The sequence below is a fragment of the Heterodontus francisci genome, chromosome 8, assembly GCF_036365525.1.
Source record: "Heterodontus francisci isolate sHetFra1 chromosome 8, sHetFra1.hap1, whole genome shotgun sequence".
NCBI classification, from domain to species: domain Eukaryota; kingdom Metazoa; phylum Chordata; class Chondrichthyes; order Heterodontiformes; family Heterodontidae; genus Heterodontus; species Heterodontus francisci.
In genome coordinates, this window is record NC_090378.1 from 72055359 (window position 1) to 72296555 (window position 241197).

The 241197-nt window shown below is 44.1% G+C and overlaps 2 protein-coding genes across 4 annotated transcripts; one reads left to right on the forward strand and one right to left on the reverse strand.

The window, feature by feature from the left end:
• Window positions 1-37391: 37391 nt before the first annotated feature.
• Window positions 37392-169005, reverse strand: efcab7 (EF-hand calcium binding domain 7). Of its 3 annotated transcripts, none has more exons than XM_068037323.1 (14): window positions 168849-169005; window positions 164550-164713; window positions 161289-161500; window positions 158227-158313; window positions 140111-140306; window positions 134395-134519; window positions 113426-113567; window positions 110871-110980; window positions 105989-106143; window positions 100368-100501; window positions 73503-73651; window positions 72403-72612; window positions 70460-70567; window positions 37392-38268 (listed from the first exon to the last, which is right to left on the reverse strand). In XM_068037323.1, exons 2-14 carry the CDS (start codon window positions 164710-164712, stop codon window positions 38194-38196), a joined length of 1866 nt encoding a protein of 621 aa, XP_067893424.1. In that variant the 5' UTR covers window position 164713; window positions 168849-169005; the 3' UTR covers window positions 37392-38193. The 3 variants fall into 3 exon arrangements, with proteins under 3 accessions (XP_067893424.1, XP_067893423.1, XP_067893425.1); XM_068037322.1 differs by having other exon boundaries at window positions 168780-169005; XM_068037324.1 differs by lacking the exon at window positions 164550-164713 and having other exon boundaries at window positions 168780-169005.
• itgb3bp (integrin subunit beta 3 binding protein) lies at window positions 168919-183611 on the forward strand. The gene is made up of 8 exons (XM_068038063.1): window positions 168919-169058; window positions 169553-169699; window positions 178900-178930; window positions 179023-179146; window positions 179908-179977; window positions 180438-180516; window positions 181826-181919; window positions 182948-183611. Exons 1-8 carry the CDS (start codon window positions 168919-168921, stop codon window positions 182998-183000), a joined length of 738 nt encoding a protein of 245 aa, XP_067894164.1. The 3' UTR covers window positions 183001-183611.
• The last annotated feature ends 57586 nt before the right edge of the window (window positions 183612-241197 follow it).

Below are 241197 nucleotides of genomic sequence, written 5' to 3' on the forward strand. Positions count from 1 at the left end.
GATTGTCAGATGATGATCTGAAGGATCCCTGCAAGATCTGAACATTCCTGGAGCAGCAACTGAAGGTAAAGCTAAATTTCCTAGTACATAGCCTTGAGCTTATAACCTACTAGCAAAGGTAAGATGAGTCCATTGATCAGTTTGTTGCAAGGTGCCGAGACAAAGCTCAATATTGTGACTTCGCAGATATCGAATTGTCAGAATGGGTAATTGTGTCTACCCTGCTAAAGGCCTTTCAAAAAGGTCTGCTCGAAAACAAGAACGGGCATACCATAAATGCATTACTCAATGATGGAAGGAAATTTAAAGCCATCCTGGCTGGGCGCCAACAGTTACAAGTGTTGAGGGCGGCTATAACAATTAGTATGGTAACCAAGGCTCAGAAGTCAGCTAAGCCCCTTGTAGCAAAGGTGGTCTGACTCACCTAATTCGCAGTTGTCTGGCATTTCAGGGTCTGTGCAAAGCTTGTGGTATGTGAGAATATTGGGCAAGGCAGTGCAGAAGGTCGAGCTCAAATTACTGCACACAAAAATCGTGACAGATCACAGGCACATTGGATGCCCGCAAGAAAGGATGGCAAACGCAACAAAAGGTATGTCAATGCACAACAAAAGCCCAGGTAGGTACATCAGGTCAGCAGGTTGCCAGGAGGACATGGATGAAAAGTGCACTCGTGTGAACATCGAGCAAACATTTCACATAGTCAATTTAGATCAGCATATCAATGCTATTGCGCAGTCTGAGGCACTTGCCATGAGCAGGATTATATGTCCGCACAAGAGGAGCAAGCATAAGCTCAGAGTAAAATTCAACACCAGACCTAGTGCAAACATTCTGCCCATCCGTATACTGAAGGACATGTACCTAGAGAAATGGGAATCTGTGGTACAACACACCACGGTGAGGCTGACTGCCTACAATGGTTCTCCAATCAAGTGCATTTGAACAATAACCATACAGTGCAGTAATGGGAGCTCCGGATGGCTACCACAAATGTTTTATATTGTAGGCACAACTGGACCAGCTGTCACAGGACTTCCAGTATGCTGAGGTCTACGAATTGTCACAATACATGAAGTCAGTAATGCATCAAAGGTGGCAGAAAATATCCAGGTCGAGTCTATGTAAAGGACAACACAAAAGCTGGGAGACTGGGCACGAGGAGGCGATAAGACCAGAAGCCTCTCCACAGACTTCAGTTCGTTGCAGCAAGTATCCAAAGGCCAGAGGGATTGCTGATGATTGGCTGTGGTGCCAGTCATCATTTTTCTAAGCTTTCCAAATGAGGGAAGAGATGCATGACAACCAGATCAGGATGAATAAGCAGACCTCCTCTATGTTGTAGAGAATGTCAAATGTGCTTACCTGTAAATAAAGTTTTGTTTAATCATTTATAGTTAGTCCGAATGACAACATCATTGTTTAGTGAACATATGTGTTTATCTTTGGACAAAAAGAGGGATGTTGTGCAACGACCTTGAGAAGAGATGAGCTTGAGAGCGGACCACCTCAAGAACTGTAAGTGAAGATCATCACAGGAAGTGATGTCGGGACACACATGACCAGGGAGTTGTGGGTGGAGCCCAGCAGAGTGAGAGGTGCTCATGCAGTAACTCTTTGTCTATATATATATATGTTCCAGTTCAGTTATAGTAAAACCCATGTTTATTTTGGATATTACTTGAAGTCCCTGTGAGTCTTAACAATACATCACACACCAAGGGACAAGTAATATTACAAAGTTCAGTTGGCTTCATCTCCTGTGGCTGCTTTCAATCTTGCATTGAGATGACTCTGGACAGCGAGGGGCCAGCAGAAGAATGGCATCCCTGAGTAATTGAGCTCTGTTTTGCTATGGTAGTGGTGCCCTGCATTCAGACCATTCTCTTACTAGCTGGAGCCATGCCTTGCTCGTGCACCCACCCCCCACCTCCCAAGCTGTGTCCATGCCATGCTTGCTCACCTCCTGCTAGACCCAATCAAAAAGTTAAGTAACAACTGAATGTGGAGGAACTGGATCCCACATTAAAGGAATCAATCACTGCCGCCCATCCCACCTCCTCCCCCCCACCACCGCCCATTCATCACCAGAACTCCCAGTCCTGACTCACAATCCTCACCGCAACCCCCCCCCTCCCACCCCTCCTCCACCAAATTCGATTCCAGACCTTGCAACTGGTTCTGACCTGACCACCCCCCCCCCCCCTCCCCCACAGCCAAGATCCAGTTACCAGATCTATTTAACTGAGGGCCTACTGTGATGCTAGCAACTCCATAAATATCCAGTACTTCATCCAGTACTTCATGTAGAAGAAAAGAAAAAAAGAAAAGAAGAAAGAACATGTACATTGCAATACCATTTCATTTTTCAGCAGCAAAACCTTAGAAATAAAAGCTATATGATAAAGCTAAGGAAAATATCATTGTACAAACATTGGATCTGCATCAGATGTTCTGTCATGTTCTGCATCACTGGTTATTCCCATAAGTGGACCTCAGATTTTTTTTACAAACTGGCAAGTATCTTTTACAACCCAATATCTATTTAAAAAATAAGGTGACCTGGAGGCTGTAATAATGTATGTTTCTCCTATATTGAAATGGCTGGATAAGCACTCTGGTGAAATGAAGCCGATTGTAAACCAATAAACTGAATTATTGAACATTTAATGTATGAATGAAAAGAATATAATTTTCCCTACAATTGCCTGTTCCTATTGCTCCTTGTAATTTGTGAAATGCTGACACTAACTTTACACATTTGCTATGGACCTAGCTCATTTTACAAGTCAGCATCATTGAGCTGAGTGACTGTTACAACCAGGTGAGAAAGGGGGCTAGGGGTCCCTCTCCAATACCCGGAGACCTTACTGTCTCCAATACCCACAGCCCTCACTGTCCCCAGTACCCACAGGCCTCACTGTCTCCAATGCCTGGAGTCCTCGCTGTCTCCAATTCTGGGAACCCTCACTGTCTCCAATTCCCGGAGCCTTCGCTTTCTCCTATACCCGGAGCCCTCACTGTCCCCAATACCCGGAGCCCTCACTGTCCCCAATACACACAGCCATCGCTGTCTCCAATTCTCGAAGCCCTCACTGTCTCCAATACCTGGAGACTTCACTGTCTCTAATACCCGGAGACCTCACTCTCTCCAATTCCGGGAGCCCTCACTGTCTCTAATTCCTGGAGCCCTCGCTGTCTCCAATACCTGGAATCCTCGCTGTCTCCAATACCCGGAGCCCTCACTGTCTCCAATACCCACAGCCCTCACTCTTTCCAATTCCCGGAGCCCTCATTGTCTCCGATACCCACAGGCCTCACTGTCTCCAATTCCTGGAGCCCTCTCTGTCTCCAATTCCCGGAGCCCTCAATGTCTCCACTTCCCGGAGCCCTCACTGTCTCCAATACCCGGAGCCCTCACTGTCTCCCGGAGCCCTCACTGTCTCCAATACCCAGAGCCCTCACTGTCTCCAATACCCGGAGCCCTTTCTGTCTCCAATTCCCGGAGCCCTCAATGTCTCCAATACCCACAGGCCTCACTGTCTCCAATTCCCGGAGCCCTCAATGTCTCCACTTCCCGGAGCCCTCACAGTCTCCAATACCCAGAGCCCTCACTGTCTCCAATACCCAGAGCCCTCATTGTCTCCAATACCCGGAGCCCTCACTGTCTCTAATACCCAGAGCCCTCATTGTCTCCAATACCCGGAGCCCTCACTGTCTCCAATACCCGGAGCCCTCACTGTCTCCAATACCCACAGCCCTCACTCTTTCCAATTCCCGGAGCCCTCATTGTCTCCGATACCCATAGGCCTCACTGTCTCCAATACCCGGAGCCCTCACTGTCTCCAGTACCCGGAGCTCTCACTGTCTCCAGTACCCGGAGCTCTCACTGTCTCCAATACCCGGAGCCCTCACTCTCTCCAATACCCGGAGCCCTCACTGTCTCCAGTACCCAGAGCTCTCACTGTCTCCAGTACCCAGAGCCCTCACTGCCTCCAATACCCAGAGCCCTCATTGTCTCCAATACCCGGAGCCCTCACTGTCTCCAATACCCAGAGCCCTCATTGTCTCCAATACCCGGAGCCCTCACTGTCTCCAATACCCGGAGCCCTCACTGTCTCCAATACCCACAGCTCTCACTGTCTCCAATACCCAGAGCCCTCACTGTCTCCAATACCCGGAGCCCTCACTGTCTCCAATACCCACAGCTCTCACTGTCTCCAATACCCAGAGCCCTCACTGTCTCCAATACCCGGAGCCCTCACTCTCTCCAATACCCGGAGCCCTCACTCTCTCCAATACCCGGAGCCCTCACTGTCTCCAGTACCCGGAGCTCTCACTGTCTCCAGTACCCGGAGCTCTCACTTGTTCCAGTACCCGGAGCCCTCACTGTCTCCAGTACCCGGAGCCCTCACTGTCCCCAATATCCGGAGCCCTCACTGTCCCCAATATCCAGAGCCCTCACTGTCTCTAGTACCCAATGCGAGCATGACAAATGACAGCTTGGCAGAATATAAAAAGTACAGAGGACGTGAAAAAGGAAAAAAAGAGGCAAATAGACCTACAAGAATACATTAGCCGCTAACATCAAGGTTGTCAGAGGAACGGTGTTGTCAATTAGAGATGAAAATGGAGAACCAATGGTGAATTCGGAAGGCATTGCTGATGCACTAAATGAGTACTTTGCATCGATGTTTACCAAGGAAGAGGATTTTGCCAAGGCTCTGGTAAACGAGGAGATTGTGCGGATAATGGACGAAATAAAAACATGTATGTAGGAGGTTCTGGAAAGGCTGGCGGTACTTAAAGTAGTTAAGTCAACCAGTCAGGAGGGGATGCATCCGAGGATGCTGAGGGAAGTAAAGGTAGACATTACGGAAGTGCTGACCACATCTTCTAATCCTCCTTAGATACAGTGGTGGTGCCAGAGGATTGGAGGATTGCAAATGTTACATCCTTGTTCAAAAAAGGGGAGAAGGATAACCCTACTAATTATAGGACAGGCAGTATAACGTCTTTGGTGGCGAAGCTTTTAGAAGCAATAATTGGGAGCAATTTAACATCCACTTGGACAAGCAAGGATTAATAAAGAAGAGTTAGCATGGATTTTTTAAGATCAAATCACGTTTGATGAATTTGACTAAGTTTTCTAATGAGGTAACAGAGAGGGTGGATGAGGGCAGTGCAGTTGATGTTGTGTATATGAACTTTCAAAAGGCATTTGATAAATTACCACATATGCTTGTTAGCAAAATTGAAGCCCATGAGATAAATGGCCAGTTGCAGCATGGATGCAAAATTAGCTAAGAGATAGAAAACAGAAAGTATTGGGGAATGGCTGTTTTTTGGATTAGAGGGAGGTATACAGTGGAGTTCTCCAAGGTTCAGTACTAGGATCACTGCTGCTTTTAATGTACACTAACGACTTGGACTTGGGACTTGAAATTTGCAGATGACATGAAACTTGGAAGTGTGGTAAACACTTTGGAAGATTACTGTAGACAGGCGTTGGAATAAGTGGACACATGGCAGATGAAATTCAACATAGAAAAGTGTGAGATGATGTTTTTTGGTAAGAAGAATGAGGAAAGACAGTACAAGTTCAATTATACAATTTCAAAGGGGTTGCAAGAACAAAGAGCCCTGGGAGTGCTTGTGTATAAATCTTTAAAGGTGACAGGACAGGTTAACAAAGCAGTCAGTAAAGCATTTGGCATCCTGGGCTTTATAAATAGAGGCATAGGACTGAATTTTCATAACGCAGCAGAGACAGGGCCGGAGGCAGGTGTACCAGCAAAATCGCATCATCGAGTTGCATGCCAGCTTCCCGACATGATCCTGCCTTCCAGTGCTTTTGGTGGAGGCATCATATAGTCAGTAGTGGCAACCCATCCGAAAGTTATGTGTCATCAATTGAGGATGCAGAGGAGCAAATTGAGAGCTCGTTGAAGCACAGAATTGGATTTTGGGCAGGGGAGGGGGGCATGGGAAACACGAGTACATCCATGGAGAGGAGGTGGCAGCACAGCCGGGAGCCAGTTATAGAGATGGGAGAAATTCCTAAAGAGAAATAAAAGGGGAAAGGAGTAGCGAGCACTTCATGCATTGGCACACAGCGGCCATTGTGTGAGCTGAGCTCACAAAGAATTTACTGTGTAGGTGCTGGGGTGATTGTGGAGGTAAGTGCACTTGCAGGGTCTAGTTGGACACAGTAGGGGGGTCTAGGCAGCCATTACTGTGCAGCTGGTGGCAAGTAAGGCCATCCCTGGACACGAGGCTCAGCTACTCAGAGTTGGCGACGAGCAGCGATAAGGAGCAACTACTCCAACAACAAATACGTCCCCTTGGTCCTGAAGGACACAGAGGTGATATACGAGGGGCAGGGAGGGCATGAAGATGATACACTCACCATAGGGTCTACTGCCAAAGAATCAGCTTCCTGGAGATGTTTGAGCATCAGTGCTGCAGGAGGCTGCGCCTATCACAGCAAATGATTGCTGGTGTCTGTGCCCTCATGGAGGAGCACCTCAGGCCTAGCTGGTCACATGGGTACACCTTGCCAGTTGCTGTGAAATTGACAGTGGTGTGTAACTTCTTTGCTTCTGGGTCGCTTCAAGGGCAGCAGCAAACTTGAAGGGCACTTTGCAAGCGGCCGCCCATCATAGCATAAGTAGGTGACGGATGTCCTGTATGAGAGGGCACCAAATACATTGTGTTCCATACCGATGGGTCCACATAGGTACAGAAGGCTGTGGATTTGCTCCATTGCTGGATTCCCACAGGTGCAAGGGGTTATCAAATGACCCCAGCTGAGCAGCCATGGGCATTCATAAATAGGAAGGGATTCCATTCCCTCAAATATCTAGCAGGTGTGTGACCACCATAAGCGTTTTCTGCAGGTCTGTGCACAGTTTCCTGGCCGCTGCTATGATGCCTTCATCCTGAGGCAATCTCAGGTGGCGCAGTTGTTCATGCCACCAGAGAGACCATGTGGATGGCTGCTAGTGGATAAGGGGCTATCTGTTGAAGAACTGGCTGCTGACACCTGTATACAACCCTACAACGGAGGCACAGAGGCGCGACAATCGCAGCTATCTCAGCACGAGAGCCACGATAGAGCAGGCTATTGGACTTCTGAAAATGCAGTTCTAGTGCCTTGACCCATGGGGGCCATCCTCCAGTGCACTCATGAAAGGGGTCTCGCATTGAGGTGGCTTGCTGCAGTCTTCATAACATGGCCCTCCAGAGAGGTGTGGACCTTGAAGAGGGAGATGCAGAGAAACAGACACAATTTCAGAAAAGGAGGAGGAGGAAGAAGTGGTGCAGAAGTGATCCTGCATTGCAAGACATTCCACAGGTCCATTGACCAGGATGGCAGGGAAGCTCAGGCCACACTAACACAGGCACGTTTCTCCTGAGGGCGCCTCATCCTGGAAGGCATTTGGCTTAGAAATTCAGCTTTCTCACAAGGTGTGAGAACATCCAAGATGCATATGATGCAGAGACGAGCCCTTTCTCCTCACAATGCCTGGAAGACAAGTCACCACTGGTCACACAATGTTCCTGACCACCCACCTTTGTGTTGCACACCCACTTTATCATTCTGGTGTCGTAATGCCATCAAAACATTGAAATTATCTCAGTCTAGGTTCAATCATCAACCATTTCATTATATTGCGTTATTATCACTCAACATAACCATAACGTAAGTCACCCAAGTGCACCACAAAGTGAAACTATCAACGTGGCACCTTCTGCTTGTGGCCACTCCTATGGGGTGCTAGCCCTGTGGCTGAGGCTGAAGTGGAGGCAGGCTGCTCGCGTGTATCTGGCCATGTTGCTGAGATGACCATTGCGGCTGTCCTCAGTGTTGTGGTGCCAGTGGGGGCTCTGCCACAGGCTGCCCCACCTGCATCGATTCATGGGAAGCCTCGGTCAAGGGGCCTTTCTGCGTAGAGGTCAGAGGGGCCAAGGGGGCAGCTGATAATTATAGTGGCTTATGAGGGGTGGCCCCCTCAACACCATCACTGACTGCCCCAGCCCTTTCATGGCATGCATGCATGTCAGAGGGAACCACCAGCTGACGCATCATTGCCACTGCTGCAGAATGCGACATACATTCGATGCATGTTCGTGCAGTGTTCCTATATCCAATCAATGTGATGCCATGTATGGCTCTCCATGAGGTAGGCCACTCATTCAATGCATGAGCTCATGTGCGCACATGCCTGAGACAGCAGAGCACATCTCATCAGTGGGCATTTCATAATGTGCAAAAGAGATCAGTTTCTTTTGATACAGAATGTGAGGTGTCTCACTACTCTTGCCATTTCATTTTATATACAATGTACATTTGCATTATATACCAAAAATATTCTCTGGTGCATACTGCCCAACGGGTTTTACACAGGTTCCAGCCCCTCAGTATATTATGGCGGAAGGACCTTACACAGTGGCCTTTCCCCGTTAAGCCTTTGCGGTGGCTGTCGCAAGCTTTAGTGCGTCCCTCAACATGTAGTCCTGGACCTTGCAATGTGCCAGTCTGTAACACTCCGTTGTTGACAAATCTTTGCACTGTATTACTAGCAGGTTTCAGGCAGACTAAAGAGCGTCTTTCACCGAATTGATGGTCTTCCAGCAGCAATTGGTGCTTATCTCAGTTGTGCCCCTGGGAACAGATCGTAGAGCACAGAGTTCTGCATTACAGAGCTGCTTGGGATGAACCTCAACAAAAACCACTGCATCTCTTTCCAGACCTGCTTTGCAAAGACACATTACAGAAGGAGGTGGGCAACAGTCTCTTCCCCACCGCAGCCACCTCGAGGGCAGTGTGTAGAGGTGATCAGACTCTGGGCGGGCCAGAAGGATCTGATGGGGAGGGCCCTTCTCACCACCAGCCAAGCCACGTCTTGGTGCTTGTTTGAAAGTTCTGGCAATGAGACATTCTGCCAAATGAGTTTGACAGTCTGTTTGGGGAATCGTTCGACAGGATCCACCGTCTCCTTTTCCCGCAGGGCCTTGAAAACGTTACGTGCAGACCACTGCCTGATAGACTTGTGGTCAAAGGTGTTTTTCTGTACAAACCTTTCCACGAGGGACAGATGGTACAGGACGGTCCAACTGAATGGATCATTCTGCGGCAACGTGGCCAGACCAATCTTTCGCAACACCAGGGACAGATAGAACCTCAGAACGTAGTGACATTTTGTGTTTGCATACCGGGGATCTACGCACAGTTTGATGCAGCCGCTGACAAAGGTGGCCATCAGGATGGTGGCCATGTTGGGTATGTTTTTTCCTTCTTTATCTGGAGGTTTGAACATCGTGTCCCTGTGGACACGGTCCGTTTTCCATCACCAGATAAAGCGGAAAATGGCTCGGGTGACCGCCACGTCGCAGGAGTAGGGTATGGGCCAATCTGCGCCACGTACAGTAACACCAAAAGTGCCTCACACCTGATGACCAGGTTCTTACCTGCAAATGGAGAGGGAGCGTCGCTCCTACATGACCAGTTTCTGTTTCACCATGGCTGCTCACTCCTTCCAGTTTTTGGCACACGACCCGGTCCCTCTGATCCATATCCCCAGCACCTTCAGGTAGTCTGACTTGATGGTGAAGGGGACAAAGGATCGGTCGTCCCAGTTCCCGAAGAACATGCCGTAACTTACTTTAGCTCCCGAGGCCAGTTCGACCTGGTCTCAGATGCACATCAGCCTACGGACTGACAACAGATCTGAACAGAAGACGGCGATGTCATCCATGTACAGGGAGGCTTTGACCTGAGTGCCTCTGCTGCCTGGAATTGTCACCCCTCTTATGCCTGCATCCTTCCTGATGGACTCAGCAAAATGTTCGATATAGCAAACAAACAAGACAGGGGAGAGAGGCCAGCCCTGTCGAACTCCAGATTTGATCGGAAAACTTTCCGATTCCCACCCATTGAGACTGCACTCCTGATGTTTGTGTAGAGCAGTTGGATCCAATTGTGGAATCCTTCCCCAAACCCCATTTTGGAGAGCACATCCATCATGTAGGTGTGCAATATCCGGACAAAGGCCCTCTCCTGGTCCAATCTGATGAGGCAGGTGTCCACCCGACTGTCCCATTCGTAGGCAATCATATCCCTGAGTAGCTCAAGACTACCAGAGATCTCCCTGCTGAGTACAGTACAGGTCTGATTGGGGAGAATCACCAACTCCAAAGCAGACTTGACCCAATTGGCGATAACCTTAGACAGAATTTTGTAGTCCACATTAAGCAGTCAAATGGGCCTCAAATTTCTGATTTACGCCCTCTCCCCCTTCCGCTTGTAGATGAGGGTGATGATGCCTTTCCTCATGGATTTTGGCATACTGCATGAAGCATACTCTTGTACATTTCCAGCCACCTCGACATACCTGGCAAGGAAAGTCAGCCCATCCATGACAGGAATATGGGAGTTGTAGAGCGGGATTGTCACCACCAGGTTCCTTCTGCAGCGGCAGTGTAAACAGCGCTCCATCAGAGGATCGATAGCGGTGCCTGGTTTCCTCTCTCCTTGAAGACCTTCAGGAACTTCATGCATCCCATCACATTCTTGAACATCAAAGTGGCTGGTGCTGAGGAAGACCTGCAGGCAGACGACGTCCACAACTTCGAATCCACAGCATTCAAAAAGGACTCGCTTGATGAAGAAGGTACAGTCATGGGTGCATTACCGTTTTACTGCCACCCTAATGGTGTTACGCACCCCCTGGAGTTCTGGTGTTGGTTGCAGCCATTATGTATGAAGTCTTCCCAGGGCAGGCACAAGAGCCAAACCAGCAGGAAAACAAAAACCACAGGAGAACGCCAATCCCAAAGGGGTGAAAAAACAAAAAAGTGTTAAAACCTCCCCAAAACCCCCCAAAAAACACACAACACCTCCTGCAGGATCAAACTCTCTCCCCTGCCAGTTAAGTATGTAGCTTATGTATGGTCATTGAGTAAACAGAGGAGGAGGGAGCTCTGTCCTCGTGACCTGGAGATGGTAAGATCCTTTCACCCTGTCTTGGACGGACTTCCATCTCGTCATCGCTGACTTTCTGATGAGCTGCCATCCTGACAGTGTCAGGAGCCTCCTCCTCCATGGATGTCAGAATAGCGAGATGTGTCACTCCACCACCAGGCCAACCCCTTTTTCGCAAGTTGTCTGCAAGATCAAAAGTGAGAGAATTAAGACCAGGGTGCCCTCCTTCACCACATCCAGTGGTTCATTCACTTGCGATGTCACTGTCACCAGTGTAGCCTCCTCCAGAAGTGCAGTGTGAATTTTGCCCACTCAGGAGTGCATCTGGAAACACATATGGTCACTGTTCCTCAGCATTATGTGGCCTCAGGCTGCTCAGCTCGTAGGTCTGCTGGTGACTCCGGAACTGAAGGCCTGTCACCTGGGTGTTGCATTGCACTCATCTTACCAGACCTCAGAAGGTCATTGAAGCGCTTCCTGCACTGCACCTATGTCCTGATCACAACATTGTGGCTGTTCACCTCCTGAGCCACCTCCAGCTATGCCTGCTTTGTCTGACTGACTGGCCTTCTCCTGCTGCACACCGAAAATAGGATGTTCCACTAGGCTGTCACTGCCTCTAAAAGCACCTCCAATGAGGTATTGGTCAATTGTGGGTGCCTGACATGCTGCTGCTGGGCTGCTTTCCGCTCCCTGCCATTTCAAAGAATCCGCGCACACATTGATGACTGCTGGGTGTTCTTTAAATGGGGCCTGTTACATTTAACTCCTGCCTCCTCACCATGTCTGCTGCCTCTAATTGGATGGCAAACATGCCATTGGCCAGTAATTTGCTACCTCCATGAAAATAGCTTTGACCATCAGGCACCGACATGGAGAGGGGTCAGGACCGGAAATGGTCCTGGCATCAGGGACCCGATGCCAAAATGAAAATCCAGCTGGTAGAATACAAAAGCCAGGAAGTTATGCTAAACCTATATAAAACACGAGTTCAACCCCAGCTGCAGTATTGTGTTCAATTCTGGACATCACACTTTTAGAAGAATGTGAAGGCTTTGGAGAGGGTATGGAAGAGATTTAGTAGAATGGTTCCAGAAATGAGGGATTACAGTTATCTGGATAGACTGGAGAAGCTGGGGTTCTTCTCCTTGGAGTAGAGATGATTAAGAGGAGATTTCAAAGTGGTATTTAAAAACATGGAGGGTGTAGGTAGAGTAAATAAAGAGAAACTGTTTCCAATGGCTGAAGGGTTAATAATCAGAGGGCACAGATTTAAGGTAATTCGCAAAAGAGCCAGAGATGACATGAGGGAAAAACTTCTTTATGCAACAAGTGGTTAGGATTTGGAGTCCACTGTGTGATAGGGTCATGGATACAGATTGAATAGCAGCCTTCAAAAGGGAATTGGATAAATATTTGGAGGAGAAAAAAATTGCAGGATATGGGGAAAGAGCAGGGGCCGTTGTGTGAGGCAAGGAAGGAGATAACAGGGGCTCTGACACAAATTTTCAAATCCTCTCTGGCCACAGGAGAGGTACCAGAGGACTGGAGGACAGCGAATGTGGTACCATTATTCAAGAAGGGTAGCAGGGATAAACCAGGTAATTACAGGCCAGTGAGTCTAACATCAGTGGTAGGGAAACTATTAGGAAAAAATTCTGAGGGACAGGATTAATGTCCAGAGACAGGAATTAATCAAGGATAGCCAGCATGGCTTTATCAGGGGGAGATCATGTCTAACAAACTTGATTGAATTTTCCGAGGAGGTGACTAGATGTGTAGATGAGGATAAAGCAGTTGATGTAGTCTACGTGGACTTCAGTAAGGCTTTTGATAAGGTCCCATATGGGAGATTGGTTAAGAAGGTAAGAGCCCATGGGATCCAGGGCAATTTGGCAAATTGGATCCAAAATTGGCTTAGTGGCAGGAGGCAGAGGGTGTTGGTCAAGGGTTGTTTTTGCGAGTGGAAGCCTGTGACCAGTGGCGTACCGCAGGGATCGGTGCTGGGACCCTTGCTGTTTGTAGTGTACATTAATGATTTAGATGTGAATATAGGAGGTGTGATTAGTAAGTTCGCAGATGACACAAAAATTGGTGGTGTTGTAAATAGTGGGGAGGAAAGCTTTAGATTACAGGACGATATAGATGGGCTGGTAAGATGGGCAGAGCAGCGGCAAATGGAATTTAATCCTGAGAAGTGTGAGATGATGCATTTTGGGAGGACTAGCAAGGCAAGGGAATATACAGTGCATGGTAGGACCCTAGGAAGTACAGAGGGTCAGAGGGACGTTGGTGTATTTGTCCATAGATCACTGAAGGCAGCAGCACAGGTAGATAAGTTGGTTAGGAAGGCATATGGAATACTTGCCTTTATTAGCTGAGGCATAGAATATAAGAGCAGGGAGGTTATGATGGAGCTGTATAAAATGCAAGTTAGGCCACAGCTGGAGTACTGTGTACAGTTCTGGTCACCACACTATAGGAAGGATGTGATTGCACTGGAGAGGGTGCAGATGAGGTTCACCAGGATGTTGTATGGGCTGGAGCATTTCAGCTATGAAGAGAGACTGGATAGGGTTATTTTCCTTAGAGCAGAGAAGGCTGAGGGGGGACCTGATTGAGGTATACAAAATTATGAGGGACATTGATAGGATAGATAGGAAGAAACTTTTTCCCTTAGTGGAGGGGTCAATAACCAGGGGGCATAGATTTAAGGTAAGGGGCAGGAGGTTTAGAGGGGATGTGAGGAAAATGTTTTCACCATAGGGTGGTTGGAATATGGAACGCACTGCCTGAAGGGGTGGTAGAGGCAGTAACCCTCACAACATTTAAGAAGTATTTAGATGAGCACTTGAAACGCCATAACATACAAGGCTACGGGCCAAGTGCTGGAAAATGGGATTAGAATGGATAGGTGCTTGATGGCTGGCACAGTCACGATGGGCTGCAGTGCCTGTTTCTGTGCTGTATAACTCTATGACTCCAACTGAATTGCTCTCCTTGGTGCAGACTCAATGAGCTGTGATGTACAGAAAAATTATGACCTATGAGGCAGAAAAAATGTGGAAAATACTTCTTCGATTCCTTCAGGCAATTAAAACCAGTCCAGGAGATCACATTGACCATGCATATGCTAACAGTTAATCCATTTACTGTTTATATGATGCGATCTCTGGCCCAGTCACAATCTGGTCCAGCTCCCTCTTGAAGGCTTGCAGAGATTCAGGACATCCACACAAGCTGGCAATGCATTCCAATCTGCTACAGAATGTCTTTCCTCTATTTTGGGATCATACAGAATTTGGTGTGTCTTTGTTTGACCTTCACCCACCTCATTAATATTCATGTCCTACATCCAGAGAAGTAATAATTTCGGTCACCAGTAAAACATTTGAATTGTAGACAGCAGGAAGTATGCACTTTGATTAATGCAAAGACACCACATCAGCTTCTGTGCAGTGCATTTGTGTTACATATGAAAACATTGATAGTACTTTTATACTGATATTATACAATAGCAGCAGGTATATGGTATTTACGTTGCCACTATCAATATAACAGATTCAAACTCCACACCCAATCCTTCCTAGTGGCAAGACTGATTACTAAAAGCATGCAAACGTGATTGCTTCTTGTTGGCCCTCCCATTGGACTGATGGTGACTGGTAACACTTTGGTAAAGTAAAACTAGGAGAGCTTTCCTCAGAATTAATTTATTCCAGCTTCAGCAATGCTCTCCCGGCATCTTTACTCACCAGTATGAAAGTGCACTTAGACCGCTAACGCTCAAAGAAACTTATAAACAGTGAAGAAAGATTTATTTATTGAAAGTGACGCAAGGGTAAGTCTGTCCAGGGAGTGTATTTTTAAAGTACTCTGGGAGTATTGGTGAAAAATATGTAAAGTTATTTGTGACCATTTTATAAAACAGTTTGAATTTCCTCCTTCCATCTAGAGCCATTATGATAATGTCACAAATGAATAGGAGCTATGTGCATCCCACAGCAGCTTCGTTCATTTTAAAAAGGATCATTATTTTAGACTGGATTTGGAACCGACCTGACTCAACCAAAATATAATACAATGCCATAAGTGCAGTAAAAATTTTGACCTACATAACCTATTCAGTACTCTCTCCCTTACCCACCCCCCCAACCCCCACCAATTCCTTTCACTCTCTGCTCTAGTGAAGACCCCAGATAATGCTGTAGTATGGAAAGTTTTTCCAAGATAAAGGCCTATATTTGTAATTATAATAGCTGTAGTAGTCGCCATTGTCGTCATAATTCAAAAGCACAGTATCTCTCTGATACTTTATCCAAGTGGCAACATATGACCCTGGACATTGAGTGTTGATAGGCTATGTCTAACATCACAGCCGAGCCCAAAATTATCCTCAACTGAAAGATGCACATGTAAACTTTCAGCTAATTCAGCACAGATCTGAGGTCAAACCGAGATCTACTTAGTCTGTTTAGCTCGATTCCACACTGCATGTGCATTTACACACTGAGCCATTGAAAAAATCCAAGTGCATCAAAGCTTTTATGAATTTCTAAATAATAGAATTCCTCTTCAAAGTAAATGCCTTCCTGATATGACAATTAACTAAAGTTGCACCTATATGCAACTCACAATCAAGTTACTAAGTGATAGAAACCCTGCAGTAAGATTTTTTCTCATAATTGCTTTTTTAAAAAGTATTTTTCTTTCCCTTCTTTTTTGGTTCTTTTGTTCCTATGGCTTAAAAGGCAAGCAAACCACTTTCGGTAGGAGTCACTGGATGGCATCTAAGAGCAGGAACCCTGGATGATATTTTTTATCTCACTAGTCTGGCTCACTGAGGCCAGCAAGAACAATTTTGGCTGAAATCCGCTAAATCTACAGGAATCAAGGATTGAACTTGTGATATTCCTGTATGACTCACTTCTCATTTCATTCACTGGCAGTGGTCAGCAAATTCTGCTACCTTGGGTCCACATTGACAGACAATCCGTCACTTAATGCAGAGCTCGATATACGCATAGGGAAAGCAGCGACCACCTTTGGCTGACTCACGAAACACACATGGGATAACACCAAGGTAATCCTTAGGACCAAGATGATGGTTTATTAGGCATCTGTTCTCAGCATCTTTGCAGTGTAGCTGTGAAACATGGGCAATTTACAGCTACCAGGAAAAGAAGCTCAATAATTTCCATCTTTGCTGTCTATGGTGCATTATGGGTATATCCTGGCAGGACAAAATCACAAATACGGCAGTCCTCTCAAAGGCAGAGCTCCCAAACGTGTTGGCACTAATCAAACAGAGGTGGCTTCGGTGGATCAGACACGTCTCCAGGATGGAAGATGGTCACACACCCAAGGACCTTCTGTATGGTGAGGTATCACTGGCCAGATGACCAGTGGGGTGCTCAAAGCTCCGGTTCAAGGATGCTTACAAGCGTGATATGAAGGCCCTAAAGGTCGGCTATTGCACCTGGGAGACACTAGCTGCTGAAAGAGGGAAATGGCGACACATCCTGTGGACTGGTGTGCACTACCGCAACGAGCAGTGGCTGCAGCGCCTTGGCAACAGGCACTAATGTCAAAAACAATAACTCACAGCATCACTTGGCAGCTTCACTTGAGGCATTTGTGGCAGAACCTGTCTCTCAAGGATTGGCCTTCACAGCCATCAGCAAAGGTGCACCAAGAGAAGACACCCAACTTAAATGGATTGTTTGCTGTGTGTCCATCATCTCTCGCAGATGGAATCAAAATTACTCATTTCTGGACCAGTAGTATGCTTACTAACTAACTCAGTGGGCCAATAACATTACATATTTTTTAAGAATTTATTTTTCCCATTAACAGGTGATCTCACCAACAAAAGCTCACCTTGGATCACTGCCCCAAAATAGCTATAAAAACAGAAAAGACAGCTTGTGAATCAGCTTTTGTTATCAGATATATAGTGCCAAAGAGGAGAATGGAAAACTTCACCAAGGCTTACTGTCAACTGAAGAAGATTCTATTCTTTGATCTCAATGAACAGCCTCTACAAAATGTCACCCTGGTTAGACCATGTAATGGTCAACTAATTCTTAAGAAAACTGATAAGTTTTGTTGGTGGTGAGGTGGCACTGGGCATTATCCATCAATCAGTACCACAGTTCAGTGATTGGCATAGGGTGAAGTATCTCTCTGGTTACTTTCTTGTTAAGCTGCATATGGTCAAGTGGACACCTATACTATCTCCCAGCAAGGAGACTGTAAGAGTGAAGGAGAGAGAGAGGCCCTATGAGAGGTTCTAACTACAGGGAGCATTGGTGGTAGCCTGGAAGCGAACCCCCACATATCCACCTACTTGGCTGTAGGCATCAGGCCAGATAGACAAAGGAAAGGAGTAAAAGAATACAAAAACAGGGGGAAAACTTACCCAAGTATCTCCCCCAAATAAAAATAGATGAAAAAAAACACCAATATTATGGTAGTCTAGTGGTCATGGTACTGGATTCACAACCTATAAGTTTTGAATTCAAATCCAAACACATCAAATTTTTAAACTGAATTAAATAAAAGCCCAACAAATTCACTGATACCCTTCAAGGAAAGGAGCCTGCTACCCCTATCTGATCTGGCCTACATGAAACTACAGTCCCATACTATGTTCATAATTCCCACAGAAGTGGCCTAGGAAGCCACCCAGTTGTAAACAATTTTAAATATCTAAAAAAGTTCAGTAATAGTTGGACGCACCAATCACCAACAACCCAGGCATCATATAAGAAACAAAAAAAAATGTAAGAAATGGAAGCTGGAGTAAGCTATTCAGCCTCGTGAGCCTGCTCCTTCATTCAATAAGATCATGGCTGATTCTCTACCTCAGCTTACAAAATATCTTATATCTTCAGCTCTAAGGATAAGAACAGGGCAATTTCATTCCAGTTCTTATTAACATCTGGGGACTGGTGCCCAAGTTGAAAGAACTGTTCCACAAATTAATCAAGCAACATCCTGATATAATCATACTCACAGAATCACACCTATAAGCTGACATCCCAGATTCCTCCTTCAACACCCCTGGGTATACTGTGTCCCACCAGTTTAATAGCATATAATTGGGCAATCTTTTAATCCCATGAAGTCTTATGGTTTCAGATCAAAAAAGGCCAAAGAAACCTCCTGCTGATTACCACCTAACCATTACCACCACCCTCATGTTGAACATCACTTAGAGAAAGTTCTAAGGGAAGCAAGGGCACAGAACTCTAGATGAGATACTTCAATGTCAACCACGAAGAGTAGCTCAGTAGTACCACAACTGACCAAGCTCTGAAGGACATAGCTTCCAAAATTGGCCTGCATTAGGTGGTGAGAAAACCAACATGAGACCTTCTCCGCATTAACCTACCAACCTACACGTCTGTTCACAATAGCATAGCAGAACTGACCATCACACAATACATCCCCTGTGAGGACGTCTGCCATTATGTCCTGTGTCACTACAATTGTGCTAAGTGAGACTGATTAATGACAGATCTAGCAGCCCAACACTGGATTCCATAAGGTACTAAGAGACAACAGCAGCAGTAGAATTGTACACCACCACAATCTGCAATACACCAATAAATTACTTATCGATGCTCAGTTTGAATTCAGACAACATTTGTGAGATTTTACAGAGTTAAAATTGGGTCCAATCATTCAGCTCCAGATCTCATCACCAGCCTTGATCCAGATGTGAACACCAGAGTTCAATGCCGGAGGAGAAACAGGAGTAGCTGCCATTGACATCAAGGCAACATTTGATCCAGTATTGTTGCATCAAGGAGCCCCAGCAAAACTAAAGCAACAGCTGGTGAAAGGGTAAACTCTCCATCTAGTGGCTGAAATCATATTTGACATAAAGAAGACGGTTGTGGATGTTGGAAGCCTGTCATGACAGCTCAGGTAAATCATGACAGGAGTTTGTCAGAGAAGTGTCCATGGCCCAAATATCTTCAATAGCTGATGATCTCACAGTGCTCAGCTCTATTCGTGACATCTGTGATAACATAGTAACCTATGCCAGCTTACAACAGGACTTGGATAACACGGAGGCTTCGGATAGCAGGTTACAGAAGTGCCGGGTAATGACCATCACAAATATAAGAAAGCCCATCAACATCACCACCATTGTTCAGCCCTCCACCATTATTAGCTTGGGAAGTTTAACAGTACCAAAATATCAACATGGTGGCTACAGGGTAGACGTTGGGTACTCTTGTGATGAGTGGCTCGCCTCCTCACCCCTGAATGTTTCTCCATCATCTACAAGCTTAAAGTCAGGAGTGTGATGGAATACTCACCATTTGGTTAGATGACTGCAGTTGTAACAACACTCAAGAAGCTTGACACTATCCCGGACAGAGCAAGTTGGTTTACTAATGCCCCGTAACTGAATTTAATGTCCACCCCCTTTACTACATACTGGGGCTGCAGAATGTAGAATCTACAGGATGTACTGCAGCAACTCACCAAGGCTACTTTGGTAGCATTGTCCTTCCCTGTAACTTCTACCACAAGAAGGACAAGGGCAGCAAAGTCAATGGCCTCCAACTCATGCTCCATGTTGACTTGGACATATATTGCAGTCCTCATTATCACCGGATTATAATCATGAAATTCCCTGTTTAGCATCGTCGTCGTCAACTGTCCCTCGATTCGAGGATGTCTACTCAAGGTCGGTAGTTTCTACCATGGGTCTTTAGGTGACTGAACAGGCTGATTCTCGACCTGCAGATCTTTGGGCACATGGGCAGGATGTCCCACAAGGTAGTGGGATCAGAGTGCAGGATTTGCCTCCTTTTCTTTCCTTCTCTGCTACCGTTCTGCTTCATCATTAAGGTGTTTGGACTCAAAGCATGATGCAGATTGATGGACAAGTTGTCGCCATTTTGAACAATTGATAGCAATCTCCTCCCAGTCATCAATGTCAATGCTACGACGCTTCAAAGAGAGCTTCAGAGTGTCTTTGAATTGTTTTCTTTGTTCCCCTGGCACTCTGTCCACTTGAAGATTGAGAAGACAGGACCTGTCAGGGGAGATGGTTTTCAGCCATCTGGACACAGTGTGCAGTCCATCAAATTTGGTTTTACAAGAGTTTTGCCTGAATGCTTGTGGAGCTGGCTTCAAGGAGGACACTAGCATTTGTTCGACGGTCCTCCCATTGAATCCGGAGGCATTGCTGATAGAATTTCTCTAGCGCTCTTATGTGTCGCTGATACACAGTCCAAGTCTCACTGCAGTAGAGGAGTGTAGTGACAACAACTGCTCTGAACATTAGGACATTTGTTGACTTGCGGAGGTCCTTGTTGTCCAATATTCACTGACGTAGTTTGTAGAAGGCTGAGCTGGCGCAGCTGATCTGGTGTTGGATCTCCTCGTCAATGGTGGCCTTTTGAGAGAGGTGGCTGCCAACGTTTGGGAAGTGCTCAACATATTCCAAAGTCTCTCCTTCAACATATATGGGAGGTGGAATATTTGGCTGACCAGGTTTTGTTTGATATATGAGTTTTGTTTTGGCAACGTTCAAGACAGGCTCTCGTATGCAGAATTGAAGAGATCGAGAGTGGCTTGCAAATCTGGTGCAGCAGAGTGGGCGACAACACTGCAGTCATCCGCAAACTGTAGCTCATGTATATCTATGGTGGTCAGTTTAGTTTTGGCACCATTACCACAAGGACTGCAGCAGCTCAAGCTGAAGACCCACCACTCCACACAGAGCAACTAGAGATGAGCAATAAATCACAAGAACAAAAAAATAGTCTGTGCATTTTGGCTGTCATTCCCCCATTTATTGTCATTTGTAATTGAACTAAATTACCTGGTCTTCACTTGGTACCTCACCTGGTACAGCTGAAATTGTGTTTAAGGATCACATTGCAATATCAAATTGGTGCAATGAAGCATAAGACTCCACTATGAACCATGTTATCCTTTACACATTTGGTGGCAATAACTTCCACTTCCATGGTGGATTTCAAATAAAAAATGTATTGAAAAACACTTAACATGGGAAAGTGGTAGGCCAGAAGAAGGAAATGATATTCAATGGACTGAAGAAAGAGTCAAAGGGATAGATCTTATAAAGACATTTGAAAGCAGAGAGATAGGAGGGGAGTAATGAGGCAAAGAATTCCAGAGAGCAGGAGAAATTTGTTTAATAGAAGATAAAACCTGGAACTTTCACCTTTGGGAGGATATTGGATCGATTGCCCATTATACACTCAAGGCAAGATAGCACGGTAGAAATAAGGGTAATGAGAATAAGAGTGTGGCAGGAAGGGACAGAGCACACAAACTTAAGAGTGTGCCAGTAGATAAGGCTAGAGGTCATGAACTAATGGGGGGAGGGTTCGGGTGAAGGGAGATTTAGAAATCCAAAGAGAAAGGTCGAGGCACCGGAACAGTATAGCATTGTGGGTAAAGACAAGCAGAATGGGACAAGAAGGGACAGAGAGTTTAACAAAAATTTTACATCAGCGAATAAGGTCATTGCATGGATTAGAAGTTAAAAAATTAAATTAGAGGTTCTTTATCTGAATGCACAAAGCATCTGCAATAAGATTGATGAACTTGTGGCACAAATAGAGGGAAATGATTTCGATCTGATTGCCATTATAGAGACACAGTTACATGGTGATCAAGGTTGGGAAATGAATATTCCAGGGTATACAATATTTCAGAAAGACAGACAGAATGGCAAAGGAGGAGGGGTAGCCTTGATAATAAAGGATGTCATATGGATATTAGTGAGAAAGGATCTGGCCTCAGAAGATCATGAAGTAGAATCAGTATGGGTGGAAATTAGGAATAGCAAGAATCAGAAAACACTGGTGGGAGTCATTTATAGGCCCCCTAACAGTAATTAGACCGTTAGACAGAGCATTAAACAAGACACTATTGGAGCTTGTAACAAAGGCAATGTAATAATTGTGGAGGATTTCAATCTTCATATAGACTGGATAATGACATTGGCAAGAGTGGTCTAGAAGACGAGTTTGTAGAATGTTTGCAGGAGACTTTCTTGGAGCAATATGTTGTGGAACCGACTAGGCATAAAGCTATCTTGGATCTAGTATTGTGTAATGAAGCAGGGTTAATTAATAATGTCATAGTAAAAGATCCACTGGGAAATAGTGATCATAATACCATTGAATTCCATGTTTGAAAGTGACATACTCCAATCACTGTTACAAACAGGTAGTTAATCTTTTTTTTCTCTGAACAAATTTCCCTGTTTTTCCAACCACCTGTCTGTAAATAGATTAGTGATTGAATTTCTTTCTCTCCCTTAAACCCTGATAATAAATGACCACAACAACACGGTTGTTAGAGTTAAATCAAAGAATTAGGGTTTATTCACACTTAAACTCGGAAGGGGTTTAACTTCGCCATGCACACTTACAAATATTCAAGGAAAAGTAAAGGCAGAAAAAGGCAAGGACATTTACTAAATAGAACTATAAGCAACGTGAAATTCAGTTAAAACTAGTGTCCATTTAGATTATCGGAAAAAGTCCAAAAATTGGAGATCACCGACAGGAAATGCCAAATTGGGGAGGAGCTGTTGGAAATATCTCTTCTCTTACAAATTTCTTCTTCTTTGCAGTCTCAAAGGTAAATGGCTGAAGTCACCTTTTTCTTAGATGGAGAGGAAGCTAGCAGAAAGCAGGTTTTCTTGCTATTTTTGCAGTCCACTAATATTCATTATAAGCCCAAAAACTCACACAGCTACCTCAAATTCACTGCCTCACACCCTACTTCCTTTAAGGACTCCATTCCATTCTCCCAATTTCTCCATCTCCGACGCATCTGCTCTGATGATGCAACCTTCCATAACAGTGCTTCTGATATGTCTTCCTTTTTCCTCAACTGAGGATTCCCCCCATCATGGTTGACAGGACCCTCAACCATGTCTGGCCCATTTCCCGCACCTCTACCCTCACCCCTTCCACTCCCTCCCAGAACCACAACAGGGTTCTCCTTGTCCTCCATTTCCACCCCACCGGCCTGCACATCTGAATGGTCACCCTCCACCATTTCCGCCACCTCCGGCATGATTCCATCACCAAATGCATCTTCCCCTCCCTTCCCCTATCAGCATTCTGAACAGATCATTCCCTCTGCGGCACCCTGGTCCAATTCTCCATTACCGCCACCAACTCGTCCCCTTCCCATGCAATCGCAGGAGGTGTAATACCTGCCCTTTTCCTTCCTCTCTCCTCATTATCCAAGGCCCCAAACACTCCTTTCAGGTGAAGCAACGATTTACTTGTACTTCTTTCAATTTAGTATACTATATTCGCTGCTCACAGTGCGGTCTCCTCTACATTGGGGAGACCAAACGCAGATTGGGTGACCGCTTTGTGGAACACCTCCACTCAGTCTGAAAACATGACCCCGAACTTCCGGTTGCTTGCCATTTCAACACATCCCCTTGTTCTCATGCCCACATCTCTGTCCTGGGCCTGCTACAGTGTTCCAGTGAACATCAACGCAAGCTCGAGGAACAGCACCTCATTTTCTGATTTGGCACGCTATAGCCTACTGGACTGAACATTGAGTTCAATAATTTCAGAGCATGATTGGCCATTTTTTATTTTTATTTTATTTTGTTCCATCTTTTTCTTTACCATGTGCCTGCCTACTGGTTTTTCATATCTGTGCTTTTGGCTAGGGTTGCTCATGATTCTGTCATTAACACTCCCTCTGCACTAATGCTTTGTCTTTCACCACACCATTAGCACACTCTCTTTGCCTTTGCGCCATGACCTCCTTGTCAATTAATCTCCCCGTCCCTCTGTCATATCACACACCTTCCCTTTTGTTGTCTTTACCTCCAATGCTTAAAACCAGTTCTGATAAAAGGTAACTGACCTGAAACGTTGGGCTGGATTTTAAAGGGTCTCCGATGCTGGGAACGATGGTGGAGGTGGGGTGCATGAAGATCACAACAGATGAGGCCCGCCACCGACCCCGACAGGCCCTGTCCTGATCTAAACGGAGGTGGAGAGGCCTCGTGGCGGCCCCCTCGCTACTCAGCAACCAGACAACAATTTCTATATTTAAATAAATTACTCTACCTGAATTAATAAAGGTCCTGTCACCTCCTTATTTGCCGCACTGATCTTCATTCGGGTGGCCGGCAATGCCGTGCCTTTGGATCCCCGTTCAAGGAAATGAGGCGCGACACCTGTGGGGAGGGGAGAGGAGGTGATTTTCTCAGTGCGGGGGTGGTGGGGGGGGGGGGGTAGCAGGATCAAATGCTTCGGATTGGTTCAGGGGGGGATGATGGGAAGGGGTAAAGAACAAAGGTTCTGAACTTTGTTGGGGGAAAGGCCATATAATCACAGTAGGTATTCCAGGGAGAGAAAGGACAAAAATGATGTTTAATACCATTGGGGTGGGGTTGCTGGGAGAGGGCATAGAAAGGTTTTTCTATTCATTTTTTTCAACTGTACAATAACTGGCCCTTTAAAAATTGCACTTGTCATTTAGGGCTCTAAGCCCTTTAAAAATGGCGCCGGCGCCTGTGCATTGGCGCCAGATACCATTGCCAGGGATGGCTCGCCCACCCCCTCCACGTCATTGAGATAGTGGGGACGGGGGGTTATGGCCGTCCCAGCCTTGCTAATGAGCTGCCGCATGTGGAATCATGGCAGCTCAGCGACGTGCGCCCCATGTGTGCGGGCTGCACATTTTTTCATCCGCCACCTATTTCAGCAGCGGGTTTTTCAAATGCAGCCCATTAACTTTGCTTCTCTCTCCGTGAATGCTGCCAGACCTGCTGAGTATTTCCAGCACTTTCTGTTTTTATTTCTAAAGGAGATAGCTGCAGTGATCGTGGATGCGCTAGCTATGGTTTTCCAAAATTTCTTAGATTCGGGAGGGTCCCATTAGATTGGAAGTTAGCAAATTTTACACTACATTTCAAGAAAGAGGGGCAAGAGAGAAAACAGGGAACTACCGGCCAGTTAGCCTAACATCAGTTGTTGGGAAAATGCTGGAATCTATTATTAAGGAAGTCTTAACAATGCACTCAGAAAACAACAGTATGATTAGAACAAGTCAACATGGTTTTACTAAAGGGAAATCCTGTTTGACAAATTTATTAGAGTTTTCTGAGGATGTAACTAATAGGGACAGAAAGAGCAGAAGAAATAAAGTGGAAAGGTTTAAGGCAATATCTGAAGAGTTTTGTTACAGGTCTTCGAGCTCACTGTAGATTCCTAGATTGTAGGTAGATATTGCATTTCGTATGGAACCAGTATTGTTCTTAAACCTTGTTTGCTGTAGGAGACTTCCCTCTCTTGGGGTTCATATGTCTTCAGTGGATTCAAAGGCTTGTGAGAAAGAGATGGGAGCAGACAGGAGAGGCTGTGACGAGCCAGGCAGGAGAGATCTTTTCAATCCAGGAGTAAAACAGCTTCCTGCCGGCTCTCAGTTCAAAACTGTACAATTCAGAAACCCCCAGGTTGCCAAGCAGGTTAGTCATGTGACTAACCGGTCTGACTAGGTCTTGGCTCTGTGTATTGTGTGTGTCAGGGAATGGTCCTTTGTCTACAAACACTGTCTGTTAATATGCAAAGATGCCTTTCCAGCCAGGGGCCTGGCAACCCCTTACAACAGGCCTTCTCTTCTTCCCAGTAACAATTTGAAATTTAATGTCCATGTGGCAAAATGAACCTGCCTCATTCTTGGCAGGTGGGGGCCTGCATGACAATGTTAATGACTGAGATGAAGAGACAGAGAGTAATGTATCTAATTTTGCTGATGATACAAAGGTAGGTGGAAAGGTAAGCTGTGGGGAGGACACAGAGAGGCTGCAAAGAGATATAGACGGGTTAAGTAAGTGGGCAACAAGGTGGCAGATGGACTGTAATGTAGGAAAGTGTGAAGCTACTCACTTTGGTTGTAAGAATAGAAAAGCAGAATGTTTTGTAAAAGGTGTGAAACTGGTAAGTGTTGATGCTCAAAGACACTTGGGTGTCCTTGCACATGGAACGCAGAAAGTTAGCATGCAGGTACAGCAAGCAATTAGGAAGGCAAATGACATGTTTGCATTTATTGCAAGGGGATTGGAATACAGGAATAAGGAAGTCTTGCTACACTTGTACAGGGTTTTGGTGAGACCACATCTGGAGTACTGTGTGCAGTTTTTGTCTTCACATTTAAGAAAGGATATACTTGCATTGAAGGTTCACGAAATTGGTCCTAATGATGAGGGGTTGTGCTATGATGAGAGGCACAGTAAATTGGACCTATATTCTCTGGAGTTTTGAAGAATGAGAGGCAATCTCATTGAAACACAAGATTCTGAATGGGCTGAATATGGTAGACACAGAGATTGTTTCCGTTGATCGGGGAAACTAAAACACAGGGGTACAGTCTCAGGATAAGGGGCCGATCATTTAGGACTGAGATGAGGGGAAATTACTTCACTCAAAACATTGCGAATCTTTGGAATTCTCTACACCAGAAGGTTGTGGATGCTCCATTGTTGAATACATTTAAGGCTGGGATAGACAGATTTTTGATCTCTCAGGGAGTCAAGGGATACAGTGAGCAAGCAGGAAAGTGGAGTTGAAACCTAAGATCAGCCATAATCGTATCGAATGGCAGAGCAGGCTCGATGGGCCATATGGTCTACTTCTGCTACTATGTCTTGTGTTCTTGTGTTCACTCTGCTCAAAATTGGGTGATGTGTCTAACGGACGGCTGATCCGATATTGACCATTTCATACCCCTGCCAAAGTTGGAAGTTCCACCCAAAGTAGTAACGCAGCATAGCCGAAACTTTGGAACTATGTACTCAATAAAAATTTAGAACGTTTCTATGTTTAGAGTTAAACTAAAAGTGGGTCTCTGTAAGGGTTATGTGTTAGCTGACATTTACTCTACTGGGTTACAATTACACTGCAAAAAGTCATAGAGCAAAGGAATCACTAGCAGGTTAAAGATAGCCTTCCAAGACATCTTGCTGCCAACATGCTGAGGCAGTTAAGGCATACTTTAAAATAACCAGTAGTTAGTCTGCTATAGTTCTAAGTGTAACAAGTGAGTTCACCTATTAAATGATAAGACTTCATCAAGCTTATAAAGAACTTTTCTTGTTTGACACTAAAATTTGTTAGAAAATTTGAACAAATTTTAAAACAGAATTCAGATTCTTGATATCCCTCCAACAACCCAACTGATATTTCAATATGCTTTAAAAATCTTCCCTGATGTCTCAAGTCAGTAAATGTATCTTGTGGTGTGGCACTGAGCCATACAAACCAGGGATTCCAGTTTCGATCCCTGGTTTGTGCTGAATAAGCTGGTGTCTGCTGAGGTGGTAGGTACTAAAATTGATCTCGATGTCCCCAGACTAGATAAGGGGCAAAAAAAAAATTACTATGCAATGTTGCTTGTTGGTAAATGCATGCTTGAACATTAAGTGAGGATTGTGCTCATATGTGAAGTGTATGCCCCCCATAGTTAAATAATCTGCTAATACTTACTGGTTAAATTGACACTTGAAGCAAGGCTACTTGGGTGAGGTAGTGGAGGGGCCCCTCCACAATAGAACTGTACCCCAGCATGAATCAGTGCTTTCAAGAGAAGAGATTAGGATTAAATTAAGATTAAGCCATATAGAGACTCAGTTTTATACAGTGAATTTACTAGCTAAGTCTTTAGGCAAAGAAGAGCCCTCTGTTTAACCATAATTTTTTTTTTCATTTTAAAAAATGCAATGTACTTTGTTAAAGTTTAAGCATGTACCACCTACAAAAAAGAATACATTTTAAAATATAAAGGGACAGCTATAAAGGTTTCTATGCTGCTCCTGTCTCTGACATTATGGCAGTATCAGCAAAATGCAGACTACCCTGATTGTTGTTTATTTCAGTGAAACTTCTAGAAAAGTGAAATTTTCATGTGAGTTTCAGTAGAAATAAGACACCTAAATATGGTCTTCTGTTAATTAATATAAACCATAATTTGAGGCCAGTATGAAATTGTGTTGGTACTTTGCAAAAATGTATTATGTTAGTCAAACTTTTAAATGATAGAATGGATGCAACTAATAGTTCAAGTCTTGCATATACCAGTAGCTGCATTCAGCAATGTATACTAACCCATCCATCCCTCCATCCCCAAAATGTTTCCAGACCCCAGAAGACAACTCCTCTCCACGATCACTTAAACATTCCCAGACTCCATACTTCCCAGCTGGCTCTGATTCCCACCCAGATAATTACTTCCTCAACCCATCTCCTCCCACATGCCAACCCCACTCCTTACTTCTTCCTAGCTTCATCTCTGCCACATTCTCCCAGCCTGATCTCCATCAGTCCTCAGTTTCCCAGTTTCTCTCCTACCTACTGCACCACCTCCTCAACAGCACCTGACCACATGCTAGCTCCTATCCTGTTGTGTACCACTGAGAGTACCAAAAAGGGTAAGAGATAAAAATTGGGGCAGTCAATACAGGAACATGCATGAGAGCCAAACCGAGAGACTGGAAGATATACAGGCTAGACGGGAAACAAAGGAGAAAGATTTACATCAAAAATATGAAACAGCAAGATAAACAGTTGGAGATAAACAGACAGAAATATCACAATGAGAAAAGTGTCACAGCCAAACAGAAAGAAAAATTGCAAAGCAAACATTAACACAAAGGGAGACACAAAGAATTAAAGAACAGGAAAAAAGCAGACATGCCATTTTCTTCCTAAGAAGAAAGGGTTCCGAAGAAGGGTCACTGACCCGAAACGTTAACTCTGCTTCTCTTTCCGCAGATGCTGCCAGACCTGCTGAGTGGTTCCAGCATTTCTTGTTTTTATTTCAGATTTCTAGCATCCGCAGTATTTTGCTTTTACTTTATGCCATTTTCTTTCTCGGTCAGCAATGCCATGGCAGATAAAATCATTGAAAAAAATTCTGCTTAATTTTTTTACTGTTTTATCAGTATTTATTATTGTGCATGTAGCTGAAGATAGTAGTACGACACACTATATGAAGAGAACCATGCAAAGACAGCTTCATGGAGCTGGATGATAAATGAGGCACAGGGTCATAGTGACAAAGGATGTAATTTGGAACAGGAACATTTGGAAGACATGGTTACAAAGCTCAGAAATGATAACACATTCAATAATTTTAAAGAGAAAAGGGAGGTTGGAGATGGAGTGATAATTGTAGAAGATGAATGGATCTAGGTGTGTTTTTTGCAAAGAGGGGTGATGATGGTACTTTTAATGAGGAGAAATGATGCTGAGGACAGAAACTGTTGATAATATAAAGTAGCATGAGGACCAGGTAGGGAAGTTGTATGATGAGAAGTTAGTGAAGAGGGAATTAAGGAAACATAAAGTGGATTTCATGGATAAACTTGGAGAGAACGAGATAGCTCAAACCGATGATGTGGAACAGTAGGGGGAGGTTGGGGACAGAGGTTGAAGGGAAGAAAGTAGTGGAGGCAGCCTTCCAGATGGGCTTGATTTTAGTGATGAATAAATCTATGACAGCCTCGGGTTTGGAGTTTGAAATAAAGTTGGAGAGAGTTATTGATCATGTGAAAAATGGAGCTTGGTGTTGTCTTTGCCCTACCAGACAATCTGGAGTAATAGATTTTGGCTGAGTACAGAAAGGTAATGTTTCCTGTTGTCAAATATGATCTGATTATTGATAACTAGGCTTGTTGTGCATCATAAGCTCAAGTTGGCACTCCTCCTAGTTGAGGGAGCTAAGCTAGGGGCTATGCCAAGAGCAATGGGTGGAAGCAAGGCAGCAACAGCAGAGGTGAGGGAGTGATTAAACAGGCCAACAGCAACAGACGTGTCGTAATAATGTGGAGGAACATGATAAGGGAATTTGAGCGCAAATTTGGGAGGGAGCTGGGTAACAGTTTTTTCCATGGACAGATGGAGGGAATAGTGGATTGAGAGGGTATATGAGGGACACTATTCCAGATTTTAGGTAGGATTTTTTTCTTGAATATGAGGTGTTGGCCACTTCCATAAATGGTCCAATTGATTTACTTTCAGGAATGTGCCTGCACTGCTCAGTATCTAATTATACAATAGCATCACCAGTAGTGTAACAATAGCACCCTCTGGTGATCTGAACTTATCATGTCCCTCACATGCACTTCTCCATTCTTTCCAAAGACGAAATGAAACACATTGTGAGATGAGTCCAGATAAAAATCGTTAAACTGCTTTATCTTGCATACAATGTAAATATTCAGACTAACAGAAGTCATCAAATCTCACTTTGATCCACCTAATTACAGAGTCTTCCTCAAGAACATAAAAAATAGTAAAATTATGCTACACTACCCCTATTAGCTAGATTGCTTAACTTCACCCCGTCAGCTTGATAAGCTTGTTTCTCTTGCTTAGTCAGTTTCCATCTCAGCTGGTTGACTGATTGCCTGTGTTCCTATGTCTTTTTAGCCCTCAGTGAGTAGGAGAACTATCCTATAGAGTTCTTCAAACCAGCTACTTCACCCACTTCTGGGCATGTGGCATTAAAGAAACCATCGTTTGCTATTGTGAAGATAGGGGCCATTTTGGTGTACAAAGAACAAAGAACAGTACAGCACAGGAACAGGCCATTCAGCCCTCCAAGCCTGCGCCGATCTTGATACCTGCCGAAACTAACACCTTCTGCACTTCCGGGGCCCATATCTCTCTATTCCCTTCCTATTCATATATTTGTCAAGATGTCTCTTAAATGTCGCTATCATATCTGCTTCCACCACCTCCCCTGGCAGCAAGTTCCAGGCACTCACCACCCTCTATGTAAAAAACTTGCCTTGCACATCCCCTCTAAACTTTGCCCCTCGCACCTTAAACCTATGTACCCTAGTAACTGACTCTTCCACCCTGGGAAAAAGCTTCTGACTATCCACTCTGTCCATGCCACTCATAACTTTGTAAACCTCTGTCATGTCGCCCCTCCACCTCCGTCGTTCCAATGAAAACAATCCGAGTTTATCCAACCTCTCCTCATAGCTAATGCCCTCCACACCAGGCAACATCCTGGTAAACCTCCTCTGTACCCTCTCCAAAGCCTCCACGTCCTTCTGGTAGTGTGGCGACCAGAATTGCATGCAATATTCTAAGTGTGGCCTAACTAAGGTTCTGTACAGCTGCAACATGACTTGCCAATTTTTATACTCTATGCCCCGACCGATGAAGGCAAGCATGCCGTATGCCTTCTTGACCACCTTATCCACCTGCGTTGCCATTTTCAGTGACCTGTGGACCTGTACACCCAGATCTCTCTGCCTGTCAATACTCATAAGGGTTCTGCCATTTACTGTATACTTCCCACCAGCATTAGACCTTCCAAAATGCATTACCTCACATTTGTCCGGATTAAACTCCATCTGCCATTTCTCCGCCCAAGTCTCCAACCGATCTATATCTTGCTGTATCCTCTGACAATCCTCATCACTATCAGCAACACCACCAACCTTTGTGTCGTCCGCAAACTTACTAATCAGACCAGCTACATTTTCCTCCAAATCATTTATATATACTACAAACAGCAAAGGTCCCAGCACTGATCCCTGCGGAACACATCCCTCCATTCAGAAAAACACCCATCTACTGTTACCCTCTGTCTTCTGTGACTGAGCCAGTTCTGTATCCATCTTGCCAGCTCACCTCTGATCCCGTGTGACTTCACCTTTTGCACCAGTCTGCCATGCGGGACCTTGTCAAAGGCTTTACTAAAGTCCATATAGACAACATCCACCGCCCTTCCCTCATCAATCATCTTCGTCACTTCCTCAAAAAACTCAATCAAATTAGTAAGACACGACCTCCCCTTCACAAAACCATGCTGTAGTTAGCCTTGGATGAGACAAGAGACTCTCATTGTCTCAGTTTGAAGTAGACTGTGAGCAGTGACATTCCACAATCTGGCTAATCTGGATTTAATACACACTTCCAATGTCTGGTTCACTAATAAACTTTTTTGTCAAATGGTTTCGTTCTGTGGCTTTTTAAATATCTATGAAACATTGCTTTTGAAACATAACACTCACACAGAATTCATTCTCAAATCCTTCCCATGAAGCCAAAAAATATTCCAAAAAACCCAAAATATGGCAAGAGACATGGAAGTAGTCAGAGATTGTTCTGTAAGTGATTGAAACTTTGGATGCAGAGATGGTGTGAGAAATGGCGAGGTCAAGGAGTTAGGCAAGGATATGGGTGGAAGAGTTAATACAAAGGGTGACATTGAGGAAAAACAGCAGGATGGTGAAGTTAAAGAATTAGAGGTCATGGGGAGTTAAGGTGTAGATTGAAATCACCAAGACTGAAGAGTCACCTGAAGAAGCTGGGGGAAGGTAGATGATCTTAGTAAGAAAGTTGACATGGTGCATGAGGGGGCCACTAAGTTTTTAAGATTTTTAAAAGATAGGTGTGAGGAGTCGAAGAGGTTGAAGTGCACAAATTGGGAGAAGGAGGTGAAGGTAAAGCAGGGGAAAAGGCCAAAATTAGACTGGCAATAATGACCGTGCCATCACCATGGTACTGGTCATGGAAAGTGAAGCCAGACAGTAAGACTTCTGTGAGTGGAAAGGAAAGGTCAGGGAGCCCAAAATCTCAAGAGAATCCATTACAATGACATTGTGCATGGAAAAGACTTCATTCATGAATGACCAAACATCCTGGAAGAGTATATGAAGAGGGCCAGTGATTGTTGATCCTTTGGGGCAGTGGAAGTGGTGAGCAGGATGGGACAAAGGTTGGAAGGATTATCCCCCAAGGATGTGATGCTCAAAAATACTGAAGCCAACAGTTATTATTTTTAAAATATTTTAAATTAGCACATCAAATATTTGGTAGCTAAATTTCAAGTACATTAAAAATAAGATGCAAGTTATATAGAATGTGATCAGTACATGTACATTTTGTCCTGTGAATTTTGTGTTTGTCAAGGTGAAGGATTTTAGTATTAGGTACTTTCTATTTTGAGTATCCAGTCTCTGCATCAAGCACACCAAAGTATGGCAAGGTTAGGTGCTCTGGTGTAACCTCACATAGGTACTTGTACTGCACCAGTCTGACACTTCTTCATTTCCCACACCAGCTAAATTCAACCTCTGAGTGACATGGCCAATTTAGAGGCAGTGTTTTGCTGCAGGCTGATGTCCACAGGAACTGGATTGAGACTATCCAAGTTTGTTCACACGAGTTCTTTCCATACCAACAGAAGACTTACATCTATTCACCTAGGAAGCAAGAGACAGGAGGTGAAAGCACAGTGTACATGTAAACCAAATGCATGTGTAAAACCACAACTGTAATAGTGTAAAATGCTGTTGAAAAACATTTGTAATAATAAATACAGAAAGTGCTAGAATTACTCAGCATGTCAGGCAACATCTGTGGAGAGAGAAGCAGAGTGAACAGGCTGAATTTAGTTCCCCCCCCCCAAGGCCAGGGTCCGTGGCGGGGGAGGCCTGAAGATCCTCTGGAGGAGGCCCGCCCCCAAACCCATGAGGGCCTGGCCCGATCTTCATGGAGGCAGAGAGGCCTCGTGGTGGCCCCCCCTGCCGCTTGGCGATAAGCCCGGTATTTACATATTTAAATACATTTGCATATCTGAGTTAATTGCATACTCACTGCCGCCTCTGGTCCCATTGCGATCTTCGTGCTGGGATGTTGGGAAGGGGTAAAGTTTATAATTTATGTACTTTGAGGTGGGAGGAAAGGTCATTTGAAAAAGGAAAGTGTTTTGGGCTGGAGAGGGCAACCATTCAAATTTATGATCATTGGTGAGGGGGTGGGAGAAGGCCAAAAGTACTGCATCTAACTGTTTTTATTATTGTCTTCCAAAATTTTACAATCTGCCGGAATGGCTCAAAGACCTTTAAAAATGGTGTCAGCGCTTGCACACAGGCAGCTGACACCATTGCCAGTGGCAGAAGGGCTGCCCCCTCCTCATGATTGGAGGGGGGAGGGATGGGCAACCCCGTCCATTCAAATGAGCTGCCGCACTGAAGATTATGTCAGCTTACCGGCATGCGGCCTGGTGCCGCTTCCTTCGCCCGCTGCCGAGGATGATGATTCCAGCCAACGTTTCATCTCTGTGACCGTTCATCTGATGAAAGATCACAGACCTGAAATGTAACTTCTGCTTCTCTCTCCACAGATGCTGCCTGACCTGCTGAGTATTTCCAGCACTTTGTTTTTATTTCAGATTTCCAGTATCTGCAGTATTTTGCTTTATTTGTATTAATAATACAACTTTCCTATGAGGCTTCACATGATGAGAATAAGCAACTGAAAATGTAATCATGTTGGTAACGTCATATTAAAGGGGCACTGTCAGCTTTCCAGAGTTTTCAAGCAGACTCAATTTCTGCAACAGGCTACTCTGTATGCTATTTCTACAGGCACAGGATGGCCTGCTGGAAATATTTACTATGCTCCAACATAAAGCAAGCAAGTCCAGTAGGCAGGCCGGGCAGGGGCAGGACAGGGAGCGTAGAAGGTCTGGTAGGCTAAACTGCATTTACTTTAATGCAAGAAGCCTTACAGGTAAGGCAGATGAACTCAGAGCATGGATCGGTACATGGGATTGTGATACTATAGCTATTACGGAAATGTGGTTGAGGGATGGGCAGGACTGGCAGCTCAATGTTCCGGGGTACCGACCCTTCCGGTGGGACAGAGGTGGAGGTAAGAGAGGAGGGGGAGTTGCACTATTGATTAGGGAGGACATCACAGCATTACTTAGAGAGGATATCCCGGGGGTAATGTCCAGAAAAGCCATATGGGTAGAACTTAGAAATAAGAAAGGGGTGATCACTCTGATGGGATTATACTATAGGCCCCCCAATAGTCAGAGGGAAGTGGAGGAGCATATATGCAGGGAAATCACAGATAGGTGTAGGAATTATAGGGTTGTAATAGTAGGTGGTTTTAACTTCCCTAACATTGACTGGGACTGCCTTAGTGCTAAGGGATCAGATGGGAAAGAATTTGTTAAGTGTGTCCAGAATCGTTTTCCAAAGCAGTATGTGGATGGCCCTACTGGAGAAGGGGCTACACTCGACCTCCTCTTAGGTAAACGAGGATGGGCAGGCGGTTGATGTGTCAGTGGGGGAGCACTTTGGGACCAGTGACCACAACTCTATTAGCTTCAAGATAGTTATGGAAAAGGATAGGACTGGTCCTCAGGTTGAAGTCCTAAATTGGGGGAAGGCTAATTTCGATGGCATCAGACAGGAACTCTCAAAAGCTGAATGGGAGAGGCTGTTTACAGGTAAAGGGACTTCTGGCAAGTGGGAGGCTTTTAAAAGTGAGATAGGAAGAGTTCAGGGCCGGCATGTTCCTGTTAGATGGAATGGCAAGGCTGGCAAGTTTAGGGAACCTTGGTTGACGAGGATATTGAGGGCCTGGTCAGGACAAAGAAGGAGGCATATGTCAGGTATAGGCAGCTGGGATCGAGCGAGTCCCTCGAGGAGTATAGGGGATGTAGGACTACACTTAAGAAGGAAATTAGGAATGCGAAAAGGGGCCATGAGATTTCCCTGGCAGATAAGATAAAGGAGAATCCTAAAAGATTCTATAAGTATATTAAGAGTAAAAGGGTAGCTAGGGAGAGAGTAGGTCCCCTTAAGGATCAGTGTGGTAATCTATGTGTGGAGCCACGGGAAATGGGCAAGATCTTAAATGAATATTTCTCGTCCGCATTTACCGTGGAGAAGGTCATGGAAGCTAGGGAAGGTCATGGAATCCCCAGGGCCTGACCAGGTGTATCCTAGGATGCTATGGGAAGCAAGGGAGGAGATTGCTGGGGCCCTGGCAGAGATTTTTGTATCATTGTTAGCTACGGGTGAGGTACCGGAAGACTGGAGGATAGCTAATGTTGTGCCTTTATTTAAGGAGGACAACAGGGATAAGCCAGGGAACCTCAGGCCGGTGAGCCTTCCATCAGTGGTGGGAAAGTTATTGGAAGGGATTCTGAGAGACAGGATTTATATGCATCTGGAAAGGCATGGTCTGATTAGGGATAGTCAGCATGGCTTCGTGCGTGGGAAATCATGTCTGACGAATTTGATTTGAGTTTTTCGAGGAGGTGACCAAGAGGATTGACGAGGACAGGACGGTGGACATTGTCTACATGGACTTTAGCAAGGCCCCGCATGGTAAGTTGGCCCGGAAGGTTCAAACACATGGGATCCAGGGTGAGCTGGCCAATTGGATACGAAATTGGCTTGGTGATTGGAGGCAGAGGGTAGTAGTGGAGGGTTGTTTTTCAGGTTGGAGTTCGGTGACCAGTGGTGTGCCGCAGGGATCGGTGCTGGGCCCTCTGTTGTTTGTCATATATATTAATGACTTGGATGTGAACGTAAAGGGCATGATTAGAAAGTTTGCAGATGCCACCAAAATTGGTGGTATAGTGGACAGTGAAGAAGTTTGTCTAAGGTTACAACAGGATATAGATCAACTGGTAAAGTGGGCAAGGGAGTGGCAAATGGAATTTAACGCAGACAAGTGTGAAGTGATGCAATTTTGGAAATTAAACCAGGGCAGGACATATACAGTGAACAGCAGGGTCCTGGGGAGCGTTCTTGAGCAGAGAGACCTTGGGGTGCAAGTACATAGTTCCCTGAAAGTGGCAACACAGGTAGACAGGGTGGTGAAGAAGGTGTATGGAATGCTTGCCTTCATCGGCCGAGGCATTGAATACAAGACTTGGGACATCATGTTACAGTTGTACATAACGTTGGTTAGGCCGCATTTGGAGTACTGTATGCAGTTCTGGTCGCCGCACTACAGGAAAGATGTGATTAAGGTAGAGAGGGTGCAGAAAAGATTCACAAGGATGTTGCCTGGTTTGGAGGGCTTGAGTTATAAAGAGAGATTGGATAGGCTGGGTCTGTTTTCCCTGGAGTGAAGGAGGCTGAGAGGGGACATGATAGAGGTATATAAAATTATGAGAGGCATAGGTAGGGTAGATAGCCAGAGTCTTTTTCCCATGGTAGGGGTGACTAAAACTAGAGGGCATAGATTTAAGGTGAGAGGGAGGAGGTTTAAAGGGGATCAAAGGGGTAAATTTTTCACACAAAGAATAGTGGGTATCTGGAATGAGCTGCCTGAGGTGGTGGAGGCAGGAACAGTAACAACATTTCAGAGGCATCTGGACAGGTGCTTGAATGAGCAAGGCATAGAGGGATATGGAATTAATGCAGGCAGGTGGGATTAGTATAGATAGGCATTATGGTCGGCATGGACGCGGTGGGCCGAAGGGCCTGTTTCTATGTTGTACGATTCTATGACTCTATAACTATTCGTCATGCATATTTTTGTGATGTTATTTTAATTTAGCAATGTGAGACGAGATCGGCACCCAGTACATTAACCTATTTTTATTTCAAGCTTACATTTTTAAAAAAATCTCTCCATAATATTGTTCAACACCTTTGCAATGTACATACATTAATGTATTTTATTTTCATTCCCCAAATCTCTTCTCTCTCCCACAAAGACACATTGCCTGCATGCAACTTGCTTCCACTGGATCGGCGCAATAGTTTTAACAAAGGCTCTTAAGATACTGCCATTGATTGTACACAGTGATTGACTGGTTGGAAGAGGCCATATTGCATAGCATCATAGAATATTAGTTTCAGTTTTAATATGGTGAATACCTTGCAAACATGAGACACTGCATCTGGTGGCCTGGCCAAAAGCCCGACAGAACTCACTTCAGCAGTGGCAGATGGACTGGATAGATGGACAGCCTGCAGCCCATCTGGTCGCGAGATATGCTCCAATGTCGCTCTCTAATGCCTATGCTTTTAGGCCACTTAGCATTAATTTCATTCTTGTGAGAATTGTGTTGTTGTAATTAGGGTACCTCTCACAAACACACATCATGCCATATTAGATCAAACTACAGTAATCCCCCCAAAAAAGCATTTCTTGTGTAGTGTGATTTCACAATTGAAGATTAACAATTTCCCTTTTGATATGTAAATGCAATATTCCATAGAACCATGATTATACAAAACACTTAGCCAGCAAATAAATGAGACCAATTAAAAATACATTAGAAGGCACACATACAAAAGTGTCAATTTAACTTCACACTTTGCATACAGAAGCATTGCCACCCAGATGCTTGATGATGCAGCTCCTTTCTTGCGCTTCATTTCAGGTCACAATGCTTTCTGTGCAGCAGTAAATCCATTCCAGTCTCTCATTGACGGGCATCACATGCTGGCAAACCTACAAATAACAGGATAAGAAAACATTAAAATTAATATTTCCATTTTATTCTATTGGGGGGGGGGGAGGGGTGAGTATACTCAGAAACCAGTGTTGTTAATTTCCTCCCCAGCCCCTCCTCCAACTTAATCTTTCCACAGTCTGTGGCGAGTTGGCTAATCTCAGCCAGGATATAATTTGGAATATTGCAATTGTTGTCAGCGTGTCGAAGTGAATGAGGGGAAAATCAAGCAGGATTTTTACTATTGATTTTTATGCAGTGATTTTGACTGGATGTGTGTATATGTGGATATTGAATGAGGACAGGGTTTGCGCTGGCCTTGATAAACTTATATATAGCACTTTCACAATGTCAGGATATCCCAAGCAGTTTACAGCCAATGCCACTCAAGGATAAATAGCTCACCAAAACTCAGTCTAGGCTCACACCAAGGACCAGCAATTTGGGCAAAAAATCAGAGGGCAACTGGTGCCCACAAAATCAAACCCCAGTATGAATCAGCACCTTCAGAATAGATAGGAGATTTAGGAGTAGGAGAGGTGTTTTCTTTTGTTTAAAAACCACTGTCTATTGGGACAAGAATCTTCTAATTAAAAAAAAGTTCAGATCTAATGTGTGTCGTCTTTATTATTAAAAAGAAAACTATTTTCAGTGATGTTTGCCCACTATGTTAACCCGCACTACTAGCCTCTCATGAAAAAAGGTTGGCCCAAAATCACTCTTGCAGTATAAAGTAATTTAAACTTCTACAATGGATAAATAGCAAACCCATGGATGACATCTGCTTTCGAGAGATTAATCCTTATGTTCCAGGTAAATTCACAACACTCCATCGTGAGTAAATTAAAAGCAAAATACTGAGGATGCTGGAAATCTGAAATAAAAACAAGAAATGCTGGAAATACTCAGCAGGTCTGGCAGCATCTGTGCAGAGAGAAGCAGAGTTAACGTTTCAGGTCAGTGACCCTTCTTCTTTTATTACTCCATCCTGAGTTATGTGGCCAGTGTAACTTGATGGGTTTTTTTTTTTACAAACACTGGTTCTTGAAGTGTACCCTTCAATTATCTGTAATGTGGATGCTATAAAACATAGTTGAGGAACACAGCACATGCCACATAGGCTTGTTTCATTAATCTGTTTACCACAGTAGCTGTGGTTTTGATTAAAATGCTGCAAGTGTTAGTGCCGCAATAACATAGGCATTGTATCAGGTAAGACTTGGCAAACTCAGCTCAGTTGATACTGTAAAGTTCTTCTCACTAACATCTGGGAGTTGGTGCCCACGTTGGGAGAGCTCCCACACACTTGTCAAACAACAGCCTCACACAGTTGCACTCAAAGAATCATATCTGTCAGCCAACGTGCCAGACTCCTCTATTACATTGCCTGGGTATCTCCCATCCCCAGGAAGGACAAACCTGCTGATCACCACCGACTGTCATCACTTTTGACCTTGATGAATCAGTATTCTAAATGGGGTATCTTAAATGACTATCACAGGCCGAACCCTGAATGACAGGTCTGCCAGAGTTAGCTGGCAAAGAGTGGTGAGAGGAGCAGCACGAAGAAGTAACCCATCTGATCTCACTCTGTTGCAGACACAACCTTCCACAATATATTTGGTAGAAGTGACCACTGCACAGTCCATATGAACAAAGACCAGTACTGCACAGGAACAGGCCATTTGGCCCTCCAAGCCTGCGCCGATCTTGATGCCTGCCTAAACTAAAACCTTCTGCACCTCCAGGGACCGTATTCCTCTATTCCCATCCTTTTTATGTATTTGTCAAGATGCCTCTTAAAAGTCGCGATCGTATCTGCTTCCACCACCTCCCCCGGCAGCAAGTTCCAGGCACTCACCACCCTCTGTGCAAAGAACTTGCCTCGCACATCCCCTCCAAACTCTCCTCATAGCTAATGCCCTCTAGACCAGGCAACATCCTGGTAAACCTCATCTGTACCCTCTCCAAAGCCTCCACGTCCTTCTGGTAGTGTGGCGACCAGAATTGCACGCAATATTCTAAGAGTGGCCTAACTAAAGTTCTGTACAGCTGCAGCATGACTTGCCAATTTTTATACTCTATGCCCCGACCGATGAAGGCAAGCATGCCTTATGCCTTCTTGACTACCTTATCCACCTGCGTTGCCACTTTCAGTGACCTGTGGACCTGTATGCCCAGATCTCTCTGCCTGTCAAATACTCCTAAGGGTTCTGCCATTTACTGTATACTTCCCACCTGCATTAGACCTTCCAAAATGCATTACCTCACATCTGCCCGGTTTAAACTCCATCTGCCATTTCTACGCCCAAGTCTCCAACCGATCTATATCCTGCTGTATCCTCTGACAATCCTCATCACTATCAGAAACTCCTCCAACCTTTGTGTCGTCTGCAAACTTACTAATCAGACCAGCTACATTTTCCCCCAAATCATTTATATATACTACAAACAGCAAAGGTCCCAGCACTGATCCCTGCGGAACACCACTAGTCACATCCCTCCATTCAGAAAAGCACCCTTCCACTGCTACCCTCTGTCTTCTATGACCGAGCCAGTTCTGTATCCATCTTGCCAGCTCCCCTCTGATCCCATGTGACTTCACCTTTTGTACCAATCTGCCATGAGGGACCTTGTCAAAGGCTTTACTGAAGTCCATATAGATAACATCCACTGCCCTTCCTTCATCAATCATCTTTGTCACTTCCTCAAAAAACACAATCAAATTAGTGAGACACGACCTCCCCTTCACAAAACCATGCTGCCTCTCGCTAATAAGTTCGTTTGTTTCCAAATGGGAGTAAATCCTGTCCCGAAGAATCCTCTCTAATAATTTTCCTACCACTGACGGCCTATAATTTCCTGGATTATCCTTGCTACCCTTCTTAAACAAAGGAACAACATTGGCTATTCTCCAGTCCTCTGGGACCTCGCCTGTAGCCAATGAGGATGCAAAGATTTCTGTCAAGGCCCCAGCAATTTCTTCCCTTGCCTCCCTCAGTATTCTGGGGTAGATCTCATCAGGCCCTGGGGACTTATCTACCTTAATGCTTTGCAAGACACCCAACACCTCCTCCTTTTTGATAATGAGATGACTGAGACTATCTGCACTCCCTTCCCTAGGCTCATCCTCCACCAAGTCCTTCTCTTTGGTGAATACTGATGCACAGTACTCATTTCGTACCTCGCCCATTTCCTCTGGCTCCACACATAGATTCCCTTCTCTGTCCTTGAGTGGGCCAACCCTTTCCCTAGTTACCATCTTGCTCTTTATATACGTATAAAAAGCCTTGGGATTCTCCTTAATCCTATTTGCCAATGACTTTTCATAACCCCTTTTAGCCCTCCTGACTCCTTGCTTAAGTTCCTTCCTACTGGCTTTATATTCCTCAAGGGTTTCGTCTGTTCCAAGCCTTCCAGCCCTTACGAATGCTTCCTTTTTCTTTTTGACTAGGCTCACAATATCCCGCGTTACCCAAGGTTCCCGAAACTTGCCAAACTTATCCTTCTTCCTCACAGGAACATGCTGGTCCTGGATTCTAATCAACTGACGTTTGAAAGACTCCCACATGTCAGATGTTGATTTACCCTCAAACAGCCGCCCCCAATCTAAATTCTTCAGTTCCTGCCTAATATTGTTATAATTGGCCTTCCCCAATTTAGCACCTTCACCCGAGGATTACTCTTATCCTTATCTACAAGTACCTTAAAACTTACGGAATTATGGTCACTGTTCCCGAAATGCTCCCCTACTGAAACTTCGACCACCTGGCCGGGCTCATTCCCCAATACCAGGTCCAGTACGGCCCCATCCCTAGTTGGACTATCTACATATTGTTTCAAGAAGCCCTCCTGGATGCTCCTTACACATTCTGCCCCATCCAAGCCCCTAGCACTAAGTGAGTCCCAGTCAATCTAGGGAAAGTTAAAATCACCCACCACTACAACCCTGTTACCTTTACAACTTTCCAAAATCTGTCTACATATCTGCTCCTCTACCTCCCACTGGCTGTTAGGAGGCCTGTAGAAAACCCCCAACATCGTGACTGCACCCTTCCTATTCCTGAGCTCCACCCATATTGCCTCACTGCATGACCCCTCCGAGGTGTCCTCCTGCAGTACAGCTGTGATATTCTCCTTAACAAGTAATGCAACTCCCCCACCCCTTTTACATTCCCCTCTATCCCGCCTGAAGTTTCTAAATCCTGGAGCATTTCACTGCCAATCCTGTCCTTCCCTCAACCAAGTCTCTGTAATAGCAACAGCATCATAGTTCCAAGTACTAATCCAAGCTCTAAGTTCATCTGCCTTACCTGTTACACTTCTCGCATTGAAACAAATGCACTTCAGACCACCAGTCACGCTGTGCTCAGCAACATCTCCCTGCCTGCTCTTCCTCTTAGTCTTACTGGCCTTATTTACTAGTTCCCCCTCATTTAGTTCACTTGCTGTCCTACTGCTCTGGTTTCCACCCCCCTGCCACACTAGTTTAAACCCACCCGAGTGATGCTAGCAAACCTCACAGCCAGGACATTTGTGCCCCTCCAGTTTAGATGCAACCCGTCCTTCTTGTATAGGTCCCATCTGTCCCTGAAGAGATCCCAATGGTCCAGATATCTGAAACCCTCCCTTCTACACCAGCTGTTCAGCCACGTGTTTAGCTGCACCATCTTCTTATTTCTAGCTTCACTGGCACGTGGCACAGGGAGTAATCCCGAGATTACAACCCTTGAGGTCCTGTCTTTTAACTTTCTACCTAACTCCCTAAACTCCCCCTGCAGGACCTTGTCACTCTTCCTGCCTATGTCGTTGGTACCGATGTGTACCACAACCTCTGGCTGTTCACCCTCCCCCTTCAGAATGCCCACTGTCCGTTCAGAGACATCCTTGACCCTGGCACCAGGGAGGCAACATACCATCCTGGAGTCTCTTTCACATCCACAGAAGCGCCTATCTGTGCCCCTGACTATAGAGTCCCCTATAACTATTGCTCTTCTGCGCTTTGTCCCTCCCTGCTGAACAACAGTGCCAGCCGTGGTGCGACTGCTCTGGCTGTTGCTGTTTTCCCTTGATAGGCCATCCCCCCCAACAGTATCCAAAACGGTATACTTGTTAGAGAGGGGGATAGCCACAGGGGATTCCTGCACTGACTGCCTGCCCCTTCTAGCAGTCACCCATCTATCTGCCTGCACCTTGGGTGTAACCACTTCTCTAAAACTCCTGTGTATGACGCTTTCTGCCACCTGCATGCTCCTAAGTGCATCCAGTTGCCGCTCCAACCGATCCATGCGGTCTGTGAGGAGCTGCAATTGGGTACACTTCCTGCAGATGTAGTCGTCCGGAACGCTGGAAGCGTCACGAACCTCCCATATCTCACAGGTGAAGCACTTCACCCCCCTAACTGTCATTTCTAGCAGTAATTAATAAATGAATTTAAAATAAATAAATACTTATTAAATCCTTACTAAATTATGTTACAATTAACTATATGGTCCCTAGTGCTAGATTCCTACAATAAATATTAAATGCTAACTAAATACAGTAATCTCCTCCCTCTGGTTTAGTTACTCTACTAATTAGTTAATTAGGATAAAGTCTTATCCCTACCATAAGAACAACCTTCATTGTGTAGTGTGGCACCATCATCATGCTAAGTGGAAAGACTAAAAATAAATCTTGCAACCCAAAACTGAGGTTCTGTGCATCATTAGCAGCAGCAAAATTGCACACTACCACAATCTATAACTCCATTGCCAAACGCATTGCTCACTCCTTCATCACTATCTACCCAAGGGATCAACCCTTGTTTAATACAGAATTTAGAAAGGTGTGTCAGGAGCAGCACAAGGCACATCTTAGGATGAGGTATGAACCTAGTGAAGCCATGATACAGGGCTACATGCATGCTAAACATCAAAAGTAGCAGATTATAGATGGAGATAAGCAGTCCTGCAACCAACGGATCACAACACTACCACATCCAGTCGAGAATGGTGGTGGACCACCAGGCAACAAATGATAGGAGGCTGCATAAAAATCCCCATTCTCAGCCACAGGGGTGTCTAGAACGAGACCAGGCTGAAGTGTTGGCAAGTATCCTTAGCCAAAAATGCCCGGCGCATGATCTTATTTGGCCTCCATCCAAGAGCCCCATGATCATAGAATCATTCCAGCACAGATGGAGGCCATTCGGCCCATCGTGTCTACACTGACTCTCTGAATGAGCAATTCGCCTAGTGCCATACCCTGCCTTCTCCCCGTAACCCTGCGCATTCTTCCTTTTCAGATAACAGTCCAATTCCCTTTCGAATGCCATGATTGAACCTGCCTCCACCACACTCTTAGGCAATGCATTCCAGATCATAACCACTCGCTGTGTGAAAAAGTTTTTCCTCGTGTCACTTTTGCTTCTCTTGCCGATTACTTTAAATCTGTGCCCTCTCATTCTTGATTCTTTCACGAGTGGGAACAGTTTCGCTATATCTATTCTGTCCAGACCCATGATTTTGAATATCTCTATCAGGCCACCTCTCAGCCTTCTCTTTTCCAAGGAAAACAGTCCCAACTTCTCCAGTCTATCTTCATAACTGATGGTCCTCATCCCTGGAACCATTCTTATGAATTTTTTCTGCACTCTAACATCTTTCCTAAAGTACTGAGCGCAGAATTGGACACAATACTCCGGCTGAGGCTGAGTTAATGTCTTATAAATGTTCAACATAACCTCCTTGTTTTTGTACTCTATGTCCCTATTAATAAAATCCAGGATACTGTATGCTTTATTAACCACGCTCTCAACCTGTCCTGCCACCTTCAATGACTTATGCACATATACACCCAGGTCCCTCTGCTCCTGGAGCGCCTTTAGAATTGTACCCTTTATTTTATGTCGTCTCTCCATGTTCCTCATATCAAAATGAATCACTTCACATTTCTCCACATTGAACTTCATCTGCCACCTATCCACCCGTTCCACCAACTTGTCTATGTCCCTTTGACATATCCCCCTAACAGTTCATAATGCTTCCAAGTTTCGTATCATCTGCAAATTTTGAAAGTGTGCCCTGTACACCAAGGTCTAGGTCATTAATATATATCAGGAAAAGCAAGGGTCCCAACACTGACCCCTGGGGCACTCCACTACAAATCTTCCTCCAGTTGGAAAAACAACCATTAATCACTACTCTCTGTTTCCTGTCACACAGCCAATTTCGTACCCATGTTGCTACTGTCCCTTTTATTCCATGAGCTATAACTTGGCTCACAAGTCTGTTGTGTGGCACTGTATCAAATGCCTTCTGGAAGTCCATGTACACCAATGAGCAGCATTGCCCCCATCAACCCTCTCTGTTAAATCTTCAAAAAACTCCAGTAAGTTAATTAAACACAATTTTCCCTTGAAAAATCCATGCTGGCTTTCCTAAATTAACCCACATTTGTCCATGTGACTATTAATTTTGTCCCGAATTATTGTTTCTAAACGTTTCCCCACCACCAAAGTTAAACTGACTGCTCTGTAGCTGCTGGGCTTATCTTTACACCCTTTTTTGAACAAGGGTGTAACATTTTCAATTCATCAGTCCTCTGGCACCACCCGAGTCTAAGACTAGAAAATTATGGCCAGTGCTTCCGCAATTTCTACTCTTACTTCTCTCAGTGTCCTTGGATGCATCTCATCCAGTCCTGGTGCCTTATCAACTTTTAGTATAGACAGCCTATCTAATACCTCCTTCTTGTCAATTTTAAATCCTTCTAGTGCATTAATTACCTTCTCTTTCACTGTGGCCTGATACAGATGCAAAGTATTCATTTAGCACCTCAGCTATTCCCCCTGCCTCCATGTGTAAATTCACTTTTTGGTCCCTAAACGGCCCTACACGTACTTTTACCATCTTGTTACTATTTTTATGTCTATAGAAGACTTTGAAATTCCCTTTTATGTTAGCCTCCAGTCTCTTTTCATTCTCCCTCTTTACTTCTCTTATCTGTCTCTTCACTTCCCTTCTGATATTCAGCCTGGTTCCAAAAACACTTTATCTTCTTCATCTTAATCACTATCTCTTTTGAGATCCAGGGAGCTCTGGATTTGTTTGCCCTAGCTTTCCCTTTGTGCCCGAACTATCTCTTCTTTGAAGGTAGCCCATTGTTCAGCGACCGTTTTCCCTGCCAACCTTTGATTCCAATTTATTCGACCCAGATCCATTCTTACCCCATTGAAGTTGGCTTTCCCCAGTTAAATATTCTTACTCTAGATTGATCTTTGTCCTTTTCCATAGCCAACCTAAACCATATGATACAATGATCAGTGACATCAGTGTCCAGCCAATTTGGTTCACTCGACGTAACTTTAAGATATGGCTGAGTGCACTGGGCCAATATAGTGCCAAAGACCTGTGCACAGGAGCTAAACACTCCTTTCGCCAAGCTGCTCCAGTACAGCATTAACACCGGCACTTACCCAACAATGTGGATAATTTTCCATTTATATGTCCCGCCCACAAAAAAACAGGATACATCTAATTCGGCCAATAACTCTCTCCTCTCATTCGTAAGTAAAGTGTTGGAAGGAGTCATCATCCACAGTGCCATCAAGTAACATTTACTCACCAATGCTCAGTCCAGGTTCAGACAGAACAACTCAGTTCCAGCCCTCATCACAGCCTTAATCCAGACAGGAACACGAAAGTTAAAAGCCAGAGGAGAGGTAAGAACAGCAGCCGTTGACATTAAAGTAACATTTGACCGAGTATGGTACCAAGCAACCCCAGCAAAACTGCCATCAACAGGGGTCAAAAGGAAAATTTTTCCAGTGGCTAGAGTCAAATCATACACAAAGGAAGATGGTTGTAGCTGTTAAAGGACAGTCATCACAGCCCCAGTAGTATCATTGCAGGAGTTCCTCAGGAAAGTGTTCTTGGCCTAAACATCATCAACTTCAGTAATGGCCTCCCCTCTGCTGTAAGGTTAGGACTACTGCTGTTCACTTTTGATTCCAGTGTTTAGCATCTTTAACATATCAAAACATTCAAAGGTGCATGGCAGAGCATTATCAATAAAAACACTTTTGACACCGAGCCACATATGGAACACAAGAACATAAGAAATAGGAGCAGGAGTAGGCCATTCAGCCCTTCAAGCCCGCTCTGCCATTCAATGAGATCATGGCTGATCTTCTACTTCAACACCATTTTCCTGCGCTATCCCCCTATCCTTTGATGTTTTTAATATGTAGAAATCTATTGATCTGAGTCTTGAACATACTCAATGACTGAGCCTCCACAGCCCTCTGAGGTACAGAATTACAAAGCTTCACCATTCTCTGAGTAAAGAAATTCCTCCTCATTTCAGTCTTAAATGGCCTGCCCGTTATTCTGAGACTGTGTCTCCTGGGTCTGGACTGCTGAGCCAGGGGAAACATCCTTCCTGCATCTATCCTGTCGAGCCCTGTAAGAATTTTGTATTTTTGAATGCGATCACCTCTCATTCTTCTAAAGTCCAGAGTATAAAGGCCCAGTCTCTTAATCTTTCCTCATAGGACAATCCCTCCATCCCAGGAACTAGTTTGGTGAAACTTTGTTGCACTCCCTCTATGACAGGTATATCTTTCCTTGGGTAAGGAGACCAAATCTGCACACAATACTCCAGATGCAGTCTCACCAAGGTTCTATATAATTGCATTAAGCCATCTTCACTCCTATACTCAAATCCTCTTGTAATAAAGGCCAATATACCATTTGCCTTCTTAATTGTTTGCTGTACCTACATGTTAGCTTTCAGTGACTCATGAATAAGGACATCCAAATCCCTTTGAAGTTCAACACTTCCCAGTCTCTCACCATGTAAGAAATACTCTCTATTTTTGTTCTGCCTACCAAAGTGGATAATCTCATATTTCTCCATATGGTATTCCATCTGCCAAATTTTTTCCCACTCGCTAAGCCTCTCCAAATTCCCTTGAAGTGTTTTTGCATCTTCCTCACAACTCACACTTCCACCTAGTTTTTGTGTCATCTACAAACTTGGAAATATTACATTTAATCCCCACATCCAAATCATTGATATAGATTGTGAACTGCTGGGGCCCAAGCACTGATCCTTGCGGTACTCCATTAGTCACAGCCTGCCAACCTGAAAATTACTCATTTACACCTACTCTCTGTTTTCTGTCTGTTAACCAGTTCTCAATCCATGCCAGTATATTCCCCCAATCCCATATGCTCTAATTTTGTTTGCTAACCTCTTGTGTGGGACCTTATCAAAAGCTTTCAAAAATCTAAATATACCACATCCACCGGTTCCCCCTTATCTATTCTGTTAGTTACATCCTTAACAAACTCCAACAGGTTTGTTAAACATGATTTCCCTTTCATAAATCCATGTTGACTCTGCCACCATTATTTTTAAGTGTCCTGTTATCACATCTTTTATTATAGATAGATTCTAGCATTTTCCCTCTGATCGATGTTAGACTAACAGGTCTCTAATTCCCCATTTTCTCTCTCCCTCCTTTCTTAAATAGTAAGGTTACAATTGCCACCTTCCAATCTGCAGGAACCATTCCAGAGTCCACAGAATTTTGAAAGACAACGTGGTTGCAGGATGACCAGGACTGGAATCTCAATGTTAAAGGATTTTCGACATTCCGGAAGAATAGGTAGAAAGGAAAAGGAGGTGGGGTAGCTTTGTTATTAAAGGAAGGGATCAGTGCAGTTGTCAGTAATGATATAGGTGTAATAGATCATGATGTAGAATCAGTTTAGGTGGAAATAAGGAATAGCAAGGGGAAGAAATCACAGGTGGGAATGGTCTATAGGCCCCCGAGGGGTTGCCTCTCTGTAAGACAAAATATTAATCAGGAAATAATGGAGGCGTGTAAGAAGGGCACTACAATCATCATGGATGATTTTAATCTGCATACAGACTGGACAAATCAAACTGGCAAGGGTAGCATGGAAGATGAATTTGTAGAGTGCATCAGGGATTGCTTCTTAGAACAATACTTGGCATCAGGTGGCAGGACTATATCTCCAACACAGAAGTCCTTGAAGCGGCCAACACCCCCAGCTTATACACACTACTGAGTCAGCGGCGCTTGAGATGGCTTGGCCATGTGAGCCGCATGGAAGATGGCAGGATCCCCAAAGACACATTGTACAGCGAGCTCGCCACTGGTATCAGACCCACCGGCCGTCCATGTCTCCGCTATAAAGACATCTGCAAACGCGACATGAAATCCTGTGACATTGATCACAAGTCGTGGGAGTCAGTTGCCAGCATTCGCCAGAGCTGGCGGGCAGCCATAAAGACAGGGCTAAATTGTGGCGAGTCGAAGAGACTTAGTAGTTGGCAGGAAAAAAGACAGAGGCGCAAGGGGAGAGCCAACTGTGCAACAGCCCCGACAAACAAATTTCTCTGCAGCACCTGTGGAAGAGCCTGTCACTCCAGAATTGGCCTTTATAGCCACTCCAGGCGCTGCTTCACAAACCACTGACCACCTCCAGGCGCGTATCCATTGTGTCTCGAGATAAGGAGGCCCAAAAGAAGATTATGATGTAGAATCAGTTTAGGTGGAAATAAGGAATAGCAAGGGGAAGAAATCAGAGGTGGGAATGGTCTATAGGCCCCCGAGTGGTTGCCTCTCTGTAAGACAAAATATTAATCAGGAAATAATGGACGTGTGTAAGAAGGGCACTACAATCATCATGGATGATTTTAATCTGCATACAGACTGGACAAATCAAACTGGCAAGGGTAGCATGGAAGATGAATTTGTAGAGTGCATCAGGGATTGCTTCTTAGAACAATACGTTGCAGAACCTACCCGTGAACAGGCTATTTTAGACTTCTTCTTCTTTGGGCCTCCTTATCTCGAGAGACAATGGATACGCGCCTGGAGGTGGTCAGTGGTTTGTGAAGCAGCGCCTGGAGTGGCTATAAAGGCCAATTCTAGAGTGACAGGCTCTTCCACAGGTGCTGCAGAGAAATTTGTTTGTCGGGGCTGTTGCACAGTTGGCTCTCCCCTTGCGCCTCTGTCTTTTTTCCTGCCAACTACTAAGTCTCTTCGACTCGCCACATTTTAGCCCCGCCTTTATGGCTGCCCGCCAGCTCTGGCGAACGCTGGCAACTGACTCCCACGACTTGTGATCAATGTCACAGGATTTCATGTCGCGTTTGCAGACGTCTTTATAGCGGAGACATGGACGGCCGGTGGGTCTGATACCAGTGGCGAGCTCGCTGTACAATGTGTCTTTGGGGATCCTGCCATCTTCCATGCGGCTCACATGGCCAAGCCATCTCAAGCGCCGCTGACTCAGTAGTGTGTACAAGCTGGGGATGTTGGCCGCCTCGAGGACTTCTGTGTTGGAGATACGGTCCTGCCACCTGATGCCAAGTATTCTCCAGAGGCAGCGAAGATGGAATGAATTGAGACGTCGCTCTTGGCTGACATACGTTGTCCAGGCCTCGCTGCCATAGAGCAAGGTACTGAGGACACAGGCCTGATACACTCGGACTTTTGTGTTCCGTGTCAGTGCGCCATTTTCCCACACTCTCTTGGCCAGTCTGGACATAGCAGTGGAAGCCTTTCCCATGCACTTGTTGATTTCTGCATCTAGAGACAGGTTACTGGTGATAGTTGAGCCTAGGTAGGTGAACTCTTGAACTACTTCCAGAGCGTGGTCGCCAATATTGATGGATGGAGCATTTCTGACATCCTGCCCCATGATGTTTGTTTTCTTGAGGCTGATGGTTAGGCCAAATTCATTGCAGGCAGCCGCAAACCTGTCGATGAGACTCTGCAGGCACTCTTCAGTGTGAGATGTTAAAGCAGCATCGTCAGCAAAGAGGAGTTCCCTGATGAGGACTTTCCATACTTTGGACTTCGCTCTTAGACGGGCAAGGTTGAACAACCTGCCCCCTGATCTTGTGTGGAGGAAAATTCATTCTTCAGAGGACTTGAACGCATGTGAAAGCAGCAGGGAGAAGAAAATCCCAAAAAGTGTGGGTGCGAGAACACAGCCCTGTTTCACGCCACTCAGGATAGGAAAGGGCTCTGAGGAGGAGCCACCATGTTGAATTGTGCCTTTCATATTGTCATGGAATGAGGTGATGATACTTAGTAGCTTTGGTGGGCATCCAATCTTTTCTAGTAGTCTGAAGAGACCACGTCTGCTGACGAGGTCAAAGGCTTTGGTGAGATCAATGAAAGCAATGTAGAGGGGCATCTGTTGTTCACGGCATTTCTCCTGTATCTGACGAAGGGAGAACAGCATGTCAACGGTCGATCTCTCTGCACGAAAGCCACACTGTGCCTCAGGGTAGATGCGCTCGGCCAGCTTCTGGAGCCTGTTCAGAGCGACTCGAGCAAAGACTTTCCCCACTATGCTGAGCAGGGAGATTCCACGGTAGTTGTTGCAGTCACTGCGGTCACCTTTGTTTTTATAGAGGGTGATGATATTGGCATCGCGCATGTCCTGGGGTACTGCTCCCTCGTCCCAGCACAGGCAAAGCAGTTCATGTAGTGCTGACTTGGTAATGTGTAATGAGGTAGGATTAATAAGAGATCTCGTAGTTAAGGATCCTTTAGGGGGAAGCAATCATAACATGGTAGAATTTCAAATTCAGTTTGAGGGAGGACAACTCGGGTCTCAAACCAGTGTCTTTAACTTAAACAAGGGCAATTACAGAGGTATGATGGAAGAGTTGTCTAAAGCGGGCTGGGAAAATAGACTACAGGGGAAGTCAGTAGATGAGCAGTGGCAGACGTTTAAGAAGATATTTCATAACACTCAGCAAACATTTATTCCAGTCAGAAGGAAGGACTCGAAGAAAATGATGAACCACCCACGGATAACAAAGGAAATTAAGGAGAGTATCAAATCAAAAACAAAGGCGTATAACGCGGCAAAAGCTAGTGGGAGACCAGAGGATTGGGAATTTTTTAGAAACCAGCAGCGGATGACTAAAAAACTAATAAACAGGGAGAAAATTGATTATGAGAGTAAATTGACAAGAAATATAAAAACAAACAGTAAAAGCTTCTACGGGTATATAAAAAGGAAGAGAGTAGCTAAAGTAAGTGTGGGACCCTTAGAGGATGAGACTGGGGAATTAATAACAGGGAAATGGCAGATAATTTAAACCAATATTTTGCATCGGTCTTCACGGTGGAGGGCACTATAAACATCCCAACAATAATAGATGAGCAAGGTGTAAATGGGAGGGAGGAACTTTTAACAATCTCTATCACGAGAGAAAAGGAGCTGGACAAACTGATGGGACTAAAGACAGACAAGTCGCCAGGAGCTGATGGCCTGCATCCAAGGGTTTTAAAAGAAGTGGCTGCAGAGATAGTAGAGGCATTGGTCATAATATACCAAAACTCACTGGATTCCGGTAGGGTGCCAGCGGATTGGAAAACCACTAATGTGACGCCCTTATTCAAGAAAGGAGGGAGACAGAAAGCAGGAAACTATAGCAGCTGTCATTGAGAAAATGCTAGAGTCCATTATTAAGGAAGAAATAGCAGGGCATTTCGAAAAACAAAATGAAATCAAACAGAACCAACATGGTTTTATGAAAGGGAAATCATGTTTGACAAATTTGTTAGAGTTCTTTGAGGATATAACAAAGAGAGTGGATAAAGGGAAACCGGTAGATGTAGTGTATTTGGATTTTCAGAAGGCGTTCGATAAGGTGCCACATAAAAGGTTATTACGCAAAATAGGAGCTCAGGGTAGTGGGGGTAATGTGTTGGCATGAATTGAGGATTGGATCATTGGGTCTTTTTCAGGTCAGAAAGCCGTAACTAGTGGGGTGCCACAAGGATCGGTCCAAGGGCCTCAACTATTTACTATCTATATTAATGACTTGGAGGAAGGGACAGAATGTAGAGTATCCAAATTTGCTGACGATACAAAAATAGGTGGGAAGGCATGTTGTGATGAGGACACAAAGAATCTGCAAAAGGATATAGATAGGTTAAGTGAGTGGGCAAAAACTTAGCTACGGTGTTCAATGTGGGAAAGTGTGAGGTAATGCACTTTGGTAGGATGAATAAAAAGGCAGATTATTATTTAGATGGAGAAAGACTACAAAATACTACAGTACAGAGGGATCTGGGTGTTCTTGTACAGGAAACACAAAAAGTCAGTCAGGAAGGCAAATGGAATTTTGGCCTTTATTGCTAGGGGGTTAGAGTTTAAAAATAGGGAAGTCTTATTACAACTGTACAGGGTGTTGGTGAGGCCACACCTGGAGTACTGTGTACAGTTTTGGTCCCCGTATTTAAGGAAGGATATACTAGCATTGGTGGCATTTCAGAAAAGGTTCACTAGGCTGATTCCTGGGATGAAGGGGTTGTCTTATCAAGAACGGCTAAACAGGTTAGGCCTTTATTCATTGGAGTTTAGAAGAATGAGGAGTGATCTTATTAAAACATATAAGATTCTAAGGGGGCTTGACAGGGTAGATGTTGAGAATATGTTTCCATTGGTGGGGGAATCTTGAACTCGGGGACATAGTTACAGAATAAGGGGGCACACATTTACAACTGAGATGCGAAGGAATTTCTTCTCTCAGAGGGTGGTGAATCTCTGGAATTCTCTATCTCAAAGAGTTGTGGAGGCTAAGTCACTAATTGTATTTAAGGAGGAGGTAGATAGATTTTTGAAGTCTAGGGTTATGCAGACCCGGCCCGAAAGAGGAGTTCAGGCCTGGGACAGATCAGCCATGATCCTATTGAATGGGGGGGGGGGCAGGCTTGAGGGGCTGAATGGCCTACTCCTGCTCCTACTTCTTGTGTTCTTGTATTCAATGCATCTATCGCTACAGCCACCTCTTGCAACACTCTGGGATGTAAATCATCAGGTCCGGGGGATTTATCTACTTTAAGTCTCATTCATTTCTCTAGTCTTTTTTTCACAGTTCCTCATTTACAATAGTGCCTTGATTCTCCATTATTTCTGGAAGGGTTTTAGCATTTCCTCCGTGAAGACAGACACAAAGTATTTGTTTAGTTTCTCTGCCATTTCCTTATTCCCCATTATAAATTCTCCTGACTCCGCTTGTAATGGACCCACAGTTGTTTTTGCTAATCTTTTCCTTTTTACATACTTTTAAAAGTTTTGACAATTCATTTCTATGTTTCTCGCTAGTTTACTCTAATATTCTATTTTCTCTTTCTTAATCTTATTCTTGGTCCTCCTTTGCAGAATTCCAAAATGCTCCCTATTCTCAGGCTCATAGTTTTTTGGGCAATTTTATACGCCTCTTCCTTTGATCTAATACAATCCTTGATTTCTTTTGTTAGGCACGGTTGGAACACTAAAAGAATGCATTTTTGTTGTAAACTATGTATTAGTTCTTTAAATGCTAGCCATTGCGTGTCTACCTTCATACCTTTTCATGTAGCTTCCCAATCCACCATAGCCAATTTACCCCTCATAACTTCATAGTTCCCTTTGCTTAGATTTAAGACCCTAGTTTCTGATTGAACTACATTGCTTTCAAACTTAATGTAAAATTCTATCATATTATGGCCACTCTTTCCTGAAGGCTCCTTTACAGCAAGAATATTAATTAGCCCCTTTTCATTGCACAAAACAAGATCTAAAATCACCTGTTCCCTAGTTGGCTCCTCAATGTACTACTTTAGAAAACCATCTCGCTTACATTCCAAGAATTCATCCTCCACATTAGTACTAATTAGGTTTACCCAGTCTATATGCAGATTTAAATTCCCCACTGCTGTTTAGCAGCCTATAAACAACTCCCACCAAATGTTTTCTGCCCCTTGCTGTTTTTTAGTTACACCCAAACTGATTCTACATCTTGACCTTGAAAACTAAGGTTATCTCTCACTACAGTTCTAATGCCCTCTTTATTTAACAGAGATACCCAACACTTTTTCCCAGCTTCGTCCTTCCTGAATGTCCTTGGATACCCTTGGATATTCACGTCACAGCTTTGGTTTCCTTGTAGCCACATCTCTGTAATGGCTATCAGGTCATACAAATGAATTTCTATTTAAGCTGTCAATTCATCTGTTTTTTTGCGAATGCTGTGAGCATTCAGATATAGAGCCCTTAATTCAGTTTTTTCACCGTTTTTATGAACGCTAGTCGTATCTGCTGGCACACAACCAACGGATCAGATCTACAATCTGCAGTCCTGCCACATCCAGTCGTGAATGGTGGTGAACAATTAAACAACTAACAGGAGCAGGAAGCTCCACAAACATCCCCATCCTCAACAATGGGGGAGCCCAGCACATCAGTGCAAAAGACAAGGCTGAAGCATTTGCATCATCGTCAACCATAGGTGCTGAGTTGCTGATCCATCTCGGCTTCCTCCCGAGGTCCCCAGCATCACACATGCCAGACTTCAGCCAATCCGATTCATGCCACATGATAACAAGAAACGGCTGTAGGCACTGAATACTGCAAAGGCTATGGGCCCTGACAACATTCCGGCAATAGTACTGAAGACTTGTGCTCCAAAACTAGCCGCGTCCCTAGCCAAGCTGTTCCAGTACACTAGTGCATCTACCCGGCAATGTGGAAAATTGCCCAAGTATGTCCTGTGTACAAAAAGCAGGACAAATCCAACCCGGCCAATTACCACCCTATCAGTCTATTCTTGATCATCAGCAGTGATGAAAAGGGTCAACAACAGTGCCATCAAGTGGCACTTGCTCAGCAATAACCTGCTGACACTCAGTTTGGGTTCCGTCAGGGCCACTCAGCTCCTGACCTCATTGCAGCCTTGATTCAAACATGAACAAAAGAGCTGAACTCCAGAGGTGAGGTGAGAGTGACTGCCCTTGTCATCAAGGCAGCATTTGACCGAGTATGGCATCAAGGAGCCCAAGCAAAACTGGAGTCAATGGGAATCAGGGGAAAACTCTCCGCTGGTTGGAGTCATATCTAGCACAAAGAAAGAAGGCTGTGGTTGTTGGAGATCAATCATTTCAGTCCCAGGACATCACTGCAGGAGTTCCTCAGGGTAGTGTCCTATGCCCAACCATCTTCAGCTGCTTCATTAATGACCTTCCCTCCATCATAAGGTCAGAAGTGGGGATGTTTGTTGATGATTGCACAATGTTCAGCACCATTCGCGACTCAGATAATGAAGCAGCCCACATCCAGATGCAGCAAGGCCTGGACAATATCCAGGCTTGGGCTGACAAGTGGCAAGTAGCATTCGCATCACACATGTGCCAGGCAATGAGCATCTTAAACAAGAGAAAATCTAACCATCTCCCCATAATATTTAATGGCATTACCATCTCTGAATTCCCAAAAGATCAAGGTAGCAATAAAGGTAATGATAATCAAAGTATGGTCAAAAGGGACAGTGATTGCAAACTTAAGAGTGTTTTTTTCATTTGTTCATGGGAATGTGGGCATCGCTGGCTAGGCCAGTGCTGTTAGGAAGGGAGCTCCAGAATATTGACCCAGCGACAGTGAAGGTACAGCGATATAGTTCCAAGACAGGATGGAGGGGAATTTGCAGGTGGTGGTGTTCCCATGCATCTGCTGCCCTTGTCCTTCTAGATGTTAGAGGTCATGGGTTTGGAATGTGCTGTCGAAGAAGCCTTGGTGAGTTGCTGCAGTGCATCTTGTAGATGGTACATACTGCTGCCACTGTGCGTTGGTGGTGAAGGGAGTGAATGTTGAAGGTGGTGAATGGGGTGCCAATCAAGCAGGCTGCTTTGTCCTGCATGGTGTTGTGCTTCTTGAGTGTTGTTACAAGCATGAAGGGAGGTGGGAGGGGGGCTGGTATTACTGGGTGCACAACTGCAAGCACGAAGGGAGGTGGGAGGGGGGATAATCTCACCAGGGGCACAACTCTGCAAGCGTGAAGGGAAGTGGGAGGGGGGGTGATCTTACTGGGGGCACAACTCTGCAAGCATGACGGGAGATGGGAGGGGGGCTGGTATTACCAGGGGCATAACTCTGCAGATGTGTAGGGAAGTAATGCCTACCAGCCCTCCATAAAGGTTGCCCACTCTGTATCACTGATTGTTTGTGTGAGTGAAGGAGCAATGGCACTCCAGTCACCCTGTATGTGGGGAGAGTGCCAGCAATGGTAGGCGTGTAAAGGTTATCTGGCTGGTGGGCCAAACGATGCAGCTGTTACGATCTGAATGTGCTCATGATGTTCCACTCTTCGTGGAAGCTAAGATGGCAACGCCATGCCACGCCACATAGGGGAGGAGGTGGTGTAGTGGTAGTGTCACTGGACTAGTAATGCAGACCCCCAGGCTAATGCTCTGGGGACATGGGTTCGAATCCTACAACGGCAGATGGTGAAATTTGAGCTCGATTTATAAATTGTCTAACAGCGACCATGAAACCATTGTCGATTGTTGTAAAAGCCCATCTGGTTCGCTAATGTCCTTCAGGGAAGGAAATCTGCCATCCTCACCTGGTTTAGCCTACATGTGACTCCAGACCCACAGCAATGTGTGGTTGACTCTTAAATGCCCTCTGAAATGGCATAGCAAGCTACTGAGCTCAAGGACAATTAGAGATGGGCAACAAATGCTGGCCTAGCCAGTGACGCCCACATCCCATAAACAAATTTTAAAAAAGTTGCTGCACGGAAACACCTGATGTACCAGTCAACATCAATCTCTGCCCTGTTAGGTACCTTCGAAGTAGTAAAGGAACCAAGTGTAATTGCAATTTGCAGATGGAGATGTTTCACCCTATATTCATTGTTCCGCTTGTCATGAGGATCCACACGTGCCGCAGGCAAAACCAACAGGCAGGTGCAGCCCATGTAGAGTGAGCAGCAGCATCCCCCAGGACAGCTGGCTACTACAGATCGCTGCACATCTGTAGGTCCCGCATGTCATACCTGCAGGTGTCAGAGCGCCAGTGTCAAAGGTAACTGCGGATGTCAAGAGGGGCGGTGACACATCTCTGTGCCCTGCTCAACGATGACCTGCAACCCATGGGATTCGGTGGACATCCTGTGCCTGTGGCCCTCAAAGTGACAGCAGCTCTTAACTTATACGCCTCTGCATTTTCAGGGGCCCACCGGAGACCTTTGCGGGGTCACACAGTCAGCAGTGCACCACTGCACCAGGGAGGTCACCGATGCCATACACCGGAGGGCCAGTGACTATGTCCGCTTCACGACGGACCCTGAGAGCCTGTCCCAGAGAGCCATTGGTTTTGGCTCCATGGCAGGATTCCCACAGGTGCAAGGGGTCATAGACTGCACCCATGTGGCCATCAAGGCTCCCGCCGGGCGACCAGCTGAATACGCAAACCTTAAGGGATTCCACTCAATCAACGTACCGCTAGTATGTGATTATCAGATGCACTTCATGCAGATCTGTGCCCGCTTTCCAGGCAGCTGCCATGATGCCTTCATCCTGTGCCAGTCCCAGGTGCCATTGCTGTTTACTGAACTGGCTCAGATGGAGGGGTGGCTTCCTGGAGACAAGGGATACCCCTTGTAGATGGTTACCATCAGTATGGCTCCTGACACCAGTGAGACATAAAGCCTGGCTACCTGACCCGAACCCGACTACATGTGTCGGGTTCAGGTGGGGTCGAGTCTATATTCTCTGTACAGCATTCAGGCTCGGGTTGGGTTGGGCTGGACTGGACTGTACTGGCTCCATGTTTTATAAATAAATGCATTATTAAATTTTAGCGATATTTGGGTCGGGTCGGGCATGAAAAAAAATTCAAGGACTCGGGCTCCAGTTTGTTTGGCTGCGGTCGGGTCAGGACCAGGTCGGGTTTTAATTTTATACCTGAGTAGGCCTTTTGTGAGATACCCCACCACTGCTGCAGAGGAGAGAGACAACGCCAGCCACAGAGCTACAAGAGCCACCACTGAGCAGGCGATTGGCACGTTGAAAATGCGCTTCCGCTGCCTGGATTGATCGGGTGGAGCCCTGCAGTATGAGCTGGAAAGGGTAGCTCGTATCGTTGCTGTTTGCTGTGCTCTGCACAACTACGCACTCAATATGGAGGAGGCCTTGTGAGATGAGGAGAGACGTGAGCAGCACTCCTCCTCAGACAATGAGGATGCTGAGGACTTACAGCAAGAAAGGCACATGTGAGGGGAGAGAGCACCCAGGCGCCACATGCAGGGCAAGCAGAGAGCTAGGGATGCATGGCAGCGCCTTATTGATCAAAGGTTCTCCACTCCAAAGGAAACACCATGAGCTCTGCAAGCCACACAGCACCCTCGCTCACCTGCTGTGCAGCAGTCCGCATCTGCAACATCTTTCTCTCAACCATTACAGGCAGCAGCAGACTGAGCCATTGTCCATGTTACTGCATCCGTGGATAAGCACGAGTAATGCTGGCATGGCAATGATGTTATTCCATACATTGGAAGTTCTGAAAGGCCAATGATGTAAAGGGATGAGAGGTGGACGGTACATGCTGGCACACATCATTCACACAGTAAAAACGACACACATGTTACTGAAGAACATTTAGTGATATATTTATTTACATTGTTGTGGCACCCGTGCATTCCCATTTGTGTCAGTGTGTTTTTTTTAATCGTTTGCAGGTGCTCCTTTGCCGTGCCACCTCTGTGCTAGCACCCTGACTGGAGGGAGGCTGCTGATCTGATTGCCCTTTGGCTGTGGATGACTTTGGTGGTCGTCCTCTGCACGCACGAGGCCTGGAGAGCCCTGGCTGGCTGGGGGAATCCTGCATCAGCAAAGAACTCTCCTCACACGTTGCGGCTGTTGGAGCTTGACTCACCAGTGGAGGGGCCGGTGTCCACATTGGAATCACCTTGAGGGGGGGACCCCAGATATGGTGCGCATGCTCACCTCCTCCATCACAGGGCTCATTGGAACCCCTCTGCTCTCCTGGGAAGGACCAGGGGCAGGAGCAGTCTCCATGCCCCTGGTTCCTCTCTCGCCTTGCCACTGCTGATTGGATGTCACGGTCGCGGCGAGGGATTGCAGGTCAGCACGAATCAATGTAATCTGGCTCACCAAGAGGGCCCCCCCGTCTCTATGGATGATGCCAGGTGCTCGTATGCCTGGGGCATGGCAGCTGTCATGGCCAGGATGGACTCCCCCATCGTCCGCTCAAGGCTGCGCATGGCTTGTGGCATCTCCACCAGATATTGCCAGGACTGCTGCTGCAGCTCCAGTATGCTTAGTGCTGTCAACATCAGAGAGTCATCAGCATGGGCCTGGCCACTCACAGCCCTCCAACTGTCAGGGGCCTCGGCCGTCTCAGCCTCAGTCAGCTGCTCATGCGTATGTGCGGTGCTCTCACCAACTTATGACCCAGACTCGAAGGCTGAACGGATACCCACCGAGGTGGAAGTACCTACGCCAGTGGAATGTGCGTTACTGTCATGGGATGCTGCTTCCTTGGAGGATGTCTCTTCCTCCGAGGTGTGGGGGGTGTCGTGGGCCACCAGGGTCGATTCAGAACGTTGAGCTGGAAGATACAATGTCAGTCAGTGTCAGTCTTGATGTTGCGCATGTCACAATTATAATAGCATTGTATCACACAACAACAATTTCTCAGTGATCACTGTTTATATCACGTGAACATATCTTCACCCAGGACCCCAAGGTCTACGTCACTGAATGAGCATTCCACATGGATCGCCGAGATCTCCAGGGCCTCCTCCTGAGTGTCTGTGAGCCTTCTAATGTCTGGCACTCCTCCACCCGTACGACTGGCCTTCCTAGCATTGTGAACCCTCTTCGCCCGGAGGAGCAAGGAGGCAGATATTAAACATGGCAGATTAACAGCACAACACATGTCACAAGTGGGGTGCTGGGCACAAAGGTGGCGGTGCTCGCTGTGCACTACTGAGTGAGGCCGCTCATGTAGATGCCATGCTCTGAGCAGCAAACAAGTGTAAGTTCTGTCTTACATTCTTCCATTCATGTCACGTCTTTCCTCCCTGCCTGAGCTCCATGTCTTTGGCATGGCAGTGGCACACATGTGCCACTCTGTGTGGACACACTCAGTTTCAGTGGAGCCCTGATCTAAAGTGCCACTTACTTTTGCAGAGCGCAGCAGACCGTTCATCCTCTTTCGGCACCGAACCCAATCGCGCCTGAGGGCCCCACAGCTACTGACCTCCTCGGCCACCTCAAGCCAGGCTGCCTTGGTCAGGTGGGAGGGCCTCTGTTCTTGCCATCGCTGGGGAAGAGGACCTCCCGCCTTGCCTGCACAGCCTGGATCAGAGTGAGCAGGGAGGCATCACTGAATCGTGGGGCCACCCTGGAACGCCCCTCTGATGCCATCTTCAAACTTTTGGGACATTCACACAGAGATCAACCTTCTGCAGACAAGGAGCTCTCTCAGTAACTCTGTTCTGGCAGTGGAGTCATCGCTGATGTGCTGGCTGCCCTTTAAATAAGGCCCCAGCACCTGATGCTCACCTGACCCGACAATACTGGCGCCAGAAATCCCACCCCCTCCACGTCATTTGGGGGGGGGGTGGGTGGTGGCGCGTCATGGCTATTATACTGAGCCGCCATGTTAAATATCTCAGCAGCTCCACGACAGGTGGTCTGTGGGGTGGACCGCCATTTTTAAAGCGTGCCTTTTAGCCCACGCTCTTCACAATGTGCTGAAAGCAGAACTTATTGCACAATCTTCTACTCTAACATACTCTCTTATAAGGGCTTCAGAATAGTAGATCTCCATCGCCCTCAGTCTTCCTTCCTCCTACAATCTACAAGCTGTTAAATTGCAAACCTGGTGTAATCTAATCACTGCTTCTGACTGACTTGCTTCCGTCTTGTTCTTTAAACTTTGTTGGTATTTTGCATTGTATACTTGCCTTGCCATTTATGGTCCTCATTAAAAAAAGTACTGTGGACTCAGTGAGTCTATTCAGTGAGTAGCTGAGACAGAAAATGTCCTACATTTGATTCCCAGTTAGCTGAACCCAGCCCACATAATAGTAGGAGCATGACAATTGGTTTCAGTATCCTTGAATTAGTCACGTGGGAAAAAGGAGAAATTAGCCAGGGTTCCCACCTCCCAGAGGATACCCAAAAAGGTGTCAATGCCCTCAGGAAAGGTGTGAGGAAAATTATCTGCAAAAGAGAAACTTAATCTTGGATTCCCAGGGCACCACAGTGCAGTAGTGCAACATGAAACACCAATGCTCAGCACCTATAGAGTGATGAATGCAGATTTGATCCCCAACTCCACTGAGTTCCCAATCCTGCCTGCCTTATTGTGGAGATGTGATAAGTGGAGACCACTTCCCATCCATAAGGAGTGAGGAGGAAAAAAAATCAAGAGAGTTTCAAAACCTACTCCGCCCACTCCCATTTTGGTCTTACACTTCCTTGTGGCTGGTTGCAAATGGCATTGGCATAGACCTGAAAAGAAATCCTCTGCCTTCCCTCTCAAGTGCAGATTGTGCATTTCCCTGAGAAAATGAGGGATCAAAAAAAGTTGAAGCACCATTACTAATTTTAAAAAATACTTTCTTTAACAATCATACCTGGATTTGTTTCCAGCAGTATTCATATCTGTAAGCATTGTCTTGGTTTTCAAGATTAGGAAAACAAGGACAAAGCTGATTGTTCATATAAATTGTTCGCTGCAGCACAGACCTCAAATACAAGATAAAAGTTAGGAATTAAGAGTAATAAAGGACATTGGATAGAACTACTTGGGAAGGTCATTGAAGTGAAAGCTATAAACAGGTGAAAGAGACAATTAAATGAGTTTTCAGAGAGAATAGGGAGTGAGGAACATGGTTAGAAGGTAGATAGGTGGGCTAATTTGTCAGAAAAGGTCAGGTTTATTACAACTTCTGCACTTACTCCAGGGTCAAAAAATAGATCATGAATAGTACATATTGAGGCAATATTAAATCCTAACATACGAATTAGGAGCAGGAGTAGGCCACTCGGCCCCTCGAGCCAGCTTCGCCATTCAATAAGTTCATGGCTGAACTGATTACTCCACATTTCCACCTACCCCCGATAACCTTGCACCCTCTTGCTGATCAAGAACCTATCTGCCTCTGCCTTAAAAATATTCAAAGACTCTGCTTCCACCACCCACTGAGGAAGAGAATTCCAAAGTCTCACGACCCTCTGAGAGAAAACATTTCTCCTCATCTCTGTCTCAAATGGGCAACCCCTTATTTTTAAACAGTGACCCCTAGTTCTAGATTCTCCCACAAAGGGAAACATCCTTTCTACATCTACCCTGTCAAGACCCCTCAGGATCTTATATGCTTCAATCAAGTCGCCTCTGACTCTTCTAAATTCCAATGTATACAAGCCTAGTCTGTCCAATCTTTCCTCGAAAGACAGCCCACCCATTCCAGGTATTAGTCTAGCAAACCTTCTCTGTACTGCCTCCAAAGAATTTAAATCCTTCCTTAAATAAGGAGACCGGTACTGTCTTTCTTTCTACATTGCAACAGTGACTCTATTAAAAGTACTTCATTGGCTGTAAAGCGCTTTGGAATGTCGTAAGATTGTGAAAGGTTCTATACTAAAACAAGTCCTTCTTCTGATAGAAACAAGTTTGAAAATATAATTAAGGATCCATGCACCATTAAATCATAGGAAAATAGAAACAGGTGTCGGCCTCAGATTTTAAATTAACAATTGATCTGGCATCATTCGCTGTTTGCAGAAGAGAGTTCCAAAGATCTACCACCCTTTGCGTGTAAGAAGTGTTTCCTAATTTCACTCTTGAAAGTTCAGGCTCTAATTTTTAGACAATGCCCCCGAGGTCCTAGACTCCCCAACCAGGAGATGTGGGACTCACAATCCTGCTTATAAAGGATGCTATCTATCCCCCTAATTATTGAACCCCTACAACTACTATATTACACTTCCTCCTTCCTACTCCTCCTGCCTTTGGATAGCCTCCTGCTTCAAGGTGTCATGATCCACATTCTGGCTGTCCTTCAACAATCCTTATCCTCACAGGTTGTACCTATTGAAGACGATCTGCAGATCCTTGTTCTCTATCTCACCCGGGTTTCCCTTGCATTGCACACTACTGGTCACACCAACGCCATTCTGAATCTGCACACCTCCACGACAGGTGACCGAAGTCGAGAGCAAACTGTCCACATACATCTCCCCTCCCTTATGTATCGGACTGTCTCCAACTCGCACTCCGCTCAATGACTCTGAACCGGATGTATTCTAGACAGAGAAGTGGAGACATCAAATGCAGATGTGTTTGCTCAGGACAGTCTCGCTGTCCACAAGCTCCCACATACTGCAGTCCAGACACACAACCTGTTCGTAGTATATATTATCTATTTCTAATTTTTAGTTTGGTATAAGTTATTATTTCTTTTTCTACCACACTAACTTGCAGTAAGCACTAAAACACTGGACTAAAATTTTAAATACTGCCTCAAGCTTACACGACCCACAAGTATTGGAGGCTGAAAGCAGCACTTCCTTTCCCCTCTGCACCGAATTTCAACTAGCACCAAATTCACTACTTTTGTCCTCTATTTACGAAGCCTTCCTTTTGCAACCATTCTGTGCATCAGCAGATACTGTTTACTTTATACACATTTTTGAGACACCAAGTTACAAGTGCTGACTCAGATTCCTGCACACAGTAATTAGCATTTATTCAGGCAATTACTTACGACTGATTGACAGTAAACTGCCACTGAATTTTACTGGCCTTGGGTGGTGGGAACAGAGGCGGGAGGGGCCGCTAAGATAGCTGGGAGCCGCATCGGGACAGCTCTCCGACGCAATTCTGCCGCTGGGGAAGTCTGCCAGCAGCAGGCAGGAGGCAGGCAGCTAACAGGCATAATTAAGGCACCTATCCCTCAGCAGGGGCCCTAACAACCCCACTGCCTTGTGGGCGTCTCGGGAGAGACCAAGGCTAAGGGAGTAAGCCCTAACAGAAAATCCGGAGCGGAACCCTGAAGGTGGTCATGTGTCACCATTGCATGTTTCCGGCAGTTCCTGCGGCCATACCGGTGCCAAAGTTCATGCTCTGCACTCCTTTGGACCCCACCAGGAAGGCAGAGAGGGGGGTTTTGACGCTTGGGCAACTCACAACCTCCATACATCCGCCCAGGCATGTGCCATGGAGAGGTCACTCCATAGTCGCCTCATAGTGACCACAACAACACGGAAGACAGCATTACGGGTTATAAGTCCAGCTCAATTGGCGTAGAGATTGGGTGCCACGGTTTGCCTTTGTCGGTGGGAGAGATCATCGCATCTCACTGGACAGCTACCGCCCGCCTCAAACCGGGCAGCCCCCGGTCAGTAAGGTTCTGTCCCGCCACAGTCCACCTGCTTCAATGGGTGCTTGGAGCTCAGAGTCATTGCCCGAAAAACACCGCACCAAACAGCACGCCAAAAAAAAGGAAAGAAGGTACCAGTCCTTCGCTTTGCAAGCTGGAACGTCAGAACTATGTGTGCTGGCCTGTCGGAAGACCTTACACAAATCAACGATTCTCGGAAGACCGCCATCATTAACAACGAGCTCAGTAGACTCAATGTGGACATTGCAGCACTTCAGGAGACACACCTCCCTGCAAGCGAATCTCTAAGAGATCAAGCCTACACCTTTTTATGGCAGGGTAGGGATCCTGAAGAATCAAGACGGCATGGAGTGGGCTTCGCCATCAGAAATTCTTTGCTCAGCATGATAGAGCCACCTTCAAATGGCTCGGAACGCATACTGTCCATCCGACTGCTCACTGCCTCTGGTCCAGCACACCTACTCAGCATCTATGCTCCAACACTCTGCTCCCCACCTGAAGCTAAAGACCAGTTCTACGAGGAATTCCATAATATCATTAGTAGCATCCCCAATACCAAACATCTGTTCCTGCTGGGGGACTTTAATGCCAGGGTTGGGGCCGACCATGACTCATGGCCCTCCTGCCTTGGGCGCTATGGCATTGGAAGGATGAATGAGAATGGACAGAGACTGCTTGAGTTGTGTACCTCTCATAACCTCTGCATCACCAACTCGTTCTTTCATACTAAACCCTGTCACCAGGTTTCTTGGAGGCACCCAAGATCACGTCTTTGGCACCAGCTGGACCTCATTGTCACAAGGCGAGCCTCTTTAAACAGCGTTCAAATCACACGCAGCTTCCACAGTGCGGACTGCGACACCGACCACTCCCTGGTGTGCAGCAAGGTTAGGCTCAAACCAAAGAAGCTGCATCACTCCAAGCAGAAGGGCCGCCCGCGCATCAACACTAGCAGAATTTCTTATCCACAGCTGTTACGTAAGTTTATAAATTCACTTAACAAAGCCCTTTAAAACACTCCTCCAGGGGATGCAGAGACCAAGTGGGCCCACATCAGAGACGCCATCTATGACTCAGCAATGACCACCTATGGCAGACGTATGAAGCAGAATGCAGACTGGTTTCAATCTCACTTTGAAGAGCTGGAACCTGTCATAGCCGCGAAGCGCATTGCACTGTTGAACTACAAGAAAGCCCCCAGCAAGTTAACATCCGTAGCACTTAAAGCAGCCAGAAGCGCTGCACAAAGACCAGCCAGACACTGTACAAATGACTACTGGCAACACCTATGCAGTCATATTCAGCTGGCCTCCGACACCGAAAATGACAGAGGAATGTATGATGGCATTAAGAGAGCTTTTGGGCCAACCATCAAAAAGATCACCCCCCTCAAAGCTAAATCAGGGGACACAATCACTGACCAACGCAAGCAAATGGACCGCTGGGTGAAACACTACCTAGAACTGTACTCCAAGGAAAATGTTGTCACTGAGACCGCCATCAATGCAGCCCAGTCTCTGCCAGTCATGGATGAGCTGGACGTACAGCCAACAAAATCGGAACTCAGTGATGCCACTGATTCTCTAGCCAGCGGAAAAGCCCCTGGGAAGGACGGCATTACCCCTGAAATAATCAAGAGTACCAAGCCTGCTATACTTTCAGCACTCTACAAACTGCTTTGCCTGTGCTGGGACGAGGGAGCAGTACCACAGGACGTGCGCGATGCCAATATCATCACCCTCTATAAGAACAAGGGTGACCGCGGTGACCGCAACAACTACCGTGGAATCTCCCTGCTCAACACAGTGGGGAAAGTCTTCACTCGAGTTGCTTTAAACAGGCTCCAGAAGCTGCCTGCGCATGTCTACCCTGAGGCACGGTGTGGCTTTCGAGCAGAGAGATCCACCATTGACATGCTGTTCTCCCTTCGCCAGCTACAGGAGAAATGCCGCGAACAACAGATGCCCCTCTACGTTGCTTTCATAGATCTCACCAAAGCCTTTGTCCTCGTCAGCAGGCGTGGTCTCTTCAGGCTACTAGAAAAGATCGGATGTCCGCTATTAAGTATCATCACCTCATTCCATGACAATATGAAAGTCACAATTCAGCATAGCGGCGCCTCATCAGACCCCTTTCCTATCCTGAGTGGCGTGAAACAGGGCTGTGTTCTCGCACCTACACTGTTTGGGATCTTCTTCTCCCTGCTGCTTTCACATGCGTTCAAGTCTTCAGAAGAAGGAATTTGCCTCCACACAAGATCAGGTGGCAGGTTGTTCAACCTTGCCCGTAGTAGAGCGAAGACCAAAGTATGGAAAGTCCTCATCAGGGAACTCCTCTTTGCTGACGATGCTGCATTAACATCCCACACTGAAGAGTGTCTGCAGAGACTCATCGACAGGATTGCAGCTGCCTGCAACAAATTTGGCCTAACCATCAGCTTCAAGAAAACGAACATCATGGCACAGGACATCAGAAATGCTCCATCCATCAATATCGGCCACCATGCTCTGGAAGTGGTTCAAGAGTTCACCTACCTAGGCTCAACTATCACCAGTAACCTGTCTCTCGATGCAGAAATCAACAAACGCATGGGAAAGGTTTCGACTGCTATGTCCAGACTGGCCAAGAGAATGTGGGAAAATGGCGCATTGACACGGAACACAAATGTCCGAGTGTATCAGGCCTGTGTCCTCAGTACCTTGCTCAACGGCAGCAAGGCCTGGACAACGTATGTCAGCCAAGAGCGACGTCTCAATTTATTCCATCTTCGCTGCCTCCGGAGAATCCTTGGCATCAGGTGGAAGGACCGTTCTCCAACACAGAAGTCCTCGAGGCGGCCAACATCCCCAGCATATACACCCTACTGAGCCAGCGGCGCTTGAGATGGCTTGGCCATGTGAGCCGCATGGAAGATGGCAGGATCCGAAGGACACATTGTAAAGCGAGCTCGTCACTGGTATCAGACCCACCGGCCGTCCATGTCTCCGCTTTAAAGACGTCTGCAAACACGACATGAAGTCTTGTGACACTGATCACAAGTCGTGGGAGTCAGTTACCAGTGATCGCTAGAGCTGGCGGGCAGCCATAAAGGCGGGGCTAAGGTGTGGCGACTCGAGGAGACTTAGCGGTTGGCAGGAAAAATGACAGAAGCGCAAGGGGAGAGCCAACTGTGTAACAGGCTGACAACCAATTTTATCTGCAGCACCTGTGGAAGAGCCTGTCACTCTTGAATTGGCCTTTATAGCCACTCCAGCCTCTGCTTCACAAACCACTGACCACCTCCAGGCGCTTACCCATTGTCTCTCGAGACAAGGAGGCCAAAGATCAAGAGAACAAGAACATTAGCGGCCATTAACTGGGTCCACTGGAATTTTGCCAGTTACAGGGTAGCCCCTGCCGTGTGGGGAGGCCGCCAGCTTCATGGAGGCAGCCTTCCTACGGTAGCCCTGGGACCATCGTAGCCAGAGGCTCCATGGCCCAAAGAGGTTCCTGCAGGCAGGAAATGCAGCCCCCGCTGCCCCAACAATCCCCCCAAAGCGGCCAATTAGGAGGCCACCTCCAGTAAAACAGCCACGCTGGTCCCGGTGCCAGCAAATGTGGGCTCAGGACCCCCTTTTGGTCCTGACGTCGGGGTTCCAAAGCAAACTTCAGCCCACAGTTTCTGTTAGCAAGCTTGCAGTTTCTTTTACAATTTTTAAAGTTCTAATATAATTTTAAACGTTAAACTAAATGTCAGTTTGAGATGTACTCATCAATTCCCACTCTCAGCAAATTCCCAACTTCTGCACTCTATTTACAATGCACTCCTTTTATGAACACTTTGACCAATTTGATCAGATCAAACCTGCGTGTATTATTGTTTTTTAGTGTTACCCTGAGTACAATATCACACTACAAAGATAGCAAACAATATAAGCACATTTGATCTTACAAAATTGATTCTGTTCATAAAAAGAATTGAATAAACTGACAAAGAAAGAACTGAGATTTCTAAATCGCCTTTTCACATCCTCATCTCCAGTGAATATCTGTCAAAGTGCAATCACGGTCGAAACATAGACAACATGTCAACAATTTTCACACAAATGGCAAATGAAATGAATGACCTGTTTATCTATGTTTGATGATGTTTGTTGTGGGAGGAATGCTTGTCAGGAGATACAGAATAAAGCATAGGCAGGACTGTGTTACAGGCAGCAGTAGATTACAAAGCAAATAACAGAAGTTGAGATGATGTCAAACTGCATGGTCAAAGCTTAAACAGTTTGTCAATATCAGTACAATCACAAGATGTGCCACCTCCTTGACATGTAACCCTGTATTATTCCACATGAAATTTATAGGTGGGGTTTGCACATATTTGTGTAGTGGGAAGGGCAAGTTACTCAGTTTGCTGAAGTTTACTTAATTGCTGGTGCTAGATGTCATGACAAACAGCAACAGCAGTTTAATGTCATGTTATGTTACACAGGAGTTTCAGACCCTGTGGTATACAATGTTATCACTAATGGGATGTGGGCATTGCTGGTAAAGCCAGCATTTATTGTCCAACCTAATTGCCCTTGTGAAGGTGGTGGCGAGCCACCTTCTTGAATACAACTGAATGGCTTGCTAGGCCATTTGAGAGAGCAGTTAAGAGTCAACCACATTGCTGTGGGTCTGGCATCACATATAGGCCAGACTGCGTTAGAATAGCAGATTTCCTTCCCTAAAGGACATCAGTGAACCAGTTGGGTTTTTACGACAATCTGGTACTTTCATGGTCACCATTACTGATGCTACCTTTTTTTCCAGATATATCTAATTAATTGAACTAACTTCCCTAGCTGCCGTGGTGGGATTTGAACTTATGTCTCCGGATAAGTAGTCAAGGCCTCTAGATTACTACTCTAGTAACATAACCACTACGCTACCATACCCCCATAAATGCACAATTCTACTTACTGTGGTTGTCCTCGGTGCTACTTCCATTGCAAAAATACTAAGCCCCCGACTGCTGACACAGTTTTTACTCTGTTCATTGTTGACATGAATGATCACTCTCGTTTCAGACTGTAGAAAAGTACAGAAAGCAAAACATAAGGTTACCAAATGTGAACAAAAATGCACAGTAATAACACTACAGCCAGGATGTTGTCAGGGTTGTAGCATTCACTCTGTCCAGTGCATTCAGCTGTTTCTTCCTAGTATGTGGAGTGACTAGCAGAATTGGCAGAAAACTGGCCTCTGTAATGATCTCGTTAAAACCTTGGTCCAAACATGATGCAAGAGCAGAATTCCAGAGGTGGAGTGCGAGTGGTTGCCCTAGACATCAAGGCAGTATTCCACTGTGTTTGGCACAAGGAGCCCAAGTAAATGGGGATCAAGGGGTAAACTCTCCAGTGGTTGGAGTTTTACTTGGCACCAACCAATATAGTCATTGAAGGCCAATCATTTCAGCCCCAGGACATCGCTTAGTTCCTCAGGGCGGCGTCCTAGACCCAACTATCGTTTCATCAATGGCCTTCCTTCCATCATAAGGTCAGTAATGATGTTGCCTGCTGATGATTGCACATTGTTCAGCTACATTTCCAATGTTTCAGATAATGAAGCAGTCCATGCTAGCATGTAGTAAGACTTGAACATGCAGGCCTGGGCTGATAAGTGGTAAGCAACATTCACACCACACATGTGCAGGCAATGACCATCTCCAACAAGAGAGGACATAACCACCTACCCTTGCTGTTCAATGACACTACCATCATTGAAATGCCCAACATCAACATCCTGAGGCTCTCTATGGACCAGCCACATTAATGCTGTGGCCACTAGAGCAGATCAGAGGCTATGTATCCTGAGGCATACAGCTCACCTCCTGACTTCCCAAAACCTCATCACCAGCTACAAGCTACAAGTCAGGAGTATGATGGAATGTCCTTCATTTGCCTGGATGGATGCAGCTGCAACAGCTATCAAGAAGCTGGGCACAATCCAGGATAAAGCAGTCTGCTTCATCTGCATGCCATCCACCAGCTTAAATATTCACTCCCCTCCACCACCAGCACACCATGCCTGCAATGTGTACTATGTACAGGATGCACTGCAGCAAGTGAAGGCTTCTTTGGCAGCACCTCCTAAACCCATAACTCCACCACCTAGAAAGGCAAGGACAGCAGGTGCATGAGAACACCATCACTTCAAAGTCGCACACCATCCTGAATTGGACATACATTGCTCCTCCTTCATTGTTGCTGGTTAAAATCCTGAAAGTACCTCCCTAACAGCATTGTGGGAATACCTTCATCAGACGGACTGCAGTGGTTCAAGAACCCAACCTCCATCTTCTTGAGGGTCACAAGGGTTGGCCTTGCCTGCGACAAGCATATATCAAGAATGAAAAGAAATGATGCACCCAATAGTGCGGCAATCCTTCAATATTGCAGTGGAATAACGCATTAAGTATGCATGCAAATCTTGATGCAAGGATTGAATCCAAAGCCTACTGCCTCAGAGATGAGAGCACTACCAAATAAGCCAATTCCTAAGGAGATTGTTCTCAAGGTATGCAAAGAACAAGTGAAAGAACCGTTCCACTGTTCGCTACTGACATGCTTAAATCAGGATATCATCATGCCATTTTAGCATGTTAGGACACCATGAGCTGGTTAGCTCAGTTGGCTAGATGGCTAGCCCTGCCCCTGTTGGCGGAATACAGATGTTAGTCTGTGATGCTGACACAACTGAAGCAGAATCTTGGTCTAGACAGGACTTGAAAAAAAGTGAACAACATTGATTTAAGGCTTCTATTATTTCAATCTGTTAAACACTGATGACATATACAGATGCTACAAACTATAACGAAACAAACTACAAATTAATCAAATAAAACAAATGAAAACAATGCATACTTTATTTTCAATGACTGAAGTGATTCGTGTTTCAGTCTTGTAGGTGTGAATCACTAGGTTGCTGTAATCCTTCATGGCTTTTGCTTCTCCTTTACTTATGACAGATTTGCAGATAGCTGAATTGAGAAGGCTTCCACCCATTTCCAAACTGATTGGTGTCAGCTTAAGTTTGCTGTCCTCTGCATAGATATTAACCACAAAAGGGCATGCCTATATACAAAAAAATGCATATTTTAATGAAGAATGAGATTTCTGTACGTCAAAGTCAAGATACAACAATTTACATTTATATAGTGCCTTTAATGCAAGAAAATGTTTCGAAGGCTCTTCAGACAAAAACCAAGACCGAGCTAAAGAACAAGATATTAAGAAGGGTGATTAAAAGCTTGGTCAGAAGTAGGTGTTAAAAAGGGAGAGAGAGGTAGAGAGTTTTAGGAAGGGAAATCCAGAGCTTAGGCTGTAGATGGCTGAAGGCATGGCCACCAAAGGTGGTTGAAGTGAGTAGGGGAAGGAAGAAAGGCTTTGGAGAGGAAAGGGAGGTTGGAAATGAGGTTACAGTCTGCAAGGGCACAGGGATCAATGCTGTCTTTTTGAGGAGGGGATGATGATGCTAGTTGCAAACAGTATGATCACTAGGATTTCAGTAAACATAAAGACTGGTGTGTAAAATGGTCATATCAAATGTACATTTAAACACTGAATAAACAATCAGCAATAGAATTATACACTTTTCATTCCAGTTATAGTTTATGTCAAGAAAGAGAACTGGGAGCTAAGAGTGGATTGTAGGTCCGCCACCACTAGTGGCAGTAAATTGTTGAATTAAGAATAAAATGCAAGCACATCATAATCCTAAATACAGTATAAGCATAATTTTTCCTGTTGTACATTGATACAATGTGTTAAATAAACCCAGTGACAATAGTGAATTACAATCACATTTAAAAGAGCAGTTTACACCTGAACTTTATAGAGCAAAATATAAAACGTCTGCACATAGAAGCATATGGATCTTGAAATCTTGCACACTTCTTTTCCAATCAGTGATTAATGGGTTACTGATATCAATCAAAATGAACATAAAAACAAAAATAAAATACCTCATGCATTTCTAGTGCTTTGCTGTAACCCATTGATTCAAGTGTTATCCAAAGGTCTCTTGGATCACCTTCCCGATCATTGGCTTCCATCAGATTCAAGTCCATGAAGCCCTGACGGGTCAGCTCGTTTTTCTTTGTGTCAAAATTTTCTATGTAGAATGTGGAAACATGAAGGTATATTTAATGATGCTCTATAAGGATTTGAAAAGCATAGCCTTCCCCACACAGCTGTAGTACACCTCAAATTGGTCAGCTCAAAGCAGCATTGGCAAAGGTGTTGCAAGCAGGTGAGCTGCCCAAACTATTGACCACAGCCAATGTACAACCCAGGGTCATGCGTATGGTTTGAAGAGAGGTAGCAGTAATGAGAGAAGAATTCATATTCATTCACAATCTTAAAATCTCTATTAAATATCCTCATAGTTTTCTCTGATCACATGGAAATAGTTCTAATGGCCAGAATTTTACGCCCCCCAAGCCAGCGGGCTGGTGGCGGGGGGGGGGGGGTGTAAAATTGAGTGAGAGGTGGGAGGGTGGGGGCCGTTCCCGACCCACCTCCCACCCCCGTTGCCAATTTATGCGGCAGCGATGGGAAATAGCCCGCCTGCCTCAGACCAATCACGGCCCTTAAATGGCCAATTAATTGGTATTTTACCTTTGGCTGGTGGGCGGTTGAGGCCAGCTGATGAAAATAGGCGCCCTTCTTGCAGGCTGGGGGGGGGGGGGGGGGGGGGGGGAGAGGCCTCCTGATCGGGCACCTTGTGCCCCATGGAGGGCTGCCCCCAAAGCCCCAACCGCCCCCAAAACACATTACGCCCCCGCCCCCCACTAAATGACGCCCTTTGCCTCGCTGGGGCCCGATCAATTGTCCCCGACGAGGCCCTTGAAACCTAGCTTTTTTCTGGGGCTGTCCTTCATCTTCTTCTGATGCCTGGGTGCAATCCCAGAAGTGCCATTGCTCCTAATGGCGCTGCTGGGACTAAAGAGCTGCCAGCCCACTGATTGGCTGGAAACTCCATTTGGCGGGACTTCCTGCCTCAAGGAGGTGGAAGTCCTGCCCAAGACCAATTAAGGGCCAGGGAGCATAAAATCCGGTCTGGCTCCCCAGGCACAGCAGAGGCGAGCTTGACACTGACTTTTCGGCCGCTGCACGGGGCCCCTCCGCCCAACGAGAAATTCCTCCCATTATTTCAATTCCTCCTCATAATTAGTTTCCTGGTTTTTCGGCTTTAATGGCCTTACTATAATGGGACTCCTAAAACTGCACAAAGTACTCTGGCTATGGCCTAACCAATGCTTTGTACAAATTTCCCATTATTTTTATACTCTTGTATTGTAGTCAGCTTAGCAAGGGTGGTAGGAAAACTAATGGAACCCCTCCCAAAGGAGAGAATAGAAGAACTTTCAGAAAGCAGAAATAATAACAAATATTCAGCATTAATTCAAAAAGGGAAAGTCTTGCTTGCAGAACTTCGTTGAATGTTTTGGAGAATAGACACATTTGATGCAGTAGATGTAATTTATCTAGATTTTCAAAAGATCTTTGATAAGGTCATAGAGTCACAGAGTTATACAGCACAGAAACAGTCCCTTCGGCCCATCGTGTCTGTCCTGGCCATCAAGCATCTATCTATTCTAATCCCATTTTGTAGCACTTGGCCCATAGCCTTGTATGTTATGATGTTTCAAGTGCTCATCTAAATACTTCTTAAATGTTGTGAGGGTTCCTGCCTCTACCACCCCTTCAGGCAGTGTGTTCCAGATTCCAACCACCCTATGGGTGAAAAACATTTTCCTGAAATCCCCTCTAAACCTTCTGCCCCTTACCTTAAATCTATGCCCCCTGGTTATTGGCCCCTCCACTAAGGAAAAAAGTTTCTTCCTATCTATCCAGCAATGCACCTCATAATTTTGTATACCTCAATCAGGTCCCCCCTCAGCCTTCTCTGCTCTAAGGAAACAACCCTATCCAGTCTCTCTTCATAGCTGAAATGCTCCAGCCCAGGCAACATCCTGGTGAATCTCATCTGCACCCTCTCCAGTGCAATCACATCCTTCCTATAGTGTGGTGACCAGAACTGCATATAGTAATCCAGCTGTGGCCTAACTCGCGTTTTATACAGTTCCATCATAACCTCCCTGCTCTTATATTCTATGCCTCGACAAATAAAGGAAAGTATCCTAAAAGCCTTCCTAATTACCTTATCTATCTGTGCTGCTGCCTTCAGTGATCTATGGACAAGTACACCAAAGTCCCTCTGTACCTCCTGGGGTCCTACCATCTATTGTATATTTCCTTGCCTTGTTAGTCCTCCCAAAATGCATCACCTCACACTTCTCAGAATTAAATTCCATTTGCCACTGCTCTGCCCATCTTACCAGGCCATCTATATCGTCCTGTAATCTAAGGCTTTCCTCCTCACTATTTAGGACACAACCAATTTTTATGTCATCTGCGAACTTACTGATCATACCTCCTATATTCACGTCTAAATCATTAATGTACACTACAAACAGCAAGGGTCCCAGCACCAAGCCCTGCAGTACGCCACTGGTCACAGGCTTCCACTCGCAAAAACAACCCTTGACCAACACCCTCTGCCTCCTGTCACTAAGCCAATTTTGGATCCAATTTGTCAAATTGCCCTGGATTCCATGGGCTCTCACCTTCTTAACCAATCTCCCATGTGGGACCTTATCAAAAGCCTTACTGAAGTCCACGTAGACTACATCAACTACTTTACCCTCATCTACACATCTAGTCACCTCCTCGAAAAATTCCATCAAATTTGTTAGACATGATCTCCCCTGACAAAGCCATGCTGACTATCCTTGATTAATCCCTGCCTCTCCAAGCGGAGATTAATCCTGTCCCTCAGAATTTTTTCTAATAGTTTCCCCATCACTGATGTTAGACTCACTAGCCTGTAATTATCTGGTTTATCCCTGCTACCCTTCTTGAATAATGGTACCACATTCGCTGTCCTCCAATCCTCTGGTACCTCTCGTGTGGCCAGGGAGGATTTGAAAATTTGTGTCAGAGCCCCTGCTATCTCCTCCCTTGCCTCACATAACAGCCTGGGATATATCTCATCTGGGCCTGTGGATTTATCCACTTTTAAGCTCACTAAAACAGCTAATACTTCCTCCCTTTAAATGCTAATTTGTTCAAGTATATCACAATCCCCCTCCCTGATCTCTACACCTACATCGTCCTTCTCCATAGTGAACACAGATGAAAAGAAATCATTTAAAACCTCACCTATGTCCTCCGGCTCCACACACACATTGCCACTTTGCTCCCTAATGGGCCCTACTCTTTCCCTGGTTATTCTCTTGCCCTTAATATACTTATAAAACACTTTGTGATTTTCCTTTATCTTGCCTGCCAGTGCTTTTTTCATGTCCCCTCTTTGCTCTCCTAATTACTTTTTTAAGTACCCCCCTACACTTTCTATACTCCTCTAGGGCCTCTGCTGTTTTCAGCGCTCTGAATCTGCAATAGGCCTCGTTTTGTTTCCTTATCCAATCCTCTATATCCCTTGACATCCAGGGTTCCCTGGACGTGTTGATCCTATCCTTCACCTTTACGCGAACATGTTGGTTCTGAACTCTCACTATTTCCTTTTTGAATGACTCCCACTGGTTTGATGTAGACTTTCCTACAAGCAGCCACTCACAGTCCATGTTGGCCAGATCCTGTTTTATCATATTGAAATAGGCCTTCCCCCAATTCAGTAGTGTTATTTCCGGTCCCTCTTTGTCTTTTTCCAGAACTACCTTAAATCTTACAGAGTTATGGCCACCATCCCCAAAATGCTCCCCCACTGACACTTCTACCATTTGCTCAGCTTCATTCCCGAGGATTAGTTCCAGTACTGCCCCTTCTCTTGTAGGACTTTCTACGTGCTGGCTCAACAAACTCTCCTGTATGCACTTTAAGAATTCCGCCCCCTTTAGGCCTTTTGCACTAAGATTATCCCAGTTAATATTGGGGAAGTTGAAATCCCCTATTATTACCCTATTATTCTAACACCTCTCTGAGATGTGCCTACATATCTGCTCCTCTATCTCTCCCTTACTGTTTGGAGGCCTGTAGTACACTCCCAGCCAAGTGATATTATACTCGCCAAGGTACATTATAATGGACGAATAAATAGGTCAGAGAATGCAGAGTCAGGGGATACATAACAGAACAGATAGCTAGCTGCCTTCAAGACAGAAAACAGAGAGTAGGGATAAAGGGTAGCTATTCAGAGTGGCAGAAGGTGGGAAGTGGTGTTCCACAAAGGTCAGTGCTGGTACCACGGTTGTTCACAATTTATATTAACGGTTTAGACTTTGGAATCAAAAACATAATTTCTAAATTTGCAGATGACGCCATTTTTCTTTGGTGGTGTGGTGGGGTGGATGGTTGATACTGAGGACTGCAAAAAATCACAAGACGATATTAACTAACATGCAGAATCAGCATATAAATTGGTAAATGAATTTCAACATCAATAAATGTGAGGTATTATGTTCTGGCAAGAAAAATAAATGGGGTGCATATTACTTAGAAAATAAGAATCTAAATGGGGTACAGGAGCAAAAGGATCTGGGAGTGCAAGTACACAAATCACTAAAAGTAGTGACACAGGTTAAAAAAGCAAATCACGCACCAATGTTTATTACTAAAGGGTTGGAGTTGAGAAGTATAGCTATGCTAAACTTGTACCCAATCTGGGTTAGACCACACCTGGAATACTGCATACAATTCTGGTCACCATAAAAAAAAGCTAAAGAGGCACTGGAGATAGTGCAAAAAAGATTTACAAGGATGATACCAGAAATGCAGGGGTATACCTATCAGGAAAGAATGAACAGGCTGGGTCTCTTTTCCCTTGAAAAGAGAAGGCTGAGGGGTGTGCTAACAGAGGTCTTCAAAATTATGAAAGGGTTTGTTAGGGAGAGACAAAGACAGAAGGTTTCCACTTATGGGGAACAGCATAACTAGAGGCCATCAATGTAAGTTAGTCACCAAGAAATCAAATAGGGAATTCAGAAGAAACTTCCTTAGAGTGGTAAGAATGTGAAAACCGCTACCACAGGGAGTGGTTGAAGCGAATAGTATAGATAAGGGAAGGCGCTGTTGGCAATCAGCAGCAGCAGAATTGTATGCAGCCACAATCTGATAGCTCATGACCCAGCATATCCCCCACTCTACCATTACCATCAAGCTGGGGGACCAACCCTGGTTCAATGGAGAGTGCAGGAGGGCATGCCAGGATCAGCAGCAGGCATACCTAAAAATGAGGTGTCAGCCTGGTAAAGCTACAACACAGGACTACTTGCGTGTCAAACAACAGAAGCAGCATGCGACAGTGATCCCACAACCAACAGATCAGATCTAAGCTCGCACCCCTAGCCAAGCTGTTCCAGTACAGCTACAACACTGGCATTTACCCAGCAATGTGGAAAATTGCCCAAGTATGTCCTGTGCACAAAAAACAGAACAAATCCAACCTGGCCAATTATCACCCTATCGGTCTACTCCCAATCATCAGCAAAGTGATGGAAGGGGTTTTCAACAGTGCTATCAAATGGCACTCGCTGACACTCAGTTTGGGTTCTGCCAGGGCCACTCAGCTCCTCACCTCATTACAGCCTTGGTCCAAACATGGACAAAAGAGCTGAACTCCAGAGGTGAAGTGAGAGTGACTGCTTTTGACATCAAGGCAGCATTTGATTGAGTGTGGTATCAAGCAGCCTTAGCAAAACTGGATTAAATGGGAATCGGGGGGAAAACTCTCTGCTGGTTGGAGTCATACCTAGCACAAAGGAAGGTGGTTGTGGTTGTTGGAGGTCAATCATTTCAGTCCCAGGACATCACTGCAGGAGCTCCTCAGGGTCGTGTCCTAGGCCCAACCATCTTCAGTTGCTTCATGAATGACCTTCCCTCCATCATAAGGTCAGGAGTGGGGATGTTCGCTGAAGATTGCACAACGTTCAGCACCATTCGCGACTCATCAGATACTGAAGCAGCCCATGTTCATATGCAGCAAGACCTGGACAACATCCAGGCTTAGGCTGGTAAGTGGCAAGTAACATTCGCGCCACACAAGTGCCAGGCAATGACCATCTCAAACAAGAGAGAATCTAATCATCTCCCCTCGACGTTCAATAACATTACCATCGCTGAATCCCCCACTATCAACATCCTAGGGGTCACCATTGACCAGAAACTGAACTGGACCAGCCACTTGTAGCTGTGGCTACAAGAGCAGGTCAGAGATTGGGAATTCTGCAGCGAGTAACTCACCTCCTGTCTCCTCAATGTGATGGAATACTCTTTATTTGTCTGGATGGGTGCAGCTACAACACTCAAGAAGCTCAACGCCATGCAAGACAAAGCAGCCCGCTTGATTGGTACCCCATCCACCACCTTCAACATTCACTCCCTCCACTACTGGCGCACAGTGACAGCAGTGTGTACCATCGACAAGATGCACTGCAACAACTTACTAAGACTCTTTCGACAGCATCTTCCAAACCCGCGTCCTCTGCCACCTAGAAGGACAAGGGCAGCAGATGCATGCGAACACTACCACCTGCAAGTTCCCCTCCAAGTCACACACCATCCTGACTTGGAACTATATCACCGTTCCTTCACCATCGCCGGGTCAAAATCCTGGAGCTCCCTTTCTAACAGCAATGTTGGTATACCTACACCCCAAGGACTGCAGCAGTTCAACAAGGCAACTCACTACCACCTTCTCAAGGGCAATTAGGGATGGGCAATTAATGCTGGCCTAGCCCGCAATGCCCACATCCCCCGAACGAATAAATAAATAGAAATAAGCATATTAACGAGAAGGGAATAGAGGATTATGCTGATAGTTTGATGAAGAATGAAAAGGGGAGGTTTGAGTGGAGCATAAGTGGCGGCATGGACTGGTTGGGCCAAATGGCCTGCTTCTTTGTTGTATATCCTCTGCTCTATCTATAAAACCCAAAGGTCTGTTGGCTTTTTTTTATGGCTTTATCGACCTGTACTTGCAGTTTTGGAGAATTACATACATGAACCTCTAGGTTTCTCTTTCATTCACACCCTTCAGTGACTTTCCATTGAGTGTATACTCCTAATCATTGCTTTTCCTCTGTAAGTGTACTACCTCAATTATCCACATAAAATTGCATGTCCCACATGTTTTTTTTTCATTCCAATAACCTGCCTATGTCTTCCTGAAGTCTTCTGCAGTCCTTCTTGCTGCTTACCAAACCTCCTTCTTTGTGTCATCAGAAAATGTACAGACTGTTCTCTATACCCAAGCCTGTATACACAGCAAAAAGAAGTTGATCCAGCACTCACATGTCTTTCTCCAGACAGAACAGCACCCATTTACTGTAACTCTTTGTTTTCTGTCCTTTAGCCATTTATTTTTATTAATCTTTCATGGAATGTTGGCATCGCTGGCAAGGTCAGCATTTGTTTCCCCATACCTAATTGCCCTTGACAACTGAGTGGCTTGCTAGGCCATTTCAGAGGGCAGTTAAGAGTTAACCACATTGTTGTGGGTCTGGAGTCACATGTACACCAGGTAAGGATGGCAGATTTCCTTCCCTGAAGGACATTAGTGAACCAGATAGGTTTTTACAAAAACAACAATTTTTTTATTGATTGAATTTAAATTCCACCAGCTGCCATGGTGGAATTTGAACCCATGTCCCCAGGGTTCAGCCTGGGCCTCTGGATTGCTAGCTCAGTGGCATTACCACAACGAAACTGTCTGCCCATATCAGGCACCTGAATTTTTCCAAGACACTTATGTGACACCTTATTGAATGCCTTCTGAAAATTTATATAAACTACATCTCCTACATTACAAAAACAAATTATATTTATCCAATGATCCCTGCTTCAAAAAACTATTCAATTTTTAACAAACATGACTCGTCTTTAATATATCCATGTTGGCTGTCCTTGATTAACCAATATATTTATAAATAGTCAATAATTTTATCTCAAATTATGGATTCTAAGAGTTTGGCCATAACTGCCATTAGATTAACTGGTCACTAGTTACCCAGTATATCTTTCTCTCTCTTCTCGAACAAAGGTGTTGTACTGGTCAGTCCAAGGCACAATTTAGTTATTTAATGGGGATTGAAGAATTGTGTCCAGAGCCTCTATTTTTTCCTCTCATAAGAAGTACACGGAAGCTATCTAAATCTTTGTGTAAAGATGAAGCTTTGTTTCGCTTTTTGGGTTTACTGGTCTTAAGAATAGTTTCCGTCAAGGCTTTAAGCACATTGCTTTTTAGATTCAGTTCGGTCAGATTTACTAACAAAAAAAAAAGCAAAATCTATCAGTTAATACAGCGGCCATATAGATACTTTTCTGATTTAGGTGAATGATGTTATTTATATATAAATATATATATATATAATATATAAATAAAATCATTCACCTAAATCAGAAAAGTTCCAAAATTCTGTTATTGTTCATACTGAATCATTAAACATTAGATTCAAATGTGCAAATATCTGGCACCAAGTTCTTTCTCAGCAATTCTTAATTACACACCAGAAAAGATTCTGCTTATATTTGCAGCACCATCATATCATGAAACCCTAAAATACTTGTGAATCATAGAATCATAGAAAGTTTAAGGCACAGAAACAGACCACTTGGCCAATCGTGTCTGTGCCTGCCGAAAAATAATCCGCCTATTCTAATCCCACCTTCCAGCATTTGGTCCATAGCCCTGCAGATTACGGCACTTGAGGTGCATATCCAGACGCCTTTTGAATGAGTTGAGGGTTTCTGCCTCAGCTACCCTTTCAGGCAGTGAGTTCCCAACCCCCCCCACCCACAGGGTGAATAAGTTTTTCCTCATCTCCCCTCTAATTTTTCTACCAATCACTTTAAATCTATGCCTCCTCATCACTGACCTCTCTGCGAAGGTGAATAGACCCTTCACATCCACTCTATCCAGGCCCCTCAAAATTTTGTACATCTCAATCAGATCTCCCCTCGGCCTTCTCTGTTCCAAGGAGAACAACCCCAGCCTATCCAATCTTTCCTCATAGCTGCATTTTTCCAGTCTTGGCAACATCCTCATAAATCTCCTCTGTACCCTCTCTAGTGCAATTACATCCTTTCTGTAATGAGGTGACCAGAACTGCACACAGTATTCAAGTTGTGGCCTAACCAATGAGTTATACAGTTTTTAGTTTTAGTTTTAGAGATACAGCACTGAAACAGGCCCTTCGGCCCACCGAGTCTGTGCCGACCATCAACCACCCATCTATACTAATTCCACACTAATTCCATATTCCTATCACATATCCCCACCTGTCCCTATATTTCCCTACCACCTACCTATACTAGGGGCAATTGCTAATGGCCAATTTACCTATCAACCTGCAAGTCTTTGGCTTGTGGGAGGAAACCGGAGCACCCGGAGGAAACCCACGCAGACACAGCGAGAACTTGCAAACTCCACACAGGCAGTACCCGGAATTGAACCTGGGTCGCTGGAGCTGTGAGGCTGCGGTGCTAACCACTGCGCCACTGTTCCCCCCATGTCCTGATATTGTTTAATTCATACATGACAAGTGTTGACTTGCGCTAGGTACTGGACGTTGACAACATATACAGAAGTACCCTCAAGAGAGGAGGGGAGAAAACTGAACATAATCTTTTTTAAACAACAAAAGAGAAGTAGCCACAAACAAATCGATACGATAATAAGTGGCACCATAAATGAATTTGAAGGGGTAATTTACAAATAACATTTATCACACCTTACTGCTGACCACAACATATTCTACTTGCAGTAATTGTAATAGGTTTCCAACTGGATCATCAGAAAATATTTGAGCATTTGTGTAAGTTTGTTGCCCAAAGAAAGGAAGAACTTGTGCCAAGACATCATTTTTCCAATATTAATAACAAAAAAGGGAGAAATATGTTTTTTATTTGTGCAAGTGTTATAACTTACAAGAAACAGAAATGGCACTTGGCACAAAGCATTAGGCAGGCATTAATTCTGTGATTCAGAGCAGTAATTTCAGGGGTCTGTGAGTTTGCGTAATTCCACTTGATGAAAAGGTCACGAAACCGCTGTAGGGGTACTATCGCATGTAGACTCGTGGCACTGTTGTTCTGCAAGTACTTTAGGCTTTATTGCTTGTTGAGGGGTGGGGCAGGGGGAACTTGTGATTTATTAACCTTGGCCATATGAAATAGGCATTAGATTCAAACAATTTCTTATGTGCCAGGAATAAGAAAGCAACTGCAGCAATGTTAATCAGCGTGTGCAGTCAAAACATTCTCATTAATAGGGATTGGTTTCAATGTTCCCTTGTCACTTGATATAGCGGAAGAGGTTGAACAGGAGCAGAAAAGAACTTTCTACATTTGCTCCACTTTTTATTTGTGTGGGCCTCTTTACCATTGTAAGGAAGAGAAGCCCTTATTGACACGATTTTAAAGCTGGACTTTCAACCAGACCAGTGCTGATGGCGCAAAAGCTCATTTTAACATCAAAACCTGCTGGGCTGTTGCAAAACAGCAAAAACCAGACGGTGCTATCAAGAAGTAACACAAAAAAAGGCATTGCGTAGTTAAAAGAACACATCTGTGTAAACGAGGCCTTGTCAAGGTTACCCAGAAATACAATAGGCCTTGTCAATAAACAATCCTTATCAGGAAATTTACCAGCTAGACAGTGGAGATTTGATCAGTCCAGTCAATCAACTGAACAGTTCCAGCATAACTTCCCTGCTCTTATATTCTATACCTCGGCTAATAAAGGGATGGATTCCATATAATTAATTTATTTATACTTATTTATATTTATTTATATATTTATACTGGCAGGACTGCCTTTTTCATTTTTTACTATGGTAACATACCGAAAAACAAATAACAAAGAACAGTACAGCACAGGAACAGGCCATTCGGCCCTCCAAGCCTGCGCCGATCATGATGCCTGCCTAAACTAAAACCTTCTGCACTTCCAGGGTCTGTATCCCTCTATTCCCATCCTATTCATGTATTTGTCAAGATGCCTCTTAAACGTCGCTATTGTACCTGCTTCCACCACCTCCCCTGGCAGCAAGTTCCAGGCACTCACCACCCTCTGTGTAAAAAACTTGCCTTGCACATCCCCACTAAACTTTGCCCCTCGCACCTTAAACCTATGTCCCCTAGTAACTGACTCTTCCACCTTGGGAAAAAGCTTCTGACTATCCACTCTGTCCATGCCACTCATAACTTTGTAAACCTCTATCAGGTCGCTTAGTTGGTCGATTTTCGATATGTCTTGGATCATGTCCTTTATCACGAAGTCAAGTGGAGATGAAATACATTCTGTAACCTAGTCTGATGACAACTGGACGATTTTGTTTTGAAACCTTGAGCTGAGGTGCGTTGTTCAGATTTTGGCTACTTTCTGAGATCTTCATAATCAGTTTTAAATGATCAATTTTTGGCAACTTTGCAATTTTCTCTCTAGTCTCCTTTTGTCTCTAGGGTTTAAAAGCTCCATTCTGTTGTTTCAACTGCCCAGATTTTGCGGTGGTAATGATGGTTAGCGCTCGCCTTCATTACTCCACTGAAACTGACTGCAATTTTGGAAGTCCACGCGTGCTCAGAATAATGCAGAAATCCAGAGATTGCTATCAGTGATTCAAAATATCTACAGAGGGTGTGCAGTTGAAGACCCCCCAAACTGCAATCAATGGGAAAATCTATGAAAATCTGTAAGAAAAAAAGTTGAAAAAGTTGCACCTTGGTGTATGAGGTGTAACTGGATTTTTAACACTGTACTAACTTCATGGTTGGTTGGTATCTTTCCATCTATGAGAGATGATGGACACACAGCAAACAATCCATTTAAGTGGGGTGACTTCTCTTTGTTCATCTTTGTTGATGGCTGTGAAGGCCAATTCTTGAGAGGCAGATTCTTTCACAAGTGCTGCACGTGAAGGTGCCAAGTGACGCTGTGAGTTGTTGTTTTTGATGTCGGCGCCTGTTGCCAAGCTGCTGTAGCAATTGATCATCGTGGTAGTGCTACCAGTCCACAAGATGTGTTGCCATTTCTTCTTTCGTCAGCTAGTGACTCCCAAGTGCGATAGTCGACATTTAGAGCCTTCATGTCACGCTTGCAAGCAACCTTGAAGCGGAGCTTTGGGCGCCCCACTGGTCATCTACCCCCAACTACCTCACCATACAGAAGGTCCTTGGGTGTGCGACCGTCTTCCATCCTGCGGACATATCCGATCCACCAAAGCCACCTCTGTTTGATCAGTGGCACCACACTTGAGGGCTCTGCCTTTGACAGGACGGCCACATTTATGATTTTGTCCTGCCAGGATATACCCATAATGGTGAAGTACTCACCGACAGAAGTAAACAGATGTCCCGCTGAGCTGAACACTACTGGGAGCTGTACTCCTGTGAGTTGAACATCTCCCAGTCTGCGCTCGATGTTCTCCCGCAACTTCCCGTCATGAATGAGTTAGATGAACAACCCTCATCACTGGAGCTCGAGAAGGCCATAGACCCCACAGCAAACAGAAAGGCACCAGGCAAGGAAGGAATCCCAGCAGAATTTCTTAAACACGGAAAGTCCCATCTATTGCCACACCTTTATGACCTTCTCTTTCTCTGTTGGAAAGTAGGCTCAGTTGCACAGGAGATGCACGATGCCAAAATCATCACACTATACAAAAACAAAGGCAACAGAGAAGACTGCAACAACTACAGGGGCATCTCACTCCTTAGCGTCATTGGGACGGCCTTTGCTAGGGTCATACTTAAAAGACTCCATTTACTTGCAGACCGAGAAGCACTGTGCGGTTTCCATGCTGGCAGATCTACTGTGGATATGATCTTCTCCATACGCCAGCTACAAGAGAAGAGTAGGGAATGGCGTATACCCCTTTACCTTTCGAACTTCATAATTACTGCTAAACACCTTCACTGGCCCTAAAAAGCTAACTTTAGATTTCTAAATGTCAAATTTCTCCATTATGACAAAAATTGCACATATTTATTTTAGTCTCTATTTTAATCCAAACATAATCATTTATTTCATGATCTGAAAATGTAATTTAAAAGTGAAGGATAAACCATAGAACCATGGAAAAATTACGGCACAGAAGGAGGACATTCAGCCCGTCATGTCCACGCCAGCCGAGAAGAAAAAAAATAGAAACTAGTCGCCCAATCAAATCCCACCTTCCAGCACCTGGTCCATAGCCTTGCAGCACTTCAGATGCATGTCCAGGTACCTTTTAAAAGAATTGAGGGTTTCTGCCTCCACCACCATTCCTGGTAATAAATTCCAGGCACCCACCAATCACCTTAAATCTGTGCCCCCTGGTAATTGACTTCTCCACTAGGGAAACAGGTCCTTTCTGTCTATCTAGGTCCCTCATAATTTTATACACCTCAATAAAGTTACCCCTCAGCCTCCTCTGTTCGAAGGAAAACAACCCTAGCCTATCCAATCTTTCTTCATAGTTGCAACTTTCGAGCCCTGGCAACATTCTTGTAAATCTCCTCTGTACTCTCTCCAGAGCAATTATGCCCTTTCTGCAATGTGGTGACCAGAACTGTACGCAATACTCCCAACTGTGGCCTAACCAGCGTTTTATACAGTTCCAGCATTACATCCTGCTTTTGAATTCTATACCTCAGCCAATAAAGGAAAACATTTCATATGCCTTCTTCACCACTCTATCTACCTGTCCTGCCACCTTCAGGTACCTGTGGACATACACTCCAAGGTCTCCCACTTCTTCTACCGCTCTCAATATCCTCCTGTTTATTGTGTATTCCTTCGCTTTATTTACCCTCCCCAAATGCATTACCTCACACTTATCTGGAGTGAATTCCATTTGCCACTTCTCCGCCCACTCAACCATCCACTGATATCATTCTGGAGTCTACAGCTATCCTCTTCACTATCAACTACACAGACAATTTTTGTGTCATCAGCAAATTTCCCAATCATGCCTCCCACATTTAAGTCCAATCATTAAGATATACCACAAACAGCAAGGGACCCAACAATAAGCCCTGTGGAACGCCACTGGAAACAGCTTTCCATTCACAAAAACATCCATCGACTACTACCCTTTGTTTCCCGGCCCTGAGCCAATTCTGGATCTAACCTGCCACGTTACCCTGTATCCCATGGGCTTTCATTTTACTGACCAGTCTGCCATGTGGGACCTTGTCAAATGCCTTTCTAAAGTCCATGTAGACCACATCCACTGCACTACCCTCATCAATCCTTCTGGTTACTTCCTCAAAAAACTCAATTAAGTTAGTAAGATATGACTATAATAAAAGCAAAATACTGCAGATGCTGGAAATCTGAAATAAAAACAAGAAATGCTGGAAATACTCAGCAGGTCTGGCAGCATCTGTGGAGCAAGAAGCAGAGTTAACGTTTCAGGTCAGTGACCCTTCATCAGAACTGGCAAATATTAGAAATGTAAAAGGTTTTAAGCAAGTAAAGTGGGGGTGGAGCAAGAGATAACAAAAGAGGTGTTGATAGGACACCTTGACCAGAAGGTCATGGAGCAAAGGCAAACGGTATGTTAATGGTGTGCTGAAACACAAAGCTTTAGTAGAGAGAGGGTGTTCATGGACAAAAAACTGAACAGTCTGGCCCCAAGCACAAACATGAAAAAAACAGTAAGACATGACCTTCCCTTAACAAAACCGTGCTGACTATCCCTGATTAATCCGCGCCTTTCTAAGTGGCAGTTTATCCTGTCCCTCAGAATAGATTCTAACAATTTACCCACCACCGAGGTCAGACTGATTGGCCTATAATTATTTAGCCTATCCCTCGCACCCTTTTTAAACAATGGTACAACATTCGCAGACCTCCAATCGTCTGGTACCTCTCCTGTATCTAGTGAGGATTTGAAGATGATCCTTGGCGCATCCGCTATTTCTTCCCCGGCTTCTTATAGCAATCTGGGATGCAATCCATCCAACCCTGGCGATTTATCCACTTTCAAGGATGTCAGACCCTCTAGTACTTCCTCTCTCATTATGCTTATCCTATCTAATATTTCACAGTCTTCCTCTTTAACTACAATATCTACATCAACCCTCTCCTTTGTGAAGACAGAGACAAAAAACTCATTAAGAACCCTGCCCACATCTTCTTCATCCATGCATCAGTTCCCTTGTACATCTCTGATAGGCTCTACCCTTTCCTCTTGCTCTTAATGTACGGATAAAACATGTTCGGGTTTTCCTTGATTTTACTTGCCAATAATTTTTCATGTCCTCTCTTTGCTTTTCTAATTTCCTTTTTTACTTCACCCCTGCACTTTCTATACTCCTCTAGGCTTTCTAAAGTATTAAGATTTTTGTGATCCTCATAAGCTTTCTTTTCCTCTTTAACTTACCCTGTAAGCTTCTAGATAACCAGGGGGCTCTAGATTTGGCCACACCACCTTTTATCTTAGTGGGGATATGCCTACACTGTGCCTGTAGTATCTCGCTTTTGAATGCCTCCCACTGGTTTGCCACTGATTTTCCCTCAAGTAGCTGTATCCAGTCCACTTTCGCCAGGTCACCTCTCAGTTTCTTAACTTCCAGTTTTTTTTAAATGAGAATTTAAAAACGTGATTGGTTGCTTACACGCCAGTAAATCCTCTTTTCTTGGCACCAGATTTAAACTGCTGTTGGGAAGGGGACATCCCCACCACAGATATTGCTAGATCTTTATGGGCAGCTTTCGTCAAGGTCAGCAGCAGCACTGTTGCTTCACCGCTGACTGTAAAATCCAGGCCACATTTTTGAAATGGTGCATAAATTTCTAACAATACAAATAAATACAATGCTCGCAATTGTAACAAGTAGCATCATAATGCAAAATGCAGGAAGCTATTGGGAGAGGCGTGGTGGCTAGGACAGTAAAGCGTCTCCCTCTTCACTGTATCAATACTTCCTAGCACCTGTTCCTTTGGAGATTTGCCTCATACGAATGGATCAACACAATCAACAGAGTATGGAGAAGATTTCCAAATAAGTCCAGGATTTAGCTACGTATGTGTTCGGCCTCTGTAACCTTGTGGGCCCTGGCGTAATTGCACCAGTTGCATCACAGTAGTTATGTCACTGCTCTGTGCACCTTATATTTGACAGTTCCTTGCTGAGTCTTATGAACACTGGACTTTGTAACATGATTATGTTTTAAAAAACTGTGATTTTTAAAAGTTTAAGATGGAGTCAGAGAAGTAAGGTGACCTCACATCAACTCTGCTTAAAAGCAAGACAGAAATCTTGGTTACCAGGACAACAGCGAACACAGATCAAAGACCTTTTTGAAAAGCAGAAATTGTTGGGTATAACACCTGAAGAATAATGGGTTTCACCATCCCAGAGTTTCAGATCGTAAACAAGGAATCAGTGAGTCTGAGAATACAAATACGCTTGGCAGCTGCTAACAGATGAAAATAATGGAAAGCCCAGGTGGCTCTGCTGAAGCCAGACTTGTGGACTTTGCATATTGGAAAAGGACAATGGGCTATTGACTTTTGATTTCAGATAACTTTAACATATTTTCTGAAGGCTGAACGGCTGTAAGAAAGGAGACCAGTGGTTGCAGCCTCAAGGGAGACAGAGAGAGAACACCGGCTCTCAGAAGATACACAACAAAAGGCTGCAAATACTTGAACCTGTTTTGAAGGTTGAAGTTTGTGGAGAAGGAAAATACCAACAGGATCACCTTACTTACGGACGTCCAGATACAAAGTGCTCGGAAAAGTGAGTGAAGAGGAAACTGACTTTGAGAAAGGTCTAGAAGATCCAACCCATTGCAACTGGGAGCAGTTTGGGACTTTTAACTGCAAATATTTCACCATCAAGAAGGACTGTGTAACGTATAAGAATGGTGTGAGGTTTTCAAGTGTATTAATAAGTAAAGAAAATACCTTTTCTGTAATTTGGGGTGTCCGCTACTTACAAAGTACTATTTAGCTAATGGAGATTTCTTTTAGTTTAATTGTTATAATGAAAGTTGTAAAACGTGAAATCTTGGGCTGGATTTTGTAGTCCCACCGCCGGGAGCGGCAGCAGGTGCAAAAAAAGGCCGCAGGCGGCAGCCCGGTGGCTCATTTTCATATGCAGGGGGGCCATCATGGCCCCCACCCCAATCACGTGGCAGGGATGGCCTCGGCGACACTGTGAACGGCATCTACTGCATCTGCGCAGGCGCTGGTGCCATTTTTGAAGGGCTGCCAGCCCTGCATAGAAACTGCAGAGTTGTTCCCTTTACTCCCCCTTACTGCAGTAAACATACATATTTGCTCCACCCCCCCCCCCCCCGCCAAGTACACTACCAAAGCAGAGCTGACCTCTTCTCCCCACAACTGCACTAAGTGCAGAGTTGAACCCTTCACAGTCCCCCTCCACAACTCCACTACACTACAAATGCAGAGATCCTCTTTCCCCACCTCGGTGGCGCCAGCTTTCCCTGGACTGGAAAGTGAAGGCATGTGAGTGCCACCCGTTGCGCTGAAGATCCAGAACTGCAGGTAAGATCGCAGCAGATTAGATTTTAATTAATGCAAACAGTTAATTTAAATATGTAAAGTCGAGTCCTGTCGCAGAGCGGTGGAGGACCTGCCACAGAGCTTCCCTGTCGCCGGGAAGATCGGGCCCAGCAATTGTGGCATTGGGTTCCGTGGCGGACGGCTGCCACTCTTGTCTTCTGGCCCCCTCCCACCCCCGCCGTGGAGCCCGATGTCAGGAGGGGAACAATATCCAGCCCCTTGTCATGTAATTCTTTAACAAAAACAGAAAGTGCTGGAAAGACTCAGCAGGTCAGGCAGCATCTGTGAAGAGAGAAGTAGAGTTAATGTTTCAGGTCTGTGACCTTTCAGCAGATTTGAAATGTTAACTCTGTTTTTCTCTCCTCAGATGCTGCCTGACCTGCTGAGTATTTCCAGCACTTTCTGTTTTTATTTCAGATTTCCAGCATCTGCAGTATTTTGCTTTTATTTTAGTGTGCAATTCTTTAAATTGGTCTAGGGGTTCATATCTCGTATTTTAATGTTAACGGTCTCATTGAGGTTGTAACACTGATGATCTGTTAACGTGTTTGCTAATATTTCTACTCACTTTTGGGTCAGGTCATTTCATAAGTTGCTGTACTTCATCTTTTTCCAATCCAGTAACCTTATCTTTGACTCTTCATTATTATTTTCTGTATTTACACTGAACTTAAATGTGTTGCAGTTGCTATTTCCCATGTGTTCTCATACTCTCATCAGATATTACCCATTTAATTTCCCAGAACTAAAATCAAGCAATGCTTCATTCTTTGTTATGTCAGCCATGGCTCAGTGATAGCACTCTCATCTTTGAGTCAGACAGTTATGGGTTCAAGTCCCAGTACAGATACTTGAGCACAAAATCTAGTTGACACTCCATGTAGTACTGAGGGAGTGCTACACCATCAGAGGTGACATCTTTCAGATGAGACATTACAATGAAGCCATATCTGTTCTCTCTGGTGAACGTAAAAGATCCCAGGACATATTTTGAAGAAGAGCACAGGAGTTACCCCAGTGTCCTGGTCAATATTTATTCCTCAATCACTGAAACAGACCATCTGGACATTACGACATTTATGGGACTTGATGCGTACAAATTGGCTGCCACATTTCAAACATTAACAACAGTGACTACGCTTCAAAAAAAAATCTTAATTGGCTATAAAGTGCTTTGGGATGTCCTGAGATCGTGAAAGGCACTATATAAACTCTTTCTTTCTTGTTGGACCAGAAATACAATGATCTCAGAAACAAATTAAAAAGCATTTTCCACTTTGATCACACATATTACCTTTATTCTAGAACAGCTTGAGATAGTTAAAATCACCAGTAGTATACATCTCTCTGAACTGTCTGCCAATCTCCATTTCTATCTCATCTCCAATATGTAATGCAGGGCAACTTTGTAGCGTAAGTTTGGGTTTTATTGAATAATTTTACTAGTTTATCATAAGTCAAATTTACAGCTGTGCATCCATTACACCACATAATACGATTTCCTTAATAAGCGTAATATATCTATTTAGCCATTGTCTATTGACATGTCACAACATAACAGAATAAAAAGAATCAGACAGCGAAGTGTTTGACTACAACGGATTTGTTGGAAGTTTGGGTTATAACTTGGAGCCAAATAGCTCAGAATTACTTGCATGATAAAATTCACTTCAAAAGTATCACCCTCTGGATCTTCATTTTTGTCTAAGCACACTGTATTTCATATCATTATTGTATTGTATTCATTTTTACTGCATCACTTGATATTCATTTTCATTTCTACTTGAGAAGTCTAGCTTTCCAAGATTGAACTTTGGATCCTGTAATTATTGGTTTTGATCAATGTTGTGTCCATAACTAATCCACAATTATTCTTTCAAATTAACACAGGAATGCATTTAAAACTGGCAACATCGTTTCTGGGCATCATAATACAGTTGCTTCCAAGATTCCACAAATTCTTCCCTTATAGATTTAACTCAAAATTCTCGATCAAATTGATCAAAATAGAACCCATATTTTTGAAGGTTTAACATATGTTATTTATACAAAATTATTTATCATACTGCTGGATACTGTAATCGAACATTTGGGTGATTGTTTACTCCATTACTTCTGAAATTCCTTTCTGATGTCAATCAGGGTAAAGTACAGCACTCTTCTTAAAATCCACTGCTCATAAAGCCTCGTGATGCAGTGTGTGAGTTCCAGAAGAACTCTTATTTTCCTACTCATTTTTGTTCTTATGACAATATTTATTCAATTTTTATTCCTGTTTATATCTTTGAGTAATTTTCTGCCTGATAAAAAATAGACAAATACTCTAGGTTGAAATTCCCATAGAAATGAACAAGCAAAATGAATTTTGCTGCTTCTGATTCACAGCTGTGCTTACAGTGGCATATTTTAATTAAAAATCCAAGAAAATTTGCAGTAACTTGGCCAACGGTGAGATTGGCACACAGAATGGGGAAATATATGGTATACATCTTTATTGTCGCCGTTGCAGGAAATTCTGGGCTAATATATCGCTTTACAGCTTTTAATGCTTCTAACTGTCCAGTTTTAATTTGAATACTTTCTGCATTCAAATACATACTAATCAATCGTGACTCCAATTTTTTGGAACATGATCCTTGCTCTTTTACTTGATTTTGTCATTTAATTTTATTGATATCAATACCCCATCTACAATACTGTTTTTATTGCTCACTGCCTCATAGCCTATTTTGCTCTCTTTCACCTCTGACAATACTTTTGCACTATTTCAGATAAGCTTTCTGCCTCTATTCCAACAGCTTTATTAATGCTGTGTTCTCTCCCTAATCTTTAGCCTAAACTTTCCCTAACCCTGCCCTCCCCTCCACCCCCACAAAGTACATTTAAATCTGCCCCCATTGCTCTCTTTATTATCTCCTCAAGGATATTTGTCTAATTTTTGTTCAGATGAAGGCTGTCCTGTCAGTATAGTTTACCCTTGCTATAGTCGCTCCAATGGCCTGAGAACGTGAACCCATTCCTTCTGTAAAGGCTCTGCAGCCATATGTTGGCATTCTTAATTTTCCTTAAATTGTCCAGGCCATGATACAGAAAGTAATCCAGAGACCATCAACCTGGAGATCTTTTTCAGTTTAGTGCTTAACTCCTTAAAGTCCCTCTGCAAGACCTCACATTCACGTCACTGGTTCCAATAAGGACCACATCCTTTGGCTGTTCTTCTTCTCTCTCCAGAAGATTTTCCACCCATTGTGATATCCTTCATTTTAGCACCATGGAAACAGAAATATAGAAAATTTACAGCAAAGGAGGAGGCCATTCGGCCAATCGTATGTGTGTCGGAAAGCACAATACTACTCTATTCAGAGTTACTGTTACTGTAACGGGACTCAAGTTCCTGGCACACTGACAAATCCTTGCGCACTCTGTCCTCTGTGGCTGGCCACCCACTTTGTACTCTCTACACCATTCTTGTGTCCTGAACTGTCTAATACTTCTGCTTGATTGAATATTTTCTGGAGAAGATGATCCAGAAACTTCTCATCCTCTCTGATGCTGTACAGTGTGGCCAATTGTTCCTGGAGCACTGGCGCCCTCAGCAGAGATAGCGAGCCTGAAGGGAAATAGTGGCAGAGGCCAACAGGTAAAAGCGGCGGCAAAGAGTCAGCAAGAGTGAAGACAGCAAGCCTTAGGGGGAACAGTGAAAGAGTCAGAAAGTACCTTTCAGAGGTCAGTTTCTAAGAAAGAATCATAGGGAATTAGGGAGCAGGGACCTGAGAGAGGTCAGCAGGATGGTTATAAGTTGTGAGTCCCTGAAAGTAGGCATAAATCGGTGAACCCGGAGGTAAGGGAATGTGAGTGTCAGAGAGAGAGATTAAAAACGCCTAAAGTGATGTCAGGACAAGGGAAGGAGCTGACTGGTGCGTGTATTTTTGCCATATCAGGAAAAAGTCTTAAGTTTATTTCTGATAAGTTTAGATAGTAGTTTAATAAATAAGGACACTGCAGTCCCATTGAATGCACATCCTCTGCCATATGGGAACTCCAGGGCACTTCTCGCTCTCGGAGCTTGAGCAGCAGCTGGTGGCACTGCAGTGCATCCATGAGGCTGAGTGCTACTTGGATCGCGTGCTTCAAGGGGTGCTCACCCCACAGCTTAAGAGTGTGCAGGCAGAGAGGGAATGGGTGACCACCAGACAGAAAAGGAGGACCAGGCAGGTAATGCAAGGGTCCCCTGAGTGCATCTAATTTAATTCTGAAAACTGGTGAGGGTCATGGTTCCTCTGGGGAGTACAGCCAGAGGCAAGTCCTGTACAGGCTCAGCTGTACAGGGGTGGGGGTGGTGGGTGTTGGCGTTGAGGAGGAGGGTCAGAAAGGCAATAGTTTCAGCGGTTGTAGGCGTGATTCAGGATGATACATTGTTTCCCTATTACCTAGGACAAGGATGTCACTGAGCGGCTGCGGAAAATTGAGGGGGGTGGATGAACAGCCAGAGGTTGGTACCAATGGCATAGATAGAAAGAGGGATCAGGTCCTGCAGACAGATTTTAGGGAGCTAGGAAAGAAAGGACCTCAAAGGTAGTAATCTCTGATCACTCCCAGTGTCACGCACTAGCCAGTACAGAACTAGGAGGACAGTGCAGATGAATGCGTGGCTAGAGCGATGGCGCAGGAGGGAGGGCTTTAGATTCCTGGGACATTAGTGAGTGTCGAAGGCCGAGGAAATAAAGGCTAGACAAGAAAGGAGTTTAATCGTGCTTAATGGTATATATTTCAATGCAATGAATCCAATGAATAAGGCAGATGAGCTGAGGGCACAGATGGGAAAGGCAGCATGGTGGCAATGTTAATGGACTAGTAATACAGAAGGCTGGGCTAATGCTCCGGAAACATGAGTTCAAATCCCACCACAGCATTTTTTAATAAATCTGGAACAAAAAGCTAGTATCAGTAACGATGATCATAAAGCTACCAGATTGTCATAAAAACCCATCTGGTTCACTAATGTCCTTCAGGGAAGGAAATCTGCTGTTCTTACCGGACTCAGCCTACACGTGACTCCAGACCCACAGCAATGTGGTTGACTCTTAACTGCCCTCTGAAATGACCGTGCAAGCCATTTATGTCAGTTGTATCAACCATGGCAGAAGAGCTGAATCGGAATAAAATCGGACAGACAACCCAACATCGATATAGACATCGGAATTGACAAAGGCACACACTGCGCAGTCAACCCTGCAAAGTCATCCTCACTAATGTCAGGGACTTGTGCCAAAATTGGGAGAGCTATCCCACAGACTAGTCAAGCAACATGTTGACACAGTCATACACATCAAATCATATCTTACAGCCAATGTCCCAGACTGGACAGGTATGTCCAGAGATAGTGGCACATTAGGGAGGGAGTGACTCCGGACCCCTGAACTCTCATGGCATCAGGTCAAACATGGGCAAGGAGACCTCCTGAATCAGTACTCCTCCATGTTGAACACCACATCAGGTACTGAGGGTAACAAGGGCCCAGAATGTAGTCTAGGTGGGGGACTTTAATGTCCATCACCAAGAATGGTTCAGTAGCATCGCTACTGATGGAGCTGGCCGAATCCTGAAGGACATATCTGCCAGACTGGGCCTGCGGCAGATGGTGAGAGAACCAACAAAAGGGAAAAGCCTACTTGACCCCATCCTCACCAATTTACCTGCCGCAGATGCATCTGTCCATGACACTATTGGTAGAAGTGAACACCACTCAGTCCTTGTGGAGATGAAGCCCTGTCTTCACACTCTCTTTTCTGCAAGTTCCCCTACTAGCGACACACCGTCTTGACTTGGAAATATATCGCCGTTCCTTCCCTGTCGTTGGGTCAAAACTGGGGAACCCCCTTCCATAATAGCACTGTTGGTGTACCTACACCCCAAGGACTGCAGCAGTTCAAAAAGGCAGCTCACCACCACCTTCTCAAGTGCAATTAGGGATGGGCAATAAATGCTGGCCTAGCCAGCGATGCCCACATCGTACGAACGAATAAAAAAAAGCACTGAGAACACCCTCCAAAGTGTTATGTGGCATTACCACCATGCTAAATGGGATAGATTCAGAACAGATCTAGCAGCTCCAAACTGGTGCTATGGGTCATCAGCAGCAGAATTGTATTCAACCACAACCTGTAATCTCATGGCTGGGCATATACCTCACTCGAGAGGCCTGCTTTAGGTTGGGAAAAAGAACCCAGTGGACCCGAGCCCGACTCAGCCCAAGTCAGACCCAACTATCCCTCTACTTACCTTCCTGACACCAAACCTGCAAGAAGCTGCAGCACACGTGCAATGATGTGATGTCACTCGCTCACTGCGCAGACTCAGTTTCGTCCCAGACTCCCAGCTCAGGTAAGTTTTTTATTTTTAATACTTATCAGCACAGCACTTACCGTGTGTGTCTGGCCCGACCCAACCCAACTCGACCTGGACTCGGCCCGACCCGACCCGAGCCCGAAAGCCGATCCCGGAAGATGGGCCCGACCCAAACCCGACACATGTCGTTGGGTTCCATCGGGCCCGGGTTGGGTAGCAGGCCTCAACCTCACTCTACTACAGGCTATTTAAATGAGCCACCGCGCTTAAGATTGCGGCGGCTTTTTTGAGCTCACCACCGACATCGGTGTCGGGCTCATAAAATCCAGCCCCATGAGTCTATGACTCTATGACAATTCAAAATGTGAGTGACTGCTCTTGACATCAAGGCAGCCATTTGGCCAAAATAACATCAAGGAGCCCTAGCAAAATTGAAGAATTGGGAGGAAATGCACTACTGGCTGGAATCAAATGTAGCACAAAGGGAAGATGGTTATGGTTGTTAAAGGCCAATCATCTCAGTCCCAGGACATCACTGCAGGAGATCCTCAGGGTAGTGTCCTAGTCCCAACCATCTTCAGATCTTCAGTTGCTTTATCAATGACCTTCCCTCCATCATAAGATCAGAAGTGGGGGTGTTAGCTGATGATTGCACATTGTTCAGTACCATTCGCAACTCCTCAGATACCGAAGCAGTCTGTGTCTGCATGCAGCAAGATCTGGACAACATTCAGGCTTGGGCTGAAAAGTGGCAAGTAACATTTGCACCACACAAGTGCTAGGCAATGACCATCTCCAACAAGAGAGAATCCAACCATCTCCTCTTGAGATTCAATGACATTACCATCGCTGAATCCCCCACTATCAACGTCCTGGGGGTTACCACTGACCAAAAATGTAACTGGACCAGCTGAATAAATACTGCAGCTACAAATACAGGTCAAAGGCTGGGAATTCTGGGGTGATTACTCACCTCCTGACTCTTCACAGCCTGTTCACCACCTACAAGGCACGAGTCAGAAATGTGATGGAATACTGTCCACTTGCCTAGATGAGTGCAGTTCCAACGACGCTCAAGAAGCTCTACAACATCCAGGACAAAGCAGCCCACTTGATCGGCACCCCATCCACCACCTTAAACATTCACTACTTCAACAACCGGCATCAATGTGTACCATGTACAAGATGCACTGTAGCAGCTCGCCAAAGCTCCTTCAACAGCACCTTCCAAACTCATGACCTCTACCGCCTAGAAGACCAAGGGCAGCCAACAGATGGGTACACCTGTATGTTCCAAGCCACACACCATCCTGACTTGGATGCCGTTCCTTCACTGTCGCTGGGTCAATATCGTGAACTCCCTTCCTAACAGCACAGTGGATATACCTACAGGATTCCCAGCCTCTGACCTACTCTAATAGCCACAGTATTTATGTGGCTGATCCAGTTAAGCTTCTAGTTAATGGTGACCCTCCAGGATGTTGATGGTGGGGGATTCAGTGATGGTAAAGCTGTTGAATGTCAAGGGGACATTGCTAGATTCTCTTATGGGAGAAGGTCATTGCCTGGCACTTATGTGACACGAATGTTACTTGCCACTCATCAGCTGAAGCCTGAATGTTGTCCAGGTCTTGCTGCATGCAGGCACGCACAGCTTCATTATCTGAGCAGTTGTGAATGAACTGAAGATTTTATGACGATAGAGAGAAGACAACATTTTTATGCAATGATAGAGTGGTCTAAATGTAAGTTATGTTTGTTAGTTACCGTTATATTTGGAGAACGTCTTAGAAATTTATAGTAAATTTGAAGTACCAAAAAGATCCAATGATCACTAGAATGTGTGAACCACTGCCACAGAGATCTTATCTCAGACCAATCTGCAGAATTGACCACTTTATGCACTGGAGATAACCTCTGAGAAAACAATTTTAAAAATAGCCATTGTCTCTTGCAGTCTTGCTTGAGCTGCTTGCGGCTCTCAGGAACATCCCTCATCCTTTGGAATGAATTAAGTTCCCTCCCTGTCTCCGTTTTAAATACTGCAATGGTTAAATACCATAAATAATTACTATACATAACTAAATGCATTCTTCAAAATTTTCAGAAATTATTTTGCACATATAATAGATGACCATAGAAAAATAATCTAGCCACAAAAGTAAATGTCAGTATTGAAGATGGTAAAGAGCGAGTATCTTGTACCGTATCTAAATGTTATAAATGGGAGATGTCTGCATGTTTACTGATGTCTCTAAGCCACTCAAAATATGTCGCTCACTTCAGTGCACAACCACTCATATTGTCCTATTTCTCTCCTCTGGTCTGCCCCGGCTATCTTTAAGGATGAGCAGTGCCCTGAGCTTCTCTCAATATTGTGCTGAAACCAGCCAGTTCTAGATGCACAAGACTTACTGATCTTTCTTCTTCCTAACCACTGCACCGTGAATTGGTGCTTTGATGGTTTCAATTGACTAATTTAACGCTCATGCTTTCCTGTCAAGAGCAATTTTAATGCACTCCCAAAATGCGCTCACAATTTAGATAATTTACAGTAGTTGTTATAAACAAATAACACAAGAAATTTTTGGAGAAGAGAGAGTTTTGGCCCAACAAGCCCATCTCGTTTTGAGTTATCATCTCACTGTCTGACCTTCTCTCTCAATCCCTTCTCTTTTCAGAAACAAATCTAATTATATCTTGATCAATCTTTTCCTGTAACTTATTTCAAAATTCTACTACCCTCAGAGTGAAAATGTTCTGCATAACTTCCTGTGTTACTTCTAATTTCCTATTTTATTTTTAAATTCTGCACCCTGGTATTCAAACCCATCAGCACTGAATAACCTGTCCAGATTAATCATCAATATAATCTTAGACATTTGTTTTAAGGAGGAAACATAGGAATTACTAAAGTCTAAATAAAATGGTTCACCTCACCTTGGCACACAACCCAGGCCTCACTGTCACATTTCTCTCCACTGGTCCTCAACTCAAAGAAATTATACTCTTCAAAACTCAGGAGACCATTGCCATCTAAATCGATGACTTCAAAGATGTCTGACAGAGCAGTCCTATTAAAATGAAAAGACAGTCAGAATGAACAGGTTGTATCAGAATACAGAAGAGGTATAAGCTACCAGAAATGATATAAAAATGGAAAATGCTGGGAAAAATGTACTATCAGATGACATATTTTTAAAAATATATTGCTTTTACCCCTTGACCCCGGTTAGTCAGAAGAAATAGAATGTCACACAGATGTGTTATCTGCAAAAGGCTGAGAGAATGATAGTGTCATGTCTGGAGCAAGTAAGAACACCAGGGGCTGGATTTTAAAAGCACAGGCCACATGTCGTGGAGCCGCCGCGATTGCAAACGTGGCCACGGTGCCCACCCCCACCCACCCCCCCCCCCCCCCCACCCCACCTCCCCCAAATGATGCAGAGGGGTTGGGCTGAACAACGCGTAAACAGCATCGGCTGACGACTGATCAGGTGCTGGCGCCATATTTAAATGGCAGCCAGCCCTGCGTTACTTAGAAAGGTGAATTCTAATAATTTTGTCTGCTGCTGCACTCTGCCAAATCCAGAGAAACATCTTGACAACAATATCCCTGCAACTTCGAAAGATGTCAGAGGCGCAATCCAGGGTGGTCCCAAGGTCCAGTGATGCCTCCCTGCTCAGTCTCTTCCAGGCTGTGCGGGCAAGGCGGGAGGTCCTTTTCCCCAGCGATGGCAAGAAGAGACCCTCCCGCCTGACCAAGCAAGCCTGGATGGGGATTGCAGAGGAGGTAAGCTGCTGTGGAGTCACCCACCATGACTGGGTCCAGTGCTGCAAGAGGATGAACGATCTCATTCACTCAACCAAGGTAAGTGGCACTTTTTTTGGGGCCCTATCTGACTCTGGTTTGCCTACACAAAGTGGCACATGGCTGCCACTGCCATGTCAAATACAGGGAAGCCGGGTGGGGAAGACGGATGCCACATGTGTCTGCATGTGTGAAAGAGTCAATCCTTCATTTGCACCCTAGAGCATGGCACCTTCGTGACAGGCCAAGTTCATCTGACAGACTGACTGTCACCCACCTTTTGTTGTACCACCCCTGTTGTGCAGAGCGCCATGTAGTTGTATGTCAATGTTTAACATCTGCATCCTTGCTCTTCCAGGCAAAGAGTGGGCACAATGCGAGGGCGTCCTCCAGGACTGGATGAGGGGTGCCGGACCTCCGTCCACTGACCCAGACTGAGGAGGAGGCCCTAGAACTACGCGGCGATCATGGAGGACGTTCAATTTCAGAAGTGGAGCTTGGCTTCCAAGGGTGAACATTAATCTCTTTGACAATTGCAATGATTATTCCAAACATTTCCTTTGTCGACACAATGCTATCATATTAGTGATATATACACCAGTGAACCTAAAACTGTGCTCGTCACATTGTATCTTGCAGGGCGACGCTCCAAGGTGGCATCGGAGGCCCTGGAGAGTGCCGACACCTCTGAGGAAGAGACGCACTCAGAGGAAGCAACGTCCCATGACACTCCTGCACCTTCCACCAGCGAAGAAACACTCGCCTCAGTGGGAATGCATTCCGCTTTAGAGTCTGGGTCACAAGCTGGTGAGAAAATTACACACGCGCCCGAGAAGCTGGCTGAGGTTGAGACAGCCAAGGCCTCTGACAGTCGGTGGACTGTGGGGTGGCCAGGCCCATGCTGAGCCCGAGGTTGATGATGACCCTCTGGTGTCGACAGTACAGGGCATCCTGGAGTTGCAGGGAGAGGTAAAGCAACATCTGGCGCAGAAGCCACAGGCCACATGCAGCCATGAGCGGAAGATGAGGAAGTCCATCCAGGCCATGACAGCTGCCATGTCTCGGGCAAATGAGCACATGGCTTCCTCCATGGAGAGGATTGCGACCCTCATGGAGAGCCACATCCCCCAGATGTGCGCTTACTTGCAAACCATCACCTCGGCCACGAGCTGGATGCAGCAGTGGCTAAGCGAGAGTGGGACCACGTGCCTGGACACTGTCTCTGCTCCTGGTCCTTCTCAGGTGAGCAGCGAGGTTCACACGGGCCTTGAGAGGGAGGAGGAGAGCCATCCGTCCATATGTGGGGTCTCCCCTCAGGACAATTCCAATGTGGACACTGGCTCCTCCGCCCCTCCGCCGGTGAATCCAGCTCCAGCAGCCACGATGTCAGAGGAGAGCCCTGCACAGAAGGCTCTCAGGCAGCCAGGGCCCTCCAGGCCTCGTTCGCCCAGAGGATGACCACCCAAGTCATCCAAAGTCAAAGAGCAAAAGAGGGCGGCACAGTGGTGCAGTGGCTAGCACCGCAGCCTCAAAGCTCCAGCAACCCGGGTTCGGTTCTGGGTACTGCCTGTGTGGAGTTTGGAAGTTCTCCTGTGACCGCGTGGGTTTCCTCTGGGTGCTCCGGTTTCCTCCCACATGCCAAAGACTTGCAGGTTGATAGGTAAATTGGCCACTGTAAAAAATTGCCCCTCGTGGAGGTAGGTGGTAGGAGAATTGAGGGAAGGTGGGGATGTGAGAGGAGAAAATGGGATTAATATAGGATTAGTATAAATGGGTGGTTGATGGTCGGCACGGACTCAGCGGGCCAAAGGGCCTGTTTCGGTGCTGTATCTCTCTATGACTCTATGATCCTGATCAGCAGCCATCCTCCAGTCAAGTTGCTAGTACACAGGTTGCACAGCAAAAGAGCACCCGCAAGCAGCTAGAAAAGACACCATGACACATATGGGTTATCACGGGTGCAGCATATATGTTCTGTTAACTTCTCATTAAATGTGTTTATCTAACAGGTGTCTCCTTTTTACTGTGTTAATGACGCATGCCAGCACGTGCCGACTATGTCTCCTCCAATTACATCATTGCCCTGGAGCAATGCCAATGTATAGAAAAACATGCCAGTATGCATGCTAGACGCATGGGTGCAGTCACATGGGCAATGGCTCAGTCATCTGATGCCAGTAATAGTGGTGACACAGATGTCACAGATGCAAGAGACTGCCTACTGGATGCAGCATGGTGATGTGGGGAGCATATTCTGCTCCTCACAAGTAGTGGAAGCGCTCAGCAATAAGGCGTTGTCGTGCATCCCTTGCTCTTTGCTTGCCCTGTCTGCGATGCCTCGATGATCTCCGACCTCCCATGTGCGTATGCTGCTGCACCTCCTCTATGTCCTCATCGGGCAGGCATGTCTCTTGCTCGTGTCTCTACTTTTCCTGCAAGGCCTCCTCTCCTCTGTATTGCAAAGTTTTGCAGAGCACAGCACATAGCAACGACGTGCACTACCCTTTCTGGTGAGCACTGCAGGGCCCCATCTGACCTGTGTAGGCAGTGGAAGCACATCTTGAGCATGCCAATGGCCTACTTGATGGTAGCTTATGTCGAGCCCTGGCAGGCGTTGTATCTCTCCTCTGCATCACTGGCGGGGCTTCTCAATGGCGTCAGGAGCCATGTCTACAAGGGGTTGCCTATGTCCCCAAGAAGCCACCCCTAAATCTGAGGCGTTGCAGTGAAGAGCACTGGCACCTGGGACTGGCGCAGGATGAGTCATGGCAGTTGCCTGGAAAGCGGTCACACACTTGCATGAAGCATTTCCTGTGGTCACAGACTAGCTGCATGTTGAGTGAGTAGAAGCCTTTCCTATTCAGGAATGCAGCTGGTTGTCCGACTGGAGCCTTGATGGCCACGTGCGTGCAGTCAGTGAACCCGTGCACCTGTGTGACTCCAGTGATGCCCCCAAATCCGATGGCCCTTTGGGACTGACCCTCAAGATGATTCAGGTGAACAAGTTGCTCCCTGAACAGCCTGGGCAGATCTGGCCTCCTGCAGACATAGTCACCAGCACTCCTGTACAAGGTACCTGCCTCCCTGATGCAGTTGTGTACTGCTGACTGTGAAACGCACACAGGTCGCCGATGGGTCCCTGGAATGATGTGGAGGGGCCGAAGTAAGAGCCGGGTTGACGTTGAAGGCCACAGGCATTTGGTGGGGGGGGGGGGGTGGGTCCTGCAGATCTCATCAGCTGCAACTCATCATTCAGCAGGCCACAGAGATGCGTCACCACCTCTCTGGACATCCGCAGCCACCTCTGACACTGGTGATTCAACATGTGCAGGTATGCCATGCGGGGCCTGTAGAGCCGCTGTCTTCTCAGTAGTCAAAAGCGCGTTGGTGGCTGCTGCTGCTCCCTTCCATGAGCTTCCACGTGGGCTGTGCCTGTCTATTGGTTCAGCCTCCGGCGGATATGGCTCCTCACAGCACTTGGATCATGAGAGACAGGATAGACCAGCCCCATCTGAACACTGCATGTGAACTCAATGCCTTCAGTGGATCAATGGCACCTATCAGGGCAGAGAGTGATGTACATTGGTGCTTCAGCTGCGTTCCATCATCACCTATATGACATGGTATGACATCGCCCATACTAGCTTTGCATAAATGTGGGGCAGCACGAGCACGGTCATGTTACTGACATTGCAAGGATTTTTGGACCATTTTTGGCCCATACCCCACACAGAAGGGATTATGGAGTGCTATTTCTCCCCCCTCCCCCAAACAGCATTAGCTGATTGCAGGGTCAGACCCTTTCACCACCACACCCCCCTGCCAAATGCTAGCATGCACAGAGTGACCCCCTTGCGGCAGAAGGGCACAGGGTCCCTCCCTTCTTTCATGCAGAGTTATGTCCCGGTCATTGCATACCCCACCCACCTCACTTCTCACATGCAGAGCTATGTCCCAATCATCGGAGACCCCCACCCACCTTTGCCTGCTCCAAGGTCTGACACTTCGTTGCCATCAGCTTTTCACAAACATGAATGTGAAGGCACGTGAGTGCCGCACGTCCGAATGAAGATTGAATCCTGCTGCCCGAATTGCTATGGCCTGCAAATTAATGCATGGCAAGTAGCCATTTACATATTTTAATGCGGGTCCCATCACTGAGCGGTGGGGTGGGGGGGGGGGGGGTGGCTGCCACGAGGCCTCGCTGCCGGCGCCCAGATCGGTACAGGGCCTGCCAGCATCGGGGTCAGTGTCAGGCCTCCTCCAATTCCATCTTCACTCCCACCCCTCGCCACCGTTTCCGGCGTCGGAGACCCTTTAAAATCCAGCCCCAGGCATTATTATTACAGAATTACCCACTGAATAGAATGTATATACACAAATGCACATTAAACTACACTTCTTTCCTGCCTTTTAAAAAATATCAGGCTATTAGTTACCTCTTTGTGAAAGCAGTTGGTACATATTAACACTTGTGCTCATCCTGCTATTCTCCCAACTTTATTCTTGGGCAACTCCTGACTTGTCCTTCTGAGTACTATAAATGGGCTTCTCCAGCATGACTATGGTATTCCGATGAGGTTTTACACCAAAGGTGTTAACTCACTTTTCTTCCACGTGCTGAGTGGCCTGCTGAGTGGCACATTTCCAGTTCTTTCTGATATCTAGCATTGGCAATATTTCAACCTACCACAAATCAAATCTATTTTAAAATATGTATTTTAAATTTCTGCCTTTAAAAAAAACTCACCTGAATTCCTTGGTGAGGGCTAGATTGCCTTCTTCCCTGTAGACCAGCCTGGCCTCGCGTGTCACTGATTTCCTTCTTTTCCTTAATCTGCAGCCAGTAGTGAAAGGGAGGACGTGATAAACTCCAGAACGAAGCTCTCCCTTCCACCCAAATTTCTGTTGTATGAAAGTTAACAGATATTAAAATATTTTATTCACTCTTCTGGATATTATTGTGATCCAATGTTGAATAATTCACTTGACTTTATTGAGCAAGTTTTTTTTTTAAACACAAAAATTTGGTACCAGGTAGCACAAAGTGTTCTTACACCCATGGGACCTGAATTCAAATTCAGCCTAGTTTGATGGGATGAATGCATTTTCTCCTAAGCCTAATGTAAAGTTCCGAACAGATGTGAATTTGATCTCAATTCAGTTCAGAATCCAAATCAACAAAAATATAAAATTCAGCACTCATGGGAATTTCATTGGGAAAGTTGGCTGGTGTGTGACATTTGAAAATGGCCTTCAAGGTTGGGCTAAGGCAAATCTTTGGTGCAGTATAAAGAAAGCTACCAACTGCTTAATCTGGGAATTCATACCCAAGAAAATGCAAGCCTCATCTCCCTTCATGCTGTTTATTGAGAAGTTTGTGTCACAGCCCTTCCTCCCTGAAATCATGTTCCCTTCTGCCACAAATCCCTCTCACAGCTTCATCCTAGAGCTTGCACCAAGACTCGATGAAGCCATTATATTGAACACCTAGGAGTTCTGAACTTGGACATAGTATGGGATGAGTAAGAGTACGAAGGTGAGCAGGAGCAGGAACCTACTGATTGAATGGCCACATAGCTGCCAATTACACCTCTGCTTTGGGGAATACAGCAGTTGGAGCAGAATAGTCAGCTGTGCAATGCTGTAGCTATTCAGGAGATGAAATGCTGGCCAAGTTTTCCAATGTATTAATCACTTGTTTGATACATGTGTGGGAAGCACAATTTCTGATGCTGCAGTCAATCCTTATGCTATCCTGCTAGAAGTCAAAGGCAGAAAAATTGAGGTGATTGGTGACCTTGATCACTTCTATGGTATAGTTGGCTACAGGTGTCCTTGAAGCAGATGGCACATCTCTGCAACTGGCTTCCTATTGACACAGTCAACTCCTTCATTCTTTGAAACATAGATGTGATAAGCCGGCAGATATGGTTGGTGGCCTAACAGTGGTAGCAGAAAATCAGCCATTAGAGGTAGCTTATATCTCTGGCATGTCTTCTATCATCCTGTACTATTTCACTTACGTGTATAGTATTTAACATATTTCAGAACCAACCCCCATCTTCCTTGCTGAATAACATGGCACAATGTAGCTTGCAGTTAAGATGACCCGCCACTCCCAAGTTCATATAAAAATTTGTATCAAAACAGCTTCTTTTATATGTGACTTTTTCTTCATTTGTTCCTGTTCTAATTAAGTCTTCACAATGCATGAAGTACGGTCAGAGAAGACTTCACTATTTTAGGCTAGCTTAAGCATTATTTAATGTTATAATAAAATAGAAATTGTGTCAGAAAACAAATGCCCAACAAGTTATTTAATGTACTGTTAAACTTCATATGGAAAAAAGGTTAAAAACCTCTGCCCTTTAAGAGTCTCCTTTAAGCCCAGTCCACATAAACTCAAAACAAAAAGTGCAGACAATAACAAAAGAAAATTGAGATATCGTGCCTGCAATGTATTCAAATAAGCACAGAAAAAATAAATTAACTGGATCAGGTTTACAAATCTGTGAATATAATGGAAATGGAAAATTCCATATACTTTAGCAGGTGTGACCCTAAATATGATTATAAAATCTTTTGTGACATTGTATTGTCGGTCAAGAATGATTATATAAATTTGATATTATGGAGAATTAAATGAAAGATTCTTGAAATCTCAGGTGGACGTATTATGCCAAAACTAACTGTATTACTGTCTTCTCTTTTGTTATCTCTTGCCCCACCCCCACTTTATTTGCTTAAAATCTTTTACATTTCTAATATTTCTCAGTTCTGAAGGGTCACTGACCTGAAACGTTAACTCTGCTTCTCTTTCCACAAATGCTGCCTGACCTGCTGAGTATTTCCAGCATTTCTTATTTTTATTTCAGATTTCCAGCATCTGCAGCATTTTGCTTTTATTATATAACTGTATTACTTGTTTAGTGCAACATGGCATATGCCATATAATACAACAGTAGAAGTTTTTTTTTTAAAACATGAAGTGCTGGAAATCCAGAGCCGATTGATCAGCATCTGAACGAGAATAGTGGATTACATTATTTGGAAGGATATTTCATCAGTACACTCTCCCAAATGATGATTGGCCTGATGTGCAATTCCGGTATTTTCTGTTCTTATTTCAAGTGCTAGTGCAAAGCTGCTTTGTCTCCAAATATTTTGTAAATTTACAGGTCTTTGAATTAGGGTGTTGTCTTGAAGGTGCTTCCATTATTAATATTTTTTGAGGACTCGTGTTTAAAAGATTGTGAAAATTGGCTCATTTGAAAGACTGAGGTGATGCCTGGATTTTTTTTCACGGGTTACTGGAAGGACGCTTTGGATTTAAAAAAAATACTTACTAGAAGAGACAATGAAGTGCTAAAATAAACTTAAGGAGCCTTGCTGTCCATTGGAGTTGTTTACAGAGAAGTCACATGTCTAGGTTTATGGTTGTCAGGAGTTATGGCTTTTTGATTTGGCATGGACTGTTTGAATGGTCAGTTGGTGTGTAGCCTGCTTAAAGAGAAACCACCCAACTCATCCTTTTCCACCTGTTTTGGAAAATCTTCTGAGAATCCAGTGTGATCGCTGAAACCACTGATACAGTAATTCTCCTGAAAAGCCTGAAAGCCTACTCCTCGACAACTCCTGAACAGAACTGCTCCAGAAAGATCCCAGTGACAGCATTCTATGTGTACACGGACGCCAGACCAAAGGCCATCTGGAATATTCCATATCTTATCCTTTTTCTTCAAGAATTGACAATAACTTGGCCAGTTTTTTCAGTTTTCTTTATTTCTTTTTCCTTTATAGGTGTGTGCGTGTGTGTTGTTATTTTAGAAGGGTATATATTTATGCTTTCATATTTCAAACTGTGCATTAATAAGCTTTGCATTTTGTTGAATAAATCTTGTTTTATAATAAATCAATAATCAAGATTGGACTTGGCTTTTGCAACATCCACCCCACCCATGATCAAATGACCCGTCAATAGTCACTCAGCCAGTTCGAGACGATGATAACAAGAAATGCTGGAACCACTCAGCAGGTCTGGCAGCATCTGTGAAAAGAGAAGCAGAGTTAACGTTTCGGGTCAGTGACCCTTCTTCGGAACTGACAAATATTAGAAAAGTCACAGGTTATAAGCAAGTGAGGTGGGGGTGGGACAAGAGATAACAAAGGAGGTCTAGATTGGACCAGGCCACATAGCTGACCAAATGGTCACGGAGCAAAGGCAAACAATATGTTAATGGTGTGTTGAAAGACAAAGCATTAGTACAGATTAGGTGTTAATATACTGAATATTGAACAGCAGCAAGTGCAAACCTGAAAAAAACAGTGGGTAAGCAAACTGAACAGACTTTGCTGCCAGACCTGCTGAGTGGTTCCAGCATTTCTTGTTTTTATTTCAGATTTCCAGCATCCGCAGTATTTTGCTTTCAGTTCCAGAGGATGCCTAGGAAACTATGACTCAACAAAGAAAGAGAAAATTGTCGGAAAGAGGAGGGAAAGAAGTGCCAGTTGAAGAGCAGCTTCCTTGTTGATTTTGGTCTCATGCGTGTTAACGCGTGTCATATGTGCAGATACTGAAAAATGAATTTGGAGTCACATGCACACTAGTTACTGACCCTTGATCGCTCCACAAGTCAATTCATCAGTCCAGACCATGGACTGGTCAACAAAACCACATTTGGAGACTTTATTTCTGTGTTAGCAATTCAGACAGCCATAGAGTCATTTACAGCATAGAAGGAGGCGATTCGGCCCATTAAGTCCATGCCAGCTATCCACAGAGCAATCTGGTCAATCCCACTCAGCCGCTCAAACCCTGTAGTCCTGCAAGTATATTTCCTTCAAGTGCCCATCGAATTTCCTTTTGAAACCATTGATTGTCTATGCTTCCACCACCCTCGTGAGCAGAGAATTCTGGGTCATTATCACTCACTGCTTAAAAAAGTTCTTCCTCACATTCCCCCTGCATCTCTTGCCCAAAACTTTAAATCTGTGTCCCTTAGTCCTTGTACCATCAGTTAATGGGTAGAATTTTTTCTTGTCTACCTTATCTAAGTCTGTCATAATCTTGTACACCTCTTATCAAATCTCCCTTCAATCTCCTTTGCTCCAGGGAGAACAACTCCAGCTTTTCCAACCTAACCTTGTAACTAAAATCCCCATCCCTGAAACCATTCTGGTAAATCTCCTCTGCAACCTCTCAAGAATCCTCACATCCTTCCTAAAGCGTGGTGACCAGAACTGGATGCAATATTCTAGTTGGGGCCTAACCAGAGTTTTATAAAGGTTCAGCATTGCTTCCCTCCTTTTGTACACTATGGCTCTATTTATGGAGCCCAATATCCCATTTGCCTTGCTAACCACTCTCAATATGTCCTGACACCTTCAAAGATTGATGCACATGCACTCCCAGATCCCTCTGCATCTGCAAACTCTTTAGAACTGTGTCATTGCCTACATTGCCTCACCCTATCCTTCTGCCAAAATGCATCACCTCACACCTGTCTATATTAAATTCTATCTGCTACTTGTCTGTCCATTCTGCTAGCCTATTGCAGGAGGTTCATTGCATCCTCACTGTTTGCCACACCTCCAAGTTTGGTATCATCAGCAAATTTTGAAATTCTGACCTCCTTTTCCCGTAATTCTGTGGCACACACAACTTCCAGAGCTTCAGAATCACCAGCGTTCCTCAAAACATATAATGCAGTATCCACATTCAGCCAGGACGATAATTTTTCTGAGCATGTGGAACAAAATGCAAAGTTACTATCACTGTAGGACTGTTCCATGCAAATCAAAAAAAGCATATTTTAGAAAAAAGTTTTTTTTTTCTTCTTGTGAAATTCTGTGTTGCAAGTATGTCACATTACAACTGTTAAACTGATAAAGATGTATAGGGTTGGGGAGAAGTTGTTCAGAATTCAAATAATCCAGGATTACAGCATGTTGAATAAAACATCTAAAAATGAATAAGGTGTTCGAAATGGTTGGGGAATCATTTAAACATACTTTACGGGGGAATTATGAGACAAAATTAGTCTGCTTCCATTTCACATCATAAATAGTCTGTCTGAAATTCCGCAGCCATATCAGGCTAAATTCATAAAAAAGTGATGAAACTACAGAACACACATTTCTCATATTGTGAATGATTGAATTGGGTGATTGATGTGCTGCCATTAAAAAGATTTGTGAGGCTGCACCTGTCAAACAGAAGGGAACTTCCCTAGGATTAGTAAAATATGTATTAAAAACTCTACATTTTTAAAGGTAACAAAATGTATTGCTCTGCACTGTTTTATGCTTTTAAATAATACATATACATTAATTTCATGCATTTTCCATTTAGAACAGTAAAATGCAAAAAACAGATAAAATATATTATCAGTGTAACATTGTGGGGGCACTGAAGCTGTGGTTACAATTTTTAAAAAATAGTTACAAGTTTATAATTTTGTTTCCTTTTCAGAGGGGCTGACATTCTACAAGAGATCGGCACCCTTTCCCTCTCACTTAAATGGTCATTCTTCAAGTCTGAGCCCAGGAATATGTGTCAGCAGCTGTTTGACTAAATGGGGCTTCACAACCTGGTCTGATTTGCTCTGTATACGAGGTATAGAAAAATCATAAACATGTTTATGAATATAATTATAATTTTGCTACACCTAAATGGTAAAAGTATTTTTATCCTTATGTTCACATAGGTTCACTTTCCTTTAGAAGTCATTGGAAAGTAATCAGAAGCATAAATCAAGCTGATATTTTCTCTTGCTGACATCAGGAAAAGATAAAAGAGATAAAGGAACACAGTCATTGCTAAGACAGAGGAAAATGGCCTGTTTGAAGTATGAACACAGCTGTAACATATGGGGCTGAATTTTATAAGCCCGTTGGTGGCCTGTCCGCACAGGCCGCATGCCAAAGAGCCGTCGCAATTCCAAGCTAACTTATCTAAGTCTGTCATAATCTTGTAAATCTTTATCAAATCTCCCCTCAATCTGCTAATCTGTTCTTGTTTAGCGGTTTCAAGCTGATTTTCATCTTTTACGGTTTTCACCTCTTCTCTGACTGCCCTCTTACTGCTGTGGTGCTGAAGGAACCTTTTTTTTTACTGCTATGCTTAATCTTAGCTGCTGCCTTTTTCTGATCTCTCTTTACCCTTGAGCGCCTTTAAAATGTGTTTCTTCATTTATTTATCCAATCCGTGAACCCCTTCCTCTTTCTCCCTGTTGGGTTTGCACAGTCTATGTTTCCAGTTTATCTTACTTTTAATTTGCTTGTATTCCATTTGCTTTCTACAGAAATCTTCGCTTTCATTGAATTTCATCCTTTTGAAGGTGGGGGAAGGGGCAGTGATGGCTTCCCGCCTGCAAGTGACAGGTAGCCATTTAAGTCAATTAAAAGGTCTCTTAAGGCCATTTTCCTGACGCCAGCTGGAATTTTCCAGTTGGCATGTGGGTCCCCCACTGAGGCCGTAACCCAGCCGCTGAATGGAGGTGACCTCCTGCGGTAGCAGACCAGGGTCCAGTGCTCCATCATTAAAGTTAAGACCCCCACAGTCGTGATAATCAGAGGGCCACAGCTACAGCTGCAGGCCACCCTGTGGAGGGGCAGCTGTGGCCACTTCTTATTTTAACATTCTGAAGATTCTTCGGAGGGCGCCTCCGTCTTGAGGTGCCCTCTCTTTCTCCTACCTACATCGGCAACACCCATCTCAGATGTGGGACTGCTGATCTTTCAGTGCTGGAGGGCCTCCAGCCTTGGGAGCCTGACCGCCATCCTTAATTGGACTGTAAAAACGCTATCTGGCCACTAACTGGCCTTCCTCTTGAAAATGCATCAGACTATGACACGGTGCAGGATCAGGACCTGGAAATGCATCGGGTCCCAACCCAAAATTGAAAATTCAGCCCATTGAGTCAAGAAGCAGGCATGCACTACATATACCATCTCTGACTCTAAACCATTTATGCTTTCTCTCAGATTGACTGAAGTCTCCCATTGGAATAACTTTCTGCTTCTCACTTACCTTTCCTATCTCTATATGGAGCAAATTGCCCTCCTTCTCACGCTGACCCATGTGGTCTATAGCAAACCGCTGGCATTAGCTTGTATTGTTTTCTGTATTAAAGACATCTAGCTACAGTAGTTAAGATGTTGCAGAATATTTGACAGACTATACCTTCCGTTTGACTGAGGTTTAACGGTCTGATGGTGAGAAAAACATTTGTTGTTTGATGTAATTCCAGTCTGTACCGATGACTGACAATTCCACCATCATCCTCCAGGAAAAAGCATCCCTTTGACCAAGCATGTTGCCAGTTCTAGAAGGGAAAGAGCATATATATGGAACAACGTTGCAGAACTTGTTTATCTATTAAAGCTCTTTCAGCAGCACAGAGAGACAGAAAACTGACATTTTACATTTGGATATATCAAGGTATAACAGAGGGTAATCTTGGAAATGTTAGTCATCAGTAGGATCAGTTTTTGGGGCATTGGAAAATCTTGAAAATTTCTACACTTAGCATGTATAGTGTGATCTGCTGCCCAAGTTCTGCAATTTTACATAAAACATCTCTGAGGCAGTGAAAATGCCAACTTTTCAGCAGATATGTGTGATTTTTGTTTCAAACTCACTAATGCAACAAATCAATTGCCCTAGCATTCAAAGCTTATACTCAACTTTGTCGATTGTAAACTTGCAAGTACTTGACACTGTTAAGTGCAACATATGGACAAGTAGTGACAAAATAAGTTGATTTAAGGCATTAATATTTTTTGTGGGAATTGAGACCCTGCTCTTCTTTTAAAAATATATATAATTTCCTATCCTGTTTCAGTTTATGTGCCATTGAAGGTCATCTTCCTTACGCCTGCCAACAACACTGAAATTTTCCACTAAGGTGTATGTCTGGCCTCTACTCAAAATGCTGGCAGCATGACTGACATTGGGAATTCCATCTGTGGGGATTAAAACAGATATGAACCCAAATGCCAGCAATCTGTGAAACAGTGTATTGGTGATCTGAGATACTAACATTAAATCTGACAGAGGCACAGTTTTTAGACCAAAGCATTTTTTTCCCTAATATTTCCTGTCAATATGATCTTTTACAATTCAAAATATCTGCTCACATTAACAAAATACACATTCAGTTTTTTAAAACAGTTATGCAGTTAGAATGCACAGGCAGTGCAAGTCTAACTTCCCAGCAGGATGCCAGAGCATATGCCATGTTAAACTCCAGAAAGCTTGTTATGGAAGGATAATGCTAGAGCCTATATTTACTCAGTTTCACATTTATTGTGCAGACTAAAAGGATTACAAACATGTAGCTCCTCATCAAACCTTCTATTAGTCTCAGTGAGTGCCTGCTTATAAGTGCTCAGCTAAGACCCCATTTAACCATTCACCTGCATATAATCAAACCATTGATACACAATTAACAGATTCCCTTCTTTTTTTTACAATACAACTTGGATTAAAATGCTCAAACAACATTTTAAAATAAATTCCACATTGAGTACAAAATAATACATTATGAGGCGCCCCTCCTCTAGCACCCCTAACAATTCCTTTGTACTAGCATTTCTTTTTGTGAAACAATTGGATAGCTGATGACTTGCATCTACCCATTTAAGTCTGGAGATTTCCTTTCTCTCCATCATTTGTTTCAATCCAGCAAGGTCAATACATAGTCTTTTCTCACTCACACTTTTTGTAGAATGTACATTGTCCCACAAAGAATGATTATCCACATAACATTCAATGGGTACCTTATCTTCAGTATGTCCCTTGTTCAGAATTTCACCCAAAATATTTGACAAATAGAACCCCATATCCACTGCCTCCACAACACCCAGTGTTTCCGCAGCTTAAGTGCTTTTAACTACCCGTTATATTTTCTTAGCCTCTCAAGCTAAAGGACAACATTTCCCATTTTCACCCATCAGAAATATTATGAAGCCATCTGCACTTGAATACCCATCAGCAAGATTAGCATGTGAAGCATCACTAAAAATTATTAACTTCATGTTCTTTGGGTCACCTAAAGATGGGTACTTCAGTACACACTTCTCCAGATTTAGTTTTTTCAACATTTTATTTGCCCTTAAAACATTCTCAACTTTTGGATGTTTCATCATCGTGCTTAACTCCAGCACATCAAAACTAACATCAGGCCTAGTCTGAGAACACAACCAGTTTAATTGACCAACCAAGCTTCGCAATTGCTCAGTCTCTACTTTAAATAGATCATCATTTTTCTGTGATGACCTAACACGATTAACCGGGATGGAAGTAACACTCTCTAAATAGGATTGTTGATTCAAACTTATTCCAGATTTAGTCTGCTTAATATCTAAATCAATATATTTAAAGGCTCCACTAGCCAGACTCCCAATCTTAAATTCTGCCCCAATCTTGTAAATAACATATTTCTCAAAATCCACAGTATCACCCCATAAGAAATCATCAACGTGCATCATGAAGATGTCTGAAAGTTTCCCTTTATGATACCAATAAAACATCGCAGGATCTGCTTTTAGTTGAACACAACCAATTTTCAACAGAACATATCTCACCGAGAAATACCACACCCTGGAAGTATCATTAGGGCCATAGAAGCATTTGTTCAGTTTCCATAATTTTCCTTCTGTATCCACTGCCTCTTTAGGTGGTTTCAGATACACTTCTCTTCGAAAAGTTTCGCCTTGCAGAAATGCGGCTTTTATGTCAATGGATTCAAATTCCCATGAATATGTGGCCAAAAGAGCCAAAAAGATCTTCAAGATTACTTTGCCAGCTGTGGGAGAGTCCACTTTAACATTGGTATCACCCAATTGCTCTTCCCTCGCAACTAGCCTCGTATTAGCCTTATAAGTTCAATCGAGCAGGACTTTTTCAGTACAAATCCATCTATGTGACAAGGCTGGCTGTCACCTATCTGGTACCTCAGAATAAACTCCAAACTCTCTCCAACTCTCTAATCCCTTGTGTTTTGCTTCTCTTATTAGTTTATCCTCAAGTTTATTGGTGGCCACTGAAACTTCACGGTCATGAGGACGTCTGCTTCTAGTTCTATTCCGTGACTGCTCTCCAGCCTTCGTTTCATTGTGGAATCTGTTCAAACTACAGCCTCTATTAGCACTTTGGTGCCTTTCGGAACTAATGCTAGAAGATCTCCCTCGCACTTTATCAGAGACTCTTTCTCCAGTACGTGATTGCTTCCTTATGCAAGAGTCACTTCCAGACCCACTATTTGATATTGCACTGCACTTTCTTGCCCTCCACTCTTTCACCCCATTCTGCCAGTCCATGGACCTTGCTTCTTGGCCATCATCTTGAACATTTAACCAATATTTAAACTTGCCTGTAGATTTTCCTGCACGCCCCACAATTGTTGCATCCCTCCATTTATTAGACTCCTCTGGAATATATGTCACCTGAGTACCTACTCGGGGCAATTGGCCTTTGGATGCGATAGCTTTTTCCTGAGTATCATGATCAGTCACATTACTATCCAACTCTTGTTCTACCATATTCTGTGCCTTTATCACAAAACACATGAGTATTTGAGGTACAAGGTGACTCTTTTTCCTCTATCAGCTGCTCAGATTCTGAGATTTTGTAATTAACCCCGATTAATCATGAGGAATGAACCTTAACAGTTTGATTTCCATGCTTGATAACTGCTGTCTTACCATCACGACCAATTTCCAGGGCCCTCCCATTCCCTACGGCCCTCTCTTTTATGATACACCAAATCTCCTGAACTAAATTCCGCCTCAGATGGCCTTATACGATGCCTCAGAGCTCTGAGAATTTTCTGAGACCTCAGCCTTGATGAAAGCCCGTCTCCCTGCATGTAAAGCATTCAAATATGTAGAAAAAATGGAACTAACTGTAGTACCTTCTAGAGGAGGTGGACTGTCGCACAGTACAGAAGGCAATTTGGGATTCCGTCCATTGACCAATTGATAGAGACTATATCCTCCAACCATCTGAAGTGAATTCTTCGCATGAACCGCCCATGCCAGGGCAGTTGTCAACTTGCAGTTTGGCTGGTCAGCTAAGATTTTATGTAACATTTAAGCAGCCACTGCGTGACTCCTTTCACAAAGCCCATTTCTGAAAGGATTTTCAGCTGCAGTATTCATAAGCATAACGTTCATGTTTTCACACATATCTTTGAACTCATCATTAGCACATTCCCCTCCATTATCAGTCAGAAACTTAGCTGGTGCCCCAAGTCCAGTCCCTATCCATTTCTCCATAATTTTGTCTATAATCGCCTTTTTGTCCTTACTATTTATTATTGTAGAAAGACTAGATCTAGTTGCTAGGTCTATAAAATGTAGAATGAAAATATTCTTATCTTTGTCCCATACCTTTAAATCCGTAGCAACTACCTCATTAAAGTCATGTGCCAATGGAAGGCTGGCAATAGGACGTGATGGTGTCCTCCAACACTTTTTACAGATTTCACACTTTTCACTAAACTCTTCTATTATCCTTGTATACTCTTCATCAATCATACCTGCATCCTTTAGCAGGGTTTTAATCTCTGACAAGAAGGGTGAGCAAATTGTCCCTGTAACTTTAAGACAATTTGCCTTTTATCTCTCAGATTCTTAACACCTGATGCCATCAATACTTCTCTAACACTCTAACTAGAAACGCAAAATTTTGTTAAGGGAATACAATAATGTTCTGCCTGAGTAAACTGCAAATTCACTGACTTCCCAAAAACAATTGCCTTATCATGCTCCATATCAAGTTTAATTTGTGACTTTTTCATTAAAGGCTTACTCAACAGTAAAGGTATCTCACTGGAGACAACAGCAGAACTGATAAAGCGGCTATTTTACATAGAATTACTACTCTCTTCAGTGACTTCAATGTGTTGTCATTACCAAACCGAAACCTGGTAGTACTTTTATACTCTTTAACCCTGCACGATCCTCACTACTGAGTGAATCCAGATAACACGGTAACCAATCAGCTCCACACACTGTCAATGTGCAGGCACTATCCAATACAGCACAGTTGAATGAATCTGCAAGTAAAACATTCATCACAGGACTAAAACGCCTTCTGACTAGTATAATTCGTTCAGATCCATCAGTATCTTCCTCTTCTGCCTCAGAATTCCCTGTGTTATGTTTTATTTACAAGACTCTGCCCCTCTGCTTAGGGCAGTTCATTGCATAATAATACTGAGTCACACCTGAAGCACCTATTAACTGTTCCTTGGGCATTCCTGGGATCCATTCACGTATGATTGTTGTTCCAATTTTGTCTTCCACTGTAATAGTCAGACCTGCTAAAGGTGCTTTCATCCTCATTCCTCCTGTCTTTAACTCTTCCATAGTACTTATGCCTGCTTCCAGTATCTGTATTTCTAAATCTAGCAAACATTGAGTCATCCATTCTTTGTGTCACTGCAGAATGCCCTGCTTGTTCTCCAAGGGCTGCAGGAAATGATTGTTTCAATACTTCTGGTTACTGGTTAAAAAATAAAATCCAATGGGATCCATGGAAATGCAGCAAGGTGGGTACAAAATTGGCTCAGTGGCAGGAAACAGACGGTAATGGTTGACAGGTGTTTTTGCGACTGGAGGGCTGTTTCCAGTGGCGATTCGCAGGGCTCTGTACTGGGTCTTTCTGTGGTATATATTAACGATTTGGACGTAAATGTGGGGGGCATGATCAAGAGGTTTGCAGACAACACAAAGAATGGCTGTGTGGTAGATAGCGATGAGGATAGCTGTAGGCTGCAGGAAGATATTGATGATCTGGTCAGATGGGCAGAAAAGCGGCAAATGGAATTCAACCCAGAGAAGTGTGAGGTGATGCATTTGGGGAGGTCAAACAAGGCAAAGAAATACATGATTAATGGGAAAATACTGAGAGGTGTACAGGAAGTGAGGGACCTTGGAGTAGATGTCCACAGATCCCTGAAGGACAGGTCGATAAGGTGGTTAAGAAGGCATATGGAATCCTTTCCTTTATTAGCCGAGGTATAGAATGTAAGAGTAGGGAGTTATGCTGGAACTGTATAAATCATTAATTAGGCCATAATTTGAGTACTGTGTGCGGTTCTGGTCACCTCATTACAGAAAGGATGTAATTGCACTAGAGAGGGTACACAGGAGATTTACAAGGATGTTGCCAGGACTGGAAAAATGCAGCTAGGAGGAAAGACTGGATAGGCTGGGGTTGTTCTCCTTGGAACAGAGAAGGCTGAGAGGAGATCTGATTGAAATGAACAAAATTTTGAGGGCCTATTTATCAGAGAGGTCAGTGACTAGGGGGCACAGATTTAAAGTGATTGGTAGAAAGATTAAAGAGGAGATGATGAAACATTTTTTCACTCAGAGGGTGGTGGGAGTCTGGAACTCACTGCCTGAAACGGTAGTTGAGGCAGAAACCCTCAACTCATTCAAAAGATGTCTGGATATGCACCTCAAGTGCTGTAATCTGCAGGGCAACGGACCAAATGCTGGAAGGTGGGAGTAGAATGGGTGCAACGTTTTTTGGCTGGCACAGACACGATGGGCCAAGTGGCCTCCTTCTGTGCCACAAACTTTCTATGATTCTATTCCCTAGGAATTTCTTTAAGACTGCAGACATTTGATCCAACAGGGAGTCTTTGTCCAAGAACCGAACCCCAGTTAGAACCAGGAGCCTGTCCATATGCAACACCCTAGCACAATCTAGCAATTTAAAAGCTAGCACTGAACCTGGGATCTCCAAATTTAATTTCCTCAATCTTCTAAACAGTCTGTTAAAGTCCATGATATATTCCGCCATTGAATAACCATCTGTTTTCTGAAATCTATTAAAGTCTGACCATGCCTCATATGCATTCAATAGGTCATCTTTCTTGTAAATTTCATCCAAGAATTCTAACAGAAGATCCAACCTTTCATCAGTATCCAGCTGGCGAGCAGCCAGTTCACAAAACACTTTACTACTGATTTTACTTTTGGTAGGAAGTGACAGCGCCATGGCCACACCTTGTTTCTTCTTTGGTAGAGATGTAGCCCGTGTCCACATATCTACTTCATTCTTCCACTGGTCATATAGTTCAGACTCAGAGAACATCGGAGGGTATTATCATACCCTGACAATTTACACTTGTTTTCTGCCATATTTTCTAAAATAGCCCTTGAGATTTTAGTTTTCTATCCAAAAAACATGTCCTAGTTTCCAACCTTCAGCTTTAGGCAACCATTCTCTGCTATCATGTTAAACTCCAGAAAGCTGGTTATGGAATGCTCGAGCCTATATTTACTCAGTTGCACATCTATTAGGCAGTGTAAAAGGATTACAAACATGTAGCTCCTCACTCAAACCCTCTACCAGTCTCAGTGAGTGTCCGCTTACAGATACTCAGCGAAGACCTCATTTAACACCCTTCACCAGCATATAATCAAACCACTGATATACAATTAACAGATTAACATACCAGTCTCATTGTTAATCAAAAAGCAGTTTATCTTCATGGCTATGATGCATCCTATCAATCTACAACAAGATTTACATTAAGAAAACATGAATATAATGGGATACTTCAAGCCAATTAGAACAACATGAATGAATGACATCAAGTGTATTTATACGACAGATATTTAACTGGTGTGAAGAAATATTTTCAGAAACATCAATCGTAATAATCAGAAACAATAATATAAAAGCAAAATACTGCAGATGTTGGAAATCTGAAATAAAAGCAGAAAGTGCTGGAAATACTCAGTAGGTCAGGCAGCATCTGTGAAGAGAGAAGCAGAGTTAACATTTCAGGTCTGTCACCTTTCATCAGAACCAGAACCAGAAACCAGAAACCAGAAACAATACTCCCTTTGGGAGTGTTTTTTCTGGTTTATATTATTTTTAGTATATTGTATATATTTTTAAACATTTCCATGCTCTCTTGGCCACAGACCCAACTGCACTGTAAAGCCATGAGGTAACCTGTTCTCAGATTGAAACCACATCCTACAAAAGATACACAAGATAGTTGGACAATAACTATTTTGTTGCATTGCATCCCCTACGCCTGTCCTTTCCCTCCAATCACCTGAGATGTGCTTGGCCTCTGTTTGGTCCCTCCATGCAGCAACCTCACTGAAATGGGGATCATACCAGCGTAGAACAATAATTACCACTTCCCATTACTTTGTGACACTCCAGTGCATCCTGAAGAAGCTTTTTCCTAACCCTATGCTTTTTTTTGACAGACACATAATCTTCTTCTTCTTTGGCCTCCTTGTCTCGAGAGACAATGGGTAAGCACCTGGAGGTGGTCAGTGGTTTGTGAAGCAGCGCCTGGAGTGGCTATAAAGGCCAATTCTAGAGTGACAGACTCTTCCACAGGTGCTGCAGATAAAATTGGTTGTCGGGGCTGTTACACAGTTGGCTCTCCCCTTGCACTTCTGTCTTTTTTCCTGCCAACCACTAAGTCTCTTTGACTCGCCACACTTTAGCCCCGCCTTTATGGCTGCCCGCCAGCTCTGGCGATCGCTGGCAACTGACTCCCACGACTTGTCATCAATGTCACAGGACCTCATGTCGCATTTGCGGACGTCTTTAAAGCGGAGACATGGACGGCCGGTGGGTCTGATACCAGTGACGAGCTCGCTGTACAATGTGTCCTTGGGGATCCTGCCATCTGAAGAAGCTTTTTCCTAACCCTATGTTTTTTTTTGACAGACACATAATCACTTAACAAGTATGTTATGGCATAAACTCATGCAAGCCTTGGCTGTTTCTTTTAAGAGTGTGGCTGTGTGAGCATTGGAGAAGCTCAAGTTGCTCCCACCCATCTGTACACTTGGCCCTGTAGAGGCATTTCCAAATAAACCATTATTAACTGCTCATAATGCCTCCCGTGTAGATACTGCCTTGCTAACACATTCAATGTACCCATGTAAGACAGCAATGAATGAAGCACAATGTGGACACTAAGTAACCTAACGGAACTTGGTACTTAAACGCATGTTAGAAGTTTTGCTTTATGAATTCTCTTGTCTGTCTGTGAAATTAAAAGGAACAAAATGATTGAAAAGACAATCTGCATTTCTCGGCAGCCATCTTTTAAAATAACGTGTTCTGTTTGATAGCAAGACCATGTTATTCCCAGTTTTTTTTTTAGAGATACAGCACTGAAACAGGCCCTTCGGCCCACCGAGTCTGTGCCGACCATCAACCACCCATTTTTTGAAGTTTTGAAGTTCCATGTAGCAGGGTGTCCATGTAGCAGGGTGTGTATAAAAAAAGGGGTGTCAGAGTCTCCCAAATCTCCAGTTCTGGTCGATTAAGGACTCTACAATTGGACAGCAGGACTGTATCTTCTGGGAAAGTTACAAACAATTCCACTAGCAGTATGTTTCTAACAATGCACCAGATGGCGCTCCAGTCACTCAGATTTCCATTAGAAAGCTAATATGTTCCGCCCACTAAAAGATAATGCTTTTAATGCAATTCATTACAAATGCTGTTCACTGTAGTTCTACTGAATTATTTTACAGGGAAATTCAATAATACTATCTCATATGCAGAATATTATTTAAAAAATCATAGTCACAGCACAACACAAAGATGTTTTACTTGCAAAGCAGAAGGTGATTTAGGGTACACTCCTCCTTTCCTCTTCCTCCCTTCCAAATCATGCATAAGGAGGACTCATATGCTCTTAGGTATTCACCATTAAACTATACATTAAACAACCATTAGAAGGTACAACAGAGTGGCTTGGGATGATTTTCCTTCCTTCAATTTTTTGAGAAAAGCATCTGGTTCCTCCACTCCCATCCTTATCCTCCAACAAGCAGCAGCAAAACTGACACAGGAGCTCAGCTTAACAGAAACACCAAGGCATAAAACAAATTTGTTTTAAAACACATAAATTCTTCATAGTTGTGGACATTTGGTGCAACAAACTCAATTCTTTAATAAAAGCAAAATACTGCAGATGCTGGAAATCTTAAATAAAAACAAGAAATGCTGGAAATACTCAGCAGGTCTGGCAGCATCCGCATCTCTCTCCACAGATGCTGCCAGACCTGAGTATTTCCAGCATTTCATGTTTTTATTTATAAACCCAATTCTTTGTTGATTCTAATCCTACTGTTCAACTTGTTAATACACCCTTCAAACTCTTCTCTCCTCAGAAACACAACAAATTGAATGTTGAACACTCAGATGCTGTCTGTTTCAAAGGCTTTCCCTGGTAAAATTTCTTTGGGTGAAAACATTTCACCCAACTTCCCTTCTATTAATTTTTAAACTTCGTTTATTTGGTATTTGCACACATCACCACAGTGAACAACTTGCCAGACTTTGTTGTCATATTAACTATTAAAAGACACTGGTCATGCATTGTTTCTCTAATACAGCATTAAAACAAAGTGATACACATTTTTTAATTCTCTGCCTTTGCTTTATTTCCTATGTTATGATTTCACTTTTATTAATATCCATCTCAGCAGAACCTAATCAATCTGCTTTTCTAAAAATAAATGTTCAAATCAATCGACAATATACTGAAAAGTCCAGTTGTACACATTTTTTTTTTAATCTCCAACTGGCTCCCCGCCTCTACTGATGGCATGGAGTGTTGTACACTCTGATATAGATCCACAGGCACCAGTGACCCTCATGTACCTTGTGCACGTGGTCATTCTTCATGTGTAAGCTTAGACAGAGAATGTTAGGAGCTTATTCAAAGAGGGAGCACTTCAAAGCCAAGCTCAAATGTGTCCTTATACAATATGAGCTAGAGTACTTTCCAGCAGGGGTCACTTGATAACCATCAAAAGCATGAAGCTTGGCAGATTTTTACTTCACTAGCTCAGAGTAGAGCCATCGGCTGAATTTTATAGAGGTCTCGACGTCAGGATCTGTGGTGGGGGGGGGGGGGGAGGCATGAAGATTGCCCCGGATGAGGCCCGCCATGGACCTTGATGCCGACAGGGCCCATCCCGATATTGCCGCAGCGGCGAGGCCTCATGGCGGCCCCTCCTGCCGCTCGGCAACAGGACTGCAACTTAAACATTCAAATTCATTCACTTACCTGAGTTAATGACGTTCCCGTCGCCTTCTGAAGTGCCACCGTGATCTTCATCCCAGCAGCCGGCACACCTTCGGATCCCCTTCCGGGGAAACAAGGCGCAACTCCTGTGGGGAGGGGGGAGGAGGTAAGTTTCTCAGTGCAGGAGGGGCGGGAGTGGGCTCAAACTATTCTGATTGGTGGAGGGGATGGTGGCAAGGGGTAAAGTTAAAAGTTTGTGAACTTTGGGGCGGGGGGGGGAAGGTCAGGTACACAAGGTAAGTATTTTTGCGGGGTAAAGAGCAAGGAATGAGTGTATTGTTAATGGGGGGATGGGAGAGGGGCTGGAAACATGTATGTAACTTTTAAAATTCAGTTTTATTAAACTTTCTGATTAAACATTTAAATTAAATCTAAGGGCTGGAAGCTCTTTAACAATGGCGTCGGACGCCGTTGCTGGGGACGGCTCGCCCACCCCTCCACGTCATTTGGGGGGTGGGGGGGGAGGGCGATTGGCCGCAGCCATGTAAATGAGCCGTCACGTATAATATCGCACGGCTCCACGGAGTAAAACCTGCACATACGGGCCGCCATCTTTTACAGCCGCTGCTGTAATCGGCTGCGGCAACATAAGATTCAGCTCATAATTGCTGCCCAAACTGAGATGAGTTAACTCAGCATTGACTGGAATTGAAACTGGGGCTCTCTGGTCTAATTGGCCTAGTACTACATCCAGGCTTTATTCTAGCTAGAACCCAAATTTATTTACAGGTAAGCCATGAACTTAGTGACTAAAGGAAAGATCTGATCAGCAACAGGTTTATCCGGCCAACATTCTCCTTTATGATCACACATACTAGCAGCAATCTCACCTGTGAAAGAATTGCTGTAAGAGTGCATCACCCATGTGATATCCTCCACACAGTTAACAGCAATGAAATGTGATTGATGAAGTCACCACACTACTTTCATCATAATTTACAAGTAAAATGTAATCTGTTTTAACTCTGCTGAAACAGATAATATCGTGTAAGATCAATACATTATGAACGTCTTTTGTATTTTAAGAATTCCAGCACCTGGGACAAGATTAAAAACAAGACAGACCCACAGATCACAAAGAGCAGACAGAGGCTGAGCAGTAATATATTATGACATCACCATGCCCCAGGCACAACATTATTCACAAAGTTCAGTTTGCAAATGAGCAAAGGAGTGCACAGACTTTAAATATGGTTGCAGCTGTTTTTTTTAAACTGCCACTTGGTTAATGTGCCACTGTGTTTATTTTTAAGAGTTTGCCACCAGCAGCTAAAAACACCTACTAACGCTCTGTTATTTTAACCAAGCTCTGCTGAACTGAAGCGAATGGGAACTGATTTGCAAAAACTGTGATGTGGTGGTCATTTGATAAAATAACCAAGTCGGTCAAGAAATGAATATTTTAGCCCTATTGCCACTGTCCATTTCTGCCCCTCCCAAAATGTTTAAGCAACCAGATAATTCAAATGAAATTAGTGTGTAGTTCTTTAACAAGCTTCACTATATACTGCAATAATTTACAACACTTTGCCATATTGTTTAAACAAAACAAGATTTCAAAATAAAACAACAACAGAGTGTTTCTTGCATCAGATGTCTTTTTTGGTGGAAGCTATTACTGGGATAGAATTATCTACAAAAGAGCCTAAGGGGTATAATTACTTGGAAGGAGAATGTGAAATACGGTCCCACTGAGACCCTGCATTCAGACATTTAATATAGGAAGCCATGACACCTTTTCCGTTTCATCATATATTTATGCTGCCTTTGTGTTCTGGGGTTGCACTGTTGGGAGGGGAAAGAGGTGTCAAGTGAGATGTGGCTCTGTTATTTCTCTGTGCTGCAGCACTAAAATCATCAATGCACAATTTTTACAGAAGGTCTCCAGGCTCCCATTCACAACCAGAACAGCAACATTTTCCAATTTTCTCTTGGAGCATTTACAGCTGTTATTGTATTGAATGCTGAAAGGAAAATCTAACAGAAGTTGAGAGATGAAGGAAGGAAAGAAAAGAGGGGGAAAAATCAACATTAACACTACACAAATATTGACTTTACAAAGTCAATATCATGTTATCTTTACCCCTTAGGAACTAAAATTGAAAGAGGCTGATTCTAGTTTTGAAACAAGCAAGTAGTATGTGCAAACATCCAATATTTATTTTCTGTAATGTTTCTTTTTGATCCCAGGATCAAAATATGGAAAAAAGAGGGGGAAAAATACTTGTAACTTCAAAATTAGACTTTCTGCTATAATCGATTCATGCTCAAACTCTCTGCAAGATTCAATCTAAATTCTCTCAAATTCAATAGAGACCCAATACATTCCCAATCCAATTGTAGAATTCCCATCAACCTATAAAATCACTTCTGTAATCTTTCATCATATCGTCCATATATAGTCATTTCATCATATAGTCCATATATAGTCTTCATCCATAAAGAATACATGATTGCCTAAATCAAATTCATTTTTTATTTTCATTGTGTTTTTCCTCAATTTCTGTCCTTCTCAAAGGTGCTGACTTTTGTTAATGCTCGGTTCCATTGGCACCACCTGCCCTCCAGCACTATGCCCAGCTGGCCATTCTTTATATGTTCCTCACCAACAACTGCAGCATGCCTACCATTGCCTTGGGTAAAATCAGCTAACGCAGCACAGGTCAGCGACCAAACCTGGGACCTACAAGTCAATATGGCTCAGGAATGCATCACACTAAAGCCATGGAAGTGGTCCTGTATTTTTTCAAGTATTTCTTCAATTATTCAGGATTTCATTACTCGATGGCTAGACATTTCATGTGGAACGATTGGCAACTAAATATTTTTAGAAATGAATAGCTTATGGTAAAAGCTTTTCAACCATAACAGCTTTTATTTTAGAACATGCTGTATGGAGTTTGCTCTAAGACTGCAGCACATCAAGAGTTTAAGATAATCACCAGATCAAGTCTTGAATGCTTTATCGTGTGATTCGCAAATTGCGTTACTGTTCTCCAGCACACTCAGATACATTAATCTTATAACAACTTTCTACCTTTGTTATTTTGCCAATGGTGTGTGTGTGGGGGTTGGGGGGACCAGCGGGAACAGAAGATATAGTCAAAGCAGGCAGCAACAGGTGGATGATTCTTGCCTGCGTATCGCAGTTAGGCGTGAAACTTCCTGTATCATGCATTATTAGGACAGAAGTAATATTGGCACTTACTGTACTGACTGGCACAGGTAAGTAACAGCTTAATAAAGGAGAAAAATGTTTCATGACTGAAAAATTTAGTTACAGAATCAATAATTAAATAGATGTCGGGTAAGAAAATGACTGGGCTCAGCTGCAACACCTGTTACACTCAAGTAGCCTATCACCACCCACTACTTGATTGATGAAGAATGACCACTTAGCCAAGGTACCCAAAGTCAGCCAGCGCCGCTGAATTGTGCAGCAGTAAGACACAGTGCCTTCAGGGAATTGTATATTGTAGTTAAGGAAGAGGGGTGTGAAGTATTGGATGTGATAAACATAGGGAGAGAGGCAGTATTAATGGGATTAGCATCCCTGAAAGTGGATAAATCACCAGGGCTGGATGAAATAGAATCAAAGAAATGTTACGGCACAGAAAGAGGCCATTCAGCCCATTGTGTCTGCGCCAGCTGAAAAAACTAGCCGCCCAATCTACTCCCACCTTCCAGCACCTGGTCCGTAGCCTTGCAGGTTACAGCACATCAGGTGCCGGTCCAGGTACCTTCTAAATGAGTTGATGGTTTCTGCCTCCACCGGGCAGTGGATTCCAGACACCCACCACCATCAGGGTGAATAAGTTTTTCCTCATGTCCCCTCTAATCCTTCTACCAATCACCTTAACTTTGTGCCACCTGGGAATTGACCTCTCTGCTCAAGGAAACAGATCCTTGCTGTCTACTCTATCTAGGCCCCTCATAATTCTGTACACCTCAATAAAGTTACCCCTCAGCCTCCTCTGTTCAAAGGAAAACAACCCTAGCCTATCCAATCTTTCCTCATAGCTGCAATTTTCAAGCCTTGGCAACATTCTTGTAAATCTCCTCTGCACTTTCTCCAGAGCAATTATGTCCTTCCTGTAATGTGGTGACCAGAACTGTACACAATACACCAGCTGTGGCCTAACCAGCATTTTATACAGTTCCAGCATTACATCCCTGCTTTTGTATTCTATTCCTCGGCCAATAAGGGAAAGCATTCTATATGCCTTCTTCACCATGTTATCTACCTGTCCTGCCACCTTCAGGGACCTGTGGACATACACTCCAAGGTCTCTCACTTCCTCTACCCCTCTCAATATCCTCCCGTTTATTGTGTATTCCCTTGCTTTGTTTGCCCTCCCCAAATGCATTACTTCACACTTCTCTGGATTGAATTCCATTTGCCACCCACTCAACCACTGATATCATTCTGGAGTCTACAGCTATCCTCTTCACTATCAACTACACGGCCAATTTTTGTGTCACCTACAAATTTCCCAATCATGCCTCCCACATTTAAGTACAAATCATTATATATCCCACAAACAACAAGGGACCCAACACTGCGGCCCGTGTAACGTCACTGGAAACTGCCTTCCATTCGCAAAAACATCCGTCAACCATTACCCTTTGTTTCCTGTCACTGAGCCATTTTGGATCCAACTCGTCACACTCCCCTGTATCCCATGTGGCTTTTACTTTTCTGACCAGTATGCCATTTGGAACCTTGTCAATTGCCATACTAAAATCCATGTAGACAACATCCACTGCACTACCTTCATCAATCCTCCTTGTTACTTCCTCAAAAAATTCAATTAAGTTAGTAAGACACGACCTTCCCTTAACAAATCCATGCTGACTATCCCTGATTAATCCCTGCCTTTCTAAGTGGCAGTTTATCCTATCTCTCAGAATCGATACTAATAATTTGCCCACCACCGAGGTCAGACTGACTGGCCTATAATTATTTGGTCTATCCCACGCACCCTTTTTAAACAATGGTACAACATTCACAGATCTCCAGTCCTCTGGTACCTCACCTGTATCTAGTGAGGATTTGAAAATGATCCTCAGTGCATCCGCTATTTCCTCCCTGGCCTCCTTTAATAGCCTGGGATACAATCCATCCGGCCCTGGTGACTTATCCACTTTCAAGGATGTCAGACCCTCTAGTACTTCCTCTCTCATTATGCTTATCGTATCTAATATTTCACACTCCTCCGCTTTAACTACAATGTCTGCATCATCACTCTCCTTTGTGAAGACAGAGGCAAAAAACTCATTAAGAAGCCTGCCCACATCTTCTGCCTCCACGCATAAGTTACCTTGTACATCTCTGATAGGCCATGCCCTTTCCTTAGTTATTCTCTTGCTCTTAATGTACTGATAAAACATCTTTGGGTTTTCCTTAATTTTACCTGCCAATATTTTTTCATGTCCTCTCTTTGCTTTCCTAATTTCCTTTTTTACTTCACCCCTGCACTTTCTATATTCCTCTAGGCTTTCTACAGTATTAGGTATTTTGTGACTGTCATAAGCTTTTTTTCCTGCTTTAAATGTACTCCAGTTTGTTAAAAGAAGCCAGGGAGGAAATAGTGGAGGGTCTGTCCATCATTTTCCAGTCCTCACTGGATAGAGGTGTGATGCCAGAGGATTGGAGGACTGCTAATGTTGTAACTTTGTTTAAAAAGGGAGTGAGGGATAGACCGAATAATTACAGGCCAGTCAGTCTAACCTCAATAGTGGGCAAATTACTGGAATCAATTCTGAGAGACAGGATAAACTGTTACTTAGAAAGGCACGGATTAATCAAGGATCATCAGCACAGATTTTTAAGCGAAGATCATGTCTGACTAAATTAATTGAATTTTTTGAAGAACATGAGGATTGATGAGGGTACTGAAGTTGATGTGGTCTACATGGATTTTAGCAAGGGTTTTGACAAGGTCTCACATGGCAGACTGGTTAAAAAAAAAAAGCCCACGGGATCCAGGGAATTGTAGTAAGGTGGATACAAAATTAGCTCAGTGGCAGGAAGTGAGGGACCTGGGAGTGAATGGCCACAGGTCCCTGAAGGTAGCAGGACAGGTCGATAAGATGGTTAAGAAGGCATATGGAATCCTTTCCTTTATTAGCCAAGGTATAGAATATAAGAGTAGGGAGGTTATGCTGGAACTGTATAAATCATTAGTTAGGCCACAACTTGAGTACTGTGTGCAGTTCTAGTCACCTCATCACAGTAAGGATGTAATTGCACTAGAGAGGGTACAGAGAAGATTTACAACAATGTTGCCGGGGCTTGAAAAATGCAGCTAGGAGGAAAGACTGGATAGGCTGGGGTTGTTCTCCTTGGAACAGAGAAGGCTGAGGGGAGATTTGTCTGAAATGTACAAAATTGGAAGGGGCCTGGATAGAGTGATGGGAAGGGAAGGAAGCAGAGAAGTCAGTGACTATGGGGCACAGATTTAAAGTGATTGGTAGAAGGATTAGAGGGGAGATGAGGAAATATTTTTTCACCCAGAGGGTGGTGGGGGTCTGGAACTCACTGCCTGAAAGGGTATTAGAGGCAGAAACCCTCGACTCATTTAAAATCTATCTGGATATGCACCTCAAGTGTTGTAACCTGCAGGGCTACAGACCAAATGGTGGAAGGTGGGATTAAGCTGGGTGACATGTTTTTCAGACGGCACAGACACGATGGGCCAAGTGGCCTCTTTCTGTGCTGCATTTTTCTATGATTTTCTATGAAGTAGGGAAATGCGAGCAAGTAAATACTGGCTATATGTCTTGCTGTATATTTCCAGAATTTTGTGTTTTTATTTCAGATTTCCAGCATTTACAGTTTTTTTCTCCCTTTTGAGAAATAAATACCTCTGATGTTGCACTTTAAATCTTTTTTTTAAAATTTCTAATTCACAGAACTTGCACTAGTGTAAGAAGGGAAATCATTAAATATTCATTATTTGTCTGTTCCAATTTATTGTAACAAGAAATACAAAAGTCTGCAAAGTGCAATGAAAGAGTAACTTGTAAATAACAATGTCGCCACAATAGTTTGAGATGTACTGCAGATTACGTCCTCAGGGCTACTGTGCTGTTTCTGTACTCCTTTCAATTGGGCCAACACTGCAAATTACATTATGTTCATTTTCTGGAGCTATTACTTTTAGTATGGACACTTGGGTCTCTGTGGATATATAACATTTTTTTATTCAGTAACATTTTTGACTGGGAAAAATACGTAGAGCAATAATGTAACATCACCAGCAGAATTATTCTTGGATTCACACACCATCCTGACTTGGAAATGCATCATAGTTCGTCCACTATCACTGGGTCAAAATCCTGAAATTCCCTCCCTTACAGTGTACATACACCACAAGGACTGAAGCCGTTCAAGAAGGCAGCTCACCATCACCTTATCAAGGGCAATGAGGGATGGGCAATGAATGTTGGCCTTGCCAGCGATGTCCACATCCCATGAACAAATAAAAAAATGAAAAACTGTTTGAATTAAATTAAGTTTATTCCCTTCCTTTCTTTGCCAACATTTCATTATCACCATATGTTTGTGAGCAAGTTTAATTTCAACCCACACATATAGCTAAAGATATAAATAAGACAATCTCATAATGAAGAGCTGGAACCTGTCATAGCCGCTAAGCGCATTGCACTTTTGAACTACAAGAAAGCCCCCAGCGATTTAACATCCGCAGCACTTAAAGCAGCCAGAAGTACTGCACAAAGAACAGCTAGGCGTTGCGCAAACGACTACTGGCAACACCTATGCAGTCATATTCAGCTGGCCTCAGACACCGGAAACATCAGAGGAATGTATGATGGCATGAAGAGAGCTCTTGGGCCAACCATCAAGAAGATCACCCCCCTCAAATCTAAATCGGGGGACATAATCACTGACCAACGCAAACAGATGGACCGCTGGGTTGAGCACTACCTAGAACTGTACTCCAGGGAGAATGCTGTCACTGAGACTGCCCTCAATGCAGCCCAGCCTCTACCAGTCATGGATGAGCTGGACATACAGCCAACCAAATCGGAACTCAGTGATGCCATTGATTCCCTAGCCAGCGGAAAAGCCCCTGGGAAGGACAGCATTACCCCTGAAATAATCAAGAGTGCCAAGCCTGCTATACTCTCAGCACTACATGAACTGCTATGCCTGTGCTGGGACGAGGGAGCAGTACCCCAGGACATGCGCGATGCCAACATCATCACCCTCTATAAAAACAAAGGTGACCGCGGTGACTGCAACAACTACCGTGGAATCTCCCTGCTCAGCATAGTGGGGAAAGTCTTTGCTCGAGTCGCTCTGAACAGGCTTCAGAAGCTGGCCGAGCGCGTCTACCCTGAGGCACAGTGTGGCTTTCGTGCAGAGAGATCGACTATTGACATGCTGTTCTCCCTTCGTCAGATACAGGAGAAATGCCGTGAACAACAGATGCCCCTCTACATTGCTTTCATTGATCTCACCAAAGCCTTTGACCTCGTCAGCAGACGTGGTCTCTTCAGACTACTAGAAAAGATCGGATGTCCACCAAAGCTACTAAGTATCATCACCTCATTCCATGACAATATGAAAGGCACAATTCAACATGGTGGCTCCTCATCAGAGCCCTTTCCTATCCTGAGTGGTGTGAAACAGGGCTGTGTTCTCGCACCCACACTTTTTGGGATTTTCTTCTCCCTGCTGCTTTCACATGCGTTCAAATCCTCTGAAGAAGGAATTTTCCTCCACACAAGATCAGGGGGCAGGTTGTTCAACCTTGCCCGTCTAAGAGCGAAGTCCAAAGTACGGAAAGTCCTCATCAGAGAACTCCTCTTTGCTGACGATGCTGCTTTAACATCTCACACTGAAGAATGCCTGCAGAGTCTCATCGACAGGTTTGCGTCTGCCTGCAATGAATTTGGCCTAACCATCAGCCTCAAGAAAACGAACATCATGGGGCAGGATGTCAGAAATGCTCCATCCATCAATATTGGCGACCACGCTCTGGAAGTGGTTCAAGAGTTCACCTACCTAGGCTCAACTATCACCAGTAACCTGTCTCTAGATGCAGAAATCAACAAGCGCATGGGTAAGGCTTCCACTGCTATGTCCAGACTGGCCAAGAGAGTGTGGGAAAATGGCGCACTGACACGGAACACAAAAGTCCGAGTGTATCAGGCCTGTGTCCTCAGTACCTTGCTCTACGGCAGCGAGGCCTGGACAACGTATGCCAGCCAAGAGCGACGTCTCAATTCATTCCATCTTCGCTGCCTTCGGAGAATACTTGGCATCAGGTGGCAGGACTATATCTCCAACACAGAAGTCCTTGAAGCGGCCAACATCCCCAGCTTATACACACTACTGAGTCAGCGGCGCTTGAGATGGCTTGGCCATGTGAGCCGCATGGAAGATGGCAGGATCCCCAAAGACACATTGTACAGTGAGCTCGCCACTGGTATCAGACCCACCGGCCGTCCATGTCTCCGTTATAAAGACGTCTGCAAACGCGACATGAAATCGTGTGACATTGATCACAAGTCGTGGGAGTCAGTTGCCAGCATTCGCCAGAGCTGGCGGGCAGCCATAAAGACAGGGCTAAATTGTGGCGAGTCGAAGAGACTTAGTAGTTGGCAGGAAAAAAGACAGAGGCGCAAGGGGAGAGCCAACTGTGCAACAGCCCCAACAAACAAATTTCTCTGCAGCACCTGTGGAAGAGCCTGTCACTCCAGAATTGGCCTTTATAGCCACTCCAGGCGCTGCTTCACAAACCACTGACCACCTCCAGGCGCGTATCCATTGTCTCTCGAGATAAGGAGGCCCAAAAGAAAAGAATAAATAAGACATAACATTCTGCCATTCTGATTATGGATTTCACACTAAACATCAATAAGCCTTTCTATTCCAAAAACAGACTAAACCTGTGTGTTTCTGGCACATTTAAAAAAATTTAATTTGGATTTCTATTGTCTGTAGGTTTCTTTTTTTTTCACTAACTGAATATGAAAGGATGTGCTTCACAGATCTGAAATCAGAAACTTTGGGAATTACCTTTATTGCTTTGGGCTCTGTTAACTTCAGACTTTTTGTAGTGGTCGCTCCCATACTGATGGCAGAAGAAAGTGAGGCTCTGCGACTTCGAGCAGATGAGGGTCTTGATGAAAGTCTGCTATCAGCTGGAATACAGTTGCGCGTATAGTTAGAATCCTTATCTTGCATCTGTTTTAGTTTGAAGATCAGAGAGCTTTTGATAAGATAAAAGGCACAGTTATACTCCTGTGACCAGCTGAAGACCAGGACCCGTTTCTAGCAATGTTAAACTCACAAACCCAAGATATACTTCCACTCTCTCTAATCAGAAAAAGAGAATGCTCACTATAGATGTACCTGCAGCCATTCACAAAAAATTTAAAATATCCCTGCCAATTAGAAAAACCTCAGTGGGAAAACTGCCATTTTTCCTACCACATCTCTGCTCAACCACAATCTAACATTCACCAGACCTAGCCTTATTAAAGTGGCCAAACTTAAATATAAATGCAACCAAATTATTTGCATTTTGGAAGCACAACTTTAAGAAATCTTGCCTTAGTAAGGTGCAAAACATTTCAAATGCTCATTCTAAAACCTGACCAACTGCAAAGCTACTCAATCAGATTTACTCAACAAAAGTAATTCCATACCAACACAAAAGCAAAATACTGCAGATGCTGGAAATCTGAAACAAAAACAGAAAATGCTGGAAATACTCAGCAGGTCAGGCAGCATCTGTGGAGAGAAAAAGAGAGTTAAGGTTGTAGGTCAATGAAATGTCTCTCCACAGATGCTGCCTGCCCTGCTGAGTAATTCCATATCAATACTTTCATAAGACATAACAGTGAACTGTAATCTCTTTCAGATTTACTAAGAACTCTTTCCCTCTTTTGGGCCTCCTTATCTCGAGAGACAATGGATACGCGCCTGGAGGTGGTCAGTGGTTTGTGAAGCAGCGCCTGGAGTGGCTATAAAGGCCAATTCTGGAGTGACAGGCTCTTCCACAGGTGCTGCAGAGAAATTTGTTTGTTGGGGCTGTTGCACAGTTGGCTCTCCCCTTGCGCCTCTGTCTTTTTTCCTGCCAACTACTAAGTCTCTTCGACTCGCCACAATTTAGCCCTGTCTTTATGGCTGCCCGCCAGCTCTGGCGAATGCTGGCAACTGACTCCCACGACTTGTGATCAATGTCACAGGATTTCATGTCGCGTTTGCAGACGTCTTTATAACGGAGACATGGACGGCCGGTGGGTCTGATACCAGTGGCGAGCTCGCTGTACAATGTGTCTTTGGGGATCCTGCCATCTTCCATGCGGCTCACATGGCCAAGCCATCTCAAGCGCCGCTGACTCAGTAGTGTGTATAAGCTGGGGATGTTGGCCGCTTCAAGGACTTCTGTGTTGGAGATATAGTCCTGCCACCTGATGCCAAGTATTCTCCGAAGGCAGCGAAGATGGAATGAATTGAGACGTCGCTCTTGGCTGGCATACGTTGTCCAGGCCTCGCTGCCGTAGAGCAAGGTACTGAGGACACAGGCCTGATACACTCGGACTTTTGTGTTCCGTGTCAGTGCGCCATTTTCCCACACTCTCTTGGCCAGTCTGGACATAGCAGTGGAAGCCTTACCCATGCGCTTGTTGATTTCTGCATCTAGAGACAGGTTACTGGTGATAGTTGAGCCTAGGTAGGTGAACTCTTGAACCACTTCCAGAGCGTGGTCGCCAATATTGATGGATGGAGCATTTCTGACATCCTGCCCCATGATGTTCGTTTTCTTGAGGCTGATGGTTAGGCCAAATTCATTGCAGGCAGACGCAAACCTGTCGATGAGACTCTGCAGGCATTCTTCAGTGTGAGATGTTAAAGCAGCATCGTCAGCAAAGAGGAGTTCTCTGATGAGGACTTTCCGTACTTTGGACTTCGCTCTTAGACGGGCAAGGTTGAACAACCTGCCCCCTGATCTTGTGTGGAGGAAAATTCCTTCTTCAGAGGATTTGAACGCATGTGAAAGCAGCAGGGAGAAGAAAATCCCAAAAAGTGTGGGTGCGAGAACACAGCCCTGTTTCACACCACTCAGGATAGGAAAGGGCTCTGATGAGGAGCCACCATGTTGAATTGTGCCTTTCATATTGTCATGGAATGAGGTGATGATACTTAGTAGCTTTGGTGGACATCCGATCTTTTCTAGTAGTCTGAAGAGACCACGTCTGCTGACGAGGTCAAAGGCTTTGGTGAGATCAATGAAAGCAATGTAGAGGGGCATCTGTTGTTCACGGCATTTCTCCTGTATCTGACGAAGGGAGAACAGCATGTCAATAGTCGATCTCTCTGCACGAAAGCCACACTGTGCCTCAGGGTAGACGCGCTCGGCCAGCTTCTGGAGCCTGTTCAGAGCGACTCGAGCAAAGACTTTCCCCACTATGCTGAGCAGGGAGATTCCACGGTAGTTGTTGCAGTCACCGCGGTCACCTTTGTTTTTATAGAGGGTGATGATGTTGGCATCGCGCATGTCCTGGGGTACTGCTCCCTCGTCCCAGCACAGGCATAGCAGTTCATGTAGTGCTGAGAGTATAGCAGGCTTGGCACTCTTGATTATTTCAGGGGTAATGCTGTCCTTCCCAGGGGCTTTTCCGCTGGCTAGGGAATCAATGGCATCACTGAGTTCCGATTTGGTTGGCTGTATGTCCAGCTCATCCATGACTGGTAGAGGCTGGGCTGCATTGAGGGCAGTCTCAGTGACAGCATTCTCCCTGGAGTACAGTTCTAGGTAGTGCTCAACCCAGCGGTCCATCTGTTTGCGTTGGTCAGTGATTATGTCCCCCGATTTAGATTTGAGGGGGGTGATCTTCTTGATGGTTGGCCCAAGAGCTCTCTTCATGCCATCATACATTCCTCTGATGTTTCCGGTGTCTGAGGCCAGCTGAATATGACTGCATAGGTGTTGCCAGTAGTCGTTTGCGCAACGCCTAGCTGTTCTTTGTGCAGTACTTCTGGCTGCTTTAAGTGCTGCGGATGTTAAATCGCTGGGGGCTTTCTTGTAGTTCAAAAGTGCAATGCGCTTAGCGGCTATGACAGGTTCCAGCTCTTCATTATGAGATTGAAACCAGTCTGCATTTCTCTTCGCACTTTTGCCGTAGGTGGTCAAAGCTGACTCATAGATGGCGTCTCTGATGTGGGCCCACTTGGTCTCAGCATCCCCTGTGGGAGTGTTTTGAAGGGCTGTTACAAGTGAATTTAGAAATTTTTGTAACAGCTGTGGGTGAGAAATTCTGCTCGTGTTGATGCGCGGGTGGCCCTTCTGCTTGGAATGATGCAACTTCTTTGGTCTGAGTCTAACCTTGCTGCACACCAGGGAGTGGTCGGTGTCGCAGTCCGCACTGTGGAAGCTGCGTGTGATTTGAACACTGTTTAAGGCGGCTCGCCTTGTGACAATGAGGTCTAGCTGGTGCCAACGACGTGATCTTGGGTGCCTCCATGAAACCTGGTGACAGGGTTTAGTGTGAAAGAACGAGTTGGTGATGCAGAGGTTATGATAGGTACACAACTCAAGCAGTCTCTGCCCGTTCTCATTCATCCTTCCAACGCCATAGCGCCCAAGGCAGGAGGGCCATGAGTCATGGTCGGCCCCAACCCTGGCATTAAAGTCCCCCAGCAGGAATAGGTGTTCGGTGTTGGGGATGCTGCTAATGATGTTATGGAGTTGTTCATAGAACTGGTCTTTAGCTTCAGGTGCGGAACAGAGTGTTGGAGCATAGATGCTGAGTAGGTGTACTGGACCAGAGGTGGTGAGCAGTCGGATGGACAGTATGCGTTCCGAGCCATTTGAGGGAGGCTCTATCATGCTGAGCAAGGAGTTTCTGATGGCGAAGCCCACTCCATGCTGTCTTGGTTCTTCAGGATCCCTGCCCTGCCAGAAGAAGGTGTAGTCTTGCTCTGCTAGAGAGCCACTCGCGAGGAGGCGAGTCTCCTGAAGTGCTGCAATGTCCACATTGAGTCTACTGAGCTCGTTGTTAATGATGGCGGTCTTCCGAGAATCGTTGATTTGTGTAAGGTCTTCCGACAGGCCAGGACACATAGTTCTGACGTTCCAGCTTGCAAAGCGAAGGGCTGGTACCTTCTTTCCTTTTTTCATGTTGTTTGGTGCGGTGTATCAGTCCACCTTTCGGGCAATGACCCTGAGCTCCAAGCACCCATTGAAGCAGGCAGACTGTGGCGGGACAGAACCTTATTGACCGGGGGCTGCCCGGTTTGAGGCGGGCGGTAGCTGTCCAGTGAGGTGCAATGACCTCTCCCACCGACAAAGGCAACCCGTGGCGCCCAGTTTCTACGCCAATTTATCTGGACTTATAACCCGTAACTGCTGCCTTCCGTGTTGTTTCAGTCGCTGTGAGGCAACTATGGAGTGACCTCTCCATGGCGCATGCCTGGGCAAATTTATGGAGGTTGAGAGTTGCCCAGTCGTCAAAACCCCCCTCTCGGCCTTTCTGGTGGGGTCCAAAGGAGTGCAGGACACGACGTTTGGCACCAGTATGGCTGCAGGAACTGCCGGAAACATGCCAAAGGTGACACATGACCGCCTACGGGGTTCCGCTCCGGATTTTCTGTTAGGGTTTACTCCCTTAGCCTTGGTCTCTCCCGAGACGCCCACAAGGCAGTGGGGTTGTTGGGGCCCCTACACAGGTGTAGGATGGTGCCGGTGGGAGGAGGGGATGCAAGGGGGAGAGGTAGAGGGAGGGGGGGGGGGTGCAGGGGAAGGGGGTGCGGGGTGAAGATGGTGCGAGGGGGGGGGCGGGCTGGGACGGGGTTGTGAGGGGGTGTGCTGAGAGGGTGGAGCAGGGAAGGGGACGGGGGTGGGGGGGGGTGGAAGGGGGGTAAAGGGGGGGGGAGGGGGGGTGGAATCTGGTGCAGGTAATAAGCCATTTCCTCAGTGCCCACCATCGACGTCCGGAAAGCTCATCCACGTCCTTCGGGAGGTGAAGCATCATTTGGCAGACTTAGAGGTGATTACATTTGCTAAGGGTTTTTTTTTGCAGTGGTTTAAATAAAGGCATGCAGCATTGCCGACAGTGCGCTGCAGATGCTCTCCGAGCCATCTCCCGCGGGCGCTTTGAAGTTGCGGCCGGGGGGGCCGTTCGTGGATGTTTTGGGTGTTCGGGGCACCTTTTCACAGGACTTCTCTCGGGTCCCGCAGCTCCTTCTTCACCTCAATGGACTTACCGAATGCCGTGGCTGCAGACACTCTGGACTGTGAAGACAGCAGGATCAGAGATTAAAGTATCGGCAGCTGTTCTCGTCAGTTTCATCCGGATCAATTTCATTGAGAAAACAAAGAGCAGGTGTGGCTGGGGGAGGGCAGTGGGCCCAGGTAACATACACTAAACTAACTGTTAACTTTTAGATAGGGCTAAAATGAACTGATTTAAAGAGCCAGGGGAATTTAAACAGTTTAAGAGGGCAGATTGGGGGAGAAAACGTTAGGGATGGGAGCAGATGGCCATGGATAGAGTTGAACAGCAAGGGAGCTTCCTAGGGAGCTTCCAGCCCAGGAGCCATCTTGTAACTACATCACACAGTGACATTTATTATACCTATGTAGAGTATCATAACATTATCACAAAAACACAGTTTGTAACAAAGTAATAAAATTCTAATATTAAAGTACTGATCAATTTTTAAAAATACAATTTCTCCTCTAAAGGTGACTGATGATGTGGGGGAATACTGTGCTTGCGTTCACCTTTTTTGGGGATTATTTCCATCTCTGGACTTTGACAAGTTCCCATCAATAACTTAGATGAGAGTAAGGAAGAATGTTCCAGCGATGTGTCTGTCAAACTTCCAAACTGTTGTTGCTTCATCTTGGCATCAGCCTCTAATCTTGCTACTGCAGTCTTTTGACTTGTTTCAACTGTCGCCAGAAATAATTTACAAAACTGTGAAATGAAGAGGCGCAACACTCATTAGTAGTTATCCCTGCATATACACTATCAGCATATCCAATTCCAGAAAACTAATTACTTTCAAAAGGAGAAAGATAGGTTAGAAAATACTCCTCCAACTCAATACATGAAAAATACAATATCTCATTGTTTAGGTGGCATTGCTTTTGTAGTGTATGTGCACAAATCGTTGAAGGTGGCAGGGCAAGTTAAGAATACAGTTAATAAGGCATACAGGACCCTGGGCTTTATTAATAAAGTCATAGATTGATAAAGCAAGGAAGTTATGGTGAACTTTTGTAAAACACTGGTTCAACCTGAACTGGAATACTGTGTCCAATTCTGGGCACCACACTTTAGGAAGGATGTGAAGGCATTGGAGAGGGTGTGGAAAAGATTTCCAAGAATGATTCCAGGAATGAGGAACTTCAGTTACGTGGTTAGTTTGGAGAAGCTAGTTCTGTTCTCCTTAGAGAAGAGATGTTTGAGAGGAGATTTGAAAGAAGTGTGCAAAATCATGTGGGGTCTGGACAGATTAGAGAGAAATTGTTTTCAGTGGTAGAAGGTTTGAGAACCAGAGGATACTGATTTAAAGATGAATGGCAAAAGAACCAATGGCGACATGAGGAAAAATCTTTTTATGAAGCATGTGGTTAGGATCTGGAATGCACTGCCTGAGCATTACAGAGGCAAGTTCAGCCCTATGTGTTTTATTTTGTATTTGAAGCTTCATTCTGACCACTGGACTTTTATTCCTCAGCCTTTGAGTTATTTTCAACTGTTTTAAACCAGCTGAAAAGGAATCTATTTGAATAAGCAAACAAAATCTGTTTTGTACTGCTGGATCTGTTTCGAATCAAATTACTGAGAGGCTCAGTGCTTTGGTGCTCCACTGTTGCATGCTATTAACATTATTATCAAGTTAGATAGATGGCTAAAGGAAAAGGAATAAAAGGATATCGGAACAGGCACTTGGGATTGGGACTACTACTTGTGTGGAGGATAAATGGACATGGACTGGATGAGCTGAACAGCCTCTCTGTGTGCTGTAATTTCAATGTAATTAATAGTCAGGGTCGTGGGCTGTAATCTGCCTTAGTATTTAATTGTGAATGATTTTGACACAGCCTGGGGAGCAGATCACCCGCTCTCTCTGTCTCTCAACTGAAATTCTAAAATACAAACCAATCAACTTGGCTTAAATAGGTCAGTTTAGAAGCAACATCATCATCAATATTGCAATAAAAATGAACATTAAGGCATTTGGATATAATGGCTCAGATTTTGCGGTCAGCAGCAAGCAACCAGCGTTAGCCATTCATTACACTTATGCTTCCCCACAGACTTCTATGCACTTTTGCACTGGAACTTGCAATGATTAGAAATCCAAAACAGCGCGGCACCCTCTACAGAGGATCTGGGTCTGCTGTTACCCGAGCAATCAACTGTGCATCTCCTTGACCAATCAGATTGAAGAATCCTTACTGAGTCACATCGAGTCTGAACGAGGAGGTATACATTAGAAGATATAGTAAGTTAGAATTCAATGTCAGATCATGCGCAGGAAGCAAAATAAAGAGAGGGAAAGTAAGTTGGGATCGAGAGAGAGACAAGAGAGATTGAAAAAGTAAAAAAAAATCTATTTAAACTTTTTAAAATCTCCAAAAATAATTACAATCTGAAGGATTAAGATTGCACACATTTTTTTCATTCGTTTATGGGACGTTGGCGTTTTTGGCAAGACCAGCATTTATTGCCCATCCCTAACTGCCCTCGAAAAGGTAGAGGTGAGTTACCTTCTTGAACCACTGCAGTCCATGTGGTGTAGGTACACCCACCGTGCTGTTAGGGAGGGAGTTCCAGGATTTTGACCCAGTGACAGTGAAGGAAGGACAATATATTTCCAAGACAGGATGGTGTGTGACTTGGAGGGGACCTTGCAGGCAGTGGTGTTTCCATCTACCTGCTGCCCTTCTTCTGCTAGGTGGTAGAGGTTGCTGGTTTGGAAGGTGCTGTCGAAGGAGCCTTGGTGAGTTGCTGCAGTGCAGCTTGTAAGTAATACACATTGCTGCCACCTTGCACCCGTGGCAGAGGGAGTGAATATTTAAGGCAGGGAGTGAATGTTTAAGTATGAAAATATTTTTACCGCACAAACTGGTCCAATGTACTGGTATGCTAGTATCCCCACAATGTTACAAAATAGCTTCAGGTTGGTGCTGTGGAGTCTGTTCTATCCACATTCAAAAGTGGTTTCCACAGTGTTGGTAACTGCACAATCCTGACTCATTTCTGGTCACCAACCATTTCACGTTATGGAGAAATCACATAACTACCATGTACAGATAAGGATAAATGAGTCACCACTGGCTGCTGTTGACATGACTGCTGTCTCTGGAGGAACATCACCTTTAGTTGGTTCTTTTTTCATCAGCAGAAATTCCATCATGTTTATATTGCACCAGACCTGCCACCACTCTCTACATTAAACTAGAGAGGGTACAACTTGTCATACTACAGAGTGTTTAGGCTTATAGGGGTGATGTTCTGATTTTGCGCACCTACCAGAAAGCCTTGCTTGCCAGAAACACATCAGAAGTTCAGCTGCGCACATGAATTTCTAATCTTTTGGGCGTGTGCCATGCCTGCGTTTCCGATATGTGTTCCCTACATTTAATTCCTATGTTTCAAGCAAACTTCTAATGACTTATTATCAAGGTGTGACAAATTCTAAACCATCATATTTAGAAATTAATAAACTGTACAACCTAGGTGAAAGATAACGGTATACCCCACACTCACTGCAAGTATGTCAAAAATTGTAACACATTGACCCCTTCCTACAGCAAAACATTGAATATAAAGCACATAGCTCTACAGTATCAGTAAACACAATTATGCCAACAGACTCAATGTATGCTCCTGCAAATTCTGTTTAAGCAAAATACACAAGTATAACACCATAGGAACCAGCATAAAGCTCTGCAAAAATAATCAAAAACATTCTAATCCTTGTTTTGTAATTGATTTATGGTTGCAGCTATCTTGGATACATCACATCTTGTATATACCTTACTTTGTTTCTAAGCAGGGCATGGGTGGAATAAAGTTACTACACAGTCACACCAACAACTTAAACTTGTGTAACTCCTTTAATGTAAAACGTAGGGACAGTGACTGTTGATAAGATCAAGGAGGTAGGTTTTGAGAAGGCTTTTGAAGGAACAGAAGGCAGTAACAAGGTGAAGGGTTCATAGTGCAGTGGAAGGTTGTGCAGCTAAAGGAAGAAAGGGGAATGCAAAAGAGGCTAGGGTTGAAAGAGGATGTTCAGGAACACAAGAGCTGAATTAGAAGTAGTCAGCAGTGACGCCATGGAGGAAATTGCAGACGACAGGGATTTTGAAATTGATACATAGAAGAACAAGTAGTCAACAAAATTTAATAATGACAAGCAATGGGTAAGCAGGACATAATGAGGGACATGAGTGAGGGTCTGTAATTCTACATTCTACTAGCAACTAATTTAAAAGTAAAAGTAAGGTTAAGGTATGGCAGGACAAAGTGGAATGTGCCTCCTGTGGTATGTGGGAAGTCGTGGATGCTTCAAGTGGCCTTGAGGAGCACATTTGTAGGAAGTCCCACCAGCAAAAGAAACTTGAGCTCCGGATTTGGAACTCGAGCAGCAGCTGGAGTCACAGTGGTGCATCCGCGAGGCTGAGAACGACGTGGATAGCACGTTTAGGGAGATAGTCACACCGCAGGTTAGGAGCATGCAGGCAGAGAGGGAATGGGTGACCACCAGAAAGTCTAGGAGGTCCAGGCAGGTAGTGCAGGAGTCCTCTGAGTCTATCCCACTCACAAACCAGTTTTCCATTTTGGACAATGGTGAGGGCGATGGTTCCTCAGAGGTGTAGCAATAACCAAGTTCAGGGCTCAGCTGCACACAGGGAGGGAGGAAGAGTGGAAGAAAAATAGTGGCAGGGGAATCGATAGACAGGGGAACAGACAGGCGTTTCTGCGGCCGTAAACGTGACTCCAGGATGGTACGTTGCCTCCCGATGGCATGTTGCCTCCCTGGTGACAGGGTCAAGGATGTCACAGAGTGCCTGCAGGACATTTTAAGGGGGAGGATGACAGCCAGAGGTCGTGGTTCACATTGGTACCAACAACATAGGTAGAAAGAGGGATGAAGTCCTTAAAGCAGTTTTTAGGGAGCTTGGTAAGACATTAAAAAGCAGGACCTTAGAGGTAGTAATATCTCCATTCCTCCCACTGCCATGCACTAGTGAGCATAGAAATAGGAGATTAGAGCTGATGAATGCGTGGCTGGAGAGATGGTGCAGGAGGGAGGGCTTTAGATTCCTGGGGCATTGGGACCAGTTCTGGGGAGATGTGACCTGTACAAGCCAGACAGTTTGCACCTCAATAGGGCCAGGACCAATATCCTTGCTGGGAGGTTTGCTAGTGCTGTTGGACAGGGTTTAAACTAGTTTGGCAGGGGGATGGGAACCTGAGGGTAGACTCAGATGGGGAAAAATTAGAAATGGAATACAGAAAATTAATGAGTGTGTCTGGAAGGCAGAGGAAACAAAGGATAGAAACGTTGAAAAAAAGAGTTGGGCAGTGCTCAAGGGTATATACTTCAATGCAAGGAGTACAGCAAATAAAGCAGATGAGCTGAGGCCATAGATAGCAACGTGGCAGTATGATATCTTGGTTATTACAGAAACATAGCTTAAAGTGGGTCAGGAATGGCAGCTCAACATTCCTGGTTACAGAACTTTCAGACAAGATAGAAAGGGGATAGAAAGGACGGGTGTGGCAATTTTGGTTAGAAAAGCAATTACAGTCGTGAGGAGGGATGATGGACGTTGTCTACATGGACTTTAGCAAGGCCATTGACAAGGTACCGCATGGTAGGCTGGTCCAGAAGGTTCGAACATATGGGATCCAGGGTGAGCTAGCAAATTGGATACAAAATTGGCTTGGTGATAGGAGGCAGAGGGTGGTAGTGGAGGCTTGTTTTTCAGATTGGATGCTGGCGACCAGTGGTGTTCCGCAGGGATCGGTGCTGGGCCCTCTGTTGCGTGTCATATATATTAATGACTTGGATGTGAATGTAGGGGGCATGATTAGTAAGTTTGCAGATGCCACCAAAATTGGTGGTATAGTGGACAGTGAAGAAGGCTGTCTAAGGTTACAACAGGATATAGATAAACTGGGAAAGGGATTGGCAAATGGAATTTAATGCAGACAAGTGCGAAGTGATGCATTTTGGGAAGTTAAACCAGGGCAGGAAATATACAGTGAATGGCAGGGCCCTGGGGAGTGTTGTTGAGCAAAGAGACCTTGGGGTGCAAGTTCCCTGAAAGTGGCAACACAGGTAGACAGGGTGGTGAAGAAGGCATATGGAATGCTTGCCTTCATCGGCCGAGGCATTGAGTACAAGACTTGGGACGTAATGTTACAGTTGTACATGACTTTGGTTAGGCCGCATTTGGAGTAATGTGTGCAGTTCTGGTCGCCGCACTACAGGAAAGATGTGATTAAGGTAGAGAGGGTGCAGAAAAGATTCACAAGGATGTTGCCTGGTTTGGAGGGCTTGAGTTATAAAGAGAGATTGGATAGGTTGGGTCTGTTTTCCCTGGAGCGAAGGAGGCTGAGAGTGGACATGATAGAGGTATATAAAATTATGAGAGGCATAGATAGGGTAGATAGCCAGAGTCTTTTTCCCATGGTAGGGGTGACTAAAACTAGAGGGCACACACTTAAGGTGAGAGGGAGCAGGTTTAAAGGGGATCAAAGGGGTAAATTTTTCACACAAAGAATAATGGTTATCTGGAATGAGCTGCCTGAGGAGGTGGTGGAGGCAGGAACAGTAGCAACATTTCAGAGGCATCTGGACAGGTACTTGAATGAGCAAGGCATAGAGGGATATGGAATTAATGCAGACAGGTGGGATTAGTACAGATAGGCATTATGATCGGCATGGATGCGGTGGGCCGAAGGGCCTGTTTCTATGCTGTATGACTCTATAACTCTTAAGTGCAAAAGCAATAGGGCAATAATAGTAGGGGATTTTAACTACCCCAGTATTAACTGGGATAGTTTTAGTTTGAAAGGAATGGAGGGAACAGAATTCTTAAGGTGCATTCAGGTGAACTTTTTTGGCCAGTATGGAGCAAGTCCAACAAGAGAGGACGCGGTTCTGAATTTGATTTTAGGTAATGAAGCTGTGCAGGTGGAAGGAATGGCAGTGGGAGAGCATTTTGGTGGTAGCGATCATAATTCAGTTAGTTTTAACATAATTATGGAAAAGGATAGAGATAGAACAGGAGTTAAAATTCTAAACTGGGGTAAAGCCAATTTTACTAAGCTGAGAAGTGATTTAGCAAAAGTGGATTGGAAACAGCTACTTGAAGGTAAATCAGTATCAGAGCAATGGGAGGCATTCAAAGGGGAGATTCAAGGGGTTCAGAGTAAATGTGTTCCCACAAAGAAAAAGGGTGGGACAGCCAAATCGACAGCCCCTGGTGTCAAGGAACTTACAGGGTATGATAAGGCAGAAAAGGAAAGCTTCTGTCAGACACCGAGAACTCAATATTACAGAAAGCCGAGAAGAGTATAGAAAGCGGAGGGGTGAAATCAAAAAGGAAATTCGGAAAGCAAAGAGAGGGCATGAAAGAATATTGGCAAGTAAAATCAAAGAGAATCCAAAGATGTTTTGTCAATACATTAAGAGGAAGAGGACAACTAAGGAAAGAGTAGGGCCCATAAAAGACCTAAAAGGTAACCCATGTGTGGAGGTGGAAGATATGGTTGTTAATGAATACTTTGTGCCTGTCTTCACAAAAGAGGGGGACAATGCAGATATCGTAGTTAAGGAGGAGGAGTGTGAAGTATTGGATTTGATAAACACAGCGAGAGAGGAAGTATGAAGAGGATTAGCATCCTTGAAAGTGGATAAATTACCAGGGCCGGACGAAAGGTACACCAGGCTGTTCAAAGAAGCCAGGGAGGAAATAGCGAAAGGTCAGACCATCATTTTCCAATCCTCATTGGATGCAGGTGTGGTGCCGGAGGATCCTGGAACACTGGGTCTGTTTCTGGCAAAGGTGGGACCTGCACAAGTTGGACGGGTTGCACCTGAACCGGAACAGGACCAACATCCTTGCTGGGAGGTTTGCTAGTGCTGTTGGGGGGGGCTTAAACTAATTTGGCAGGGGAATGGTACACAGAGTGGAGGTACAGTAGGGGGTGATGCTCAGTCAAATATAGAAGAGAAACTGAGTCAGTCTGGAAGGCATAGCATATATAGACCTGTTAAGGCACAAGGGAAAAATGCAAGGCTGAATTGCATCTATTTTAATGCAAGGAGTCTTACTAGTAAGACAGATGAATTGAGGGCGTTGATTAGCACATGGGATTATGATATTGTTGCTATCACAGAGACATGGTTGAGGGAGGGGCAGGACTGGTAGCTCAATATTCCAGGGTATAGAATCTTCAGGCGTGACAGGGGAGGGGATAAAAGAGGTGGTAGTGCACTGTTGATCAAGGAGTCAATTACTGCAGTAAGGAGGGATGATATCTTAGAAGGTTCTTCAAATGAGGCCATATGGGTAGAACTTAAAAACAAAATGGAGGCAATCACTTGGCTGGGAGTGTACTACAGGCCTGCAAACAGTCAGGGTGAGATAGAGGAGCAAATATGTAGGCAAATCTCAGAGAGATGTAAAAATAATAGTCATAAAGAGATTCAGCACCGAAACAGGCCCTTCGGCCCGAGTCCATGCTGACAACAACCACCCATTTATACTAATCCTACATTAATCCTATTTTTCCCTTCTCACATCCCCACCTTCCCTCAATTCTCCTACCACCAACCTACACTAGGGGCAATTTTTTTTTTTACAATGGCCAATTTACCTATCAACCCGCAAGTCTTTGGCATGTGGGAGGAAACCGGAGCACCCGGAGGAAACCCACGCAATCACAGGGAGAACTTGCAAACAATAGGGGAATAATAGTAGGGGATTTCAACTTACCTGATATCAACTGGGATAGTCTTTGTGCAAAAGGCTTAATGGGGGCGGAATTCTTAAAATGTATACAGAACAGCTTTTTGAGCCAGTAAAGTCCTACAAGAGAAGGGGCAGTCCTGGAACTAATCCTAGGGAATGAAGCTGGACAAGTGGTAGAGGTGTCAGTGGTGGAGCATTTCGGGGATAGTGACCACAACTCTGTAAACTTTAAGGTAGTTATGGAAAAGGATAAAGACGGGCCGGAAATAAAGGTACTGAATTGGGGGAAGGCCGATTTCAATATGATAAAACAGGAAATGGCCAGAGTGGACTGGGAGCAGCTACTTGTAGGAAAGTCTACATCAGACCAGTGGGAGTCATTCAAAGAGGAAATAGTGAGGGTTCAGAGCCAACATGTACCTGTTAAGGTGAAGGGTAGGACCAACAAGTCCAGGGAACCCTGGATGTCAAGGGATATAGAGGATTGGATCAGGAGGCAGAGGGTGATGGTCGAGGGTTGTTTTTGCAAGTGGAAGCCTGTGACCAGTGGTGTACCACAGGGATCCGTGCTGGGACCCTTGCTGTTTGTAGTGTACAGTAATGATTTAGACATGAATATAGGAGGCATGATAAGTAAGTTCGCAGATGGCACGAAAATTGGTGGTGTCGTAAATAGTGAGGAGGAAAGCCATAGATTACAGGACAATATAGATGGGCTGGTAAGATGGCACAGCAGTGGCAAATGGAATTTAATCCTGAGAATTGTGAGGTGATGCATTTTGGGAGGACTAACAAGACAAGGAAATATACAATGGATAGTAGGACCCTAAGAAGTACAGAAGGTCAGAGGAATCTTGGTGTACTTATCCATAGATCACTGAAGGCAGCAGCACAGGTAGTTTAGTTTAGTTTAGTTTAGAGATACAGCACTGAAACAGGCCCTTCGGCCCACCGAGTCTGTGCCGACCATCAACCACCCACTTATACTAATCCTACACTAATCCCATATTCCTACCACATCCCCACCTGTCCCTATATTTCCCTACCACCTACCTATACTAGTGGCAATTTATAATGGCCAATTTACCTATCAACCTGCAAGTCTTTTGGCTTGTGGGAGGAAACCGGAGCACCCGGAGGAAACCCATGCAGACACAGGGAGAACTTGCAAACTCCACACAGGCAGTACCCAGAATTGAACCCGGGTCGCTGGAGCTGTGAGGCTGCGGTGCTAACCACTGCGCCACTGTGCCGCCCAGGTAGATAAGGTGGTTAGGAAGGCATATGGGATATTTGCCTTTATCAGACTAAGCATAGAATATAAGAGCAGGGAGGTTATGATGGAGCTGTATAAAACGCTAGTTAGGCCACAGCTGGAGTACTGTGTACAGTTCTGGGCACCACACCATAGGAAGGATGTGACTGCACTGGAGAGGGTGCAGAAGAGATTCACCAGGATGTTGCCTGGGTTGGAGCATTTCAGCTATGAAGAGAGACTGAAAAGGCTAGGGTTGTTTCCCTTACAGCACAGAAGGCTGAGGAAGGACCTTATTGAGGTATACAAAATTATGAGGGGCATTGATAGGTTAGATAGGAAGAATCTTTTTCCCTTAGCAGAGGGGTCAATAACCAGGGGGCATAGATTTAAGGTAAGGGGCAGGAGGTTTAGAGGGGATTTGAGGAAAAAATTTTTCACCCAGAGGGTGGTTGGAATCTGGAATGCACTGCCTGAAGAGATGGTAGTGGCAGGAACCCTCACAACATTTAAGAAGTATTTAGATGAGCAATAGAAACACCATACCATCAAGGCTACGGGCCAGGTGCTGGAAAATGGGATTAGGTTGGTTAGGTGCTTGATGGCTAGCATGGACACGATGGGCCGAAGGGCCTGTTTCTGTGCTGTATAACTCTATGACGCTATGATTGGAGGTCTGCTAACGTTGTACCTTGTTTAAAAAGTGTGCGAGGGATAGACTGAATAATTACAGGCCAGTCAGTCGAATCTTGGATGTGGACAAATTATTAGAATCAATTCTGAGAGACATGATAAAGTGTCACTTAGAAAGGTACTGATTAATCAAGGATAGTCAGCATGGATTTGTTAAGGGAAGGTCGTGTCTGACTAAATTGATTACATTTTTTGAGGAAGTAACAAGAAGGATTGATGAGGGTACTGCAGTTGATGTGGTATACATGGATTTTAGCAATTCTTTTGACAAGGTCCTACATGGCAGACTGGTTAAAAAAATAAATGCCCATGGGATCCAGGGGGATGTAGCAAGGTGGATACAAAATTGGCTCAGTGGCAGGAAACAAAGGGTAATTGTTGACAGGTGTTTTTGCGACTGGAAGGCTGTTTCCGGTGGGGTTCTGCAGGGCTCAGTACTAGGTCCCTGCTTTTTGTGGTATATATTAATGATTTGGACATAAATGTAGGCGGAATGATAAAAAGTTTGCAGACGACGCAGAAATTGGCCATGTGATTAATAGCGAGGAGGATAGCTGCAGACTGCAGGAAAATATCAATGGACTGGTCAGGTGGGCAGAAAAGTGGCAAATGTAATTTAAACCAGATAGTGTGAGGTGATGCATTTGGGGAGGTCAAACAAGGCGGCGCAGTGGTTAGTGGCGTAGTGGTTAGCACCGCAGCCTCACAGCTCCAGGGACTTGGGTTCGATTCTGGGTACTGCCTCTGCAGAGTTTGCAAGTTCTCCCTGTGACCGCGTGGGTTTTCGTCGGGTGCTCCGGTTTCCTCCCACAGCCAAAGACTTGCAGGTGATAGGTAAATTGGCCGTTGTAAATTGCCCCTAGTGTAGGTAGGTGGTAGGGAATATGGGATTACTGTAGGGTTAGTATAAATGGGTGATTGTTGGTCGGCACAGACTCGGTGGGCTGAAGGGCCTGTTTCAGTGCTGTATCTCTAAATAAATAAATAAATGGGAGGATACTGAGAGGCGTAGAGCAAGTGAGGGACTTTGGAGTAAATGTCCACAGATCCCTGACGGTAGCAGGACAGGTGATTAAGAAGGTATATGGAATCCTTTCCTTTATTAGCCGAGACATAGAACATAAGAGTAGGGAGGGTATGCTGGAACTATATAAAACATTAGTTAGGCCAAAACTGTGTGCGGTTCTGGTCACCTCATTACAGAAAGGATACAATTGCACAAGACAGGGTATAGAGGAGGTTTATGAGGATGTTGCCAGGACTGGAAAATTGCAGCTATGAGGAAAGATTGGATAGGCTGGGGTTGTTCTCCTTGGAACAGAGAAGGCTGAGGGGAGATTTGATCGAGATATACAAAATTGTGAGGGGCCTGGATAGAGTGGATGGGAAGGGTCCATTTACCTTAGCAGAGAGGTCAGTGATTGGTAGAAGGATTAGAGAGGAAATGAGGAAAAGAATTTTCACCCAGACGGTGGTGGGAGTCTGGAAGTCACTGCCTGAAAAGGTGGCAGAGGCAGAAAACCTCATCTCATTTCTAAGGTGAATGGATGTGCGCCTGAAGTGCCATAACCTGCAGGCCTACGGACCAAATGCTGGAAAGTGGAATTAGGCTGGGTGGCTCTTTTTTCCCAGCCGTCACAAACTCAATGGGCCAAGTGGCCTTTTTTGTGCCATGAACTTTCCATGATTCTATGACAATACAAGAAGTGGAGTTTTAGATGAACAAAAGGTTGTCAGCATACTTTTGAAAGCTGGCCACATACCTACAAAATGGTGCTGCTAAGAGAAGCATTTAGACAAGAAAAATGGGTTAATGGATGGAGCCTTCAGCACACATTACATGGATATGCAGCATGTGAGGATATATATATGCTCGCTTCATTGGAACAGGTAGGAGTGGAATCAAATTAGGATAGTGCCACAGAGGTAGATGAAAAGAAGACTGAATATGATTCAGGATTGAATAGTCCTGTGTATCAAACCAGAGAGTGGCCGAGGAAAGATGATTTACTACAGTCAAAACCACAACTGCTTTTTGCTGTTACGGTGTGCCCATATTATAACACACTGCTATATTACATCCTGGCAATGACTCCTTAATTAAATATAAAACAAGTCCTCAATGTCATCCACTGGACGAGTTTGTAAAGTCAGAATGCTACAAAATAAAGCCCAGGATTTCTTTCCTAATCTGTGACGCGTCTGTCAAGTAGCATTAAGGATTAGTTGGTCTCAACTAGGATTTGGGTTGGGGAAAAAAAATCAGCCAGTGTTCGTATTCCTGATTGCTATTACGCTTCAATCCCTGTTGGAAGGTATAGGTGTGCTGATGTCAAGTGAGGATAGAATTGGGCTCGGTTACAATATCCATGATCAATAAGAATGCCAACACACTGTTAAGAACAACCTGTATTTATCCAGCGTCTTATCACATCCTAACTTTCATCTCAAAGCATTTCACAGCCAATGATTTCCTTGTTATTATAGACAAACATGGCAGTCCAACAAAACAAAGCAAGGTCACAAAGACATCAAATAAGATGAGTGACCGAAGTGTTGTGGTAGTATTGGTTGTGGGAGAAATGTTGGCCAGATTACTGCAAGAACTCTCTGCTCTTCCAGTAGTGCCATGGAAACTTTTATATCCACTGAGATGATAGAGTGGACCTCAACATAACATCCCATCTGAACAGCACCTTCAATAATGCTGAATGCTCTCAGTACTGTGTTATAATCCAAAAAGCCAGGTGGTGAAGGATAGAACTGGAACCAATCTTTACACACTTTTATAAGCATTTATTTACAGAGATACACATTACATGCATGCACTTCCTAATGCCAGCCATCACAGTTTCAGGCTGAACGTAGAAAGTTCAGAGGAGAAGTGAAAAAGGAAGATGAAAGAGGCAAAGAGTGAGCATGAGAAGGGACTGGCAGCTAACATAAAAGGGAATCCAAAAGTCTTCTATAGGCATATAAATAGTAAAAAGGTCAAAATTCGCTCGATTCTGGAAAGGTTCCATCAGACTGGAAAAATAGCAAATATAGCAAAGTGGGGGAGGCAGAAAACAGGTAACTATAGGTCAGTTAGCTTGACGTCTGTCATGCGGAAGGTGTTAGAATCAATCATTAAGGAGGCTATAGCTGGGCACTTACAAAAACTAAAGATAATCGGGAATAGTCAGCATGGCTTTGTGAAAGGGAGATCGTGTTTAATCTATTTATTGGTGGTCTTTGAAGGAGTAACATGTGCTGTGGATAAAGGGGAGCCCATTGCTGTACTGTACTTGGATTTCCAGAAGGCAATTGACAAGGTACCACATAAAAGGTTATTGCGCAATGTAGGAGCTCATGGTGTAGTGGGTAACATATTAGCATGGACAGAAGATTGGCTGGCTGGAAGAAAACAAAGAGTATGCATAACTGGGTCCTTTTCTGATTGTCAAAATGCGACGAGTGGAGTGCCGCAGGGGCCTCAACATTCTAAAATTTATATTAATGACAGATAAGGGAAGCGATGGCATGGTAGCTAAATTTGCAGATGACACAAAGATAGGTAGGAAAGTATGTTGTGAAGAGGACATAAGGAGCTTGCAGGTTGAGTGAGTGGGCAAAAATCTGGCAAATGGAGTATAATGTGGGAAAATGTGAAGTTGTTCACTTTGGCAAGAAGAATAAAAAAGCAGAGTATCACTTAAATGGGGAACAACGGCAGAACTCCATGGTGCAGAGGGATCTAGATATTCTAGTGCATGAGTCACAAAAAGTTAGAATGCAGGTACAGCAAGTAATAAAGAAGAGCTAATGGACTGTTATCCTTTATTACAAGAGGAATTGAAAATAAAAGTAAGGATGTCATGCTTTAGTCATATAGGGCATTGGTGAGACCCAAATCTCGAACACTGTGTGCAGTTTTGGTCTCCTTATTTAAGGAAGATGTGAATAAGTTGGAGGTGGTTCAGAGGAGGTTTACTAGATTAATACCTGGAATGAGCAGGTTGTCTTATGAGGAAAGGGTGGACAGACTGGGCTTGTTTTCACTGGAGTTTAGAAGAGTGAGGGAAGACTTGACTGAAGTGTACAAGATCCTGAACAGTCTTGACAAGGTGGATGTGGAAAGAATATTTCCTCTTGTGGGGGAGTCTAGATCTAGGGAGCACTGTTTGAAAATTAGGGGTCACCCTTTTAGGACAGAAATTAGGAGAAATGTTTTCTCTCAGAGGGTTGTGCGACTTTGGAACTCTCTGCCTCAGAAGGTGGTGGAAGCAGGGTCATTGAATAATTTTAAGGCGGGGGTAGATAGATTCTTGTTAGGCAAGGGAATCAAAGGTTATCGGGGGTAGATGGGAGTGTGGAATTCGAGACACAAACAGATCAGCCAGAATCTTATTGAATGGTGGAGCAGGCTAGAGGGGCCGAATGGCCTACTTCTGCTCCTAATTCATATGTTTGTATGTAAGAGGAGAGGTGGGGCAATTAGGGACCAAAAAATGGATCTACACATGCAGGTAGAGGGCATGGCTGAAGTATTAAATGAGTACTTTGCATCTGTCTTTACCCCTTATACAATATACAACTATCATACTGTACTGATGTGTTAGCCTAGATTATATGCTGAAGATGCTGCCGAAGTCATAGTGAAAGAGGAGATAGTTGAGACACTGCATGGGCTAAAAATTGATATAGAGGAGGTATTAGAAAGGCTGGGTGTACTTAAAGTTGATAAGTCACCAGGACCTGATGGGACACAACTGAGGATATTGAGGGAAGCAAGGCTGGAAATTGCAGAGGCACTGGTCATAATTTTCCAATCCTCTTTCAATACAGGAGTGATGCCAGAGGACTGGAGAAGTGCAAATGTTACACCCTTGTCCAAAAAAGGATATAAGGATAAACCCAGCAACTACAGGCCAGTCAGTTTAATCTCAGTAGTAGGAAAGCTTTTAGAAACGATAATCTGAAACAAAATTAACAGTCACTTGGAAAAGTGCAGATTAATTAAGGAAAGCCAGCATGGACTTATGTTTAACTAACTTGAGGTATCAGGGTGGGGCAGGGTGGTTGATGAGGATAATGTGGTGTACATGGATTCTAAAAGGCATTTGATAAAGTGCCACATAATAGGCTTGCCGGCAATGTTGAAGCCGATGGAATAAAAGGGACAGCGGCACATGGATACAAAGTTGGCTGAAACAGAAAGTAGTGGTGAACGGTTGTTTTTTCGGACTGGAGTGAGGTATACAGTGGGGTTTCCCCCAGCAGTCAGTTATAGGACCACTGCTTTTCCTGATATATATTAATGGTCTAGACTTGAGTGTACAAGGTACAGTTTCAAAATTTGCAGATGACACAAAACTTGGAAGCACTGTGAGCTGTGAAGAGGCTAATGATAGACTTCAAGAGGACATAGACAGGCTGGTAGAATGTGTGGACACGTGACAGATGAAATTTAATACAGGGAACGTGTAGTGATACTTTTGAGGAGAAGAACAAGAAGAGACAACATAAAATAAAGGATGCAATTCTAAAGAGGGTGCAGGAAGAGAGAGATCTGGGGCTGTATGTGCACAAATTGTTGAACTGGGCAGGGCAGGTTGAGAAAGTAGTTAAAAAGGCACACAATTTTCTGGGCTTTATAAATAGAGGCACTGAGATGAAAAGCATGGAAGTTATGATGAATCTGTATAAAACACTGGTTCAGCCTCACCTGGAGTACTTTGTCCAATTTTGGGCACCAGACTTTAGGAAGGATATGAAGGCTTTAGAGAGGGTGTAGAAAAGATTTACGAGAATGGCTCCAGGGATAAGGGACTTCAGTAACATGGGTAGATTGGAGAAGTTGGGGTTCAGGTTTTCCAATGTATAACTGGAGTAAATTGCGACTCGTCCAGGCCTGGAGATTTTCAAACATCTAGTTAATGGAAATATAGGCACAGTTTTGAGAAACGGCAACTTTGAAGAGGAAAGGGAGACTCGAGATGGGATGGTAGATTTCAAGGACAAAGGGGTTGAGGATGTCTTTTTTTGGGGAACAATTTTGAAAGGGAGTGTGACAGCGACTGAGTAAAGGGTACCATTTACAATATCGACGAGCAGAGAGACTGGGCAGTTGGATATCAGCAGTTTAGTGTGCGACTGGGACTACAGCAGCAGGAGATGGGTCACGTAGATAAGATGAGTTCAGAGGGAGCATGAGAGGAGATTGAAGAGGAGAAAGGCATGGGTTGAAAGCTAGGGTTAGGGAGAAGCACTGGGAGATTTGGTTTGGTGAGCAAGAAGGAGGAAGAATGTAGGAAATGCAACTGAACAAATGGGTTCAACCTCTGCAAGAAAGGAATCCATGAACTCCTCATACTTGCTGCTGGAAGAGAAAGGAAATAGAGGTTTAAAGGAGACAGATGGTAGTGGAGAAAATCTGGGAGTAGTTTTTGCTCTCCAGAATGGCCCTGGAATAGTGACTTATTTTGGCAAATAGTGTTTAATGTGGTCCAGCTAGATTTGGCAATGGATAACTAAACCAGTTATGCACCAGATAGATTCAAATCTCAAGCCAAACAACAGAAAATGCTGGAAGTACTCAGCAGATCTGGCAGAATCTGTGGAGACAGAAACAGAATTAACATTTCAGGTCGATGACCCTTTGCTAGAACTGGGAGTGCTGGGATGCAAGGCAGGGAAACAGGGCAGGGGAGGAAAGAACAAACAGGAAAGTCAGTGATAGGGTGGAAAGCAGCAGAGATTAAATGACAAAAGGGATGATGGTGCAAGGCAAAAGGGAGATGGTAATGAGACAAGAAACAAAAGATAGATCTAGAGAAGGTGTAAAACAGAATCATCAGCAGCAGCTGCCGTGCAAAAAAGGGGCGGAGCTTAAGATTTGCTAGACCTGACGAGTATTTCCAGAATTTTGTTTTTATTTCAGATTTCCAGCATCTGCAGTACTTTGCTCTCAAATCTGAACCCCTTGAATGTGAGGGAGCAAAGATGAGGGCCAGGCCAGAGATATAACCAGACTGGGAGAGAAAAGCTTTTACTGTGGATAAATGCATCAAGCTAGAGGTGAGGGAGTGACTGAACACAAGCTGCAAAAGTTGCATGGTAAGTGCAGAGCCAAAGGATCAACAGTTGGCAGTTTGAAAGTGCAGTTGAAAATTACTTGAAGGCGAGTTTATTCAAGGGCACACCCAGAAGAAAGTGGAACTGGAAGAGAGTAGGGAAATGTGGGCGGTGAGGAACACAAGGAAGTTGTCAGAGAAGGCCTTGTCTTTAATTGAGACTATGGGAATAGAGAAGTCAAGTGAGATGGCATAGATGAGAGGGAAGCAGTACATATGGATTGGAGAGGTTATATGCAAGCAGAGTTGCATGGAGGACAGGAGGGCAGTGAATTTAGAGGAGAGTGGACAAGTTGAGTTCAGATGGAGATGGAGATTGAAATCATGATTAGATTAGATTAGAGATACAGCACTGAAACAGGCTCTTCAGCCCACCGAGTCTGTGCCGACCATCAACCACCCATGGAGGATGAGGAGTTGTTCAATGCTGAGTCTGACAGAGGAAAGGAGGGAGGATATAACCGCAGTGGGGCTTGGAGGATGAGGGGGGAAAGGGCAGTTGAGAATGAGGATTTTAAAGAAGATTCGAGAGTGCTGGAACAAGTTGAGGTGCTTGAAGGAGGACAAGGTACCAGAGGAGTATGGAAAGAGATCCAAGTGCTGTAGCAAAGAAACAAGTATAGGTGTTTTGATCAATAGCATTTCATCAGCATGAACCACCACTAAACTCTAAAGCAAATGGCTCCAAATGTGTCTTGGTGTAATACTCTCCAGAAATATCTGGAAAGATTTAACACATTTAGGCCTCAACCCTAAAGGCCCCAGACCATTGCAAACAAGATGAATATAAGAATTGCTAAATTTCAGAATTGTAACCTAGCTAGCTATACCTCATTATAGACCAATTTTCCAGCGTTGTTAACATCAGCTTCATCCATGATCATCCTCACCTCTTCTTGTGTCATCCTCTCGCCTTTCTACGGTGAAATAATATTGATAGAATTTATTGTGTAGCATATAACATCAAGATACTCAGTAAAGATACTATTCACATTATAAGAAAGGGATACAAAATGAAATGAAATACTGAGATGACCTAATTGAGCTTTTCAAGATTATGAAGAAACCATGCAAAGTTAATCCAGGCAAATAGTTCCCTGTCAGGCAGGGTTCAAAATATCCAGGAACTCAAATTTAAAAATTACAAAGTAAGGGTGATAAAGAAAGCCAGGGGACATTTTCACACAAAAGGCATTTGGACTTGTGGAATAAATCACCAGGAAAAACAAATGAAATGGATAGTGCAATGGGTCCCAAAAGTTAAGATGTGTTTCTGGACAGCAAAGGGATTAAAGTATATTCTGATAAGGGAGTGTGGTGTTGTGAGCTATGTAAAAAGGACTGATTTGTTGCACCTAATGGCCCTTTCCTGTTCCTAAAAATTCTTATGTCTTTGACAAAAGAGTTACAGGGAGGCAAACTGGGCGTTTCCACAAGAGCTTACAGGCAGATGAAATGCTTTCATGCTATGCTCAAACTAAAAGAACATAAAGAAAAAAACTTGCAATTACATAGCACCTTTCACAATCTCAGAACATCATTGTAATCTAGGAAACATGGCAGCCAATTTGCACATGGCAAGGTCCCATAAACAGCAATGTGATAATGACTAGTGATCTGTTTTAGGGATGTTGGTTCAGAGATAAATATTGTCCAGGACATTGGGCAGAACTCACTTGCTCTTCTTCGAGTAGTGCCATGAGATCTCTTAAGTTCCATCTGATGGCAGATAGGGCTTCAGTTTAATGTCTCATCTGAAAGACTGTGCCTCCAACTATGCAGCACTCCCTCAGTATTGCACTGGAGTATCAGCCTGGATTATGTGCTCAAGTCTCTGCAAGGTGGTGCATGAAAACAGTCCAAGTATGATTCTTCTCTGATTTCCTTCTTCCCTCAGCGGTAAATTATTTGGTTTTCGGGCTTTCATGCAACTTGTGACAAGTCTTCAGTTTAACACCCACAATCGGTACTTTGTGGAGCGGTATGCTGGGGCCACAGAAACATTCAACCTCCTTAATGCCCAAGCTTCACCTCTGTTTAAGCAACTAAACAGTCTGGCTTTTTGAGGAAAAACTCTGGTCTTGTAATTTCTCCAGTAGTTACAGCTTCCCTTCCCCTACCATACCATACTACATAGAACATAGAACATAGAAAAATACAGCACAGAACAGGCCCTTCGGCCCACGATGTTGTGCCGATCCTTTGTCCTCTGTCAAGGACAATTTAATCTATACCCCATCATTCTCCTTTATCCATATACCTATCTAAAAGCCGTTTGAAAGTCCCTAAAGTTTCTGACTCAACAACTTCCCCAGGCAAGGCATTCCATGCCCCGACCACTCTCTGGGTAAAGAACCTTCCCCTGACATCCCCCTTATATCTCCCACCCTTCACCTTAAATTTATGACCCCTTGTAACGCTTTGCTCCACCCGGGGAAAAAGTTTCTGACTGTCTACCCTATCTATTCCCCTGATCATCTTATAAACCTCTATCATGTCACCCCTCATCCTTCTCCGTTCTAATGAGAAGAGGCCTAGAATGTTCAGCCTTTCCTCGTAAGACTTATTCTCCATTCCAGGCAACATCCTGGTAAATCTCCTCTGCACCCTCTCCAAGGCTTCCACATCCTTCCTAAAATGAGGCGACCAGAACTGCACACAGTACTCCAAATGAGGCCTTACCAAGGTCCTGTACAGCTGCATCATCACCTCACGGCTCTTAAATTCAATCCCTCTGCTAATGAACGCTAACACCCCATATGCCTTCTTCACAGCCCTATCCACTTGAGTTGCAACTTTCAACGATCTATGCACATAGACCCCAAGGTCTCTCTGCTCCTCCACATGCCCAAGAACCCTACCGTTAACCCAGTATTTTGCATTCGTGTTTGTCCTTCCAAAATGGACGACCTCACACTTTTCAGGGTTAAACTCCATCTGCCACTTTTCAGCCCAGCACTGCAACCTATCCAAGTCCCTTTGCAGACGACAATAGCCCTCCTCGGTATCCACAACTCCACCAACCTTTGTATCATCTGCAAATTTACTGACCCACCCTTCGACTTCCTCATCCAAGTCGTTAATACATGATGAACAATTAAGAGAAGTTCAAAAATACTCAGGCTAACTGCTCCAATGGCTGTATATAAATGGACCACAGCTCGTGTGTGATATTAAAATCATACCAACCAGGCAGATTACTGGGTAGGTCACCAGTCTATGATGAGTTGGATGCACTGCAGATGCTCCGATCGGCTTGACTCCGGTATCCGTGGACTAGCAAGGAGGCAAAAAGGTCAGAGTTCCTCTTGCTGATTCCTATCCAGCGACCCCCTGCTACAAAGTGCGTGTGTGTGAACATCGGGCAATGACAGAATCGAGCTCAAATATGATGCTGTCCATAGTAGGCTCACTAGGGTGAAGTATTGGAACACTGCTGGTGCCTGTGAAATCATACCACCCTCCCAAGAGTCAGCATCTTCCAGAAAAGGAGGGCAGAAATTCAAAGAAAGGAAAGTTGTCAAGGTTGAGAGGTAGCAATCTGGGAATGGGGCGACGTGCTTTGTGCATTACTTTAGGATCAAATACCCATTCTAGGGTCAGAGCTCTTAGGGCAGTTATATTGGTGGAGAGGGGGATGAAAAGCTGCCTTATGTTCCACCAACCCCAACTGCCATCTAGGAGCAAAGTGGAGCAAAGGATTGTCCCCATCCATGTTTTGGGTTATATGGAAAAGGGATGCAGGTATTGAATTGGAATTATGTTGGAATTTGTGATCTTGCAGTTGTACATATTGGACTGGTCCAATAACCTTTGATTATACTATTGAAAGGTTCCACCTGTAGTTTGGAAATAAATAACACTTTTTTAAACAAAGTAGAAAAGCACTTACAGTAGTGAGAACTTTATAAAGTTCCTCATGCGTAATGTAGCCATCATTATTTAGATCGAGCTTCTTGAAAGCTTTCATCAATTCATTCTTGCCTGTAGGTTTTTCATTTTTCAAGATCTCGCAAAAGTCATCAAAGTTTAACTTCTTGGTATATGGAGTCCAGTACTTCCTGAGTGTCTTTCTGGAAGGATTTCTTCCAGCTTGCTGAAGCACTATAGTTTAAACATATTAGACATTAATTCCAGGACTCTAACTTGAACATATAAACAGACATTAAATTTAATTTCGAATGACATTTTTAACTAGCTTATCATTAGATAATTAATTGAATCAGAAGATAATTCCAGCATAGAAACATAAGTGAATCTATTTATCTGATGAGCATTCTGATCAACCTTCTGAAATAAAATGGCATTATTAAAATCTGCATAGTGATACAGAATTTATCAGTGTGTGACAACATTTGAGCCAGAATCACTTCTATGTGATTGTCGCCATCACTTAGCTGTATTCAAATACATTCGAGTGCAAAGCCTCAGGTCTGCTGTCTCCAACTGGAGAACTTTCGAGACAGGGTAAATTATATTGGAGAATTGAGACATGCAATCCTTCATACCCATGGAATTTTGAGCAGTTATAAACATTTAACTTTGCTTTCATCGTCACAAACATTAGAATATTTCTGCATTCAAACTATGATGTCCATTGTGGTGTGTTGCTTCAAATGAGTGATGTTGCATTGCATAGAGGCTTGGAGTAAATTAAACTGAAAATATATAATTATATTTTTGGGTCTTTTCTAAACCTTTTTAACCTAGATTACTTCAGCTAATGTATCATATAACTAGCATGGGTCCCAACCCTCCACATTTTCATGAGCGTCTATTCTTGCATTGAAATCTTGGAAAACATTCAGTAACATGCCTGGGTAAATCACTTTTGGTACTTGCTTTGAGGTATTAGACATACTTATGCCACCATCGGACCTTATTTCACTTTACAAAAAAGGTAAAGACTTTGACTTTTTTAAAAATTTGTTCAGGGGATGTGGGCGTCGCTGGCTAGGCCAGCATTTATTTCCCATCCCTAATTGCCCTTGAGAAGGTGGTAGTGAGCTGCCTTCTTGAACCACTGCAGTCCTTGGGGTCCAGGTACATCAACAGTGCTGTTCGGAATAAAAACAAAAAAAATGCTGGAAATACTCAGCAGGTCTGGCAGCATCTGTGGAGAGAGAAGCAGAGTTAACGTTTCAGGTCAGTGACCATTCATCTGATGAAAGTACCTAGTCCAGGCCGACCCTTCAATGCAATACTAAGGAAGTACTGAATTTTCAATGAAGCCATCTTGTGGATGAGATATTAAGCTGATGTTCCCAACTAGCAGTTCATGTGGACAAAAAAGACACCATTCCATTATTCAGTGAAGAACGAAGAGTTCTCCTGGCCATTATGAATCCTTCAAGAAATACCACTGGAATGGAGTAACTGGTTATTTATCTAAATTTCTGTTTGTGGAATCTTGCTTTATGCAAATTGGTTACTGCTTTTTGCCTAAAAAAAGCTACACTTTAAAAAATAATTTTTTTAGCTATCATCCTGAGGATCTGAATGCACTATATAAATGTGAATTATTTCTTTATCGATTTTACTGTTCTGATGCAACATATACAATGACTGCAAAGAACAATATAAGTCAGAAGTCAGTTGATGTCGTCTACATGGACTTCAGTAAAGCTTTTGATATGTTCCCGCATGGGAGATTGGTTAAGAAGGTAAGAGCCCATGGGATCCATGGCAATTTGGCAAATTGGATCCAAAATTGGCTTAGTGGCAGGAGGCAGAGGGTGATGGTCGAGGGTTGTTTTTGCAAGTGGAAGCCTGTGACCAGTGGTGTACCGCAGGGATCGGTGCTGGGACCTTTGCTGTTTGCAGTGCACATTAATGATTTTGATGTGAATATAGGAGGTATGATCAGTAAGTTCGCAGATGACATGAAAATTGGCGGTGTCGTAAATAATGAGGAGGAAAGCCTTAGATTACAGGACGATATAGATGGGCTGGTATGATGGGCGGAGCAGTGGCAAATGGAATTTAATCCTGAGAAGTGTGAAGTGATGCATTTTGGGAGGACTAACAAGGCAAGGAAAAATACAATGGATGGTAGGACCCTAGGAATTACAGAGGGTCAGAGGGACCTTGGTGTACTTGTCCGTAGATCACTGAAGGCAGCAGCACAGATAGATAGGGTGGTTAGGACCGCATGTGGGATACTTGCCTTTATTAGCCGAGGCATAGAATATAAGAGTAGGGAGGTTATGAAGCTGTATAAAACGCTAGTTAGGCCACAGCTGGAGTACGGTGTACAGTTCTGGGCACCACACTATAGAAAGGATGTGATTGCACTGGACTGAAAAGTCTAGGGTTGTTTTCCTTACAGCAGAGAAGGCTAAGAGGGACCTGATTGAGGTATACAAAATTATGAGGGACATTGATAGGTTAGATAGGAAGAAACTTTTTCCCTTAGCGGAGGGGTCAATAACCAAGGGGCATAGATTTAAAATAAGGGGCAGGAGGTTTAGAGGGGATTTGAGGAAAAATTATTTCACCCAGAGGGTGGTTGGAATCTGGAACGCACTGCCTAAAGAGGTGGTAGAGGCAGTAACCCTCACAACATTTAAGAAGTATTTAGATGAGCACTTGAAACGCCATTGCATACAAGGCTACAGGCCAAGTGCTGGAAAATGGGATTAGAATAGTTAGGTGCTTGATGGCCAGCACAGACACGATGGGCCGAAGGGCCTGTTTCTGTGTTGTAGAACTCTATGACTCTAAGTATATCCTTCTGATATGTCACGAACCTGAAATATGAACTGTTTCTCTCTCCACAGATGCTTCCTGACCTGTTACATATTTCCAGCATTTTCTGCTTTTATTTCAGATTTCCAACATCCACAGTATTTTGCTATTGCATTGTGTCAGATGTTCATACTGAAAATGTTAGACCCCAACTTTTACCTACAATATGTGCAATTTAACTTTGGCTCAAAAAATAAAACCACCAGATCTAAAGTTAAGCAATCTACTCTTTGTTCAGCTATGCCATACAACAATACTACAACACAAACATAATACTTCAAATACTACTTTGTGATATAATGGTCAGTGTGTAGTTGGTTTACCATTGGATTGTAAAGCACAAATTTAAAAATACCAAAACGTAAACATGTTTATCTGGCATTCACCATTTCAATTTCAACCTCACCCAGACAGAGTTGATCTTTGGAAGTGATGCTCTCTAAACTGGTTCCAAATACTGTCAGGTAAGCTGCTCGGCTGTTTCTGTAAAAAATCTCTTCTTCAGTGGACTGAAATTTGCCAGATTCACATTGCTTAGCCGAAGTGATATTTTCTTGCTGATTGGACATTCTGAAAATTCACAAAATAATTTGTATGTTATATTAAATACTAGTCTGGTGTGGTGTTGAGCAATACAGATTAGTGAATGCTTAGCCAGCTGACAAAGGCATGTAGTGTGGCAAAGTCTCCTAGGTATGCTTAGGCTCCAGTAGCTTGGGGTTTTCACAAACCTATCATTTGTTCTATTGGCTATATATTACAGAAACTAAATAAATGTATGTATATAAAAGCATGTTATTGTTCAGAAGTGAGGGCTAGTCGGAAATTTTGAAGGAAGACTCCAGTTTCAATCGCTGAGTCACTGACTTAGCTGATCTCAACCAGGGTAGTGATAGGGGCACAATGGCTTCAGCGTCAATGGACATGGATACCCACTCCTGATTATTATCCAATGAGGCCTCTGGGAAAGTGAGCATATGCCCATTTGACAAAGACAGGTTCAGTCCTCCATGACCAAATTGACAACACATGATATGTAGAGAAGGCATGATCCTGATGGTCCATGAACCTACTTTGGAATAAATAAATATACATAAAAATTATAGAGTTCCTTCCATCTTTGTTCCCTTATTGATAGATCTGAACCGACAACAACTTAGTTGCAATTTATAAGCAGATCTGTTTCGGAAGTCATTGACAATGAGATTTTTTAATCACAGAGAGTGAGACTGATTTTTTTTATTCATTCACGGGAGGTGAGCATCCTTGGCAAGACCAGTATTTATTGCCTATTCTAATTGCACTCGAGAAGGTGGTCGTGAGCCAACTTCTTGAACTGCTGCAGCTCGTGTGGTGTAGGCGCTCGGTGCTGTCAGAGAGGGAGTGCCAGGATTTTGACCCAGCAACATAGAAGGGACGACAATATAGTTCTGTCAGGATGTTGCATGACATGGAGGGGAATTTGCAGGTGATGGTATTCCCATTCACCTTCTATCCTTGTTTTTCTTGATGATAGAGGACACGGGTTTGGGAGGTGCTGCAATAATAGATGGTGCACACAGCATCCACAGTGGTGAAGGGAGTGAATGTTTAGGTGGTGGATGAGGTGCCAATTAAGCTGGCTGCTTTGCCCTGGATGGTGTTGAGCTTCTTCAGTGTTGTTGGAGCTGCACTCATGCAGAAGCAAGTGGACAGTATTCCATCACAATCCTGACTTGTGCCTTGTAGATTATGGAAAAGCTTTGGCGAGACGGGGGTAAGTTATTCTCCGCAGAATATCCAACCTCTGAACTGTTCTTGTAGCCACAGTATTTATTTGGCTGGTCCAGTGAAGTTTCTGGTCACTGATAACCCCCCAGGATATTGATGGTGGGGACTTCAGCAACAGTAATGCTGTTGAATGTCAAAGGTAGGTTGTTATACTCTCTCTTCTTGGAGATGATCATTGCCTGGCACTTGTGTGGCACGAATGTTACTTGCCACTTATCAGCCCAAGCCTGAATTTTCCATGTCTTGCTGCAGGCAGGCATGGACCGAGGAACTCCTGCAGCGATGTCCTAGGGTTGAGATGATTTGCTTGCAAATTCTATTTATGAAGATGGAACTATGCTTAATTTCATTACCCTTCCACTGCATCAAATATTTATCCAATTTTCCTCTAAATATAAAATAGCTTCTACCTCAATCACACCTTCTGGCAAAGTATTCTAAACACCAATAATTATTTGCTTAAAGAAATTCCTTCCAACCTTGCAGTGACTTAAATTGGTGCTCGTTATTGGCTCCCCAACCACTCATATTCACATTATCAAAACCTTTCATAATTTAAAAAAAAACTATTTAAACCTCCTCTCACTCCCCTGCTCCGTTAGAAATATCTCAAAACTTTTTATCATAACTATAGGATCTTCGCTGGTCACATTTTTAAAAGATTATACGAACATACGAATTAGCAGAAAGAGTAGGCCACTCGGCCCCTCAAGCTTGCTCTGCCATTCAACAAGATTATGGCTGATGTGAATGTAACCTCAACTCACATTCCCGCCTACCCCTGATAACCTTTCACCCCCTTGCATATCAAGAATCTATCTACCTCTGCCTTAAAATATTCAAAGACTCTGCCTCCAGCGCCTTTTGAGGAAGAGAGTGCCAAAGACTCACAGCCCTCTGAGAGAAAAAATTTCTCCTCATCTCTGTCTTAAATGGGTGACCCCTTATTTTTAAACAGTGACCCCTAGTTCTAGATTCTCCCACAAGGGGAAACATCCTTTCCACATCCACCCTCAGGATTTTATATGTTTCAATCAAGTCGCCTCTTACTTTTCTAAATTCCAAGTTCTAAGAAACTATCCCAAAAACATTCTATGAGCTCCTCATCCAGGCCAGCTTTGCTCATCCAATTTTTCCAGTCTATATGTAGATTAAAATCCCCCATGATTATCGCCATAGCTTTCTAACAAGCTCCCATTATTTCTTCCTTTGTACCCCATTCTACCATGTGGTTAGTTAGGGGGCCTGTACACCACTCCCACAAAGGACTTCTTGCCTTTATCATTTCTCATCTCTACCCAAACCGCTTCTACATCCTGGTTTCCTGAACTTAGGTCATCCCTCTCTATTGTGCTAATACCATCATTAATTAACAGAGCCACCCATTCACCTTACCCTAGCTTCCTATCCTTCCAAAATGTCATGTACCCATCAATATTCAGCTCCAAATCTATGTCATCCTGCAGCCGTGGCTCTGTAATGGCTATCAGATTGTACTTATTTATTTCGATTTGCACTATCAGTTCATTTGTTTTGTTTCGAATGCTACATGCATTCAGATACAAAGCCTTTAGTTTTATCCTTTTATTATTTTTGTAACCTCTCGCCTTAGCTGCTGACTTACTCCCCTCCTGTCATGGTCTGTTTATCTTTTCCCATATTAATACCTTTCTCTCTCGTCTTGTTTACTCTTTGATTTACCACATCTTCTCAAAATTGATCCCTTGCCCCCTTATATAGTTTCAAACCCTCTCTACTTTCGTAGTTATGCAGCTCACTAGAACACTGGTCCCAGCATAGTTCAGGTGGAGACCGTCCCAACAGTACAGCCACCACTTTCCCCAGTATTGGTGTCAGCACCCCACGAACTGGAACCTACTTCTACCACACCAGTCTTTGAACTATGCATTCATTTCTGTAATCTTATTTGCCCTATGCCAATTTGCACATGGCTCAGGTAATAATCCAGAGATTATTACCTTTGAGGTTCTGCTTCTTAATTTGGTGTCTAGCTCCTCATACTGGCTATGCAGAACCTCTTTCCTTGCCCTGCCTATGTCGTCGTTCCCAAATGGACAACTACCACTGGATTCTCCCCCTCCCACTGTAAGTTCCTCTCCAGCCCTGAGCAGATGTCCCGAACCCTGGCACCAGACAGGCCACACAGCCTTCTGGACTCTCGCTCTTTGCTGCAAAGAACTGTGCCAATCCCTCTCACTATACTGTCCCCTACTTCCACTACTTTCCTTTTTGTTCCTCCTACTTGGAACGGCTTCCGGTACTATGGTGCCATGGTCAGTCTGCTCATCCACACTACAGCTCTTGCTCTCATCCATACAAGCTGCAAGAACCTCGAACTTGTTGCTGAACTGCAAGGGCCGATGCTTCTCCACTCCCACCTTCTCGATCCCGTTACCTGCCTGACTCGCAGTCATACCCTCCTGTCCTTGATCACTGACAAAATCAGACGACCCCTATCCTATGGGGTGTGACTGTCTTCTGGAACAAAGTGTCCAGGTAACTTTCCCCCTCCCTGATGCATCACAATGTCAGCAGCTTGGCCTCCAGCTCATCTACTCTGAGCCGAAGCTCCTCAAGCCGCAGACACTTACTGCAGACATGATTGCCATGGCATCCAGGTGCTACCACATACTGCAGCCGCGACACATCACCTGCCCTGCTATCCATATTGTGGTAACTAAATTACATTTATTTTTCTTAATTTACAGTTCGCCTCTTCACCAAACTCCCCACTCAAGAAACTCCTTACTTCACACTCTGTGCACTCAAGCAGCACTCAGTGCATTTTTAAAGTAAAACAAATGAAATTTGACAAATCTATTTAAATAATTTTAAAAACTCTTACTTAAGTATCTAAAAAAAAACAGCGCTGTTGTTAAACTGCAATCTTGCTTTCATAAAACTATAACGCAACTTTTCCAAAAGTTCCTCTTTCCAAAGAGTTAGCGTTTCTGAAGATACGAAGTTGGATAACGTTGTTCAAGATGACAAATCCCTTTCAGCTTGTGACTTTATTTGCAGTTTGTTCTCAGCTGCCTGCTGCCAGCCCAGGCCCAGGCTGTAACCATGGAGACCGACTCCAGCCAATGGCAAACGCGCGGTCTCGTGCATCACGGACCCTGCCGTGAGAAGAACTCAGTCCCGAACAGTGGTTCCGCTCTCTGGTGCCAGTAGCTTCAATTTCTATGAAATTAAATGTTATGAATGAAATTGCAAAGCTGCATTAAAATAACACAAAGGTGCTGGATACTGAATAGTGCATAGAGTTATGTTACTTTAGTTGCTTTATCCGCCACTCTGATAAAGACAGTTATTGACGGCAGTGTTTGATTTTACGGCATCTGCAGTTTTTTTGCTTGTTGTCTGGAATACTTCAGATTTTCTCAATCTCGAGTATAATAAATACGTTGATTTGTTTCAAATGTTTTGTATTTGATTTGGAAATGATATTTTATACCATCTTTTATATCCACTGATAACAAGCGGTCTATCTGACGTGACTTGGGTCCAGCAGTGATGTGTTTAATGACCTGGGATGGGAATAACAACAACCTCAAACAAATAAACACTGGGAAACATGACATGAAATAAACTTCACAAAGCATGAAATAAACAAAGATCATGTGAATTGACGCTGAGACTTGATCCAGCCGGCAATCAGTTTGCTTCCTCCCGCCCCACCGGACCCAGAAAAGAGCAACACCAGGCGGCAAATTCCACTCCGTGCGGCGGGACCGAGGATGGAACCGAGACTCCCGTGAGTGAGTGAGTGAGTGGGTGGGAGAGGAGAGTGGAGTGGGAGAGTGACTGTGGGGTGGGGATGGGAGAGTGGAGTGGGGGAGAGTGGAGTGGGGGAGAGTGGGGAGGGGGAGTTGGGGGAGAGTGGGGAGTGGGAGTGGGGTAGTGTTGTGGGGAGGAGGGGGGAAGGTGGAGTTGGGGGGGAAGGGAGAAGGGTGGGAGTGGGGTGGTGAAGGGGGGATTTGGGGGGTTGAAGGGTGGGAAGGGGTGAACTGATTTGAGGGTTTTAAGAATGGGAGGCGGGTGAAGGGTGGGTGTTGGGGCGGGGGGGGGGTGAAGAAGGGCCACGATGCGGGGGGCGTGGGGATGAAGAAGGGCCGCAAGGTTGGGAGGAGGTGGGTAAACAAGGTCCGCAAAGCGGGTGGGACAGAAGGGTCGTTGCGGCGCGGGAGGAGTGCTGGCGGGTTTTGGTTATTGTGTGGGGTGGCAGTGAAGAAGGGCTGTGGGTGGTCGGGGAGAGATATGTTCATACATTCTACTCTTTATCCCAGAATAAAATACACCAACCAGATTTCTTTGATCAACAAAATTATCAGTTTATCAAACAAGATTTATCCAGTAACAAAGCAAAGCAATATGAAAGTTCCCTTTTTAAATTCCCCGTACACATGCACACACTCTGAAATAATACAGAAATTCTATCTGCAGTGATCGGTTACTAAAAAAGACATAAAAGGAAATCTGTGGCCAAATACTTGCTAATTCTTGAAGAAAAAAGAGAAGATATGGAAGGAAGTCAGTTGTCCCTTTTGGTCTGGTGTCCGGGTATACGGAGACGGATCACTGGGATCTTTTCTAAAGCAGTTCTTTTCAGGCAGCGTCAAGAATTAATCTGGCATGTTTTCCAGCTTATCAGGAGAGATGCAGCACCAGGGATTTTCTGTTTTCGTAACAAAGGGCCGTGGTAGGGAAGAGAGAGTGAAGAAGAAAGGTGGGGACACGGTGAAGGAAGTGCACTGAGACAACATGCATAAAGACTTTAGTTTTTACCCTTACCCTTACCTTCATTCTCTGACGCCCGTGTGCAACGCCTTGGGACATTTTTTGCAGTAAATGTGCTATATAAATGTAATTTGTTCCTGAATTTAAGACAATTCTCATAGGGGAAGGTCATAAGTAATCGTGAGAAGCCACAACAAATTGAAACTATCATGCCAGTTTAGTAAAGGAATTGTTTTGAGGTTGGAACTGAGCCACATTGTTTGATCAGTGCATTGTGAGGTCTACTGGAATCCAGTCCTGCTCTCCAACCATCTGCCACAATTTGATGCCAATACCTAGAATCATAGAATGGTTACAGCACAGAAGGAGGCCATTCGGCCTGTGGTGACCGTAGCGGCTCTCTGCAAGAGCAACTCACATAGTCCCATTCCCCCGCCTTTTTCCCTGCAAATGTTTTATCTTAAAATAATTGTTCAGTTCTCTTAGGAGTATAGGAGCAGGAGTAGGCCATTCAGCCTGTCGAGCCTGCTCCACCATTCAATTAGATCATGGCTGATCATCTACCTCAATGCCACGATTGAATCTGCCTCCACCACACTTTCAAGCCGTGCATTCTGGATCCTAACCACTCACTCTGTAAAAACGTTTTTCATGTCGCAGTTGCTTCTTTTGCCAATCACGTTAAATCAGTGGCCTCGGGTTCTTGATTCTTCCGCCAATGGGAACAGTTTATCCTTATCTACTCTGTCCAAAACACCTCTATTAAATCTCCTCTTCTTCTGTTTGGTGAAAAAGAGATTAGTCCCAGCTTCTCCACCCTATCCACGTAACTGAAGTTCCTCATCCCTGGAACCATTTTTGTGTATCTTTTCTGCGCCCTATCTAATGATTTCATATCCTTCCTAAAGTGTGGTCCCCAGAACTGGACACAATACTCCAGTTGAGGCTGAACCAGTGTTTTATGCAGGTTTATCATAACTTCCTTTCTGTTAGGAACATAGGACTTCGGATTCGGCCCTTTGAGCCCTCTCCACCATTCAATAAGATCATGGCCGATCTGGTTTGTGGTCTCAACTCCACTTTCTTGATTGCCCCCCCATAACCCTTGTCTATCAAAAATCTATCTAACTCAGCCTCGAAGAAATTCCTTGACCCAGCCTCCACTGCTTTCTGGGGAAGAGAATTCCATAGACTAATGACCCTCTGAGAGAAAAAATTTCTCCTCATCTCCATCTTAATAGGGAGATTCTTCTTAAACTGTGTCGCCTGGTTCTAGTCTCCCCAACAAGAGGAAACATCCTCCCAGTATCCACTCTCTCAAGTTCCCACAGCATTTTATATGTTTCAGTAAGATCACCTCTCATTCTTCTAAATTCCAATGCGTATAGGCCCAACCTATTCAACCTTCCTTCATAAGATAAACCCTTCATCCCTGGAATAAAAGCAAAATACTGCGGATGCTGGAAATCTGAAATAAAAACAAGAAATACTGGAAATACTCAGCAGGTCTGGCAGCATCTATGGAGAGAGAAGCAGAGTTAACGTTTCAGGTCACTGACCCTGCTTCAGACCCTTCCTTCATCCTTGGAATTAGTCAAGTGAACCTTCTCTGAACTGCTAACGCAATTATATCCTTTTTCAAATGAGACCAAAACTGTACACGGTACTCCAGATGTGTTCTCACCGAAGTCCTGTACAGTTGCAGTAAAACATCCCTATTTTTATACTTAATTTCCCCTTACAATAAACGCCAACATTTCATTTGCCTTAATCACTTGCTGTATCTGCATACCAACTTTGTGATTCATGTGCCACAGAGTTCTGCAATCTCTCCATTTAAATCAGATACAGCTTTTCTATTATTCCTGCCAAAGTGGACAAGTTCACACTTTTCCATGTTATACTCCATTTGCCAAATTTTTGCCCCTCGCTTAACCTATCTCTATCTTTACCTCCTCTTGACAACTTACTTTCCTTCCAGTCTTGGTGTTATCGGCAAATGTAGCTACCATACATTTGGTCCCTTCATCCAAATCATTGATATAGATTGTAAATAGTTGAGGTCCCAGCACTGGTCCCTGTGGCACTCCACAAGCACAGCTTGCCAACCCGATAAAGATCCATTTATCCCTACTCTCAGCTTCCTGTTCTTAGTTAATCAGTTCTTAGTCCATGCTAATTTATTACTCCTACATCGTGTGCTCTTATCTTGTGTTGTAATCTTTGATGTGGCACCTTATCAAATGCCCTTTGGAAATCCAAGTACACCACAGTTACAGGTTCCATTTATCCACCTTGTTTGTTACTTCCTCATAAATTAAACATGATTTCCCTTTTACAAAATCATGTTGGCTCTGTCTGATCCCATTATGATTTTCTAAGTATCCTGCTATAACCTCCTTAGTAATGGATTCCTGCTATTTCCCAATGACAGATGTTAGGCTAACTGGCTTATAGTTTCCTGCTTTCTGTTTCCCTCCTTTCTTGAATAAAGGTGTTACTTTTGCTATTTTCCAATCCGCTGGGACCCTTCCAGAATCTAAGGAACTTTAGATGATTATAACCAAAGCTTCTACTATCTCTGCAGCCACTTCTTTTAAGACCCTGGGATGCAGGCCATCGGGTCCTGGGGACTTGTCAGTCTTTAGTTCTAATAGTTTTCCCAGCAGCTGGTATTTTCAAGTATCTCTGGGAAGGTTTCTAAGTCTTCTACAGTAAAAACAGATACAAAATATCTGTTTAAAGCCTTGGCAATTTCCTTGTTTTCCATTAACAATTCGCCAGACTCTCACTCCAGAGGACCAACACTAGCTTTAGTTACTCTTTTCCTATTTAAATACTTGTAAAAACTCTTACTATGTTTTTATATTACTAGCTAGTTTTCTGTCATAACCTAATTTCTCCCTTTTTTAAGTCATTCTTTGCTGGTTCTTAAAATCTGTCCAATCCTCTGACCTACCACTAATCTTTGCAGATTTGTACAGTGTTTCTTTCTATCCTTAACTACTTCATTTAGCCACAGATGAGACATCCTTCTCAAAGTATCTTTCTTTCTCACTGGAATAAATCTTTGCTGAGAGTTATTAAATATCTCCTTAAAAGTCTGTCACTGCAACTCTACTGTCCCACCCTTTAACCTAGTTTCCCACTTCATTTTAGCTAGCTCTGTCTTCATGGCCTTGTAATTATCTTTTTTTAGGTTTAAAACACTAGTCTTAGTTAGACCCACACTTATTCCCTTCAAACTGAATGTGAAATTCTATCATGTTATGATTGCTGTTGCCTAGAGGCTCCTTTACCATGAGATTACTGATTAATCCTGTCTCATTGCACATTACCAGGTGTAGAATAGCCTGCTCCCTGGTTGACTCTAGAATTTACTGCTCTAAGAAACTGTCCCGAATACACTCTATAAAATCATTTTCCAGGCTACCTTTACCAATTTGATTCGCCCAATCTGCATGTAGATTAAAGTCACCCATGACTATTGCAGTACCTTTCTTGCATGCCCCATTTATTTCTTCCTGTATACTCTGTCCCACAGTGTAGCAACTGTTAGGGGGAACCTATAAACTACTCCCACAAGTGACTTATTTTTCCTATTTCTTATCTGTACCCAAACTGATTCTACATCTTGCTCTTTCGAGCTAAGATCATCTCTCACTACTGTACTTATGACATCCTTAATTAACAGAGCTACCCCACCACCTTTTTGTAGCTTCCTATCTTTTCAAAATGTCAAGTACCCTTCAATATTCAGGTCCCAGCCTTGGTCACCATGCAACCATGTCTCCACAATGGTATCAGGTCATATATATTTATTTCTATCTGTGCAAACAACTCATCCATTTTGTTATGAATGCTGTGCACATTCAGATACATAGTCTTTAACTCTGTCTTTTTACTATTTCTGCAGTCTCAGGCCTCATCTGCTGGTGCACTCTTAAGTTTGTACACTTTGGTTATCATTACCCAAATTGCTACCCTGCTTTGTTACCTCGTTGTTTCCCTTTGATTTACCACATCTCCTCTCACATGATCCTGTCCCCCCACTATTTAGTTTAAAGCCCTCTCTACCACCCTAGTTAAACAATGCCCTAGAACACTGGTCCCAGCACGGTTCAGGTGATGACCATCCCAGTGCTACAGCTCTCACTTTCCCCAGTACTGGTGCCAGTACCCCATGAATTGAAACCCATTTCTCCCACAACAGTCTTTGAGTCATGCATTCATCTCTCTAACCTTATTTACCCTACACCGATCTGCTCATGACTCAGGTAATAATCCAGAGATTATTACCTAGCTGCTCATACTCCCAATGCAGAACTTCTTTCCTAGTCCTTCTGTATCATTGGTATGCACATGCACCACGACAGCTGGATACTCGCCCTTCCACTGCCAGTTCCACTCTCGCCCTGAGCAGATGTCCCAAACCCTGGCACCGGGCAGGCAACACAGCCTTCTGGACTCTCGCTGTCAGCTGCAGAGAACTGTGTCTATCCCCCTGATGATACTGTCCCCTACTATCACTACAGTCCTATTTCCTCCTCCCGCTTGAATGGCTTCCTGTACCAGGGTGCCATGGTCAGTTTGCTCATCCACCCTGCATCCCTCACTCTCATCCATACAAGCTGAAAGAACCTCAAACCTGTAGGACAATTGCAAGGGCTGAGGCTGCTGCACTTCTGCCATCTCGATTCCCTTACCTGCCTCACTCGCAGTCGCACACCTCTATCCCTGACCAAATCAAAAGACCCTATCCTAAGGGGTGTGACTACTTTCTGGAGCAAAGTATCCAGATAGCTTTCCCCCTCCCTGATGCATTGCTCTGTCTGTAGCTTGACCTCCAGCTCATTGACTCTGAGCTGAAGCTCCTCAAGCCATAGACGCTTACTACTATGGTTGCCAGGAATCACATTAGTGTCCACGAGCTCCTACATGCTGCAGTTGGAACACATTACCTGCCCTGCCATCCTTATTGTGTTTTAATTAACTAATTAATTTCATAATTTTTTTAATTAATGCCTCTCACCATCAGTACTTACTGCACTATTTTAAACCTTGATAATATAGTAAACCTTACCGCTTAAATAAAACAAAACTGTAGACTCAGCAGCTTCCTACTTTCCTTCTGCTTGCATTTCTTAATTAATTATAAGGTAGCTACTTAAATTTTTAATTTAACATTTTTCTAATTTCCAGCTATTAACACCTTGACAGCACTGTACTAATCTAGCTATTTACAGATGCACTCTAACAGCAGTCACTCACCATCCAATCACATTACAGCTCTTCTGTAATGTCACTGCTTGATTCTTTTTTCAAACTCAGGCAGCAGGCACCGACTCCTGAAACTGCTCTGCCAATGTTTAGCTGGTCACTCGTAGGTCCAGTTCCTCTCCACTCCCTAAAGGTAAGTGAAGGCCCCGACCCTCACTCTGTATTTATCCTCTCCTGATATTTAGCTGGTCCCTCGCAGGCCCGGTTCCCCTCCGCTCCCTGAAGGTAAGTATGTTGTACTCTATTCCCCTACTTATGAAGCCCAGGTTTCCGTTTGCTTTATTAACTGTTCTCTCAACCTGCCCTGCAACCTTCAATGATTTCTGCATATACCCCCAGGTGCCTCTGCTCTTGCACCCCCTTTAGAATTGTACCCTTTATTTTTTATTGCCTTTCCTTGTTCTTCCTACCAAAATGAATCACTTCATACTTCTCTGCATCAAATTTCATCTGCCACTTGTCCATCCGTTCCATCAACCTGTCTATGTCCTCTTGAAGTTTCTCATTATCCTCCACACGGTCCACAATACTTCCAAATTTTGTGTCATCCACAAATTTTGAAATTGTGCCCCTGTACACTCAAGTCTAGATCATTGACCCCTGGGGAACCCAGCTGGATACCTTTCTTCAGTCCAAAAAACAAGCGTTCCACCATTACTCGCTCTTTCCTGTCATTCAGCCAATTTTGTATCCATGCTTCTACTTTTATTCCATGGGCTCAAACTTTGCCGACAAGCCTCTTAACGTGGCACTTTATCAAATGCCTTTTGGAAGTCCATGTACACCACACCAACTGCATTACCCTCATAAACTCTCTCTGTTACCTCATCAAAAAACTCAAGCAAGTTAGTTAAACACAGTTTTCCCTTAACAAATCCTTGCTAGCTTACCTTAATCAACTGACATTTGCTCAAGTGACTCTTAATTTTGTCCCGAATTATCATTTCTAAAAGCTTTCCCACCACCGAGGTTAAATTGAGCTCATCCTTGCACCCTTTTTTGAACAAGGGTGTAACATTTTAAATTCTGCAGTTCTCGGGCACTACACCTGTTTCATTGGAAGATTGTGGCCAGTGCCTCTGCAATTTCCACCCTTAATTCCGTCAGTATTCTTGGATACATCTCATCCGGCCCTGGTGACTTATCAACTTTAAGTACAGCCAGCCAATCTAATACCTCTTTATCAATTTTTAGCCTATCCAGTGCCTCAACTACCTCCTCTTCCACTATGACTTGGGCAGCATCTTCTTCCTTGTTGAAGACCAATGCAAAATACTCATTTAGTACCTCAGCCATGCCCTGTGCCTCCATGCGTAAATCCCCTCTAGGTCTCTAACCAGCCCCACTCCTTAGTGCTGGGAATAGAACATTTTCCCATTTCAGACTCAAACAGCCTTTACCCTGATGACGCAAACATTTTGCCATATAGTAAAAGAAAGTCTCACCTTGCCCATTACTGGGAATGCACCAGAGTTGCTGGGGTTCATTTTGTGTAGTCATACCTGGCCAGTAAACTGAAGGCCAGAAAGAAATTTCAGTTTGTTTTGTTATTGCAATGATGTCGCTGGTGAGGAGTGAAACAGGATCATTAAATGACAGGGCCAGATTACATGACAGTGGCTCGATGAGAGGTCAATTAATTGATTTTAAATATAAGAAAAGTCTCTCAACGAATCAATTATAATTGATTGCTCAGCAGAGCCCTATTAGGTCACCAAACCAATAATTTAACTCAATTATTCATGTATCAAACTTACCTCATCCTTTTGCACATGAAAATTAAGTATTTCTACAGCACAGTTTAAAGCTGTGTTAATTGCTAACTCTAGTTGAGGAACACAGTTGTAACTCTTATCTTGTTCCTATGTTGCTCAAAGTTCCCTGAACTACTGAAAGAGGGAAATCAGCGGAATGCTACTCCATTATTGCAAAGTGTGCATTTTTGGACATCAGAAGAAAACAATCTGACTTATTCATCCATGATACCTCCTGCAATCAAATAGCCTACTGATGCTCATTAGTCAGGTTCACACATGAACAGTATTTGGGTAAAGTAACTAGGGCAATGTCACATTTCAAGATTTTTTTACTTTTTAACAACGGATTTGAAGGAAAAAGTTATGTGTCTGAATACATGTTGCTTTACACACATTTTAAGACAGAAACCAAGATGCAAGGTGCTTAAAGTACATTGGAACTAAAATTGGAAGCCTATCTTGGCAATCAGTAAGCATCTCACACCTTTTGTATTGGGAACTTTCTGGCCCTGGAAACAGGCCTTTCCTTCTGGTTGTGAATGTAAATGTTAGAAACAAACAATCCAGGCCAGCACAGGCTGCAACGTGAGCCAGGTTCAGAAACAAAAAGCTGCAAAGACCAGCTTTGGTCGGTTTCAGAAGGAAAATGCAGGAGGGTAGTCGGGAGCCATTTTATTTGAGTTAAGAATGGCCAACCACTGATGTGGGGAAGCACAGTGTATTTATCTTGTATTACACAACGGAAAGTTATACTCAGTAAATTGAGTCCGATGATGACTGTTAATATGTTTGTTCACTTGCTGTGAGATGAAGTAATTTAATTTATCTTGCGTTTTCTTCAAAAACATTGGAGATATATGTGGGTACATGTGAATATCCTGTCATGATCACATGGTATTATTGTTACACTCCTTGGTTATGCTATTGCGTAGGTCAATATTGGGCAGTGAGAGACTACTTCAGCATGTATCAAATGTAGGACCCACTTAAGGGAGCAACCAATAACAGTGAATCTGAAAAAGTAACTAGGGCAGACCAGAATTGGTAGCGCTAGTGGAAGCATACACCAGAGAGAACATGGGCAGGGAGTGAAATTGGCATTATGCTCGCCTCATTAGTATCTGCTGCTTAGAAGTTGTGCTTTCTAGTGTCTTCCTTAAAAAAAACCTGTTTCTTTTAATGTTTCAGAGTTAAACGGTCCCTTCAGTTAGAAAAACGGGTAAGTGTTTTGGATATGAAGATTTGAAGATGCTTTTATTAAAACAAAAACTAAAAATTATGATTTAAGGACATTTTCTTATCTACCTGCAGGAAGGTGAAGCAACACCTCGCAAGAAGGACCACAAGGTTTCCGTTGAAAGATTTTCCCCAGTCACTGGAACTCAATGTCTTAGCCCTTTTACTCCTAAGGACTCTGAATTTAGGGCAAAATCTGGTATAGTAATAATAATATCTCTGAAAATTAGTTAATTTTGTTTATTGTGTTACTCTATGGCTGTGACCAATTGAGTGGTGTGTTACCAATTTATTCATCATTACTTTTTAGCTATCTTATGGGTGCATCCTGTATTCCAATTTTGCAGTATCATTGCTCTACAGACCAAGATGATCATTTGAATTTCTTAAGGATCTGCAAAACATTTTGAATATTTCTGAAATCAATATGGACAATGGTGGTGAAATAAAGGGGAAATGTTTACTACAATCTTTGTAGTATCAATAAAATAGAAACAAGAAAGGCTGCAAGAGGGACAGTGAGGTTTATTAAGTATATAACTATGTTATTTCTTCCTATATGGTATATTTAACCCTAATGCCATGGTGGTGAAGAGGTTACAGGGATAGTTTAATTCCATGCCACCCCCCCCCCCCCCCCCCACCCCCCTGCAACATATATAGACACACGTTTCATTTGAGTTCTTGATGCAGTAATGGAGACTGGCTGATTTGAAGTCAGATGCTGCCTCATGTGGGTGGAGAGAAAACCAGGGACTAGGCCAGACATGCATGTCTACCAAAGGCTGTTTCAAAGCAGCATTTGCCAAGAACAGGGAGTAGATAATTTGCCCACCTTTCCTCAGCAGCAGGAAGTCAGGCTCGCAGAACATTTTCGAAAATTAGAAGTAACATATCATGCAACTCTCTCCTGCTGTATACGATCAAATTAAAATATAACCATTTTCTGTTTTTTTTTAGGTGTTGCTGCATCGAACACAGAGAGGACTAAAGTTCCCACAAGAGGGCACCTGCATGCAGACTCCAAAGAGTGAGTCACTGAATAACCAAGAAGTCTTGCACTATGAAGAAAAGGGGCTATTCTGAGCAGTGAAGTATTTTGAAGAAAACTGATAAACTGATATAAATATATTTTTGAATAAATGTGTACAGCATGTATTAGATCTCCTGAGGTATTGCTGACGGTGAGTCGGAGAATGCACTGTGACAAAGTAAATGTGATGCTTATAGGAAATGTGTACTATCTCTAAGACTTTTAATGTGATGTATATAGAGTCATAGATAATACAGCACATAGGCCACTTATCATATTGGGCTCCAACAAGAGCTGTCAAATCTAATCCCACTTCCCTATCCTTCCCTGTATATTTTTATACTTTTTACATTCTGATCCGATTGCCTTTTCAAGATATAGAATTATAAATATAGATAAATTGCAAAGTTGTGAAGTTTTCTATGTGATGTAACTAAAGTCCTTTGTTTTGATGCAGATTAAATGTGCTGAGATCAAAAGTGGAAAAGTCTGTATTGGTTATCAAAGCAACCAGAGAAAAGCTAAGTGCTCTGCAGGTCAGTGTGGATGACTTGATAAAGATTCTAGTATTTCAGAATAGGTAGCAAAAGTGGTGCTTTTCTCACTGCACTTTTCATCTCTGCTGAAGACCATGATTGATCTTGGGAGTGTGCACTTAAGAGTCTAAACCTCACCCATTCTTCATCCGAGTTTAAACCCCAACTATCCTACCCCAGGTGTCCAATACCCACATGTTAAAAACACAGCTTTGCTTCCAGACCATTCATTCACAGCCAAATTTCATTTTTGCACCCGTTGCAGCTCTCTAGACTAAAAGGCTTCCAGTATGCTTCCTATTTTCTTTACACTTTTTCTTTAACCAGATAAGATAAAAAATGTTGTAAACTATTTGTTCACTACACTGCAGCTGTTAGCCAGTGACTCCTGCAAGACCCAACTTGACTGCCAGTATTTTTTGGTAAGACACTCACTTGTGGAGTACCCTGTCCATCGTTCGGAGATTATGATTGTATATCTCCTGTCCAGTGTCTGAATTATGAAAAATTCAACTTAGTTGGTAAAGTAGGCCCTGTTGATGAGCCCTAATTTCTAACTGGAAGATTCTGCCAGAACTAGTTTTAACCCACCCACTAAGTGTGCGACAATGGCTCGGGGATGATCCTCCATTCAATTTTGACCCACATCCCCGTATGTCCCATGGGGTTATTTCGTAGCACAGATGGAATTAAAATGAAGTGTGGGGTTACTGAGCTGTGTCCTTTGCTGTCTTTGGCACTGTCATTTACTGCAATGAGTGTGCTGCTCTAGTCCTTATGTTTGAATAGTGCCTCTTGATAATTTTCTTTTGGGGTTGGGGTGGTGGGGAGAACCACTTTTCTGGCTGCAAATAATATAAATATGACTATTTATTTTCCCATACTTGCTTGAAATTGCTGGCTGACGCTGTGGTATGGCACCAGAGGTGACTAGCACCCTCCAGCTTCTCACAGAATTGACCATTCTTTATGTGTAAAACTGAACAGTAATTGTTGACATCATGGCTAACCTGATTCTGTACCCCCACAATGCAAGTCTATATCAAGATTGACAAGACTTGAGTAAATTTTGAACATTTTTGTGGCCTGATTACTGCTGTCAGTATATATGTAGACTATGTCCAGTCTTCTGGAGATAAAGTGATACGTTTGTCAACAGATAATAGATTTATAAACAAAGCAAGAATAATAATTGACATTGTTAGAACAGTTTGTTGATCCAAAGTTATAGAGATGGTTTAAAAGAAAAGCCTCAGTTATTTATAGGGTCTGTTGGTCATGCAACAAGCTTATGACTTTATTATTTCAGGCTTTGGAGGGCAGTAAAGAGTTTGAGTATTTCATTGGTGCCTGGAACAAGTCAGGGGACTTGACTGCTGAGCTTCGAAGAAACAGAGAACTCAGTAAGTACCAGAGTTTCATTTTCCAAATTTTCCAACTTTCACAATCCGATGCTAACTCTAGGGAGAACTGCAAGTTCTTCTGTGTTGCACAGATCTACTGACAAACACAATCTCAGAGTGGGGCTGCTTTATGTTCTAACTGAACAGGGAATGGATTAAAAAAAACAGTGATTAGCCTTTTCCCCATCACTATATACTGCATACTCTGGCGCATACCGATATATTTAGGATTTCATACTTACTTTTCTTGATTTGCTTTCTAAAATTAGTTTCTAATTTTGCACTTTTTAGGGTGTTGTGATGCTCATGGATTTGAGCACAAATGCGCAGCACCTTTATGGTGGGGGACATAGGTTTCATCCCTCTTGCATCTAACTTTGTTTTTTTTGATTTCAATGACATTAGTGGTAAAGCTGCTGAGCAGACTGTAGGGGTCTTGTATTGAGAGTAGGTGAGGGAGAGTGATCCTTATGCCACTCTCATAAAACGTCCAAGCGACTGGTTCAGAGTAACATTCACCAGGCCTGTAAATATGACACTAATATGGTGCTTAAATTGGAAGAAAAATGCAGGTACTGACAGCGCATAAAAAACAAGGTTTCCCCAAATGGCTCAGTAAGTACACTGCCCTGTATGTTAGAGCCCTATAGACTAGAAGACTGAATGAGCTATTTTTTAGTAGTGAGGAATGGTGATAATGTTACAATTGGTTTCAGACCTTCTGAGTTACAGGGCAGAAAAAGTCAACCAGAGTTCCCACTTCTGACTTTTATCTAGGATAAGGCCATGTCTTTAAATGTTGAGTGAGAATGAGGTTGGGGTCAGTAATGATGGGCACCCATGACATGGATGCCTCCACTTTCCCCATGTTTGAATTACCTAGAGACACATTGGCCACTTGGGTGATTAGCTGGTGCTCATGGAATTGTAACCCTGTATGATTCAGTACCTTCAGGGGATTAGAGGAGAAAATATTGGTATTTATTTCCAGTGCAAATTGTAATCGTATATCACTGTTTTTGTTGTAGTGGCACAAGGTAAAAGAGGAAGCAACCAGACTGCTAAGGTTCAGGAGAACTGAATATTTAACTTCTCTAATACTCTTGGTTTTTTATTGTGCTATTCAAGGCTGCACGGGTGGCATTGTGATGCTGTTTTGATAGTCTGCTTTATGTTAAATGTAATACAATAATATAAATTTCAATTGTACTGGCTGCAATGAGTTATTGCCGAAAGAAGATCCTTCATTTTTTTTATTTAATTGAAAGCAGAAGTGTTATCTTAAAATTCAATTAATGGTTTGATATTACTTTGATATTTGCAATAAAAAAAACGATTTTGGCAACTTTGAGATCAATTTACTACATCTTGAGCACTTATTCAAATTGAAGTGAACTTTATTTTTCTGCTCCTAAAGATGGTCACCCATACTGGGTACAGTTCTTTGACACTGGGAACCCTCTGATAGTTTAGCTAAGGCCCATGTAGCCTCTATAATGAGGCTGTTTTACTGTAGGGGGGCATCACAACTGAATCTCAGTTTGGGTTAGCTAGGGCCTCTCGGCAACGGACGTCATTATAGCCGTGGTCCAAACATGGACAAAACAGCTGAATTCAAAAGGTAAGGTGAAAGCAACTGCCCTTAACATCAAGGCAGCATTCGACTCAGTGTGCCGTCAAGAAGTCCGAGCAAAATTGAAGTCAATGAGAATTGGGTGTTTGAGGGGGCGGGGGCGGTGGGGGAGCTCTTCACTGGTTGAAGTCATAGCTAGAACAAAGGAAGATGGTTGTTTTAGTTGGAGGCCAATCATCTCAGCCCCAGGATATTGCTGCAGGAGTTCCTCAGGGTAGTATCCTAAGCCAAACTATTTTCAGCTGCTTCATCGGTGATCTTTCCTCCAATATTTGGTCAGAAGTGGGGATGTTCACTGATGATTGCACAGTGTTCGGTACCATTTGTAACACCTCAGATACTGAAGCAGTCCGTGCCTGAATGCAGCAAGACCTGGATAACATTCAGGTTTGGGCTGATAAGTGGCAAGTAACATTCACGTTACACAAATGCCTGGCAATGACCATCTCCACTAAGAGAGAATCGAACCATCTCCCCTTGATGTTCAACAGCATTACCATTGCTGAATCAGCCACCATCAACATCCTGGGGGTAACCATTGACCAGAAACTTAACTGGAATAGCCGAATAAATATTGTGGCTACAAGAGCAGGTCAGAGGCTTGGAATTCTGCAGCGGGTAATTCACCTCCTGACTCTCCAAAGCCTGTCCACCATCTATAAGCCACAATTCAGGAGTCTGATGAAATATTCCCCACTTTCCTGGGTGAGTGCAGCTCCAACAACACGAAAGAGGCTTGACAACATCCAGGACAAAACAGCCTGCTGGATCGGCACTTCATTTACCACCTTAAACATTCACCATTGCACAGTAGCAGCAGTGTGTACCATAAACAAGATGTTCTGCAGCAACTCACCAAGGTGCCTTCAACTGCACCTTCCAAACTCTCAGCCTCTACCACCTAGAAGGACAAGGGCAGCAGACACATGGAACACCAAAACCTGCAACTTTCACTCCAAGCCACACACCATCCTGACTTGGAATCATAACACAGTTCCTTCACTGTTGCTGGGGCAAAATCCTGGAACTCCCTTCCTAACAGTCCTGTGGGTGTACCTACACCATATGGAATGCAACAGTTCAAGAGGTGGCTCACCATCACCTTCTCAAGGGCAATTAGGGATGGGCAATAAATGTTGGCTTTGCCAGTGAGACCCACATGCCATGAACAGATAAAAAATACAAGGTTATTCCTGCCCTTCTTATTGCAGGTGTGCACTTTACATCAAGAGTCATTGGATAGTCATCAGGAATGGGATCTCAAACTTATTTTCTCGCTGCAAGTTCAGTGTAATTGCACCAATATAGTGATCCATTGCTACCCTGACTGATCAATTGGGATTCAAAATATTTATTTATGTCTTTTAAAATCAGTGATTTTTATTTGATGCACATACAGTTATTTACTGGTTTGGGAGACACTGCCAAAAATAGGAATTTCTGTTTTTGATTTTGTATGGTTCAAATGGCTAAGGTTTAAAATAGAACTCGGACTGATATCTGAGAGTTTGGTGGTAAAGGGTTTCTTTAGATTGGCAGAGGCAGCATAATTAAAATCTTAATTGATGTAACATTTGTCAGATAAAAATGTAATTTCAGATATTGTCAGCTGTTAAAATAGGCCAGCTGTTATAACTGAGAAGCTGGCATGTAGAAGTCATTATTTCCATTGCTTACTAAGATATTAACACTGTTAATATTTTAGTTGCCTGACTGCTTCAAAGAAATTGCTAGGACTGCAAAGGAAAAACAAATCTTTCAATTCATGAGCCTTCTAGTGCTCTTCAGTTTTCTTTTTATCTTTGCCATAGACGATATATAGCACACCATTAGCAGCCCTTACTTACATACCAACAGTGACTTTCGGTCTTTTCAAAAATTTGCCTCGAGCAATTCAGAGAAATATAGATTTTTTTTAAACAATGGTATCTTACTCAAATTTTTGCTTCCATGAATTATTCTAAATTGCAAATAAATTTACAGCAATGTAGCCTGTGCAAAGAGATATATCAGTCTGCTGTTTTCTATTGTCTGAATTGACAGGAGACATAGTGGGCATACTCTGTATTTTCCAACAAGCAGTTTACCATGATTAATGTTACAATTGGACTGTGCTAACTTGGATTTCAGTTTATAGGCTTATAAAAACTGTTGTCAAGCTGTTGTACCCAAGAAATGGGTATTGTGTGGTGGTGGGGACACTAAATTTTAGACAACCCTATGTGATTTCTCTGTTATCCTTGAGACCACAGCCTACTGTTGTGATATTGCTTTAATGTAAATGAATTTATAAATAGGCTAACATGCATCATCACAGGAAGTGATGTAAGCCAACACGTGATGCAGCAGTCGACATAGTGTTAGTAAACAGTAAGGATGTGTATTTCAGAGCTCTCCTGTAAGTCTGTTATTTTGTAATAAAGGACTCTCCATTCAATTTCCATTCAGCCTCAAATTGTTTGGTACATTTGTGTTGAGAGATTAACATGGTGGCAACGGAATACAACAGAGTAGCAGTGATGCAGAGGTGCTCAGTGTGTTAGGAGTGGTGTTTGACGCGGGACAGAGATCATCAGCGCGACATCGAGGACGACGGTTTCTCCCATAAAAGCTACAAAGCTTGGGACAACACTACAAATCGTTAGAGGAAGAGGCGGTGGTACAAGAAGATCAGATTCAACGACCATCCTCAAAAATCAGTACTCCGGGAAAGTGTGAGTAGGAAAAGAGGGTTGTTTGGTCAAACGGCAGCCAGCAAAAAAGGCAGTAATTGGGCAGAATCGACTCGCAAAAAGAAAGAGAGTCTGTTTGAACCAGGGCTGGGATACGACACCGCCGTTGCATAGAACATAGAACAGTACAGGCCCTTCGGCCCACGATGTTGTGCCGAACCTTTAACCTGCTCTAAGATCAAACTACCTACATACCCTTCATACTACTATCATCCATGTACCTATCCAAGAGTCGCTTAAATGTCCCTAATGTATCTGCTTGTACTACCACCGCTGGCAGTGCATTCCACGCACCCACCACTCTCTGTGTAAAGAACCTACCTCTGACATCTCCCCGAAACCTTCCTCCAATCACCTTAAAATTATGCCCCCTGGTGATAGCCCTTTCCACACTGGGAAAAAGTCTCTGGCTATTCACTCTATCTATGCCTCTCATTATCTTGTACCTCTCTATCAAGTCGCCTCTCATCCTTCTTCGCTCCAATGAGAAAAGCCCTAGCTCCCTCAACCTTTCTTCGTAAGACATGCCCTCCAGTCCAGGCAGCATCCTGGTAAATCTCCTCTGCACCCTCTCTAAAGCTTCCACATCCTTCCTATAATGAGGCGACCAGAACTGAACACAATATTCTAAGTGTGGTCTAACCAGGGCTTTATACAGCTGCAGCATAACCTCACGGCTCTTAAACTCAATCCCCCTGTTAATGAAAGCTAACACACCATACGCTTTCTTAACAACCCGATCAACTTGGGTGGCAACTTTGAGCGATCTATGGACATGGACCCCAAGATCCCTCTGTTCCTCCATACTATCAAGAATCCTGTCTTTAAGCCTGTATTCTGCATTCAAATTCGACCTTCCAAAATGAATCACTTCACACTTTTCCAGGTTGAACTCCATCTGCCACTTCTCAGCCCAGCTCTGCATCCTGTCAATGTCCCGTTGCAACCGACAACAGCCTTCCACACTATCCACAACTCCAGCAACCTTCGTGTCATCGGGAAACTTGCTAACCCAGCCTTCCACTTCCTCATCCAAGTCATTTATAAAAATCACAAAGAGCAGAGGTCCCAGAACAGATCCCTGCGCAACACCACTGGTCACCGAACTCCAGGCTGAATACTTTCCATCTACTACCGCCCTCTGTCTTCTATGGGCCAGCCAATTTTGTATCCAGACAGCCAACTTTCCCTGTATCCCATGCCTCCTTACTTTCTGAATGAGCCTACCATGGGGAACCTTGTCAAACGTCTTGCTAAAATCCATATACACCACATCCACTGCTCTTCCTTCATCAACGTGTTTTGTCACATCTTCAAAGAATTCAATAAGGCTTGTGAGGCATGACCTGCCCCTCACAAAGCCATGCTGACTGTCTCTAATCAAACTATGCTTTTCCAAATAATCATAAATCCTGTCTCTCAGAATCCTCTCCAATAATTTGCCCACTACCGACGTAAGACTGACTAGTCTATAATTCCCAGGGTTATCCCTATTCCCTTTCTTGAACAAGGGAACAACATTTGCCACCCTCCAATCATCTGGTACTACTCCAGTGGACAGTGAGGACGCAAAGATCATCGCCAAAGACGCGGCAATCTCTTCCCTCGCTTCCCGTAGTATCCTTGGGTATATCCCGTCTGGCCCCGGGGACTTATCTGTCCTCATGTCTTTCAAAATTTCCAGCACATCCTCCCTCTTAATGTCAACCTGTTCGAGCATATCAGCCTGTTTCACGCTGTCCTCACAAACGACCAGGTCCCTCTCACTAGTGAATACTGAAGTAAAGTATTCATTTAGGACCTCCCCTACCTCCTCCGACTCCAGGCACAAGTTCCCTCCACTATCCCTGATCGGCCCTACCCTCACTCTAGCCATCCTCTTGTTCCTCACATAAGTGTAGAACGTCTTGGGATTTTCCTTAATCCTACCCGCCAAGACTTTTTCATGTCCCCTTCTAGCTCTCCTAAGTCCATTCTTCAGTTCCTTCCTGGCTACCTTGTACCCCTCTAGAGCCCTGTCTGATCCTTGCTTCCTCAACCTTAAGTAAGCTTCCTTCTTCCTCTTGACTAGCTGTTCCACATCTCTTGCCATCCAAGGTTCCTTCACCCTACCATCCCTTCCTTACCTCATCGGGACAAACCTATCCAGCAGTCGCAAGTGCTCCCGAAACAACCTCCACATTTCTGTCGTGCATTTCCCTGAGAACATCTGTTCCCAATTTATGCTCCCCAGTTCCTGCCTAATAGCATTGTAATTCCCCCTCCCCCAATTAAATATTTTCCCATCCCGTCTGCTCCTGTCCCTCTCCATGACTATCGTAAAGGTCAGGGAGTTGTGATCACTATCACCGAAATGCTCTCCCACCGAGAGATCTGCCACCTAGCCTGGTTCGTTGCCAAGCACCAAATCCAACATAGCCTCCCCTCTAGTCGGCCTATCTACATATTGAGTCAGGAAACCTTCCTGGACACACCTGACAAAAACTGCTCCATCCAAATTATTTGCACTAAGGAGGTTCCAATCAATATTAGGGAAGTTGAAGTCACCCATGACAACAACCCCGTTACTTCTGCACCTTTCCAAAATCTGCCTCTCAATCTGTTCCTCCGTGTCTCTGTTGCTATTGGGGGGTCTATAGAAAACTCCCAATAAAGTGACTGCTCCTTTCCTGTTTCTGACTTCCACCCACAATGACTCAGTCGACAAACCCTCCTCAACGACCTCCCTTTCTGCAGCTGTGATACTATCCCTGATTAGCAATGCCACTCCCCCACCTCTTTTACCTCCCTCCCTATTCCTTTTGAAACATCTAAATCCCGGAACATCCAACATCCATTCCTGCCCCTGTGATATCCAAGTCTCTGTAATGGCCACAACATCGTAGCTCCAAGTACTGATCCATGCTCTAAGTTCATCACCCTTATTCCTGACACTTCTTGCATTAAAATAGACACACTTCAACCCATCATACTGGCTGCAACTTTGCCCTGTCAATTGTCTAACCTTCCTCACAGACTCTCTGCACTCGGTATCTGCCTGTTCAACAGCTACCCCATCCACTGATCCGTAGCTCCGTTTCCCATCCCCCTGCCAACCTAGTTTAAACCCTCCCGAAGAGCTCTAGCAAACCTCCCGCCCAGGATATTGGTGCCCCTCCAGTTCAGATGCAACCCGTCCTTCTTGTACAGGTCCCACCTTCCCCAGACGGTATCCCAATGATCCACATATCTGAAGCCCTCCCTGCTGCACCAGCTCTGTAGCCACGTGTTCAGCTGCACTCTCTCTCTGTTTCTAGCCTCACTAGCATGTGGCACCAGTATCAATCCTGAGATTACTATTCTGCTCGTCCTGCCTTTCCGCTTCCAACCTAACTCCCTATATTCGCTTTTCAGGTCCTCATCCCTTTTCCTAGCTATGTCATTGGTACCAATGTGTACCACGACTTCTGGCTGCTCTCCCTCCCCCTTAAGAATCCCGTAGGCTCGATCCGAGACATCCCTGACCCTGGCACCCGGGAGGCAACATAACATCCAGGAGTCTCGTTCGCGACCACAGAATCTCCTGTCTGTCCATGTTGTGTTTTTCCCACCGAAAGTGCTTTGTGGGCGGAGTCTCCCCAATTGTAGGCTGAAAGCCTAAACTGCAGCCATGGAACTTGGGGCATGGCCAAGGTACAATGCTGCAGGCACAACAGATCTGCACTCTTTCTTTCCTTCAAGGAAAGCTTTTGAAAAAAGAAAGCTATTAAAGGGAAAGCTCCAGCAGAGAACTTTTGTAAGGCTGCATTTGCTGTCAACGCAATCACTAGGTGGCGCAGTACTTGCACATGCATAAATGCATCCTCATCACTGAAACGTCACTTCAATGTTTTAGGCAGCTGCCAGGATTAAAGATGGCACTGCTAAATTTATCACAAAGAAACAAATTAAATTCAAGCACAGCAATTCCACCCCAAACAATATCCTGCTTCTCTTCCCCACTCGCTGCCTTCCCTTAGCCATTCGCTCCCCGCTTCAAACCCCCACCCCTAGCGTCGGCCACTCACTCCAGGCCTCGCCACTTCATGCCAATCAGCAGCTCCCACCTCCCGCTTCTCTTCCCCCTCCCTCCAGCTTCTCCCCCCACCCCACTTCTGCTCCCCACAGGGGAAGTGGGGGAGAGAGAGAGAGAGAATGGCAAGATAGGGACAGCAGAGGAGGGAGACTGTGAGCGAGAGACTGGGGAAGGGGGAGAAGTTGGGTTCCCGCCGGCTGGTGGGGTTGAATGATGTTCCAGTATGGCTGCATGATGACATTTTCACGCACATGTGCGAATTAGTCCTGGCAGGAACATAGGCTGCGCATGGGCAGCACCTTACTGACAGCAAGAGACTGTTCTGCACATGTGCGCAGTGGGAGCACTCTGATGACGTTGGCATGCTGGATGCGTTGTCAGGGGTCACTCTGTTCTTGTAAACAAAAAATTTGGTACCATGACCACAAAATACTCAGCGATGAACTGGAAGGTTCAAGATCTCCTTCACAAGTTCCATCTCTTCAAACAGTGCATGGAGTTGTGTTTTTTGGATCTTGCTGTCACAGAGCTTGACAAGCAAGTGGCTAAGATAAAAATTGCCATTGGCAATGAAGGACTTCATCGCATCAACACTTCTTGGCTGTCAGAAGCAGACGTCAACTTCGGATCATAACGATTCACAAGATTAGTGATGTGCCAATGTGACACAATCAAGGTAACTTTGACCCCATTGAGTCCATTCAGGATTTGCAACAAAAGTATCCAGACAGATTTGATACCAAGGGCAGTTTCAGAGGTAATGCTGTTCTTCATTTAAAAGATGGCACAGTTCCCTCCACAAATCCATTATGGAAGTGCAGTGACCACATCAAGGACAAGCTAAAAGCAGAGCTCCAAACAATGGAACAGCACTGATTGGTGGAGCTGTAAGACCACCGTGATCAATAAGGATGGTACCATCAGAGTATGTCTAGATCCTAGAAGGTTAAACCAAGTACTCAAAAGATGTCCTCTCAAGATTCCTACTTTGAAAGAATTAAATCTGAGATTTGCGAGAGCCAAGTTTTTCTCAAAGCTAGATTGAAAACATGGATACTGGTCAGTCCACCTTTCTGAAGATTCACAGGAACTAACAACTTTCAGAACACCATTTGGAAGATATTGTTTTTTATGCTCATCATTTGGTCTGTCAGTAAGCCAAGATCAGTTCCAACAGCACATGGATCATATCACTGAAAATGTTCCTGGTTTGCATAGCAGATGACACAGCAGTCATAGGAAAAACTAAAGAGGAGCATGATGGGGATCTTCAGATTTTGTTGGCAACAGCCAGGCGAGAATGTCTTATATTTAATAGCATAAAATGTGCTATTAATGACAGCCAGATCAACATTTTAGGCTCTATCTACTCTGATATAGGAATAAGAGTGGATCCAAGTAAGGTTAATAGATGCTGACTCCTCAAGACTAGGAAGACGCACAGAGGCGTTTAGGATTGTTTTAATTTTCTTGTGCCGTACATCTTGAATTTTTCCAAGAAAGCATCAGCACTTCGTGAGCTTCTCAAGAAAAATATGCCATTCTTATGGCATGAAGATCATCAGCACACATTCAATTCATTGAAATAGTCTCTATCTACAGAAGCATGTTTGCAGTATTATTAACTGAGGAAAGAAACTACGCTGGAGGCGGATGCTTTGCAGAAGGGTCTCAGAGCATGTCTATTACAAGAAGATAGAAAATTGCATTTGGTTCCAAGAGTTTGTCACCAACTCAGGCGAATTATTCAAACATAGAACGAGAAACATTACCACTTGCATTCGGTACTATAGGATTTCACATTTATCTCTTTGGAAAATGTTTTGTTGTCAAGACAGATCACAAGCCATTGGTAATGATTTGGCAAAAACCACTCACCAGCGTGCCACCTTGATTATAAAGACTATTGATTAAAGTACAGGGGTACAACTGTGAGGTTCAATATAAACCTGGAAACTTCATGGTTATGTCTGACACACTGAGCAGATTACATAACCCCAAGAAACGAGAGAACATACTACTAGATGTCCAAGTAGATGCATTCGAGTTAGAGCTGGAAGACATATACAATATCAACCTGATGCACTTTGGGCAGAGGAAACATGAAGAACTCCAAGAATAGACATCAAAATATCCTGTTCTAAAGGCATTATGGCAACTTATTATCACTGGATGGCCTGACACATTGCTCGAGGTACCCACAGATCTCAGAACCTTTAGACCATAACATGACGAATAGGAATATCCAGTGGCATTATTTTTAAAGGAAAATAAGTATTAATCCCAACAATGCATCATCAAACTATCATTACACAATTGCACCAAGGTCACATGGGCATTGAAAAGTCCAGACAACTTGTGCGTGAAACAGTCAGGAATCAACAGTAACATTGAGCGAGCAGTGATGATGAGTGATGCATACCAAGAGCATCAACTGAGCCAACACAGAGAGACGCTTCATCCTCACAATGTTTCATCTCATCCATGGTCAAGAATAGCCACTGACCTACTTCCCATCAAAGGCGACGATTTTCTACTCATCACCGACTACTTCTCCAAGTTCCCTATCATTCGCCAATTGAGGAATACGTCAAGTCCATCAGTAACCAATACGATGAGTGCAATTTTCAGTTTGTTTGGTTCACCAGAGGAGATAGTATCAGGTAATGGTCCACAATATTTTTTTTATTCATTCATGGGATGTCAGCATCGCTGGACAGGCCAGCATTTATTGCCCATCCCAAATTGCCCTTGAGAAGGTGGTGGTGAGTTGCCTTCTTGAACCGCTGCAGTCCATGTGGGGTAGGTACACCCACAGTGCTGTTAGGGAGGGAGTTCCAGGATTTTGACCCAGCGACACTGAAGGAACGGTGATATAGTTCCAAGTCAGGATGGTGTGTGTCACTAGGAGGGGAACTTGCAGGTGGTGGTGTTCCCATGCATTTGTTGCCCTTGCCCTTCTAGTTGGTAGAGGTCGCGGGTTTGGAAGGTGCTGTCTAAGGAGCCTTGGTGCATTGCTGCAGTGCATCTTGCAGATGGTACACACTGCTGCCACTGTGCGCCAGTTGTGGAGGGAGTGATGTTTGTGGATGTGGTGCCAATCAAGAGGGCGGCTTTGTCCTGGATGGTGTCAAGCTTCTTGAGTGTTGTTGGAGCTGCACCCATCCAGGCAAGTGGAGAATATTCCATCACACTCCTGACTTGTGCCTTGTAGATGCTGGACTGGCTTTGGGGAGTCAGGAGGTGAGTTACTCGCCGCAGGATTCCTAGCCTCTGACCTGCTCTTGTAGCCACGGTATTTATATGGCTACTCCAGTTCAGTTTCTGGTCAATGGTAGCCCCTAGGATGTTGATAGTGAGGGATTCAGTGACGGTAATGCCATTGAATGTCATGGGGAGATGGTTAGATTCTCTCTTGTTGGAGATGGTCATTGCCTGGCACTTGTGTGGCACGAAATTTACTTGCCACTTATCAGCCCAAGCCTGGATATTGTCCAAGTCTTGCTGCATTTCTACACGGACTGCTTCAGTATCTGAGGAATCACAAATGAACATTGTGCAATCATCAGCGAACATCCCCACTTCGGACCTTATGGTTGAAGAAAAGTCATTGATGAAGCAGCCGAAGATGGTTGGGCGTAGGACACTACCCTGAGGAACTCCTGCAGTGATGTCCTGGGACTGAGAAGATTGACCTCAGACAACCACAACCATCTTCCTTTGTGCTAGGTATGGCTCCAACCAGCTGAGAGGTTTCCCCCGATTCCCATTGACCTTAGTTTTGCTAGGGCTCCTTGATGCCATACCTGGTCAAATGCTGCCTTGATGTCAAGGGCAGTCACTCTCACCCCACCTCTTGAGTTCAGCTCTTTTGTCCATGTTTGAACTGAGGCTGTAATGAGGTCAGGAGCTGAGTGGCCCTGGCGGAACCCAAACTGAACGTCACTGAGCAGGTTATTTCGAAGCAAGTGCCGCTTGATGGCACTGTTGATGACACCTTCAACAGTAATTGGCCGGGTTGGACCTGTCCTGCTTTTTGTGTACACGACATACCTGGGCAATTTTCCACATAGGAGGGTAGATGCCAGTGTTGTAGCTGTACTGGAACAGCTTGGCTATGGGCGCGGCAAGTTCTGGAGCATAGGTCTTCAGTACTATTGCCGGAATATTATCAGGGCCCATAGCCTTTGCAGTATCCAGTGCCTTCAGTCGTTTCTTGATATCACACAGAGTGAATCGAATTGGCTGAAGTCTGGCATCTGTGATGCTGGGGACTTCAGGAGGAGGCCAAGATGGATCATCAACTCGGCACTTCTGGCTGAAGATTGTTGCAAATGCTTCAGCCTTATCTTTCGCACTGATGTGCTGGACTCCCCATCATTGAGGATGGGGATATTTGTGGAGCCGCCTCCTCCAGTTAGTTGTTTAATTGTCCACCACCATTCATGGCTGGATGTGGCAGGACTGCAGAGCTTAGATCTGATCCGTTGGTTATGGGATCACTTAGCTCTGCCTATCGCATGCTGCTTACGCAGTTTGGCACGCAGATAGTCCTGTGTTGTAGCTTCACCAGGTTGACACCTCATTTTGAAGTATGCCTGGTGCTGCTCCTGGCATGCCCTCCTGCACTCTTCATTGAACCAGGGTTGGTCTGCTGGCTTGATGGTAATTGTAGAGTGGGGGATGTGCCGGGCCATGAGGTTACAGATTGTGGTTGAGTACAATTCTGCTGCTGCTGATGGCCCACAGCGCCTCATGGATGCCCAGTTTTGCATTGCTAGATCTGTTCGAAATCTATCCCATTTAGCACAGTGATAGTGCTAAACGACACGATGGAGGGTATCCTCAATGTGTAGGCGGGACTTTGTCTCCACAAGAACTGTGCGGCGGTCACTCCTACCAATACTGTCATGGACAGATGCATCTGCGACAGGCAGATTGGTAAGGACGAGGTCAAGTATGTTTTCCCCTCTTGTTGGTTCCCCCACCACCTGCCGCAGACCCAGTCTAGCAGCTATGGCCTTTCGGACTCGGCCAGCTCGGTCAGTAGTGGTGCTACCGAGCCACTCTTGGTGATGGACATTTAAGTCCCCCACCCAGAATACATTCTGTGCCCTTGCCACCCTCAGTGCTTCCTCCAAGTGCTGTTCAACATGGAGGGTACTGACTCATCAGCTGAGGGAGGGCAGTAGGTGGTAATCAGCAGGAGGTTTCCTTGTCCATGTTTGACCTGATGCCATGAGACTTCATGGGGTCCAGAGTCGATGTTGAGGACTCCCAGGGCAACTCCCTCCCTACTGTATACCACTGTGCCGCCACCTCTGCTGGGTCTGTCCTGCCGGTGGGACAGGACATACCCGAGGATGGTGATGGCAGTGTCTGGGACATTGTCTGTCAGGTATGATTCCGTGAGTATGACTATGTCAGGCTGTTGCTTGACTAGTCTGTGGGACAGATCTCCCAACTTTGGCACAAGCCCCCAGATGTTAGTAAGGAGGACTTTGCAGGGTCAACAGAGCTGGGTTTGCCGTTGTCGTTTAATGTGCCTAGGTCGATGCTGGGTGGCCCGTCCGGTTTCATTCCTTTTTATTGACTTCGTAGCGGTTAGATACAACTGAGTGGCTTGCTAGGCCATTTCGGAGGGTATGTAAGAGTCAACCACATTGCTGTGGGTCTAGAGTCACATTTAGGCCAGACGAGGTAAGGACAGCAGATTTCCTTCCCTCAAGGACATTATACCAGCAAACCACTTGAAGACATATGTGCGAAGTGAGCTATAAATCATGTTACATCCTCCCAGCATTACTGAAGATCAAACAGCCTGGTGGAGAGGATGGTGTGTACAGTAAAGTTAATCATTCTGAAATGCAGAGACACTAACTTGGATCTCCAAGTTGCACTTACAAGCAACACCCATAGACAGAGGGTCACCATCACCAGCAAAAATTGTGTTCGGAAGGCAAGTTAGGACAATTCTTCCAAGTCATCACTTAGTGAGATCATTGTCAATTCAAGACAAACTGCTGGCAAGACAGGAAAAGAAGAAAGTCATGCACGACAAGCATGCAGGTATGGAATTACCTCCTCTATAGATAGGACAAAAGGTCAGAGTGATTCCATCCGCAAGAGAAGCCATGTTTCCCTGTGGAAGTGTCGAAGATCTGTAACAAGCCACAATCATATGAAGTTACCACCTCGAATGGAGCGACGTTAAGGAACAAATGTCAACTGAGAAAATTATCTAGCAACATCAGGCCTGACACACGTATGGCATCGAGAACATATTTGAATTTGAGTCATAAGAATACAACTCAGAAAAATGACATATGCCATACTCAAGTCAAAGATGATTGTCAGTCCAAACCTTCAAGTCAAAGGAAAAGAAGTGACAATTCCAAGTCTCAACAAAGTTTCACAGTTACAAGATCAGGTCGAGTCAGCAGACCAGCTGTAAGCTTAGAGACACCTGATTAATGAACATAAGAGACAATACACGTGTTCACAACTATCCTGTTTCATTATGTACTTAGTTTATAATTTATTCAACTTCCATTTAAGGAATTGGGGATGTTGTGATATAACTGTTGAATATGTAACTCGTTTAACATGCAACATCACAGGAAGTGATGTAAGCCAACATGTGGTAAGGCAGTTGGAGTAATGTTAGTAAACACTAAGCACATATCTGTCAGAGCTCTCCTGTAAGTCTGTTATTTTTAATAAAGAACCCTTCATTAAAAACTTACCATTCAGCCTCAGATTGTTTGGTACATTTCTGTTGAGAGATCAATAACTCAACACCTAAAACCCGTTCCCAAGTTTTATTTGCTACTGTTGTTACCATTCTTGTGACAGTGAGACAATGTTTTCTGCTGTCTGTACCACATCAGCACTGATTTATTGGCAACAGGTTTTGCTTGGAAAAGTTTCATTTAGGTTGGGCGTGACTAAAAGCCCAAATTTTATGCATGCCCAAAATGAGTACATCGTGGTTTTAAAAGCACATTATAAAGGACTTGCCTTTATATCGTGCATTATCAGTTAAAGATTGATATTTACACACTGCTTTATCAAGTTGCTCAAGTGCCACAATGCAGTGAATTACTTGGTGTGCATAAGTCACTACATTTTCAAACACATTGAAAGATTCTACAAACAGCAATTAGATAAATGACCAGTTAATTTGTTTTTGATATTAGATGAGGGAGGAATGTTGGCCAGAACACTGGGAGAATTTTCTGCTCTTTTAATAGTGCTATCGAGTGTCTAACATCCTCTTGAACCACCAGAGCAGGCACACTAGGGCTCATTTTAATATCACATCTGCAGTATGGCACTTATGACAATACCCTTAGTACTAGATTGATTTAGATTAGATTAGAGATACAGCACTGAAACAGGCCCTTCGGCCCACCGAGTCTGTGCCGACCATCAACCACCCATTTATACTAACCCTACACTAATCCCATATTCCTACCAAACATCCCCACCTGTCTCTATATTTCCCTACCACCTACCTATACTAGTGACAATTTATAATGGCCAATTTACCTATTAACCTGCAAGTCTTTTGGCTTGTGGGAGGAAACCGGAGCACCCGGAGAAAACCCACGCAGACACAGGGAGAACTTGCAAACTCCACACAGGCAGTACCCGGAATCGAACCCGGGTCCCTGGAGCTGTGAGGCTGCGGTGCTAACCACTGCGCCACTGTGCCGCACTGTACTGGCGTGTCAGCCCAGAAAACTTGAAATTATGAAAGTTGTTCAGTCCATCAAACCATTCCTTCCACAGATCTTATAAAGACAACCCAGCCCATTTAATCTCCTGAGGGTTCTGTGTAAATATCCACAAGGATGATAATGTGAAGCTAAAATATTCCATCCTCACATTGCTATACAATCTTAGCATGCTGTCCTCTGAGCATCCTTGGCAATAGATCCATTACATAGGAACATAGGAAATAACAGCAGGAGTAGGCTATTCAGCCCCTCAAGCCTACTCCACCATTCAACTAGATCATGGCTAATCTTCCCACATTATTCCCATATCCCTTGATATCTTTAATATCCAGAATTCTATCGATCTCTGTCTTGAATATACTGAGCCTGGTTACAATCAAGACGGGAGGAGTGCACTGTCTTTCCTAGTTCCACTTCTCCACAGATCACAACATATAGTTTTTAAAATGTTTACCCAGTTACTGATGCAGTCAATCATATACTCTAATCTTTATCTCAGAATAAAATACACCAACCAGGTTTCTTTAATAAACAACAAAATTATCAGTTTATTATAAAACAAGAGTTAACCAGTAATGAAACAAAGCATTAACATACAGATTGAAATACGAAAGTTCCCCTTTTTAAATTCCTCATACACAAACTCTCTCACACACTGCAAAATATACAGAAATTATCTCTGCAGAGGTCTGTTACAAAAAAAAGACAAAAAAAGCTTTGACCAAATACTTACTAATTCTTGAAGAAAAAAGTGAAGATATGGAAATATGTCAGTTGTCCCTTTTTGTTTTGGCATCCCAAATACGTGTAGATGGCTGTCACTGGGATCTTTCTCGAGCAGTTCTTTTCAGGCGACGTTGAGGATCAGTTTGGCAGGCTTTTCAGGAGAAATGCAGCATCAGTTTCTCATTTCTTACACTTGATTCTCATGAAGTTCTCAAAGAGATGGAAGAGGATGAGCTGATGGTGGCTGCTCTCTTGGCTGGTTTTCTCCAACTGTCTTCGAAACAGTTCTCACCTCAACACACTGTCCAAAGAGTAACCAAAAACAATATCTCATGAGTCAATCCTCCTGACCCTTATAAATCTTGACTTATTACTTCTCTGTAAACATCTTCCCCAGGTCACCAAGCTTTCTGTTGTTTATTGCTTAAAGCACATGATTTTCACCCAGTTGTTTTTAGACATCTCAGTGTCCTTTCAATGAACTGTCAACAACAAAACAAATTCCAGCTTCTGTGAAATCTTCAGCCTTCCAATGACTCCATCTTCACAATTTAAATATAAGTCCTCAAAAACATATACTTAACAAAAAATATAGAAGCACTTTCATAACGGACTCCACAGCCTTCTGGGGTAGAGAATTCCAAAGATTGACCACCCTCTGAGTGAAGAAATTCCTCCTCATCTCAGTCCTAAATGGCCTACCTCTTATTCTGATATTGTGTCCCCTAGTTCTAGACCCTCCCCGCCCCCAGCCAGGGGAAACATCCTTTATGCATCTACCCCGTTGCACCCTGGTAAAAATTTTGTATACCTCAATGAGATCACCTCTCATTCTTCTAAACTCTAGAGAATACAAGCCCAATTTACTCAATCTCTCATAGGACAATTCCACCATCCTGGGGATCAGTCTGGTAAACCTTTGTTGCACTCCCTCTATTGCAAGTATATCCTTCCTTAGGTAAAGAGACAAAAACTGTACACAATACTCCAGGTGTGGTCTCACCAAGGCCAGAATTTTACTGCTCTCGGTGGTTCTGAGGTGGACGAGGCGGAAGCAGATGAGCACTCTGATCCTGCTCCGCGCCTCCCGCCCACCAGTATCACGCGTGGGGCAGCCAATTAGCGGCCCCACGGCGTATTCGGGACCTGAAAGGCGCGCGCGGGCGGGTTGCTGAGCAGCTTTGGGGGTGGGGCCATATTTAGAAAAGGCTGCTGTAAGCCCTTTAAAGAGGCTTAAAGCATTGAAATTCACCAGTTGCTCATGACATTACATCCGATGAAGACGTCTGCTTGATACTGTGGAAAGTTTAGAGGTGAATACAAGTCTAACGACTGGATTTTACATCGGGCGGACGGGAGCTGGCCCTCGGTGTTAAAGTCGGTGGTAAACCCGCTGCCGCCTCGCCAGGGGAACCGTTCCACATTTTACAGTTTCCCGAGCTTTGCTTATTGCGAGGCAGGACTTCCACCGGGGGCAGTGGTCACTGCTGGGATTGCAGCCTAGCCAAGGACATGGAGCCAGGAGTCCAGGTAAGTTTGGGTTGCCTCACCGGGGTAATCGGTCGGGCTCCGGTGAGGCAAGTGTGGTTGTTTGGGGCTAAAGGGGCGTCTTGGGTCCTGGGGGGTGGTTGAGGAAGCGGGTCGGCCCTCAATCGGGCACCCTGTGCCCAATTGTCAGGGCCCCCCCTCCCACCGGAGAGCGGAGAAGCCATCAATTCTCACCAGGCGGCCTTTCCTGACTCCAGGACGCCCACTTGCCATGGGTGAAGTCCTCGTGGAGCTGGGCGAAGGCTCTTAAATGGCTGTTAAGTGGCCACGTAAGGGCCTTGATTGGCCTGGGGCGGGCAGCCCGTTTTCCGCACCCCCCCTCCCCCCACCCCGCCCCATGTAAAGCAGGGCAGAGGCGGGAGCAAGTCGGGAAGGCCTCCCGGAGCTTCCCGCTCAATTTTACGCCACCCACCCCCTGCCCTCACCACCACCATCCAGCTCGCTGGGGTGGTGTATAATTCTGGCCCAAGGCTCTCTACAATTGCAGCAAGACTTCTTTACTCCGATACTCAAATCCTCTTGCAATAAAGCCAATCACATTTAATTCAATACTCTTAATGCACCAATACTGTTCTTTTAGATACACTCAACTTGTTAGCCAAAAGTGCCACTACCACTAGCAGCGACAGACATGTAACCAAATGTTGTACAGCTACTAGAAAGTGCAAATGTAGGTTTCAAGTAAAGACTGGATTACACATTTGGCTCCAATGCCACTCCAAGTTGAATAGCGTACCAATGCTCAGTTTCTGAACTCACATTAAGAACACCACCAACACAGATCTGTACCTCAGCATGGCACATCACTTTTTAAGAGAATGTAAAAATTGTGAGGCAAAGCATACATATATTTAACTATCAGTGAACTCAGAATAACTGCTGGTGGGCAATTGATGGATCTTACATAATATTACACGCACTATCCTGGCATTTTTTGGCTCTGGGCAACCACATCATAGAGTTTGGAGAAGAACAGCAAAGCTTCACTGAGGGGAGCCTTGATGTCTTGTTGCAAGAGGTGTAAGAGTAGAGACACGGGCTCTTGGACTACGCCTATGCAAGCCTAACAGAGGCATCATGCCTGGAGGAAGGTGGCGCTACATTGACTGTCATCTCACTCAACCCAACCCCCCATCCCCCCACCCCCATGACCACAGTGCAATGCTGAAAGAAATTCACTGATTTGACCCAAGCTGACAAGGTAATACACTCACCATGTTCTCCTTCATTGTCCACCCTTAGCACTCTACACACTTCATCCTCTTAAAAATGAAACTCACATGACTAACCCTACACAATGAATAAAGATTGAGGGCAGCTACTAACTCTCTAGTCTGCACTACACCTACACACCTCCCCTAATACGTAAAACTGCCCTGCACATTCCTAAAACTCCTTCCTCCATTCTAACATCTTGACATTCCCACATCTCCCACTTAACCATTCCATCGCCGTGCACTCCTTCACTGTTAGATTATCCTGTATTTACTAGTGTTGTTGCAGGAGAAACAAGTGCACAATTCAAGACAGAGGCAAGCTATTGCAGGGAGCATCCCAACACTTCAGCCTCTCACCTCCATGAAAAAGAATCTGTAGGGACACAAGCCATCATAACTGTTCTGGAGGTGGCAGTCAGCATCATCTTGCCAGGACCAGATAAGTAACGCAGCAGCTAAAATTGCACCCACATAGCCCTAACTGCATACACACAAGCAGGCACAACCTTTCAACCGCTTATCTTCATCAACCCAAGTGGTGTCAAGGTTACTCCTTGTCAACATCAGCCAACCTTTCCTGCAGATTCGTGACAGGCACTGCAGGAAAAGGAAGAGGATGGCCTGTATCCATCCTTAGGCTTAGTGCCATAATAGGAGGAAGAGGATGACAGATAGCGATGGTAAGGCCGAGAGGCATGCCATCCAGATCCATCCATTTACCCACTCCCAAGCACCAACTGTGTCTCTATTCCATTTAGGGGATGCCAACATGGAGCAATTCAGCTGTGCTATAAAAGAGGGCATTCATCACCTGCACAGTATGTGCCCTAACAACTCCCTGGCTAATGTTTCACCAATATCTGTGTCAGTCTGAAAGGATATGCAGCTGTAAATTTTGAGGGTTGCTGTGACTTTAATTGTCATGGCAGAGCAGTTGTGCCAGTGGAGCAAGTCTGCAAATCATCATGATAAAATTGGCAGAGATGGCCCAACCATCAGATGCACAGCTCCTTGGAGATGTCCTCATTGGACCACTGTGGCCTCTACGCACATTGGTAAGGCTAGTAACAGAGGATCCTCAGCATGCCGCCTAATATTTCCCAGCCTGCTGCTGCTCAAATTCCTCCATTATAATACCACAGAGTAGTATTCCCAGAAGGAAAGTAATTCCCTGTGTAACGTTGTTCTAAGTGTGCTTTTGGGAGTTGGGCAAATTGAGAGTCCCAATCTTTTTTCTGGAAAGACAGGAAAGACTACTGTTGTCAAGAAACCTGCTATGTCAAATGGGGATTTTTTAATTCATAAATTGGAAACCTACATCAAACTTTTAATGAAACAGAAAGAGGAAATTTCAGATAAATCAGAGGCAGCAGAGGGGTCCAGAGAAGTGGTGGTAAGGTAGACCTGGGTCCTCTATCTTTCCAATCCAACAAATGAGCAACAATAATGTAAGTGCTAAAGACAACAAGCAAATTTGGACCTGTATCTCCTTCTTCACTAAATCCACAAAGGAAGCACACAAGCATTTGATGCATATTCCATTAATATAAAAATACTTGCATTTATATAGTCCATTTCAAGACCACAGGATGTCCCTTACAGTCAAAGTACTTTAGAAGAGTAGTGACTGTTGTAATGTTGGGAATGCAGTAGCCAATTTACACACAGCAAGCTCCCCCAAACGGCAATGTGATATGTTTTTGTGATGTTGGTTGGGGGATAAATATTAGCCAGGACACCTCCCAACCTGAATTGGCAAGTTCAGCAACTCAACGAAACCCTCAGAAAATCGGGGTCAGTTGAGGTTTTTTTTTCTCCTCATGCAACACAGTATTTTCCCGGTACAACTGCTCTAAACCTGGCTATGTACTAAATTTCAGGCTTTTCCATGGGGTCCAGGGCAATGGTGGAATTTCAAACAGTGGGATTTTTGTTTCTAGGATTTATTTTACACTCCAGCTCTAAACCTGTCCTGGGATGTTTCAATTTTTGCAAGAAATAACACACTGCCACCTACCCTAAATGCTGTAGTGCCTATTGCTCATTGTAACACAAACATTACCCTTTTGTGCAACAGTGTGTGCTCTCTCTGGCCTTGTACACAACTTGCATCCTGCCATCCTCTACCATAGCAACAAGGCCTGCAGAATCCCAGGCAGCCTGTGAACACGAACTGCAAGACATTTGAAAATATACAACACGATGCATAAAAAAGCCTTGGCTGTAAATCTATATGGCGGGCACATCCTATATTTAATCATTTCAGTCTATACACAAACCAACCAGATATTTATACAAAATCAAAACAGAAAATGCTGAAATGCACAGTGTCAGCCAGCACCAGGAAGGAAAAGATGGGATATTGTTTTGGGTATAACCCTTTATCAGACTGATGAGCAAATGACTCCTAAATCATTTACATATCTCACTTTCTCAGATTATAACTTGTGCATTTTCAGCTTTTTCTATTTTTATTTTAGGAAAACATCTATATTAAATTTTCAGCAATTGTGCAATGTGTGTTTCATGGCTATTCATCTAATTCCTTTTTGAAGGAGATCATTGCCACAATGTAATTTAAGTTTCACATTGAACAGGTTACTATAAGTACAAAGGCATTAATTAACTATGGCCATATTGCTTGTAATAAACACATCAGGATTTAATGCTTTATCTGTATGGACAAAGTATCAACATTGAATTTGATGCAATACTTCATGCACCTCATTTGGCCAAATATTGATTTTTTTGTTGTATTTTTGTAGTACTGACTGCACCTTTTTGTATTCAGCATCGATAAACTAACCTTAATTCACTTTCCATCATAAACATTTTAATCAATTCAATTTCTAAAATGTTTAGTGCGCGGGATGAATGAAAGGGAGTATTAATCATTTAAAGTACTAGTGAGCCACTGTACTATTATTTTAACTGAAAGGCACATGGCATACTTTCAACACTCCTTGAGAACAGGAACAAAAGTCACATGCAACTCTATCCACATTTTCCAAATCAGGACTGAACTGTTGGCCACAGCAGTTGCCTATGTATTCCCAAATACGACTAAATAATTGTGCAGGACAAAAAAGCAGCCTGTTTGATTGGCATTCCAGCCACCATCTCAAAAATTCACTTCCTCCACCAGTGCGCAAACTGACTGCAGTATCAACCATCTCCAGGATGTACTGTACAAACTCGCCAAGGCTTCTTCAACAGCACAGCAATTTTTATTTATGTAGTGTCTTTAATGTAATAAACCATCCCAAAGCACTTCATAGGAGTGTTATCAATCAAACTTTGACACTAAACCTCTTTAGGGCAGATGACCAAAAGCTAAGTCAAAGTGATAGGTTTTAAGAAGCATATTATAGGAAGAGAGAGAGGAGTAGAGAGACAGAGAGGTTTAGGGTGGGAATTCCAGAACTTAGTGCTAAGACAACTGAAGGCATGGCCACCAGTAGTGGAGTGATTGATATCAGGAATCCTCAAGAGTCCAGAATTGGAGGAGTGCAGAGATCTTGGAGGTTGTAGGGCTGGAGGAGATTACAGAGATAGAAAAGGGTGAGGCCATGGAGGAATTCAAAAATAAGGATGAGAATTTTAAAATTGAGCCAGTGTAGATCAGCGATTGAAGGCTAATGGGTGAACGGGTCTTGGCATGAATTAGGACACAGACAGCAGAGTTTGGGATGACCTCAAGTTTACAAAGGGTAGGAAGTGGGAGTCTGGTAAGAGTCTGTTGGAATAGTCCAGTCTAGAGGTAATAAAGGCATGAATGAGCTTTTCAGCAGCAGATGAGCTGAGGCAGAGGTGGAGTCGGGCAATATTGTAAAGGTGGAACTAGGCAGTCTTAGCAATGCCATGGACATGTGGACAGGAGCTCATCTTGGAGTCAAATATGACACCAAGGTTGGGAACAGTCTGGTTCAGCCTCAGACAGTTAGCAGGGAAAGGGATGGAGTCAGTGACTGGGGAACAGAGATTGTGGCAGGAACCAAAGACAATGGCTTCAGTCTTCCCAATGTTTAGTTGGAGGAAATTTCTGCTCGTTTAGTACTAGATGTCAGACAAGCAGTGTGACAATTTAACAACAGTGAAGGGGTCGAGAGAGGTGGTGCTGAGGTAGAGCCGGGTGTCATCAGCCTACATGTTGAAAACAATGCTGTGTTTTCAGCTGATGTCACTGAGGGGCAGCATGTAGATGTGAAATAGGAGGGGGACAAGGATAGATGCGAGGGGGACACCAGAGGTAATGATGTGGGAGTGGGAAGAGAAGTCATTGCAGATGATTCTCTGGCTACAGCAGGATAGATAAGAAAGGAACCAGGCGAGTGCAGTCACACCAGGCTGGACAATGGAGGATGGCGTGATCAACTGTCTCAAAGGCTGCAGACAGGTCAAGAAGGACAAGAAGGGATAGTTAACCTTTCTTGCAGTCATCTGTGACTTTGATAAGAGCTGTTTCAGTACTGTGACAGGGGCAGAAATCTGATTTCCGGAGTTTTCTGGGAGTTCCGAAAAAGGGGCGGCGGTGGCGTAGTGGTATTGTCACTGGACTAGTAACCCACAGACCCAGGGTATAGCTCTGGGGACATGGGTTCAAATCCCACCACAGCAGAAGGTGGAATTTGAATTCAATTAATAAATCTGGACTTAAAAGCTAGTCTAATGATGGCCATTGAACCATTGTCGATTGTTGTAAAAACCCATCTGGTTCACTAATGTTCTTTAGGGAAGGAAATCTGCTGTCCTTACCTTGTCTGACCTACGTGTGACTCCAGACCCACAGCAATGCCCTCTGAAATGGCCAAGCAAGCCACTCAGTTGTATCTAACCGCTACGAAGTCAATAAAAAGGAATGAAACCGGACGGACCACCCGGCATCGATCTAGGCACCGGAAACGACAAGGGCAAACCCAGCCCTGTCGAACCTGCAAAGTCCTCCTGAATAACATCTGGGGGCTTGTGCCAAAGTTGGGAGAGCTGTCCCACAGACTAGTCAAGCAACAGCCTGACCTAGTCATACTCACGGAATCATACCTTACAGACAATGTCCCAGACACTGCCATCACCATTGCCGGGTATGTCCTGTCCCACCGGCAGGACAGACCGACCAGAGGTGATGGCACCGTGGTATACAGTAGGGAGGGAGTTGCCCTGGGAGTCCTCAACATCCACTCTGGACCCCATGAAGTCTCATGGTATCAGCTGAAACATGGGCAAGGAAACCTCCTGCTGATTACAACCTACCGCCCTCCCTCAGCTGATGAGTCAGTACTCCTCCATGTTGAACAGCACTTGGAGGAAGCACTGAGGGTAGTGAGGGCACAAAATGTACTCTGGGTGGGGGACTTCAATGTCCATCACCAAGAGTGGCTAGGTAGCACCACTACTGACCGAGCTGGCTGAGTCCTAAAGGACATATCTGCTAGACTGGGTATGCGGCAGGTGGTGAGGGAACCAACAAGAGGGGAAAACATACTTGACCTCGTCATCACTAATCTGCCTGCCGCAGATGCATCTGTCCATGACTGTATTGGTAGGAGTGACCGCCGCACAGTTCTTGTGGAGACGAAGTTCGCCTTCACATTGAGGATACCTTCCACTGTGCTAAATGGGATAGATTTCGAACAGATCCAGCAATGCAAAACTGGGCATCCATGAGGCGCTGTGGGCCATCAGCAGCAGCAGAATTGTACACAACCAGAATCTGTAACCTCATGGCCTGGCACATCCCCCACTCTACCATTACCATCAAGCCAGGCAGCAACCCTGGTTCAATGAAGTGTGCAGGAGGGCATGCCAGGAGCAGCACCAGGCATACTTCAAAATGAGGTGTCAACCTGGTGAAGCTACAACACAGGACTATCTGCGTGCCAAACTGCATAAGCAGCATGCGATAGAGAGAGCTAAGCGATCCTATAACCAACAGATCAGATCTAAGCTCTGCAGTCCTGCCACATCCAGCCGTGAATGGTGGTGGACAATTAAACAATTAACTGGAGGAGGTGGCTCCACAAATATCCCCATCCTCAATGATGGGGGAGACCAGCACATCAGTGCAAAAGATAAGGCTGAAGCATTCGCAACAATCTTCAGCCAGAAGTGCCGAGCTGATGATCCATCTCGGCCGCCTCCCGAAGTCCCCAGCATCACAGATGCCAGACTTAAGCCAATTCGATTCACTTCGCATAATATCAAGAAACGACTGAAGGCACTGGACACTGCAAAAGCTATGGGCCCTAACAATATTCCGGCAATAGTACTGAAGACCTGTGCTCCAGAACTTGCCGCGCCCATAGCCAAGCTGTTCCAGTACAGCTACAACATTGGCATCTACCCTGCAATGTGGAAAATTGCCCAGGTATGTCCCGTACACAAAAAGCAACACAAGTCCAACCCGGCCAATTACTGTTGAAGGTGTCATCAACAGTGCCATCAAGCGGCACTTGCTTAGTAATAACCTGCTCAGTGACACTCAGTTTGGGTTCCGCCAGGGCCACTCAGCTCCTGACCTCATTACAGCCTTGGTTCAAACATGGACAAAAGAGCTGAACTCAAGAGGTGAGGTGAGAGTGACTGCCCTTGACATCAAGGCAGCATTTAACCGAGTATGGCATCAAGGAGCCCTCGCAAAACTAAGGTCAATGGGAATCAGGGGGAAAACCCTCCGCTGGCTCGAGTCATACCTAGCACAAAGGAAGATGGTTGTGGTTGTTGGAGGTCAATCATCTGAGCTCCAGGACATCACTGCTGGAGTTCCTCAGGGTAGTGTCCTAGGCTCAACCATCTTCAGCTGCTTCATCAATGACCTTCCTTCAATCATAAGGTCAGAAGTGGGGATGTTCGCTGATGATTGCACAACATTCAGCACCATTTGTGACTCCTCAGATACTGAAGCAGTCCATGTAGAAATGCAGCAAGACCTGGACAATATCCAGGCTTGGGCTGATAAGTGGCAAGTAGCATTCACGCCACACAAATGCCAGGCAATGACCATCTCCAACAAGAGAGAATCTAACCATCTCCCCTTGACATTCAATGGCATTACCATCGCTGAATCCCTCACTATCAACATCCTCGGGGCTACCATTGACCAGAAACTGAACTGGAGTAGCCATATAAATACCGTGGCTACAAGAGCAGGTCAGAGGCTAGGAATCCTGAGGCGAGTAACTCACCTCCTGACTCCCCAAAGCCTGTCCACCAACTACAAGGCACAAGTCAGGAGTGTGATGGAATACTCGCCACTTGCCTGGATGGGTGCAGCTCCAACAACACTCAAGAAGCTCGACACCATCCAGGACAAAGCAGCCTGCTTGATTGGCACCACATCCACAAACATTTACTCCCTCCACCACAGACGCACAGTGGCAGCAGTGTGTACCATATACAAGCTGCATTGCAGCAACGCACCAAGGCTCCTTAGACAACACTTTCCAAACCCGCGACCTTTACCAACTAGAAAATCAAGGGCAGAAAATGCATGGGAACACCACCACTTGCAAGTTCCCATTCAAGTCACACACCATCCTGACTTGGAACTCTATCACTGTTCCTTCACTGTCACTGGGTCAAAATCCTGGAACTCCCTTCCTAACAGCACTGTGGGTGTACCGACCCCAAATGGACTGCAGCAGTTCAAGAAGGCAGCTCACCACCACCTTCTCAAGGGCAATTAAGGATGGGCAATAAATGCTGGCCTGGCCAACGACGCCCACATCCTATGAATGAATAACAAAAAAACTTTATGTTAGGCTTCAAGAAGTCCAAACTGATCACAAATGTGTGACTGTTTCTCCTATTCAAAGAAACAAATTGGTCAACAGGTTAGAGAAAAATCTGGTAAAAATAACTCAAGTCACTGAAAATTTAAAAATCTGAACTAAGGATCATAATTAACCACCACGCTGTCAGGCATACTCCCCCACCTGCCAAGACTGAGGCACACAGTATTTTGCACATGAACAAAAATATAAAAATTGCAAGCCCTGACTGGAAGGATATTTATGTAGTACCATACAATGTTGAAATAATGGGGACCCAGCAGTTGCTTCCCCAATACACAGAAATGGTCGAACCAGTTTTAGTCACATGACTAGCTGGCTCGAGTTTTTGAATTTGAACTTCCAACAAAGGATTGTGAAGAGACTGCTCCATATAAGGAGCTAGTCACATGACTAACCTGCTGGGCAACCTGGGAGTTTTTTAAAATTTGAACTCCAAACAAAGGGATTGAGACAGACAAAGCCATGTGCTCATGGAGTAAAGATCTCTCCTGGAATGGAAGCAAGAATTACAGCCACACCTGTAAGCCTGCCTCCATCTCTTCCCACAGAACTGAATCTTGTGAAAACACGTGAAACTCAGAGAGAAAGGTTTCCTACGTGAACAAGGTTTTAAGAAGACTACTGGGCCCCAACGAAATGCAACACCATATCTTCAAACAAGGACTACAGCGAGCTCAAGAAACAGTAAGAAGATATTGCCTCAAACTGTTCTACTTATATTTTCTTCTGCTCTTTTCTGTCCCTATCTACATGTTTATATCGCACATGCATGCTAACGTGGGCACATCGTATATCTGTAGGCGTGAACCGTATTAGAGTTTAAGCTTACGGTTTAATAAATTTCATTTTTCCGCTTTAAACCAAAGAAAGCCTTTTTGTGCTCATTTCTTTGCCTTATAATTGAAAACTGTGAGCAAAGATTCACAAAAAGGAGAGCTCAAAACACAGTGTGTTTAAAATTAAACCCTGTTACAATAAGACCAAGTGAAAACAGTAAAGGACCCCGAGACATTGCTCACCTGGTCGTAACAACACGGACAGAGAGCAAATGCACCATGTGTGCATAACAGTCGAAAGGATCAGGAAATCAAATCATGAAATAAAAACAAGAAATGCTGGAAAAACTCAGCAGGTCTGGCAGCATCTGTGGAGAGAGAATCAGAGTTAACGTTTCAGGTCAGTGACCCTTCTTCAGAACTGGCAAATATTAGAAATGTAAAAGGTTATAAGCAAGTAAAGTGGGGGTGGGCAAGAGATAACAAAGGAAAAGGTGTCGACAGGACAAGGTCACAGAATAGCTGACCAGAAGGTTATGGAGCAAAGTTATGTTAATGGTGTGTTGAAAGACAAAGCATTAGTACAGATAGGGCGTTAACGGACTGAATATTGAACAGCCGCGAGTACAAATATGAAAAAAACATTGGGTAAGCAAACTGAACAAACTAAGATGAAATAAAATAAAATAAACAGAAAAAAAAATTTTTTAAGGCAAAAGAAAAAAATAATTAAAAATAAAAGTAAAATGGGGGGCCCGTCATGCTCTGAAATTATTGAACTCAATGTTCAGTCTGGCAGGCTGTAGTGTGCCTAATCGGTAAATGAGATGCTGTTCCTCGAGTTTGCGTTGATGTTCACTGGAACACTGCAGCAATCCCAGGACAGAGATGTGAGCATGAGAGCAGGGGGGAGTGTTGAAATGGCAAGCAACCGGAAGCTCGGGGTCCTGCTTGCGGACTGAGCGGAGGTGTTCCGCAAAGCGGTCACCCAGTCTGCGTTTGGTCTCCCCAATGTAGAGGAGATCACATTGTGAGCAGCGAATACAGTATACTACATTGAAAGAAGTACAAGTAAATCGCTGCTTCACCTGAAAGGAGTGTTTGGGGCCTGGGATAGTGAGGAGAGAGGAGGTAATGGGCAGGTATTACACCTCCTGCGATTGCAGGGGAAGGTGACGTGGGAAGGGGATGAGGTGGTGGGGGTAATGGAGGAGTGGACCAGGGTATCACGGAGGGAATATCCCTTTGGAATGCTGACAGGAGAAGGGAGTGGAAGATGCGTTTGGTAGTGGCATCACGCTGGAGGTGGCGGAAATGGCGGAGGATGATCCTTTGGATATGGAGGCTGATGGGGTGGAAAGTGAGGTCAAGGGAACTCTGTCATTGTTCTGGGAGAGAGGGGAAGGGGTGAGGGTAGAGATGCGGGAAATGGGTCGGACACGGGTGAGGGCCCTGTCAACCACAGTGGGGGGAATCCTCGGTTGAGGAAAAAGGAAGACCTATCAGAAGCGCTATCATGGTAGGTAGCATCATCAGAGCAGATGCGTCGGAGACGGAGAAACTGGGAGAATGGAATGGAGTCCTTACAGGAGGTAGGGTGTGAAGAAGTGTAGTCGAGGTAGCTGTGGGAGTTGGTAGGTTTATTATGAATATTAGTAGACAGCCTATCCCCAGAGATGGAGACAGAGAAGTCGAGGAAGTGAAGGAAAGTGTCAGAGATGGACCATGTAAAGATGAGAGAAGGGTGGAAATTAGAAGCAAAGTTGATAAAGTTTTCCAGTTCAGGGCGGGAGCAGGAAACGGCACCGATACAGTCATCAATGTACCAGAAAGAGAGTTGGGGGACGGGGCCTGAGTAGGACATGAAAAAAACAGTGGGTAAGCAAACTGAACAAAATAAGATGAAATAAAATAAACACAAAAAAATACATTAAAAAAAGAAAAAGAAAAAATAACTAAAAATAAAAGTAAAATGGGGGGCCAGTCATGCTCTGAAATTATTGAACTCAATGTTCAGTCCAGCAGGAAAATCCAGAAGGAAATCAAATTATTGGTCAATTGTGTGTTAGTTAATCTCAGCTAGGTTGGAGCTTCAATTGGTGTTGGGCTAGGAATGGGAAACCAAACAGGTAAATTAACATTTGCCCCCCATTTGACGGGCCCCCCATTTTACTTTTATTTTAGTTTTTTTTTCCTTTTTTAATATATTTTTTGTGTTTATTTTTTCATCTTAGTTTGTTCAGTTTGCTTACCCACCGTTTTTTTTTCATGTCTGTACTTGCGGCTGTTCAATTTTCAGTCCGTTAACACCCTATCTGTACTAATGCTTTGTCTTTCAACACACCATTAACATATTGTTTGCCTTTGCTCCATGACCTTCTGGTCAGCTATTCTGTGACCTTGTCCTATTTACACCTTCTCCTTTGTTATCTCTTGCCCCACCCTGCTTTACTTGCTTATAACCTTTTACATTTCTAATATTTGCTAGTTCTGAAGAAGGGTCATTGACCTGAAACGTTAACTCTGCTTCTCTCTCCACAGATGCTGCCAGACTTGCTGAGTATTTCCAGCATTTCTTGTTTTTATTTCAGATTTCCAGCATCCACAGTATTTTGCTTTCAAATTAACATTAGGCCTGATCATTATTACCTCAAAAATCAATCCGTGCAAAGGAGGCCATTATGCCCATCCAGCAGAGGGGTATCTAAACTGCGGTCTGTGGACCACTTTAGGTTTTTGAGCCCCCGCAATCCGACCTTTGAAACATAGTCAAGTCAGTTCAATCTCACTTCCAATTCTTATTTGCTGATTTTTCCTGTTTGATTGTTGTGTGCCTGGAGATTTGAAAAAGTCTGTTCTTAATTCCAGTTACTTCACTTGAGATGTATAAAAATCAGTGGGAAATTAGAATCGTAGAATGATACAATACAGAAGGAGGCCATTTGGTTAATCGTGCCTGTCCAATCTCTTAAAGGTAGAGCTATCCAAATAATGTCACTCCCCTGCTCTTTCCCCATAGCTCTGCAGATCAAGAATGAGCTAATCCAGACTGGGTTCATGTATATTTATGAAGGAAATAATGAGTGGTGCAAAGAATAAGAATATGCCCTTTCTTACAATTTCATTATTATTTTCTCTCAAACCACACCTCAGTGTATTGTCTTTCTGAAGTCACATGGCATTGGGTCACAAAAGAATTGCACTGCTGAAATTGGCGCACTGCAATGCAGTTTGACTCTTCCACTCAGAGTGCTAGTTTGGGCAAGTTACATGTAAAAACTAACAGAATTTGGTCAAGCATTTTGTACTAAGCACTTCTCTGCAACCAGGAGGGATAGTGCCTATTGACGTCTGAACATGTACCAGAATGGGCTCAGAGCTGATTATTAGGAATCCATAATGGCACCTATTGCAGAGAACTCAATTTCTTCTGCACTTTGCAACATTTTGCAGAACGTATCCACACTAAAGGCCTGCTCAAGTCACACAAAAAAAACCTGACCCGAGCCCGACAAAACCACCTGGGACCCAAGCCTGACCCGACCGGATGTCCCTCCATTTTCTCCCCGATTCCGACCCGACCCGAGCCCAACCCGCCCCGACCACCACAATGTTCCCTTTATTTACCTTCCAACTCCCAATCTGCAGGAAGCTGCAGCATGAGCGTGATGATGTCATAGAGACGCTCACTGCTCAGACTCAGAGTTTCCTTGCTTAACGTCCTGGGCTCGCAGCCCAGGTAAGTTTTTAACTTTTAGCACTTACCTTGCTGTGTGTGTCCGACCCGGACCCGGCCCGACCCGACCCGAACCCAACACATGCCTTCGCCTCCCATCGGGTTCAGGTCGGGTAGCTGGTCTTTAATCCAGAACTGTTTCAGCATATTTTGTCTTCAAAAATGATGTGCAATTATGCAATAGATATACCGTTGACTGAAGAATAAAATGCATGAACTTTGAATGTAAAAAAAAATTATTTTACTGTAAGTATAAATGAAAAGAGCTCTCTTTGGTATGTAAAGTCCTTCCTGTAGGACAATGCTAAAACTGTAGTTCATCATTACCTGAGATTACCTGGGCAGCACAGTGGCGCAGTGGTTAGCACCGCAGCCTCACAGCTCCAGTGACCCGGGTTCAATTCTGGGTACTGTCTGTGCCGAGTTTGCAAGTTCTCCCTGTGACTGTGTGGGTTTTTGCCAGGTGCTCCGGTTTCCTCCTACAGCCAAAGACTTGCAGGTTGATAGGTAAATTGGCCATTATAAATTGACCCTAGGTGGTAGGTGGTAGAGGAATTGTGGGGATGTGGTAGGAATATGGGGTTAATGTAGGATTAGTATAAATGGGTGGTTGAAGGTTGGCACAGACCTGGTGGGCCGAAGGGCCTGTTTCAGTGCTGTATCTCTAAACAAATAAAATTAATTTGTAGCTGCAGGAGAAAATTAATACTTTTTTCAGTCATGTGTGGAGCAGTAACAGGAAAGTTACCCCAACACAATGACCCAAGTTAATCTGAGGGGCAACTTGACAATACTACAACAGGGCACTGTGCTGCCCTGGCTATTTAATGGATGAATGTATAAAATTCGTAATAAAACCCCTATCCTGTGCAGCTCCATGATGTTCCCCTGTGTGGCCCATAATTGTAAGAAAGATTTGGAAAACTCTGATCCAGCTCATTCTTCAATAGGAACCAATGATCCCCTAGTATTCAGTGGCATCTGCTAGAGAGTATGGGCTGAATTTTACTAGCCCTCCGACGTCAGGGGCTGTGGTGGGGGGCCCAGAAAATTCTTCCAGAAGAGGCGGGGCCGTCATTTTAATATTAAAATCAATTGAAATTAATGCGAATCAACTTACCTTGCCCCGGCGGCTGTCCCATGTCGATATTCCGGCCGCTAGCCGGAACACCCACACCTTTGGAACTCCGTTCAGAGTTCTGAGGCGTGACACTGGTGGGGAGGGGGGAGGAGTGAAATTATCAGGCTGGGTGGGGGGGGGGGGGGGGTGGTGGAGTGGGGAAAACACTTTGTATTGGCCATGGGAATGATGGGAAAGGGTTGAATGGCAAAGGTAATGAGGTTGGGGGAGAAGTTTGGGTTGGGAATAAAGTTTATTTTGGTTCAATGGCCCTAAAACAAACATTGGGGGGTGGAGGTGGGTGGGAAAGGGCCTCCAGTTTTAACGTAATTTTTTAAAGACCATTTACAATAATGTACTATTAAAAACTCATTTCTCTAAGAGCTTGAAGCCCTTTAAAAATGGCGCTGGCGCCGGCACGGTTGCGCCGGACACCATTACCTGGGACAGAATGACCGCCCTCTCCATGTCATCGGGGGCAGCTGTTCCACCCCCTCCATTTAAATGGGCTCTTGCGCGAAATATCATGGGGGCTCAGCAGCGGCCGCTCCACGCAGGCAGACCGCTGAGATCAAAGCGCGTTGCCGCAATTTGTCGCGCGCTAGTAAAATTCAGGCCAAAATTGTGTCTGTGTAGATGTCAGGTAAGGACAGGATTGGGCTCAGCTGTGATGCCTTTCATAATGTATTCAATGTCCAGGTTTTACATGAAGTATAGCTGCTTGGATGATATGCCAGAAGGCAATTGTAGCTCATTCTATTATCAATACCTGGTTTTACTCCACAAAAGATCAAATATTACAAACTGAGAAAAGGCCAAACATGCCCCATTCTTTTCCTGCTGCTCCTTCAAATATGACCCAGACATCGCCTTTGCCTTCTTGTACTGGCCACAGTTCAGTTTCAGTGACAGCAACTAAGAAAGTTAAACTGCACAATTCACTCAATGTACAGGAAGCCCCCTTATATGTGTTCCTTAATGTTAGTTCTGTGTACACTTTCCCCTAACATGTACCTCACCCAGCTCACACACGTGATCTTATGCAGGAGGCAACCAGCCATTAGTAAACACAGTCACCTCCTCCTCCGCCCCACCCCAACCAAAAAAGTAAAACTTTGGGAATTTCTCTACAAGTTTAGGGGGTAATCAGTCAAGATGTCAGATTATCCAAAGATTACAAACCTCTGCCTAATTGCATTCCACTGTTTTAGCAATACTGTACCGTTGTATTCCAGAGTGTCAGATTATATCTGCTCTGATAACTTCCATTCTGTTAAGTGCAGATGTTATAGTAAAAATTAACTAATATTAGGGAATGTACATAAGGGGTGGGGGGGGGGGGGTGCGGATGGGTGCCTCAAAACCCAATTTGTGTGGCTTGTACAGTTTATCTTTCTTAGTAGCTATCACTGAAACTGAACATCGAGTATCTGGCACTGCAGAACTACCAGCTGCACTCAGTGAACATCAACAATGGCAATGTGTTTTGTAGAATCTGGTCAGCAATAGCAATGTGCCTCTGGTCCTAGGTACTATCACTAGTCTGTGCTAAGTTAATTGATCTCAGTCAGTGGAGCAGTATATGGATTACAATTGGCCTTCAGGTCAGGGAGAGAAAAAAAACTGTTTCCATTCCTGATTGCTATCCAGTGACATCTGCTGGAAAGTATACATGTGGAGGTTAACTGAAGACTGCATTTGGCATGTAATTCCTCTTTCGTTTGAAAAGTCTGTCAATGTTCAGGCATGAAAAGTGGTCATTTGATAATTACCAGAGGGCATCTGACACCTGGGCAAAACACCAGACAAAATCAGGAGAGAGGGGAGAATAATCAGGGGAAATAAAATACCAGCACCATGCCCACTAAAAGTTCATACCAACCACAGCAATGCCTGACCCATTGAGATAAAAGTCATCATTGGAACATAAATATACATAGACCTAACATTAGAGAATGCATATATCCTGTGCATGAAGTGAATTGTTTCAATATTTCCCAAGCCACAGGCCAAGATTTAGCTGAGATGAATTCTGGGTGACGCCAAAGTTCTCAATATTTCACGCTTTGAATATACTCCTTTGTACAATTAGATACTGTCAATAAACATTTTTGTTTGTGCTGAATGATAGTGTGTAATGCACAATGATCTTATTTTTCACCCCATATAACAAGGAATGATGTACTGATGCTCGAATAATATAGCCCATTGACTAAGGGAAGTTGTGTATGCTGCTGTTTAAGTAAAAGTTAGTTTTCCAAAGTACATGCATTTCAACGTGAACCATGTGATGACAGTGTGATTCCTCATCTGTAAGGCAGCACAAACCAGTCATAGGTCCATTGCTATTAACCAATGCCACTTATACTTAAAAGGACGACCACATCTGAAAAGCAGAGAAAATGAAAAACAATCTTTCTCATTCAGTGATTATTTTGTTTGTACAGTGAAAGGATTATGTGACTGAATCACAAGAGCATATCTTGGCAGAAATAATAGTAGTGTTTGTGCAACATTTCATAATTTCATAATGTAAAGTGAACAGATATTAAAATCAATTTACTTGTCGAGAATGTGAGCATTGCTGAACCAAAAGAACATCGATTTCCTCTCAAAAAGGTTATGCCAACACAAATATGAATTCAGAGAAGTTTTATAATTGTACATTTCTGAGAGTTTTATCCTCTACTTATCTTTCTTTTTCCCCCACTTTTCTCTCGCCCTCGACCTTTCAACATGGCTGAGCCTAGAAAGTGAATGTTAGCAAGTTGTAGGATCATTGAGGGCACCAGTGCTGAGTTTGATCCTTTCTTCACACATTCACACTTCCCAACAGGGGTCTTTCCCTAGAATTACGGAGCAGAATCTCTGGTTGTTCTATCTCTCATCTGACAAAGGTTGCTGAGACCAATTGCATTTTCTCTACTATAATACTGCCTGACAACTGGGCAAGTAGTTGGCACAACTCTGTAATTGTCTCCTTAGGAAAATGTAGCCTTCTGATACATTGACATCTTGACAAAATTGAGATATGAATGCACTGGTGTTCAGATAAGGTGTAATGGGTATCTGCAGATTGGTGCTATTTTATGCATATGGTTCTTTATCAAACTGGCTTTCTTCTGGGCTTCCTCCATATTCTTATCATCCTCTACCTTCTCACAACATAGCTACAGCGAGCTGCTTCGGGAAACATGTATTGTTGAGGATGATGCAATGGCTTTCAAACTCAAGAGATGGCACAAAAATTTGTATCACCAGCAACAATACTTATGTCAGAAAAGCCCTAGTTCAATAATCTTTGACACCAAGAACTTCCATAGCAGTTGGATAAATTTATCAAAATCAACTGAAAATGGCCAGTAAGGAGCACCTTTTAGCTACTGCTCCTCGGAATGTGCAATTCCATCAATAAACTAGTATTATCTTTTGTAGTTGGTAACTTGGTGTGCAGGGAAAGAAATTGAGTGTTGTTCATTGTACCATCACTCCACAAGGATTTTAATGTTGAGGGCTATTTTTGTTCAGGAAGCACTGGTTTTCAGTGAGTGCTAAAAAGGGACTAAGAGCAGGGATGGAGGCAAATACCAAAACCACTCTAGTTATCTGGTTAGGAGCAGGATTGTAAGTTGTAGGGTTAGGCACCAATTAATTTGATAAAAATGCTTTGTAAAACATCTTGATTCCTATGCTGTTGAGGCTAGGAAGTGGCTCTGGAGGTCTGCAATTTAGGAGCAAATGGGCAGAGATGTGAAGGTGGATGAATATTTTCCATTTTTGCTTGATCACTGTTAGGAATCAGGGAGTTTTTAAGCTCAAAAAACTCAAAAAATTTCGTGAATGGGGTAGAGGCTATGATAGGGTAGACTGTATGTGATCTGTCAAAGGAGCAGAATTAACAGGTCAAGTAGCCAGTTCTTGATCTATCCTTCCTTACATTCTTAGCAGAGCAGGCCAACTTTTAAAATAGTCATATGTGAGCACACACTGTCATGTCCAGATGTATTTCCCAAGATAAGGTATTGTATGTAACTCTAAATTGATGGTTAACAAATATTTTATGTTTATACAGATTGAGCCAACATTGACTTTTAATCAAGTGCCACTAGTTGATTTTTAGGCCCCAATGGGGCTGGGACCGATTGTGGACAGGTCCCCTGGCACCAGCCCACCCAGGGCCATTTTGCGGAGGTGGGATGGGCAGTCGGAGAACAGGTGGTAGGGCTACCCACCTGCATGTGGCAGGTAGCCGATCCAAATAATTAAAGGCCTAGAAAGGCCTGTTAACAGAGGCTGACTGGGATTTTCCAGTCGGCCTCCAGGTTCCTACAGGTAGTGGACAGTTTAACTGCCAGGAGGCAGCTTCCTGACAGCAGACCAGGGGGCCAGCACCTGAGAGTGTAAGAACATATGATATAGGAGCAGGAGTAGGCCATTCAGCCCTTCATCCAGCTCCGCCATTCAATGAGATCACGGCTGATCTTCTACTTCAACACCATTTTCCTGCACTATCCCTGTATCCCTTGATGTTTTTAAAATGTAGAAATCTATTGATCTCAGTCTTGAATGTACTCAACAACTGAACCTCCACAGCCCTCTGGGGTACAGAATTCCAAAGATTAACTATCCTCTGAGTGAAGAAATTCCCCCTCATCTCAGTCCTAAATGGCCTACCTCTTATTCTGAGACTGTGTCCCCTGGTTCTAGACTCCCCAGCCAGAGGAAACATCCTTCCTGCATCTACCTTGTCGAGCCCTGTAAGAATTTAGTATGTTTCATGAGATCACCTCTCATTCTTCTAAACTATTCTATTCTCCAGAGAATAAAGGCCCAGTCTATTTAATCGTTCCTCATAGGACAATTCCTCCATCACAGGAATTGGTTTGGTGAACCTTTGTTGCACCCCCTCTTTGGCAAGTGTATCTTTCCTTAAGTAAGGAGACCAAAACTGCACACAATACTCCAGGTGCGGTTTCACCAAGGTTCTGTATAATTGCAGTAAGACATCTTTACTCCTATACTCAAATCCTCTTGTAATAAAGGCCAACATACCATTTGCCTTAATTGCTTGCTGTACCTGCATGTTAACTTTCAGTGACTCATGAACAAGGACATCCAAGTCCTTTTGAAGTTCAACACTTCCCAGCCTCTCGCCATTTATGAAATTCTCTTTATTTCTGTTTATCCTACCAAAGTGTAACCTTATACTTCTTCACATTGTATTACATCTGCCAAATTTTTGCCTACTCACTTAGCCTCTCCAAATCCCCTTGAAGTGTCTTTGCATCCTCCTCACAACTTACCCTTCCACCTAGCTTTGTGTTATTTGCAAACATTACATTTAATCCCCACATCCAAATCATTGATATAAATTGTGAATAGCTGGGGCCCAAGCACTGATCCTTGCAGTACCTCACTAGGCATAGCCTGCCAACCTGAAAATTACCCATTTATTCCTACTTTCTGTTTTCTGTCCGTTAACCAGTTCTCAATCCATGCCAGTATATTCCCCCCAATCCCATGTGCTCTAATTTTGTTTACTAACCTCCAGTGTGGGACCTTATCAAAAGTTTCTGAAAATCTAAATATACCTCATCCACCGGTTCCCCTTTATCTATTCTGCGAGTTAAATCCTCAAAAAACTCCAACAGGTTTGTTAAACATGATTTCCCTTTTATAAATCCATGCTGACTCTGCCCAATCCTACCATTATTTTCTAAGTGTCCTGTTATCATACCTTTTATTATAAACTCTAACATTTTCCCTATGACTGATGTTAGACTACCAGGTCTGTAGTTCTCCATTTTCTCTCTCCCTCCTTTCTTAAATCATAGGGTTACATTTTCTGCTTTCCAATCGGCAGGAACCATTCCAGAGTTTATAGAATTTTGAAAGATGACCACCAATGCATCTACTATCTCTACAGCCACCTCTTTCAACACTCTGGGATGTAGATCCTCAGGTCCAGCTATTTTAAGCCCCATTAATTTCTCTAGTAGTTTTTTTTTCACTAATATCAATATCTTGCAATTCCTTGCTTACACTAGTCCCTTGATTCTCCATTATTTCTGGGAGGTTTTTAGTATTTTCCTCCATGAAGACAGACATTTGTTTAGTTTCTCTGCCATTTCCTTATTCCACATTATAAATTCTCCTGATTCCACTTGTAATGGACCCACGTTTGTTTTAGCTAATCTTTTCCTTTTTATAAACTTGTAGGAGCTTTTACAGTCTGTTTTTATACATCCTGCTAGTTTACTCATATTCTATTTTCCCTTTCTTAATCTTTTTCTCGGTCCTCCTTTGCAGAATTCTAAAACACTCCCAATCCTCAGACTTACCATTTGTTTGGCAACTTTATACGCCTCTTCCTTTGCTCTAATAGAATCCTTAACTTCTTTCATTAGCCACGGTTGGAACACTTTCCTTGCTGGGTTTTTGTGCATTAAAGGAATGTATTTTTGTTGTAAACTATGTATGAGTTCTTTAAATACTAGCCATTGCCTGTCTACCATCATACCTTTTAATGTAGTTTCCCAATCCACCATAGCTAATTTGCCCCTCATACCTTCATAGTTTCCTTTGCTTAGATTTAAGACCCTAGTTTCTGATTGAACTACATCACTTTCAAACTTAATGTAAAATTCAATCAAATTATGGATACTCATTCCTAAAGGCTTCTTTACAACAAGATTATTAATGAGCCCCTTTTCATTACACAATAATAGATCTAAAATAGCCCATTCCCTAGTTGGTTCCTCAATGTACTGTTCTAGAAAACCATCTCGCATCCATTCCAAGAATTCATCCTCCACAACATTAGTACAAATAAAGTTTATCCAATCTAAATGTAGATTGAAATCCCCAATGATTACTGTATTACTCTTGCTACACACACCTCTAATTTCCTGATTTATACTGTGATTTACATTATCACTGCTGTTTGGTGGCTTATAAACAACTCCCACCAATATTTTCTTAAGGGAAAATCATGTTTAACTAACTTGCTGGAGTTTTTTGAGGAGGTAATAGAGAGGGTCAATGAGTGCAATGCTGTTGATGTGGTGTACATGGACTTTCAAAAGGCATTTGATACAGTTCCACACAACATACTTGTGAGCAAGCTTGGAGCTCATGCAATAAAAGGGATGGTAGCAACATGGATACGAAATTGACTGAGTGATTGGAAACAAAGAGTAGTGGTTAATGGATGTTTTTCAGGCTGGAGGAAGTTTTGTAGTGGAATTCCCCAGGGATCAGTGTTGAGACCCTTGCTTTTTCTGATATATATTAATGACCTAGACCTTGGTGTGCAGGCAACAATTTCAAAGTTTGCAGATGATATGAAACTTGGAAGCATTGTTAACTGTGAGGAGGATAGTGTAGAACTTCAAAAGGACATAGACAAGTTGGTGGAATGGGCAGACAGGTGGCAGTTGAAGTTCAATGCAGAGAAATGTGAAGTGATTCATTTTGGTAGGAGGAGCATGGAGAGACAATATAGAAGAAAGGGTACAATTCTAAAGGGGGTGCAGGAGAAGAGGGACCTAGGTGTATGTGTACATAAGTCATTGAAGGTGGCAGGACAGGTTGAGAGAGCGGTTAATAAAGTATACAGTATCCTGGGCTTTATTAATAGGGGCATAGAGTACAAGAGAAAAGAAGTTATGTTGAACTTGTATAAGACACTAGTTCAGCCTCAGCTGGAGTATTACGTCCAATTCTGGGTGCTGCACTTGAGGAAAGATGTGAGGGCATTAGAGAGAGTATAGAAAAGATTCATGAGAATGGTTCCAGGGATGAGGAATTTCAGTTAAGAAGATAGATTGGAGAAGCTAGGATGGTTTTCCTTGGAGAAGAGAAGGCTGAGAGGTGATTTGATAGAGGTATTCAAAATCATGACGGGTTTGGACAGAGTAGATAGAGAGAAACTGTTTCCACTCGTGAAAAGATCGAGAACGAGAGGACACAGATTTAAAGTATTTGGTAAGAGAAGCAAAAGTGACATGAAGAAAAACTTTTTCATGCAGCGAGTGGTTAACGTCTGGAATGCGCTGCCTGAGAATGTGGTGGAGGCAGGTTCAACTGAAGCATTCAAAAGGGAATTAGACAGTTACATAAAAAGGAACAATGTGCAGGGTTACGGGGAGAAGGCAGGGAAATGGAACTGAGGGAATTGCTCTTTCAGAGAGCCGGTGTTGTCATGATGGCCAAATGGCCTCCTTCTGTGCTGTAACAATTCTGTGATTCTGCTCCTTGCTGTTTCTTAGTTCCACCCAAACTGATTCTACATCTTGATCTTTAGAACTAAGGTCCTCTCTTACTACAGTACTAATGCCCTCTTGAATTAACAAAGCTACCCCACCACCTTTTCCCAGCTTTCTGTCCTTCTTGAATGTCATGTACCCTTGGATATTCAGGTCCCAGCTTTGGTTTCCTTGTAGCCAGGTCGCTGTAATGGCTATCAAGTCACAGAACCATAGAACATTACTCCTCAACTCCCCTCTATTCCTTTTACTAATTACTTTAAATCTATGCTCCCTGGCTATTTACCTTCTTTTAAGAGAATTAGGTCCTTTCTATCCAATCTATTTCGGCCCCTCATAATTTTGTACACCTCAATTAAGTCACCCTTCAGCCTCCTCTGTTCTAAGGAAAACAACCCTAGCCAATCTTTCCTCATAGCTGCAATTTTCAATCCCTGGCAACATTCTTGTAAATCTCTTCTGTCCTCTCTGCAGAGCAATTATGTCCTTCCTGTAATGTGGTGACCAGAACTGTATGCAATACTCTAGCTGTGGCTTAACCAGCATTTTATACAGTTCCAGCATTACATCCCTGCTTTTGTATTCTATACCTTGGCCAATAAAGGAAAGCATTCCATATGTCTTCTTCACCACTTTATCCACCTGTCCTGCCACCTTCGGGGACCTGTGGACATGAACTCCAAGGTCTCTCACTTCCTCTACCCCTCTCAATATCCTCCCATTTATTGATATTCCCTTGCTTTGTTTGCCCTCCCAAAATGCATTACCTCACACTTTTCCGGATTGAATTCCATTTGCCACTTTTCTGTCCGCTCAACCAAACCATTGATATCATGCTGGAGTCTACAGCTATTCTCCTCACTATCAACTACACGGCCAATTTTTGTGTCATCTGCATATTTCCCAATCATGCCTCCCACATTTAAGTCCAAATCATTAATATATCCCACAAACAGCAAGGGACCCAACACTGAGCCCTGTAGAATGCCACTGGAAATCGCCTTCCATTCGCAAAAACATCCGTCGAACATTACCCTTTGTTTCCTGTTATTGAGCCAACTCACCACATTCCCCTGTATCCCATGGGCTTTTACTTTTTTGATCAATCTGCCGGGTTGGACCTTGTCAAATGCCTTACTAAAATCCATGTAGACAACATTCACTGCACTACCCTCATCAATCCTTCTTGTTACTTTCTCAAAAAATTCAATTAAGTTAGTAAGACATGACCTTCTTTTAAATCCATGCTGACTATCCCTGATTAATACGTGCCTTTCTAATTGACAATTTATCCTATCTGTCAGAATTGATTCTAATAATTTGCCCACCACCGAATTCAGACTGACCAGCCTATAATTATTTGGCCTATCCCTCACACCCTTTTTAAAAAGTGGTACAATGTTTGCAGACCTCCAATCCTCTGGTTCCTCACCTGTATCTAGTGAGGATTTGAAAATGATCCTCAGGGCATCCACTATTTCCTTCCTGGCTTCCATTAACAGCCTGGGATACAATCCATTCATCCCTGGATTTATCCACTTTCAAGGATGTCAGACTCTCTAGTACTTCCTTTCTCATTATGCTTATTGTATCTAATATTGCACACTCCTCTTTACCTACAATGTCTGCAACATCCCTCTCCTTTGTGAAGACAGAGACAAGGTGCTCATTAACAACCCTGCCCTCATCTTCTGCATTCATGCATAAGTTACCTTGTACCTCTCTGATAGGCCTTACCCTTTCCTTAGTTATCCTCTTGCTCTTAATGTACTGATAAAACATCTTTGGGTTTTCCTTGATGTCATACATATGTAGGCGGTCATGTGTCACCTTTGGCATGTTTCCGGCAGTTCCTGCAGCCATACTGGTGCCAAACGTCGTGTCCTGCACTCCTTTGGACCCCACCAGAAAGGCCGAGAGGGGGGTTTTGACGACTGGGCAACTCTCAACCTCCATAAATTTGCCCAGGCATGCGCCATGGAGAGGTCACTTCATAGTTGCCTCACAGCGACTGAAACAACACGGAAGGCAGCAGTTACGGGTTATAAGTCCAGATAAATTGGCGTAGAAACTGGGCGCCACGGGTTGCCTTTGTCGGTGGGAGAGGTCATTGCACCTCACTGGACAGCTACCGCCCGCCTCAAACCGGGCAGCCCCCGGTCAATAAGGTTCTGTCCCGCCACAGTCTGCCTGCTTCAATGGGTGCTTGGAGCTCAGGGTCATTGCCCGAAAGGTGGACTGATACACCGCACCAAACAACATGAAAAAAGGAAAGAAGGTACCAGCCCTTCGCTTTGCAAGCTGGAACGTCAGAACTATGTGTCCTGGCCTGTCGGAAGACCTTACACAAATCAACGATTCTCGGAAGACCGCCATCATTAACAACGAGCTCAGTAGACTCAATGTGGACATTGCAGCACTTCAGGAGACTCGCCTCCCCGCGAGTGGCTCTCTAGCAGAGCAAGACTACACCTTCTTCTGGCAGGGCAGGGATCCTGAAGAACCAAGACAGCATGGAGTGGGCTTCGCCATCAGAAACTCCTTGCTCAGCATGATAGAGCCTCCCTCAAATGGCTCGGAACGCACACTGTCCATCCGACTGCTCACCACCTCTGGTCCAGTACACCTACTCAGCATCTATGCTCCAACACTCTGTTCCGCACCTGAAGCTAAAGACCAGTTCTATGAACAACTCCATAACATCATTAGCAGCATCCCCAACACCGAACACCTATTCCTGCTGGGGGACTTTAATGCCAGGGTTGGGGCCGACCATGACTCATGGCCCTCCTGCCTTGGGCGCTATGGCGTTGGAAGGATGAATGAGAACGGGCAGAGACTGCTTGAGTTGTGTACCTATCATAACCTCTGCATCACCAACTCGTTCTTTCACACTAAACCCTGTCACCAGGTTTCATGGAGGCACCCAAGATCACGTCGTTGGCACCAGCTAGACCTCATTGTCACAAGGCGAGCCGCCTTAAACAGTGTTCAAATCACACGCAGCTTCCACAGTGCGGACTGCGACACCGACCACTCCCTGGTGTGCAGCAAGGTTAGACTCAGACCAAAGAAGTTGCATCATTCCAAGCAGAAGGGCCACCCGCGCATCAACACGAGCAGAATTTCTCACCCACAGCTGTTACAAAAATTTCTAAATTCACTTGTAACAGCCCTTCAAAACACTCCCACAGGGGATGCTGAGACCAAGTGGGCCCACATCAGAGACGCCATCTATGAGTCAGCTTTGACCACCTACGGCAAAAGTGCGAAGAGAAATGCAGACTGGTTTCAATCTCATAATGAAGAGCTGGAACCTGTCATAGCCGCTAAGCGCATTGCACTTTTGAACTACAAGAAAGCCCCCAGCGATTTAACATCCGCAGCACTTAAAGCAGCCAGAAGTACTGCACAAAGAACAGCTAGGCGTTGCGCAAACGACTACTGGCAACACCTATGCAGTCATATTCAGCTGGCCTCAGACACCGGAAACATCAGAGGAATGTATGATGGCATGAAGAGAGCTCTTGGGCCAACCATCAAGAAGATCACCCCCCTCAAATCTAAATCGGGGGACATAATCACTGACCAACGCAAACAGATGGACCGCTGGGTTGAGCACTACATAGAACTGTACTCCAGGGAGAATGCTGTCACTGAGACTGCCCTCAATGCAGCCCAGCCTCTACCAGTCATGGATGAGCTGGACATACAGCCAACCAAATCGGAACTCAGTGATGCCATTGATTCCCTAGCCAGCGGAAAAGCCCCTGGAAAGGACAGCATTACCCCTGAAATAATCAAGAGTGCCAAGCCTGCTATACTCTCAGCACTACATGAACTGCTATGCCTGTGCTGGGACGAGGGAGCAGTACCCCAGGACATGCGCGATGCCAACATCATCACCCTCTATAAAAACAAAGGTGACCGCGGTGACTGCAACAACTACCGTGGAATCTCCCTGCTCAGCATAGTGGGGAAAGTCTTTGCTCGAGTCGCTCTGAACAGGCTCCAGAAGCTGGCCGAGCGCGTCTACCCTGAGGCACAGTGTGGCTTTCGTGCAGAGAGATCGACTATTGACATGCTGTTCTCCCTTCGTCAGATACAGGAGAAATGCCGTGAACAACAGATGCCCCTCTACATTGCTTTCATTGATCTCACCAAAGCCTTTGACCTCGTCAGCAGACGTGGTCTCTTCAGACTACTAGAAAAGATCGGATGTCCACCAAAGCTACTAAGTATCATCACCTCATTCCATGACAATATGAAAGGCACAATTCAACATGGTGGCTCCTCATCAGAGCCCTTTCCTATCCTGAGTGGTGTGAAACAGGGCTGTGTTCTCGCACCCACACTTTTTGGGATTTTCTTCTCCCTGCTGCTTTCACATGCGTTCAAATCCTCTGAAGAAGGAATTTTCCTCCACACAAGATCAGGGGGCAGGTTGTTCAACCTTGCCCGTCTAAGAGCGAAGTCCAAAGTACGGAAAGTCCTCATCAGAGAACTCCTCTTTGCTGACGATGCTGCTTTAACATCTCACACTGAAGCATGCCCGCAGAGTCTCATCGACAGGTTTGCGTCTGCCTGCAATGAATTTGGCCTAACCATCAGCCTCAAGAAAACGAACATCATGGGGCAGGATGTCAGAAATGCTCCATCCATCAATATTGGCGACCACGCTCTGGAAGTGGTTCAAGAGTTCACCTACCTAGGCTCAACTATCACCAGTAACCTGTCTCTAGATGCAGAAATCAACAAGCGCATGGGTAAGGCTTCCACTGCTATGTTCAGACTGGCCAAGAGAGTGTGGGAAAATGGCGCACTGACACGGAACACAAAAGTCCGAGTGTATCAGGCCTGTGTCCTCAGTACCTTGCTCTACGGCAGCGAGGCCTGGACAACGTATGCCAGCCAAGAGCGACGTCTCAATTCATTCCATCTTCGCTGCCTTCGGAGAATCCTTGGCATCAGGTGGCAGGACTATATCTCCAACACAGAAGTCCTTGAAGCGGCCAACATCCCCAGCTTATACACACTACTGAGTCAGCGGCGCTTGAGATGGCTTGGCCATGTGAGCCGCATGGAAGATGGCAGGATCCCCAAAGACACATTGTACAGCGAGCTCGCCACTGGTATCAGACCCACCGGCCGTCCATGTCTCCGTTATAAAGACGTCTGCAAACGCGACATGAAATCGTGTGACATTGATCACAAGTCGTGGGAGTCAGTTGCCAGCATTCGCCAGAGCTGGCGGGCAGCCATAAAGACAGGGCTAAATTGTGGCGAGTCGAAGAGACTTAGTAGTTGGCAGGAAAAAAGACAGAGGCGCAAGGGGAGAGCCAACTGTGCAACAGCCCCAACAAACAAATTTCTCTGCAGCACCTGTGGAAGAGCCTGTCACTCCAGAATTGGCCTTTATAGCCACTCCAGGCGCTGCTTCACAAACCACTGACCACCTCCAGGCGCGTATCCATTGTCTCTCGAGATAAGGAGGCCCAAAAGAAAAAGAAAGATACATATGAATTTCTATTTGAGCTGACAATTCATCTGTTTTATTGCGATTGCTACAGGCATTCAGATACAGAACCCATAATTCAGTTTTTTTTTACTGTTTCTGTAAACTCTGGCCCTATCTGCTGGCAGTCTCTTAAGTTTGCAATCACTGTACCTTCCTGCCATACTCTGATCATCATTACCTTTATTGCTACCTTTCTCTATTGCCTTGTCATTTCCCTTTAATTTACTCAATCTTCCCCTATATGATCCTCCCCCCCCCCACTTCCCTAGTTATATGACTCACTAGAACACCGGATCCAGCACAGTTCAGGTGAAATAAAAACAAGAAATGCTGGAACCACTCAGCAGGTCTGGCAGCATCTGTGGAAAGAGAAGCAGAGTTAACGTTTTGGGTCAGTGACCCTTCTTCGGAACTGACAAATATTAAAAATGTCACAGGTTATAATCAAGTGAGGTGGGGGTGGGGCAAGAGATAACAAAGGAGAAGGTGCAGATTGAACAAGGCCACATAGCCGACCAAAAGGTCATGGAGCAAAGGCAAACAATATGTTATTGGTGTGTTGAAAGAAAAAGCATTAGTACAGAATAGGTGTTAACGGACTGAATATTAAACAGCAGCAAGTGCAAACATGAAAAAAAACAGTTCAGGTGAAGTCCGCCCCACAGTACAGCCCCAATTTTTCCCAGTACTGGTGCCAGTGCCCCACGAACCGAAACCCACTTCTCCCACACCAGTCTTTGAGCCACGCATTCACAGAATCACAGAATAATACAGCACAGAAGAGGCCCTTTGGCCCATCGAGTCTGCACCGAAGCATTAAAGACACCTGACCTGTCTACCTAATCCCATTTGCCAGCACTTCGCCCATAGCCTTGAATGTTATGACGTGCCAAGTGCTCATCCAGGTACTTTTTAAAGGACGTGAGGCAACCCACCTCTACCACCCTCCCAGGCAGTGCATTCCAGACTGTCACCACCCTCTGGGTAAAAAAGTTCTTCCTGAAATCCCCCTTAAACCTCCTGCCCCTCACCTTAAACTTGTGTCCCCTAGTAACTGACCCTTCAACTAAGGGGAACAGCTGCTCCCTATCCACACTGTCCATGCCCCTCATAATCTTGTACACCCCGATCAGGTCACCCCTCAGTCTTCTCTGCTCCAGCGAAAACAACCCAAGCCTATCCAACCTCTCTTTATCGCTTAAATGTTCCATCCCAGGCACCATCCTGATGAATCGCCTCTGCACCCCCTCCAATGCAATCACATCCTTCCTATAATGTGGCGACCAGAATTGCACACAGTACTCCAGCTGTGGCCTTACCAAAGTTCTATACAACTCCAACATGACCTCCCTGCTTTTGTAATCTATGCCTCGATTGATAAAGGCAAGTGACCCATATGCCTTTTTCACCACCCTATTAACCTGCCCTTCTGCCTTCCGGGATCTATGGACAAGCATGCCAAGGTCCCTTTGTTCCTCGGAACTTCCCAGTGTCAGGCCATTCATTGAATACTTCCGTGTCAGATTGCTCCTTCCAAAGTGCATCACCTCACACTTTTCAGGGTTAAATTCCATCTGCCACTTTTCTGCCCATTTGACCATTCCGTCTATATCTTCCTGTAACCCAAGACACTCAACCTCACTGTTAACCACTCAGCCAATCTTTGTTTCATCCGCGAACTTACTGATCCTACCCCCACATAGTCATCTATGTCGTTTATATAAATGACGGCACAGTGGCGCAGTAGTTAGCACTGCAGCCTCACAGCTCCAGCGACACGGGTTCAATTCTGGGTACTGCCTGTGTGGAGTTTGCAAGTTCTCCCTGTGTCTGCATGGGCTTTCTGCCGGGTACTCTGGTTTCCTCCCACAGCCAAAAGACTTGCAGGTTGATAGGTAAATTGGCCATTATAAATTGCCTCTAGTATAGGTAGGTGGTAGGGGAATATAGGGACAGGTGGGGATGTGGTAGGAATATGGGATTAGTGTAGGATTAGTATAAATGGGAGGTTGATGGTCGGCACAGACTCGGTGGGCCGAAGGGCCTGTTTCAGTGCTGTATCTCTAAGTAAATAAATAAATAAAAATAAATAGGGGACCCAGCACAGATCCCTGTGGTACACCACTGGACACTGGCCTCCAGTCACTAAAACAGCTGTCTGTCATCACTCTCTGTCTCCTACAGCTAAGCCAATTTTGAATCCACCTTATCAAGTTACCCTGCATCCCATGTGCATTTGCTTTCTTGATAAGTCTCCCATGTGGGACCTTGTCAAAGGCTTTGCTGAAATCCATGTAAACTATATCAACTGCACTACCCTGATCTACACACCTGGTCACATGCTCAAATAATTCAATCAAATTTGTTAGGCATGACCTCCCTCTGACAAAGCCATGCTGACTATTCCTAATCAAATTTTGCCTCTCCAAGTGGAGATAGATTCTCTCCTTCAGAATTTTCTCCAATAGTTTCCCTACCACTGACGTGAGACTCACTGGTCTATAGTTCCCTGGCTTATCTCTACAACCTTTCTTAAATAGAGGGACCACATTAGCTGTTCTCCAGTCCTCTGGCACCTCCCCGGTAGCCAGAGAGGAATTAAAAATTTGGGTCAGAGCCCCTGCAATCTCCAACCTCACCTCCCACAGCATCCTGAGACACAAATCGTCCGGACCTGGAGATTTGTCCACTTTTAAGCCTGCCAAAACCTCCAATACCTTGTCACTCCCTATGATAATTTGCTCAAGAACCTCACAGTCTCTCTCTCTGAGTTCCATATCTACTTCCTCATTCTCTTGGGTGAAGATAGATGTGAAGTATTCATTCAACACCCTACCAATGTCCTCTGGCTTCACCCACAGATTTCCCCCTTGGTCCCTAATGGGTCCTACTCTTTCCCTGGTTATCCTCTTCCCATTGATATACTTATAGAATATCTTGGGATTTTCCCTACTTTTACCAGCCAGAGCTTTCTCATGTCCCCTCTTTGCTCTTTGCTCTCCTAATTGCTTTCTTAAGCTCCATCCTACACTCCACTAATGCTTCCATTCATTTGCTCTCTTTGTATTTGCTAAAAGCCTCTCTTTTCCTATCCATCGTACCCTGAATGTTTCTGGACATCCATGGTTCTCTGGGCTTGTTGCTCCTACCTATTACCCTAGAGGGAACATGTTGGGCCTGTACCCTCCCCATTTCCTTTTTGAAAGCCCCCCACTGCTCTTCTGTAGATTTCCCGACAAATAACTCTTTCCAGTCTACCTTTGCCAGATCCTGCCTTATTTTACTAAAATTCGCTCTCCCTCAATCCAAAACCTTTTTTTGCAACTTGTTTATTTCTTTCTCCATAACAAGCTTAAATTGTACCATGTTGTGGTCGCTATCACCAAAATGCTCCCCCACCAACACAACAACCACCTGTCCGGCATTCATCTCTATAATCTTATTTACCCTATGTTAATTTGCATGTGGCTCAGATAATAATGTAGAGATTATTACCTTTGAGGTTCTGCTTCTTAATTTAGTGCCTAGCTCTTCATACTCCCTATGCAGAAGCTCTTCCCTAGTCCTATCTAGGTTGTTAGTACCTACCTGGACCATGACAACTGGATCGTCCCTTCCCCTCGGCAAGTTCCTCTCCAGCCCTGAGCAGATGTCCCGAAAGCTGGCACCGGTCAGGCAACACAGCCGTCTGGACTCTCGCTCTTAGCGGCAGAGAACTGTGTCCATCCTCCTGACCATACTGTCCCCTATTATCGCTACATTCCTTTTAACTTCCTCCACTTGAATGGCTTCCTGTACTATGGTGCCATGGTCAGTCTGCTCATCCACACTACAGCTCTCGCTCTTGCTCATACAAGCTGCAAGAACCTCGAATCTGTTGCTCAATTGCAAGGGCTGAGGCTCCTCCACTTCCACCTTTCGATCCTCTTACCTGCCTGACTCGCAATCACACCATCCTGACCACTGACCAAATGAGATTGCCCTATCCTAAGGGATGGGACTGTCTTCTGGAACAAAGTGTCCAGGTAACTTTTCCCCTCCCTGATGCATCGCAATGTCTGCAGCTTGGCCTCCAGCTCATTAACTCTGAGCTGAAGCTCCTCAAGCCACAGACACTTACTACAGATGTGGTTGCCATGGATTGCCATGGCATCCAGGTGCTCCCACATGCTGCAGCTGCAACACACCACCTGTCCTGCCATCTATATTGTGGTAATTAAATTACATTTATTTTTCTCAATTAATTTATAGTTCCCTTCTTCACCGAACTCCCTCACTCACCAAATGCCTGTGTTCACACTTCCTGCCCATCTGGGTGCTGCAGCAGCCACAGACCATCCTGTAGAATGGCCTCCTGATCCCACAGTGGTGACCTGGCTGCAAAAGCAATTTTTTAGTTTAAATTTTAAAAAGTTGGAGAGAAAGCACCTCCATTTTGAAGCACCCTCTCCCTCGCTTACCCTCCATTGCAGCCTGCTTCTGCTTTGAAGATGGAAGGCCTCTGATTCGCCCTCCAGCTTCAAGAGTCAACCTGCCATGCTTGATTGGACAGCAAGCGATTAATTGGCTGCCCCAGGGAAAATCACAATGAGTGACTGTTCCCCACACAGTGCAGGTTTCTGACCCTATTTGAGCCTAATGGCGGGTTTCAGAAGCCTGCAGGGAAAATCCTGCCCATCTCTTTACCTTTTTCCACTTTCTCTCTTTCGCTTTCTCTCATTTTCTGTGTCTGCACTGATGTGTTTTGAATGGAAGTCCAGAGACGTAAGGAGGACCTGATTTCCTGAAGGTCACAGGTGACAGCCACTTCTCAGGTCTGTGATCTAAGTACTACAGGAGTAGAGCATCGTGATATTAAGATTGCTGTGAGGATGAATTTTCTATTTAGTCAAGTTTTCACCCAGATCCTACTGCCAAAAAATTGTTCACAGTCCTCTCCTTTTAGGCTGTAACTATTTTTTTCTGCTGAAATGAATTAATAGTAATCAGCACCAGTTGGTTGGTGTACAGAATAAGAGGAAATTGCTTATAAATATTTGGCCTAGGGTTATTTGTGATATCTCCCTTTCACTCATGGCCTTCAACAGACTGCTGATGCATTTAGCCCTGTCCCTCCATTCATAACCTGCCTGCCTGTGGGATGTTGACCAGCCTGTGCTATTCACTCTTCTTTTCCTGCCTTCCAGCAAAATACCAAGGGGTTGATATTAAAAGTATTGGTGATCCCAGTTTCCAAACACAAGTGAGAGGACTATTAAAAAGAACAGTCTTAATTATTGTTACAACCGAGGTGGGAGAAGTGCACTGTCTTATCTAGTTCCACTTATCCACAGGTCACAACATATATTTAAATGTTTACCCAGTTACTGATACGGTCAATTATATACTCTACTCTTTATCTCAGAATAAAATACACCAACCATGTTTCTTTAATAGACAATAAAATTATCAGTTTATTATAAAACAAGCCTTATCCAGTAAAGAAGCAAAGCATTAACACACAGATTGAAATATGAAAGTTCCCTTTTTAAATACCCCACACGCACACTGTTATGACTGAGGCGAGAGGAGTGCACTCTTTATTCTTGTCCCACTTCTCCACAGGTCACAACATATTATTTTAAATTTTCCCACTTATCGATATGGTCAGTCATAGAATCGATTTTTCCCAGAATAGAACAAACCAACCAGGTTTCTTTAATGAACAACAAAATTATCAGTTTTTTATAGAGCAACTCTTAACTAGTAATGAAGCATAAACACACAGATTTTAAATTTTAATGTTCCCGTTTTACTTTAGTCCCTTCACACTCACACACACACATATACACTGGTTAACTGAAAAATTAAAAGGAATTTCTTTTATAAATTCAGAGCTGTGTTACAGACAAAAAAAACTCTTGGGCAGATTACATGCTTATTTTTGAAGAAAACAGCAGATGAGATATGTTGTTCCAAAACTAACACACAGTCTAACTTCTGAGCACACGTAGACAGGTCACTGAGATCTTTTAGAACAGTTCTTTTCAGGCGGCGTTGAGAAGTAATTTAGCAGGCTTTCTTCAAAGCAAGGAAATTAGATGAATTGACACACTGGACTTCTCAGGGTCTTTAGAGAGTTTCGAGAAAGCGAGCTGGGTTGTGGTCTTCTGTCCTTCCTTGACACTTCTTCACCAGACTTGACTTTATTTCACTCCAGAAAGTAAAACACACACACTAACCAAAATGCTTGTGAGCTATCTGCCCATCTCAGGTGTGCTCTGCTGCTACAGGGCTTGTCCAATCAAGGGTCACTTGACACTTCTTTGCTCCTGTTACCAGGGTTTCAATTTTATCTTTAACTTGAGTCATGTGACAACCAGTAACAGTGTTGCCAATCCAGTTCCTTCAGTGCCCCCTTGATGGCTCTCTTTTTTTTAAAAAACTGGTCCAACATTTATTCAGTTGAACTATAAATTCCTTTAAAAATATTTTAATAAAAAACAGAATCACTTTCATAACAAGACACACTGGTTAAAGAGAAAAAAAGACATTTTCTCTGCAGAGCTCTTTTACAAAAACAAGACAAAAAATGAATACTTTGGCCAAATACTTGTTAATTCTTGAAGAAAATGGACAAAAAAACTCCATGGATGTTGTGTCCAAAAATAGCATACAGTCTGGCATCCAAGTAGATGTAGACAGGTCACTGGGATCTTTTCTGAATCAGTTCTTTTCAGGCGGCATCAAGAATTAATTTGGCAAGCTTTATAGGAGCTCCTCAGGAGAAATGGGGAATCAGGGGTTTTAGCTCCCACACACTCGATACACAGCGTTTCACAGAGACAAGAGGAAGGAGGCAAGCTGGGTACTTCTCTCTTGGCAGGTTGATCTCAAACTGGTTTCAAACACAGTCCACAGCTCAGCTGAACCAAAACAATATCTCAGAAGCGAAACCAACTTCTGACCCTCATAAATTGTGACATGTCACTTCCCTGTAAACATCTCCCCCAAGTCACCAAGGTTTCTGTTGTTTATTGAGCTTAAAGGCATGTGATATCCAGTAAAGGTTTGTTTTCAAATAATACCTCTCAGTGACCCTTTTAAAAAAACATCCATGGAGTCTTTTCCATTTTCCCAAATAAACCAATGTCCATAATTCTAACACATGAATCCTCAACAAAAAAAAAAATTTAAAATAGCAGCACTTTCATAACACCTCCATCCTTGGAGGAATGAAACGCCATTTTTAATGCATTTCAGTACAAAGTATGAGAAAGCAGAAGATGAAAAAATATTAAAGCACATTTAAACACTCATTCTCATTCACTCTTTACCTATAGCTAATACAGTTCTGCTTTGTACCATCTTTGCACTCAGATAACTCAAAGCAAAGTTAAATCCTATACAAAGCATCCGCAATTACATTATTTTTCCCCGAAATGTGCATAATCTTTAAGTGATAAGGTTGCAATAGTAAACTCCATCGGAATAGTCTGGCATTCAGTTTTCCTAAATAAACCAATGTCCATAATTCTAACGGATGAATCCTGAAAAAAACATTTTAAAAATAGAAACACTTTCATAACATTATCCTAGTGATATGACTGAAATGAGGAACTCACGACAGGTTGAGGCCCAGGCTTCATTGCTTCATGGTGCAGCGTGTTGGACCATTCCTAACTGGCCTTCAAGCAAGTTGTCTGTTGGATTTGTAGCCCTTGACAACAAGTTACAGAGTAACTGTGGGAAAACCTATTTGTCCATTTTAGAATTGTGTGTTTGTTTTGGGGAGTGGCAATTCCTTTTTCCTGCACCACATTTTTAAACTGGAGGAAAATTATTTTTTGTATATCTAGCAAAGAAAATTGGTTAATTTTATTTTATCCCAAACTTTTTCAGAGACAGCACTTCTCACACTCCTTGACAATATACAAAAAAAAATCAGTTGATTCTTCCCTCACCTACCGCCTCTTGGATGCAATATTTATTGTCTTGATTTTACCAAAGTCACAAACATTAATACACTTTCCTCATGTTCCTTCTGGGCTCCAAACATACTATCTTATGCATTCTTCGGTCTCGCTTCTTTTCAAGATTTATGATACCCTCTCCTACTTTCAACATTTTTTTCCCAGGACGTCAACACCATGGAACATCTTACCTTTCCCAGTTTTCTCTTCTGCCTACAATCTACAGGATTTTAAAACACAAGCTTGCCATCACCTAAACACCACCACTTGATTTTGTTTGCTCCTGTTCTTTTCTGCCTTGGTGTTGTTTTGCACAATGTACCTGGGTCTTTCAGCTAGGTTTCTCAATGAAACCAAGGAAAGGATTCAGATATTTAGGACCTGACACATCTGTTGCTATGAAAAGTTAATTTTCCTTGTTTTTTATTTGTATCTCAAAGGAACAATAGTTTATGAGGTAAATATAAATTATTTGTTGAGACATTATGGATATCCAAGTGCTCTTGTATGTGCTGATGACAACAAAATTGGAAAGATAGCCAGTAATGTTTCTGACACTGGAAGATATTGATTATTTGTGTGTGGTGAGAGATTTGGAACATTCAATTAAAGGATTTGAGCAACGGTTTCATAAAATTTTTTTTCTTCCTACAGCATTGTTGCGTTTTAATCAATATTTTACTTCGCAATAGATTTTTTCTGAACATAAAAATAAATAACATTTAAACAGTTCTGCTTACCGCAGAAACAAATTTAACAATTTCTGAAGAGCTTGATCAGATGTTGTTACTGACTCATACTCACTTTTGTTGGCTGTAACTCATTTAATTACTAATTTTATAGGTATTTTATCCAAGGAGCTCTTATTTACTGTAACTTTGTGAGGAGAAAAAAAGAAAACCTCAGCATTAAAAAGAAATTGATTGGCAAGGTGCAATAATAAATAAACGGTGTGGACTGGAGTTGGCAAAAACTCGTCGTCGTTGCCCTTTACTCTGTCTTTAAACATAGTTCAGAGAAAACTGTTTAGTTCTCTTCTGACTCCTGACTGTTAAGGGTCATTCTGTGAATTGAATTCTGGCAGCTCTGAATTGTTTGCAACAGGGACAGCAGTTCAGCCTATCATTGCTGTTTGATTTGACAGTTGCAGCTCCAAAAGGATTAAGTCAGAGAATGCAGTGAGGGTGGTGGGGGAGGGGCTCAATATTGTCAAATGGTGTTTAGCAATAGAATAATTCCAATAAGTGTTAATTAAGCACTGTCATCTCTTTTTCAGTAAGAAAACATATAAATCATAACATTATCTGCAAAAAAAACCCAGTTCATGAATTTATCACTATTCATAAACAAAATAATTTATTATTTAAAATAAAAACCCAATTTTACCCTTCCTCTTTTAAGTTCTTGCTGGGGTACGGTTCCTCAGATGCCAGCTACCATTGTTCTTGTGTTGGTCTAAATGGTGATTGCTGCCAGTAGTCATCTGCTGGAAATGTTGCATCTGTTGGAAATTATACGATCAGATAATGGGCTTTCCTTTTCAGACTAATCTCCTACCTATCTTCAATCACTTCTCTCTTCACAAACATGCTTACTTTTCACCTTAATACCTTCCATAATAGATTTATTTGGAAAGTCCAAAACCCTTTCCATGAACAGTTCCATCAGACTTCTGCTCACTTCTAATTTTGCAATTTTTAAATTGCATCATTTGCAAACTCTTTGCTAAACTGAACAATTTGCTTGGATAAACTTTGTCAATCTCTGAAAATCTGTAAATAAAACTTCAATTAGATCACCTTTTTTTTCAAAGACCACAAGCCCAACTTCCTGAGTTTTTCCTCATTATGTAAATTCCTGATACCCATTGGTTGGTTTGAGCTTTGGCTCTTAGCATCATTGCATGAAGCCTTCATTTTCTCCTTTTGTTTGGATCTTGGTTTAATTCTGGTTGGTTTTGCTTGGGGAACTATTAGGAAGTATTGAAACTATTAGATTACTATTGACAGGTAGCAACTGGCTGCTAGTAGCTCTGTGGGAAGCTAAAATCGAGCCTTGAATCTGTCTAAGTATTGCCTGGCCCTGTTCTGAATACTGTAACCTCAACAGCTGACCTTTCTTTCCACAGCCTTTGCCAGAATAATGTCACTTATCAAATCACCTTCATATATGTTTTAAAATGGAAATGAAATAAATCTACAAGGCCTGTAATAAAATAAAGCTACTTAGATCTACGTCATCTCAGTGCCTCAGCATATTCAAGGTGTTCCTCACAGTTTAGACTCACGCATCAAGAATTGCCACTTGGACGAGGTACTAGATATTGATCAATACCTGTGGAACTATACTGCTGTCTGATCCAGTGCCTTCAGGACAGAAGGGGAGGAATGAAAGGGAAGCTAAATGCTGTCATTTTCATCATACATCTTATGTTAATTGGACACAATATTAAAAGCAGAACTGATTGGGCATGTTCTGGTAAAACAGTCCAGAATAACATGCATGCTAATTATCTGCATTTTAATTTTATAAATTCTGTACCCAGGGAAATGGCCCTTGGGAGTTTGGTGTGAATATGAAAGGGCAGATCATTGCAGCTGCCCACTCATATAAATATATGACTGTCACTAAGCAAATCAATCTGTCCACTAAAATGCCTGCAGGAACTGCTCCCACAGGTGCATGTCAAGATACAGTTTCTAGCACCTAATTTAAATGCCTTTTACCGAGACAGAGTTCTCTCTCACCAACCCCCTCTTCTGCCAAAGAAAACCTTGAATATTTGTGAACTTGGGTAAATCTCAGTTATTTGCAACTGAGGCTCAGAATCCCTTAAGTATTAATGTCCATATTATTAAAATTGTCTCTAATATTGCATGTTGATATAATATTGTATGATTAGAATACTGCAACAAGCTTGTAATGTTGCTGAGAGCTCTATGCTAGCCAGATGACACTGTAGACCAATCAGATCATTGAAAAAAAATTCCATTTGACTCACTGTGTCCTGCTGCATAAATTGCTTCAAACACTCGGTCCATTTCCTCCTACTCACCATCATTGTCAGACCAATATCCACCTCAAGTACTCCAGCGCTTTTCATGTCCTCACAACCTCACTCAATAAGTCCAGTAACACTCCTAGTGCCTGCAAATCCTGGTCTTGCTCTTATTGTTTTTCTTGGCTCCATGCTGCCTCTTCCCTTGCTCTCTCAGATTCACATCTGTTCTTGCCAGCTTTATCTTGCTCCAAGTCCTGCCACCCAAGTTGGAGGCATCAAGAATGCAGAAGCTGATGGTCAATGCCAGTTTTAAGTGGGAGAAGAGCTCAGAACCAGCTGACAACAATCAGCTGACTGGCTGAGCAATGCTCCTAAAAATTAAAGTGGAAATGCAGTTTTATGGCCTCCCTCTTTCAACCCCAAGCTCCACCATTACTCTGACCTGCCTGTATGGCAGCACTTCCCAGACACACTAGTACTAGTCAAGGCCATGACTTTAGACTCAATGTACCATCATTAGTGAGTCAACAAGGACAATGATATAAGGTGATGAGTATCCATTGCTTCCTAAAGGCCTAGCCTGAGCATTGCTCAGCCCCTAAGGCTGTGGGTGTTGGGTCAATTGAAATTTTCAAGATTGAAATCAATCGATTTTTGTTGGACAAGGTTGTCAATAGTTATGGAGAAAAGGGAGGTAAATAGGGTTAAGGTATAGAACAGCCATGATTAAATAAAATGGAAGAACAGGCTTATGGGGTGAAAGGCCTAGTCCTGTTCCTGAGTTACATCTCACTTTCTCCCCAATGTCCAAATTTTCTTGAGACGACGGCCGCAAAATTCAGCTCCTTGCCACCTGGTTTCTTGTCACCACGAATTCCATTTTGCCTCCAAAATGGCATCCATGATGCATGCACACCCTTTTGGTGCAAGACACACTGGATGCCATTCTGGTTAGACATTATAGCAACAGACACGGATTGTTCACTGGAAGTAAGCAAAGTAAGCAGGTCGTGATGTCAATCACCGTGTATCACTGATTTGATGCCAGTGCTGCCATTTTGAGCTTAACGCTCCAGCTAAAGCCCTCTCTTAACTTCACACAGCTTAGCATGCGTTCAACACTAGGAAGGATCTCCCCCACAAACACTATTTCAATAGATTGTTTACTTTCAGGTTAGATGCTGATTGATTTCTATTGGTGTTGCTTCAATTGCAGAAGTGTTTGGTGTGTTTTAAGTTCTTCAAAGTTGCTGAAGTTTACAGGGAGTGGTGTGGCTGTGCTGAAGGACTTTGTTCTGACTTCAAGAATTCTGCACAAAGCACTTGATCCCAAACATGTGTGCAGCAGTAGGCATTCCCTTTGGACTACAGCATTACGGGGAGAATGAGCAGAGACCATGCCGAGCAGGACAAGCTTCTGGAAGAGGAAGGAGGAGGAAGGGGAAAAGGGCTCTAAGCAAGAGGTT

What these genes read in the sequence shown, in the direction of transcription:
- efcab7 (XM_068037323.1), bottom strand. Translation starts at nt 164,712, where the DNA reads ATGTCCAATCAGCAAGAAAATATCACTTCGGCTAAGCAATGTGAATCT. An exon ending in TTTATAAAGTTCTCACTACT is followed by an intron (nt 158,314 to 161,288) that starts GTAAGTGCTTTT and finishes ATTTCACCGTAG; the next exon opens with AAAGGCGAGAGGATGACACA. An exon ending in GGCCTGGGTTGTGTGCCAAG is followed by an intron (nt 73,652 to 100,367) that starts GTGAGGTGAACC and finishes CATTCTACATAG; the next exon opens with AAAATTTTGACACAAAGAAA.
- itgb3bp (XM_068038063.1), top strand. Translation starts at nt 168,919, where the DNA reads ATGACAAATCCCTTTCAGCTTGTGACTTTATTTGCAGTTTGTTCTCAG. An exon ending in TGAATTTAGGGCAAAATCTG is followed by an intron (nt 179,147 to 179,907) that starts GTATAGTAATAA and finishes GTTTTTTTTTAG; the next exon opens with GTGTTGCTGCATCGAACACA. An exon ending in TCGAAGAAACAGAGAACTCA is followed by an intron (nt 181,920 to 182,947) that starts GTAAGTACCAGA and finishes TTTTTGTTGTAG; the next exon opens with TGGCACAAGGTAAAAGAGGA.